This window comes from Psittacula echo (genome assembly GCF_963264785.1).
Source record: "Psittacula echo genome assembly, chromosome: 3".
In the NCBI taxonomy this organism is placed as follows: domain Eukaryota; kingdom Metazoa; phylum Chordata; class Aves; order Psittaciformes; family Psittacidae; genus Psittacula; species Psittacula echo.
The window spans coordinates 59,241,743-59,530,100 of record NC_137736.1 but is presented as its reverse complement, the minus strand read 5'-3'; the positions used below and the strand labels follow the sequence as shown (position 1 = coordinate 59,530,100).

Below are 288,358 nucleotides of genomic sequence, written 5' to 3'. Positions count from 1 at the left end.
CTGTGCTTCTGTCAGTAAAGATGGCTAATAGAAGCCTAAAACTCAGGTAGTATGTCAAGCTGTTTGTGTTCCTAAATATAGTAGAGGATAGCTGGTAGGGTGCTGCCGAGGGAGGTCTTGTGTCTTTGTGTAAAACAGCTCTGCCTTTATTATCCCTGCATGCTGAGAAAGAAGAAAGAGAGCTAATGTGTCTTTATTACTCTTAACAGGTTGTTTAATAATAATGCTTGGTAGAATAGATCTCCTGGCTCCTCTATTAAATCACAAAAAAATTGGCAACTGAAAGCATGAAGAAAAGGGTTACTCCATAGGAATAAGACATTTCACATGAGTTCGCTTTATTCTTTCGCTAATGGAGCTACCCCTTCCCCCCCTTTAATTCTTATGAATGGCTGTTTGGTTTGATTTGTCGTCGTTGTTCTGGTTTTTCTTCCTGTTTAAAGAAATCATGCAAGATAAGGCTTTTCTCCTGAACAAAATGTGACCTTTGACAAAGTGTATACCCTCAGGTTACTGAGCCCTATCAGGGAAGCAGAGTTCCCTTCACCCTTCTGGGGAGCAGCCTATTCCCTGCACTATCTGGGATATCAGACTGGGCAATCCCAGTGATGCCTTCTGAGCTCTTAGGTTTGTGTCTTCTGTTGCAATGTGCTTTTTTAAAAATAAAACCAAAAAGCTCATCCTTCAAAAGCTGCTTGGGAGGAAAGTTTATTTTATGGAGTGTTTCTCGCCTCTCTCAGGAATGCCGGGGGAAGGAAGGTCAACCAATTCTTGGAAAAAAAACAGGTAGAAAGAGCAGGGTTCCCCCCCCCCCCCCCCCCAATTCATTGGACATGCGTTGTGCTTGTAATAGGGAAAGGAATGTGCTGTTGGCAGGGGCACAGCGGAAGGGCTGGTGAGGATCTGACGCGAGGATCTGCCCAGCCTGTGGGGTAACAAGGACAGATGCACGAGAGGGGGGTTTGGTCTGTTTAGGCAAAGGAAAGCACACACTGCCCAACAGCAGTGAAAGAACCAAGTGAAAACAACCAAACACCCAGAAAACGCATTGAAAGGCTTGGGAAGATGCACCTGCTGCCTCTTCTGCTTTTCCTGTCATAGCCTGTGAAGTCCAACATGCTGGTCATAGCAGTTCTCACCCTGTTTGCACAAATGTTCAGAGGGGGTGCCCATGCAGTGAGCTGTATCTTATCTCCCATTTCCTATATTCCATTTAGCAGGTCTTTTATTACTTGACATCCCTTGTTGTCTCTTCTGTCAACGATCACAGGGACACTGGGCACCACCTTATGCTTACACAGTACGCAACAGAGGATTTGAGCGATAAATGTGAGTATTGCAAAGGAAGGACTGCTGCAAAGAGATAGTAGTATGTCAGTAGTTACACGTAGCTGGTCCCTGTGCTACAGCTTACTATTCCTCCGCCGCCAGTGATGTTGGAGGTGGAGTAGCAGCAAACTCTGGCACGAGGAGCAGCACTGGAAGAGATTATGTGTTGATGCAACTAACTTTTTTTAGTAATTTCTGAGAGAAAGGGCAAATCACTCACAGCTAGCTCTGTTCATTTTGACAGCAGCTGGGAAGAGGAGGGGAGGATCCCTAAAGGTAGAGTTTTAAAGGGGAGGGCACTGACTGTGTTCAGGCTGCATGCTCTCACCTGGATGCTAGCCAGGGAGGGGGTTCTGGTAGCAAAGCTACTCACAGCCAGCCTTGCTCTAAGCATGAGGAGTGGCACACGGGCTCTCACCCACACCATTGTGGTTGCACAATATACAGATTTTCTGATAGCATGACAGCATGCTACAAGGGTTGTGGTAGCCAGAGAAAAATGTCCATTACAAGGAAGGGAAGAAACCCTTTTACTAACCAGTAACGCAGGGAAGAAGAACAGTGCAGAAAGAACCTGCGCTATGCCAAGTTCAGTGTGAGACTGATGAAGATGGATATTGAACTGTCATGTTTTAGACAGCAAACCATTTGTGAAAATGCCACATTTTGGAGATGATGTCCCCATGGATATCAGTCAGCGTAAACAAGTAGGCGCTAACAGCATCCACACTGAATTACTACAGCGAGCAGAGAACACATGAAGTCAGAGGCTTTGCAAAATAATACTTTTTGTTTACTGATTCAAAGCAATTGAAAATGGAAAGAGATGATTGTTTGCCCAACTTTGAAAACAAAAGGCAAGGTTGTATATAAAAATTGACAGGGTGTTTTTCTTCTTGGTTTGGCATGAAGATTATGTCTGATATTTTATATTGATTTGGTAGAGGAGAACAGTGCAGTTTTCTCAGAAAATGTCTTCTCTGAATAAAAGGGTTTTAATAATTCAAAAAGTATAGGGATGCATCTGGAATATGTACAGAACCTGTGTAGGTGCTGACATGATAGAAAGGCAGGGTGGCACTTCAATCACACTTCTGGGACTCCAGACGAAGCTCCTAGGATGGCTTTGTGTATGTAAGTGTGCACTCAGGTGCCTTTGTTCGTTTGATTTTAAGTTGGAGACCGAATAAAAACTGAAACCTGTGCTCCTTTGACATAAAGAGAGGTCTGGAGCAGGAAGATGTATGGCTTTGGAAATGGTGTTGCAGTTGTGATCAAATTCTCCTGTCCCTTTATGTGAGCTTTTTGGATGTGTTCATACAAACTAATTGGATTCCCAGAGACCTGCATCTCCCTCATGTGGACACTCCTAAATACCTGGGCTCATACGTGCAGTTACAGCTCATGGGGAGCACTTCACTATGCTTCCTAGACCTCCTGTTGCAGAAGGGAAGGGGAGAGAGGAGAGGTTTATCTTAGTAACATAAGCTCAAGATGATAGATGACTTCTGGAAAGGGTTTTATATTTGGGCATGTTGTGAGAGATTTGGTTTTGGCTAGGCTCACGTGTTACCACTTGGGAGCACTCAAAGCAGTTTGAGAGCTTGAAGCGGGGGTTGATGCTGGGATTTCTGTTAGCAGGAGAAGGTCAGAGCAGAGAAGTGTTGAACAGCAGGGTTTCTTGTGCTGTGCAAATACCTCTCCATCACAAGTTCTTACCCTGCTCTCCTACACTTCCTTCTACCACACCCTGTTGCGCAATGTCTTCAGCAAACGGTCTCTCTTGGTTGCAGAGATAAACCTTTGCTTGGGAGGCAGGTGATCACCGCAAGCTTTTAGCCCTGTGGTATGCCAAGGCGTGGTGTCCTGGGACTGCTCTGGGTGGTGCTCTCCCTAATGCACCTTCTGGAGAGCTGGGGCATCTCCAGAGGTGTGCAAGTTCTGCTGGTGCGCCTGCTGCTGGCAAGGGATTGCAGCAGGCACCCTGGGCTTGCTCCCTCTGGAAACTTTGAGCTGTCCCTTTTCTGTCATCCATGTGACAAGCGAAAGGACTATGTGGCTTGTGGGTGGTGTCTTTACTTCAGGTGAAGTCTTCAGAGGAGGGGTGGATGAGGAAAAGTTTGCCTCAGTCTTTGCCCCGGTGCATGTCACCAACAAAAATGTTAAACAGTGCTGGTCCCAGACCCACCCCTGAGGAGCACAGCTCCTCCCCTGCCCATCCTTCCCGATGAGCCTGTATCCTTCCATTCCAACACTTCAGTCATTACTTTGTCTGCTAGAAATAGAGTATTCTTATACAACACAGGAATAAAAGGTGTAAATTGCTGTAGTTCGGTTCAGCTGTGATTTTTTGGATACACACTTTTGAATGTACTGACATTTTGGAGGGATAGGAAGGGGAATAAAACCCCGTTGCGTTGCCATATTCTCTCTCTATTCTCTGCACTGGTCTAGTCTCAACAGTATTTCTTGTATCTTAGTTCATCTTGAAAGGGCATGGAAAGGAAGAAAGAAAGTGGAGAAAGCCTCTGCTGGGAGAAGTCCAATATAGAAAAAATACTGTTATAAGCTTGGGTAGTATTTAGCAATTTATCATCTGGCATTTTGGGCTTATAAAATCTCATAATAAATTGATAAAGCACGTATCTCTAGGAGTCTGCTGTGAAACAAACCACACATAGAATACAAAGGAAACAAAGAGGAAAAGTGTACAAGTACTAGCGGTGTGGTAAATCCTGCCCTTGCTAACAGGGGAGAAGTGATGCAGGCTGCTGCTCTTGGTTGTGAATCCTGCTGAGTCTTCATATCACAGGGTGATTTAACTTAGTGACGGACTTCAGTAAATCTTGGGGCAACTGGAAATGAGAAAGATCAGCAACCATGTTCCACAGCCGAGCCTCTAGATCAAGCACAAGTGAACAAGAATATCACCCATGTCAGTGGGTGCTGATTCAAAGCTGCTGGATTTTTATCAGCATTTTATTGAGCTTACAGGCCATCATAGATTGTAAGCAAAGCTTTGAGGAAGAGAAAATTTAGCTCCACAGCAAACACTCAATTCTCTGTTTGCGTCAGAGAAGTGACAAACAGTTATAGTCACACCAGGGGTAAACTTTGGCCTCTGGGGTTTTTTGTTGTTTCTTCTCTTAAATACCATGTTTTAATCAAGTCTTTCCCATGATGAATGTATTAATACTGGATGGTTTGTTACAAACGCTGAGGAAAAGCCTGAAAGATTGATAAACCTGCCTAAATATATTGTTAAAATTGGTCATACTGAATGAAAAAAGGGGAGCTATAGATAGAGCAGTTGTCCACATTTATATATTTGGGAAAGAAAATAGGGTGGGTGGTGAGCAGGTGAAACCCAGTGTTTCTCTAACAGTGTTCAGCAAAGGAAGCATTTAAAAGGAAAAATAACTTTCCCCTCACGTCAGTAAAAATGTCATAAGAAATTCCAAGATAGAAGTAAATGTGGTTGTGTACAGCTAGGTTTGGTGGGGTGCTCAGCTGAGCAGTGCTCTGCTTGCAGAGTAGCACAGAGGGGTCTCTGGCAGTGCAGAGGTATAAGTGGGGGCCAGTATCTCTTGGCACTGTGATGCAGTATTGCTCCAGTGGAAACCATCACTTGGCAAAACACTCAAGCAAGTAGCTAAGTCTCAGCTTCAGTATTTGCTTAAACTCGAGGTTTGCTAAAAACTAACCTGTTGTCTTTCAAGCATCTTTCTGAAAACCTGACCACGCTGCCTGCCAAGGGTTTCACAATTCCTTCCAGTCCTTTCTGCCTCCTGCTGACCCCCTCCTGCTGTCCTCAGGGTAAGGAAGTGGGTGCCAATTCATCCCCTAATGCAAACAAATATCCCCTTGATGATAGCAGCCATAAAACTCCTCCCATACCCTTGGCACTGGCGCCTCCTGGTCCTCATCACAGCGCATGTTTACACAACATAGTGATTGTGGTGAGGGCTGCCGCTGCCTCCTACTCCTGTGCATCAGCCAGTGTGGGCTTGGAAGAGTCACATCAAACCCTGGGCTCGGGCTGGAAACTTGCCTTTGAACTGAACACCTGAGATATGTCCATTCACAAGCTCTGGGCAGTGAAAGGCCCACACGGTTCCTCAATCCTTGTAATTGCATGACGAGTTGAGATGCAGTTTTTATAAAAGCCTTAGAGTTGCCTCACTGCAAAAGCAATATTGCCCACGTGGCCCAAACTTCTAGCGTTTATTTGCTGTGATTTAAAATGACGGTGGGCCTGCTGGGGACATGAGAGTCTCTGGGCTCCTGCACAGAGACAGAGGCCGCTGGTGCTTGCACCCAGTTTTCTTCCACCCTGCCTACCTCTGACCTCTGCCTTGGGTTGCTTTCTGCTTCTCTCCAAAGTCATCTTACCCTGATGACCTTCCTCCCCACACACCTCCTGGATCTCTTCAGCAGGCCACCCACAATGAAGAAGCCACCTCTTTCCAGCTGTTCCCACAGGCAACACTGGAGAGCCATAGAAGGATGGCTCTGGCAACGGTGGTGTGACTTGGTGTTACAGAAATCGCACATGCCAGCCGCCATAACAGCATTTGACTCTAGGTTTCTGCTGAATTGATAAGATGAAAGAGAGATTCCTCTATGCAAGTAGTTTTTATTACTAGAGCTATAGTTTGAGCTGGGTGCCTCTGAAGAGTGACCTTGAACAAAGAAATCCCAGGGCAATTATACCCTTACAATCTAAATTACCCACTCCTCATGCAACAGTTCAGACCAATAGTAATATTAGGGTCTGGGGTCTTCCCATTCTTTGTTGGGTCCTTTCATTTTATCTAAGCGGGCCATTTCTCTTCTCCTATTTAAGGTTGCAGCTTCTGTTAATTAACGTAGCTTCCTTATCTTCTGGCCTGAACTGGTTGTGAGGCCTTCTTTTTCTTGACTAGGTAAAAGTACAACATGTCTAGATGGAAGTTCACAGCTTGCGGCCTGAGGCTTCAGCAAATTCAGCTACTAATGCTGCACAAGTTATGCTAAACAAGTTGCATATAAGTAGTAGACCAAATCACAAAACACTGGCCAAGGACCTGTCTGCTCACAAGCTAGTGCTCCAGCCCTGCGCCCTGTGCTGCACCCTTGCAAGAGACATCCCCAAAAGCACAGTGGATCTGAGCTGCCTTCCCCAGGTCTTGGACACTTTTTTGAAAGACACCTTAATTCATAAAATAACCTTACAAAACAGCAAAAACATGGCAGAGCTGAAGAATGGCTGCATGAGATCAGGAGGGGAGCGAGGACCTTGCTTCAAGATGCATGGCTAGCAAGGAGAGAGTTCATTGGTGTTCAGCATCCTTCTGTCTCCCCTAAGCAAGGAGATGTATACCACACCTCTGGTCATGTATTACTATCACCAGATGTTTGGCATACACAGTGGAAACACTCTTTGTGACCTCAGATGTCTCAAATCAGTCACACAAACCTCCTCTGGTGGAGGTAACTTTAAAATTGTTTTTATTCTCTAGAAAATTGGCTGTCAAGTTTTGGGATGGGACAACACCACATTTCTGGTGTGTCAGAAGTATACTGTCTGCTTGAATTTTGCCTGGGGGAAAGTGTTTAGCTTCATGTTTCAAGCTAACATGTCCCATTATGTGGGCATTTATCCCCAGGTGTATTTGCTCTGCAGAGCTAGTGAAGTATGGCCTATAAACATTTGGATTAAAAAATACACCCTCGCCTGAGTGCAGCTGGGTGCAACAGAGCAGTGTCAGCGGGCCACAACTGGGGATCTGAGTTATAGCATACATAATTTATATAGATACTGTAGGATCCCACCTCTGGCATGCGTGTAACAGCTGAGGGTTTCCAGGTGTTGATTTGCACTCCTGCCATTGCTATTGCAACATGACAGAGTAAGTCTGAGACACCCTGAGCCTGTTTAATTATCAACTAGATAGGCCAAGGCGCACTATACATATGTATCTGTCACCTCCCAGCAGGCATTTACTACTAATACATGTATCATACACATCTGTTGTTTTATAGGGCAGTTCCTTATGAATTGTCCCTACATAAGGCAGATGCCCTTGACCAAACGTTGCTCACCCTCACGTTTAACTCTTAGTTTCCCGATGGGTGGTGGCAGAGGGTGTTTTACACCCACTGTATGCATCCAGCTAGGGGGAGAGCCGAGGTGCCTTTGCTGTCCATGCATTTGGTCATCACAGCCAGGCTCAAGTGCTTGCTGAGGGTTCAGGCATCACATTATGTTTTAGACTTGAGTAATGTTTCATTTCCATTTCGCTAACTCTTCGAATGCATAAGCATTGTTAGTTAAGTCTGCTGGTACTTCAGGGGATCAAAATAGCCACAGTGTATTCACCCTCCCACCCATATGTGGTGGGAGCATCTGGCACCCTTACAGCCCAGAGAGTGACCCTGCATTTAACTCACCATCCAGTCAAGGACATCCATGACTTTATTCTGCCTTAACCATGAAATGATGGCTCTCCAGGTGAAGAAGAGAGCGCACAAACAGACTGCTGCTCTAAGAATGCAGTTTAAATTACAGATATTCTGTCTTAAGGCTTGGGACTTGTAGAGTTTTGGAAATGTTTTTTAATTTAGGAACCTTAACAAGCTAAGTGGTATTGTGCTTTCAAAAAGCAACAGAGAGAGAAGAAAATGAATTGGTTTATTTTTACTTGTATTTTTCTGTTGTCTGTATGAACAAAGGAATAAAAAGGGTTGTTAACCTTTTCACAAATTGCTTAAAAAATAAGAAAAACTACAGTCTGTCGAATACTTCAAATTTGGATATAAATAAAGGGAAAAAATGTGTGGTTCTTTACTAATGTTACATGTACATATTCATCGTAGTATCATAGAATGGTTCAGGTTGGAAGGGACCTTGAAGATCATCTAGTTCCAACCTCCCTGCAGGGACAGGCAGGGACACCTCCAGACCAAATTGCTCAAATCCCCATCCAGCCTGGCCTGGAACTTCCAGTTACCAAAAGCTGTAACAAGCACAAAATCATTTTGTCTGTGGTCCTGAATACGTGCAGAGAGGGAGAGTCAAAGAAGTCCACCTCCTCTGATGCATGTTTTTGGAAGCATTTGAGAATCAAAACAAACTCTATTTTCAGGCAGGAAGGGCTAGTTAATTGAACCTTAACGTACTATTGTCTTATGAAAGTAGAAATATTCTATGCGGTTTATTATACTTTTGCCTAATAAGCTTCATCCTATGGGATATTTTTTGAATTTTGTATATATTTATCATGGAATGATAGAATGGTTTGGCTTGGAAGGCACCTTAAAGATCATCTGGTTCCAACCCCCATGCCATGGGCAGGGAGGGACACCATCCACTAGACCAGGTTGCTCAAAGCCCTGCCCAGCCTGGCCTTGAACACTGCGAGGGACAGGATAGCTACAACTTACAGATATAATACATAGACATGCATTTAGACATATATTGTATTTACATATGAAACACATGCATAGTATTTTGTATTTTAGTAACTTGTCTGTATGTATGTGTACAGCTACGAAGTGAAGTACTGCTACTTTGTTGATATGACTGACGCTTTTTCTACCTCCTTTAGTGACTGTCGCATAAGTTCCCCAAGGATAATGGACCCAAAGATGCGAGAGACTGAAGGAGATGGAGAAGACAATTCAGGTAGAGTTGCTCCCTTCCCCAGTGAATGAAAGGTGCTGTGAGTTTTGCTGAAAAGTTCTTCACCTTTGATGCCTCAGCTCTATCATGGAAGTGAATCTGTTTAGAGAATGCATTTTCTCTTTTTCTCCAAGAGCGGCTATATTTTTTACATTTTCAAAGGCTTGAAATAAGATTTTTGTAGCATCTTGTGACCAAGTTAACATTTTTTCCCCAACAAAGTAAGTGAAATGCTGTCAGTGATGCCTCACAGTGCTGTCATGCTAATTTATATAGGGCAGGCACAAGTTGTTGGGATGTCTCGTGCAAAAGGCTGATTCCATTTTAAGTAGTTTCCTTCACAGAGCTTGCAACTGATCCTAATTCAGGTCTTTCTTCACTGAGGAGACTAGCATTGCTTTTCAAGATTATTGCTTGATTTCTAGTTTAATACTTTGTGATCCACTGAGTCTCAAAATTAGCATTCAGAATATTCTGGGATGTGTTATAAAACTGACATTTTAAAAGCCTCCCTACACCGCACATTCCACCCATGTAAGCCTTTTCTACATATAAATTGGTTTTGCTAACACTGTCCTCATCATCACTGTTTAGCTTGCTGAACAAAGGCAGTGGGTTTCCAAGTTGTAATTTCTTCTCTGTGTCCCAGGCTGTTAATCCAGAGTTCTTCTTCACAGTGTAATTATCTCAAGAAGCAAGTAGAAACTCTATTAGGAAAGATTCTACACCATAGGTTATGTCTTGTGTGTCATAAACATTGCAGTCCATTCTCCAAGATAATAGTAATTTCATGCTATCAATGTAGTCTCAAAACACATTGATGCAAGAGCGGACTGCATTGTGTTTTCCAGGAAAAAGACCCACTTTTATGCAGAAATTATAAAGGAATTATTATTGTTCAGAAACATGCTGCTGGCTGCATCTTCTTTATGTTTCTTCACTTAGGAAAGAAGAAATCAAAGTTCAAGTCTTTCAAGAAGTTTTTTGGTAAGAAGAAAAGGAAAGAGTCATCTTCTGGGAGCAGCACTCTGAAGCTGTTCCAGTCAACAAGTGATGTCGCAGCCTCTCATAACATGCACATTAATTATGATTCTGAAGATGAACTTGAGTAAGTGTTCGGACTCTGGCTGGTAAACAAATACAGAACTGCTACAATGTTTGTAGATTAAAGACACCCTAGAATCACCTCCTCGGCTTTTTCCATAATGCTGCATTCTCAAACAGTTGCCTTTTTCAGGACAGCACAGATTAAAAAGGCTGATGCAAGACAAATCACAAGGGAATTGTATGGGGTGCAGCAAGAAACAACTAAAAAAAGCTTTCATTTAATCATAAATAAGCCTTGGGTTATGATTTCAAAATAATGGAACTCCCATCTTCAAAAAAGAATTAGGTACTCAGCTTTTATCTTACTAAGATTGTCTTATGCCCCTAAGATGTAATTCCTAAAGATTGTTAAAGAAATTTAGATGTCTAACCATTTATGCCAGGTTTTGAAAGCAAGGAAGGGATAAGAGGATGACTGCAACTGAAATCAGCAGGATCCAGAGGCTGTGAAGCCTTTATTTCCTCTCTATACATGGGATTCATCTGACCAAAGGACAACTTTCTGCATCTGAGTTAGTCATCAGCTGCCTTTTGTAATCAGCAGAGAGAAGTCAACAGTACTAAGAAAGCTTGTGTCATTCTTGTGTAGATGTCTGAAGCTATTCAGATGAGCCAGGCTCTAGAAGTGCCTGTTTCTCCCCACTGAATGTAGATGGGAGCCAGGGCTGACCAGCTCCAATGTAGATACCTGTGGTTTAACGTCTGAAGTTAGACTAGATGAATCCCAGCCTGTGTATCTGTCTGCCTCTGAAAATCCTGTCTTTGTTCAGGCATTGCCAAAAATGCTACCCACTACGGAAAGGTAACCATGAGAAACCCAGTCTAAAGTTCACATGTGTTCCTTGATGGAGATCTGAACTGGAGAGCCCTTGATTGCCTAAAAAGCAAGTCATTGGATGTTGTGCCTCTCAGAACAAGCCCCCTGGGTCCTCGAAGTGAGAGGTGCTGTGCCCAGGGGCGGGAAGGGCAAACCATTCCGGCCATTTAAAACGACATTATACAACGCGGCCACCAGGCAGCGCCAAACAACCAAAAGAATTGACTAAATATTTACTTTGTGTGTCTTTTGTAGCATTGGCAAGAGTAATATTAGTCCAGCTTGAAGCCCCAGGAGTTCCAGTCTGGCAGCCCCACGTCTAACAGTGGGCTAACAGCGTTGTTGTTCGACCACATATTTTTAAGACATGGATGGTCAGATTTTCTTTCCCTCATGCACAGCTCAACAAGGTCATGTTCAAGTGGGTACTGTGGCCATGTTCCTGTGCCTTTACTTGCAGGGTTGTTATATTATTGTTTCTTAATATTTGTTTATACAACGACCAGATAATTCTTTGAAAGGAAGGAGAGTTAATTCAAGCACTCATAATCTGAGGAGACATTTAGGGTACCTCCACCATGCATCCGGGTGGTATGTGTCTGCTAGAAAGAGAAAGCAAAGGTAGCACGCTGGGATGAACGTCCACATGCAGCAGCACTGCTGATCTGGCTGCCCTTGCAGCCTGTGTAAGATGTCAGTGTGTTGAGCAGCCATCGCAGTCCTGACTGGCACTTACTTTGCAGATTGCTATAGCTTTGTCTGACCTTGCATGCATTGCAGAGATCCCATTTTCATTTAGATAAATTGTTCTTCTAATGTCTCTAATGCATTAAGCAGGAGCAGCAGGCTTTCCGTCCTTCTGCAGCAGGAATACAGATCAACTTTTTCCTGCTATTGTTTTATCAAACATATTTATAGCAGCCATTACAAGGAAAATGTTCCTTTCTGCCATGTTTGTTTATGTTCCTGAGTGTCCCTATGACAGTATCTAAGATTAAAAAATATGTAGTTCTCTTTTTTTCCTGTTCTCTTTTTTTTTTTCCTCTAGAATGCTGCTCAATTAACTTGATAAGTACATGAGCCCAAACAATTCTGTACTCTGTAATCTGTTATGCCATTTCATAGCTGTCTTCTTTAAAAAAATTAAAGGATGGGGAGTCCTAGAAGAAATGCTGTGTGCATGCGTTTCTGGTCCCTGCTCACTTGGGCTGTGAGCTAAGCTGTGGAAAATGTGCACAAGAGACCTCCCAGCAGCAAGCTGTCTGACCATGGGTCTCCTGTACCATTCCCATAAGGAAACAGTGTTCATGCCCCACATGTAACATTTGCAAAAGAGGTTATATACCACATTAAAAAAAAAACAAAAACAAAAAACAAAACAGAAAATGGAAGATGAGCAAAGTCACCCACAAAACATCTCCTGCTTCCTCTCACTAGCTCATAAAAGATGTCCATGAGAAAATGTGTCCCCAGGCTCATAAGAGAGAATCCCAGGGGTCTTGATATAGAGAACAGGACCTTGTAAGCATCTTGTAAGGATTTATGCAAATGATTCTACATGAGAACTATATTGCCTGAAATACTTTTGTTAATGACCTGTGTGGCAGAGATACATTAAATACTGAACCACACTTAAATAGTAAAAGGTACTTACTCTTCCTATGGTAACGGTCTGTCATTTTCAAGACACGTTCTTACGTTAGCAAGAAGTTAGTTCATCTCAGGTACAGGCTCCTTTATGTGAGCTCCCTTCATTTTGCACCTAGGCTTGCCTGTCACAAGCCCAGCTGCTGGCTTCCAGCCAAGGGGTAGTGGCTTTTCCCTGAGGTATAACTCAATTGCTGGGGTTAAACTGTCTTTAGCCTTGATTCAGTTTGTTAACGTGACAGATAACAGCATTTGCAAATTTGTGTTTGGCTTTTAAAGGTGTTACCTGGATTAACCTGAATGACTGTATTGTATTCACAAAGGAGCCTGGAATCTCCTGTATGCAGTGTGCCCTTCACACCCATCTCCTACTCCATGTTCAACAGACCACCTTAGTTAAGAGTAAGAGGACTGGCAAAAAAGTCTGTATATTTTCACTCATTTGTTATATTATTCTAGGACACATAAAGGCATTATGGGAAGCAGAGCTTTGTCACATGATAGCATTTTCATCCCTGAGACTGGGCAAGAGCCTGCAAGGCCAGTAAGAGTGTTCTCTCAAGAAAACATCTCTGATCGGATTAGAGCTTTACAGGTAATGTATACAACAGAATTTTTTCAAATGCAAGAGGTGGAATTGGCTTTTCAGGCTTGATTTTTGGGCGTAATATTTGTGGTTCAGCATTTGATTAGTAAGTAATATCTATCTGCAGTTTACATTAAATGTTGCATTTGTTAATCAAACAGCAGTATCATATCTTGGTTCTGCTTAAATGATAGTTGAAAAGTGGATAGGTTGTTTGGGACCCTAAGAGAACATCTAAAGTGAGGATATGCTCTGGATTATTCAATTGCAAAATTGAAATAAAGGTAGCTTGTTGACCTGAGCTAAAAAGCGTACTGGGGAAACCTTCATCACTATCACGTGCTAATGTATTTTATGCCATGCTGAAGCTGAAGCTTCAGCCTACCATGAAATTGGGACCTCCGCCTCCATTTGGACCTAATGCAAAGCGAACAGAGGATGCTGGGACCAGTTCTGAAGATGATGGATTACCCAGGAGCCCTCCAGAAATGTCTTTGCTCCATGAAAACCTAAATTCCGGCATTAGAACAAGAGTGAGTAGTTCCAGTGTTGACAAAAATCAGTTTAATGACTTGTCTTACCTGTGTGCAAAAGGCAGAATAAATTATTTGGTTTGCTGTATACACCACTATCTCTGAACAATTCAGAAATACCTTACTCAAAATGGAAAGATGCTATCTGTCTGTGTAAACAGCTACTAAGAATCTCTGTTCCTGTTAAAATATAAATATCATGCCAGAAAATGCAGAACTAGGAAGGAGAGGATGTGTTTGTGTAGTGCATGGGGATGGTGGGGTTTTTTTTTTAGGGACTACAGAGAGCTGCCAGGCATGAAAAAAGGCTGAAAAATCTATATTCCCCCTTGAATGTGCTGATAAGAGAGCTCTCTTCTATAATGTTTTTTCCTAGGCTGTCTTTGGAAAAAGAAACAAAGCATTTGAAACTGATTTTTCTTTTTAAATAGTAGTTTTGTTATACATTATTTCATTCTTTATCTGCATGTCTTACACTTTATGTTTGCAGTGTCCTCACTAATCCTTAAGACTATAGAGAAAAACAACTTACATAGTCAGTATCTGTGTGCACTTTGTGTAGATGGTTTCTGTGAGTATATCCACCTTGTTTGTCATCTTTTACTGAATCTCTTCCTCATTCCATCCCACAGTTCTCTGACTTTCACAAGCACCTTAGCTCTTTGAGTTTAGCTGGAACAGGCAGTGAAGAAGAAGAACAGGTAACTTCTGCCAAATGTATTAAGGGCCAAGCAATTATGCATAGTAGTTTTATAAAGAAATGTTAAGACAAATATTATTGTGTTGCCCGTCTGCTGCAAAAAAACCCCTTCTGTGTATATAATTGCATGCCTCTCTGTTTGCTGAGCTTTTTTTAAAGCCTGTCTAACATAAAAGTTATTATTATTTATCAACATAATTCTGACACCAGGTAATCTCCCACTGATAATAATTAAGCCCTTACATCCTTTAGCAAACTTTGCAGACATGATTTAATCTCCAAGCACGATCAACCAGATTTAGACACTGAAACGGTATCCTTTTTTTGTAAAGACGGGAAGTTGTAGTAAAGGCTGCTTGGGTTACATGCATAGGATAAGGGAGGGAGCCTGTTGAGGGGCTGTGATCCTCTCAGATCTGCCCAGACAGACCCTTGCTTTAAGCACGAGGTTGCCTCACACTGGTGATAGTGGCTGGCATTGCTGCTCAGGAGTCTGCAGTTCAGCCTTCAGTTGGATTCTGGCTGTGAATTTTGCTGAAGTGGTTTTCAGGACTTGAGTACAGGCAAATAGATGGCTTTCTTCAATCAGCAGCCAGCATTCTGGCTGATTAAAGGGAGGTTTTGACAGGCTCTGAAGAGTCCCTTTTAGTTGTCAGCAGCTGGAGTCACGGTGGAAACAACACAGGAGGTACAGGGAAAAGCATTTTCTAGAAATAGGAGGGGGGTGGAAGGGAATTGCTGAAAGGAAATAGAGAAGCTAGTCCTAAGCTGGCTATTCCTTGGTAATTATGCAAAATGTATTTCAAGGCCAGCTGCAGCAGGGCTCAGCAAAGATTTCTGGCTACAGTTGTTAGATTCTACATGAAGCTGTTTGAAAACCTGCTTAGATGCAGTGAATTTTTAATATTTTTAAAGAAAAACAACAGAACGCTTGCAGAAGGTATTTCTTGAAAACTGGTGTAAGCTTGCTGTAAATTCATCCAGTCCAGATGCGTGTTTGCTAAAGGATTTATGTCTCCCTGTTGTTCCATTAACATCACTCTCTGACTCACTTGCTGACTCCAGAGACGAGGTGGTGACTCTGTGGTTGCTCAGCTTTTTCCACATGGCCCATCATTTAGCCAGCTCAGAGCTCTCCTCATCCCAGTCCAGTTTCAGAGCACAGCCAGAAAGCAGCCCCATCTGAAGGTGCCCTAACCACAGAGTCTACAACCTGGCATTTTGGAGAGAGTCAAGAGGAGAACAGATTACAGGGCTGAGGAGTTTCGCACAACGCAGCCCTAAGGTTTTGGGAGCAGTGACACCTTGCTGTGTCTTGGAAGCTTTCCTGGATGGAAGAAGGGAGAAAAGGATCGTGACTGTCCTGTCAGGCTTTGGGGATGTGGCTCCCTCCTGGACCCCACCTTGTGCCACTCAGTGTGACCAGCAGAAGGACAGCTGAGCCATGTGAACATGAAATTTGAAGAAAGGAGTCTGGCAACTGTCTACTCCTCCAGCAGGCTTTGCCAGAGCCAAGCTTCATGGGACAGGCAACTTCTGCAGCCAGCTCAGAGCTGGCATTCACTCAGGCTGCTGAAATTTAAGTAACAAACCAGATTCTTGATTTTCCAGTGTAATGGCCAACACTGAGCACTGCCAGTGAGAAGACATGCGAAGCTCTCGAGGAAAAGCAGAAGCCAGAAGAAAGGCAGGCAAATAATGACGTGCCTTGAAAGAGAACATGTGCTGCATCTTTATCTTGGAGCTGAAATGTCAATGTATTCACTGTTAGGTACTAATGTATAATGCAGCCACGTATCGTTTGTTGTACATTAGTCATGTTTGAGTACTAGACTGCAGATAGTGTAGAGTGAAAATTAATGAGAGCATCCATTATTCAGCATGGCTGAGCTACCTTTTTTTTTCATGAATAGAAAGCATGATCAGAAGCTGTGGATCCAACCTCTGCTAAAATCAATGTGAGTTTTCCCCTGGCCATTGAGGAATCTGTAGCAGGCCTACACTACACGACGGAGTATCTTTTGGCTGCAGTGCATCATGCAGAATTCTCCTTGCAGAAAACACTGATGCTTTTTCCCTCTCTAAGTAAGATGAACACTGTCCTGCTATCCCCTTCTCCCATCGAACACTCTCAGTAAAATATCACTTCCAGAGAAAGAAGAAGAAAAAAGAAAGAAGAAAGCCTGCAGAAGAAAGCACGACAAAGGAGGAAAGCTCCTCTAATGAAATGAACCGGAATTTCAAGCCTACAGGGAGTGCTGTCATGAGTTCTCAGAGGTCATGTTAATGCCATGACAGACACTTTGGAAATACATTTTACCTATTTGCAGAAAATTAGTCTGAGAGAAGGGAAGAACCCTTTTTAGAGTCATTTTTCTTAAGTTTTTCAGTCTCCTTTTTGCATCAGCCCTGGGACTGTGGTAGCTTTTCGTGAAGCGCATAGGCAACCTGAGTTCCAGCTTGCTGAAAGTACTGTGCCACTTGCAGCATTCAGGAGTTATTTCTGGATGGATTATTGGCCTCTGGTAGGAATTGTCCATGATTTCCTTCCCCAGAATAGTCTACAACTGTAATGTTATATTTCAGGTAAACTCCCTAGTTATTTCGCAGATACAAATGCATGAGGAAAAAGCACAAGCTGATTTAAATGTCAGTGCCACTGATACTTGATTCTTTTGTCTTTAGGAGGGTGTGATAGAGTTAGAAGGGAGCTGGTGACATATAGGAAACTAGAGATGCTCCAGTCTAGCATAACTGTGTGTAGGAGCCTAGACACAGATGGTGAAGGACAGACCAAGAGAGGAAACTGGCCCGTTAGGTTCTGTAACTGACCACTCTTCATAAATCTGTTTTCTAAAATATGCTGGCCATGTATTTGTGTGCCTTATACAAAGGGGAATGGGTTTAAACTTAAACAGCGGAAGCTCAGGTTAGATATAAGGAAGTTCTTTACTGTGAGGGTGGTGAGGCACTGGCAGAGGTTGCCCAAGGAAGTGATAAATGCTCCACCCCTGGCAGTGTTCAAGGCCAGGTTGGACAGAGCCTGTGTGGTGTCCCTGCCCATGGCAGGGGGATTGGAACGAGATGGTCCTTTCCAACCCAAACCATTGTATGATTCTGTGATTCTATGATCTTCTAGTTAAATATGACTTAGTCCTTCCCACCAGACAGTATACCATGATATTCAAGCAGCTAAAAATGCAGGATTGCTAATAGTAGTACTCCACATGCAATATTAGGAAATGCAATGAGATGTCAAAAAGAAAAAGAGGCAACCTTAGAATGCCGGTGAACATGGCCCCTTTTTTGTAGAATTCTGATTTTCATGTCTTTGTTTCTTTCTTTGATTCTCTGTTTGGGGATTATTTTTTCTTTCAGGTTACATTGAGTCCTTCTTCTGGATCTCATTCTACAGATGGTCAGCTCTTCCCTAGGCATGGAAGTGCCAAAACTGGAGCTCCCCAGATATCTGACAGTACCACCTCGCCTACAGCTAATTTTGACACTCCGCCTGAGCTTTCCTCTTGCTTGGATAATTCTGCTGCTAAACATAGGCTTTTAATAAAACCCCGGAACCAGAGATCCAGTAAAATGAGACGATTTTCTCAGGTACTTGTGAAAATAAACAGCATCACCTTTGACACAGAGCCAGGAAGTTCTTACTGGACTTTGTATTTCAAACTCAGATATGAGAGGGGAAGTCAGATGGCAGCATGGATATGTCATTGGGTTATAATAGCTGTTACTTAGTGAGGCTACGTATCTGGAGTAGACGCTAGGAACAGATCAAATATTATGAGTTTAGTTGTTAACTCTTAATGCAGCAGTTTATGTAACAATTCATTCTTAAATTTACTGTGCAGCACAATTCAGTATGTTGCTTGTGGTGCAGGAGCTGGGGCTGACTGCTCTGTTTCTTACTTTAAAATACTTTTTGAAAACTGTTAGAATCAACTTGTGTTCTTCTCCTGGTCTGAAAGATCCTGTAAAATCAATCATGAGTCTTTGAGAAACTGTTCATGGAGGAAAGACCATTTGGTTTATATTTACAGAAAGCACAGAAAGAGTAAGTTGTGATCTATTAATTGGAGCCTAATTCTATACATTAGGACTGTGCTGAATTCAGACCTCTCCCTGCCCCAGAGCTTATAAACCCTTTATGTGCACCACAGAGACTTAAAGTAAGTCTCCACAGAAAAAAAAAAAGAGATGTATACTATTAAAAAAGCATTGGTTTTAAACTGTGCTTTTAAAACACCATCTTATTCATTGTCCTATCTTATGAAGGGTGTAGCTTATTCTTCTTCTTTCTCTTCTCTTTTTAGAAGTAAAGTTTGCAGCTCTTGCTACAGTATTTGCACTTTGTTGTTCATGGTTTCTTTCAGTGTTTCAAATACAGCCATTAAATTCTCTTGCTTATCACCAGGAATATTCTGTCTCTAAATACTTCTTGTCTGATAGTCTATATTTTCTAAAATCCGTGAGTGATCTGTAAGCTTGGTAGAGCACCACTGTGAGCAGCACAATGATGAGGCCAGTTATTTAGAGAACCGTGTAAAGCAATAACTCATTGATCAAACATCCTCTTCCATTGTAACATTGTACAATTGCTTTGTCCAGCGTGCTTATAAACTGCCAGATGACTGAGCTCTCCTGGTTTTCCATGGAGAGTGCTTGCATCTTTTGATAATAGTTGTTGTAATATTTTCTGTCTGACTCTGCCTGTGCACCTTTGCTTCTGGCTAACTGGTATCTTTTGCTTTCATGTTGCTGTGCTTTTATGTTCCTGTTGATGATCAGAGGGCTGGAGCACCTCTCCAGGCTGAGAGTTGGGCTTGTTCAGCCTGGAGAAGAGCAGGCTCCTGAGAGACTTTCTAGCAGCCTTCCAGGGGCCAAAAAGAAATATGGAGAGGGACATTTTGCAAGGCCATGTAGTGACAGGACAAGGGGGAATGGCTTTAAACTGACAGAGGGGAGATTTAGATGAAATGTTAGGAAGAAATTCCTTACTGTGGGAGTGGTGGTGGGACACTGGCACAGGTTGCCCAGAGAAGCTGTGGATGCCCCATCCCTGGCAGTGTTCAAGGGGCTTTGGATGGGGCTTTGAGCAACCTGGTGTAGTGGTAGGTGTCCCTGCATATGGCGGGGGGATGGAACTAGACGATCTTTAAGGTCCCTTCCAACCCAAACCATTCTGTCATTCTATGTATACGGATTTGAACATAAATTCAATTGTTTTCATAATTCTATTCTTTGGGTAAAGACAAATGTAATGAAAAGCCAAGCTATAGCTACAAATTTGAGTCATTATGAGAAATTTCATCTGAAGTGAAAAAAATTCTTTCTTACAGAGACATGGAGGTTGTGTTGGTTTTGGTCTTGTATGTGAGTGAAAGGTTAGGCAAAGGACAGTCATGAATTCTGAACTCCCTCCCATGACAGAGAGGATGTTAGCCAGTTGGGGAGCAATAGCAGACCTGAAGACATTGTGTTAATGTTTACCATGGAGGTAGATTCTCACTCTACAATTGAGAAAACGTAACTGAGCTTTCTCAGTCATCTTCTGACCTATGTAAATTGCATTGCTCCTGTTTTAATAGATGAATAATGTTAGGACCAGCAGTTAGAATACGAAATAGGCCTAAGGAGGGTATTTATAATAAAAGTGGAATAACAGGCTGAATCTGCATCACACAGTGTAAACATGCAGAAATTCATGAGCCAGGTCTTGAACCAGAAACATGACAGCTCTGTCAGCACAGTGCTCTGTACAGTGTAAGGAGACAACTGCATTGACATGGCTGTACTTGTGAGGTCAGAGCTAGTGTCTCTGAGGGGTTCTGCTCTGTGCTGCACAGATTTCCCGTTTTGAACTGGGAGAGGGTTTCTTAATGCAGTGCCACATTGGACAGCTTAGATATTCACAGCTTGGATGTTCACGGCTTATAACTCTGTCTTTGCAATTCCACATGCAAAACAAGAAGTTGGAAGAACCCTAAAAGTATCTTCAGAGTACAAGTTTTGTGTTCATGGAATTAGGGCCTATATCCAAAATACATATTAACCTGACAAACTACAGTGAATCAGTCAGCAAATACAGGCACCATATGAAAAGGCATATTCAGCAGCTTCATAACGTGCTTTCAAATAATCCTCTATATTTAGCCAGTCCTTACCGAAAGCTTAATCACACGACCTCCCAGGTAACTACATATGCATTTAGAAACTTTCAACAAATAGTCTAACTCTTGAAGGAAAAAAAAGGCTTTTACACAAAGGAGAGAAGGCTGTCATGGTGTTTGGCAGTGGGATTAAACAGAAGACTGCTGTATGGGGTTAGATACTCAGCTGGCATACAGTGTCATAACCGGATGGACTTGTTAGGATTTTGCTCTTCTTTCCATGTATCCTTTCCTCTTCAGAGTCATGTTTTGGGAAGAATGGGTTGTTTTATTTTTAACGCTATCATGGAGTAGCAAAATACAAAGGGACAGATTTTTCTCTTTCAAGTGCTGCTTTTTGCCTAAGAGGAACACAACATAGCCGGTATGCTCCGGGGAGTCAAGTGCCAAGGACAGTCCAATGGCCATTGTTTTGATGAACTTTCCGTCTACAAAGGCAAGAAAGCACTAGTTGTGCAGAAGGAAGTGTCACTCATGGCTTTTATATTGTTTAAATACATCATTCCAGAATCTGCTTAGATAAAAAGGCATCCAGTATATGTAGATTAAGAAAAGATCAGCTTACCGTTGGAGGCAAGTATTGCCTTCCTCTCTGAGATCTCTGTTATAAAATGTAATGATGTATAAGACAAAAGTGCATCTCTACATGGTGATGGGGCTTTCTGATTTTTTTCTTGCAGAGGACTCAGTCTGAATCTCTGACTGATTTGAGCTGTACCCCAGAAGAAGAAGAAGAGGATGATGAACAGACAGACTTTTCAGATGCTATATTCAAACCAAGCAATCAAGAACTGCCATGTGGCACAGCAGCAGTGCAGGATGTGGCTTCCTGGCCAAAGCCCAGAATGCCTGAGGACCTTCCCCCTGCTTTGAGACCAGTGATGACTCAGCCTGCTTCTGGGTCTGCTGTTGCACGGGAAGCCCTGCTACCAGAGAATAAACCGGAGGACTGCCAACCAACACTGGAAACAACGTGTGTGAACTCTGAGTCCTCACTGCTGTTAGAACGAAAAGACTCTGCAACTTCTTCCTACTTCAGTCCAGACAAAGACATACAAAAGCAAGAAGATTCCTCAGAAACACTGGTTCTATTGTCTGGGGATGTGAATGATGTGTCAATCAATATCAATCAAGAAAATAACGAGCTTCCTACCATGTTTTCGGTAAATAAAATACCATCCAAAGAAGATATTTCAGCTAGTAAGAATAGTATTGTTTGCTTGGAAGGGTCAGAAGAAAATATACAGAAGAATGATCACATAGCTGAGGAAATGCCCTGTAATAAGGAGGTAAAGGAAGAGGTTGCTCTATTGTCAGAGTCCAGCAAGCAGTTTTCCACAGGTTCTTTCCAGCCCACAGACTCATTCCATGTTTCACATCCTGTTTCCTCAACAAGGATGGGATCATCTGCTTCCTGCTCTCTAGAGAAAACAAAGACTTCACAAGAGGTAGCCGCTTCTGGTAAGGAGAACAGTCAGTCACTGGTCCACAAGGAGGAACTTTTGGTCAAGAAAGCTGAAAAAGCAGCCAATGAACTCAACGCTTTGAGAAAGTTTTCTGTTTCTTCTGCGCAGGAGAGACCAAGGACCAGAAGCCTTCACTTCCCAGAAAGATCAGAGTTGGAAAGCCCATTAAATACTGGATTCTTCCTGTCCAAAGTGAAGGTCTCAAGAAACGAGAAGAAGAAAGAAGACTTGCAGAAGGAATCAGATCTGGAGGGTGAAAAAAGAAGCAACAAAAAGCAGCCTTTGCTGCCAGAGTCCGACTCTGAGAACTCAGGCCAACCTGCAGAAATCTTGGCTGGCTGCGTTTCTCCAGCTGTCGATACAGTGCCGGTGCCAAGCGATTCAACGGCGGTATCTCAGAATCAGCCAAGCTCTGAAGATAAAAATCCTTTTCAAGTGAAGCTTAGATCCACGTCACTGTCCTTGAAATATAGAGACAACTCGTCACCAGAATCAAAGGGGATTAAAAGACACAGTGCAGAGTTTAATTTAGAAAATGAAGGATTGACTTCCTTTCTAAAAGGTGATAAGGCACAGATCAGAAAAACAGCTGATCCAAATATTGGTGATTCTTTAAATGAAAAGATCAAACCCAAAGCAAAGTCCTCTGAACAGCTTAGTAACAAACCTCCATTGCCTAAAAAGCCAGCCTTGCAAAACGTAAGCATTCCAAATACTACTGCAAACAAGGAGAAGCAGGACAAAGCTATTCACTCTCCTGAATCCAGAAATGAACATAGAGATTTGGAGAAAAAGTCAAATCCTTGTAAAGTGTCTGGTAAGACTCCTGATACTTTATAAAGTTACCTTCACTCAAAAGGAATGGTATTACCTGTGAGAGAGCATGAGGCAGCCCTGTTGTGTCAGTCACAACACTGGTGAGTGTGAGCTAATGGTTCTGCCTTCAGTGATGTTGCTCCCTCATTCTCCCTTGCTGAAAAGAGTATCAGAAGCACAGCAGGGAAGAATATTTTTGCCTGCTATTTTTGCATCTCAGGGCATTGTTTAAAGTATGTTTTAAGTGACACTCAACAAATAAAGTGCATTAGCAAGTATTGTAGAACACAATTACCAAGACACTAAGCATCCCATTTAGAGGTGCTGTATGGCAATTCAAAAGCCAGGAGCACATATTAAGTGCAGTGCCCTGCGTGGGATGAGTGACTCAGACCTCTAGACCTTCTTTTTCACAGTAGCATTAAGGAAGAAGTACCAGTAGCTGCCTGGCATGCTCAACTCACCATTTATTTATTGTCTCCTGTGAGCTTTGCTTATTCATTTATCCATCTTTATCATTACTCATTCCTTGTTTAAAAACAAGAATTAACTACTCTGCAGCTTCCTGGAGTTTAAAGCCAGGAGAGACTGTAAGATTGTGTCTACTGCAGAGTGTTAAATTTCACCCTGTTGTCTGTGTTATATAATTGAGTTAGAGTTAAAAAAATAATCAGTCCTCTGGAGACTAATATATTATGGGCTACAGGCAGAGAACAGAAAAGACTGGAAGTGGCACCACTGTCTGAGTTCTTTGCAATGACAGTAAACAAGTTAGGTGAAGCATACTCAAGCGCTTCTAGCACTGCTCTTCACTTCAGAGAACAGCCAAGAGGGGGAAAAAGTCTTTAGGTCTTCTGATACGTGGGAGAAACTTCTTCCCTGTCCTTACTCTGTCTGGTCATGGGTTTGATGTTAAGAATGTGAGGAGGAGATGCTGGCCAAGCACATGAAAAGGTTTCTTTTTGCCACTGCAGAGCTCCCTCCTGCCTCTGGTTGCTCTGGTTTGGGTTAGTCTGAGCTTTGGAGTGGGGAAACACCAAACCAGAAGACCTCATGGCACTTGTCCTGTAGGGTAACAAAAGCCTGTTCCTGGCCCCAGAGGAAACCTGGGATGTCCTGAGTAAGAGCTGATTCCACTTCTCATCTGCTGCAACACCACAGATGTGTTTGCAGGGCTCTGGCCACATGTATAGATTCCAGCTCTCCCAGCACCCATAAAGGAGGGGATTCGTCAGGTCCTCTGCAGACAGACGAGGCTCCCCTGACCATCGGTCTAGAGCCTCCCTGCACCCCATGAGCAAGGTACTCTCCCTTCATGTTGTCCCAGCCCTCCCTTTAAAGGCATTTTTCCCTCTACCCTGCCCTGAGGAATGATTGATTATTTGTAGTGGAGACCTGGCATGGTAGGTTTGGTCTGACAGAGGACAGAGGCAGGCTGTGGGAGGATCAGTGCTCCTGCACACAGCCTTTTCCCACATCCCTCTTGCTAAGTCTCAGAGTGCCTGCAGCAGCAGCAGGGTGGGAGGCAGTGCTGGAAGAGGGAGAAGGGTCAGAAAGGGAGCTGGGAAACATGTCTCTCTACCAGGCTTCTCTTCTGCCTCCTCAGCCTTGGGGTGAAGGAGACTCCTGCTCTCAGGCTCAGGACTGTCCTGTGCAAAATAGTGTCCGCAGGTGAGAGCCATGCCCCTCCTCCTGGCAGGGTTACACACACCTGGGGCTGCAAATTGAGGAGCCGTGTTCTGGACATGTTCCTTTCCTCTCCACCTGACAGTACTACACCAAATCTGTGCGGCCTGGAGTTGTTTCAGGTGGTGGTTCAGATTGGTCTGTGATGGTAACTAGTCTTCCTCCTTATCTGCTGCTGTTGTATCACCTTAAGCAAAGCCGCTGGTTTCCCAGCTTTGAGTCACTTGGTAATGGGTGGGCATGTCAGGACTCAGAAAGCAACCTGTTCCAGTGTCTCACCACCCTCACAGTGAAGAACTTCTTCCTTCTATCCTCTATCAGTTTAAAGCCATTCCTCCTTGTTTGTCACTACCAGGCCTTGTAAAAAGTCCCTCTCTGCGTTTCTTGTAGGCCCCCTCTAGGTACTGGAAGGCTGTTACAAGGTCTTCACTGAGCCTTTCTGAAGTGTCTCTTTGAAACGTTGCATCAGCCCAGTGAGTTGGGAGTGTGTCTTTGCAACAACAAGCAGGAGAAACCTGACAAGCACAATCAGAACGGTCCTTCATGGATCCAGCCATCTCTGGCCTCCTGATCTGCTGGGACACGCTTTGCTTTCCTTTTTCCATCCAACCACCCTTAATGCTGGCACCCAGCTCTCTCCTAGTCCTTGAGTTCACCAGCCCTTTCAAAAAGCTGTGGTCAACATCAAGAGTCACTTTCTGCTGTCAGGAGGTTTCCTCCCAATATGTTAGGAAATCCCTGCACTGAACAGAAAGACAAGTTGTGAAATGGTGACGTAAGGGGTGCAGTTCCCTTCGCATGTGGATTCATCTCAAGGAAGTCAGTTTGCTGTGTTGTGGAGTGAGCAGGGGCAACTTGGTTCATTCAGTTCGATTTTAGCTTTTCAACACTCCTGGTACCAAAGGCAATGGGAGGGCTGGTGGGATGCTGGTTTACCACCCCGGGTGAAAGTAGCACTCATGCTCTCCAGAGTTTTCCAGGGAGCTAGTAGGGGATTGTTTGGCCTCTGTCAGGCTGCAAGGTGGCTTTTTAATGGCTGTGTGAAATTAGTCACCCCAGGAGGAGTCATTTTTAAGTTCCTGCGGCTAAAGGCACTAGTCTTTGCAAGAATTAAAAGGTTAAGCTGTGCTGTTTGGGTTTGATACACTTTGCTATAAATCCTCTAAAAGGCAGAAGCAATTAACATATGCAAATAGGTTATTGCAGGAGTAAAACCATAAGCAGCACCTGTGTGAATGTGTATTTTAGGGTATATAAAACTCAGTGACTGAGGAGCTGTAGCAGGGAGATGTGCTCTAACAGGGGAAAGAAAGGAGCTTGGGGAGGACAGTGAACGTAAAGTGGATGAAATTGGTGCGTATTGTCTGGCAAACGCAAGCTCTGAAATGACAAGAAAAACGTTTCTCTCTACATAAAAAAGACATTGCTTTAATGCTGTAGTGTCCTGGCTACAGCTGAAAAGGAAGCTGTCATTTTCCAGCAGAAGTTGCTTTTTCAGTTGTGTCAGGCTGTTTTGCAATATGGCTGTTTTCCAGCAGTGAAATAGACTTTGATGCTAACATAGCAGTTTCTTGTGTAAAAAAGACTCTCCTGACAGAAGTGGTATAGATCCAACCAAAAGTCAAATACCTCACACATCATCCTAGAGAAGAAAGAAGTGTCAAATCTTTTAGAATAGCTTTGTCTGAAATTAGGGAATTGGGTGTGTACACTGACACCAGTGCATGCAGTGCTTTTATAAACACAAGGAAATACGTAGGCCAGGATATACTACATGCCATATGCATTTGTAAAGCTTTTCTTAAAATAACTGGGGCTTTATAAATGAGCAAAGATACAACAGTGTGGAATTAAATATGCATGCATGACCAGTGTTACAAACCAATGACAGTGTTGTATACAAGGGGTGTTATCTCCTGGTGTAAAGTTGTTTGGATTAGTTCTGAGTATGTTTGCTTTTAAAATACATAGGGAATCCACAAGTTACCTTTGCTTGCTGTTAGAGGTTTGACTTTCAAAAAGATCTAATATTCTGTCTCTGACTTTCAGCCTGCACAGATGTATGGCAAGAGGAAGCACTCTTTGCAGTCCTTGCAGGCATAAGATGTTCATTTGCAGATACGAGATTTAAATGTTATAAAGAGCCTCTGCTGTATTTTGTGCACACAAAGGCTTTTAGATTTAAAGAATATGGGTATACAATACCTGAGGCCATCTCTAAAAAAAAAACCTAACAAAAATCAGTCTCTAAATCTCAGGGCAATGTTTAAATATGTCTTTCCTGTGGTTACCCATATAAGCGATGCACACACACCCAGATACACTTGAATACACTGAGTATATCTGTCAATAGACAGAAATAGGTATGTATCTCTCATTTCTCTTTCTGTATGTGTGTATAAACCAATGCACAATAATAACAAGTCAATCATACATCTCCTTTTTTACATAAAGATTAATTTTTATCTTCATCCTATTCTTTGCACAACCAAACTGACACATATTGAAGAATAATACCCAACTAGCAATGAGAAGTGTACACACTCATTCCCACAATATTTAGGCATAAATTTAATCTGTAAGATCAGATCTTTAGTCTGAGAAAAAAAAAAAAAAAAGCTGTTTCAGTAAGATACTGGAGGAAACAGGTACCTGAATTTAATGGGGCTGCAGAAGGAGAATTCCCCCTTAGGTGCCATGAGGAAACCAGCCCTGCCACTGTCAGACCAGCAGAGAAGAGCTCAGGTGATTCTGATCTGTGGGAGGGAATTGAGGATGTGGCTATGGTTCGCTTGGCTTCGGGGCTTATCCTTGGTGGTCAGTCTGGAGGCTGCAGAAGTGATGAAGACAGCAGACAGAGTGGCTGGTCTTGGGACCATCTATGTGTATTAGGCTGCTGTGGGAAAGATGTGAAGGGAGGGCTTCTTCAGCCTCTAGATGTGGTTTCAAGTAGCACAAGAAGACCTTGGCAGCCTACATTAAATGCTAGTTTTAATGCATGGTGACATTATGCACAGAGTGGCTTGACAAGTTCTGACCTGGTATCATCATTGTTGGTGACTTATCCTGAGGGGAAGAAGAGGCTTGCTTGTCTTTCAGAAAGCCTGAGGCCAAGACAGCTCCAAGGAAACTAGGGAAAGATGCAGTCATGAGGTTAAAACTGTGGGTGAGCAAGAGACAAACCGCTGCCAGCAGTGTCCTTTATTAGCTTATGAAGTTATTAAGTAAGAAGTTGAATAGCATATTGTTTAAAATAGGATGCTGTAACAAGAGCTGAAGAATATGATTCAGATGTCAGTTTTATTCAGAAAAACCTCTCAAGTGTCAGGCGGAAGGAAGAGGCTCAGCCCTGCTTCACTGGAGGAGGCATTTGTGGCGTCTGTGGCCTGTCGAACTCACACAGCTTCCCATGGAAGATGCTACTGCTTGCATTTGTCTCCCTAAAAGTCACATTTACCAACTGGGAACTGTTGTGCTAGCTGCTGTGCATGTGACATGCAGCAGGAGCAGGAATTAGATTTTGCTTTTGAGTACTTTTGGTTCCACTCTGGCTACCTGATTCCTTAAACTCTGTGCTTTGCCACGTGATGAATCATAAAAGCACACAGACTACATCATGACCAGATGAGATAAGACAGGGAGGGCTCATTCAAGGTGATCAGGCAGTCGGTGAAGTGAGGAAGATGTGCAAGCAGCACTTCTCTTGAGAACAGTCACTTCCTGAGAAAGCTTTTAGCCTCTTGGTGTCCCCCAGGGTACCCAGAGCTGTGTAGAACAGATCACCTTAAACTGCCAACTCACTTCACCATACTGTCTCCTGGATTACTTCACCACCCTTCATCCTTCTGGCTGGTACCACAGTGCATGTGTACTGCCAAGAAACCTCCTCTAGTTGGAGGTGGGAGGACGTAAAGGACCTCTGGGCAATAGGAAAGATAATAAATAGTGAATATGCCTCTTCTACCAGTTACAGTAATTCTGGCTGACAGATGAGGTAGTAAATCCTGCACAGGTTGCATCTGATGGGTTGTCTTCTGAAGAGGAGGCATTTCCTCTGACTTGCCTGTCTGGCTTTCTGCAGCAAAGGACAAGGGCAGAACAAAATTGCTTGAAGAAATAAGGAAGTCCCTCCCAGAAACAGATCAGCTCTTGATCTGCTATAGGTGACCCTACTCTGCTGTCCTGAGTCAGGCCTGTACAGACATATATAAAATCTTTGAGATGATGATAAAGAGGTTTTGTTCCCTCCTTTCACAGGGGCATTCTGATACCCTCTCTTATGGGATGATACTTGGCCTTCTAATTGGCGTAACTAGGATGTCTGACATCTCATCAGGGAGACTTGTCTGAAGAGCAAAAGTGCTTGATGCCTTCCTTAGAATATCTGCCTTGTGAAAAACATAATAGCAGCCTCCAGACATATATATCACTGTGGGACTGGGAACCCTGTTGTGCTGGGCAAGGCACATTGAAATAACAGAAAGATGAATCCTAAATCCATGAGGATGACAGAGAAACAGGAGTGCAGGTAGCAATAAGACCATTACAAGCAGTGCAGTAAATAGAGCCTAGGCATAGCAGTCATTGTGTTGGTATTGACTGATGGGAGCAGAGGAGGAGCAACATGCAGTTCAGTTGGTGTTTACAGAAAGCTCCTGTGGTGTGACAGGGAAAACGGGACAAAGCACAAAGGGTGATTTTGAATCAGAGGGACTGTACATCACTAGCAGCATCAAGGCAGAAGTCCAGTTCCCAGTGTCATTGGAAAGCTGGTGGGTGGTTTGAAAAGGGCCTTCAGGGTAAAGACATCAGTGGTTTTGAGCACCAAGATATTACAGACAGTGAAGGAAGGTGAAAAGGTGGTGGAAAAGGATGCATGGAGTGATGTGTGTCTGTAGCTGTACAGTCGGAGAGGAAGCCCAGTCTTCTCTGGGCTGAGAAGAGGCCTGTATGTGGTGGGGAAGGGGTATGTTTGGTGGGATGGAACTGCAGGATGAGTCCAGTTAGCCAGGCTTCGGTGGGGAAACATGTTCATAATATTGAGCGTAACTGTGGAATGGTTATTCGTTAAAGGAAGTTAGGGAAATGAGTTCACTAATTTGGATAGAAGGTAACTAAAGTGAAAAGCTTGTACTCCATGTACTTGAGTATGTACATACAAAAGCTTGTACAGTCTATGTACTCGGGAGGGATCCTCAGCTCTGAGGAACACTAGACATTGCCATCAGCTTCAGCAGTGGCAGTTGGTCTGTGTAGAAGTAGTGCTTTGGGAACTGATGAAGTGTGGCACCTGGTTTTACTGGGCAATGCACTAATAGGTCCTGCCCAAATTGCTCACGACCTAAAATGGGTGAGCAGGTGGGTTCAAGGATATGATACTGTGATATGGCCTACAAGCAAAGGAGGGAATGGGATGGCAGATGTGTTAGCAGACATCGTATCAGTTCAGCTGTGTGGGTTTACTTATGAAGATCCTAATGAAGTTTGTCCTCGGATACTCAGAGAAGATGGGCTAGCAGTCCTTGAGCTTCGGCTAGTGGTTATCCTGGTGAACCGTGGAAGATGAGGGGCACTCCAGAAGGTGGCACATCTTGAAAAGGGAGGCAAGATGGAGGGGAGAGAGAGGAAGAAAAGCTGTTATAGACCACTTAAGTTAATACAAAATACTGAAAGGAATACTTGAGCTATTTCTAAGCACCTACAAGATAACAGATATAAGTTCTAACCAATATGATTTGGTCAAGAGCTTGGACAAAAGTAAGAGTGATCTAGAGAATATGATTAATCAGAAGAGTTAAAAATAATCTGAAAACGTGGTCTAAGTCTTCAAATTCATAAAAGGCTGCTGCAAGGAGGCTGTAAGTAAGCTGCTGATGTGCATACTGTGTAGAAGAAGAACTTAAGGATTAAATTAGGGCAAGGAAGATTTAACTTAACCAATAGGGAAAAAAATCGAGTAGAACAAGAAGAGCCAAGCCATAGGATAGGTTGTCTAGAGAGACTCTGAGATCTGTCACATCTTATGAGGGTTTTAAGAACAGGTTAGATACATATTAGTCAGGAAACAGTTTATGTGAAATTGATCTTGAAACTGATCTTGCCTCGCAGTGGAAGGTTAGACTACAGGACATCTTGAGATCCCTCCCAGCCATATTCTCTTATCATCCTGTAAAACAAGACAAAAGCGAAGTGACGGGAGCCAGTGAAGAGAAAGGAAGAAGGTTATGGGAGGAACAGCTGCTGGCATGCAAAGGTGGGGCATAGGTGGGATGCTGAGAATTGGAGTAACTTGCTGTGCAAGAGGGAGGTAAGCTCCTTCAGTGATCAAGGACTGCATTTGCACAGCTGGACATCCTGGCTTGTTTCCTCAGAGGTTTCCCTGTGAGATCATGAAGTGAATGTGAAGGGAAATGCAGGCATCAGCTGGCAAAACACCTTGCTTAGGCTTTAAAGCAAACCTTGTGTTTTCTCTTTTTGTGATTTTTAGCCAACATAGGCTTTACAGTGTTTTCTTGCTCAAATAACTAGTCTGTCTCTGGTGAGGTACAGCATGGACCTGAGAAAATCCCTGAGCAAAAAAAGTCTGTGGGATTTCATAATGTGCCTGAGTTTGCAGACTCCAGCTCTTGGGAGAGCATCATCCCTTTCATCTCCCATGCCTTCATGAGGCTTCTCAAATGTGCCTTCAGAGACGTTTGCCTGCTTTCCTCAACAAGGCCATGTTCCTCTAAACTAGACCACAGTCCTCCTGACAGCTCCACAAGGTCCTGTGGCTGGGTGGCCCAGCTCCACGCCTGCACAGCAGCTGAGCCCCAAGAGACTCTGGGGCAGCAATGCTTCCTGGCTGGGTTTGCTTCTTCCTGGGTCCCTGAACAGGGTGCTGACCAAGTAACGGATGTTTCCTCGGGGTAGGACCATGTGTGATTTGAGGTTGGGAAGCTGAACTTCTAGCTCTGAAATAGCCTTCTGTAAATTTTTGGGTATATTAGTTACCAGAAATGTCTGGGAATGGTTAAATCATCTTTCCTTATGGCTCTAATGTGGCTGTAAGGGTGGTAGTACTGTTGTTCCTCTTAAACCACACAGAGGCTCCACATTGGTTGGAAAACTGAATTTCATGTGCAGTGTGAGCCAATGAAGAAGTGGAGAACCTGGGAGATGGAGCCAACAAATGAGCTGAGCCTCTTCTCTTGTTCCATACCTGCTCAGCATATAGACAGGCTTTCTCTTCACAGAATATTTGACTAGAGGCTATTTCATTTCCCCATAACTCTGGATACTGCTTATGCCTGAGTAGCAGCTGTGAGGACAGCAGGGTAGCACTTTTGACCCTTCACTCTAGGAACTGATTTTTTTTAACTCATCTCACCGAAGTCTGAGTTGTGGTAGAACATGATGAAAGTGACTGTCTCCAGTGGAAAGCACAGTCAGTGTCAGCAAGTGCAACTCAAAGTAAACCTCATGTCAAAATACCATGAATTAACCCTATGGTTTTAGCAGTATTTGTGTGTGATCAGACATCAGACTTGTGCTCAGTCACCCACAGCACCTGCAGGCAGTAAGGGGTTGTGTGAGGGAAGCTGTTCCTAAAGGGACTGGAGGAAGGCATGAACCAGACCAAGGCATCAACTGCTGCTTCATGGGCATGGGGAGAGCAGGAGCCGAGGGCAGCTGCAGTGGGGATGGGGTTGTCTTTGCAACACTGTGGTTCAACTCTGTTCAGCTTTGAATCTGCTGCTGCTTGTCTCTGAGAGGTCGCAAAGCAGATGGGAGAAGGGAGCAGAAGATTAGTCCTTGGAAAATGGGTAGATTAGTGAAGCTTGATTCGTGTTGCTGCATCTCCCTCAGGTGAGGGCAGTGACACTGTGACTACAGCCAAGCAAAGATGCAGAGCAGTTTTCACCAGTAAAACAGTAATTTAAAACAGGCAGATTGCTCTCTGAAGATCAGACTAAACAGAATTCCTACTTACCCAGGCTGGTCACACGTCCTGGGACCAATCAGCATATTGAGTAAGTGCGAGCTAAAGCTAATTACAACTTCTTTCATATAACCATGTACATAAATGATCTGTCAACAGAGAGAAGCCTGCCTTCCCCTGTGGCTGCTGGAGACTCTGGAAGAGATCCCAACACTCCCACAGAGCCAGCCTGGATTTCCATAGCAAGGCAAAAGCAAAGGGGCATGCAGCAGGAGCAGGAACCCGACAGAGAAAAACTAGTGGCTCTGGATATGAAGTCAGATACAGAGAGACAGAATAAAGAGAAGGAACGAACAGAGGTATTTATGGTACAAATTCATAATGCTTTCATATCACCCCCTTTAGTGTTCTTTGTATCTACTGCTAGATTACCAGTCATGCTGTAGTAATTACAGATACTTGATGAGTATAGTCATGAGTAACAAAGACACTGCCCTCAGAAATGTGTTACAAATTCAGTGTTCTCTGATCATTCATATACGTAATTTTATATTTCCAAGAAATCCTGGAACTATGCAAGCTGTGTAAAATTTCCTGGGTGCCCACTGCATACTTACAGATCTAAAGTGTGTATTGCATGCTAAAATATCCACAGTGAGCTGCTAAACTGTAGTCTCAGATCTCTCTCAATGCAGAGGGAATGCGCTGTCTTTAACTATCCTTCAAAGCACAGCATTTCATTGATCCTCCCATGCATCCTGACTGATTTAACACTGAATGAACAGCTCGGTCCCAGAAGCTCCTAGGTAACAATTTTTAGAGCCTTGAGAAGTGAAATAGGATAAAAATAACTTTTGCACTTGCAGACAGTGCCAAGATACAAATTCTGGTTCTCTGTATATGGGTAACTCAGACGCTCACACTATGCCATGGGATACGGGCTGACACTGCCTCTTAAAAGATTCCATGCAAAAGAGGGTGATACCTGTGGCAAATGATCTTCCCGGCTGACAAAGCTGTACCAGCAGAAGCGCTTGGCCTTAATTCTGAACCCTAATAAGGCTTCCCTGGTGCTGGGATAGCTCAGCAGCGTGCAAGTGCTGCCTCCATCGCCTCCTGCACAGGAAGAACCCTGCACTGATGCAGGAATGTGTGTTTGTCCTATACCAGTACAGCATTCCCAGTGCAAATGGCCCACTTCTTTGCTTTAGGTGGTACTGTTAGAAACCCAGGTAGCTGTTTTATATCCTGGAATAAGGGAAGATCTCTAGATGATGAAAAATAGCAGTGGTTAGATTAACAAGGAGTAATACCTAATAAAATGTCTATTATGAACTGCAGTAATGCTCGAAATTGTCATAGCACTTAAGACACCAACGGTATAAATGATCCCAAAATACAGTTTCTATGTCAGAATAGGAAATTCCAGATTTGAGCTGGCAATGTTCTCTTAAATTCATGCCATGCATTTTATTTCCCTATACCAGCTAACAGAGAAACTTCCTCAAGATGCTTCTGACTGCAGCATGTGAGGCTTGGTGCTATTGTACTGATCCCACTTTTTCCTTCTCCCACATTGCACCAGCCACTATCACTTCAGGGTAGTTTTTGATACGAGCAAGGAAATCCATGGGAGGATGTGTTTGATTCCTTTTTTGTGGAAAATCCATTTACCGTCAAGCATCCAAAATACAGTGCCCTAACCCACAAAATTCAGGAAGTGGGAGGGAAACATGAGAGAGCAAGGCTGTTTCCAAATCCTATATATGCTAGTAGAGGTGTGAAAAGGGCTTGGAATACATGTTGCAGTGAGGACTATAATAACCTACTCCGAGATGTATGAATAAGAGTATGAATACCAGCTTGAATAAGAGATGCAGAGGGATAGTTTTAATTTGTAAAGCTGAGTGTCATGGACACTAAGCTAAACCCACTGGAGTTTTTTGAACAGTCCTCAAGTGAAAGGACTGGGACCAATGTGTGATGAGCATGTGTGGTCTTTGAACTGTGACAGGCACTACATTCACTCCCTTTGCTTGTGTCTTTCAAACTGGTCTCATTCTCTCTCCATTACTTGGATTTTATCCCTCTCTGTGCCTAGGGCTGGGTGAAGCAGCAATGGAGCAGACTTTCACACCTGGCACCTAAAACCACTTCTGAAGAGCTGAGGAAAGAGACAAAGTCTGAAGTGAAGGAGACCCTGCTGAAGACCAGTTCAGTGTCACATTATGTCCCTGGTAGGAAACAATTCTTAAAATGTAGGCTGTTATCTCACAACCTTGTCAGAAGAAATCCTCCTTCAGTGTGCTGGAAAAGGAGGAGGGGCTAGATTGTAATCTCTTCCCCAGCCCCACATCAGCATGGGAAGACTGTTTTCAGGATTCACATCTGGGGTTTGGTTTGGGGGCGTATTCTTTTGACTGCTTTGATTACAGAGTGATTACAGAGTAGTCAAAACTCATGTTGAAAGAAATGTGACTTGAGAGCATGAGGCCATTTGACAGGACGGGGTCTCAAATGCACTATCCCAGTGTAGAATGTAGAATGCATGCAAAATTAGCATTCCATTTTGATGTGGGTTCCTCAGCAAGCTGGAAGGATGTGATCACAAACTGCCTGCCCATCAGTCCTCCCACTGTAACTTTGAATCTCTTTGGTAAATTGACATTTGAAAGAAGGGCAGAAGTTTTGAAGGTAATAAAATTCCTGTGAGTTGAGGGGTGGGTAAAGGAGGAATTTGCAAATGAATGCTCTTGCTAATGAAAAGACTCTTTTTTGGCCTGGGTGTTAACACACAGGGCACAGCAAGGAATCCATGTCATCGTTTTGGTTTTGGTAAATTTAGGGACCAAAAGATACTAGTGGTGAGAAAAACATTGTCTTTTTTTTGAGGATAGAATGGTTCTTTCCTCAATAACGTACTGCAGAAGCAGCTTCCATGTGAAATGTGAAGATTTTCTACCGTAGAATGAGCCATGGGAAGTTTTCCATTAAAGAGGTAGGGGGTACAGCTGCACAGCAAGTGAACATCAAATGTCCATTTGTTTTATTCGCAGTAGCCCCATCACAAGCACTGGTGGATAAAGAGGAAATAAGCCCCTTGAGGAAAGCCAATAATGCTGCTGCAGATCAGCCATCGTGGATGGAACTGGCCAAAAAGAAATCGCAAGCTTGGAGTGATATGCCACAGATTATAAAGTAGAACAATGCAAACAAATAACATCTTTCATAATGAAGTCAACTACTTAACTGAACTTCTACAGACCAGCTAATCACAGTGGAGAGTCTCTTGATACATGAGAAGGGTTTTATTGTACAGCTGTGGAGAAAGTGTGCAATAGGTGCAGTCAAAAAGTTTACCTTCAACTTTGTAGCAATCAGGATTGCAATGGCAATGGATTACTTAAATTATGCTAAGGACATACTTACACTTTGGAAAATAAAACCTTTGCCTTACGTATTTCGGCATTTTCTGCTTTTAATGGTGTTTGCAGCAAACCAGGATCTTTGCTAACCTTCTCTGAATTTCTGTTGTTGTTGTAAACTTCTATTTGTTACCATTTTCTCTGTTTACATTTATAAAGTGTGCACTAACATCCTGATTCTGTTGATGTGTTTCACTGCACTTGCCTGACGCACTTTCTGTTTGGCACATGGAGGTGTTGATGAATAGGTGCTAGTGAGTATTCCATTCAGCTGTGTTGCTTGAGCAGCATGTTTGCCTAGCTGAGCCAAGTGGTCTTGTTTCTGGGCTTAGGTTACGTTTCATGCGGCATAAATACGCACATTTATGCATGACCATGAATAAAAATTCCTCAGCTCCTTCTGTCCGCAGCCTTGGTTGCACAACGTTTGCAAGCAGGCAAGTAATAGGAAAACTGATCTGTGGTTGGAGGCTCATCAATGCATTCACAGTTGCCTTCCTACCTGAATTTATCTGGTTGCAACTGGCTTTCCTCAGTGTGGAATCATCCTGCTCAGTTAGGAGGATAGTATTAGTAGCAATGGACAATATGCGTTTAGTTTAAAAATAAGAACTGGAAAGCCTTGAGCTAGGGTCCAAAATGAAATGCTGTGAATGTTATTGCACCGTTGGCTTCACATATCACCCCCTAGTTAATCTTAATTATTCTCATTCAAAACCAGTAATGTATCTCTGTGCTTTACTACCTTTATATAAAATCCTCATGTTCATCGGCCTGAGTCTCCCCCACCAGTCTGAGACTTTTGCTTATGAAGTCTCCCAGGCTCTGCACCTTCACCTGTTTAACAAGATTGACAGGAGAGATCATTGCTGCTGATTGACCGAAATCACTCTGAATATATTTTAAGACCTCCCTGTGAGTTAAAGAAGCAAACGACAAAGCCCATTAGGGAATCTCCTGGAAACAAAATGCGCGCTGGTATGCATTTCCCTCTTTGCAAGCATTTCCCTCTGTGTATGTATGCGTGAGTTACTGCTTGAGCACTGCACTCCCCAGGTTTATTTGTGTTGATGTAAGTGATTTTGTTTTTCTTGATGCAGTAAAGTCTTTTTAGATAAATGTAGGGAGACTTTAAGATACCTGGGGTTTCCTAACACCTGTATTTGCGGTTTCAAAATCTTGTCTGCTCTAAGGAAGTGGGGAGGAAAACCTGAGCTCCCTCCAACAACTGCACTTTGTAATGAATAAAGTCACAGGGCACTGGAACAGGCTAGTATCCAAGAAACAACTATTTTCAGACAGGTTGTCTTTCCTCACTGAAAATATGAGGAAGAAAACCAAGTTTGTCAAAGCCTTTGGCTAAAGCCAGCCAGCCTGCATCACTACTGGAATCAGCCTGTATCACTACTGGGATCAGCCTGCATCACTACTGGAATCATCCTGCATGGGTGCTGGAGGCCTGATGCAGCTGCTGCACTTGCCCACTCCAGCAGCTGTCAGCGCTCCCAATGCCAAGGAGTTTCTGCTAGTTCTTTCACGGTTTCCTCCTTCATGCAGATCACAGAAGGCAGTGTGGGCAAAGCTGCTGAAATGAGAAGTGGCAAGAGAGTTCTCTGCTAAACACATCCACAACAGAAATAGGAACTTAATTACAGGACAGGCAACCTTGAGCTCAATTGCCTGAAGGTTGGTTGTGCAAACAACTTTCACGTGGCTCCCCATGAGCCAGCAGGCACAGTCCTTTAGTGATTTTTTGTTTTGGTATTCAAATCATACTCTAGGACCTACAGTAGCAATAGGTACATTTTTCAGATGCAATGAAAAACAGCTTAACTCTCTCTCCAAAACACCGTTTCTGTAATAAGCAACTAATTATCATCAAGTGTAACTTTAAGATGTGCTATTACTTTTTGTAGCAATCTTGGAAAAAAAAAGACACTTTGTGTATTAAAGGACTGTAATAGCTGAAAGAGGGTGGAGGGTAGATTTAATTAGATATAAGGAGGAATTTCTTCACTATGAGGGTGGTGAGGCACCGGCACAGGTTGCCCAGAGAAGCTGTGGCTGCCCCATCCCTGGCAGTGTTCAAGGCCAGGTTGGACGGGGCTTTGAAAGCAACCTGGTCCAGTGTGAGGTGTCCCTGCCCATGGCAGGGAGGTTGGAACTGGATGATCTTTCATTTCTTTTCCAACCCAAACCAATCTATGGTTCTGTGGTTCTATAATATATATAAATATATATATAAATATATTAAAAAAAAATCCAAATTTGGATTCTGTACTTATCACCATTCCATGCAAAGAGCACAGTGTTTTCAGGACATGTAGTTAAAGGTATGGTCTGTCTCCTTAACGTTCTCTCCCTGTTGAAAAGGATTAAACCTGTGTTGAAACCTGACTGAATTCCTAGAGCTTGACCTGTGCAGCTGTTTGGGGAAGAGTACAAATCTCTTGGACTATCTCCTGTTTTCACAGACGGATGCTCAGGAATATTGGAGGTGAAAGGTGGAGGTATTGTAGCAAGACCTGCACAATCTCAAGGAGAAGAAGCCCCGTGTCCCTCCCTGTTGCTACGTTCAAGATAAGGAGTTAAGGGGGTGACCAGCTCTCCATGGAGCACAGCCCTTCTCCTCATGTGGCATTTGTGATATGAATCTGGGAGAATGATAAGGTAGGAAGCGTGGGGTGGACATCAGCCTGCATTTTACCATTGATGATGTGGTCCAGGTATTGCTGCCTTAGGGTATCTGCTGGCTCAACTCACTTTTAGTAGGTGTGAATGACTGCCATGGGTGGTGACAGACAGCTTTGTGGTTCACTACGGGCCCATGAGCAGCATTCACCTCCAAGGGAATGGGACTGTAACCCTGCAGGCTGCTCAGGCCTTTGTGAAGCAAACTTGGGATCTTGACCAATTCTGCCATAATTATGGAGGAATGTAAGTTAATTTTAAAATATGCTTAAGAGAAGCAGTAGCATGATGTGTTGCTTTTCATGCAGTGCATAAGTACACTGGAACTGATTGCTGGTTGTAGGAGACTGTGGTCACAGAAGGTTTAGTTGATTTCAAAAAACATCTAGACAAATCAGTGGAAGACGAAATCCATCAAGTGCTGCTTGACACAAAAGCTAGGACCTTGTCTTGGGAGATTGCAAAAGGCTTTGGGAGGTGGTGTGACTGGTGAATTCTTCATTTTCTACTACTGCTGATGTACCTGGCCTTTGTGTAAGGGAAGGCACTTGGCTACCTGGGCATCTGATCTGATGGCTAGGGGGAATTTTTATTTTCTCATGGCATTGTCCTGTACTGAGATCTATTCATTCTAAGTCAAAGGGTCATGCGAACAGGTCTTGCTATATCTGTCTTGTCAACAAGTAAGCAGAAAATAGTTTTAGAGCTCGTGTTCTTCTTTGATCAAATGGCCTGTTCATGGCAATGGAAAGATGCAAATACAAATATGTTATTCTTCTCTGTATGAACAGTGATTTATGTTTCACACTTGATACCACCAGAAAAGCCTTTCAGATCTGCTCAGCTTTCTTAAGGATGTCATTGTACTTTTCCAGCTGAGAAGCAAGATGACTGACTCAGGCTGATCCATTTTGCTCAGGCAGCTGCAATATATATTGTTGGAGTATAACATCTATCAGGGAAATAAAATGTAAAAAATCACCCTTTGTTCATGACTCATGCACATAAACTAAGATAGTTTGAATTGCAGTCAAAGAACAACAACAAAATGGACTTGAAAAATAGATGTTTCCTCTCCCATAAGTGCTGCATGAGGCACCTTTGGCTTTCTGTTCAATGAGGAAGGTGATGGTCTGCAAGCAGTTGTCCCTCCCAGTGGTGAAGGACCATGCACAATGCAAACAAAATCGTGTATCAGGTGTCTTTCAGTGCAAAACATCTACACTTGATGACTTACGCTGTTTACTGCTCGGATTATCCTCATTAGCTACCTCCTAACGTTTAAGAATTTTAAGTAAAAAGTTACAACTAAATGATTTTTAAAGTACAGCGAAGTGCAATAAATTCTTAAGGCCAAAATACCCCTCTGGCCTTTACTTTGACACAGTGTTTTGCACTCTGTTGCCTTTGACAGTAAAAACATTTACTGAATCTGTTGCACTTTTTCTCAAGACAAAGTGGAATATAAAATCCTGTTGCCAGTGAAAATACCCAGCAGCAGAGCAGCATAGCAAGCAGCTTGCTGTAATTTTGCAATGCCATTAATTCCGTCTTAGTCTCAAGGAGCATAATAAACTTGCCAAAATGTTTGCTTTGTATACACGATGAGCACTCTGCTGTGCGTAACAAAGGTTTAATTACAGGATTTTGTGTTTGTGGTTAGAAGATAACTTTTGTACTGTTACAGAGTCCAAAAAAGAAAATGGCATTTGTGAACACTGGGCAGTGCTGCATGTCTCACAAAAACCCAAGGGTAAATGTAACCCTGTGTGATCCAGCACAGAGTGGCTGCATGGGATTAACCCCCCTAGGAGAAGGCATTTCAGTTCCAAGTGGGCACAGTTCTCACATACTCCCAATGTTTGCTAAGATGCTCAGCAAGTGACAGGAACCAATGAGGTTTTATAGCATGGAATCTTTTATAGCCTGACTTCACAAAATAAATACCATATGAAGATTTTTATGGATTACTAGTCCCAGATAATTCTCTGCATCATGTTACACTTTGAAGCTGGAGTCTGATGGGAAACGTATTCATAGTCCATTCAGATCTTCTTCCTTTGCAGTATCTTGCAGCACCTTTGCTGCAGATTCTAATTCTCTGTGTACACTGGCTGTATTCCCAGAAGAAAACCTCTCTAGCTCACCTAAGGCAGCTTGAATGGAGGTCATTGAGGAGAAGGTTGAACTGTGTCCCTCTCTGGCATCCCACATTGCTATCTTAAGTACAGTTAGGAATGCAGCTAAGAGTCTGTAAGATACTACTGAAGTAAAGTGATAGAGGACAATTTTCCTTCCTGCCATCTCACATACTTTCACATTGAGTACTTTCATTGTTGATTTCTTTTTGCTTTGTTTATTTACTTATTTGCGTATGATGGCATATGTTGCAGGTTCATAATTCCACTGAAGCCTATTCAACGGTGCTGAGCAAGGTGCAGTGGTATTTTCACTCACTGTAGCACATAGTTCCCATTTATTTATAGAACCACAGAAGGGCTTGGGTTGAAAGGAACCTTAAAGATCATCCAGTTCCAACTCCCCTACCATGGGCAGGGACACCTTCCACTAGACCAGGTTGCTCAAAGCCCCAGGCATGGGGCAGCCACAGCTTCTCTGGGCAACCTGTGTCAGTGCCTCACCACCCTTCACAGTAAAGAATTTCTTCCTAATATCTAATCTAAATCTCCCCTCTGTCAGTTTAAAGCCATTCCCCCTTGTCCTGTCACTACATGCCCTTGTAAAAAGTCCCTCTCCAGATTTCCTGTAGGCCCCTTTAGGTACTAGAAAGCTACTCTGAGGTCTCCCTGGAGCCTTCTCTTCCCCTGGCTGAACAACCCCAGCTCTCTAAGCCTGTCTACTTAGGAGAGGTGTTCCAGCTTCTGATCATCCTTGTGGTCCTCCTTGCTCCAACAAGTCCATGTTCTTCTTATGCTGGGGGCCCCAGGTGCTGTAAAGGTTTCAGCACCATATCAGAAACGGAAAGTCACTGAACTGCAGTCAGGTCTGTCCCAGAGTCATGCTCTGGTGATTTTGTCTCCCAAAGAAATCCTATTCCCATGTTATTTTCATTCCTCCTGCCCAGAATTTAACAAGACTGAATAAACACCTCCAAACCATTGCCTACATCGAAGAACCAAGAAGTGTCTGGAAAGAGCAGAGGAAAACACCCAGAGTTATGATGAGGAGAATTCAGTTAATAACCTTTCAGGAAAATAAAAGCCACCTTTCTCTGCAGAAATAACAGAGACTCCTTAATAAGCTGTTGGCTTGTCTTCTCCGCACTCAGCACCGGGGATAATTTTGATGGGCAGGCTGCCTGCAGACAAGGGGAAGAATAAGGCCCTGAGCTTGTCCAGGCAAAACAGACATCATCTTCCTCATCTAGCCACTCCTTTAAATAAGGGCTGCCTTCTTTCAACTTCTTTGCCTTCTCCTACAGCATTCACCTCAAGTATGTAAAAGGGATTGCTTCTTGCTTAATGAAAGTTTTTGTTTGGTTCATGCCTTTATTTTGAACCACAACGAAAAAAAAGGCTTCCAAGGAGGAGGCATGGCACAAATCACTCCTCATCCTTGGCCCTGTGGCATTGCAGAGCTTGTCTGTATGTTCTTTCAAACCACAAGGCTATGTGGTGGTTCAACTGCACAGTAGATCCAGCTCCAGCACTCAAAAGACCCACTGGGAAACACAACGAACAATCAGGGCATGGCCCTGCCAGTGCTCTGTAAGCCATACACCTCACGATGTCACATGAACCCCAGACTGGCAGGCATCATGCTAGACCACATGTCATCAGGCATCAGTGTAAGGTTGGCATAGCAGGAGAAGGTGAGCAAAAATTCACATTTGCTAAAAGAGGTGCAATATGCACATGAATGTGCATACACCATGGAACAGATGTGCTGAACCTGCTTTTGGATGGCACGGTAATTTGGTGTTGCGATCTCAGAAGAAAGAAAAGCAATGCAAAGAAAAGAAGCTGGAGCTAGAGGTAATGGAGGCAACCTTCCTTACTCAGCAGGGAAGTCCTACTGCCCTGTTTCTTTGCTGCTTCCTCCTCCTCTGTGATTTCTGTTTGTTTCTGTGGCATGCTGAAGCAGCCGGCAGTGAGTGGGCTGTCTGCCGACAAAGGGTGGATGTGTTTATTTAACATCAGATCCAGCCACAGAGCTTGGGTCCATTAGCAGAGAGCAGGGCACAGGCAGCCTGGGGCAGCAGGTTGTGAGGCACTTGCAGTGGTGGATTGTGCTGTCAGCTGCTCTCCACAGAGACACTGAGCTTTTAAATTGCCTTTTCATGCCACAATTTCCCTGATAATTGTGAGGGTATAATTTATCTTACCTTGTGATTGTGGACAGGAGACTGAGGAAGGCAGATTTTACTGTGACCTACTTCCCTAAAGCAGGATGCGCAGGAGGGTTTTGCTTAGGAAAAAGGCAGCATTTGCTATCAAAGCCTATTTTGCAGGCTTATGTTTTCATGCAGGGAAAGCAGAGGGTGGTTATTCGAACAGGTAGACTTGTGCTGGTTTCCCTATTTGCTTTACCTCGTTACACAAGCAGCTCCTCAAATCCACCTCCCAAACTAAGCCGTACCCTCACCAGCTCCTGTTCGACACAACCCCAGCACAGTGCTGCAAACCAGTAACCCTCAGACCAAGCCACTGATGTTACGCCAAGGATATGGGAGGAGGAGAGGTGGTTTCCTTTGCTGGTTTTATGTAACTGGCGGACAAAAAGGGAGCCTCTTAACTACATGTATGTCTCAGAAATTGGCCTGAGTAATTTGGAATCCTTGTTAGCCGGTAACAGAGGAGTTTCAGAGAGCACTGAAGTACACAAGCTTAATTTCTTGCATAGCATAATTGAAATACAAGTGAAGTATGAAGTTGAATTCAAAAGAGAGTAAAAATCCCTATCTTGCCCAAATAAAACATTTTAATGTTATGCTTCTCTTGTATGTAACCTAATAAGTTTAAATTATTACAATATTTGATTTTAGAGGCAACTGCTTGTTCCCAGGATATAACACATACTTCCTCCCAGTTTACTGAGTGATTATTTCTTTAACAAGAAGCAATTTGTGCTCCTGAATTCTGCCTTCCCTTCAAACAATTTAGTACAATTTGAAGCTTTTATGTTTGGGCACAGAAACTATTTTGATCATTGGAATCTGGTGTGTGACAGCCCATGCCCGTCTGCAGCCTGTGAGTTTTACTTGCTTAAAAGAACCTCTGGGTCTTGCCTGGTGCTGGGACATCCCCAATACATTCAGCAACTCCAGCCCAGACTCTAGCCATTCATTTTAGGGAATTTTTCTATTTACACCAAAATAACTGAGGTTGGAGCTGACCTCTCTTCCCTATTAGCAGGAGATTGTGCACGAGCAGTGCAGGAGGACCTCCTTCCTGTGCCATCAAGGTAGATGTTTTTATTATGTGCCTCTGGCTACCTTCCTAGAACCTGTTTTGCTTTCTTCTTCAGCCTGTTAGGCAATTACCTAGAGGAACCCCGTGAGGAACACTCCCTGCTCCCAGGTCCCACACAAGGGGCGTAAATGTGAACCTGTCACCCGATGCATAGGTCCTGTTGCCTTCCCATAGGCAGCATGCCAGAGCGGGAGCCTGCAGACACCGTCCCCAGGCGGGGGCACCACTTGCAGGTCTCCAGCTGACCCTAGATTTTACCTTTCATAGTCACAGGGCTCACTTCAGCTAACTCCGTATAATTGAGCCAGCCCTCTCAAAATTATATATATTGATTAATGAGTGAATTAAACCGCTGAATTCTGACTCCCTGACCCTTCCAAGCTACAGCCACTGAACTGTTAAGCTTTTAATCATATTCTGCTCAGTTGCACTAGGAGCTCATGCTGGTGTTTGCCAGGCTTGGGTGGCATATTTTGATTACTATAGCGGGATGCAGTTACTTGCTTCTTTCTGACTAAGACATTTTATGAATCTTCCCTGCTGTTCATAAACATAGTGGTGTTTAATTATTGAGACATTTCATAAAAACGTTTTTGAGACGAAGGCAAATTTTATGTTCTGACTAAATAAGTAAATATTATGCAAACGTTCACAACCCCAGCATTCTGGTTAGGCAAAACAATACTTGGATGATGGCCTTGTTCGTACACTGCTTTAGTATTGTTGGGCTGTAATTAGCAGCAGATATGGTATTACTGAGATTTAAAAACATAAACAGGTTCTGACGAAACGGGACGAGCACAAGGGTAAGGCTGAGGGACAGCATGCAGCCATATCCCCCAAGGATCACCTACCATACTAGCTGTGCTCCATGGGGAGCAAGGGCAGCTCTGGGTTTACCCTCTTGCAACTGGGAACCTTACCTAAATGCAGAGGGAAGAGGAAGGGCTGTCAGCTGTGACACAGCCTGCAGCACAGGAGAGATGGGGAGAAGAGCCATTGCTTTTTTTTGTCAGGAACAAAATCCAGCACTTGATGGTTTTAGGGTTTAATTGTCAAGAAACAGGAGTCATTCTGAGACCTGACTTCGGACACATCAGGATATGTGTGCTGTAACTCTGTAACCACGGGTTCCGGTGTAATCCCCTTAAAAAACAAAGGACTCTGTGTGTGTAAGCCTTGCAATTTGTTACAGCTCCATTCCTCTCAGGATAGGAATAACAGTAATGGTATGCATGAGATGCAATACGCCAGTGATACAGCTATTACAGTTATCAAACTCATCATCACTGACATGTTGCAAACTTCAGAAAGAGTTTATTAATTGCTCAATGTGCTCCAGCTGCCAGCAGTTGTTAAAGTCTCTAATAGGTGTTTGCTCCTGACCCCTGTTGCATTCACTCCCATTACCTGCACGTTTGGTGGGTTGAATTAGCACTGGCCCACGCAGTTGCACAGCACATGGGATCACACTAGGAGCTGTCATTCTGAAAAGTACTTTTGGGGAGTAGAATATGTCAATATATTGCTCTTAAACTGCTGGTTTCCTTTTGTTTGCTGGGAGAATAATCTGCATGCAATTTAGAGAAGGCTGAACACCTAGTTTGCATGTAGAGATGGGAATCTGAAGCTTGTTTGGAATCTGTGAAGAAAGGAATACACCACTTCATTTAAAAATATACGCCCTCAGCGTCCTTCCTAGAGGATGGAGCTATCTGATAAGTCCCAAAGCTCTTATGTTATCACTATCATTTTTGTCACCTGTTGGAGCTGCAGCAGTGTCTAGCTTGTTGCTACTTACATGTTAATCCAGATATACAGGTAGGGCTGCTGTCTGACTGAGGTTCATTTCTCTTTCTCCTAAAACCTTGGTCTACAAAGGCCTAAGATGTGGGAAATTGCACTCGCTATTTCTAAATGCCATGAAGAATGCTCCTGTCCTATCTACATTTTCCTTGCCATCTACCATCCTCCCACTGCTGCTTGGATAACTGAAAGTTTGCTTTGTGGGGAGGAGATGGGATTCTAAATTGGCAGAAAGATAACACTCAGATGAAAGAAACATCACCAAAGACTTTAAGGCCGATCAGAATGACTTAATACAGCCTGGATCCCTGCTGCGACAGGGCAAAGCATGAGATCTTTTCATTACAGCAGAGCAACAGCTCTGCTAGTGTAAATGGAGAATGGCTTTGATAATTATTCTCAGTGCTGCAGAGTTCTCATGCTCACAGGGACTGTCTTGACACTTGCTGTGCTTTGGAGGGATACGAATTAAGGTTAATGATACATACTATAGGTAAGTTGAACAAGGAGATCAAAAGATATCATTCTCTTATTCCTTCTCTCTCCTCCCCGTCCCAAATCAGCTGCTGACAGATCGACCTTGGCATATAGCCTGTGTACAAACACCACTCCCATCCTCGCTGGGCTGCATTTGAGCAGCTTTTCTACAGCCCTGCTGTGGTGTGAAGTGACATGCGCAGTGAATATGGTGTTCAGGGAGAAGCTTAGTCTAGGCAGGTTGATGGGGAGATCAAAAACCCCACAGTAATCATGAGGGATGACCCTAGGATTTGAACATTTTACCTGTGATGGGGCTGGACAGAATAAGAAGGACCCATGTTGCAGGGTCCTGCTTTGTCAAGAAGCTCATTAACCTGTCTCTTTTTCTTCCCTTAATTCCAGCGTAAATGAGTTTAACAATTTCTGTCTATTCCTTACAATATTGGTACAGAATTATGAAAGCAAAGCAGCTGGGGAAGACAAGATCATGGCACAGTATCAGAGCAGAAGGTGCAGTAAAGGAGGTATGAGAACCAGGGCTATGCCTCTTTGCTGGCTGCGGCGATGCTGACTTGAGTGTTGGTAGGCCACAGGTGATGACTGCAGTTAGTGTAAGCTCTCACCCGAGCATTGTCTCCAGCATCAGGCACCACATAAATAGTTTTGGCTTGGAATTAGGTTACCAGGAATGAATTCAGACGGCCATACAGCTAGTGTAATGCATGGAGAGGCAGCCTGCTCCTTCCCTGTAAATAACCCCATTATTAACTTGTTGCTACCAACCGCCTGTCCATCTTTTGCTGGAGAAGGTACTTCCATCATCCCCTGCTCCATGCTGTTTCTGGTGGTAGAAAATATGCACAAAATTCATTCTTCACCTAGTGCTTCCCCTCTATGAAGAAAGAGATCTGACTGGCACAAGAAAGCACAGGAAGCTTTCCTCGCTGCTTGTCCATCTGCAGATCTCTTGCTGTAGCATGGCTTTTTGCAGGCTATCGACCGCTATCAGAAACAGAGCATAACCCATCCCTTTGTTCCAGTTTGGCTTGCAAGAGATGTACACCTACAGTCAGCGGTGGAAGAAAGAGACACTCAGTAACCAGACATCTCGTGGGTGCTGGGGCAAGAGTAGGAGGGAGCTACTTGCCCTGGAACTGGATTTTAGCTAACAGTTTGGTGCCTGGTTTTGACAGTTCAGTACCTGGTCCTAACAAAGTGAGTTGAAGCATGTCCTGCACAACTCTGCTTTCTTGTGAGAAGGAAAATTGATAATGAAGAGCCAGGCTTGATTAAACAAGAAAAGAGGTGAGACAAAGAAAATGACACAAAGTGTGGCCAGCCCACTCTTTGGCAAGGGAGCTTGTGCCAGAAGTCTGGAGTATAAAGCTTTAATCTGTGTTTCTTGACAGTCAGAAGTTTAGATTTGCATTGTTTTTTGCAGATTTTACCTCAGGTTTTACAAAGCTCCATGTCTTTCAGAAGATATGCTAGAGCCTTAACTGTGCATTTTTCAAGTAGGTATTTGGGCATTTGCAGTGGCGGAGATAGAAAACCCTCATAGTTTGCAACCATTCTGCACAAAATTGTTGAGTTACACAGGAACCACAGTCACTCTCAGAGGTTCTTCTACTAATGAGACCAAGTGCTGTGTTTTGACAGACCCTCCTAAAATACTTTATTTCTGCCTGTGCAAGTTGACTTGGATTCTTTTCCCCGTGCTGTCTGGACCTATATTTAGTTTTGCCAGGAAAGAGTGAAACCGACTTTCAGAAGAAGACGACCTTCAGAAACCTCTTGCTGAGGACCTGATTCAGTCTTCCCTTTAACTGCAGCTTCCCTGCCATCAGTGGACCAATCATCAAGTCACCCTCAAGTAAGCTAAAGGGGACATCTCAAAGGACAATGAAGATGTACAGTGCACAGGGTCTAGTTCTCAAAATTTCCCTGAAAAAATATTTGTCTTTCAGAATTAGGAGAGAGAGTACCATGAAGCAGGCATGTGTGAAAATGAGCTGGCAATCAAAATCCATAATTCTTAGTGTGATTTCCTTTCCCTTGGACTACTTTTTCAGTAGTAACTGTAGCTGACTGCTCTTTACCTAGGCATCGGACCTCAGCTACCATTAGCAATATCGGCACAATATGAACTTCATGGTTTCCGGGTTTATGTTTATGTAATAGTAGGAATGCATTTAAAAGCCTCTGCCTTCAGAAGGAGATGAAATGTAAATGTTCATCGCCTCTGAGCATATGGCAGAGGCATTTGTGGCTCAGACAGAACCTCCACAGCAAGTGAAATGACAGTGATGTGGGGTAATGGTAGAGAAACATGAGTTTGGAGATCAAACTCTGTTCCTACCTCCATGAGGGACTTCTTGGACAGATTATTTGCTGCTTCCCATCTCAGTTTTTATCTTGTTAAATTGAACCAACAATTTACCTACTGGAAGGGATGGCACTATCACACCTGACTTCTGAGTGAGACACAGCTCTGTGTGAAGAAGTGGCATCACAACATGTAACAGAAGATTATTTCATCATGTAAGTCACAGAAAAGGCATAATGAAGATTACCTAGGCATGATATCTTTTGCCTACTAAGCATTTGTATCTACAATCATATTTTCATGTAATTTTCTATATCACATCACTTGTTGAGTATTAGCACTACAATAGGTGCTACACGAGCCACACATTAATACATGAACTGTACATCTAGCAGCTTCATGTATAAAATAAGTTTACAATGCCACAAACCAAAACCTGTCTTTTGCAAACTAGCTTAGCCACTGAAGCATTCATTTGTTTCAGTTTGTGTCTATAAAGCCATAATGAGATCTGGATTTGCATAAGCATCAAACCTGTCTGTGAGATGGGAAAACCTTCTGTGTTTTTATGTATATACCGTTTTATCTAGTCATAGAGAGGGGATGGGAAAGCTCCCCTTACCTTTCCCCTTTTTTTCCCTTCCTATCCCTTTTGCTTTTTTCTTCCACTTCCCTTCCCTTTACAGCAGAAATACAGCTTCACTGAGTGAGGTGCTCAGCTAGCTAGAACAAAAAGGATTTGGTCATGGAAAAGCAAAATCGAGGAGAAGTAGAGGTGGAAGCACTGAGAGTCCCAAGGTATTTGCTCTGTTAAAAAACAAGGTTAGTGGCAGGCTGGGAATAAATCTTTGAAAGAGAACTCAGTTTTCAGTCAGGAGACATAGGCAACTTTCAGACAGCCATTTTTCAACTGTTGAGACTTTCGCTGCCACTGCCAAGCACCTCTACCCTTTTTGCATCTTTCCTAGTGCCTGGGAAAGCCAGAACATGGCCACGGTGAAAGGCAAGGACAACACTGTTATGGTTCTGAATGAGACAGGAGAGGTGCCTGGGTAAAAAGAGCTCCAAATGTTATGAACGGCAACAATCGCTCAGCCTTATAGAAGTCAGCTGCCCAGGTGTGCCAGGAGCAGTCACTGAAGCATGTGTGAAATTACAGCAGGCCTGGAGCACCTTTTGCCACTTTGTTTTTACTCTGACATGTAGGTAATACCTTAGCAAAAATTTCCCAACATGAAATATTCTCTGTCAAAATACGATTATGCATTTCTCTCTTGCATTGTTTTTGGTTCTGTTTTGGTATTTTTTTTCCTACTGGCATAGACTAGCAAGCTCCTTGGTCTTTCTATTTCAGCAACCCAAACTAGAATACCAAGGATTTAAACTTCCCATATTTTTAAAACAATTTCCTCCCTCACATCTCCCCCATTATGGTTGTTATAGTATTTGCACCTTAACACTTGCATTTAAACACTTGCAAACACTTTGGAAGTGCTTAATCTTCTCCAGTTTCAAACTGATACTCCAGCTGAACAGCAGTGGCTATAGGACGAAAGAGTAACTGGGCAGAAAGAAAGAATTCAGAAATTTGCTGGCATTAAATATTGTTCAGGCCTAAAATAGAGCTGCCACCCTCACCTTACGCTAAAATGTAAGTGACGTTTTAGTGTCAGCCAAAAATCCTCAGCTCCTTTCCTCTGGCGCCTGCAGCACTTTCCTTCACCGTGTACTTTTTCCACGCATAAAGTAGCAGAATATGCCAGGAGGCATTTGGTTATTGCTGTAGTAGGTCAGATGAGGGCAATGTTGAATATTTATTTTTTCTATTTTGAACTTTGCCTTCCTTCTCAGGAAACTAACTTCAGGGGAAGATGTCAGAGGAACTGAGAAACAACCATGTTATGCTTACCCTATTGTTTGGGGAAGTTAATAGTTAATTGGATACTGTCAAGGTCCAGTCAGTGAAAGAACAAAAAGTAGGAAAGGCTCAGACAGTTCTTGTGAAATGACTGTCATTAAACTCATGTTGTAACAGAGCCTTCCCTTCAAAAGACTAAGCTTTCTTGACAAAAGGATTTAAATGTGAAAATGTCTCCAGTAGTTTATACTTTTCCAGCACAGAAATGCAAAAAATTCATATCCCTAAGCAATACTCATCTATTAGAGGCAAACAATGGTGGCTCTAATGTCTTTGGCTTGTTGGGATCTCAATAGAAAATTCTGCTGTAGGTGTGTGTGTGTTTGCACGTGAGGACATGCATACACTAATTTTTGTCTGAAAGTTATTGTGCTAAATGTGTTTTTCAGTAAAAAATCTACTTCATTCCAGTTCCTTACAAAAGGGAAGATTGAAGCACATTTACATAATAAATTCTCAGTGCTCAACAAATAAAACCACAGAACAGCCTGTGTGTCAAGACCTTGCAAACTCCTTTTTTGTGCTCTGCCTGAGTTACAAGGGACCCCTCCTTGCAAGCTTTGAGAAAGCCACAAAAATCACTGAAGGCTTCTGTGCAGGTACCCTAATGTGTAAAAATACTGTAACGTGCTTAAGCGTTAAATAAAACTAAGCTATGGTCACTTGCTAAAGGTCACTCTTCAGACAGAACAACTAGCAAGACTTTTCCTCAGTTTCTAAAGTTCTAGTGGGGAACTATCCCACTATATCTAGCGTAAAAGCCTTAACTGGGAGTAAAAATTTGTACTATCGACTGGTGAAATTAGGTGAGAGATGAGTAAAAAAAGGGGGAAGCAATCAAGTCAGTCAGAAGGACTGAAGACTTGCGAAACAGTTAGCACTTTATGGTAAAAGCATGGAACTTTTGAGGTAGACTGGACCCTACCCTAAGCTGAGGGTGCTGTTTGACTGATTTTAATGGGAGCTTTCAGACTCCCCAAACATGCATGAAATTCCTGGAACACATGAAACCAACCACTGAAGGTAGGGGATTATTTACATAATAGAAATACCACAACCCTAAATCATGAGCCCATAGAGTAAAGCTGTCACTGGCTTTCTTTCACTGATTGCCCAACACAGCAGTAATGACCCTCTGGAGGAAAGCCAGTTCGTTTTCACACCTCTGAAGCTGTACCTGTTTTAATAGCCTCTTGGGCAGCACACATGGCATTGCAACTCGTGAGTGGTACAAAGGACAGAGGGTTCATTTAACCAGTGTGAAGCAACAAGCTGCTCTTTAACTGAAACAGTTCTTGTTACAAGCTCTACACAATTAGCACAGTATGAACTCAACAGTAGAATTCACGGCTGTGACTTCATGCCACTGGTGAACTCACACATCATATGGGGCACCAATACATGTGATTTGCTTGGCACTGAGAGGCAGATTGAGAAATCTTCTGCCAAGTTCAATTTCTTTACAGGAGGATAGACATAACCCTCATGCATCAGGCTAGGGAGCGACAAGTTCAGGATGGACCTCCAGCAGCTTACCATGAGGCAACAAGTAACCAAGTGCTGGGACAGCTAAGCCTTTCTTAGGGGATTTCCAGAACAATAACCCGCTAAAAGTACAGCCTAATAAGTGGACACACTGTGTCAAGACAAGCACCTAGAATCCTCTGTTCAGTCCTGGGCCCCTCACTACAAGAGAGATACTAAGTTGCTGATCCAGAAAAGGGCAACAAAGCTGGTGAAGGGAGTGAAAAAAGCACAAGTCTTAGGAGGAATGGCTGAGGAACTGGGGTATTTAGTCTGGAAAAGGCTCAGGGAGGACCTTATGGCTCCCTACAACTACTTGAAAGGAGATTGTGGTGAGGTGGGGGTAGGTCTCTCCTCCCAAGTAACAAGCAAGAGGTAACGGCCTCAAGCTGTGCCAGGGGAGGCTTAGATTGGATATTAGGGAAAATTTCTTCCCAGAGAGCCATCAGGCACTGGAACAGGCTGCCCAGGGCAGCGATGGAATCACTGTCCCTGGCAGCATTCAAGAACCATTTAGATGAGGCCCTCAGTGACATGGTTTAGTGATGGACTTAGCAGTCCTTGGATAAAGGTTGGACTTGATGATCTTAAAGGTCTTTCCCAATCTTGTTGACGCTATGATTTCCATGAGCACTGAAAACACCCTTCCGCTCCAGCTCCCACCACAGCTACTGAGAGAGGCCTCGCGAGACCGAGCCATTTATAGCTGCGGCCGAACAGAGCGACAGGACTCTCAGCCAATGAGTCTCCCTCTCCGACGCGGCCGCCCATAGGCTGCCCGCGGGGCCGGTGGGCGGGGCGTAGCTCCGTGCCGTTCCACGGCGCTCGGGGGTGGGGGGTGCGGTTGCGCGAGTTGGGTGCGTCGCTGACGAGGAAGGGGAGGGGGGGGGCCGGGAGAGGGGAGCGAGAGCCCCGTGCGAGCCGACCCAGTCGCCCGCCGCCGCCCGCGCCCCGCGGCTCCCCCTGCCGGAGCGCACGCACAGGTGAGGATGGCAGCGGCGATCAGTGGGTCCCGCTCCCCCTCTGCCGCCTTCGGACCCGGCTCAGAGCCGGCAGCTGTAGCCGGCTCGGGTGTTTGGGGAGGGTCAGAGCCGGGTGGTTTTCCGCACCTTCTGGAGCGGGTGTGTGGCGGAGGCTGTTTCTCTCCTAGCGCCGCGGGTCTCTGCGGTGTCGCCGGAGGGAGGACGGGCGGGAGGCTGGGGGCTGTCCTGCTCCGACATCTGCGCGTATGCACCCTTCTGCGCTCTCATGCACCTGCCTGGTGGCGGTGGTGGTGTAGGGAGCGCTTGCGGGTCCTTCGCAGGACTTGCTGCTTCCCCCTCCCTTAGCCCTATGCTTGGGATGCGCGCCGGGCGGATGGAGGGTCAGAGCGGCGCTGCTCCCCCTCCTTCTCCCGCTGGTGCGCTCGGGAAGACCCTTCTTTCCACCCTTCCTCCTTCGCTTCCCGAGAGAGGGAGCCCGCGGGGGTTCGGCAGAGTTTGCAGTTTTCCGTCCCTCTTCCTTCCCCCCGCCACCACGCTCCGATGCGCCAGGCAGCTCCGCGGACCGGCGCTCTCCCTCCTCTGCCTCTCCCTCAGCTCTCGCCCTCTGCCGCCTGGCAGAGCTGGCGCGCCCGGTGCGTTATCTCCCCGCTTGGTATTTCTCTTCTCAGACTGAATAGCCGGGGCCGTGAGACACAGAGGAAGGTTCCGGCTAACTCGGGACGGTTTCGGCGGAGGCAGCGGATCCCCCTTCCCAGGCCTTGGGGAGTTTCGGCTGCGAAATGGCAGGGCGCCGGCGAGCCGGAGGGGACGGCAGTTAACGGCGGGGGGGTGACCGGGGGGTGGTTGCTGAAGCGTTTCAATGGAAATAAGGTGGAAAGTCCCCTGTTTAGCGGATCTCCACTAACCTTTTCCTTCTTGTCTCTTAATTGTTCTCCCATGCCTTGAAGAACAACCTTCTAAACGCAACGCCGCTGCCGCGGTGGGTGCTTTTGCACCTCCCGGCAGGATGGCATCTGGCCTCATCCCCTCAGAAGTCTGGCTCGCTTCATGCACTGATCCTGCACCATCCAACCCTTCAGCAACCGTGTGAAGAGCCTTTGCGCGGGCATTAAAGTGTAACGGTTATTCCGATTTGCGGTTGGAAATACACTTTGTATGTGTTTTGGGAGCGTCTGGGTGCGTACGGAAACTTCTTGGTTTATTTGAGATGTGATTCTTCTGAATCCTCAGTAGAATGCCCCTCAGCACCGGAGGGGTGCTAGGTACCTTCGGTACCCATCGCCTTCAGCATATACTAGGGCTGTTCCTGTCAGTCTGCAGGGGGAAAGGTTCAGGTCACAAAGGCGCTGGAAAGTTTCATAGGCTTCAATCTATTCCCTGTCATAACGTTGGCTCAAACTGGATTACCCCTCAGTTAAATTTGTTTAGTTTGTGTGATAAATTATTGAACAAATCTAAAGTGACCACCTGGGGGTTAAATAATTTATGTCCATCTACACATGGGTTTCTGCTGGTTTAACTATCTGCATTTTTAAAAGCTGGAGCGCTTCTGGTTCATGCATGGCCTTGATGTATGCAGTTTGATATAGTGTAATGCTTGAATAATCGTCTAAGTATTGCTGAGCTGTAGCTGAGCTGCTAGTGCCTGTGCTAAGAGGAGTGGTTACAAGACCAGAAGAGAAAGATAAAAGCAGAACCAACCAACTCAAACCCATGATAATTATTAATTTGATACAATTTTGTGCATACTCGCTGCTAATTGAATCATGTTGCTACTTTTTTTTTCCTTTTTTTTTTTTTTTTTTTTTTTTTTTTTTTTTTTTGTTTTTGTTTTTGTTTTTCCTCTGAATTCTTTCAGGCTGTATTTTTTTCTTTTTCTGGATTCAAATTGCACAGTGAGAACCCCTGATCACAACATCCTGATTTTATTGCAGCAAATGTAAAAATGATGCCCGCATTTTCTAGCGAGGCAGGCGGTTCATTTTTTCTGGCATTATCAGATGATATTTTTGCTCTCCTGATTGCCCTCTCTTGTTTGCATGTCAGACCATCTGTCTGCTTGCCCCAGAGGGATCATCTGTCTAACTTGCAGACTGGTCTTTCATGCACACCTAACCTGCTCCAGAGAGATCTGACTGCTGCTAGAATAATGGTAAAGGTAGATTAAGGTTTAGTCATCCTTGCTTCAGAGACACTTTAGCTGTGTTAAACTGTTAGTGTCATTGACCTGAGTGGTATCCTAGCTGTTTATTCTGGTAGTCTGGGAATCACCTGAACTTTCCAAATTTATGTAGACAGGCCTTATAAAACCATGGGGTTTTGAAATCTTTGCTTTTCCTTGCTACAGTTCACCCAGACTTTTATCTTGTCACTAGATTACTATTGCTACTCTTCTGGCTTTTTATCGTGTCCATCATCCATCAATTCCATCAACATTCAAAGTGCTGGTGCTGATGACACTTCCTGGCATGCCATGCTCTCTGTGTTGACTTTCTATAGGTCTCTCATTTGTCTTTATCTTTCATTCCATTGAATTCAAGTTTCTTGTATTGTAAGGCTTTTCACAGTTCTTTCTGTTCCTGCTCATTATTTTGTTTCTTACTGAATTTTGCCATCCTCTTTGTCTGCGTCCTGTGTTCTTGCATTTGTTTCCTTCCTCATAGGTGCTATGTGATTTCTGAGTTAATGTTTAAAGCCACAAGCCAATCTGTGTGTAAGGTTCCTCAAAACAAAGCTTGTTAGTAGCATTATACGGGAGGTAATCATAGTCTGAAGATAAATGTTTTCTGTAATCTGAATGTCGTGACCACAATTTGAACACAAGAGCCTGTAGTTCTGCAACTTTGTTGGGTTTTTTATGTTAATTTCTTGACCATGCCTGTTGGTTATATGTTGTTTTGCAAGCTCTTTGGTAAAAGTAGCATGTACTGTGATACAAGCTTGGGCAGGGTAGTTCAGATTTAACTGGAATCTCTTGGTACCATAATGATAATACAAAATACTTTTTTCTCTGTTGCTATAAATGCACCCAGGCAAGACAGTGACAGAGATTGCTTCCAAGGAAGATTCAGAGCAAGTTATTTATTGCTGGATAGCATTATTTGTATCAAATATAGTTTATAGTGGGGAGAAAACCTAGTAGTGCCTTAAAAGAATATTAAATGTTAATGTTTGAACTACTGTAAGGTATGAAGTAGTGCTTTAAAAACAAAGCTACACACACCCCTTCTTAAAGTTGGTTAATTTATTTCCATATTCTTTGTCTTGTGCAGTTAGGACAGTGTGGTTAGCTGCTGGCTGTGTTTGGCCAGTTGAGGATTTTCTAATCCCAGGATATGAAACCTTCCTCTGGGATGAAACTGAACTGTAGGTAATTTCTGTGTTTTGTTCTTTTGCCTGTGTGGCAGAGATAGAGGAGTGATACAGTCATAGCATGGAGTTTTGTGGGGCTTTTGGGTTTTTTGCCAGTTGATATAGATTGAGCACTTTGTGTGTGACTAGTCTGTGCATAGATGTATCTAACCTAGGGAGAAAATGGTTGTGGATGGATCAAACATGCTCGCACTGAGCAGAGAAAGATGAGTGATATAGGTTTGTAAAGGCTGTTTACAGCTCTGGTCTCTCAGTTTGCTGGGGGCAGTTCAGCTGCTGCAGTTACATTAGGCTGCACTGATTTCAGAGCAGTTTTGCCGAAGTGAGAGCTTGAAAGTGGGGCCTTGAGTTGCTGGCTTCCTGAAAACAACTCTTGTATCAGTTCATTACCTGCCAGGTGGCACATGATCCTGCCTTGACTTTAAGATAAAATTGTAATGTTGGTGATGTGTATGTTTGTCCTTTGCTGACCAAATTCATGTGAAATACAGCTCTTCCAGATACAAGCAATCTTTACATAAAGAGGACAAATCAATCTAACAAGTTCTATTCTCTGAGCCAAGACTGAGGCAGTGCGGGGGAGGTGCGTGTAAGGCACAGTAATGAGAGTGTAGTAGTATTTCTTTACTGTATTTTGGTACATGGGGACTCTTGTCAATATTTTTGGCATAATCTGTTAAAATTATATTTCCTTTAAACAGGACTGGTAGAAGAAAGAGAAGTTTAATTCATGAGAACGATAAGAGAGCTTACGACACTTTGGAATGGATTGATTTACGACACCTCTGATATGTGAGAGCTACATTTTGTGTTGCTTTGGCCAGCTGCTGCTGGTGGACTTCAGCTGACTTCATTGCAGCAAGCCCAACAGATAGGTCCTCATCGCTAATAGAACATAAACAAGTGTGATGCTGAAATGAGATGAGGCTCCGAAATGGAACTGTGGCCACTGTGTTAGTTTTCATCACTACTTTCCTCAGTTTGTCCTGGTATACTGCATGGCAAAATGGGAAAGGTAAGTAAAAGGCTCCCAAACCAAATTGACCTTCATGAGCCTGTATGGTACTACTGCTGTATGTTAGCAATCTGTAAATTGTTTGTTGACTAGCTCTGCTCCAGAAAATATTGCCTTGACAAGGAATAAACACCCACTAATAGATTCAGGAAAATTAGCTTGAAGCCATTGTGATTTTGAAAAGGAGAAAAAAAGTATACCTGAAGAAAATCAGATGCTGCCTTTCGAGGAAGGGGTTGGTCAAGGCTAAATAGTTGTAATTTCGTGGGTATTTTTTTTGTTGTTGTTGTTCATTTTTTTAATTTTTTTTTTCTTCCTGGTTCCTGGGAGGAAAAAAAAAATACAACCCACAAACAAAACCCCCATGTTCTCTGCTTGTTGTTTTTCTTTTTTTCTTATTTTTTATTTTTATTTTATTTCTGTGTAACATATGGCCAATGGACCCGGCTGGAGGATATTATTTTTGGTGCTGCTTTCTCTTCCTTGATGATTCAGTGATGGCAGTGGCAAACTGCCAGTCAAGATTGTGGAAAGACTTTTTTTTGCTGTGTTTGAATGACATATAAAATATTTCTTGTCAGAGCATGATATAAGAAATAAAGTAATATAAGAAAATTGACCAGGTAGTGGGAAATGTACCTATTGTAACAACATGAGCAATCTCATTAAATAATAAAGTAGCTTTTGTGAGTAATATACTTTTACCTTCTTAAATATCTTATTTTATCTCACTGCACTCCATGGTTTGTTCTGACTGTTCTGCTGAGAATACTATCTTCAGTTGTGCCTCAGGTCCAATAAGAAGAAGCTGGGGTTCTCCAGGAATATTGTCTGCTGTAGCATAGGCAACTTGTAACCCTTATTTAAGTACAAAAGAAGCAGATGAGTTCTGTAGCATATTGAATTATTGTTGGGTTTGGTTTTTTTCTTTCCCCGTTGGACACTTGCAGGAGAAACAGATGCTTTGTGGTGTGATCTCTGCTGTAGCAGTTGGTTGGTAGGCTAGCCTTCTGAGTGTAAGCAGCAGGAAAAATGTCAGATTCTCAAGGTTGTAGTAATATATAGATCTTTTCATTGGAAAACAAAAGTGTAGACGTGCCAAAGACTGACAAGAAAAGGGTATCTGAATAGCACTGTAAGTAGTATTTTCTTCATTTTGACTAATGCCACATTGCGTAGTTTCATTTTATGTTACTGATTTATTTCTTGCTGAAGAACCTCACACGAACTTTGTTTTCACTTCAGCAAAGATATATGCTTATGAAATTTCTTTTTTTTTTTTTCTTCTTTCTTTCTTGATGTGATTTACAAATTTTGTTTTCTTTTGTCAAAGCATAACACCGAGAAAAGTCTTCGTTAAAAGAAATTAACAGAAATCTGCTATTTGGAGAGCACTAATATGTACAGCACTTACACAATTAAAGCTTTTGTTGGTCACTGCTCTATAGCACTTTTTTTTTTTTTGCTTTCCTATTTGAATGCTTAGAATCAATACTTAATGGTGGTATGAAAGTTCTGCATTTATCTTCTTCCAGGTCTTGCTGGTGAGCATTAGGATGGTAATTTGTTAAATAAAAATCAGTGTCACAAGATATCAATCATGTGTTAATCATAAATCACAGTTATGAGACTGCAGTCTGGATAACTTATCTTAAGATGTTGCTTCAGGAGAAATTTATACATAAAATAATGGGGTTTTATTTTACTTTTTAACTTACATTTATCATTTTATTAATTTGCACAGGTTGCACAAAACCAAAACAGATTTGAATTCATTTAGTACCATGTTTTCTGAGACATTACTGCACCAATAGAAAGATTCAGAAACTGATGATATGTCTTTATTAAGAATGGGGTTTTTTTCCAGCTTGATATAGTTTTGTATTTAGTAAGCCTTGCATGATGGTATCTTAATTCATTGATAACATTCTAATTACAAATTTTTGAGTGGCTCAATTAGAAGCAAATACAGCACTTGCCATTCCAATTCATTGAGAGGCTATGGGATGTCACATACCCCGCTCATTATCTTTTGTTATTTGTTACATTTATATGGCATGCACTAGAGTCCTGTAGTGCTGTCCATTCGTCAGTCTTTGGACAGCAAAGTAAATCAACACTTGGAAAGAAAATACTATTTACATTTTTAAAAGAAAAAGCAAACCCCCAAATGGCTGGCTTCTCAGTAATAAGTAGAACAAATTTTGCTTTTTAAAAGCAGAAGAATAGTGCCTTGTTTCTAACAACCCTAATCCAGTATTCAAGTGATTAATTTTAGTTGAGAAACCAAAACCTTGGACAGTTGTCACTTAAAATGTAGAATTGTTTGTAGAATAGCAATAAGACTGGGATTATGTGATGTTTTGTAGATCATGTCTTCTAGTAAATACACCTTGTTCCAGCCTATGCAGGATAGGATTTAGATACTTGAAAATGATACAGACTTTGGTACTAGTTTAAAGTGCTAAAAATTGTTTAAAGCACTGTTCTGCAGGGGCGTCTTAAGGATGTCCTGAAAAGTTGTCAGGAGCTGAAGGCAATACTCTGTCTGAAGTGTCATCACTGGAAAAACAGCATGGCTTCAGCTTACCTAACGGTCTGATTATGTAAATAACTTTTCACAGAGCAGATGCTGCTCTTTGGATGAAACGGCCAGTTATGTGGTTGTGCTCTTAAAACTGAGTTTGAAGAAGGTTCACTGAAATACCTTTGGCATTTGGAAAGAGTTTTCAAAATCAGTTTTAATTCTTTGCCACTTTCTAGACCCCATGCAATGTCTATAGAAGCACTTGAGTTGTGAGGAAGCAGTACAAGCCCTGAATACACCTGGAAAAGGCCTCTCCTGTGTAATCCATGCACAAGAGTTGTGGATGAGACTGCTTGCTAGGAGTTAAAAATGTGCCACGGTTAGCACAAAGGAAGTAGATGTTAGAAATCAAATCTTGCCAAAATTACTTTGGTGCACAGAAGGACCACTTTTAAAGGATCTGCAGTCACTGTGAATTCACAGTCAGTTTGGTGTAAGTTGTCCTTGAATGGCTCCAAAGACTGAGCTCTTATGCAAGTGCTAACTTTATGTTTAACTCTACCTCCTTTGACTAAATAATGCTTTCTGGTACTACAGACCTGCGTGGGGTTGCAGGTCTTCACCACCTCAGTTGTGCACCACAGAAATGCAGTGGTGTTTTTTTTTTTTTTTATCCTTAAGGCACTTCTCTTAGGAAGATCTAAACAATACAGAACAGCACTGCATACCTATTACACCAGTCACAAAAACTACATCAAAGCTGTTGCATGCTATGTAGAGAGCATAGTCTTGATGCTTTAATCTTTAATGTGACTAGTGGTCTGAGTAAATAATGTTCCAGGAAGAGCATGAGGCTCTTGGGCACCACAGAGCATACTCTTCTTAGGTCAGCAAACTTCCTGATGCCTGTTACCGGCATGGAAAGGAAGGTAAATAACTTTACTGAATTAGGGAAGGTGTGGTATGATGAAATCCCTCAGCAAAGCATTCATCAACCTCATTAATTTGTTTCCCCTGTTCTACGCTGATTCTTACCAACTCTACACACTTTTTTTTTGGTGTACAGCGTGTGTTACTTTGTTCTTGGTGAAAGGTAGTGGTTGGCAGTATCTTGCATCATTTTTAGAAGGCATTTGGTTACTTGAAGTGCTGAGGAAACATATGAAGTATGTGTTGTGAAAATCTGATGCAACTTAACCCTTTGACATTGTCTAAGCTGTGTAGTATTCAGAGCAATCTGAAACTAGTCATGTATATCATCTTTTTTCCCATGTAAAACATCTTTTGGTTTAGTGATCAGGAATTAGTTGAAAACATTTACAGTTTTCAGTTCATCCTAGGGTGGTGCTGTAACTATAGGATCTTTTCACTGTATGAGGATGACTTCTTTTGGTATGCTGATTTAAATTGACATGGGAGGACCTCCAAGAGGACTTTAACTTTTTGAGATACTTAACTAGCTTCATAGTTTGCTGAATATTTCCTCATATTTAAGTAATGATGATTGGAGCTATTCAAGGCCCGGCTGGACAAGTTCCTGTGTGATATACTCTAGGTTACCCTGCTCTTGCAGGGGGGTTGGACTAGATGATCTTTTGAGGTCCCTTCCGATTCTGTGATTAGAGCTACTGTTTTGTGTTAGACATGACATTTTCTCTCATTTGGAACGAAAATTATCTGGGCTGTAAAATAAAACTGTTGTCTTTTCTTCTCCTCTGGCTGCTTTCATAAAATTAGAAGTCCCATGCTGTTTCTCAGCCCCGATAGTCATAAGTGCTGAAAAATATCTACACTTAATAACAAGGATAAGAAAACCTGAGACTAAACCAAAAAGCCTCAGCCAGTGGTGGAAAATCCTGGAATTAGAACGAGGAGGTGGTTCTCCTCCTTCTCCTGGAAGAAGCGTCTTGCAGAACTATGGAGGAAACAGGGCAAGGAAGACAGGAGATGTACAGATAGATATGGATATTAATTCCCTCCCTGACAGTGGTTTGCAATTATTCTCTTTAAAAACATAAATGTTAATTGCAGTCCTCTGGCTGCATGTTCTGATTTTCATAGTTATGTGCTGATTTCCCACTGATATGAATTAAGACCACCCAACCAAAAAAGTTTAATGAAGTACAAGCTGGGAACAGTGGAGGCAGAGGAAGGGAGGAGCTGGTGTGGGATGCTGAAGTAGAAAGTGCATATAGCAACTTATGCCAGTTTGTTTGCAGAAGAAAGGGTTTGGTTTTTTTTTTTTTTATTTTCTGTTAAACAGGAGGGAAGCATGATTTCCTTTGGAAATTCTGTTGCAGATCTTCCAGGAGCTGAAATTAAAGGAAGTAGGAGTTTCCTTTTTCTTTTTAACACCAGCACAGAAACATTACTTTAGTCTTCATCTAAAATACTCTTCAACCTTCATTTCCAAAACTGACAAATTGGCATCTGTCTGATTGATATTAAAAATAGGAATGGAATTTCATTAAGGCCAATCAGGAGTGTAGGTTTGGGATAGTTACAGAGAGTCCTGTGCAGGTAATGAACACACTATCCCAGGTGAATTTGAGCAGAAGAGGTATTTATCCCAGCTGTTCACTTGGACAGTTTTTAGGTCTCTGGTATCTTTGTGTCCGTCTTGTGCCTGTTGCAGTGGAACTTCTCTGACACCAGTGATTTTGGTGGGCTGCAGTGGAAAGGATTGCAATCAAAGGGGCTTTAGCAGCACTGCCTTGTCCCCTTGCTTTTTCTGTAACCTGCTAGCTAGGTTAGCTCGACAGTTTATGGGAGTCTAAAACTTGGTTGCTACCAGTGTTTAATGTGACCAGACACAGCCAACATCTTGAGGTACTGCTCTTGATTCTGGAGTTCACATTGTTAGGGAAAGGTAATACTTTTGCTCAGTGTGGCTTCTCTTAATACTGCTTCATCCTGAATCTATGCTTGCATGACTACTGCAAACTGCTCGTTGTTGCTGCTGCCATGCAGAGGCTAACCTGTAAGTAATGTAGCCAGCCTAGGAAAGAAAGTTGCATCCAATGCAGCTGCTTATTCCTTATTGTAAGAAATATATCTAGGAATGTATCCACTAAGAAACCTTTGCAATAGATTGTAAACCAGAGTGTATTTATCTTTTTGCTAGTAACTGCCTTTTTAGAGTAGTTACAATAGATACATAGTCACATTTTTAACAGTGAGTAAGGAGGGCTTCACAATGTCCTGGTTGTTGTGGTTGGTACTTTCCTTAGTGAATAGAAGGGAGCAATTTCTTACTAGATTTCAAACAGCACCATTCTGAAGGGAGCAGAGAAGGCAGGCAAGAGACTTACGCAAGTTGGAGACCTAGTCCCGAAGGGGGTGAATGGGGGGTTGAAGGTAGTTTAAAATGCCCCAGATTTGGACATTGGGTTCACTACAGCAGGAAAAAAAAAAAAATCGTATGTATACATGAAGTACAGGGAAGAAGAAATTTGGTGTTAGGATGCTAGTTAGAAATGGCAGTTTACTGTAAATCAAATGCTAAGCGTGAGTCACCATGTTATTGCAGAAAACAAAAGAAATTGAACAGAAAAGGGTGCTAAGGAAGTAAGAAGTATGAAGTCAGCTACTCAGCCATAGGGAGTCTTTCTGCTCTGCTGACATGGTGTCCTTGTCCACTTCTAAATGGTGCACTAAGGAAATAGATTTATTAGCTGGGGTTCAAAGGAGCAAGAGTGATCAAAGATCTAAAAAATCGACACTTTAAGGAAGGATCAACGTCCTGACATTCCTTAGCTTGAAGGAAAGGTGTGAGGAGAGAGACAGGAAGATTATTTTCAAATGTTTTTAAAGTTCTTGGGGGGGAAAAAAAAAACACCAACAACCCATATTCATTTTGTGGCCACACTGAATAACAGGATATAAAGGACTGAAACTGAAAGAGAGAACAAGGCTAGGTAGTGGAAAAAGGTGGTTTTTTTTTTTTTTTTTTAAGGGCAAATGTAGTTATGTTCTGAAGTAGATTGAAGGGGGAGATGAAGAACTTCCATGTAGGCATTTTCAAGAGCAAGTTGAATCAGCAGTGGCAAGTAAAAGACACCAATACTATGTTTGGTACCAACAGAGATTTGGCCTAGCACAAAAAGGGTTACTTACACTGAGTTTTAAAGTTAATATGACACTCAAAATAAGTCTTAGATAGGAAAGACCTGCAACTGGCAGGAATGGTCTAACTTTGAAGTAGCTATCTTGGTGAAATCAGTTTGGAGGATGGAGTTAGACTAAATGACCCCTAGAAGTCCTGTCTAACCTAAGTTGTACTAGGTGTTCGTGACTGTTGCCAAGTTTATCTCCTTTTGTGCCCAGAGGGATGTGCCAATATGCCATTACTAAATAATACTGATATTTGCATGGGATATGTGAGATCTGCCCTCTTACCATAAAATTTGATCCCTTAAAATATGTAAAATGTTTGCCTGTATTTTAGCAGATTCACTTAAGCATTTATTGTTAATGTCCACTGCCATTTCTGTAGCTAGGAACCATGACAATACTGTGTTAGAAAAAAAAAATCTCAAAAAGAGACTTGCTTTTATTTTCAAGTGTAATTATCCTTTTTGTTTTCTGCCTTCTCACTTCCATGGTTTAGACTATTATTTTATTCACTAACCTTATTCCTGCTGTGTAATCACAACTTTATTTGCTATTTGCTGTCTGGATTAAAAAAAGCTTTTTCATTATTGATATAATCTTTAGGATTAGAATCCTATAAATTGGTTTTTTTTAGGATGAGACACCAATAAGTCTATAATTTAGTTTTGTTTATAATGCACTATGTTTTCTTTTGCTGAACATGACAGAAAGTGAATAGAAAGTGGCTTCCTTGCTCACAGTGCAAGGCTTTATTGCAGCTAGTCTCTGCCTAAAAGGCAATTACTCTACGGTATTTTAGAGCTGTGCTTCCAGCTGCTTTTCTGGTTGTCTCCTTGGCTTTCACGCAGCTTTCTGTCTATTCCTGCAGATGCTTCCCACAGATGTGCCACCCATCTATCTAACAGTAAACAACAGAAACCCTATTTTTACTTGTGGCAATATATAATGTTACTATCTTATGCTGAAAAAGGAATTAAAGTTTCCTGTGCCTATTAAGCATAAACGTTGCTATTGTAGCCCACAGATACGTCATGGACTTATATATCAACACCATGAACATGAAATTCTTCTCAGGCAGTTCAGAAATGGGCTGAACTAAATATTTTTTCCATTACAGGTTACTAATAAAGTAGTTGTTCAAATGAACAGCCGTCATATTTAGTTGTACAGCCCCTAGAGACAAACTGTAGAGGTACTGTTGGAGAGAGATTTAAATAAAATAAATGTGATGGGATCACATTTGACTTACAAGTTTGTTGTTAATTTGCAGCAGCATGGTGAAGCTTTGATCCCGAGTTGTTTGCAAGGAGTAGAAGTTAGACAGAATATGTTCTCTGAAGCAGCTTGTTCAACACAGTTGTCAAGGCACAAAGAAAAAAGGAGCATCAGCAACCTCAACCCACTAGCATGTGTGAAAACAATACTAAAACTTCTGCAATAGCTTGGATTTTGTGCCCAACCTATTAAGAATTTCTGAATGTTTCAGCTCTTAGAATAGCATTGCTAATTGTGAGGTGGTAGCTGTCTTCTGACCAGTTATCTTTTGATAGATGAATTTTATTCTGATACATTAAAATGTTCAACATTTGTCTGTGGATCTACTGTTACTAATCTCATTTAGATTTAGAAAGCTAGCTTTTCTTGCTGCAATTCCTGGCTTGTCTGTTTTGAGAGGAGAGAAAAGAATGGTTTAGAGTATCTTGATTTACAGGTACAGAAACTCACAAAGTTATTGACAATTCTCTAGTGGAAACAAAAGATGTTAAAGCATTTCAGATTGTCAGAACTGAATGGTTGCTTTTTCTTTCTATGTCATGGTTCTGCTTTCCTGTGTGCTTTGTCTCTTTGCCACATTGGACTGTAGCTGAGTTAATCCATCTGAGAATATACAGCATCTTAACTTTCAAAATATGAGCCCTGAACGTTCAACAGTGTGTGAGCAGATAGTGTGATGATTCTCGGAGAAGGTTTGGGATGTGTATACCTTGGTTATCCTGGAAATTACTTCTTTTTCTTTACGGAAATCTTGCCTGGACACAAATCCTTCAGCTACAGAGCCTGTTAGCCCTGAATGGGTAGATGCTGCTGCACAGGCATCCTGTTGCTGACCAGTTTACTGCATGACCAGAAATCCCAATTGCATACACAGTTGTTTAAGTGTGTACAGCAAGTGACACCTTTAAGAAGTTTTATATAAGTGTATATTTGCGATCAGTAGTTGCTGAGCAATTGCACAATAGCGCACATGCTTTTGGGATGCCTGAGTGGAATCAGCCACTTGATTACTGCCTGGTTGATTGGCGTATGTGCTGTGAGTCACATTCTGGAGGATGTATAGAGGGGCATGAGTTGTAGAGTTTGTTTGTGTGGAAGCATCAGGGTTAAATGCTTCTGCTTTGCACAGATGTATCTGTTCATCTGCAGAAATAGGGGAGACCTGTCTGTAACTTGTAGACACCTGACGGTAGAATAACTGCTTTCCCTTTTGATGTAAATGGGACACAGGCATTTGAAGGTAGAGATAACCTTTTTGAGTCAAGGCTTATTTTCCCTTGTTTTCCTTCTCCACACTGCTTTAATGAGAAGGCAGTTGTGTACAATAAATTTGCAGTTTTGCATCACACAGAGACAGTAAAAAGGAGACTTTGCCCTGTATTCATAATATGTTACTTTAAACCCAACTGTTTAACTCTGGTTGATAAAGCTTTTAATTTGGAATGAGCTGTAACTGAATGGAAGAACTTTCTTTCTCTTCTATATTGGAGATCCAGAGATGAGTTGCATTGGAATTTGTAGTATTTTAGCTGTGTATAGATAGCACTGATCAAGCATTTGAATTGGTTAAAGTTGAGAATTTGTCCCTGCACAGGAAAAAATCTGATGCAGAGACATTCAGAATATGTTTGTATATTCAGTACCAATGGCTTTATCATTACGACTGCACCAGAGAACAACTTAAATTAGTGACTCAGACAATGAATGTAGGATGGTTGTGGTTAACTTTTCTCTGAAGTTAAAATGTCACTGCAGCTTCATTGCTTTGACGTGCCACTGTATCTTCTTTTTCCCTCTGTCACTCCTTTGTAATACATTTTTAGTCTGCCCTCCTCACTTGGTTCAAATTTGGTGTTGACAGTAACAGTGTATTCCTTAAGTTTGGAGGAAACAGGCTGTTACCACAAGGAAAGAGCCTCCACTTGGTCCCATGAAGGGGTGGGCTGGAGCTCGGCAGCAGTGTTGGGCTTCGCTAGGCAAAAAGCGTTGGGCTTTGCTGGCAGCCACGGCTCATGTTCCTGCTGACCACGCAGTGGGTGCAGAGCTGTGTCTGCTGTAGCACTGCTCTCTTTTGCTAGTGGTTGAAAGCAGATGCTCTTTGAAGTATATGTCTGGGGAGGCATATACATAGGGGAAACATGAGGACTGGTGTTCCAAGGGCTGAATGCTGTTTCTGCTGGCTGGGGTTATAATGGCAGAGGAACAGAGGGTCCGGGGGTGTAGGTCTTGGGGAAGAGCTGGAGCCACTGGGACAGAAGTCCTTGTAGGTGAGAGAGGATGGAAACAACTATGGAAAAAGGAATCTCTGAAACTTGTGTGGATGCAGTACCTATTGGTTGGGTTTGGGTGTTTGCCCTCTGCTTCCACCCTCCCCTTGACTCCCCACCCCAGATCTTGACTCTCACTAGGCACACAAAATTACCAGAGCGCCAGGTGAAAGAATGGTTTTAAATAAAACTCATGCAGACATTTACACATAAATTGTATATATTAGTTTTTGATTGTTCATTATACTGCTGATTTAATCCTTCCTCAAAGTATAGGACAAACAGCTTGAGATTATATTTGCAAGGGTATTTTTGTACTCTGTTTTCTTTTGAATTAGTGGAGAATAGCTTTCTGGTGTGGCAAGAATCTGTGCTTAAGCTGTTTGCCTTTACCTGTATCTGGTCTTGTGCATCATACTTAATGTTTGTACATGTTTAGTGTCATTATTAAAGGTGCCATAGAATTAAAAGACATTCATGGCTACTTTGCTGTGTTGTTTATTGAGATGTCATAGCTGCATTTTTCAAATAGAAATTAAATGTAGGAGACTGATTGTTATGCTAAAATGAGTGTTGCCATTTGTGGTATTTAAGTGAACCATTAGATTTGGTGGCTGGTGCAGTTGACTCTACCCTTCATTCTCAGAAAAAGTTTTATAGCAGATTTGATTTATATGTTGCAATAATGGAAAAAAGTAATGGGATGCTTAATAGAAACTTAATAGGAAACTTCTATGGCTATACTTACTAGCATCTTTCAACAGTAAAAATGGAATTTTACATACAATTTTTGTAATGCAAAAGGTTTTCTGAACAAATCTTTAGCAATGTCTTTCCTGTAAGAGAAAATCAAAATATACTTAATTTCAGTTCATCTTTACGGAGATGTAAAAGGTTTACTGATGTTTATAGCTACATGGATCTCTTCTTCTGTGGGAATAATTTCTACAGTGTGGTAGTTCTTCCACAAACTCTTTGCTTCTTTGTTACAGGAAGGATCAATATGAAAGTTATAAATCCACTCAGAAACCTTATCCCATTTAAAATACAAATGGAACCACATTTCCCTATGGCACTGTCGCATCACATGCTGACGTTCAATAATATTGATTAAGGGTAGTGTAATGAGAAAATAATTAAGAATGTGTAGTTAACACAGTGATTTGGGGAAGTTAAACCAACGCAGAATTTTCTGCATGAGTATTTTAGAATCTGTGTACTTCTCACCAAAATCAAAAATTCAGCTTCTTACACCATGTGACACATTCCAATGGCCATAGTCTGTTCTAACTAGAAACCAAGTAGCGCCTTCTCCAGCCTTGTGAAAACATGTTTGTTGCTGCTTCTAGACCATTCTTTTTCTATTTACAGTTTTGTTTGGCATGATTGAAATTCTGATCTATTAATGTATATTATTTGTTCTAGCATTTGCATATGACATAAAGATGCCTGTTCATCCTGTGCCACTTGATTTATTTTTTTTTACTTATTTTATTTTTATTCATAAGGAAGTTGTCTGTGAAATGATGACAAAACAAATGTGATACATAAAGACCATGCTGGAGTTGAGATTAAACTAGGTTCAGATGTACAGCTAGCGTTCAGTTTTGAATTGGTATAATTCTGTAATTACAGGCTTGAGATGCACCAGTGCTCACAGCTGCATCATGATTAGCATAGTGGTCATCTCTAAGTCATACCTGAATCTGTGGTTTGGAGTTTTGTTTTGTTTTGAGTTTTTTTTCCAAATGCAGACCTATCTCTGTGTTCTAATGTTCCTTCTGACTAGAATCTAACTGTGTCATAAATATTCTTGGAATTGTAGTTATTATCTAAGAATTTGGGGTGCTTTCAGAATGAAAAAAGACTAAACTTCAGTGTATTCTTGATTTTTTAACCATCATTATTTTATTATCTGAATCAAGAGATCTCCCAATACTAGCCACTATGGGAGGCACTGGCTGGCTTTGGTTCCAGCTGTATAGTTAGCATTATGTTTGTGTTAGTGGCAAGCTGACTGGTATAAGGAGAGCTGGAGAAGAGAGGGGAAAAAAAACCCAACCAAGTAGATTTCAGATCAGTTATTTTAATTTTGTTGTGTATAGTACATCATGAATACAAGGGATAATGTATGCAACCTTTGACTAAAACCTCCTCTAGTTTTAAAGTACCCTTATAATTGTAGCTGTTAAAGCAGGAGGTCGATGTGGAGGCATCAGATATGTAAAATCATAGAATCATAGAACAGTTAGATTCAAAGATTCAAAACAATGTAGAATGCAGGTTCAGTTAAAGGCTATTTGCAAGATTTGAGTGTCAGGATTAGAGGAAGCTTGAATGGTTACCAAGTTGATTTGGAAAATTAATTTACTGTTTGTGCACCCTCATTTGGAAGAGAAACACTTTCAATAGGAATGTTTTTACTGTGAGCTTTTATGGAAATTTGTTTTCTCGTTCAAATCCCTTTTTCAGTTTTAACTTGCCAAATCACTACAAGGAGAGTCAAAGACTGCTTTCATGAATTCTGTTACAGCAAAGAACATGATTTTAGTAAATGGAATTGGAAGTTCAGTAGGTTATAAAAAGATGGTGTGCAGAGACATATTTAATTAAATAAAAAGACCCCTCAACGCAACCAAACACACTCCACATCCCCCCCAAAACATACAGAAAAATCCCAACCCAAACAAAATGACCCCACCCCCCCAAAAAAAACCCCAACACAACCAATAAACCTCCAGACTGCTAACTAGCATGAATATTTGGATTTGATAGCTTGAATAGGTATATGTGCTTGTTTATAGAAAACAGCTGAAAATGTTGTCTGATTGAGATCTGAGGAGAAAAATGAGATGTCATGGAAGACTTGTGACCAAATTGACTGTGAGGGGTTGAATTACAGATTTGCTGATGGTGGAAACAAATGTATTTCAGGTGAAGGGGCTGACTCTTGTTCTCTTTTTATCTAATGCGAGAGAGTTGTGCTTTACCAGGGTTAGTGTTGGTGTTATTTTTAATGTTGAAATTATGATATGACACAGAGATGCTGATCATTACATTGTGAAGCCACGCTCTGCTAGGATCAGCATAAGCAGTTATGGCTTCTTTCATATGTCATGTTAGAAATTAGTCTACTTAGCTATTATGTAGTTTTAAGAAGATACTCTCATTTATTAGTAGCAATAAAGTGTATATATACACACATATAAACTAAATGGTGGAAGCAGACATACTAAGTGGATGCAACATGGATGCTTAATGCGCACATTTCTCCAGAAATGTAGAATGGATTGTTTTATTTTAATGTGTTAAAAAATGCAATGGGAATGCTTGCTTTCAGCTTACATCCTACAGCCCTTCAGTGTTCCAAAGAATGCAGGCTAGATATTGACCTAACCTCTATCTTTAAAGTGTGTTTCAGTGTCATAATTGTAATGCTTGCCTAAACTGGAGCTTTGTGCTTGCTTGAGCAGTAGATCTTCTGCATAAGATTTTGATCACAGTTGTAGCTTGATTTATTAACTGGTAGTTTTCTTGAAAAAAATAATGGTGACATAATGATCTTTGTAAAAGCTGTCACTGGAAACTGGGTTCCTGTTTTTGAGGCAATACTGTGATGATGTTGCTAACCACTTCCTAGCTTCTTTTATGCTGTTGTATGCTTTGAGTCTCGTGCAAGGCAAGTAAAAATATCAAAGTGGAGGGTTTCAGTGAAGGTTGTTGGAGGGTAATTTTTTCTGACACTGTCAAGAGTTAATGCCCAAATTACACAACTTCAGTGGTTTGCATACCCAGCTGAGCTCTTCTTTTATTAATTTCTTAAGCTGAACTTTGTGCTGTGTATGTCTACAATAAAAGTTGTATTAATTTTCCTTGTACAGCTTTGCTTTTGGGGAATAGAATCTATGAAGCTTTTATTTATTCCTCAGTGTTTCTATTCAGGGCCAGAGATGTGTTAAATGCTGATTGCTTATTGTGGAACTGATTTAGCATATGATTTCAGTGACCTTTTTATATCACTTTCCCTTTAAAGAAGAAATGGCAGCAGAGTTGACAGTGCTTCTTAACACTGGGAATGAAATAAACCCCAACTAGCTAGAACCTAAAAACCCCTGAGGATTATATTCCACCACAGAGTTTTGGGCGGTGTTGTTTACTAGGCAAAGAAGTGTGAATGCTAGTTAATGGTCAAATCAGGACAAATAAATTGCAAATGTGATATTTCCTGGGGTGTCTTGGGGGGGAGGGGGTGTTTGTCTTTTTTTTTTTTTTTTCCATTACTATAGTTTGCTGGTCTTTGTTTTAAAAGAAGACCTTCAACACAAGTGCTGCTAATAACTCTTCTCAGACAAATCATGTGTTTAATTATCCTTATTGTCTGAAGCCAGTGCACAGACAGAACACCATATGCTTCTGTTGACTTGACCTCCTTAGTTGTGGGTGTCTGGATTTTCTGGTATATTGTTCCATTTATTCCTTGTGTCCAAAGGAACATTCAGACCCTCTGTCAGCCCTCATCAGTGGAGATTAGAGAGTAGTGTCATCTCTTTTCTAACATATGACGTGTGATAGTGTCACAGTTTTATAACTCTGTAGATTTTCTAAATTGTGACCTTTCTGCATGGAACAATTCCTATATAGAGGCAAAGGTGAGCAATTGCATCTGGAGGCATTTAGAACTGTTCCTGACTATTAAAAATACCCCTTAAGTAAATCATTCATCAGTTGTTACAATTCTAGTTTGGTTTCTTCGGCTTTCTGATTGCTTAGGATTGTTTTTCCCCTGGGAAAATGTTTTATTCTGTAGCTTTTTAGGAAAAAAACAAAACCAAACCAGAACAACCCAAAGCTGCCTGATTTACTACTTTGTGCTTCCATTTTGATTGGTGAGCTGTAGCATTTTTAGCTATAGATATAAAAAAGGGGGTGGGGAGGGAAGTGGGCTCTCAGAGTCTGATGTGTTTTGCACTCCTTTTTTTCTGCTTGCTTTGTGCAGGGGGTTTACTTTTTCAAAAGAGTGATTACAAGTAAAATTGATTCTGAAGTTTACATTTCAAAATAAGAAGGTTTTACCAGTTGATATTACAAAGGATTATATTCAGATTGCTTTAAAAATTTTAGTGAAAACAGCTTCAACTCCTGCTGCAAAGGAATGTTTAAACAGAAGTATCTGGACTGAGATTGGATCAGGCACTGAAGGTTTCAAAGAAAACACTTCAGACTTGTGCTAATGCATTAGGATTGGAAAGAACAAAAAATATTATTTGTTTATACAGATCCTTGCTGTGCAAAATGTGAACAAGTTGCAATGAAAAATTAATTAATTATCATTATTGAGGTTTTGGTGGGTTTTTTTTTTAATAAAGTTTGGAAAACCTGCAGAACCTTAACTCAAACCCAAGCTGTTCTTCACAGTGAAAGCTGCTTGAATAAGCAGGTTTTATCAATACTTTTAGTCCTAATAAGTACATTTCTATGTGCAAAACAAGGACAATAAACAGTAATTCTGCGGGATTGTTTTGGTAGGTTGAAATACTAGATTGCTGAAATGACCTGTCAATTTGAGTAACAAGATTAGGAATAAAAGAATTATTTGCCTGCTTGTTTTCCTAAATCTTGATACAAGCCCTTTTTTGTTTGTTTCATGAAGCAGGATATTTTTTGTTGTGATTAGTAGGATCTATTTTTGTACGTAAATCATCTGCATTACTGTCTTTAATTCCACAGAATAATAAACTTGTAAAACAATCACATATTCCCCAATTCTTTCAAAATAATAAAACAGTGTTATGAATAGGCATAGCTAAAAAGGTCCACAGGATCCAGTGTTCAATGAGGACTGATAAAATATGACCTTGAGCAGTTTTCTTAAGAGCTTTTATTTATAGCATGTCTGTTGTTAGCATTTACAGTATACTGCATTATTCTGTATTTGCATGGTTGATTACTTTTCTGCTTCAGATTGTAAAACTCATCATAACTTGCTTGTAAAAGGTTTTGATTTCACTTAAGAGCAAGGAAGCTAATTAGCTTATATTGAGTAGTCATCCATGGTAATATGTTGTAACATTTCAAGGACACCATCTATCGGCTTTTAGGCAGTTTTGATACAAAATCAGAATCTGATTTGTAAGCACAATTGAGATCTGATTTTTGGGGGCAAAGTTTGTTAACACCTTCCTTAGTCTTCACTGTTTGACACTGCTGATTATAAATATGATTTGTGCTTATGCAGAGATACTGACGCTTGATCATTACCTCAGCATGTTACTATGTTTTGCTGTTTTTGTAAGCCTGAATGTCATGGGTGGATTCTGGAACATCCTTAATATCTCTCTTGTGTGGACAGACCTTTTTGGCCATTCCTGTGTGATTGGTTTGACAGTTCTTCTATTTGCCTCTAAGGTGGATGTTTAAGAATTCAGTGCTCAATTTGTGCCTTCTGAGTATCTTCTGAGCTCTGGAGTCACTTACAAAAGGCGATGGAGGCAATGTTTGTATTTCCTCAGTAAATGCCACTATGTATTTCTTGTCTGTACATCTTTACGTTGGATGATTGTACAGTGCAGTGAGAGCAGGATGTCATATGACAGTATTGGGTAATTGTATTTACAGTTATATTTTGCAAAACATGCAAAAGAGGAAATCTAGCCTTTGTCAAAAAGAGTGTCAGTTTTAAGATGAAATTGAAAATTACTGAAGTGCTAGTGTGCTAAGAATTCCTTTTGATTTACTAGAGGTATTCAGGTGTCGGGGTTTTTGGTTTTTTTTTTTGACTGACACTGGAAATAATTTAGTCTGCCACATTTCGGCATAGCAGGATTTAAATTTAAAAGGATATCTGTGCAGGACAAAGATGACTTTGCTCAGGTGATACTACAAATATGATAGCTTGTGCGGGACTTGGGTGTTCTGGATCAAGCATAGTCTAAAAAATACGTGTTGCATACACCTCTGTGAGAGCGAAGTGCAGGTCAGTACAGGTAGTGTCATGACTTACTGGGTATCCCTGTACTTGGTATCACAATTTCTTGGATCACATAAAGCATCTGAACTGATTTCAGGGGAAGTGCAGAACTTACTCTTTTACTTTAGATAGCTGAAAAAAGAGAAATGCCATGCCAGACTGAACTGGCTTGCGCATTGACAAATCCCAAACTCATTGAAGAGTAATCTGCTTTTGCTGCATCCACTGACTATATAAAATGCAGTGTAGAAGCTCTCCGTCCATCAAGATCTCTATTTTGTATCAACCTGTAAAGTGATCAACATCATTAATGCAAGTGTAATGAATTAATACATGAAGTTTGTTACTATCTCTGACTCATAGCACGATGTGTGGGGTTTTTATAATGGAAGTAAATGAGTTGTGGAATAGCCAGTCACAGAAGTACCTGAATGAGCACTTACTACAGCATATTCTCACAGATTCAAACATTTATTTAATGGTATTTTGATAACTCTTCAACCGAGTGTACAGAAATGTGAGACATTTGCTATGGAACCTTTAACTTGTAGACTTGTAGTGCAGTTTGCTTCAGCTGAAGCTTTTTTGTTTTTTGAGAAGGTGCAGGTTGTGAAGGTTTTGCATGAGGGTCTAAGGAGAGAGAGCCTTGGGGCTGGAAGAAGAAAACTGAAAGTGTTGTTACTGAGGTGGGCCATAAGCATAACTGTTATGTTGATGGACTTAATACTGTTGCAAGTGAGACACTGTTCATTTGAATAATGATTTGAATATCCCCTTTTTGATAGAGGATAGGTCCTGCTGCATCAGGTATCTGTTCCTGCTTTTACCTGTTTTGCTAATATTTGTGTGCAATGTTGTGTTGCCAACCAAAGCCTTTTGTATGTCAGACTCAATTTTTCCTGTTCCTATTTAATGAACAAAGGGGTATGGGAGGTTTTGACAGTTCGGTTGGGTAGTAGCACAAAATAAAAAAAGCAAGCCCACAATGCAGTAAAGCTAAGCCCTCTGTCCTTTTCTTGCTGCCTTTTTTGAGTGCCAAGTCTGTGTCTGGTTACCTTTTTCTCTGTGTGGCAGATCCATCACTGAGGGTGTCTAGCTGATTTGTGAGCTGTAGGAAGGCTCAGCTGCCTGCTATTGATATGGGAAGGCTGTAAAGCTTTTTCTAATCTTGTTGCCTGATGCATCTGCCTTTGGAGACAACCAGCAGTAGCACCATAGAGCTCTTGAGTAAATTATAGCTTGTTTGTTTTTCTCTCTTTTTACTTTTTTTTTTACTGTTTTTTTTTGTTTGTTTTTTTTTTGTTTTTTTTTTGTTTTTTCTTCCCCTCTCCCCTCCCCTGTACAGCCACTTTAGTTTGGGATTTCTATTTCCAGTTGTGGAAATGGCCTGTGATTTAACATATTTCTGAACCTGCTTGATTGATAAGATAAATAACAGCTTGCAAAGCTTTCATACTGCTTTTTGTGTTGTTGATGGTGCTTCTTTTAGCAGACAGTAAAAGGCTTTCCTTGAGGGAGAATGGCAATACTGAGAATGGCTGAAATATTCCTGGGGTTTGTAAAGGTTCTTAACACAATTCTGTTTTCTTTTAACCTCCTTCTCCACACCCCTGCAAAAGCCCCAAAACAAACAACCTCCAACCCCCCCCAACACCCAGACACCCCACCCCCCCATCATCACCCCCACTCCCTCCCAAAAAAAAGAAAAAGGTGAAGAGGTGGGGCATATTACACAGCAGCCACAGATTTTTGTTTCTATTTTTTTCTTGTAGATAGCAGGTTTTACTGGAGCCACAGGCTATCATAGTATGGCTGTTGCAGGCTATGTGGGGTAAGAAATGTTGTAGATTGGAGAAATACAGATTTCTCTTTTTAGATAGTGCCTGGCCCTTTTTCTTTTTCCACTGTTTAGACCATTTCTTGAGAGGCATTTATGGAGGGTCACAAGCATCTTTGATCCTGTGGTGCCTGTACCTCCTTTCCCTGGTGCAGTACTAACAAACATAGATGTGTATGCGTGTCATCTAAATACATGTTCAACTCTATATTCGGTGTTTTAAGATTAAGAGCAACACATGCACATATATATGGGTTTCAAAAGTGCACTTGTGGTTGAAGATGAGGTGCTTAGGTTTTCTTTGATACTGACCCAGCTCTGTTTCCATTGTAGATGGATTATGGGTGAAACTTCAGATAGTCAGAGGCAGGATAATTTTGCTCATTCTACAGATGTTTGGGCTCCACTCAGTTTGAAAGTGCACCCAAAGTAGTTTCCTTGCATAGTTTTCGTACTGGAATAGACTGTTTCAGTTGGAAGGGACCTACGGCTATCATTTAGTCCAACTGCCTCACCGATTCAAAGCTGATGAAAAGGTAAAGCATGTTATTAAGGGCATTCTCCAAATGCCTCTTAAATACTGACATGCTTGGGGCATTGAAAATTTCATTTTCCTAAAAATGTAATATGAGCAAAAAGCTAAGAGCTGTTGATATTTTTTAGTAAAGCTGAATAGCCATAGAATTGCTTTGGTTGTGTTTCCAGGAGGTGTTTGCCATTTTGTTGTTCAGAATGTTTAATTTAGAATTATGATACAGCAAGCATTCTGCAGTATAGGTAATTTACTTCCAAGTCGGACTTCGTTTGCTGTTTTAGTTGAGCTAAGTTAATCTGCAAAATACTTCTGTAGATTCAAGCTACAGCACATTTTCTGTTCCTTTGATGCCCTTTTTATCCCAAGGGAAAGCTCCTTGCTCTTAAAAATCATGAGTTGAGGTACATAAACAGACCAGACTAGTAGCAGACAACCTCAAATTATGAAACTATGTGGAGATGTTGAGAAGCTCCGTGTTGAGCTGAGCAAACTGGCATCTGGTTTAAAACTTTGCTTATTAGCTGTCTAAATTTGGAGCAAAAATCGAATGATGTAATCAAGACTGTGGCTAAGAGGAGAATGGACAGCATTTGTAACTTAGACTGATGGTGTCTTTTGGGAATGTCTTTTTAACAGTTGCTTAGTAGAAGAACCATAAATAACACAGAGAAGGAAGAGTAGGCTGAGCGCTGAGACTCCATCTCTGGTCAAAACCCTGCAAACCTTTGCAGTTTGATTTGAATTTTTAATTTTAAAAACACTGCACCACCTTTCAAGTGAGCATGTCTAAATTCCAGGTTCTGCCTATGTAGGAGAACATTTTGCACCAAGGTGAAAACAGTTGAGATAACAAATTACTGAGTGAGTTGACATAGCGTTAACTTTCCAAGAAGTACATAGAATGAAGCCAGCTAAAATATTTAGGTTTCAGCTTCTGGAGTTTAGTTGGAACTACCAGAGTTTGAGAGAGAGCAACTAAGAATGAATGCTTTCAGTTCTTAAGTCAATTCTTAACAAGGTATTTTCGTTTGGAATGTGAGAGCTAGTTATTTTTATTTGATCTTTTTGGCTTCCGGAGCAAAGTATGGAAAAGCACCACTTTCTCATTTCAATGTAAAACAGTATATTATTCTTAAATAAAAATGACTGCTGAAGCTACTGGAGACCAAATGAGTTTGATATTGGCTACAGCTGCTGTTAGACGGATGTTAGGTATGTTTGGGATTCTTCCATCAGCTGTATAAGGCAAATAACTTGCTGTTTGAATTCCTCCTATTTTCTTAAATTACTTTGGATTTCAGCATATGAAGAAAAGTAATTTATAATATTGTAGAAACAGAAACTTTTTCATGATGATAACCACTGATCTCTGTGACTGCTTCCTTTATGGTTTTAGGCTCAGCATTTTTCTTTTTACTCTAACAGTGATGGAAAAAAATGGTTTGATGCTTTTTGACAAGAGATCAGTTCAATTTCTTTAGGGTTTAGAGAATCCCCTGAACAATAAAACACTAACTGGTCAAGTGTGTTTTGAAAATATTTGCTATACTACTGACTTTTTTTGTACATACAATGCTTATGAGTCAGCTTGTCATAGAATATCTCAGTTGAAAGGAACCTACAACAATCATCCAGTCCAACTGTTTGACCAATTCAGGGCTGACCAAAAAGTAAAGCATGTTATTAAGGGCACTCTCCAAATACCTGTTAAACACTGACAGTCTTGGGGCATTGACCACCTCCAGGAAGCCTGTTCCAGTTTTTGACCACCTTCCTGGTGGAGAATAGCTTCCTAATGCCCACCCTGAACCCCCTCTGGTGCAGCTTTGAACCATTCCCATGTGTCCTGTCATTGGATACAAGGGAGAATTGCTCAGCACCTCTCTCTTCTTATCCCCTCCTCAGGAAGCTGTAGAGAGCAGTGAGGTTGCCCCTCAGCCTCCTTTTCTGTAAACTAGACAAACACGGAGTCCTCACCACTCCTCACAGGACATTTCCTCCAGCCCTTTCACCAGCTTTCTCTTTCTTTGAATGCATTCAAGGACCTTCACGTTCTTCTTCAATTGTAGTGCCCAGAACTGCACACAGTCCTTAAGGTGAGGCCACCCTGACACTGAACACAGCAGGACAATCACCTCTTCACCAGCTGGTGATGCTGTGTTTGATGCACCCCAGAGTGCAGTTTGCCCTCCTGGCTGCCAGGGCACACTGCTGATTCCTGTAGAGACTAGGACCTCCAGATCCCTTTCTGCAGGGCTGCTCTCCAGGCACTTTTCTCCCAGTTTGTACTTGTGCCCAGTGTCACTCTGTCCTAGGTGCAGAATCGGACACTTATTCCTGTTAAATTTCTGAATTTGACATTTATTCCTGTTAAATTTCATGCTACTGAAGATTGGCCAATGGTCTAGTCTATCTAGATTCCTCTGCAAGACATCTTGTCCCTCAAAAGAGGAAATAGCACCTCTCATTTTGGTATCATCAGCAAACTTGCTAATGGTGCATCTGACTCGTGCATCCAGATCTTTGACAAAAACATTGAACAGAACTGGCCCTAGAGTTGAACCCTGAGGAGTGCAGCTGGGAATGGGTCACCAGCCAGATGCAGCCTCGTTCGCTACAACCCTTTGGGCTCTGCCCTTCAGCTTTAAGGGACAGTATGAAAAGCTTCACTAAAATAAAAAAATATGCATCCACCACCACCCTTCATCTCCAGGTGACCTTATCATAGAAGGATATCAAATTAGTTAAACAAGAATTCCCTTTGTGAACCCATGTTGACTGTGCCTGATGATTGCATTGTTCTTTAAATGCCTTTCAATAGTACCTAGTATAATCTCCATAATTTTTCCATGAACTGAGGTTAGACTAACCTCAGGCTTGTGATTTCCTGTGTCTTCTTTCACACCCTTTTTGTAATTGGAATAACATTGACTAGATTTTAGTCAGTGAGGACCAACCCAGATTCCCAAGATAGTAGTGATCAAGAGGTGTTCTGCCATAATATCCTTTGGCTCCTTCAGTACTCTGGGATGAATACTCTGGGATGAATCTTGTTGGACCCCATGGACTTGAAAATATTCAGATGATAATGGTTCCTTACAATTTAAGTGTCCAGAAGAGGAAAGTCATTGTTCCTGCACTCGTGCCCTCCAACTCGGGGGACTGGGCAGCCCAAGATCTGTCAGTATTATTGAAGACTGAGGTAAAAATACATTGAATATCTCTGCTTTATTGTTGTCCCTATTAGTCAGGTGACCATAACCAAGACGTATCAGTCCTGTGTGTTCTTTAGACTTCCTTTTGCTATTAATGAACTTAACAAAGCCCTTTTTGTTGTCAGATTCAGCACTGGCCAGTTTCAGCTCTAATTGAGCTTTGGCCTTTCATCATACGTACACATTTCAGAAAGACTGCCTCGAATTTCTGGAGAAATTTTTACAGTCACTTGCAAATGTTGATTCCCTTTGAGGAAAGAAGTGAAATTTAAATTATAAATTGGACTTCTGTGTAATATAATAACATGTTCTCCACAAAAAGTCCTAATTCTTTGATGAAGAACAGAAGTGCTGGTTTGTCTGCTATCGTGTACCATGAAGAAAGACAGGAAGGGAGTCTTGATGCTACAGGCTGCTTCTGAGGGTATCCACTGCTATAGAAACATTAATAAAACCTTTCATGTCCTTTGGTAGCTCACCTGTTCTTCACTGTTTAGGCTATATATCCATATAACCTGCCATCACTCATTCATTTTTGTGAGGAAATATTCACGTACTTGAGTGTGGTATCTACACTAATACAACCATATATTTGCTTAGCTGTTAAAATGCTTTGTAACCTTACTGTAACCAGTAGACATGGTTCCAAGCAGTCTTTGATTTCTTTGGGTTATCACTGGCAAGAATGAATGACCTTCAGGCCAGAAACTCTGGAACATTTTCCTGGCCTTCTTAATACTGCTGACTAAAGCACCCAGTCCTGCTTCAAATAGCAGTCTGGATTCAGCCATCAGTGTGTAGTGTGCCTAGCCCTGTACTGTGGGCCAGCATCTGTGTTCTGGGTTTGTTGGCACAGAAGCAATAACCATTTGGTTTTAATGAAAAAAAGGAAAATAAGCTGGCAGGGGAAATGTTTTTAAAAGGTAGTGAACTATGTTTTTGTTTTTCTGTCTTCAAAACAGAGGGCATTTTAGCTAATTATGTTTTCTAAACATAATCACAACAGTACATCCCAATGACAAAAAAGAAAATAGATGTAAATTGAAAGAAGTTGGAGGAAATGAAACATTATTAACAGAGGAAATTTGACTGAAATTCCTTTTTTACCCCATGCGTTACTTCAGTGTAGCAGCAGGAAGAGATTCAAATTGCTTGCAAAATTTCTGCTTCCCTACCTTTGCAATACTAAAAGACCAGTAATGGATATGTAAATAACAGAAGAGAGATGTCACAGGATGACAACTGGGTGGTTAGAGTATTGATTACAAGGTGTAAAATCATTTGAGATACTTCAGCCTGTATCTGTAGATTGGCTGAAGCAGAGTGAGGATGGTGAGCAAGAGATTCGAGAAAATGACCATGGTGTTTCCTTCTCACTTTTGGTCTCCTTTCAAAAAATATGCGCAGGATTTTGATCAAAATTTTGTTCTTGCAGGCACTGACAATATCATTAGTGTAAAACTTGGATCTGAAATTGGTATGTTTGAAATACTGCCAAATTGCACTCATTCGCACAAAGTATTCAGAGGGGGCTTTCAAAAGGCATGACCTCTGATTTTGTATGGTACCACTCCTATTCTGCTGCTTAAAAGAAGTGGCTTTTCAGCATCTGTTCCATGAAAGGATTCAGAATTGTCTTGTGGTGCTGAGTAATGGGGACTCAAAGGTTGCCCCTGTCTGAGGCTACAGTGAGGGCCATACCGTGCTCAATGCCTGCTTTGTATCCCCGTCTGGTGCAGCTCACTCTTCCCTCCATATCCTGTGTAAATGCTAAGGTTCCTAACTCAGGTGGGATTGTGCTGGGCTGTGCCCTTGGTTGGATTTCAGGTGCTGCATAGCTAAGCAATCTCTGAACTTTGCTGGATCTGTCTTTAGGTGTTTGTTTCCAAAAATAACCAGGATCATCTTTTTTCTCTCTAGAAAAGTTGATTGCATATCAACGGGAATTTCATGCTTTGAAGGAACGTCTTCGTATAGCTGAGCATCGCACTCTGCAGCGCTCTTCCGAGCTGAATGCTATCCTGGAGCAGTTCAGGCGTGCAGTAGCTGAAACAAATGGGAGTAAGAATGCAGTGAATAATTTTTCAGGTACATACTGTGATTGCGCTATTTTTTATAACTCTGCATTAGCAGTATCTCTTCCTACTACTATAGAATAAGAAATCAATACTTAGAAAGCCAAATGAAACTGTTCAGCAATACGAATAAAGAGTGTGCAATGTGCCATATTATATGGGGATTCTTTTAGGGGTTTGTTTTTTCCAATTTCTATTCTTAATTATCTGCCTACTCTTAATTTTTATGACTTTAGGGACTGAATACTTATTCCACACCTAGCTCCCAAGGTTTGGAACTTGTAGTTACTTATTTAGCATACTAAATATATTTTGACAATGATTTACATTACTTTTAAATAGAGCTTGAGGGGAAGGGTAAGCAAACAGAAGACATGGATTAACTTGAAGCAATTAGAATATGTTTAAAAGTCAGCTGGAATATGTAAAAACCTACAGGTTATGGTATTGGTTATGATTTGTAAAATGCACATGTAATGTCCTGTTTTAATAACTAGTGATTAAATGATAAACTGGTAATATTTTACCCTTTTTGGAGGCTGATTCTAAAGTTTACTGAGATCTGTGTTTGATAATATTAGAGAATACCTTTGCACTACTCACTGGATTATTGAAGTTAACTTTTAAAATAGCACTATTACTGCTATAGTCACTCTGATTTTTCTAAATGGACAAATGGATAACAAACAAATACAAAATTTCTGGCAAGAGGTCTGATTTTGTAGGTTGCAGAAATTTCACTGTATTTGCCTAATGAGGAATATAAACCCAGAGGGTTTTGCAAATAAAAAAACCTGGATTTTTTTTTTTTTTTTTTCATCTACTTGCATTTGTGCTGTGGGTTACTGTTTTGTTATAGATGTTTTGGTTTTATTTGCTCTGTCTGACACTGATTACCTGTCCGGCCTGATCTCCGTAGTTCCCTGGATCTCCAGGAATGGTATGGATAAGGAGTACATTTAGCATAGTCTGTGACTCTTTTCCTGTTCTGTGTGTATGTTTTTTCTGTTAAAGCGAACAGTCATAGAGGAAGTCAAGTAATTTTGATACTGGATTTATGATTTATTGCCACATTAATCTCTAAAAATGATTTAGTACGCTTTTAGACAATATAGTTACAGGGAGTTGTTCTCTTCTATGCAACTGAAATTACTGATTCACGTTTTGAATATTCTACTATGTCTGGATCCCAGCTGGAACATACTTTTTTCTCCATGTGGAGCCATGATGGGAAGTCAGCTGAAGTCTGAGTTCCTGAGCTTTTGTGCTCAGAACTTAATATTAGATTAGTTTGGGGTTTTTTTCTTTTAAATTAAGTTTGATGTACTTAAGTATACATATTACTATGTGATATTTGCTATCTTTGAAGCTGAAAGAATTCCAGAATTCCAGATTGTTTTATGTAGATTGTTACTCATTCATAAAGAGCTGTCATACTTTGACAGAATTTTTAGTCCAGGTTTTGCAGTTGATGCTAAAGGAATTAGGTAACAGGAAAAGTAAAATGTAGCTGTATTAGAATCTATAAAAATAAGCATCTCTACTTATGGCATCTATTTACAAAGCTTTTTTCCAAAATTTTAAATGGTTAGAAATTTACTTTAACTCATACATAAATATTAATAAAACCCCAAATGAACCGAACCAAACCAAACTCCACAGCAAAACCCTTCTATCTTTGTGGAAGCTGCACTCAGAATCTGAGACGAATGACATTTATAACATTACTTTTCTCACTTCTTCACAATTCAGTTATATCATGGAAACCTTGGGTACAGTTTTTTACTTAACTTGATATTATAAAGCCCGTAAGTTTTCAAAGTTCCATATGCTATCATATTTGTCGTTTGAAATAGGAGTCATTTTCACACTTGATGTAAGAAAATCAACACGTACAGCAGGGGAATTTAAAAACTGTTATTTGCAACTTTGAGAGCCACCTGGACATCCTGTGAGGCAGTTACTTGAGAAAGAGTGAGGATTATTTTAAGTACTCTAATGGACTAAATTAATTTCACATTAGGATTTCTTTTATTACAGAAACACTCAAAATCTCAATTGTATATTTAATGCTGGTTTTGCTTTGTTATCTGTATGTGCAGTGTATTCCAGTATGTATCTGTAGCTCTGAAAAGTTATCTGCAGTAGCATCACTACATGGTGATGTGCTCTGTAAGCATGAGTAAAAAATTATCTAGGTAAGTAAGACTCCCATTTTGATTCATTTTGGGGAAAAACCCCTTGAACAACCAAAACAAAAAACCCCAAACAATGAAACCTGTAACTAAATGTACTTCTGTGATTACACACTAAGTCTTATGTGGTCAGGTAAGTATTAACTATATTTGTAGCAAGGTTGCTTGGTGCAAAATAATCTCAGCCATTGTTTATTAAAAAATAAAGGAAGAAAAGACTTCCTTTGCAAACAAAATATAATGCCTCAGTAAAATGTATAATTTGTTCTGTTTTTCAGTTAGGGCCAAGTTTGGAATTTTGGACCATTTACCACTGCATAAAATTTCATATTATTTGTTTTCTGCATTACTGATTTCATGTATTTTTGCAGATGAGACACTGAAATTGTTGAAAGAGCTAACAAGTAGAAAATCTCTTCAAGTGCCAAATATCTATTACCATTTGCCTCATTTGTTGAAAAATGAAGGAAGCCTTCAACCTTCTGTGCAGGTTGGCCTTGGAAGGACAGGAGGTATGCTGATATGATGTTAATTTTATGTTTGATATCTGGAGGACTTTTTAGTTTTAGTAATGTAATTTCCTGCATTCCTTGGTAGATCAAGGACATCTCATTTAACTTGTGTGATATTGATATCTCTTAGATTTCACACTGAATCCAAGACGAGAGGAGTTTGACTTCACTTTGTTCTTTTTTGCATAATCTCAGTCACAGCCCATGCCATGTTAAGGTGCACATTAAGAAGCATTTAGTTTGGATGAATTTTTTGTAACTGAGTAAAAAGGAACAAAGCTCAGGTATTACAGATTCTGAACTGCAAATGGACATATCCCTTTGGCTTTTCAGATTTGTGGGGCAATCATGCATGGATATAATTATTTTAGAGTTGATGTTTCTGGTTTTTTGAACGATGTATTTCAGCATATAACTTTGAGTTGGGAGAACTAGGATAATCCAATATAATTGCATCAATAAAATGTAGACATTCACTGAAGGGCAGAAAAAAATCAGTGTTGTGCTGCAGTACTGCTGATCTACCCCCCACCTTTTTCTTTTATTTCACCTAATCTTCACAAATTCTGAGCCTTGATTATTAGAATAACTCCACTGAATCTTATTCTTGGAGCTCTATAAGATTGTATAAAGCCCAACCAAACTGATATATTTAAAGGCATAGGTGTGTGTGACTAAGATTGACAGCCCCACTAATGAATCCTTGTTTCTGTTTGTGCCATCTGACTTGAAGGGTTCATGTCATTGTCCACTGGGTCCTTCCCTTTTCTTTCCCCACTTCTTGCTTTTGAAAGAAGCATTAGTTACTCCTGGCCTGTAATTTTCTTCATTACTTCAGTACATTTGATTGGTCCTTCTTTTAACAGAAGGCATGCCTGTGTGACAAATGTGTTGGGCTTCAAGCCATAGGGTTATTTTTCTGACACTATTTATTTCAATCTTGTTATTCAGGAAGGAAGAGGCTTATATTCCTTTATTGTTTTAAGTGAAGCCTGTATTGTATCCTACTGGGAATATATGACAGAAGTTTGAAATTGCGAAATAGAAATTGGAATGAGGTTTATTAAAAAGAGGGAGGAAATTCTGCGTTAAAAGTTATTTTCTCACCTTCCCCTTTCCCGGTCACTGGGCTTTTTGAGTGTTTGTTTTAAAAATTCAGAGCTTGCTAATGTGTAGTTGCTAGGCGAGGGAGGCTCTGTAAGGAAGGATAAACAACATTTTAAATAGCTGTTTGGGTTTATATATTTATGATGTGGTAAATTATTTCACATAAATGGCTCAGAATGCTGATGCTGACTTAATGAAGACTGCTTTATTCTTTCATTGTGTTTCTGCTGCTGTCTGCTGTGTCCTATTAGGTAGTCAGTCCTGGCTATGGGGTAGGGTACAGAAGAAAGACTGGGAAATGTAAGGAACATGGAAGTTCAATGGGCAGCTGAAAGATAGTGTTAATAGTGTTGTAGGAGGGGCCAGATTGTTTTGTGTTCGAGGTGCTTTCAACAGGGATAAGAGATTTCAATGAGGAACTTCTGGGTGATCCTGATGACCTGGACTTGTTTTTCTAGAAGAACCCAAACCAGGTGCAAGGAAAGTAAGAGTTTTTCACTGATGTCATTTTAAAAGAAGACCTCTGAGAAGTTAAATACTTGAGTAGTGAAGAATGGTTATGCCAGTTTAAAAATAAAGCTAAGTGAGGGAGTTTAATCACTGTCAGTCTTGGTTCACCTTAACTGATTGATACAATGGTTGTTCATTATTACCTATTTTGTGGCAAGGTTTTAGTAGTGGGAGGAGTATGGGGTGGCTTCTATGAGAAGCTGCTAGAAGGCTTCTCTGCGTCTAATGGAGCCAATGCCAGCCGGCTCCAAGACAGACTCACTGGTGGGCAAGGCCGAGCTCATCAGCAATGGTGGTAGCGCCTCTGGGATAATGTTTAAGAAAGGAGAAAAAGTTACAGCACAGGAGCAACTACAGCCAGAGAGAGGAGTGAGAATACACAAGAACAACAGCCCCATAAACTCCAAGGTCAGTGCAGAAGGAGTGCAGGAAGAGCTCCAGGTGCCAGAGCAGAGATTTCGCTGCAGCCCATGGCACTGCCTGTGGTGAGGCAGGCTGTACCCCTACAGCCCATGGAGGTCCATGGTGGAGCCGCTACCCACCTGCAGCCCATGGGGGACCCAACAATGGAGCAGGGGGATGCCAAAGGAGTCTGTGACCCCATGGGAAGCCCAGGCTGGAGCAGACTCCTGGCTCAGGACCTATGACCCGTAGAGAAAGAATCTCAGGCTGGAGCAGGTTTACTACAGTACTTGTGACTCTGTGGGGACCCATGCTGGAACAGTCTGCTCCTGAAGGACTGCACCCATGGAAGGGACCAATGCTGGAGCATGTGAAAGATGTGAAGAGTCCTCCCCTGAGGAGGAAGGAGCATCAGAGACAACATGTAATGAACTGACCACAGCCCTCTTCCCCATCCCCCTGAACTGCTGGGGAGAAGGACGTAGAGAATTTGGAAGTGAAATTTAGCCTGGGAAGAAAGGAGTGAGGGGAAGGTGTTCTAAGATTTAGGGTTTATATCTTATTATCCTACTCTGATATGATTGGTAATAAATTACATTAATTTTCCCAAGTCGAGTCTGTTTTGCCTGTGATGGAACCTGGTGAGTGGTCTCTCCCTGTTTTTATCTTGACCTTCGAGCCTTTTGTTATATTTTCTCTCCCCTGTCCAGCTGAGGAGGAGAGTATTAGAGCAGCTTTGGTGGGCACCTGGTGTCCAGCCAGGGTCAACCCACTGCAAGTATACAATAATCTGGCATGTCTAGGATTACTTTCTTTTTGTTTGTTGTGTTTGCTCTAAGCATTGGTGACGATTATGTAAATCATGCTCCTGATGATCGGTGGTGTATTTTTAAACTATTTTTAATTACTGTTATCTCCATCTATTAACTCTGCATTTCTTTAGGCAGTGCTTCATTACTAGGTAAGATTTTTGTTTTCGGTCACTGAAAGTACATTTCTGGTTTGTTTGATTTCAGTTTCCATTGTAATGGGAATACCTACAGTGAAAAGAAAAGTCAAGTCCTACCTTACAGAAACTCTCCACTCCCTTATTGATAAGCTGTCCCCTGAAGAAAAACTGGATTGTGTTATGGTTGTCTTTATAGGAGAGGTAATCACTTAAATATTTTATGCAATTTCTTTACCTGCCTTTATAATTATAAGGACCACTCCTTTCAGGAATTGATGAGGTTCTACTTTGTCTTCAAGATGTAGACAGATGACTCATTCCATAAAAACGAGACTACATCAGTCTTGTATTTCTGATAGAAACAACCCTGAAGAGCCCAGATTTGTCTATTTATCAAGGGAATAATGGACACAGATTCAGTGGCCTGGATATTTCTGTTTATGCATAGTGACAGGGATGTGCTAATAACCTTATTCCTTCAACATCAAAATAACAGCTAAGTGACTCTGCTGTCATAGGGAGGATTCTTTCCATTTTCTTCATGCTACTGCTCAGTCCTTCATCAAATGAGTGCTGCAGTTTGAGATATTAGGCACAGATTGTTACTGGGTTTATTTTCTGGAGAGTGCAGATATTTTAAGTCCAGGCTTTTTTCACAGACTAATTCAAACAGTGTTCAGTTGGACTGTTTGGTCAGTTTGGCTCTGATTTAGTGGAAAACAAATTTAGGAAAATGATCGAGTGCTTTCAGAAATAATTCTGTTGACTGCTGGGAATTGCGTGTACTTATTTTGATCTGTATGTTTTTCTTAGAAATCTGACTTGGAGAGTGGGAAATGTGTGTATATGTTTGCCCATCATCCATCTAATCATATAGTGCTCTACTGAAACACTGTTCTGTGAGGCCCATAGATGAAAATTCAAATCCTCTAGTTATTACTGAAAACAATCTTAATCCTGTGAGCCAGTGTCTATTCAGGGATGAATCAGTGAAAAAATAGATAGGCATTTTAATACTTCTGGTTGTATTATCAGCACATTCTAAAGCTTTCCTTGAAAAGTTGGCAAAATTTTTACCTGTACCTGAGAACTGATTCTTACAGTGTTCTGATGTAAATTGTTCTGCTTTCTCTTTCTTGACAGTCAGTCATAAACTTATCTGTCTGGATAGATCCTGCTTTTCTGCAGCAAATGCTCTTAAAACATTTGTATGGAGTATCAAGAGAATTATACAGAATATCAAGAGAACAGAATTCATTCCAAATTACTGGAATGCTGAGTTTTTCATCACTCTGTTTGTTGGAGTAATTTTATGGCCTTTTATGTAGCTTCATTTTCAAGGTTTAAAACTGAAGTTTCATTTTGTTTTGCTTAAGGAGGTTTGAGTTATAAACACTCTGTGTTATCACTTGACTCCCTCTTCTACAAAACTTAGAAGTGTCCCAAAATTGCATAAGATTTCTTGTTGCTTTAGGCAAGCCATATTGCTATACCCACATTTTCCATAGCTAGTGGTGTGAAATTCTCTTTCATCTTGGGAATGATTCTACAACATTGACCATAAAGGAAGTGAACATTTTAGCATGGCAGCTATGGCTTTTGTGCCTAAGGAGAACTGTTGGGATGCCGTTGCCCTCTGTTATCTCTGTCTTTGAGAGCAGCATTATGTGCCTACTTGCATCTGATACGGGCACCACAGCCATGAATGTCTGGGGAAATTTGAAGAACCTGAGTTTAACTTTTTGTCTTGTTATAATCATTCCTTAGATTTCCATTTCTTTTTCTTTACTCCATTCAATTTTATGTCTTTTTCTGCTTTACTATTTCTTTGACCATGTTTCTGTTTTCTTAAGTTCAATATCTTATTGTTTGATTTGTAATTGCTAGAGGGAACTTTTTCAATGATTAATAAGGAACAGTAAATATTTCATCTTCAACTATGCTGTGCTTTTTCTGAGTTATGGTGTATATCTCAGCTTCCTTCTGCAAGATGAAAAGTGTAGGTTTATGAAGCAATTTCTCTGGCTAGTTGAAGGAAGGTCTGTTTCCCTGGTGGACTTCTGTTTCTCCTTTAACAAAAGGAAGGGCTTTAGCTTTCAAAATTGCTTTGTCTGTGGGGTTTCCTACCCTAAAATGTATTACACTATTGCTGTCATTAACTTGTGTGCATTAATGAACGCTTATTTAATAATACATTAGAGCTTTGACCAACTATGCTTGTATCAAAAAGGACAGCAAAAGTTTCTGAAAAAAGATAACAGCTGCTGCTCAACTTCTGTGCGGTTTAAGTAGAGCAAGAAATGGTCATAGTGTGAGGTTAGGTAATTTTGCTAATGAGCTTTAAATGACTATCTGTGCTTTGTCTATAGCTTGTACCAACAAAAAAAAAAAAAAAAAAGCACGGGACTTTACAAAATTGTTTTTACCAGAGAATTATGTGAAAAATGGTATTTTAAAAGGACTTTAGTATTTTCTTGCTGACTTTGTGAAATCAAATTGGCAGTCTTTAAGAAGCATTGCTGGGAGCTGTAGTCACGGGCTGTAATCCCTTTGAGCTAAGCACCCTAGAAAACTCTTTTAATACTGCTAGTATTTTAGCAGTTCAATCTCAGTCCTTTCTTGTAAATTTGACTTTTTTACTAGAAAACAAGTTGAAAATTAAGGCTAATGGCCTTCTGCAAACAGCATGAACAGTGTAAACAGATGAGCTGGTAAATATAGATGCATTATGGTTGCTAAATAGAGATCTGCATATTCATTTACTGTATGGATATTTCTCAGTAATGTAATTATACGCAGTAAATTTCCATACTGGAAGTTCAGGGAATTCTAAAATATCTCAGCTGATGTGATATCTAATCATCAGTTTAAATAATTACGAGAATTGCTTGACAGTAAGCCGCAATTGTCACAGTAACTGACATATGTCTGTTCTCCAATTTGTTAAAATAACTTTATTGCAGAACAATTTGTAGGTATTCATTAGGATGACTAATAAATAGGCATGATTCAGTGTGCAGTTAATTTTTCACTGCTATTCACTATATAGCTAATACATAGGCTCATCAGATAACTTGAAACAAACAATTTAAATCTCATTAACCTTCTCTGTATGAGAACTTGCTATCAGAAGAAACCCTATAGGCTCTATTATGAACTCCAGATTAAAATTGTCATCTAGTATTTTTATTTAATAAAGTTTGTAATTAACATGGGAAACAAGGTTTTGGAGTATCATCATAGTGGAACAACAGACATACATACACGCACATTACTGAATATGAGAGAAATAAGAATGCTTTTCTGATATCTAGGCTTTTTTTTTTTTTTTTTTCTCCTGTGGGGAGTCTCATTTCCCATGAAGAAAATTCATCTCAGACTTATTCTAAATATATCACAAATTATTGTCAGTCCACTTCATTAATCAGTGACTGCACTTAGCGCAGTCTTTTGTATAAACAGTAATCAGTGTATATTGGAAAGACTACAAGCCCTTGATTTGACAAAAAGTATTAGAAAAGCAGATAATTTCAGTAAGAATCAGAAGACAGTACAGGTATGAAAAAGTGTGTTGCTAATTCTCTATGCTACTGATTGCATCTGACTATAGGGAGTGGTTGACCAGCTATTTGTTCTTGGAGCACTAGGCCTTATGTTACACTTTCTTGCATACTGCTTATTCAAATCTTATTCTAGTGCTGCATGTGTGTACAATTCACTTAGGCTAGAAAAGCTTGCATATCTTGATTATCTTTTACTGTCACCATGCCATCTCTTGATGTAAACAGTGGCTGCTAAATTAAAACATGTTGATTTTCAATAGTGTTTTCCCTGTGTCTCTGTGCTCCTTTTGTGGAGAACCTTTTATTCTTTGGAAAAGCTTCTGTACTGGTTGGGTCAGTGTGACACAAGCACCCAGCAAGCTACCATCCTGTATTCTGGTATGAACAAAGCCTCAGCAAACTAAGCACTGAGTGCACATACTGGATCAAACCTTGCTGAGACTGTTTTGCATGTATTAATATTGGAGTACAATATGTAAAACTTTTCCAGCAAAATAAACAAGCTTGTATTGTTACCTATTCTTGCTCTGGGCCTGAATTGTATATCACTTTGATCAGCAGATATCTTGACAAAAAACAAAGGAGTATTTTGTATCTCTTGCTCTCAACATGGATGTATTAATATAATCAGAGAAGTTCCATCCATTCAGCTAGTTGTTGAAAACTTGAGAGCTGCCCTGTAGAGTGTGTTCCTAGTCCTCAAAAGATCTGACTACATGTCTCAAGTTGGAGAAAGACCGGTAGATCTTAGCGTACACATACATATATATTACATATATATATATGTAATATATATGTTGGGTTTTTTTTTTTAAAAAGAAAGCTAGACAAGGTTGTTGTGTAATATGATAACATTATATTCACCACGTAATTTTAAAGGCCTACAGAGATGGTAGCCTTTGTTTTGGACATCTCATTCAAAACTGGTCAGGATGACCACAATTTCTAGATAACTGACAGCTCTTTTATGTGGAATGGTAACTTGGCCTGACAGTGAGAATTTGAGATGTTTAAACTGCTGTTGCAGTGACTGCTGATACTGGGCACCGTCATAGGATGTTATGCTCCTCTTTGCATGACAGGGAGTAGCAAAGTTTTTTATATAGGACTAAACCAGTGATAATCTTTTTTAGATCTGAGAAAACATCCTTGACAGGATTTGAAAGCTTCCATGTACCTGTGACAAATTTAGTGCCTCAGCATGAAGATAGAATTCAGGATTGTGGTATTTTCTCAAACCCTAGAGTTGAATGACTTAAGTGCTTCTCTTTAAGATACCTTTTGAGATTCACCTTGGCCACAGTAACTATCTGGTGCTTCTGGTAAGGGAACATCACCGTTTTCAGAGTTGTATCTCTCTTTGTATCTATCTTTCATTTAGTGTATTTGTGAGATGGAAAGAAACAGTAATAATCTGATTTCAGAAGCATTATAGTAGGTGACTTCAGACCTGGATGATTGACTGAATTGACACTTTGAGTTCTGGGCAACACTATCAAATTTTGCTGCTGTGGTCTGCCTTGGCTTAAAGACAATGAAGACAAATTGCTTCTGTCCTTCAAATAAAGGATACCTATCATAGAACGGTGCTTTTGACTGTACACAGCAACTACCTATCTTCTGGAAAACAAATAATCTAAACCTTTTTAGCAATTTACAGGCTCACCCAAGGGCAAAAAGGTTTCTCAGGTTGCCAGGCCACATACGCTGCTTTTTTCAGACTCTACAAACCAGGCATCATCTTTAATACACACAAAACTAACAGAAGAGTGTATGACACTTAACAATTTGCATCTGAATGTCCTGAGTTGAACTGTCCCTTGATTTTTCTGTTTGTTTGTTTGTGGGCTGTTTTTTTTTTCTTTTGGCTGGCCTTCTTAAAAGCTAAACTTATTCTCTGGTGTGGTGGTGTGGTTCGCAGCACAGGCTGTATGGATGTATGCCCTCACGATTGAGGAGCTGACATGCAGGGCACAAGCGTAGGGAGAAGCAGGAATGGAGTGCTACAAGAATGTACTTGTGTTCCTGCTATTGCTGCCAAAAGCTTTGCATTGTGAAACCCTGTCCTGAAGTGAATTGGGTTAATCACAGAAATGATGGGAGAGAGATATTTCTTACCTGTGTGGTAGAGCGTGGACTTTCAGTAAGGGAGAGGAAGTCGTTAGCTCATGTAGCACACAGAGGCAAAATTTTGCTTATGTAACATTAGACAGCTACGTTAGGACAGTATTCTGCGTTGCTGGTTTTTGCTTTGCATGTTGTTCTCATGTTTCCTGTATTTAACTTGAACTTGCTGCTTCAGACCTGAAAGCAGGCACTGTTTTCTTGAAAGTGATTTCTTTTTTTGGCTGCATTTGTTGAACTGAAACAGATATTATTGCCTTAGGCTTTATTTGTATCTGTACACTACTGCAACCACTGCTGCACTTTTACTCCTCAGGGCTTTTCTTCACTGCATAAATAGCCCAAAATAGGTTCAAATTCCACTTTAGTGGCTGCTTTTTCTTGTGTGAGTTTCAATGCCTTGTATATAGGTTACTATATTCCTATGTACTTTCATCATGTCAAGGCAAATACACATTTGCGTTGTCTTTTCTGGAGGCTGTTCAAGTTTGCATTGTTTGTTATTATTTAAAATACATTGTAAAATTATTCCACCCCTATTCTACAGGGATGATGAAAGATCAAAATAAAATTGTAGAAATTAGTAAGCAATGAAATGACTGCACTTTACAGATTAGCGTGGTTGTTTCCCAGAGATTTTTTTTCTTTTTGGAAGATGTTATTGAGTAAGTTAAGACTTACTTCTATTAGATTTCATTCAAGAATTAACATCTGCATAACCTAACAGCCTAGGTAAACCACATTGTTTAGAATATACTGTACAGTTAATGTCTGAATTTCTCCCCTCTTTCTCTGCAGATTTTCTTCTTGAATTTGTAATATTTTGATATTCTGCATCTTAATTCCTTTCCTGGTGGCCTGAGGTGGGAAAAAAAAAACCCAACCAAAAAACCAACAAACCTTTGGAATTTTAAGTTGATTCTTAAAACTAGAATCTTGGGTTAGTGTGACAGTTGGCTGGCTGTTAATCAGAACTTTCTAACCTCTTGTTTTGTCTGCTAGCTAATACATTGCTATGCACATGCTCACTCATAAAAATCAGTAAAAAAGATTGGAAAGTTCATTGCTACTCTGTTTCCTTGTGTTTGTTATGAATAACAATGTTCAGACAAATCTTAGAATAATTGCAAATTTGAGATGCAGCCTTATCTCAACTAGAGAAGGTACTTCAAGGAATTGTAGGGCAGCATCTGACAAAAACTGAGGAAAATTAAAAACTTATTTTACTGACAGTCTGAAACTTCAGTTTGGTCCACAGTGGACTCTTTTAGTTTTCCTTTAGAAAGATTCATCAAAGCATTCTATATGTCTGTCTCGTCAAAATTGCTGATGTAAGGAGCTAAACCTTAGATGTTGCCATGTTCACAGGCTTATGAGAGTCTGTAGATCTCATAAGCTAGAATCTTCTGTTCTTGCTCAAAGTTTAGATAGGCTCAAAGGCGGTACTGGTGAGGTACCTTGAAGAAGAGTCTACTGCGGAATATTGAATACACAAAATCACATCTGTCTCAGGAGGTAACCTGAATTGAAAATAGTTGGAGTGTGGTTGGCAGCAGGAGGGTGTATTGTGTATGCTTGTCCTATTCTTACTCTTTGCTATGTATCTGTTCATGGCAGCCACTGCTGGAAGCAGGGTGCTGACCTGGGTCAATCTTTTGCCTGATTTGGTATGAATGAAAAGAGGAGGATGTCTCACTCCAGGTGTTCTTGCTTTCTCTCAGAGATCAGTAATTTCATATGGCTAGGAAGTAAAAACAAGCATAAAGATTTGAACTGCTGATACTGAAGTAACCACCTCTGCTTATGCCTTTCATTAGTTCCCCACGATCTACCAAACAGGACAAACTTGTTTGTAAGGCTTCGTGTGATTGTTGATAAGGCTCATCTTTGTGGCTGGCACTGTTAACTCTTAGGTTGTGGCCTACCACTGTTCTGCATTTAATCACTTTAAAGGAACTAACTCTTAAAATATTATTTTTTGCTTTTTTTTCTTGGGTCCCAAAGTCCTAGAGATTACTTAGTCTTCAACCTTAAGAGTTTACTAAGGAAAAATTCTGGGTTTGTTATTGCCTTCTGGTTTGGTAGACAAAACCATTCATATCTGCAGTCTCAGTTTGTGCTGTTTTGATTGGGATCACCAGTGACATTTCCTTTCAACAGCAGCAAGCAGCACTGATGCCATGAAACAGAATTTAAGTTCATCATAGCTGCTCCAAAGTCAACCTAGTATCTACCAGATGATCTTCACTGGAAGCCTGAAGAACAGTTGCACTTTGTCTTTCATGGGTGACTTCCTTTTGATTAATCTGGATTTGTCTTGTCCTGTTCAAGGTTCTTGCAGAAGACAACAGTGTTACTCCTTATGCAGTCTTGTGTCCTGCAGGTTGATAAAGAGGACCTTAGGTCTTGTATTGTCAAGGCAGCAATCACTTTCTTCCTCAAAAATGGGGAATAGGTTTTGGTCAATAATAGGTTTGGATTTTGTGTTTTTTTTTTTTTTGTTGCTTTGTTGTTTGTTTGGTTTTTTTTTTTCCTGCTTTCAGTTACTAGCTGAATTTGTTGTTATGGCTTGGAAGATCCTTAGGTCAGAGCAATTATCTAATCCTGATTTCCTTCCATCACTACCCTGCAAAGTCTTCGATATAGTTAACTCTTCCCTTGGGCATAGTCACAGCTTGATCAAATTTAGTGCATATTCTCATATTTATTTCATGAGGGTTGTGTGAAATAACTTACATGTGCCGCCTTCCCTGGGATGTGCCCACAGCTGAAACATGTTGGCAAAGATCCCACGCACTGTTAGGCTGGGTAATGAGAGGAGTTGGTTGCCTCTGGAAGCTCTCTGATGTGGAAATGTGACAGTCAACCTGCTATCCTGAGGGGAAGAGTTTGGTGTTGAAATCCTGGTCCTGAATCTCAGATGTTGCTGAAATACAACTGCTTATTTAGAAATAATGGCAGGATATCAAGTTTTTAATGCATTTGATCATGTGAAAAGTGGCACAAACTCTTTTAATCTCAATGTTCTTTTTCATTCTAAAAATGGTGTCTCCTTTTGCACTATGTTGATACAGTGGTTGTTGATTCAGATGGAAGGCTACTTATTAAACCAGCAGTGGTATTTGCCGTATCTCGTGTTCAGTGCAGCTAGACCAGAGCATCTTGATGCTGTGTGACACCAGCACAGATTACAGTATGAGACTGGAAGATTACGGACTACATCTCTTTAACATGAAGCTATTGTGATTGCAGCTCTGCCTGGGAAACTGCCAACCTTTTGCATGAAGGACACAAATGAATAAGGAAAAGTAGGGAAAAAACCCTCTTATTCCAGACTTTTCTTTCTTTTCTGATTGTGGTGAATTCTATGTATGTAAGGCTTAAAAGCACTAGCAAGGCTTCATGGTGTATCTTCAAAATCCATCAAAACCATGTTTTCTCTCAGGAGATGTGCACTAAGGCACAGACCTGTGACCAAACATATGCTTACAGCTGGGATGAAGTTAGGCATTTATTTTAATCTCTGGAATCTTGTATAGAAACTAGCTGTGTTTCTGCTCTGTATATGTATATGCATTAATATATATATATATTTTAAATCTTGCCTTTTTCTATACAATTGCAGTATGGTCTGTTTAACAAATAATTGAGTTATTAATGCTAGACCGGGTAATTGAAGTTTGGTGTGCCAATAGAAATTCAAATTGCTTGTCTTTTTTGTATGCTGACTAAACAACAATTTCTGTATTTTTTATGTTTGAAAGGTTAAAAAAAGAGAGAAATGTTTCAGTTAAACATGGATATACTAAAATTATTTTTAGGTAGTCCCTAGATCACTGATTTGCAACTGTCACAAACAGCATAAGAAGTTATGTCTTAAACTCCATTCCAGTAATGAACTGTGTGTGAACAATCCATACATGTATTTTAAGACTTAGTGATATATCAAGGTCCATATGGATCTGTTAGTCTCTGTGTGTGGAACTCACTGAAAGATGAGGTTTAAATTGTGAACACCTTCCCTGCTTACTAGAACTTCTGTCCAGCACTAGGCATAACACTTAGGAAGAAAATATGTATGAAAAATTTATGACACATGCTTTCTACTCACATGTCCTTGTGGTATTTAGAACCTGGTTTTGGAAGAAATCCACTGTTGTCCTTTTTGGAAAAGTGTGCGTCACTGGCATTATGTTGGATTTCGTAAAAATAAATCTTTAAAAATAGGAATGGTGATTTTTAAGATCAAAGGGTAAGCACCTTTATCAAACAAGATTAGTGGTTCTATAGAAATGTTTGGGAGGGATTTATTCTCTATGTGTATAATCCTTTAATGATAACATGCATTACAAATTTATCGGAAAAACTATGAACTATTCCTTTCATTTCAAAGGCAGCTATTTCTCCAGAATCCTCATAAGACACAAGAACCTGGGTTGATCTATAGACTGTAAATTTTCTATTGAAAACTGATAAATAGTGTGTCAAGTTATTAGATAGGAAGCATAGCAAAGATTAGGGTTTTCAGTAACATTTATGAGTTCACAAACTCTTTCCTGAAATGCATGTATATGACCAAGCGAATAGGTTGAATAATTGGCCAGTTCTGGCAAGTTAGATGATCTAGACTTTTCCAAAATCATAGAATCATAGAATAGTTAGGGTTGGAAAGGACCTTAAGATCATCTAGTTCCAACCCCCCTGCCATGGGCAGGGACACCTCACACTAAACCATGCCACCCAAGGCCTCATCCAACCTGGCCTTGAACACCACCAAGGATGGAGCATTCACAACCTCCCTGGGCAACCCATTCCAGTGCCTCACCACCCTCACAAGTAAAGAATTTCTTCCTTATATCCAACCTAAACTTCCCCTGTTTAAGTTTGAACCCGTTACCCCTTGTCCTGTCGCTACAGTCTCTGATGAATAGTCCATCCCCAGCATCCTTGTAGGCCCCCTTCAGATACTGGAAGGCTGCTATGAGGTCTCCATGCAGCCTTCTCTTCTCCAGGCTGAACAGCCCCAACTTTCTCAGCCTGCCTTCATATGGGAGGTGCTCCAGTCCCCTGATCATCCTCGTGGCCCTCCTCTGGACTTGTTCCAACAGTTCCATGTCCTTTTTATGTTGAGGACACCAGAACTGCACCCAATACTCCAGGTGAGGTCTCATGAGAGTAGAGTAGAGGGGCAGGATCACCTCCTTGGACCTGCTGGTCACACTCCTTTTGGTGCAGCCCAGGATACGGTTGGCTTTCTGGGCTGCGAGCGCACACTGAAGCCGGCTCATGTTCATTTTTTCATTGACCAACACCCCCAAGTCTTTCTCCGCAGGGCTGCTCTGAATCTCTTCTTTGCCCAACCTGTAGCCATGCCTGGGATTGCTCCGACCCAGGTGTGGGACCTTGCACTTGGCATGGTTAAACTTCATAAGGTTGGCATCAGCCCACCTCACAAGCGTGTTGAGGTCCCTCTGAATGGCATTCCTTCCCTCCAGTGTATCAACTGAACCACACAGCTTGGTGACATCAGCAAACTTGCTGAGGGCGCACTCAATCCCACTGTCCATGTCACTGACAAAGATGTTGAACAAGACCGGTCCCAACACCGATCCCTGAGGGACACCACTCGTTACTGGTCTCCAGCTGGACATTGAGCCATTGACCACAACTCTTTGCGTGCGGCCATCCAGCCAGTTCTTTATTCACTGAGTGGTCCACCCATCAAATTGATGTCTCTCCAATTTAGAGACAAGGATGTCGTGTGGGACAGTGTCGAATGATTTGCACAAGTCCAGGTAGATGACGTCAGCTGCTCTGCCCCTGTCCATCAGTTTCATAGCCCCATCATAGAAGGCCACCAGATTGGTCAGGCAGGATTTCCCCTTAGTGAAGCCATGCTGGCTGTCACCAACCACCTCCTTGTTTTTCATGTGCCTTAGCATGCCTTCCAGGAGAATCTGCTCCAAGATTTTGCCAGGCACAGAGGTGAGACTGACTGGTCTGTAATTCCTCGGGTCATCCATTTTCCCCCTCTTGAAAATGGGGGTTATATTTCCCTTTTTCCAGTCGTTGGGAACTTCACCTGACTGCCATGATTTTTCAAATATGATGGCCAGTGGCTTAGCAACTTCATTCGCCAGCTCCTTCAGGACCCGTGGATGGATGTCGTCAGGTCCCATGGACTTGTGTACGTTCAGGTTTCTAAGATGATCTCGAACCAGGTCCTCTTCTACAGTGGGCCTAGGGTCTTCATCTCACAGTCCCTGCGTCCGCCTTCCAAGACTTGGGTGGTGCAGTCAGAGCCTTTGCCAGTGAAGACCAAGGCAAAGAAGTCATTAAGAAAATGTCACGATCTGTGTTTTAACCAACAATTAATTTTTAGAATCTATGCATCGTTAAGAATTGGGTGTTTGGTAGGATTGATAGTCCCTGAAATTTAGTCTCTGATGCAAAAAAGCAACCCTAGCTGTCTATGGTTGGTTCATCCGTGCTTTAAATGTAAAGTTTAGGAGATGCATTTTTGAAGGAAGAGTGTGTGTTCAGTGCCTTGTGTTTCAGAAAGCTTTCCTTGGTAATAGTGTCATATATGTTATTATATAGCAATAATATGAAGTTCTTCCTGTACAAATGCTCGTGATCATTTTGCCCTTAAGAGCATGAGAGGTTGCAAGAAAATTCCACACTTGGATTAGAACTGTTTGTTTAGTGCAGATATGAGGCAAATATTATTCTTCTCTGTTTACAAAACAAAATAGTTTCTTCTGCATTGCACATAAGCCATAGTTACAGCGATTTAGTTACAATATTTTCCTATATTACTCAAATATCTTACATGCTGAAATTGATTTACAAGTACAGCTACCTCTAATGTTTATTTTACTGGGTTGCTTTAAAATGTAGCTCTGAAACTGTTAAATATTCTGTTTGGGTTTTTTGTGCTTGTGTTTTTCCAGACTGATCTTGATTATGTTAACAGTGTTGTTGCAAGCCTGGAAAAAGAGTAAGTTGCCATTCATTTTAATGAAGGTTTTTCTTAGCTTATTGGTGGGTTTGCTTTTTGGGTGGGGTTGTTTTTTTTTTTTTTTTTCCTAAATCTGGTTGTTGTAAGTAATAAAAAGTATTCTGGAAATATGAGATCATGAATTTTTGTTTCTTAAGGGTTTGGACGTTTGAATGAAAACTTAATAGGTGACAGATTAAGGGGCAGTGATTCAGTCAGCTAAATTGTAAAACAATAAATAGGATTGAATTTGATGCAACATCAACAGATGGGATTGTTTCGGCATGCATGGAAATTTGTGGCATCTGTGGCAGGAGGCTATACTGATCTGAAGAAGATGCTAAGGAAAACAACACTTTTTATATACTTATATTTTTTTATATACTTCTATTTTACATGCTTTGTTTGGTTAAGTCATTGTAACCAGACACAATAACTGTACCAACAGAAAGCAAGCAGAAAGTCTACAGAACTCAGACTCTCTCATGTGATTTTAGGATGTTTCTATTGACAGGTTTTCTACAGAGATGAATTCTGGCTTGGTGGAAGTAATAGCCCCTCCTGCAACTTACTATCCTGACTTGACAAACTTGAAGGAGACATTTGGAGACTCAAAAGAGAGAGTGAGGTTAGTTTATTCACTCAGATCTATTCCCATCTCCTCCCACACCCAGCTTTTGTTGTTTATGAAATGGCAAGTGGGATGTGAATTCTTGAAATGTTTTCTTACTGTAATTCTTGAAAGTGTGGGGATGCTAAAAGTGCTCCTTGAATCCATCTCATTCCTATCTGCATGCTGTTCTGCGTGTGATCAGAGCCTAATGCTATGCTTGGTGGAATTCATTTAGCGTTAAATTCTGTGAGGAGAACTGAGACTTTATATAGACTTTTTTGTTTACTGTTTTTCTTGAAATACAGTGTAAACCCTATTAATTCCAGCTGAATTACCGTTTAAAATGCACATTTGTTTTTAGTGAAATGTCAGGGTATTTTCACAAAATCACATTCAAGTTAAACCAGTTTTATGTCTATATTAAAGCATAAGGTGAAAGCTTTGTTCCTTTTATTCAGACAGAGGATTTCCTGAGGGAACAATGCCAAAAGCAACTCCTCTAATATTTCACTAGCATGCATCATTCCTTATAGTGACATTTACTTTTCATTGCTAGTGTGTATTAATATTTTAATTTTTTCATAATTTATTTTTTCATAATTTTTTTCATAATTCTTAAGCTTTTAATTTCATTTCAGATGGAGGACAAAACAAAACTTGGATTATTGTTTTCTTATGATGTATGCTCAGAAAAAGGGGGTTTATTACATTCAGGTAAATTTATATTCTTTGTTTTGAGACAAGTTTTCAAATGAGTGTTGAGAAACTATGCTACTGGTCGCATCAGGAAGATCCATGTAGAACTTGATTCCATAGTTGAAGGAGTGCATTAAATATGGAGGTTATGGTATATGAGGAAGTAATTTGTGGAGGACACTGCCTTTGAAGTAGAAAGTAATTTGTCCTATGTGACTAATTTTCTCTTAAGATGCTTAGTAAAAAAAGTGAGGAATACAGGCAGCTGCCTAGGCAAAATCCACCTGCACAGTTCTAAATGGAATTTGAGCTAAAATCCAGTTTTACTTTCTTTTGAAGGCAAGTGCAGCATTAATTTATATAGAATCATAGAATGGTTTGGGTTGGAAAAGACTTTAAGATCGTATAGTTCCAACCCCCCTGTCATGGGCAGAGACACCTTTCACTAGACCACGTCACCCAAGGCTCTCTCCAGCCTGGCCTTGAACACTGCCGGGAATGGGGCATTTACCACTTCTTTGGGCAACCTGTGCCAGAGCCCCACCACCCTCACAGTAAAGAATTTCTTCCTTATATCCAACCTAAACTTCCCCTGTTTAAGTTTGAATCCATTACTCCTTGTCCTATCGCTACAATCCGTTAGGAAGAGTCCCTCCCCAGCATCCTTATAGGCCAGGCCCCCTTCAGATACTGGAAGGCTGCTATGAGGTCTCCACGCAGCCTTCTCTTCTCCAGGCTGAACAGCCCCAACTTTCTCAGCCTGCCTTCATACAGGAGGTGCTCCAGTCCCCTGATCATCCTTGTGGCCCTCCTCTGGACTTGTTCCAACAGTTCCATGTCCTTTTTATGTTGAGGACACCAGAACTGCACCCAATACTCCAGGTGAGGTCTCATGAGAGCAGAGTAGAGGGGCAGGATCACCTCCTTCGACCTGCTGGTCACGCTAATGACTGTTGTGTATAGATAATATTTTCAATGTGTTGCTAGACTTGTTTTCTGTATTCCTTTTTAAAGAGGTTTTCAAGAACAGAGTTAAGCAATTTTGCTTTAATTTAGCTCAGAATTGTCCCTAATTATGTGTCTTGCTGCTTTGAAGTAAAAGCTTTACCTACAGGTATTGCAGATTTAGTGGGTAACTGCACTTATGATCTTAATTTAGACTTTGGTACTGTGTCTCACTAGGGGGGAGAGCAGGAATACACTGGGAGAAAGGACAGAAGAATCAGGATCCTTAATGCACTGGCCTGCGCTTACTATGAATTAAAGGGCTTGTAGCACCCCATCTGGACAGTTCAACTGCCTGGACTAGATGATTAATTTGAACTATGCACCTATTCTGTTGGACACCTAAAGCCAGGTGAAATGAATCTCACCTCTGTAGACAATGTCTCTTAGCTTCTTGTCGCAGAGGAGAAATTCTTTCAGTGCTGTCAGGTGCATGAATAAATAGGATAATGTTTGTGTACAAATAAAACAGCTATTCTACTTGTTCTACTGGTAATGTCACTTAGTCTAGCATTATTTCAGTGATGATTTTTCTCTGGTGGGAGAAGCTAGGAAAGTAATGTTCTGAAGTAATAAGTTGGAATACCTTTGTGGATTCTTACTACAGAAAGATAATGGTTCTCCACAAATAGACTGACTGTGACCCCTACAATAGTTATTCTTGTCTATAGCATCTAGGTTTTATAGCAGCGCTTGCATTAGAAATATATGGCCATGTGTTAGCAATATATTGTAAATCAGAATTTCCTAGCTGTACTTTTTCCTCTTGCTTTGCTGGCTCTTCGTTTTATTTGTGTCTATGTCATTGTTATCTTCCTCTAGCTTGAAGATGACATCGTTGTCAAGCAGAATTATTTCAGCACAATAAAAAATTTTGCACTTCAGCTTGCTTCTGAAGATTGGATGATTCTAGAATTTTCTCAGCTGGGTTTCATTGGTAAGAAATTGTTCAGTTTAGTTCAAAAGAACACATTCATCCTCAGACTCTGTGAATTAATAGTGATCTGACTTCAAAGCTATCTTCTTTGTGCTGGAAATAGACCAAGAAGTAGAAATTCATTGGCTTTTTTAGGAACTCTGGTTTAACTCAGGCTTTTGTTTTGGTGTTTTGCTGTATGTTTTTTTGGTTTCCCCCCCTACTGCTCAAAGTGCCCCCGAGTTATTTCATATACTGTTGTATGACTGAGTATACTCATTTGTATACTTTTGTATGACTCAAACTGTTGGAAAAGAGCATTTTTATAACCAAAAGTTAGTTAATTCATAAAAATACAGTTGAACTGCAAGGGATGACTTACTTGTAATTCAGCTGCTGTGAAACAAAATGTCATTAGAGCACACCTGTCTGAAGTAAAATAAAAAAGCATGAGAACTACACCTAAAACAACTTCGCTGGTGTCTGTAACAAAATTTCCAAGAATCAGCAGGCATCACTTTGTCTTGGTTGCAAAGCCTGTTCTGTCTCCACCTTTCTAATCAATCAAGGAGCAGTTATGACAGTCTGCTCCTTATTAGGTGTAGTTAGAGTCTATCTGTCATTTGCAGTGAATGACAGTGAGAGAAGCTAATGCAGGATCTCAGGCTGTTGTGCATTGACTACTAGGATGCTGTTGAAATGACTTTGTTTTTTTGCTCTTACGCTAATGTTTTTATTGAGAGGTACTAGACATAACAGAAATGCCATGAAAGAGAAGTTTTGAAGCGATTTCACTAGTCAAAAAAAAAAAAATCACAAAAGTGATGTGTCATGATCTGTTTAAAGGCACTAAGCTGGAGATACGTGAGGAAAAAATAAAAGCTAAGTCGAACTGTGGAGATTCCTTATGTAGTCAACACAAATGATTCCAATGCAAGGGCTGTAAGTTGAGCTCAGAACAGAAAGAAGTTCTACGTGCAACAGGTAAAGCGCAGTCCAAGTTCAGTCATTCTCTTGGAAATTCTTGCTCTCTTGTTTTTACTTTGGGTCTGCTTTCCGGAGAATGACTTAATCTTTAACTCAGTGACCCATAATGGTAGCACTGAGAACTGAGAATGCTGGCATTGTATGAATGGCGTGTACTGTCCTTTTTCCATCTCAGCATCAGGTGTGCTGTTGAGGCAATAGTTCCCTGACTTTCAGGGCCTCAGACATTAACAATAGATATCTCCTAAGGCTGCTATGTTAGGGTACAGACTGGTACTTTGTATATTTCCCTGTCAGTCTAGCCTACAGAAACAATGGAGAGAAGAAGAGGAAATGGGCAGAGGGAAGTCTCCTTATTTATCTTGTCACCACATAACCTATCTGCTTGGTTGCCTGGGGCTGTCAACAGATATGCGCTGTTGCTGAAATAGTTATGGACTGGTTTTGTGGCCTCAAAGGTGGAAGGGAAAAACAGGATATGGTACTGCATATCATGGAAAAATAAGCAGAAGCTTTTTCCCCTAAATATACCTGTCACCTCTGTTGGGGAGTCCCTTGCAATTCTCTGTGGTTCTGTGGCTATAGAGACTGGTTAAATACCAGCATCTGATTAGGCTTTTTTTCCTATTTTTTGAACAGTTTAACTATAACCCAAACTAAGCCCACAATTTGAGTTTTAGCTCCAGTCCTAATTGCACTTGAAATGTAAATTAAATGTATGAAGTCTTTGGGCTATAGAAGTAAATTACATTCATTCTACATTTGCTTAATTTAGTAGTAGAGCATACTCACTTACAAATTGCAATTTTGTAAGGCTGACATGTCAAAACTTGTGCAAAACCAACTTACAGTTTAGGACATGCATTGTCTACCTCATGCAGGTGTATTTATTATTTGTGTATTTGCGCATTTCACAGCCCTTTCTGTTCTCAGTGCTGCTATAATAGAGCGCACAGAGCCTAAAGCCAGAAGGAGTAGATAAGTAGTTCTTAATACTGAGATTTGGCTTAATTACCTGCCGAACTGTTTAAAAATATTTTAAAGTTGTTTTTCTGCTCTGTCTGTATGCCTTTTTTCAGCAGTTGTAGTTTAAATTTAGTTATTAGCTCCTGCTGCTTGCATCCCTGTTCTTTGTTCCTTGGGTGATATTTGCGTGCCTCCTTTTAATTAGATGATATCAGTAGAATTTCAGATGTATTTAGCTGTGGCTACACATCTCAATGTTGCTTTTCTACCTAGAAAATTTAATTAGCTTTTTTCTCTCAGTTTAGCTCCTTATCCTGCTTTTAGATTTTGAGAGAAAAATTAGTATTCATGAATGTGACTAAAATTTCTGGCTTGGAGGCACATTGGTGTGCTATAACCATATACTGCATAGAAATTTTATGCAAGTAATGTAGATTTGTCTCATCTCTGCTGTCACTTTATGGATCTTGATGCATACTGATACTATGGTAGTTTGGTAATGTGGGTAGCTATGGAGAAGAGTAAAAGTAGCTATTTGTAACTGGGGATGGGTTTTGTGTAGATGTCTAAGAGCAAGTAGAGCACTGAATTGTCTAGATGCTACTGATTTAGAAATAATCTCTAAAAAGAGAGGTGTGGCTGATCCACTGTAAGGTATTGGAAGCCTTGATCAGCTTGCAAGTTTGCTAGGTAAAAATCTTTCTTGTCACAGTGTATTTCTGAACTGAGAATCTAATTTATGCAAGTACTACGTGAGGAAGTGGCAAATGCAGCTATTTAGGCTGACAGCAGAATTACAGAATTCTGTCACTTCTGCCACAGAGAAGTTGCTTCCTTTGGGGTTTTTTTTAATACTGAAAGCATAGTCTTTAGTGTTGTCAAGTATCTAATAAATAATGGGTGAGATGTATGCAGTTTCCCTTAGAAGCTCTGTGGAAGGAGATGCCTCTCTTGCTCTGCTGGATTGCGGCCCCTGACACAACAAAGTCATACTAGCTTTTTTGTGAGAAATAAGTGATTTGTCTTGCAACTGCCTGTGAACTGAAGTGTTTTCCAGAGGCTACGCGGTACTCTGCGCTGTAACTATAACACCATCTGTCACAAACTTTTAATGGACTGGTCTGAAATTGACCTTTTGGTTATCTTACACGGTTCCTCTGAATCTTACTGTGCCCTGATGTTTTAAGGCCTGTTGTTCTGATTAGTTTTGCTCAAGCTGTCCACATAGTTGAAGTTTGGGGAAGAATAGATCGAATCAAATATTTGAGATTTAAATAACTTCAAAAAAGTTCTGGCTTTAATGCTAGTAATTTGCATTTCATTAACAGGGAAAGCATTGAAATACTTGAACTGTAGTTAGAATATGTGCTTGCAGGTATAAAATTATTGTTGGTGTAGACTTAATATATTTAATGATGTTCATGCAGAAGAATGAGAAGGAATGATTTAGATATTTGCATTTCAGAGAACTGTTGTAAACAAAGTTTTCCATTTTGTGTGTGTCTTGTACTTGCCAACAAAATACTTGGGGCCAGAACAGTTCACTAAGGATAGCATTTAAATGGACTGAAAGTCAGATTGAAGGCTTGGCAGGGCACAATAAGTAACAGAAAATGTTCTGCAATATATTTTTTTTTAATCAGTCCTGGCTCTCTCTTTTATCAATATAGATAAATAATATGGAGAAAGTCTTCCATATTTCATAAATATCTAGAGATTTATGGAGCCAGATTTTACCTTTTGAGTCTTAATCCTCTCGGATTTTGAAGTTTCTTTCCAAAGAAACTGCGTTGTAGGAACCCAGAATCTGAAACCTCTGAAATTTTGTCATTAAAGTCTCCTGGGGTTGTGTCTGTTCTCATGCACTGTACCAAGTGCATGAGCATGGTACAAGATAAGCCACTGCTTCAATTCTTTCACATTATGTTTGGGTTGAGGTGGTGCCTGTTGACTTCAGTTTTTACTTGGGTCTCTTTGGCTCGATGAATTTTGACTATGTTCTGGGGATGGCCAGTGGGTAATCTGTAGCCTGGATTTAGAATGGCATCTTTATGGCTCTGTGGCTCACAGCGCTTTCCTCACCTGCAGCTGTGTGTGGGGCCACAGGACTGTAGCACCTTGGCAAATGCTGCTTCTGGTTCTTGGGCTGTGGCTATGTCCTAGGGAAGCCAACCAGCTGCTGGTATCCTCACTCAGGAGTGCCTAGGCAAGGGTTTGGCTGGTTTGGATTCAGAGAGGCTGGGGTGTTGGATCTGTGGAGTACGAGTTGTACTGGTCTGCTTCCCATCACAAGGAGTAGCTGTGGACAGTCAGGAGTCCAGAGCTTTGAAGACCTGTTTTTGTTTTTCCAGGGCTTCACTGCAGAGATCTGGTTTTGAGCAGATGTAGCAAGAGTGTTTTGGGGGAGAAAAGAGGGTGTTGATCCATAGCAGTACTATGCTGTGCCGGAGGTGTCCTGAAACAGAAATGACAGATGAGGGATGCTGTGCAAGGAGTTGGGACAAAGCTGTGCAGAGCTGGGCATGGAAGGTGGTGACAGCATTTCAGCAAGTAGTGTGTGGCTGTCTGTGCTTGGTTACTGAAGGGGAATCAGGGCTTTTCCCAGGAGGCAGGGTGTTGCCTGTTCATTTTCACTCCAGTGATCACCAAGAATTAAAGTGAGAAGGCTTTGCCTGCACTGTCAAGCCTTCCATGGTGCTAGGCAGTGTAAAGTAGAGAGGCCAGCTCAGACTGAAGTAGTAATGCAAGTACAGCCGGCTGATGCCTACTTAGCATATTCTGACCAGTTGCAGCTGCATGCATCTGGGTTTGTTTTGCGTGTATGTGTGTGTGTGTGTTAATTTTTCTTATTTGTTTTGGGTTGGATGTTTTTTCTTATTTTATTTTCCTGGTGCATCCTGTGACATTATTAACCAAATGATTCCCTGAGTCAAGGGTGGTTGACTGCGTGGTTGACAGTAGCATGCCTAAAGGAAAGTGCCTCTCAGCCTAGCCAAGTTTGCCATATGGAAGCAAATACTTTGTTGCTAAACCTGTTTCTATTTTAAGTAAAATGATGATAAATTAGGAAAAAGAGTAAATTCCTACTCTTACCTTCAGTCTGCTTATTTAATTTTAGGTACAGATCCTGTACATTAACATTCAGGTTTTGAATGACATGGTCTGTGAGTGTCTTTTCACTGTAGATGACAACTGAAGACTGTAGTCCTTGTGCTCTTTAGAAGAGGAGCTAATTGAAGGAAGAATTGTACAGTGTGGTTCTATTGCTCTGTCTTTGGGTATAAGAGGAAAAGCATTCCAGAGCATCATGACTGTGTATCCTCCTGAAAGAGGATAAACTCTCTTCTGTCAGTTGCTGTTGAAATTGGAGCAATAATGTGGGGGTGTTTCTGTCTTGAGTTGCATGGTATTTTGCATCTCTCCAACACCACAGAGAAAGGTCCACTTCCTATGGATGCAGGTGTGAATGACAGACTACCTCAGCAGGTATCATCAAGAAATGATGGTTTCAGTTCTATAAACATCCCAGAAACCTCTGATTAGTCCCATTTTTTCAGCTTGTTTTTGATTAGGATTCCTTGTATTTTTCTCTTCTGCCCTATGCTATTGAAAGCAGTAGGCAGAGATGAATCACCAGGAAAATTGGAAGCCCATTTAGTTGGAAGTGTGACAATCTGAAGGAGCTGTTATTCTGCATGAATTATTTTACACAACATTGTACAAATCATGTGATTGTTTCCTACCCATTTTAAAATATTTACTTTCACAAATAATGCTTTAAAAAATGACAATACAGTGTGTTAATAGTAACGAATAGTAACAATATACTAATAAAAAAATCATAACATCTTCTTTCATGTCTTTAAAGAAGAAAGCTTTGCAGTTATCCCTAGTTTAGTAGGAGTTGTCCGTTGTTTAGGGAGACCTTCAAATTTTAGTTACAGCTTATTTTCAAATGGAGATGCTTATTCAAGGGCCTCATTGCAAGAAGCCCAAGTGATGTCAGTAGTTTTGCTTTATAAATAGCCAAATTGAAGGTTTCTGTAGGGGGCAACTTTGATTAAGCGGTGTCAGGTCAGTTAATGTCTTACCACATTTACTTTGCCAACCCACGGTGTGAATGGTCTGCTTTATGAATATAGCATCATTCCAACAGATGAAATAATTGGGACTTTTATCAGATGCTTCATGTCTATTGCACTGCATCATGATGTAGCTTTGTGCAGACCCCTCCAAACTTATCCCAGAATTCCAAAAAAAAAGCATTATTCATTGGCTATGTTCTGATCTTATTTCCTAGTAGTCATAAGAGAATGAGAGTGCATCATACCTGTTTTCTGAAAAGGACCATGCCCTATAGATGGTCTTCGAAGTATGTGTGTACTTTTTGACAAAATAAAGGATCTTGCAGTTTGTGATCCTGGCATTGACAAAGCTAATCTCTGTATGTAAGAATCTGATACCTGATGGTGTCAGAGCACACATAACAGGGCCCTGCAAATTTGATGCTGTCCTTTAATAATATCGTTGTTGCTACTATGTATAAGCTAACAATGGCATTCTGTATCTACTACTACTGATATCTGTTCTACTACAATGGGATACTGTATCTACTCTGAGATATTGTATATTGTGCCAGGCTCAGTCACCTGCTTCAGTAGAGAAATTTTCTATCCCTGTTACAACAGGGATTTGAATTCTAATCTTCTTCTTGTGGCTTTTGTTTGTTTGGGGGTGTTTTTTTATGCTGCCTTGCGTTAGTCTTCTATGAATTACAGACTTCAGTGAGCCTCGAAAGAAAGAGAAGTAACTGAATGTCTGGCTCTGAGTGATAGTCCCCAAGTACATTCACAGCAGAAATATAGTTTCCTAATCACCTAAGGCTAGCTAATTTTTTATTTTTTTGTGTAATACTGGCTTATGGTGATCATACTTCAGGTATACCCTCTCTTAGAATCATAGAATCAGAATGGTTTCGGTTGGAAGGGACCTTAAAGCTCATCCAGTTCCAACCTCCCTGCCATGGGCAGGGACACCTTCCATTAGACCAGGTTGCTCAAAGTCCCCAACCTGGCCTTGAGCACTGCCAGGGATGGGGCAGCCACAGCTTCTCTGGGCAGCCTGTGCCAGTGTCTGACCACCCTCATAGTGAAGAGTTTCTTCCTACTGTCTAATCTAAGTCTACCCTCTTTCAGTTTAAAGCCGTTGCCCTTTGTTCTACGGCTACATTTCTCTGCTTATATAAAAGCAAACATCCTCCTTAATGGCTATATAAGGTAGACTGCCTGCACCATTTCTTCATTTCCACTCAGCCATCTGTTCAAGTAGTGCTATACTGCTGATAGTTTTTAACCTTCATACAAAACATTGTTCCCTATGTGTAATCCACACTAGCCTATATAGCTCCTTAGTGGCTTTTCCAAATTATGTCCTCTTGTAGACAAGAACTAAATCCCATTTTCTGATGAGTGTGGGGAATGTTTTTGCCATCTCAGAGGGCAGCCTGTTCTCAATGTCTACTCTAGCTGTTCTTCCTAAATGTAGAAAAAGATATTAGGGTCTCTACCACTTGTGGAACTTTTCATCTAAAAAGCCTATGAAGGCCTCAGATTACAAGTGGAAAAAACACAAACCACATTTCACATGCCTAAGTGCTGTGTGTTAGTGTGTTGTACAAAGCTCCCAAGTGTGGAGAGACAGGGGACTTGCATTGGAGACTCTAATCTGGTGGACTCATCCATTAGTGCCCCCAAGCCCCAAGAGCCCATGCCAAAGTGAGCACTGACCACCATCTGCAGAGCCGAATCACTTCAGCTGGTGTCTTCATGAGAGATTGATTGCCATGTGATGTCATTGTCCCTGCCTCCTCCTTTGTAGCCTAGCAAAGTAGAGGCAGACTTCATCTGCAAACCTGATAATGTCCTCTGACATTAAATCTGGCATCTCAAATCTGGCACTACGTCTGGGAGTTTAGTTGGTGCTCAGTCCCTGGTACAAGCACTTGTCAGTCCGTCTTCAGCCTTGGACTGCCCCAGTCAGAGTTGTGTTGCTCCTGGTAGCAGTGTCTTCATAGAAGGCACCTTTCTTAAGTGTCCACCTTTCTCTTCAGACTCCTGTGCTGGCAATGAAGTGTATTCCAGGACAATGTAAATAGTTGCTCTTGTTGATAGTAAATAGAATTTCTTCATCAACAGTAAGTTTCCTTCTTTTGCCAAGGCCTCCTTAAAGCATCACAGTTTGCAGGGATCCCAAGAACCCTGTAGCACAGTGCGACCCAGAAGTCCACCTAGATTTGACGAAGCAGTATGCTGTCTTGGAAGCCGCAGAGTCATGGCAGTACTTGTCAAAGAAGTTTTGCAGCTTTTGTGGGAGAGACTTTTTACTGGGCAGCTGACTGTTTTGGGTATGGCGAGTTGGAAATGCCCTCAGTGTAAGTATGCTGATGGCGTATGCCTTTCAGAAAAAAACTTCTGGTCACTGCTATGTGATGTCTTTAAGTTGCACTGTCGCTGGTTATGGTCTAGCAGCTTCTTTCCTTCCCTTTGATTTTCTGCACAGAATGATCTGCAGTTAGTGGTAGGTGTTCCATCTCTGCTTTTGTACAGGCAAATGCTGAAATTGTATGACTGAGCAGATAACACTTGCAACAGCTCCTTGTCTCAGATAGAATGCTTGAAGCTTACATGTGACATGGGGAATCGCAAACACAAGTCCATAACTCTTCCTCTATTTTTACAGACTGACAATTTCTTTTCTTAGGGAGACTGTGTTGTATACTGAATATCTTGGTAGCACCAAGATATATTACAGAGACTTCTTATTTGAATAGTTGTTTTATTTAGTTTTACATAGCTAAAAGGTATGAAGCCTTTAAAACATTGAGATTTCAAGTTTTTCATTGCTAACATTTCTTGTCTTGGCACAAACTTTTCATCTGTTGTCTTACTGTTTTCAGAAGACAATGTTATCTTTAATCTAAAATAACTCCTGTGTTTTTTAATGTCATCACAGGTAAAATGTTCCAGTCTCCAGATATCACTCTTATTGTAGAGTTCATATTTATGTTTTATAAGGAGAAACCTATTGATTGGTTGCTGGACCATATCCTCTGGGTGAAAGTGTGTAACCCTGAGAAAGATGCTGTAAGTTTGTTTTTATCACAAAGCTTCTAAAATGTTTTCATGATGATGAGTGAGTTGGTTTTGTGAGCTGGAGGCTAGCATACTATGTATTATGGGGGTACTGCATGTTCTGAAAGAGTCTTTCTTCCTACCAAGATTTTAGTCTCAAAAAGAAATTTAGAGAGTTCTCAGAGGCATTATGACTGTTATTGTTTCAGATTTTAGAGATGGATGCAATCGAATGAAAAGCAAAAGTCTCGTTGTTTTCTGTGCGTAGCATTCCTAAAATAAATTCATTCACATAACCCCTCATTCACTGAGGCTCTGTGGAAAGCCATTGCTTAGATAGCAATCATAGAGAAGGTTCTGAATGGGGAGTAAACTGAATTTTGGGCCTTCATTTCTCAAGTAGCACCCTTGCTGAAAGACTGACTAAGCAGGTTCTGTGCAAAAACCTTGAATAGTATTGGATTTGCACAGCATTATTGGTAGATTTCTGGAATTAAAATAAGAACTACTGGACAAATAGGTCTAGGTTCTTGTTAAAGAGGTTTTGGTTCATGTAATGTTACATACTTGCAATAAGAAATCAGCAACCTTGTGTTGGTTTTACTAATGTGATTTATTCTTTTTTAACCCTCTTCCATTTCCCCTTCTGCCCATCATTTCAGAAACATTGTGATCGACAGAAATCTAACCTGAGGATACGCTTCAGGCCTTCTCTTTTCCAGCATGTTGGCCTCCACTCCTCTCTAGCAGGGAAGATCCAGAAACTCACTGTTAGTACCTAAAATTTTGCTTCTTTTCCAGAGCAGGTTGATTAAATGAAAAGATTTGTAGCCTTTGAGAAAACAGGCATTTTCTTGTTGTCTGGCACTTTTAAGCGTGTTGTACATTACTCCGGTTGGAATGAAACCTGATTTCAACTGGTTACAATCAAGTATAAATCTCAGCCTGGTTTTGTGGATTTTTGCTAGGGGATGTTTTTTGGTTGGTTTTGGGGGGGGGGGGTGGTGTTGGTTTTTTGGTTGGTTTTTTTTTTTTTACTGTAATGGCATGTTCATCTTATCAGTAAGATCTGATACACCCAGAAATGAGTAATGCATTCATTTTCTGTTTGACACAAGGATTTGTTTTAAGTGTAATCACTTGGGGAAAAAAAAAGCATAATGAAACAGGTTATCTGACCGGCATGATACTTGTCTTTATTTCAATCAGGATAAAGACTTCCTGAAACCATTATTGCATAAAATCCACGTGAATCCACCTGCAGAGGTTTCAACATCTTTAAAAGTCTACCAGGGACACACGCTCGAAAAAACCTACGTAGGAGAAGATTTTTTCTGGGCTGTCACACCTGTTGCTGGGGATTATATTCTATTTAAATTTGACAAGCCAGTCAATGTAGAAAGGTAAGTAATTATTTGCATTTGGTCTCATATCTAAAGCTGCTTGTTTGCCAAGAATGCTTGAAGATAGAATGTGGGGCTGTCATTATAACCTAAAGTGAAATGACACAGGGTCTTTGGAGTTAGGCTGAATAGATGTTCATTAGTGTCTTCCCTCTAATTCTTATGCAATTCAAAACTGGTGCTTCTCTGGAAGTTCATAAGAGAATTTTAAAGAGATGATTTGATTGTATTTGGTCGGTCTACTTCTAATTATAGAGCAATTGTACAGCATGGTATGTGGTACAGTATGTTATGGCTTGCAGCCTTGGTCCCTTGATTGTCCAGATCAGAAATCTTGCTGGAGCATATCACAATGTCCCCATACCTGAAAGCTGGGAACTCTGGATGGTAGTGTTTTTCAGATGTAGCTTTAGGGCTTGAAAACAGCATGCATAGACTCCAAGCTGACCTATTTGAAAAAATTAAAAATTAGAAAAAAATAAAAGGGGGGGGGGGAAGCTGCCCTTCAAATACAAATATCTGTGATTTGTTAGAGGACTAAAGGTGACTTCTTTTTTGGATACTACTCAGACTAAATAAGGGTAATAGAGTTTGTGCCTTAGAGTGTAGTCATCCATTAGCTTTATGGAGGCTCATTTGCTGCTTTGCTTTATATGGTCTTGCCAACATAGTAGTCCAAGACTCATAAAATAAATAGTTTATTTAGTGTCTGTTTAGATGTTATGTTTGTGGATTCCTTTTCTCCTTTCTTCACATACCTTATGAGACCAGTACCTATAGTCTGGTAGAGCAAAGTTTCTTTGTATCAATGTAACTGGATGCTTTTCCTTGTGAAGAAGCCCTTTTTGCAGTCCTGAGCTCAATCCAATTAGTCAACTTTTGTGCCTTGGTACGTAATCAAAGGCTAGGTCTTCACCTTGGCTTAGCACAACAGTAAGGATCAGTAGTTTCCTTGTTACTATGTTGTTCCATATGAATATCTGACCTATGAAACTCAAGTTTGTCATTTGAGAAGTCAAATTACGCTTTCAGTTCATCGTTACGGTTTGAAGGACTTTTCTGGTTAGCTTTCCAAGATGCATGTGTTGAGCAATAAGACTGCCATACCTCCTTGGATTCAAGGCAGAAAGGGGTTTTTATCCTGTGCCAATGGTTGGAAAAAATACGTATTTTTCAACTCAGATGTATGAATTCATTGATTTCTTTTAGATCAAATGTTCCCCTTCAAAATTATGAAGTAAATGTCCTATTTGTGTGTTTATTTTGTTTTTCTGCTTCATTGCTTGGTGGTTGTTTTCTGGCTTCTTGATTACTTTTTTAAAAAGTTATATTCATGTATGTTATGAATAGTGTAACTTTGAGCAGCAAATGTTAATCTTAGGTGGATTAGGATGAGTCAAGTGCACAATCGCAATTTTGAAGAGCACTGCTAGCAAGTATCATAGGGCAGCACTGTTATTCAAAAATGGTGTGCACAGGTCTGAAAGAAATCTTTTTTGATACGTATTTCCTTAATGGCGAGAGGTTGAGGGAATGAGGAAGTACTAATTATCTGTGCATAAAGGTGGGAAGAGAGCGTTCATTATTGTGCCCTGGAAAATTGAATCTAGGCCTAAGGTAGTTGCATCTACCTGCTGTGTAAACAACAGTCCCAGCAGTAGAGGAGATGATTTTTTTTGTTGTTGTTGTTATTTATTGAATCAATGCATTTTAGTTTTAGAAGAAAAGGAACATCTTGTATTTTGTTGTTTCCCAAAGGAAATCCACAAATTAGAATGATGTTACCTGTTCAGATTTAAGTTTAACACTGTTTGGACTGTCATTGCAAGCACTTTTAAAGTTTTGTTATGATTTTAGTTTCTATTGCCACAGTGTCCTCAAAAACGCCATATTTTGCCTTTTTGAAGTCAGTGGCTGATTAGGGAGGGCTACAGATGGAATTTTAAATTGTTGAGGGCTTGGTTTTGTTTATCTGCTTAACTGCAGCAGCAGATTTTGGTAGGTGAAGGTCAAGTGGAGCAGTGGTGTTGCCTGATATTTCAAGGGTGCTTGCTGAGGCAGTCAAAAATAAAGCTGTGACCTGTTAGTTGAAACACAGAAAGGGGAAAGTGGACTGAGCATTAGGAAGACTTACTGGTGGTTACATATTTCTGACTATGGGAATTAAAAGTAGAGAATACACTATTGAGAGCCATCTTGTGTTTGTGAAGGGATGCAACAGGAGTTTCCTTCTTTAAATAATAGAAAAGGTCTTAGAATTTATAGAAAATTTTGTCTGCCCAAGTCAGTTTGAGTGTAGCTGCTTAATAACTCCCGTAATAAATTCTGAATAAACAAGTTTTTAATGGAAATACTGACCAAACTCTGACTGAATGGGAGGCCTGTTACACTGTAACAGAGCATTAACTTGTTCCTATAGTTTGTTTTTCCATGCCACATGCTTTGCTGAACTGAATTTAAATTTTCTGCTGAGTATAAGAGTTCAATAATTACCTTTCATTAAGTCCTTAAGTATTTCATTTTTGAGATCTGAAAATATTGTCGGGGTAACACTGGCAAGGATCTCTTAATAGTTTAAAGTGAGAACTGAGCCCATTTGCTGAGTAGAAAGGAACATTTCTGGCTATTTTGTGTAAGATCTGGTTGGCAGATCCCTGCTGAATATTGAGCAGTCAAATAGATGGTGCTGGTTCTAAACCATACCTGGAGGTATGTGTAAATTGAAACTGTCAAATGCTCAGTTTAGTAACAGTTCTTGTACTGAACCTTTATAGGGTTTTTTAACAAGCAAAACATCTCCAGCCACAACACTGATGTCCCTTAATAGTAAGCTAGGATCTCATTTTTGGAATAAGAACATATGTACCTCTCAGAAGTATATTCTTGAGAATAAAAGTAGATCCACTGACTTTCCTCTTAAAACAAATTGCACAGCACTGTTGAAGGTTGAGGTGTTCGTTTGATGGGGTTTTTGTTTGGTTGGTTGTTGGTTTGTTGTTGGTGGTGTTTTTAAATAAATGAATGGACTCTTTCCTACATGCTCAAAACAGCCTGCATTGTAAAGATAAGAAATAGTGAATTTCTACTCCCTTAACTTGTTATATAATTATTGAAATCCACTTTGCTATTTTGGTCTGCACACATTTAATTATTAAAACTGACAGTTATATTTGAGAGTTTCTTTATGAAGCATACATTATTACTACTTGAATGCTAGTACTGAGTGTAACTTCTTTTTCCTCACTATAAATAACAGATTCAAGATACTTCTTTTCTTCACTAGTTACTCTTTTTTTTCAAAGATGTCTGTGAGTATTGTGCCCTATCAGCTCATTCTGAAGAGCTTTTGACTTCAGAAGTTGCTTTGAGGGGTTTTTGTATGTAGGAAGCTCTAAAATGTTGGTGAATGAGTAATGAGTCTTGAGCAGAGATCAGTAAACTTTGAATGTTATCCTGGTTTAAAAACAGAAAACCCAAACAAAGCCAAACCAAAATAAAAACCAAAACAAAAGAGCACATCCCTGAATCCCAGAAAGAGGTTCCACTGCAGCACTGAAGTGATGCTCATATCTATCATCGTCACAACCATCTCTTTTTTGACTGCCTAAGTTTCAGAGTCCTCTCTATAGATGTGATTGATACAAATCAGTCATGGTTTTCAGAGAAGATGTGCACTAATTACATTAAGGAAGCCTTTGGAAGCGCATAACCAGTGGTTGTTTTAATTAGATTGTGTTTACACTTGTCAGCTTTTCTGCAATAGGAATTTAGAAAGGGATTTATAATTTAGAATAGGAATTTATAATTTATAATAGGAATTTCTAGAAAGGGATTCAGATTTATTTCAGTATAAATTGCTATCAATTGTTGATCTTTATTAAATAAGTTTTTAAAAGGTGCAGGAAAAAGTAAGGATGTATTTTGTACTGGAAATAAATCCATCAAAACCTATCTCAGCTTCACGGGGGTGTGTGTGTATATATATATACACACATAAATTTGCTTTGTATTTTTAAAATATGAGGCTTATCATTTCTTGTATGTAACTGCTTAGTAGTGTTACTTTTAATATTTTCAAAAGGATTGGCAGAATTTGGGTTTGGGGAGGGGAATTTGGCTTACAGTTGTGTTTGATTGTGGGGTTTTTTTTCTCCCCTCAGTCCTAACGCTGCCGTTAGCTCTGTAGTTGCCCCATAGTTGTGTTCTTCTTTTAGCAGCTTATTCTGTAGTCATCCTAATGTGACATTTATAAAGTGATTTTATGAGGTAGAACTTGCTGACTGGATTTTCAGCTTTAAACTGAAATCTTAATACTTTGACAAATCAGCTTGTAGATTACATTTATTACTTTGTTCTAATACTGGCATAGATACTGAATGTGCAGTATTTCAGATTAATCACTCCATTTTTCATATTGTTGACCCTGGAATCCCAGGGAACATGTGATGTTAGCTCACACTTATTTCCTGTGGCATCTTCTCACAACATAGAATTACTAATCATGCAAGAAATAAAGAATTGACTTAAGCTAGAAAGTCAATGTGTTGAGTGTAAAGAGTGTCTTGTTGGGCTCCTGGCAACTAAATATATACATTATTTTGTCTGCTTTGAAATCACTGTGACAGTGTTGAAAAAATACTCACATAAAAAGTGACAGTTGTTTGCCTGTTGTTACTGCCACTTCATTGTAAAGGAAAAGAAATGCAGCTTTTAAAACAGGTTCCCCCGCAGTGAAAACTTAAAAGGAATTTAATTTTTTTTTAAGTATAACGAAGTTATCGAAAATGTATCATAGCAGTTGGTTATATACGTATGTAAAATATAGTTAATTATCTGCCTATGGGATGCAAGTCCTCCTGTGGGTAGGTACACAAGAGCAAATGTATTACAAAGCAAAAAAAGACTTTCTAGCTGCTTTCCAAAACTGACAGTGAAGTGGAACTTTTTCATAATTTCCTTTTGCAGTAATAACCACTTAAAACCTAGGGAACTGCAAAATTGGTTGGATTTTAGATTAGTAGAGGAATAACTAGTAGAGGAATAATGCATAAGCTGTTCTTTGTTCATATCGCTGTTGAGTACAGAAACTCTGCTTCAGTGCAGCACAATACATTCAACCTTTCTAGGGTAATTTTAGCTGAAGAACCACATACATGCACACACACAGAGTGTATGGTTTAGAAATAGTGTTTATTCTGATTTTAAAGATATAATACAGTTATTGAAGTTTAACAGCATCTTCATTTTATTAAGCTTTAATGGTGGTGTCAGTCGATAGGAAATATTTGAAAGTCTCATTAAATGTTTTGGTGTTTGTCAGTATGTTTCAGGTGAGATAATAATCATAGTTTATATATTAAAGAAAAAAAAAGAGAATTTGGGGATTCTGGTTTCTGTGTTTATATAAGCTGCTGTACTAACAAGTAGAACATCCTCAACTGGATGCACTGGCAACAGGGATTTGGCCGGCAGGCTTCCAGTCACTTATGCTGTTTTCTGTTTTCATCACTTATGCTCTGCTCTGGGCAAGGAGCTCTGCCCATAACAATGAGGAAAGAACTTAATATGAAAAGGATGAAAAAACCTGAAGTATGGATCAGAGACAAAAGAAAAGAAGCCTGAACCAGGACATGCTGCTTCCTCCTTAATGGTACTAATAGTCAAGATTTGTATATTTCGCAGTGTTCCTGGGTTTCTTAGTCAGAAATCTTGGAGTCTTAATGCTGTTGCCTAAACATGAGATGTCTAATACCACTTGAGATACCCTAAAATACTCCACCTGATTTCCAGAAGGGCTTGGGTCTCTGAGATGTCATAATTTCATCTTGCCAGCCTGTGATGAGGTCTCATACCCAAGTGTAATCTCAAATGGTGACAAATGCCATGTTTAAGAAAACTGAATGGAGTTATCACCTGTGCCTTTGGAGAATTAAACTGGGAGAAAAAAACATGTTTATGTGCGTATTAAAAATACCCAAGCAACTCAAAGAAAAAGAACCAAACCAGAAAAACTAGCAACAGCAAAAGCCTTTCTACATTTCACTGAATTAAAAATCCAGCAGAAATAACCTTGTGAAAGAACATAAGGACCATTTAACTAATACTGTTGCAGTGGCAAAATAAGTAAATTCCTTAAAGAGCGGACATTTCAGGACAGAGAACAGCCCTTCCCGTAAAAAACAACTGAACAGCAACAGCAAATAAAAAGCAAATAAGCAAAACCCAACCACAAAACACCAAAAAACCTGAACCTGCCTCCAAAATGAAGAATGAAAAAGATAAAATGAATTTAATTCCAGACTCTTTTCTATTACAGTTGACATGTGTATGCTCTAGAGAGTACAGTGCAGGTTTAGAAAGCTGATCTCATAGTCCTCACTGGGAAACAGAAAGCAAGAGTAGACCTGGGAATAAGTTTTTTTTACCCAGCTAAATGCCTTCTCCTCATATTGCACAGTTGGAGAAAGTTAGGAAATGGTATGGGTAACCTTATCAAATTATTTAGGTTGACTTTTAAAGTGGTGTGAAAAAACTCATTTCTTAGTTGTGTGTTGGATAACAAAAAGACTCAAACCGCTCCCCAAAATCCCACAATCACCTCTTCAGTTGGGCTACCTCTGTGGTCCTTTGACAGACGTGAGCAAGTTCTCTCCTTTCGGTGTGCTGGTTTGGGACTTCATGTGCAAATGGCGAATTCATCCCCCACAGCTCACAAATGTGCAACTCAGTTTATATATAGACAGACTGGCTGCTTCTGGCAGAGGAAATGAAATCTTAGCAGGCATTTTGCATAGAAGTTAATAGACTCGAGGACCTAAGCTGCTTTTTTGCTTTTTTTCTTCTTTTTTTTTTTTTTTTTTTGAAGTGTAAGCAGTTTTTGTAAAAGAGTGATGAAGAGGCGTAGGGGGTAGGAGAAGAAACTGAGCTCGAGAGAGTGAAAAGAACTTATTCATCTTCTGTTTGTATTTTGCATAAGGAAATAATGCATGGCTAATACCAGTTTCCAGTGACAGTAAAATAACATTTCCAAATGAGAACTCTGGGAAAATGAGAGGGAGGAGGTAGATTAGATTTCTTTTACCACATTTGCATCCAGTGATCAAAAACACTGGATAGAATTGGTGAAGAGTGACTCTTGAAGTGGATGATGGCATCTGTAGAGCCAAAAATTTGCTGACTGAATGCTGCTTTTATAGAAATGTGCAGAATTAAAAACTGTTACGCTGCGTGTTGCTATGGATAATGTGCTCAAACGTGAAAGGAAACATTTCCTCTCTGCTTTCTTCCTACCTCTTTTCCTTTTCTGAAAATGGGATGTACTAAAATACATCAGATTGCTAAAGAGAGAGACATAAGGAGGATAGGTAGAGAAAATTATTTGATTCCTGATGTTTACAGAGTTTATGCAATCGTAAATAGATTCTTAGAGTATTTGTGCAGCATTGAGAGAGAAGTCTTTCGTTTCCTTCAAAGCAAAACCAAAATACATTGACCGTGGATGTGAATTGTGCTTTTTAAAGAATTTTTGTATGTTACTTCCTTTCAGAAAGCTGACGATCTACCGATAAAGTTATTGTTTTCTCTTCTAAACAAAATAGAAAAAGCATAGCATCACACTTTCTATATATATAAAAAATCGTTAGCACTCTGATTTATTTCAATAAAATATAAAAGACAGCAAGACAGTTTTTTTTTTTTTTTTTTTAAATGCCTAAAAGAAAACAAAATAGTGAATAAAAAGAATAACAGCTTTCTGGGCCACATATGCTTTGATGTGAGGGAAAGGAGAGATGCATTCCCTTCATAAGTGAAATAGGAGGAAGGTAAAGAGGCATGTGTAGTGGGATTTTGGTTTTGGTTGTTTTGAGGGTTTTTTTTGCAAGTATAGGTTTGGGAAAATTTAGCTATTAGGAAAAGAATATTAAAGTTAACAGTGAAAATTAGTAATATTTGTATTATTTTATACAAATACTTGGGGGGATGTTACAAAAGATGAGAGTCTTTCTATGTGCTTTCAGCTGGGGGAGTTTTGAATCTGAGTGTAAGCTCTTAAAGTACTGTAATAGTTTACTGCATTGGCAAACTAATGATATCTTTCATCAGCGTATTAATGATAATCATGCCTTTGCCCTCCCTTCCTTTGGTGTGTTAGGGTGAGTATTTGTTTCAGCTTAGTGTTTGTTGTTGGTTTTTACCCTCCAACTGGCTTGATTTTATAGGTGTATAGTTTCATAGAAAGAAGTCAAACCCTCAACTTGGATAAATACTCAAGTGACTGAATATGAAAATGTGCAGCTTTGCTCCATTTTAGTTGAGTTTTTTGTTGCTTGTTTTTTTGATTGGTTTTGGTTTTTTTTTTTTTACTAAACCTTCAGAGCTCTTGAAATTTTGTGGGGTTGTTTGGGGTTTTTTTGTGCCACGTGAGGTGTTCTTATCTAGCATTCTCTATTAATCTCATACTACATTGAAGTCATGAGCAACATGTGTGTAAGTAACTTTCAGTAACTTCTGGCAGACAGGAGGTTGTCTCTGTTCTTGAATACCTACAGTAGCTAGTTATTATCTTTGACCTGTACCTCTTGAAAAGGACACTGCCAGAGGAAAAGGTTCCCTAAGGCTCAGATACGTCAGTATTTCATCTACCAGTCATAATTTAGAGTTACGTTTCTCTGATGACTTCCATTGAGAATGTCCAAATGTGTCCATGTTTCTATTTTGTAATTAAAAAAAGCTGTGTACTAATATTCCATAAGGTAGTAATTTTTTTTAACTTTGGGTGAATTTGTGTTTGTTCAAGATTACTATATGTAGAGGTCTATGGCCTTCAGAATTTTAATTTGAAAGAATGGTGCAGAAGGTGTTATGGGTAAGCAGCAGACAGTCAAGGATATCTTAATGCCTCCATTCTAAGGAAAATGCCAGTTAAGTGGAAAGAAAAAAACCCCATATTTTTACTGTTTACATGGACTGTCATGTGTGAATCCTGGGACAGATGTCAGAATAATTTAGCAGATAAAAGCACAGCTGCTTCTGAGTCTTTCAGTATCTGTATTGATAAATACCTGTCATAGTCTGAAAACCTTGAAAGCTTGTGATCTATCAGTATGTCAGGAAAGCAAATTTTACAAAAGAATAGCTAATGACACGTACTGTAGGAGCTGTAGAATTATCTGTTTGTAAGTTAAATTTTATGTCAAATGAAATTTTCTAACTTGTAGATGTTATTTCTAAGCAAAAGACTCATCGTAGATGTGAATTGACTGAGTATGTGTATTCATACTTCTGTTGTTAATCTGTTTAACCTTTTATGTCTAAGTAGGTGCTCTCAGTCAAGGGTTCAAGCAAGGTTCAGATAAAAAAATATCCCTTCCTTTTGAAACATAATTTTAAATAAGATATGACACATACATGTGTCATATACATGTGTGTGCATATGGGTAGATGGATAGCTATAGAAAACATACTAAAGCAGCAGGTTTGATTAGATGGAAACCTGACAATCAGATTTATGAATTACTTCTGCAAATTCTGCCAACTTTGGAGTGCATTGCCCTAAATGGAGTGATACCTGCTGGGATGAGGAAACCCCACTCCAGTTTCAAAAGCTGATGGCACCGTAGGAGAAATGGTTGCCTATGGTTGCAGGGTCGTTTTTAAAAACAAAAAGACGACTCCCAAAATAAATAACAAACACACATACCAAAAAATCACAAGCAAACAAGAAAAGAATCTACCACCACAACCTGTCTTCCCCAAAAAATCCCACCCAGACATCCCAAAGCCGTAAGTGTTCACTGAGAGCTCAGTGATCGCAGATCACAAGGAGTTTCTTTGTGGCTTTTTAGGTGTGTCTTCTCAGAAATAAGATTTGTGAACTAGTAAGCACTAAGGAAAAGCAGCGTGCCTGTGGTTTGGTTGGAGTGTTTGATGGCAGCACCTTAGGTATGTGTGTTTAATCACTTACATTTTTAAATAAGTCTCCTTAGAATTTTCAGTGTTTTCAAGAGAAAAATTCCCAGTAATGATTAGGGTGTCTGACAGACTGAAGATGGCAGGTTACATCTGCTAGGTCAAAGACTGAAGAATATGCTTTTAGCTTCTTGTCAGCTTTGTCAAGAGTTTTGTTTTGCTTATTATTGAAACATCCAGTAAAGGCGTCTTCTGAGAAAGGATCATAAAGTCTTTGGGGTTTTTTTTGGATATTTAGAAAAAGTCACAAGGTTTTTCTTGGAGGAACTGTGGATGTGTTAGGTGGCTCGTGTACTTTAGAACTGACTAACCTTTCCGTGAAACTACAGTGGTGAAATTAGTTTTCTTGAAGCACGTACAGTGCTGAAGCTGACTGAATCCTGTTTTGTTTTGCAGTTCAGTCTGTGCAGTTCTGCTGAAAGCAGTACAATAGAAATCACTGTGGCTTTCTTATATCACAGTGTGTGGTTTTACTCCTTTTCTGAGTTAATAAAAGAAATGTGTATATGTATTTTTTTAATTACTTCTGTCATTTTGGGATCACAGACATTTCTAATTCAGGGTCAGAGCACGCTGTTTTCCCGTCTTGTAGCTGTGGAGTGCGGATTAATGGCAAGTACGTACCCGGCTTCAATGCATTGGATAAAGACAAACTGGAATTTACATCTCCAATTATGTCTTAATAAACTGCAAATTGAGCTAATGTTTGTAATTTTAATCAAGTGATAATTTCTGAACTCATTTTGACCCTGGCTGGCGATGTATTTAATGTCGAAGATGGTGCTTACTGATAATTTTTCCAAGATCCAATTGAAGAAAGGTTTGAAATGTGTTGATAGATTTTTACATATTCATTTACACGTATTAAAAGTAAAATAGGCTTGTTAAAAGTGACATCTGAGTAGGTGTGATATCTAGGTAGTTTTTGACAGGAATCTGAATAAACTGTGGTCTACTAGGAAAAACGGTAAGTGATGATGTGTTTTTCAAGCGTTGATACCACCTAGTGGTAAAAAAAGTTGTTGCTTGTTTACGTAATATGTATTCACAAGAATATGAAGTTTGTGCTGTATATAAAGGAAGGGAAATTAAACTGTCTTTTGTAACATTATTTATACATGCACATATTGCAAAAGCTGTTTGAGAGTGGGCAGATAGTTTCAATGCTTCACTGCTTGTTATGTATAAGGATGGTTTTGGTACAGTTTTAAACATGTTTACTATGTCCTATTTAAAAAAAAAAAAAAAGGTAGTTTTCATTAAATGAATGAGGGTAATGGGAACTTTGTACAGGTGTATATAAAAAAGTTCTTTTCTGTGTGAATATATGCGCAAAAAGCATATGCTTTTTGTTGTCTAGGTTTGGAGGTTTTTAATAAATAAATCATCTTTGGAGTAGAAGTTTGAGTTCAGGTAGCATTAAGGGTATGAATACGGGCTGGGAATTCCTGGCATAGTCATTAATGAGACTTTGCAGTGAAATAGGTTGGTGAGCTGGTCTTGGGGGAAAGTAGCCTGGCAAAATGTTGACTTGGATGCATTCCCAGAACTCGTTCAGAACGGATCTGCAGAGTTTATCCTATGAGCATAGAGGGGTGTTGTGTGTTGGGGAGTGATGGGGAGAGGCTGAAGGAAGGCAGGGCTCCCACTTCTGGGGGTGGTAGCAGTGCATGCCAGGCAGTAATGACTACAGTGTTGGTCACTTCATATGCTGACGTCTGTCAGGATCAGATTATGGAAACTCCCTTTCTAAGTAGAATATTGCCCAACTAATCTTTAAAAGTGCAGAACTTCAGTTATGGTACTATATGAAACCATCTTTCATTTCTTATTGCCAGCTGTTGTAGGTGCAATATAAAAGTTATGTTTGGCATTGTAACATCTGTAATGTTACTATTAACATTTAAGACAGTAACTTAGCTAATTCTGACTGATGTATGTAGAGTGCTTTATCTTTCCCTTTTCATTTGCAGGTACTTGTTTCACAGTGGCAATCCAGAGCACCCAGGAGACATACTTCTGAACACTACTGTGGAAGTTTTGCCTTTTCAGGTATGAATTTACCGATTTCTCTTCTCCATTGTAAGATAAAAGCAAAACCTCCTAATTTTATTGATGCTTTTAACAGGGTGAGACATAAATACTACTTTTTTTTAACTGTAGGACCTTGATGCTCTGATGCTCTCATATTTTTTTTTAATTGGATCTGTGTACAGAAAACGATTGTAACTGTTCAGATGTTCGGTCAAGGTGAAGTCTGCTACAAGCGCCATTGGTAATTTGGAGATGAGAAAGCTTATTTTCTTAAAATTCTGCTACTATTAAAAAAACCCGTAAACCAACAGCCTCTCCTCTCCTATATATTTTGGAAAACGCAAAAGCTAAGTCACTCTGCTTTTTGACAATAAAAACGCCTTGGATTGAGAATTGCCACACATCCAAACCACACTAGATGTTGCCATAGCTGTACTCTTAAACCAAATGTGTTTCTGTCTCTTGATAACTGATTATTAATTTTTTTTCCATAACTCACTCTGAGTTTTTGCTTGGGAGGGAACTACACTATCTAAGGTATATTCTTGATGGTATGGGTTCTTTTTCTTCAACTAGCTATTGTAGCTAACCATGTATATCACAAAACTTTGTGAGAGAAATAAGGTATTATTTCAGTCAAGTTTTATTTTATTTACTGTTAAAATAGCAAAGTAATTCTCTCTTCTCCTATACACCTTGTGTAGGTGTCTTGCCTTAAATAACCATATAGAATCATAGAATCATAGAATAGTTAGGGTTGGAAAGGACCTTAAGATCGTCTTAGTTCCAACCCCCCTGCCATGGGCAGGGACACCTCACACTAAACCATGCCACCCAAGGCCTCATCCAACCTGGCCTTGAACACCACCAAGGATGGAGCATTCACAACCTCCCTGGGCAACCCATTCCAGTGCCTCACCACCCTCTCAGTAAAGAATTTCTTCCTTATATCCAATCTAAACTTCCCCTGTTTAAGTTTGAACCCATTACCCCTTGTCCTGTCACTACAGTCCCTGATGAATAGTCCATCCCCAGCATCCTTGTAGGCCCCCTTCAGATACTGGAAGGCTGCTATGAGGTCTCCACGCAGCCTTCTCTTCCCCAGGCTGAACAGCCCCAACTTTCTCAGCCTGTCTCCATACAGGAGGTGCTCCAGTCCCCTGATCATCCTCATGGCCCTCCTCTGGACTTGTTCCAACAGTTCCATGTCCTTTTCATGTTGAGGACACCAGAACTGCTCACAACGCTCCAAATGAGGTCACACAAGAACAGAGTAGAGGGGCAGGATCACCTCCTTCGACCTGCTGGTCACGCTCCTTTTGATGCAGCCCAGGATACGGTTGGCTTTCTGGGCTGCGAGCGCACACTGAAGCCGGCTCATGTTCATTTTCTCATCGACCAACACCCCCAAGTCCTTCTCTGCAGGGCTGCTCTGAATCTCTTCTCTGCCCAACCTGTAGCTGTGCCTGGGATTGCTCCGACCCAGGTGTAGGACCTTGCACTTGGCATGGTTAAACTCCATAAGGTTGGCATCAGCCCACCTCACAAGCGTGTCGAGGTCCCTCTGGATGGCATCCCTTCCCTCCGGCGTATCAACCGAACCACACAGCTTGGTGTCATTGGCAAACTTGCTGAGGGCACACTCAATCCCACTGTCCATGTCACCAACAAAGATGTTGAACAAGACCAGTCCCAACACCGATCCCTGAGGGACACCACTCGTTACTGGTCTCCAGTTGGACATCGAGCCATTGACCACAACTCTTTGCATGCGGCCATCCAGCCAGTTCTTTATCCACCAAGTGGTCCATCTACCAAACTGATGTCTCTCCAATTTAGAGACAAGGATGTCGTGTGGGACAGTGTTGAACGCTTTGCACAAGTCCTGGTAGATGATGTCAACTGCTCTGCCCCTGTCCATCAGTTTCATAGCCCCATCATAGAAGGCCACCAGATTGGTCAGGCAGGATTTCCCCTTAGTGAAGCCATGCTGGCTGTCACCAACCACCTCCTTGTTTTTCATGTGCCTTAGCATGCCTTCCAGGAGAATCTGCTCCAAGATTTTGCCAGGCACAGAGGTGAGACTGAAAAGTATGCTGAAAAGTAAATGAACATTGAAGAGTTCACTTCTTCAGCCTTACAGTCTGCATTCCTTAAGAGTATGCAAAAATAGGAAATTCCAACCACCCCACCCCTAAAAAGAAATTTGTCTGTTTGATTCTAATTATACAACATGATATGTGGGATGTTATATTGTTGGATATTATATAGTAAGATTTATAGGGTTTATTTCTCAAGACTTTTGGAAATATATTCAACCACAAAGCCAGCAGCAGCTCTCACTTCATGTGAGCCCAAAATACCACAAGAATGCACACGATCATGAGAAAAAATGTGCATCAAGCATCTCTTTTTTTGGTGATACTCAACTGTGAAATGTTTCTCAAACCAGAGCATCCCTCAAGAATGGAATGCTATTGAGCTTCTGTTGCTATTGACACAATTTGTGGGGAAGTAAACAGGAAATTCTGCATCTGGCCCCTTCCTAAGCCATTGGTGTCAGCAGATAATGTCACCAATATGGGGACAGTGGCTGCAGCATGATAGGTACCCTCCTGAGAGACCTATTTCTCCACCATAGACTTCAGAAGAGCTGGAAGCCTGTTCAGGTACTTCAGCCCTAATCCTCCATAAGCAGAATTCAGAAAAACAAAAAACAACCCTTAGAAACCAGACTGTCCCCAGCCTGGATTTGTCTGGGACTCAAGCAAAACCCTCAAAACCCTCCAAAAACCCAACAAAACCCAAATTCCAAACCCAAACCAACCAATCAAAAAATCCACAAAACCACAACTCCTCCCAACTTCCTCCTGAAACTGAAAAACCCCATCGCTTTTTCAGCAGCCTCCCTTAAAATAAAATAAAAGCTGATGGATTTAATCTCCTGTTTTGTCAAGCATTTTTAATTGCTTCATAGCAAATTCTTATTGTGGGTCTTTTAGTATGGGATCATGTGATTCTGGTTGTAATTTTCCAGCTGTTCTTGAAGCTCTGGTCTCCAATTTAATTTTTCTGTGCTTATTAAAGAAATTTATTGATAGCCATCCATTTTTAGGGAGGCAGCAATAATTGCAATGCTTCCCTTCCTAGGCTGATGGCTTTTCATATCACCCAAATTCTTACATGAAAAAAGTAAGCTGTAGGTTTCATTTGTTCTCAGAGAAATCTCTGGTTCAACCGTAAGAAAAGGCAGCAAGATCCTGCCTTTGCTTTTCTTATGCTGTGTCTGCCAGTATCTGCTATGTATTCCGCTTAAGTGGCAGTTGCCATGCAAGTTACGTGGGGCGCTTAAAGTACTTCTTTTTTCCACTTTGAAGCCAAGTACCACTCAGTCCTGAAACACTGCTGCTTTTTCTTTCTTCGTGTTGGCTTGTCTAAGGCTATAAATAATTATCCTAGGTTGGTTCATAATTATTTAGAAAAGATGGATGCTGAATATATAACAAGAATGCACACACATTTGTCTTTCCCTGGTAAAGTCCTATGTCAGAATAAATGATCTTATTTATGCTTTTTTGTTCTAGAATGAAGAACTGGTATTAAGCAAAGAAACCAAAGACAGACGTTTGGAGGATGGCTACTTTAGGATAGGTACGTCCCAGTGGAAAAAAATCTGTGTTGTTACTACTGCAACTGTTAAGACATTTTCATTAAGACCAAACCAAACCTAAAACTGAGGTTTGATAGTTTGGTTTTGGGTCCATGACTTGTAGGCTTTACTTAATATTGTTTCCAATATTTCTTTTTTGAGACTGATGTGCTAAACAAAGATATAGTTTGACCCTGAGTTGTAGTGCAGCTGCATCTAACTTCTCTGGCAGGGTCAATCACCAAGATTATTGTAGAGGCATTTCCAGGCCGTGTAAGATCACCTCTGCTATCCTGTGATGGCACAAGTGCCTCCATGTGAGTTGTGTGCTTGGCCTGGGTTTGAACACATGCTACAGCTGTCTTGCCATGGGATGAGATGGGCATATCCAAGGCCAAGTGGCTACTGGGGACAGTGCCAGGATGCCTGTTGTAAAAGACAAGAAATTTTACTCGTGGATTGTATTTAATTGCTGGACATAGGTTGGGTATCCCTGTTACAGTGAGAGCAAGTTTTTCATCTTAGTGAATAGCAGTTGTTCTGTCTACGTTTAAGTGTAAAGTCTAAGTGGGCTTTTAAATGGGATGCTTATTCCTCCTAATATAATTGAAGATCCTCTAAATAGGAGTACATCAAGCAGAGCATAAATAATATTCCTTGTCCTTAAAACACTTAAGCCTTCCTGAAAACACATAAGTCAGAGGCTTCATGTTTAGCTCCATGAAATTATATTAAAATCTGTGCCAAAATCTTTTTGGGTGCTTCTGCTCTTAGACGTTTCCAAGGTTTTTTATTATATGTAATCCTGTTTGGATCAGTGTGCTCTGATTATGTGCCCCATCTTAGAATCATAGAATTGTTTGGGTTGGAAGGGACCTTCAAAGGTCATCTAATCTAACTCCCCTGCAATGAGCAGGAGCATCTTCAACTAGGTCAGGTTGTCCAGAACCACATCCAGCCTGGCCTTGAATGTCTCTATGGTTGGCGTACCTACCACCACCTGCGCAACCTGCTCCAGTGTTTTACCACCCTTGAATCTCCCCTCTTTTGGTTTAAAACCATCACCCCTCATCCTATCACAACAGGCGCTGCTAAAATATCTCTCCTCCTCTTTCTTACAAGCCCCTTTTAGGTACTGAAAGGCCTCAATAAGGTATCCCCAGAGCCTTTCCTTCCTCAGTGTGAACAACCCCAACTCTCTCAGCCTTTCCTCATATGAGAGGTGTTCCAGCCCTCTGATCATTTTTGTGGCCTATCTTGTTTGATGCTGCAAAGCTGAATCTGATATCAGAATTGTTTTGAGAATGATACCAGTCAACCCCACAGCCACCAGCAGCAGGTTTCACCTGTGACTTGTGATATTACAGATACATTTTTAGGGGCACAGGTTTCATACTTTAGTTTGTTGGACAGGAGTTAACTGAGGAGATACTTTACCTTCTTTTACAGGGAAATTTGAAAACGGTGTAGCTGAAGGAACAGTTGACCCCAGCCTAAACCCTATTTCATCATTCCGGCTTTCAGTGATACAGAATTCAGCAGTTTGGGTGATTCTGAATGAGGTGAGAGATGGTATAACCTTTTAAAAGGGAAACTGGCAAATGTGAGATTTCTTCATTATGTTTTGAAGCTCAAAATTCTGGCTAACACTGAAGCAATTCTCTCTTATTACCAAGAAATGTAATACCCTGAAACATGACTTTGCTTTTTTCTGATTCTCTATTTCAGATTCATATTAAAAAGATTACAAACTGATCACAGAAATCTGCTTTAGAGGAAAAAGAAAGAATCCTTAAACTTTTCCAATAAAATCTGACATCCTTAACAAGTCACAAATTGAAAATACTGAGCATGCACCTTATTCCAAATTTCTTTCATTTTCACTTGAACTCTACCTCTTGTGAAATCTACTGTAGAAGAGAAGATTGTATTAACCCCATCTTACCTGATCCATCCAGAAACTGATGCGCCACACTGATAATGTTCGTCTGAGGCCTAAGTTGTCCTCCACTTTAATGTGACTTTACCATCCCATGGTTACAGAGCCCTGCTACGCTTAACCTGTACTATTTTGATAGTATAGTACTATAGAGAAGTTGTACATATTGTTACATTCCTTGAAGAAGAAGAAAAAAGATATAATTATTGTTAAATATGTTTTATGAAGGGGGTACTTTCGAAGTTCCATTTATTTTCTATGACAAGAACCCTCTTTTATAGACTGTCAGGGATATATATTAAAAATGTTAGGGATATTTAATTTATTAAAATAATTTGAAAAGTACATATTTTTATGCAGTAAAATTTTAAATTGATATAGTTTTTTTATGAATTCTCTAGTTTAAGTTATCTTTCTACATTTTCCTTTGGAGATGCAAACATAAATTAATACCATATTTCAACTGTACTGCCATGGTTAAAAAAACCCTAGATTAAGTTTCTAAATTATGTAGTTTTGTACACGGAATGTGAATGATGTTCAGAGGCATTAACAGAGTTCCAAAGAGGATTTTTCTTTGGGGCTGTGAATTTCCACTATGTACAGTTTGTAGCCACATGAAACGCATGCTGAAATGTCTTGTTTCGTATTATGTACAAAATCTGCAGTGATTTTAGATTGAATCCATTGCATTTTAGAAGAATTTTTTCAATTCCAAACAGTCCTTTCTAAAGAACTTTGTAGACATTTCCTAGCCTGGACAATTTCATTTTCTGTACTGAAACAAGAAAATCATTCTCCAGCTTTGCTTTGGAATGACAGAGGTTAACTTTGATCAAAAGAATTAATAGGAGTTAGATACATTTGATCTACAGAGGTCTCCTTTTAAAAACTTCTGTTACCTCAGTGTGTATTTTAGATACATTACATACTCATTACAGTGAGTAGTTATGGTTTATTTTCTTCCATTGTTCAAGAATGAGGTTTCAGTTTGACTTGTTTATTGATCAGTGTTGTAATTCCCACTGACTTTTAGTAGGATCTGAACTTGGCCTCAAATTAGTACCCTGCCTTTTTGTTTCAAGGGAAACAACAGTGATGTTAAATGGATCAGGAACTTGGGCAGGAACAGAAAGTGATTTGGATTAGATCCAGAGTGGGAGCAGTACTAATGATGCCACTGCTCTTAAAAAGTCCTTCAGCTTAGGTGCTTATGTGTAAGGACATGGCCATGGCAAAAATTAAGGTATCCGGTTAGAACGGTCAGGAAGAAGAGCAGAAATTGCTCTCTATAAATAGGAACAAAGTGCCTGATTGACACTGGAGGGAGGCATCTACCCTGGCTTAGGGATTCCCTGCTGTGCTGTGAACCAGCCTCCTGGAACTGACATTTTGAAAGCTGGCCCAGGCTTTCCTGTGGAAAAGAAACCCTTCCATTATCCCCAACATTGAATCATTTAGTTTGGAACAGACTTTTAAGGTCTTTGTGGTCAGGTCACAGGTGCACACAACCTGTTGCAGGGTCCCTGGTCTAGAGCAGGGCTCTTGAATTGTTATCTGCAGCATCAAAGTTTGAATAACATATTTGGCCTCTTTTTTATGACATATTTATAAGGAACAGGAGCCTAAATCTGACTTCCTGGCACTGCAAGCCATCACCATTGGGATACAGAGCCAACCTGTCTTTCCTTCTGGCTTGTTGGAAAATTGTGTTGTAGCTTTGACAGTTCAGGATATTCAAGAGCTTAACTACTTCTACAGACCGTAGCCATTTTGTTTTAGCTATGTTGTCTGGGGACACAGGGAAGGCAGGGTTTGTACACAGAGCTAAGACCTTCTGTGTAACTTGAGGAAATGTAGAAAGCTACCAGGCAGGCCTTGCTTACATTTTTGGGTTGCATTGGATGGTGTAAATAAAATGTTACTTGGGAAGCTCGTCTTGCCTGTAAAGATTGTGGGCATAAGCTAAGCACTGGCCTCATAAATAGGGTTTGGTTTTGGATTTAGGCATGTGGATGGATAGGGTCGGAATCCTGTGTGAATTTAACCTGTTGGAATGACACAGCCCTGCTTGTCATACATGATGCCATACCATTAAAGTATTGCCATGTGGTGGCTTTTCATCATGTTATCTAGCAAATGTCTAAGCAAGTATTTAGGCTTTCTTCTCAGCTGTGCTTGTGAATGAATGATGCAAGTAATTCGAATTTATTACAATTTAGATTGCAGAAATATGTTAGACATTGCAGTTCTTAATAGAACTAGTTTTGCTGCCAGTGATTCTCATCTTTTTCCATGAGTTCGAAAGTTTATTGGTACCACTTATTTAAGAAAGCTGTGTGCTTATTCTCCAAGCATTGCTGTTCTTGATGTTTCACACTAGTTGAGGTGAATCATTGCTAATATATTTAAATATATAGAACCCTGACCACAGTGATTGTAGGACTCTGGTTAACAGTATACTTACTTTTCAAAGATGTTGAGATGAAACTTGTCAAAGGCAACAAATTAACTAGTGCTTGGCAAAATATGTGGGTTTTTCTCTAAAGATTGTTGCATTTTTATTACATCCTACTAGCAGAAGTTGGAAATACTCCAGGCTGCTCTAACACTTTAAATGTTCATGAGCTTATATGTTCTCTAAATAAATGTGCCATGTTAATATAAATTATGTTTTGTAAATTCAGACCTGGTGTAATCAGACAGTTCTGCAAATTTCCTTGGAGATTTTGTTGAGAAATAGAGAAAGGGAAAACTTTTTCTATCTGCTTATTTCTGCAGACAGCTGCTTTGGGCTTTCTGCCTTTCAAATTCCAATCCTTAAGTCTGGGTTAAGTGGTGCAAGTCTTCCTGGAGTTACAGTGAAATGGGAATGCTTTGGCTCAGCAGTCATCAGCTTGGGCACTGTTTATGGTGGGTGTGCTCCAGAGGGTGTTTCTTACACGTCTCAGTCGTAACTTACAGTATTACCACAACAGTTCCTCAGCATCTTAAACCCATTTCCTGATATTTGGGGAGGTTTTTTCCTACCTGTATTTAATTTCAAGTTATTTATGTTGTGGCCTTAGAGATACCCTCTAGGCCACTAAATCTTACAGTAATCAAGTCATGGAAAGTGTTTCAGGATAAACTGCATTATCCTATGATCCTATGTTCCTGTCAGTTCCTTCTGATGCTGTTAAAGCTTCAGAAAAGGGAACTTTGTGAAGCAAAAAGCGTTACCAGAAACCTTCATTATCTGAGCAAATTATTCGTAACTTCTTATACTGGATGCCAAACAGGCTGGCTGGTATGAGTGCTGGCTTTTCCAAGCTGAGGAGGGTTGCTCTGGAGCAAGGAGATATAAAAGACTTAGTATGACCTTGCTTTGCTTATTCAGTGGGTAGTCCTTCAGAAAGCTTTGTAAATTATGTGACCAGGATGTGATCCCAAAGTAACACTTTTTCAATTAAGGAGTGTTTCTAAAGCACTGTATAAGCTTTGTACTTTTGCAGGCATCTCAACCATGCATTCATACCTGTAGAAAATATAGATACATCCGGTTTTTCTTAACTGAAAGGTGTCTTAGAAAAATTCCAACAGACAAACATATGATTCATGGACCAATGAAAGACTGGCTTCTTCTGTTGTATTGCTGCTTGTACAAACAGTTAAAAATGGTTTCAGAAGCAGTTTTTAAGTACCTTGGGTCAGTTTAGAGCAAAGCCATTTATACTTTGCCCATGTAATACACAATTCCTTGAATGGGCTGGAGTATGATTAGGTCTTTGGCAAAACTGAACAACTGTGTAACATCTTTCCTTCATGTGTTTTTTTTTTTTTCCTTAAGTGTATTATCATTTCAGCAGCCTCTGGTTTTTGTTGGAAATATTTGCTCCAGATGAAGTATTGTAGTAATTTGTAGTTTGCTTCCGACTTGGACAATACTATTTTAGTTTTTTGGTGGGGAGAACAAACCTTGGCCCCTGACAAAAATTAACCGTAGGTTCTACATTTGTTCTTAGTAGGAACTATGTATTCTGAAAAAGCTAAAGCGAGTAACTATAGTAGAAAGGGGAAAAAGCCCTTGTGTTTTTAAATCATCTTTGCAATCACCAGCGTAATGCTGAAAGGCTATTAAATTACAACTGGTGTTTTCAGGCTAGCGTTGATTGCTGATGTAAGAAATTGGTCTTTGAGTGTCACTTTTCTGAACTTAGTGGCCTCTTAAGGGTTTTGCTGATTTCTGCTGTAAACAGTGAGCTGCTGGAACTTTTGAAGTAGCTTAATTTTGAGAACAATGACAAACTTGGATATCCCTAATTGGAAGGTACACAAGCCGCAAGTCCTTCATTGATTTCACTGATATTGCACCATGGGGCACTATGTATGAAGTATTTTCACTGCTGAAGTGAATTGGGTGATCACTGGTGCTGGATTCCTGTTAGGGAAAAGGTGTACAGTTGGGCTGCAGCTGCCTGCAAGCCAGGAGCTTGTGCCAGTAGCAGGTCTTAACTGGAGTCCTTTGCCTTCCATGGATCAGTGCTTTCCTTGTTAAAAGGGGAATGTTGCTCAGCATCTGCTGAGAGGGAAACATGATTCTCTTCAAGCCTTAACAGTGGCTGAAACACACAGTACTGTAAGATGCACTGCCAGCATATTTGGTATTTTAAGATAAATACAGTCTTTTCTTTAGACATCAAATTCTAGTATTGAAATACTATGTCTTACTGTAACCAGTTTATTCTTGTGTTGTTCTGGAATCTGAATCCTAGTGCTCATGTTTCATACTGAACACTACTTTGGAAAGTTGTCATCTCCCATTTCCAGAAGGTAGCATTTGAGATGGTCAGTTTATACCCCTGGCCTTGTGGCCTTTGCAGCTGCAGGCATTGCCATGAGCCCACCCTTGTAGCCAAATGAAACTTGTACTTTCCTTCTGTGTTCATTGACCTGCCACGTGTAAGGATGGTTGTTAGAATAGAGATTGGTTTAAAAACTTGCTGCTATATTTGGAAACCCGATATGGGTCATGTTAATTGTGCCTTTCATCACTGTTTCTTCTGTGTGCCAGAGTTGTCCATATATATTTGAAGTAGTCATAAAAATATACCTGTTCTCCAGTTCTTTCATGAAAGGAGGGGACAGTTTCGTATCTAGAGACAGCTGTTGCTTTACCATTGCAATGCTACAGAGATCCATACGTTCAGCCAATTCAAGGCAAGGTATTCCAATATTATTCTTCAATAAAACTGCTTTTTGGTGTCACTTAAAACCCTCATAATGTAGAGCTTATGCCAGTATGTGCAAAATAGCTGCAGTAAGAGTTATGCTAAATAGACTTGTTGCAGTTAAATTTAGGCTACAGAGATGTACAAGTAATGTTGTTTTAGGAATGTACTGCAAAAGTATTTGAACAAAATTGCTAACATGTTTACTGTTGTAAATATTTTAATAAAAAAAAGGACACTTCAAACTTTTTTACACAATTATCTACAATAAAGAGAAATTTACAACAATTTACAAAATGCTCTTTTCTTTACTGTTGAGACAGCTAAGATAAAACCAAAATAAACACTAGATACGTGAAGTCCTGGTTTTATTTCACTCTGTACTTATAGAAAGAACAAAGCATTTTGGTGAAGTTCCATCCACATGCCAAGGAGATCAAGTAGAGCATGATGAGAAGGGCGAACGGATACAAAAGAATAGCTGTGTTCTTCAAAAAGGGCAATGCTGAAACAGAAACCAAACCAAAGCAAATATGAAGCAGTGCCCTTTCCAGGAAAGTGCTTCACATAGAATGGCTGTGGGGGAAGACAGCAAGAAAAAAAACAGTGCCACTCTGCCTGACTTCTGCTGTCATTTCTGCCCTACTAGTCCTACCACCATCGCAGATCAGAGAGGACTTGAGGTAACTGGGAGAGGTAACACCCTTGGAAATGTTTTGTCTTAAACTCACTACAGAATTTTTATCCAATGCAAATGTTTTAATTTGGATTTACACAGGAACCAGAAAAACAAGGTTTACAAGCCCTGTGGTGCTACAGGGCTAATACAGGGCAGGAAGCTAGTATGGCAAAGAATATAATTTTTCGGTTAAGATATCCACACAGCTGGACAGGGACTGGTAAATTTCTATCAGACTTCTTTCACTATGAAGACAGAATTACTTCAACACTCAGCTGAATCTCTTGTATTAATTTACAAATTAATATGCTGAAATCATGCTCTTGTTTTTAGTCAAATAGAAAAGAGGCTGCCGTTACTCACCACTGTATCCTAGGAATGTCACATAGATGTAGTAGCCAATTGCAATCAGCCATAATGTATTCCCAACAAAATAGCCAATGACAGAATCAGATATGATGACATCTGGAAGAGACAACTGCTCTCAGCTATTGTGACATAGCACGATTCTAAAGCAAAGCACCCGAACTATTCTACTTACAGTTGATGAAAAACAACTGGATGAAATGCAAAATGACTAGAAGTGGATAGAAAGCATTCAGATGAACATCAAAGGCATATCCCCACTCCACATCATAGTCTCTGTTTTGCTGCTTCACCAAGTACTTATTAGAAATGAACCTACATGAGAAGACAATTGAGAACGTTGTTAATGTGACTGTAGAGCTGACTGACAAAGCATTGGTTTGAGACAGTAAGACAGGTGTGATCCTAGCTCTACCCTGACAAAGCTTCCACTGTCTGGGAGAAAACACACAAGAATTACGAGGCCAGGCTATTGCCAAAATGGTTTTGTTAAAACTATAATTACATCCCTTGCATTCAAGAGCCAGCTGAGACATTCCTGGGAATACAGAAACAAAGCTTTGTTTTAAGTAGATCAGTGCTACAATTTATCACTGCAGTCACAAGTTCTTTGGGTTGTACACATAGGAGGTGACTTCAGAGAAGCGCCTGTACACAATCAGCACACCTCCTGCAGGGATGGCTTAACTCATCTTCACAGAACCAGTGCACTGCAAGCACAGAAAGAGGGCAGGGATAGCACTCTTAACGTGAGCCCATTCTTGTTTTTGAAGACAAGTACTAACAGAATGTGCACTGCCTGGTGCGACAGGCTGAGAAACAAGCCTTAAGACTTTGTTTTCTCCAGCTGAAGTTCTGCTGACATCAGAAAATATATCCCGTTTATAAGAGGAACTAGAAGTCAATCCATGCTCAGAAATAAGAGACCAGAGCTTTTGTGGTAGCTTCCTCTGAGGTACTTTCTACACCAAGGGCAGGGTCAGAAGGAGGCAGAGCCTGGGTGCAAGGTGGAGAGAGATAAGAAGGGGTTCAGACTCACTAGGAACGGGGGGAGTTTTTGAAAAGAATATGATCCTGCACTGGAAGAAGAGACTTGAACCTAACTGGAGCCAGGTGATGGGTAGTGAGGCCTGCAGGAAGCTGACTAAGGGACAGAGGAAAACTAGCAGATGCTGAATGTCTTTCTGGCTCAGGAGACTGTGTCCAGAGTCACAAATCACTGGAGGATACAGTGAAGAATTACTCTGTGTTCTTCCCCAAGCAATTTATGGGTTCCTGGGCCAGACAGCAGAGAAGGTCAGAGGGACCTTTCATCTGTCAGGTACAGTTCCGGTATGTGCTTCATCCCGAATTTTGCAGTTACAAATGGGAGTTCCTATTGTTTGAATCTCCCTTTTCTGATTGGTATTGGTTTAAGATGTCAGCTCTGTTCCTAAGAACTCAACTTTAAGTGCTCTTACTTCCTTATGTTCTTGGTAAAATGAAAACATTTTCTTTGTTCCCCTCCCCTTGCCACAGCACAGAAACAGTGACTTCCCACTGTTTCATGGCTCCCTTGCAGGTGTGGGACACATCTATGATGTGCTGAGGCCCGCGTTATAAACTTACTCGCTACTGCTCTCTGCTTCTTTAAGTCTCTGGACATTACAGGCTAAAACTGGCAGCGACCAGCAAACATGCACAAAATAGAACCAACATTGCTTATAGTAGAAATAGCTAAAGTCTTCAGCAATAAGCATGAGCCAATTGTATATTGCCCTACTTAAATATAGTCATCCTCGGGCTTACATTACCTAAGCTGTTCAACCAAAATAAGAAATGAACTAATATTGGTTTTGATCACCACAGTCTTGATTTGGCATTACTGCTGAAGATTAACCAGCACAAGAAGAAAAAAACAAGTTGAAATGTTCATCATAATACAAACTTTCTGAGCATCCACCTTTTGCAGGAAAAAATAGGAAAGAAAAACATGCATCCTTTTTTAAAGCAACATTTTGAAATAATTACCATGACAGCACAAACCAATCTATAGTCAACACATACTTCATAATGTTGCCCCAAAGAACCAAGTGTCATGCAAACAGCAGAGGAAGATCCTTATCTGATCAGCAATACTGAACTAGGTTTCAGCCCTCACTACTTACCACATCAGAGTTGCAATCAGGAGGCCAACACCTACACAATCGATGAACACAACCCAAAGTAGCAGCTTTATTGTTTCAAAAAACCCCATGTCCAGCACAAATCCAAATCCTACAGTAGACACTGAAAGGAGAACGAGGTTATTTAAATCAGCTGTGGAAAAGAAAGCATGAGATCTTACACCACTATGTCTTTTTGAGTACACTGTTACAAAACGTCCAGTTTCATTCTTATTTTTCTCTCCGAGATTTTCAGTCCCACAACTAATATTTTCCCCACCCAAAACTAAGCATAAGGCTATTTATTCATAATATAACCCCTTTCACGAATTACAGAACACTCATCTGTACTTGGGCTTAACAAAGTAACAGCAAATTCTGTTGCTCCACCCAAACTCCTTTTAAAAAAGGCCACACAGAACTACAACATAATGTACTTCTGTTTATAAAGGTTCCTTGTTAACCCAAACCATGTGTGTGGAGATACATACTTTTACTTTAGAATTAACAGTTTTGGTATTACTAAAAGCAGCGTGCTATGTAACAGAAGATAAATAGGATAAGACTTATATTTGCAGTCTAAAAACTACACAAGAGGTTTTGTTTATAGCTTAATTCTGCAATATGCAGAACCTCACTAGGGCCTTTACTGCAAAAGCAGCATTTTATCTGTAATGCTCAGATAAACCAAGTGTTCATATTTTTTTAAGCAAAGCATTGCTGTATGGCATGACATATTATTACTGTCTGTGAAGTTACAGGGAATTATATAGCTTGAAATGCAATAGGAAATGAGTTGCAATAGAATAATTCAAGACTACATACTATTAGTTGTCTCCTCCATTTTCTAATTCCCACTTTAACTTCCAAATGGTTTGGTCATTTTCTTCTGTTCAACTTTGATTAAAGGATAATACATATAGATTGGTCCTTTTCTCTGTGTGTTATTAGAAGGGCCACAAATGCATACTCCTAAACTTTCCCTGCCTCTATTTTATGCAATTCCCTTGCACTCACCGCAGAGCCAGATACTGAGAAGTACTAAGAAAGCAGGATCATCTCTTGCCCATTGGTCCTTTGTCTGTTTTCTGTAGTGAAAGTTCCTATAAACCCTCTGTGGTGAAGTAAACAGGTAAAGCATCTGCCAAAGAGCAAACTCGAAGTCCATCTGTCGGAAGTGGAAGAGCCTCCGCAGGTACTTGTAGCGCTTTGCTCCGGCTGTGTGCCTTGCAGCATCTCTGGGGCTCAGCACACCATTGCTCTGGCTCCGGGAACTAACTGAAGTAGTTGGCAGCATTTCGCTGAAGAAGGAATTTCAAAAGATGTATTCGGCTTAGCACGTAATGAGGACTAAAACCACGATCAGGCCATTCAGGCCACGTAAGTTACAAATGCTACGCACAAGTATGAACTGTGACAGTCACATGCGAGCCCGCCATGTCCTGACAGTCCTCTGGCCGACTGCTGGGGAGGGCAGTAAGCGGGAAAGGTGGAGCAGGCACCTCTGCTTCAGTACCGCCTGCCAGGCAGCCCCAACTCTGGGGCCCCATCGCAAAAGCGAGTCAAGGCCGACAAGGCTCTACAGCAGGCGAAAGGCAGGAGCGCGCAGCCGGAGGCAGGGGAACGATTACCGGTCTCTCCGCCCGCTGTTCAACCCACACAAGCCCAGCATCGCCCGAAGCGACATCCGTGATCGCCTCACAAGCAACAGCCGCCACCCTCTCAGCGGGACCCGCATCTCAGCGCCGGGTGGGAAGCACCGACACTCCTCATTCCCCGCCAGCAGCGAGGCTCACACCACCGCGCCGCTCGTCCCTTAGCGACCGGTAAGCGGATGGGACCTCACCTGCTGCCGCGGCGCGACTCTCGCTTCGCTCGGTGTTGGTGGTGGTGCCGCCGCCTCCCGAGCCCACAGCCTTCCGGTAACGTCGGTGACGCAAGCGCTCCGGTTTGCTTCCTGGATCCACCCCGCCTCTTCCTCTCTACCGCCGGAAGCGGCGATAGGGCTGAGGGCGCCCGGGATGGCGGCCTGTGCAGGTAGTGGTGTCTGAGTAGGTCTTAGCGAAGTGTAGGGCCGGTCTTTCCACCATGCCTAAGTACTATGAGGATAAAGAGGAGGACGGACAGGCCTGCGGGGGAGTGAGGGAGGACCTGCGGCAGTGTCTGCTAGAGAGCCCCTGCGTCCTGCAGGTGAGCGCTGCTGCCCTCCCGGGATAGGGCTCGCGGCCCTGCTGCTGGTGCTGCAGTCGCCTCCCTGGGCTTAGGGTGCCCCGAGGCCTGCTCAGGGTCCCTCCCCGAGGTCTGTGTCAAGCCGCTTAATTCGTGTTTTAAGAAGGTTAAGAAATGGGAACTTCAGAAGAAAGCGCGAGTCACCCTACCATGACAAAATCCCGAGTAAACCTCATCTGAAGTAGTTTGATGTCTTACTGAGAAGCTTCGGCGATGCATCTAAGTGTGTAATCCTTTGTTTTTCGTCTCACAGGAAAATAAAAGCCCGAAGCAGTGCTTGAGGGAAGGACACTGTAGAAGTTTGCAAATGACGTTTTTTGCATGCAAAAGATCGATGGTGAGTGTGGTGGTGTGTTTCCTGCTAGCGGCCTGCATGCTTGCCATCCTTTTTCCTGTTTTCTGAAGAAGACCACTCAGATCAGTAAAACTGGTGTCATTAAGCAGAATAAGTCCTGCCTTTGAAGTTTATTCACAATACTTGTGTATCTGTACATCTGAAGAAAAAGTGGAGTATAAAAGAGTTGGAAAAATGCATATTTGAATTGAATTAGGCTTAGAATGTGACAGCTAAATGAGGCATTTTTGCTATTTTTATTAAAGCTTTGGTTTAGGCAATATTAGTAGGTCAGGTAATTGTGAGATAAGACATTGACAAGCTAACTTTTGTTTGAGGTCATTGGAAGAGATCTGTATGGAGAACATTTAAGTGAAGAGGTTGTGCTATTGAAAAAAGGCTTTCACTGATGAAGCTGGCTCTTGCATTCAAATTACACTATTCTTAATTTTCTTAGGGGACTTGAGTTCATAATAAGTAACAGTTTGGGGTTTTTTTAACAGTGAGCCATTAAGTATGATAGTGTGAAGTCAGTTTTAAAAATGTAATTAGGTAAATTTTCCCCTATTTTATCCAGAAACGTCTTGGTTGTGTTTCCACAACATTTCAAAAATGGTTAGGGTGTTGTAAAGGTAGTATCAAAACTTTCTAAGCATAAGTAGTTCAGGGCTCACTTTTGTTTGTAGGCAGTGTGGTGCATAATGAAGAACATGCAGGTGAAATGGTACATAAAATTTTTCTTCCATTCTGTATTTTTATTAAAGTTGCCACAGCTTTTTGTACCCCTCCTATATAAACTGTACTAATACATAAAGTGACAAGTTATTATTATTTCTGTGGATAGGAAAAAAACTGTGTATTTAATGCTTGAAATATCTATTTGATATATATATATGTATATGTTGCAGCAGCAATATATATATCATTACATGATGTGCCTGTATTTCTGTTCTATTGTTACAAAGTGCCAAGATTTCACAAGCACTCTAAAGCATTTATTTTGCAAAATGCATGTTTTTAATATATTGACTTCAATTTTCAGTTGGATACCAGAGCAAGATTCAGAGGAAGGAAAGGATACTGAAGTCCCCATGGAGAGACACAGCTGCGGGAAATCAGGGCTCATGAGCACTTCACACAAAACAGAGACTAAAGGAAGAAGACTGTCTGCTGCATCCTTTTATACAGTAATTTCGTGGAAGGTACCTAATCCTGAGTATTCCAATAGATTGACCTGGATGTGACTTTAAATGTTAAAATGAAGGCAAGTTTAGGACTGCAAGTTCTGGCCAAGATGAGGACTTGTCACGCACTTGCAATAAAATACATAAAATCCAGAGTAAGCTGCAGAAGTTATCATTCTGTTTTGAAGTGGTCTTTTGTGGTTTCACTAATTCTGAACATGTTTACTATTACACGTAACACACCATATGAAACTGGAGTTCACTCAACTGGTATCCCAGAGGGTACCTCAGGATAGAGCTGTTTGAGTTGAATGAGGTTCTGAAATGTATGCAAGCTGTTTCCACCCCAGTAGGTTTGCAACCCAATAAACCTGCACTAACAAGTAGGAGCAGTGATGTTTTTCCAGTCCCATATGTACAAGGATGGCATCTCTTTTCTCTTGCTACAAATCCTTTTAATGTGATAATTGATGTAGATGGTTACTAGCACTGTCTAGTCTTGTTGGGTAACTAGGTTTACATTTGGTCTCTCTAAATTAAAAGATGTCCGATTTATCTTTCAAGTAGTCTGTCTTCTTTATTGTATTGACACAAGTCCAAAAGAACTATAGCATTATCCTAATCAATGACTTGAAAGCTGGATGCTTGGTTGTAGCTAATTGTATATCTTTGGATGGGCGAGGAAGGTGTTCCTCAGGCCAACAGCTGAGGAGACCATGGCAGCTATTACTGTGTTTTAGAAGTGTTTACAGCAGTATTTGAGTTCCTCTTGAGATGACCCTGAATGATCTTTCTGCATTATTTTCCAAGCAATTGTATAAATACTAATCCAAATGAGGGATGATGATCTGGACTTTATTGTGTTTATAGAAGTAGTGTTCCACAAATTTACTTTCTACTTTGTGTAAGCAGTATTCTCATTTTTACTTTGTCACTTCTCTCTGAAATCTTTTGGTTCTTGTTTATGGGTATAAAATACTCAAATTCTCATTCACTTAAATGGTAACTAGTTCCTGCCTAACACTTCTTAATACTTACTCTTCCTTGAGAATTTTAGTGCTTAGTCAAATTTCGTATAGTTTCATAAGTTATAAAACAACTGAAGTGAAAAAGCAAAGAAATTAAGAGGGAACTATTGTTTTGCTTTCCTTTGATTAAGTATGGCTGTGGCAGATCTATCTGAGGTATGACAGTATTCTTCAAGACAGATAACATCTATCAGGTGTTATACATCTCTTGCCCCACCCTGGTAAGAAAGCAGGATTTATGGGGGTAACAAGCATTAAATAGTGCTTAAACCACGACTGTGATCAATACTTACTGGTTCTGTTTAAGAACTTGTTTCTGAAGAATATTTCTTTTTCCTTTCTTCAGTGTGTCTGAAGAAATAAATGGTACTATAGCTCTTACATGTGGAAACTTGAATAACTTCAGGCAAGGTGATCAGAAACAAGATTAGGAAATAGGAGAGGTGAGAGAGTCATAGTAACTTCTTGGCTAAAACTTACAGCCATGTGGCTGATTTACATTTAGTCTGAACAGATGCATGCAGCACTTAACACTTGTAAAATTGATGACTTGAGTGAAAGAGTGTGTGTTGATTATTCTGTCTGTCTTAAGCAACTGCAAAGTGTGTTTATATTCCTTGTATGTGTAGGATTTTATTTTTGCAATCATAAATCAACGCCGATTTTACATTTTCATGTTCTGTTGATGAAGTGAAAGCTAGTTCACTTGTCGAAGTGCTGTAAACATACTTTGTTTTCCCTAGTTACCATATTATCTCTTTACATATACTAAAATGATAAATTGGTGCTGTATAAATACTGTGTATTATAGTTACAGTAGATAAATTGTATATAAATATTGTAAGAGTATTAATTATAGCACTCTAATTTCAAGTTTTTACTCACAAGCCTTCTCCCTTTGGGGAAAAGAAAAAGGGCATTAAAAAAAGGGAGTAAAAATAAATTCAAAGCCTGTTGGCAGTTAGTTAAATGTCAGTTAGGGAGAAGAGTGGGAATGGTAGGTGGGTTTAGTAGTCAAGGACTCTTCCATAGTCTGCCCTGTGAGAGTGGGCTTGATGGTTCAGGTGATCTGTTCCTTTCTTAGCTGTAATCCCTTAAGTCTCACCTAATGGCACTGCAGCAGCTCCTTTTGGAAAAGAGCAGACAACTGGTTAGTTTTAACTAGTTATTTCTGGTGGAAATCAAGTGGTACATTTAAATGCAGTGTTTGCTATTGGACATTCTGTTAATTTAACAGAACATGTGTTTTGATACAATGGAGTCCTAGTGTCGAAATTTCCTAATGGTTCACAAAGCTGTATAAAATTGCATATAATATGCATCAAAATACTGACTTGCTCAAGAGACTGTCATTGAACGATTCAGTATTGTGTAACGTAACATTCTGTCTAAAAATGACTAATTATATAATTGTCTTGGGCTTTTGTGCACTGTCCTACTTGAGAGCTATTAAGTGTTTCTTGTGTGAAAAAGAATCGGTTTCATTAACAGAAAGCCCAAAGTACTACAAATTTGTGTATATGATTCCAGCTTTTTCCTTACACACAAAGTGTCTTAATTTGAATATATTGGTATTTTTAAGTCTCATGCTTTGTAGTACACCAGTGGCTTTTATTAAAAAATACTTATTTCTAGTCTGTGGTAGATTTTGCAGGATTGAACATGTAATGTGTTTGAATCTGTGAAGTTGGACTGCGGAGAACCAAAGGTTGAAATGGTGCCAAAAGGCACTTACTGGTTTTAGAATCACAAATATATGCAGTGCTAATAATTTGTATTGTGTAAGTACAGGACAGTGTGCAGAACCCTTTCTCTGCTGCTGTAATTTCTTCTATTTGTTTTACACAGGGACAGAGTTAAAGGGTGTTGAGTGCTGTTGAGATTCATGTTGCAGACTGCCTCCATCTATGTTAGGCCTTGTCTGCATTGCTGCATCTGATTTCATCAGTTCATATGTTCTCTCCATGGTCCAGTCCTGCAAACGTATTTGTGTTTATGTAGCTGTAAGCGCATCCAGCAGAACTACCCATGCGTTTATTCTGATAGAAAATAGGCCATACTTATTTACTCTGGTTTGAAAATTCTTTAGGTCATTAAATCTGTTCTTTCAAGTTAGTATGAAGCTAAGCACATTGTTTAAGTAGAATCTGTTTAATGAAGTCCCATGTTCACATCTATTGAAAAGAGAGAGAAAGGGGTTGGTGTTTAACAAGTATGCACTTTTGAAAGTTTTTCTGCTTCCAGAATGTATGTGTTTGTATTACAAAAGGCTTCATTATTCAATGGTTGCCATAAGAAATTAGTTGTGTATTCTCTTTTCACTTCCAAGTTTCTGGGGAGTAGCAGGTTGGATGATAGGCTTTTTTCACTATTTCAGTGGAAGCCTGTAACAAACTAGACTGACACCTTCTGCTCCTAAGAAGAGCACTAAGTGAAATCATCTTCTAAAATTGCAATCTCAGAATGTAGGTGGTAAGAAGTATCTGTTGTTTAAGCCTTTGGTTGGAAAACTTAGAAATATAGAACTGTAGCAGCTTTGCTGCCATGATGAATTTCACGAGTCCTCATGCTGCCTTAGTGCTTGATGTGTGGTCATTTAAAATATGTGTATTTATTCTAAATCTGTATCTCATTGTTTAAAGCTGAAGAGTGTGACAGTTTTAGTTTGTCATAAACTCTACTTGACAGAATAGTAACCAAAAACCTTAAGATCCTTTTCCCAAATGTGCATGCTGAATTACCTATTTCTGGCATAGTTTTGCCACAGATATCTGCAGAAAATTGTCTATTTCTGTAAGTGGTGTACTCCACAATGACTTGGTTGACGCTTTGAGGGAATAAAATTCTGATTTTGCATTACTGGTTCTATTACTTTGAAAGAAGCTAGGAAAAAATAGTGAATACAGAAATCGGCTTGTAATTTATAAGTTTTAATGAGAACTGTGCTGCTGTGAAAGTGTAATTGGCTGGTAATTTGTAAGCTCTAATGAGAACTGTGCTGCTGTGAAAGTGTATTGTGTTGTCCTTCATTATCATGAAGGATGAGGAATACAGACTTTCTCTGTTAGCTTATGGCAGGAATCTCTGAGGCCCTTTCAGCGGGGGAAGTTCTGAAGTCTTTCTGGTACCTAAGTCACAGACACATAATACTTGTTAGATACTGCCCTTGAATCTCGGGCTTTTGCTTCTGTATGAGCCATACCTCTCTAATGGCTATAGCAGGATGGCTTCTGGAAGTCTGAGTGGGAAGAAATCTGTTGGAGGTTGTCAGGTCCTTGGCATGCTAAGGAAGATGGAGGTAAATAGTGTGCTGGGGGTTTTCATTGTCAGATGTGTAAGCTTTTGCATTGCTCAGTATAAAGGCAAAAACTACATAAAGCCCTTTATCAGCTGAGATTGGGCATCTGGTGAAGTGTCCCTTCCCGCATTATATTAGCAGTCTAGGTGAGAGTTTGACACCCTTTATCTGGTGTGACCTCCTGTGAAGGCTTTCATGCTAGAGAAAGGCGCTTGCTCTTGAAAAGGGCATAAAATGTTTTCTTTTGAGAGTGTGTTCCAGTAGCTAGTAATCCTGCTTTTGAAAGTGCAGGTCTGTCTGGTGATCAGAAATTGACTTCAGCTTTCACTTGCAGAAAAAGGGATGGGGATGGCTCTGTGAAAGAGGTTGGTCCTAGGTTGTATTTTCTTGCTGGGAATGCATTTAAAACTTGGGGGGGGACAGGGGGGGAAACGTAAGTGTGCTCTTAATATTTTTTGATTAAATGCATGGATTGACTTCCTGAAATCTTGTGTTATGCCTGTCTGCCTTAGTCCCTTCACATATTTGTAATCTTATAAGAAGGAGATAAATTCCCTTTTATGTTGCTTGGGTTTTTTTCAGTGATCTACATATGGGTAAAATCCCCTCTTTCTTTGTACACTGTTGATGTGCTTCCGAGACTCATACTGCATTTTGTGACAAGTGGTAAGTTGGGATCTCGTGTTCAGTTCCTTGTCCATTACAATCCCGATGCCTTTATCGGAGTCCATAGTTTTTCAGTCAGCTCTTTCCCCAGTGCTCAGGGTGTGGCTTTGTATTCTTTTCCTGGGTGTATAACCTGAGATTTGGCTATAAAAAATAATAATCATTTTGAACAGTATCTATTGTACCAGCTATTCCAGAACTTCTTTGTGATGGTGCAGTTCTTTAGTTCATCATAGTCCCAGCTTTTGTGTTGTCCACAAATATAATCAGCAGTGAGTCTTATACACACTTCTACATCTTTGAGGAAAATATTGAGTAGTCTTGAACCTGGTAAGTGTCCCGGGGCAGCTCTAAAAGTACCTCTGCTCAAACACAACTCCCTTCTGATAATCAGTTACAATTAGCTACAGATAAACCATGATATTTTATGCTTCTTAATGCTGCCAAGCTCTATATGAAAATCAGAGTGTGCTAGTGACAGTGTCTATGTGCTTTCTAGCCTGTTCTGGCCAAGTATATGTAATGTTTTTATGAGAGGATAGCTTTAAGTTTGTGTGGTATGCAGAGGAACTCCTATTTTCTGTCTCCTTGTTTAAAAACATGGCATGTGTTCATTAGCTTTGTGCCAAAATATGACCAAAGATAAATGTTAAAAATCCCATATGTTTGACAAGGCCTTGAAAATGCCTCCTCTAAGTTCTGTGTGATTTTGAAGAAGTGCTTGCAAGGAATTTCACTGTTGACAGGTGGAAAGGAAAGAAAAAAATTCAAGGTGCATCTCCTGGCTTCTCCATCCAAATTCAGATCATATTGAGGACTTGAGCTGGCAGCTTCCAGCACTGGGGAGCTGCAACAAGCAAGTTCAGATTCTTACGGTGGAGTGGTGTTGGGACTGACTCAGCTGGTAGTTGGCAGCTGTCCTCTGTGGGTCATGCACGGTTGGCTGGAGGCATCCAGAAGAGTGTGTCTGTGTGTGTATCTCCCAAATTTCCCAGTTCAGGGTGTTTCCTGTGTGCAGGAGCCCCTTGCAAACCTCCAGGGAGTTCCCAGGGAGTAGCTTGCAAGTAACCTGCCTTTCCCCAGGCGTTCGTGCGCCATGTGAATGTAACAGAATGAGTCAAGAGCTGGACTGTGACCTCTCCTTATGGTCTTTCAAATTACACTTAGCACTGCTTGAGCAGGTTAAGTCCCTCACTGACAGCATCGTGGTATGGAGATTGACTAAGAAATGGAGCCCTGGCTCCAGCTACATCACAGTTTCAGCAACCGTAGCTGGTCGATCCAGCTATCAAGTGGCTTCAAGTGGGACTTCAAGTGAGTAAGGACAAACAGAGGAAACATGCTGACATTTTTATTAGCAGAGAAAAAAATATTCTGGATTGTTATCTCAAATTATTTGGCTCAAACTTCACATCTGCGATGCGGGTTTTTCTCAGCCCCGTGACGTTTCCTGTCTTAGAATCCCCAGTTCCTGCCTGCAGATGATGTCACAAGCGAACGCAGTTTCTGTGGGTTTGGATCCCGTGGGGCCGGGGATGACAAAGCACCACAGGGCCGGCCGTTGGCCCTGAGGCCGGCAGGCAGGCCGACACCTGCGGCCCTACCGACACAGGCTTATGCCAGCCCGGCCGGGAGGGAGAGCGATGCAGTCCTTCCCGTGCCCGCCCCCCGGCGGGGCTCTGCGGGGCCGGGCGGTGCAGGGGGCCGGGCCCAGCGGCGGGGCGGGGCCGCCGCTCCCGGTGCCGTCACGAGCGGGCGGGCCGCCGGAGCCGCTGAGAGTGCGGGGCTGGTGCCGGCAGCTGGGACCAACCGGGGCTGCGGAGGTAAGCGGGGAGAGCTTGGCAGGCTCCGGGAGCGGCCAGGGGCTGCGCCGTCGCTGTGTGAGGCGGGCGCGGGAGGGAGAAGGTGCATCGCCAGGGCTGGTGCGGCTGAGGCGGGAGGCGCCGCTGACAGCTCCGGGTGAGGGGGGGCGGCCGTTGGCCTCGCCTCGCCTCCTGCCGCCGCTGGGAGCGCCTCGCCCCCATCTTGGGGAGGCCTGGCACCCCATGTTTGCTTCGTGCCACGGCTTCGGTCATCGGTGTGGTCCTCTGCGGTGCGGTGCTGCGTGTTACGGCGTTGCTGGGTACGCTGGTACGCGGTTATCGTTGGTCAGGGTTCGTACTGAGAGTCCGCGGGAGCGTAGGTGAGCCGTGCCGGGCTACCGCGTGTGGGTAAGGGCGTTTGAACAGCTGTCTCGGGAAGAGATGCGAGCGTGAGGCGTCAACAAAAATGGTGAGGTTGCTTTTGATTTCCTGTGAAGATTTGCTGAGAGAGCTGGGGTTGTTCAGCCTGGAGAAGAGAAGGCTCCTGAGAGACCTTCCCTTCTAGTAGCCTTCCAGTATCTAAAGGGGGCCTAAAAGAAATCCGGGAAGGGACTTTTTACAAGGGCATGTAGTGACAGGACAAGGGGGAATGACTTCAAAGTGACAGAGAGGAAGTCTAGATTAGATGTTAAAAAGAAGCTCTTTAATGTGAGGGTGGTGAGGCATTGGAACAGGTTGCCCGGAAAAGCTGTGGCTGCCCCAGCCCTGGCAGTGTTCAAGGCCAGGCTGGACAGGGCTTTGAGCAACGTGGTCTAGGGGAAGGTGTCCCTGCCCATTGCAGAGGGTTGGAACTGAATGATCTTTACGGTCCTTTCCAATCCAAACCATTCTGTGATTCTGTATTTTAGGAGGGTGCTTGGAAGCTCAAGTGTGTTCCTGTTTTCAGGTATTTTTATGAGATGTGTGCTTTTTGATATTCATCTGGATGCTTTTTTCACAGCTTTGTGCCGTGACATGGGTTTGTTGAGCAGCAGGCTGCCAGTCCCTGTGTCTCCAAGGTATTTGTGGTGGGCCACACTTGTTGCAGTACTAGAGTTACCCCAAGGCAAGGTAGTGTGGTTGTAAGTAGCCCAAAGTAGTGCTCTGCCACTTCACACCCCTGTGCTTCACACCGGTGCTCAAAAGGAGGCATGGGAACTGCAGGAGGCACCGTCCTGAGGTGGGACTGTCCATTCAGGGTTGGTAGCAGGAGCTGCAAAAAGGGAAAATCAGGAAAATGAGAGTGTCTGTTGGCAATTGTTGTCTGGTGACACTAGTGCTCTTTACTGAGCTCTGCTTTTTCATCAGTAGTGCCGTCGTTTGGGGAGCAGGAGTTGAAAAGCTGAACTTTGTGAGCGGAGTGCACAGTGCAAAGCAACAGGATATTGAAGAACATTTAACCTCCCTTAATTTATTCTAGACCAGCCTTTTTGATTCCTTTCACAATGTAGAGAAGCCTTAAAAGGAAGCAGATTGTATGTTTAGTTTGGTGCATATTTCAGATTTGTGCTCATTTATGAAGCTAGAATATGGTTGTGAAATATAATATATAGAGAGTCCTTTTCAGTACTGATGCACCATCGTCCGTTTCAAATGACTTTGATGGAGGAGTGTAAGAATGAAGCTGCAGCTTTGTCCCAGTGCCATACATTTTTCCCTGTACAATGGGTAAAGGCAGTATATGCTGGTCGAAGCTCAGGATGGGCTGCATGGATGGGAGAGGGGCTTTTGCCTGAACCATCAGGCACCACGTTGACAGCTGCTCTCCAACTGCAGGCCAATATCATTCTTTCCTCAGAAGTCTGCGTTATTGAGCTTGTCTGCATTGGCAGTAGAGAGCTATCTGGGAAGGTCTTGCTGTGTTACTTTTTAAGCAACAGCCACAGAGACTCCTCTATGTTTGTACGCTCTCAAACCCTAAAGCAACGGGGATGAGGTGGCACAACCCTGCTGTCCCGGGAAAGAAGGTAATTTTTCCCCTTGAGAACCACTGATTGCTTAATGCTTTTTTCAAAAGATCCTAAATAAAAAACTTATTAAAGCTTTTCCTGCTTCTGAAGATTTTAATTCAATGGGCTACCTTGCTTCTAGGAACTCAGAGAATGCAGTATCTTATCATAGAATCCGAGAATGGTTTTGGTTGGAAAGGGCCTTAAGATCATCCAGTTCCAACCCCCTGCGGTGGGCAGGGACACCTTCCACAAGAGCAGGTTGCTCAAAGCCCCATCCAACCTGGCCTTGAACACTGCCAGGAATGGGGAAGCCACAACTTTCTTGAGTAGCATGTTCCAGTGCCTCACCACCCTCAAAGTGTAGATTCTCTTCCTTATATCTTGTGAATTTTTTCACAAGTCTCCCTGGCTTTCAATGCAAGTGCTGAAGGGAACATGTATTTTTGGCAAGACCCTGAAATTCAGTATTCTTGAATGTAGAAGTTCTGGCACTTTCCAGACTTTGGGGTGGATGTGTCCTTCTTTATTCACTGCTCCCTGCTGGCTGTACCAAGTTGTTAGCAAATCATGGTATCACTGCTGTTTTCAAGGATCTGTATCTAGGCTGTATGCATTCTTCTTGATAGATGACAAGTTTGCCTGTGATTTATTTTTAATAAGCTAATTTTAACTTAATTGATAGTGGGTGGTAGCTCTTAGGGAGCCATGGGAAAACAAAGAACCCTGCCAAAGTGTGGCAAAAAAGCCATGTGATCTTCAGAGGGTATTGGGCTCTATTACAGGAGACAGTGATTCCTGCAGAAACTTGCTTGCTTCTGTCTTGTTTGCTGTCAGCTGACACAAAAGGCTCTCTTTCTAGAGTAGTTAGAACTCTTTTTTCTACTCTTTCTAGGGCAGTAGAACTTTCAGTCTGAAGATCTCAGGTACGTTGGAGATTGAACATCCTCAGCTATCTCTTAGACTTGTTCAAGGCCAGTCTGGTTGTGCAGATGTTGTATTAAATGGAAGTAGTTCTCCCTGTGAAGTGAAATGACTGCAGTGGCTGCTCTGTTTCCTGTATGTTCTGGGCTTCTTAATCTCCATACTATTGTATCAAAATCAGGAAAGAAAATAAGAAGGCCAATGAGCTCCTTGGTTCTTGTTTTCTTGTTGACATTTATTTCGGGCTTCTGGCATGTGCTTTATTACAGCAAATTTTAATTACCTAGTTGCTAGTATATAAGATGGACCTTTAGAATATAAGAATACACCTTGGCCCCCCTGTGTAGATTACTTTGTTGAAAAAACTTCCCTGTTTCTCGCCTATATCTGGAGAGCATTTGGCTTGCTTGGAAATGGAGTTTGAAACTTCTACCCATTGTCCTTGCAGAGAGAGAGGATCAAATAACACAGGCAGCATAGCTCAGAGCTCCATCTTATGCATTCTTTGCTTCTGCTTGTCACTTCCCTTCCTGTTTCTTTTCTAACAAACTGAATTTCCTCTCTATTGTTGGATTATCTACCTGAATCTCAAACAGACATCCTTTGCAGAAACGTTCTTAGAAAATATAGTTGACCTTGGAAGAAGAAAGCTTTGGGGTGTGTCTACCTCATCCACGTCTGTCAGGCACATAGGCATAGCCTCATATGTTTAAATCACACCTATTCCTGCTTAGCCAATATGGTAAGGTCTTTACTGTAGATGAAGTTGATTCTTCTGGCTTTCACATAGAAGGAGGATTTTACCTTCCCAGCTTCACTGCCACTTCCTGCTGCCACTGCTCTCCTTCCTTAGCTTCTCATGTAGTCTGCTTACTGTGAGGGAAGTGTTGCCGCAGAGCGGACGCATGTGAGGCAAACCCAAAGAACAACCAAGGCAGAGCTGGCTGAGAATGAAGTGTGGACTGAGTGAAGTAAGGAAAATAACAGGGACGTTTGTAAATTAAGGATGTGACTGAGAGGAGGGTGTGTGTCTCAGCTGCACAGAGTAGGGTCATAGCCCGCTTTTGTAGTTTGTATGGCAGGCAGTAAGGGAGGTGTGTATGAGAGAGTGGAAGGCAAACGCTGCAGCCCTCCCTGACAGTTCCTGCTGTATTTTCCCTGGTTCAGAGACTGGGGTTAATGATGTTGCGTCAGCCAGCACAGGTGAACATTGTGCTTCTGTTTCTGTCAGCCCGTTGAGCCAGCCGTGTTTCTGTGTCTTGCGGAGGAAAGGGAGGTGCCAGCACTGCAGAAATATGTTAGCACTTCTTGAAAACAACATTTGAAAGCTGCAGTGAGGTGTGTTTACTCAGCAAGAAGGCTATCCCTGGCCATGTGTAATTCTATTGAGTGACTCCAGCTGGGGCTGCTAAGGGAGAATGCAGAGGGGCTACGCTTCAGAGCTGGGCTTCCCTGGTAGATGTATCCTGAACATGAGCATATAGGAAGCAAGTGGGGCTGTGGTATTCTGAATGAACAGCACCTGTGGTGCTGCTAACTCCCATTGCTAGATAAAATGCTTTAGAGAAGTTGGGGTCATCTGTTTGCACAAGCATGGATATTTTCATCTTGCTTAAGAAGCTAGAACGTTTTACTACTCAGCTAAACTTATACAAGAATAATTCTTCTTTCAATCATATGACTAGTTACAGGAAGCCTATATATTCAGATGTTGCAAATCTTTGGATACAGCATACCTCAATTCCTTGGGGCAGTTTGTAGCCAAGGTAACCTTCCTGCAGTGTAGCAAACTGTACAGAATTCTACAGCTAAAATCGGTGCCTGAAAATGCTTCTGCACATGCTCAGTTCCTTCCTTTTTTACAAGACTAAGAAGTCCAGATTAACTTTGTGCTTGAACAGCTGCTTTACCTGGTGGGACCCTGCTGCATCACTGAGTTTTCTGTAACTTCCAGCTACAGAAGCATGTACAAGTGCAATGAACTGTGTTTAGAAAGAATTTTATGCCTGGAATTTCTCCTTGTGATGAGTAGGACAAGTTTCTAAGGTAGAAATTAGGGCTAATAGTGGAGGCACAAATGATACTGGATTTGCTGAGAATTTGTTTTTCCCCTCATTCTCTGTCATTATACCTATTGTGTTGGAGAAAGGGCAGTGCTGGTCTTGCTGCTAGAGTTAGGCATTGAATCTTTCTGTAATTCTAGTTTGTGTTTGTTTCAAGCCTTAACCCTTGGCACTCTGAAACTTGGATTTCGGCTTTAGAAGAATTTTCCAATAATTGTTTAGTCTTTAAGAATTATAATAAGACTTCAGAATTAAATTGCTTTGTATTAAGTGTCTTAAAATACTTGCCTGCTTGGAGTCTCCCCTGTTCTTTTTTTCCAGTTCTTTTTCTACATTTTCTCTGTAATGACCATTGTTAAACGAATAGTTTTTCATAGTTGGGGTTTTTTTTTCACTGTTGCTTAGAATAAAGTAGTTATCAATAGGCCCCCTAAAGATTTTCCCCCCACTCCCTCTTAACCCACCGGGGTTTCTCTGTACATCTTGCTGCATTTTGTCTTGCCACCAACAGTTCTTTCGATCCTGTAGCTACATTTTACATTCAGTAGGCTGGAAATTCCTACCTCCCACAGCAGGGCAGGTGGAATGAAATGTGTGCCTGTGATTCAGCAACTTCAGTGCAAAGTTCAGTGGCTTAATTTAAGATGTGGGTTTGACATTTCTGAAGAGTGGTCACTTGATCTGGTCCATTGACTTTGCTTGGGAGGCTGTAAACTTGACCAGCAGCGTGGTAATATCTTCAGTCACCAGAGCTACTTGCTGAGCTCTGCGTGCCATTTTTCTGTTAAATTTTAACCATAAAGTGATAAGTATTAGTGTGTTGTTAATTCTGATAGCAGCTCTGTAAATATGAGAATATATAGAACATTACAACATTTGTTAAAAAAAAAAAAAACAAACCTGCTTGTGTATTATCTTGCGGAAGATGCTACATCTAAAATGTAAAATCTGACATAAGTCGCCCTGTCCAGGTCCAGAAGTCTGTAGAGCATTTCTCAGATGTTTTGTGAGTATGGACATTGTCTGCACAAGAGCAATATATTGTGGGTACCTTATCCCTTCCTGGTTTTATGGGTGACTTTTTTAAGTTCAAAATTGTGCAGTATCACACAGACAGATACAGCAGCAATCAAGATAATAATATCAGTAGAAAAGTCATGTATGTCTAGCCACGGTTAAAAGTGGTATCACAGCTGAAAGCTAGGAGGTAGTGTTGTGTGGCACTTAACATCCTGTGGACCCATGAGCTTGCTGTGCTGTCCAGTCGCATACTTCTAGCAATGTGGATGAACATGATTTTTGAGGTTTTCTAGTGATCATAACTTCCGCTCCCAAAGCGTGGGTAGATTGTGCATCCTCATTTCTGGGACTGGGAGAAGTAATCTTCACTGTCGGTTTCTGTGCTGAAAGGAGTGCTGTCCCATACAAACAAGACAGTTATAGGCATGAGGACAACTTTTTAAACCACAGATGACCTACACTGCTGGCAAAATAGCTGTCTTAAAAGAGCAATCTATGTAACCACAGTTTTGCCTCATGAATTCCAATTCTACTAAATCTTTAGTTAGATGATCTACTTTCTTCTGTTGTATTTAATGCACAGGAGGGGCCTAATCTGGGGATGAGCTGGGCAATAACGGACGTCAGTGAGTTTAACAGTTTTATTTGTTACAGTGATTGGAAGTTGTACAGCAATCAAAGCAGGGGATTGAGGGAAGAGGAGGACAAGATTGTTTTCTAATTGAGAGCTGCATCCTTCCAGAGGCCTGAGACACAAATCTACCACTCGCCACAGTTCCTGTGTGGTGCAAGGCAAGTCTTTAAAAATTGTTCTTTTGCCAGTGGTCTGTACAGTATTTCTCAGGTTTGGGTTTCTAGTAGAAACTAGATCTTAAATCAAGCTAAGCCCTCTCAGCTATTTCTGCATATATTGTGTAAAAGACTGCGTACTTCCGAAGCTGAATCTTGGATGCCTCGAGTCTGACAGCAGAAGCCTGTTGATGCTTTATTCTTTCTGCAGAAGGCTGGATCTTCCTTGAAGTCTGTGTCCAGTGTCTCTCCTGTTCCCACAGCTGGTTCCCAGCCTCTTTGCACTAGCTTAAGTTGCCCCCCTAGGTTTTAATCCTGGTGCTACTTGTCCAGTCTCTCTGGTCTGTCCATACCCATCTGTTCCTCAGCTCTTTATTGCAATGATTCCTCCCAGCCAAGTAATTTCTTGCCTTATTTCTACTCCCAGGCCTCAGTCCTGGTCTTCTGACAACTTCATTTTTTTTTTTAAGCCAATTTTGTTAGTATTACCTTTCAAATCTATTAGTTCTCCTTCTGCTCCTTCAGTTTGGCCATTTCCCCCCATGCTTTTGAATTTGCTATTTCCTGAAGGCTTATCTGACAGATACAGATTATGTTGGACCAGTTCAATGTTCAGCCAAACTGATGTTCAATGATTATTAAAAGGAACTCGTTTTCTAAACCCCTTGGGCTGGAGCAGTGAATCTGCCTGTAGAACAATGTATGTGCAGGCAGGTCATCTGTGGAAATCAAGAGTATTCAGGTTTCTGGCATTTTTGGAGATTTTAGTTGTGAGTGAATCTCTAGTGGATTTGTGTTTACTGTGACTTTTTAAAGTATTAGGATAGGAAGGAAAGACTGCCAGGTTTTGTTTTTCAAATTCATGCAAAACATTTCAAATTCATGCAAACCTTTAGCCTTTACTCTTGGCAGCAGCTGACTTCCAGCTGAAACTAGTGACTATTCTTTAAAAAATCAGTCTGAGGCAAAGACTCAATGTGAAAAGTTTCTGGGCACACACTTTGGGAATGTGTAAGCAACTGAGAACAGCATCTCTTGAATGCTTGACTCTGTTGAACAGCTATAATTGTGGGTAGTCATGCTACTGGTCGCATCTTCTGACTGCTTCTCTCTTCCTGAAGGATTAGTAAGTGTTTTATACGCTGTTCCTTCACTTCATGTGAACCTATGTATTTTAGCTATTGTGCAGTGACACAACAGTTTAATGTTTGTCATGCAGTGGCATATAAGAGGTTTCTAAAACAATGTGAGACTAGTGATGGCATGTAAATGACTGGTCTGTTAAAAAATTGACTAAATCTCGTGTAGCAAGGAACTGCTTTTAATGTAAACAGAGACTTAGCTGCTCTTCCCCTTTTGGTAAGAATGGTGGAAATGTTGAAGTGCACCTTTGCTTGGATGTATACTAAAACTCTTTCTCTACCCAGGCAATGTACCTTTTCCAACAACTGCGAGGAAGCATTTGTTGAGCACTAACTCAAATGTATGGGTGCTGCCATCTAAGTTGTCTGCATTACTTAGGGTTTATTTTTTTTGTTAAGTAATAGATTTAATTTTACTGAGTTTGTAAGTCTTCAGAAAGCTACATATGCTGTGATTGAATCATTCCTTTTTGGCAAGATCAGATTACCAAAGAATAGTTATTTTTTTTCCAGTTAGTTTGACCCAATCTATATTTTAGTAAAATTACCCTTTCCAGGAAGTGTCAGTAAGAACTGTATTTCTGCTAGAAGAACTAATGGCTACAGTAGCAGGGCCTGAGATGCTGGCTTCCAACATGAGCTGTAGGTTTACTACTTCACTTGAGCTAGAGACGGATATGGAACAAGTCTTGTTAATTCTGCATCAGGTTCTCATGTAGCTTTCCATCTTTGCGATTTCTGCGTCATGATGTCTGAAATGTTCTGTACTTAATATATTAGCGGTAGGTTACAGTTCTGTGTTCCCAAGAGTCTTTCCAGCTGGAAGCAAGCAATCTGCTATGACCAGAAGGTTATATATACTCTATAAAAAGAGAGTACAGCAAAATAGTCAGAAAAAAAAATCTGTGTGAAAGCTCCTATAGTGAGTGAATCTATAATGAGAGTTTTGGATGTGTGAGCTCTATTCAATTTTGAGGACACTTGAGACTAACTTCCTAATTAATATATTGAATGAACATGCCTACATAAAATATTTAGCAGTTCTGTTGTATAGCATAACTAGCCCAGTTACAATAGAGCAATAAATGTCAAGGTACTGTCAGAATGTGGGAACTTCAGCACCCTACAGGCTTGCATGTGAATTGAACAGTTGTATTAAAATCTCATAGGTAAAATGAGCATACTGCTAAAAATGGACTGGTAAGATGTAAATAAAGCCATTAGAAGTCATCAAAGGCTCACTGCTGGCCCTTTGCATACGTACTGTGCTGCTTTTCAGTGAGTGTATGGTGCCTGTTACTTCTCAGTAGGATAATACTGCCCTGGGAGAGGAGATGTTGGTGGAGTGGAGGCTTCTGCTCTGCTATGTAGAAGCAGCTTAGCAAATAGAGTAGCTGCTAAGCACAGGGAGACTTTGAGAGCTGCCCGAAAAACACTGCTTTTCAGTCCTAGCAGAAAGCAGGTACATAAGGAGACAATTAGTGGGATCAGTGTTATTCTGGTGAGATTTTACTTCCTAGGAAGAGCAGTAAAAACTTCTAGTGTTTTGTTATGTAAATGTCATGTCTCACATAGATGTCTCAGGGGCTGTTCCTGGTATAGGAATAGAATTCTTTATTTCTGTGGTTCTCTTATGTTGCCTTCTTATTCTGTTTCTCTGACAGGACAAAAGCACCTTTTCCTCCTGGTTTCCCTTACCTCTGAATTAACTCAAGGTACTGCAGCTCAGAAGGTGACATGTTAGTTCTTGCTCTTGGAACAGCAGCAGTCCAGGGTTGCTCTGAACATCTCCTGCCTAGCTTTGGAGTGTGAAAATCTCCAGAATCTGTTTGTTTCTGGAATAGCTGCTGCTGTGTGAGGAAGGAAAGGTAAACTACATAGTCCTCTCCACTGACACATGTATATGAACAGGGTAGCTCATCCCGGGGTTATCACTGGGATGTGTTTTCCCTTCCACAGTGCATCTGACAGGTAGAAGCTGGAGAGAGACATACTGGGTACAGTAGTTCTGCAAGGGTGTTCCTGAGAGCTTTCAGTCTGAGGGCAGAAATTTATTTTCCTATGACTGTACCATTTTGATTTCCCATTTCCTACTTCCAGATCTGGAAATCTACAGTTGTGACAGGCATCTGGTTGCCTTTATGGTTAAAGTTGATAGGAGGGGAAGGCAAACAGTTCTTTGAAACTGGTTGTGAGAATTTAGTGAAAGATTCTTTTAAAAGAAGCCATGGTGGTAATAAGTAAAATTAGCTCATGAGTAATTCTCCCCTGAAGAAAGGCAGTTGTGAGGCCTACCTTTTACATGCAGCAGTTAGAAAAGGGTGTCAAGAAATATATGTGGCAGTAGTATTGTCAACCTTGGGCATTGGGAAATTGCAGGGAGCTTTCAGAATTGTGAGGGTTGCCCAAATAATCCTTGCCATAGACTTCATATTTGACTCCCAGCTTTGGGAGCATTTAAGTAGCTCCCAATCTTGATGGTCCCTGTTCAGTAATACTGAGTAAGTAAAACAGCATGCTATGTGGTCACCTTATATTCTGCTCTTCCTGAAAATCCCTGTGTCTTTAAATTTTTTTGTGCCTGGGAATGGTGTTGAAGAACTAACATGTCCTGCCCTTCTTACAAGTTTACTTGTAAGTCATGTTTGCAAGCTCTATTCTGATATAATAAGGTGAAAGGTTTTGTCTTTCCTATGTATAACACCCGAGACTTTCAAGAGAAGGCTGAGTATTGTGAGACTTGGGTAAAATACTTGGAAGGACCAGTGACTCCGAAAGGAGTAATTGTTGAAGATTCTATGAAGTCATTGTGTTTCTAGGTTTCTCTGGACCCTTCACAGTGGTTATGAGGATGGGCAAACTCCACTTTTATATGGGCTTCTAAGTATGTCTGGATTTGTGTAATTATATGTGATTCATTGTCTTAGGATTCATGGCACAAAATTATGCACAGGATGACAGTATGATGCCAACATCAGTGTATCTATATATGCTGCATTTACCTGGAACTTTTAGAAAGTGAAGAATTAACCTGCTACTGAGATTTATAAATCAGAGCTTACAAACAGTCTAATTTAAACTGTGACATCTAAGAATTGGAGGAGGCAAGAACTGGTAAAAATCCATCTATATCTTTGCCCCTTTTTTTGATTTATTGTTTAGCAGCTAGGTTGGAGAGCCCATGAAGATATGCCTCTAGGGAGGGTAATGCTGTGTGGTTCTGGAAGGAGGAGAGCTTCATCTCACCTAAAAAAGTGTCAACAGCTCAGGGAATAAGGAAGAAATTTTGTCTTAGCTTCATAAGTAGAAGGAAATGGGGATTTTTTTTCCATGGGCCCTTTTTCCTCATTACTGCAGTTACTCTTGCAATTTAGGGTTAGACTAGAATTGTGACCATTTGAAACCATGAAGTGAAGCCATGAAGGTGGCAAGAAGGGGTACTTGCAGAACACAAGTTCAGAGGCATGAGTCTGTGAAACTTTGACAGGATTAAGAAAAAACATGGGGGCAGTCTCTTCTCCCAAGTCACAAGTGATAGGACAAGGGGTAATGATTGTGAGCTGCGCTAGGGGAGGTTTAGATTGAATATTAGGAAAAATTTCTTCACCAAAAGAGTGATGAGGTATTGGAACAGGCTGCCCATGGAAATGGTGGAATTGCTGTCCCTGGAAGTGCTAAAAAAGCATGTAGATGAGGCCCTCAGTGACATGGTTTAGTGGTGGACTTGGCAGTCCTTGGGTGATGATTGGACTTGATGATCTTGAAGGTCTTTTCCAACCTAGCTGATTATATGATTCTATGAATGGGTTCTAGGCAAACATATTAAAAACCTTGATATTCATTTGTGCAGAAAATAGGGAAACTATGATTTATCTGTCATTATTTTTATGATGTAGTTGGTGGGGAAGGAGATAATGAAAGAACCTCCAGAATTATGATTGATGATCATGAGAGCATAACTTAAGAGAACTGAAAGAAGCAAGACAGGGGAGGGCTGGGGGGGGAAGAAAATAAAGAGGGAGGAGGACCCAAAACCAAAACAAAAAACAAGGAAGGGGAACTATGAACTCTGAGGGAACTGAGGGCGTGTAGAATTTGTAAATGATGAGAATCTGTTGTGCTTTCAGAATTGGCCTCCTAAAGCATAACAGGAAAAAAGAAGCCCCGAAAGTGAGGCTTGAGGTTCCCACATTGACTACGGATACCTGAATCAAAGAAAACTGTTTCTATCTGCATGAGCTGCAATTAACAATATTTCACTTTGTATGGTTATCCTAAAATACTTTTTCAGATGCTTTTAGTGACAATGATTACTAATATAAAAACTTCTTTAATGGTTACCCTGTGGGTAGAAAGAAATATGCAAATGTGTTAATTTCCAGAGAGGAAGAAAGGTGACTTAAAAGTAAAACTGTGGTTGGCTCAATTGACTGTCTTCAATGAGCCATTGACACTGAGGAAATGGCTCGTTATCCTGTCATTGGTATTCCACCATTGTGATCTCATCCTTCCCATTTCCATCAGCTGCAGGATACATGCCAGTTTTTTCTCTTGTGGCCCTAATTAGCAACTTTTTACTTTTGACTGAATGCTTGATTAGGCTATTTTTTTTAAGGTGAGTTTCTTGTGGTTTATGTGTGTTGAAGCTGAAACTTTGCTGCATTTCTAAAATGTTGGCTTGTAGTCCTTTCTGTCAGCTCTGAGTACCATGGCCTGTAGGATGTAAAGTGTTTTCTGTTTCTTATAGAACCCAAATTAAGAGGGTGACATCCCATGAGTAAGAAACAGCTCTAGTCTCTAGACTCAGGTCAGAGGACAGCCTCTGCTCTGAAGAGGTGCTTCCTGTCCTTACTAAAGCGTAAGCCTTCCCAGGCTGTCAAATGGAAGTCAGTCCCCTTCCCATCTGGTGACCTGCCTCCCTGTTTTCTTTTGAACAGCTGTTGGACCCTTTTACAAGGTGAGTGGGCATGTGTTGAGAAAGTGTTTAGTTAATAGGGTTATATGCTTTGTGCAGGTGGGTAACAGTAGGGAAATGAGATGATATAATGATGCAGGATATATTTGTGTGTTCCTTTTGTGGTACATGTGGTTGGAAGTAATCTGGGTATTGACCTGGTTTTCTCCTAAATGACATGTTGCATGAGGCTGAGTAAGGTAATGGGGAAGTAGCTGAAAGTTGAAAACAAGATAAAGCTTTGTTTCTTTTTTATGGTTGCTTAGTTGTGTTGGGTTTTTTATGGCTTTGGGCATTCATTTGAGTTAGTGAAAATTTGTGTGAGAGAAAGCAACTGCACCTGACTGTGTATATAGCATGTGCTCATATTTACCAAAATACCAGCATGATTAATAACACTTCTCTTCCTGTGACAGCCCAGCTAAAGACGTCTTCTGTGTTGCCCTTCAGGCACATGTCCTGTTCTGGTGCCTTTGACTTTACACTTAAGAAATTCTGCCGTATGCTCTCCAGACCTGATATTCTGGCTCAGTGTGCTTCAGATGCGAAAAAAGTCCTTTCCCAGAGACCTCCTCTTCTGCCACATTCACATTTGAATGCGATATTTTGGTAGTGATACATGTAACGCTGCGTTTATTGAATGCTGAATTCCTCTGCAACATTCAATATTTGGTTCTAGCAAGGATGGAAATGAAGGAAATGAGTTTACACTCAAGAAGGGAAGGGTTCGTGACAGTAATGGCCAGTGTGGAAATCCTTGAAATGACATACCTGATGAGCAAGGTTTGTAAGATGAGTAGTAAGGGAGTGACCTCCTCTCTGGAGAACAGGAGGTGCATAAAGCTGGAGTGGGACGTCTGTGATGTCCCTACAAAGATGACTTTTACTGGAATGTGTGGTGGTGATGGTGGGCATGATGATGGGAACATGCAACACATTGGAAGGCTTTGGAAATGCAGTACTATCATTTGTTTGCACTGTCAGGCTGACTGGCCTACTTTCCTCTGAAAAGGATTTGCTGACAACTGTGTGAAAATCCTGCAAATGGAGGCATAGCCCCATATAGCAGCAGTAGTCCCTACCTGTCAGAGCTGGAGTTTTTCTCTGCCTTCTGCGTGAATCTGAAATCTGTTGCTGGCAGCCGTTAGACCTCAGGGCTTTATCTGAATTTTCTTATTCAGAGCACAGGATACTGGCTTTCAGATGGAAGTTCTCTAGTAGAGTCACAGAAAATCTGCTGCTGTCTGCACCTTCACTTTGCTGATGCCACAGCTTTTAATGTTGTGCTCTTCATTTACTTAATATCCTGCTTTTATTTCTTGGTGCCAGAAGAGTGCTTGAAGCAATGTGGTTTTGTTCTTGTCGTTGGAGTACTGATTTCAGGCAAAGTCACAAGGAAGGAGGAAGTCTGCAGGAGAAACATTGTTGCAGTTTCATAACACATTTAAATAATCATTGGTTTAAGATGTGATGTATCAAAATAAATTGTATTTTCAATAGAGATCTTGGTTTTCATTTTGTTTTATAAAACCAAAATATTTTTATATTAACGTGTGCAACACTTGAGATGATATTGCACAGTGTCTGTTTTTAATACTAGAGTTCTAGCCTCTCTAGATCAGGATATTTGCTTAATCATACTATGTGGGATCTTCTTCTTTTCCCACCCATCTTTTTTGCCCACAGTTCAAACGGCTGGCTGAATATATATTATTTGGATGCATCAGCATGAAATTTTGCAGATGGCCAACCAGTCTTAATACATATGAAGCTGTGATCACAGTTTTCTAAACAGTGCCAGAGATGCTGAATTATGTTTGCAGTATTGCCAAATCTCTTTAATCACTCTTGACTGAAAAATGATGGCATAAATCCCAGATTAGTAGTGGTGCTTCACTGAGTCATTAGTAGTGGTTGTCTAGATCTGATTGTACAAGATCATGTTTACAGATGTAAATGGACCAGTGCAGGGCAAAAGGGGAACTGTTTACTGTCTGCCTAAGATATGCTATAGCTTAGGTAGAGCCATTTTTAGGTTTTTGGGTGTGTATGAGAAGAACTCTCTTGCATAATTTGCTCAACAGAGTACTTTGTAGCTGGGTTCTAGAATGTCACACGCTCTGCTGAGAATAATTTATAACTGTTTTTCTGTTGTTGCATCAGCTATTTAGCTTGTGGAACTGAGAAGCTTGCCTTAACCCAACATCCGGGTGAGGTGGTAATTGCTTAACAGCAAGGTCCTGCTGACACCAGCTGAACAAAGCAACCTGTGTGGCACGGAGGGAGTGCATGGGCCTGGATTGTGTGTGCATATATGTTTTAGTTTTAGGAGTCAGTACTTTGGACCTTCTTCTTCCCTGTCCTTCCTTTGCTGAGAATAGGTGGGGAAGGGCAAGGGCTGTTTGTGCATTGGAGGATACTGCCTCCTCTGAGTGGAGAGCCCCCCTTGGTCATTCACAGAAGGAACAGGTACCAGGGCAACAGTAGAAATCTTGGATACTAAACCAAAGTAAAAATGCTCATCCACAGTCACAGGCCGTGGTCGTCGTGGGGGATTTTAACTTCCCTGATGTTTGCTGGAAGGACTACTCAGCAACCCAGCCACAGTCCAGGAGGTTCCTCCAGTGTATGGATGATAACTTCCTCATGCAAATGGTGGATGAGCCAACCAGGAGAGGAGCGCTGCTGGATCTCATCCTCACTAACAAGGAGGGTCTGGTCGAAGCAGTAAAGGTTGAGGGCTGCCTTGGTTGCAGCGACCACGAGATGGTGGAATTCAGGATCTTGTGTGGTAGGACCAGTAGAATAGCAAGTAGAATTGTAACCCTGGACTTTAGCAGGGCAAACTTTGGCCTTTTTAAGCAATTGCTAGGGGAAATCCCACGAGCAAGGCTGCTTGAAGGTAAAGGGGCCCAAGATAGTTGGTTGGCATTCAAGGATTGCTTATTCCTAGCTCAAGATCAGAGCATCCTGACACGTAGGAAGTCAAGGAAGAGGGCCAAGAGACCTGCGTGGCTAAATAAGGAACTGCTGGGTATGCTCAAGTGGAAGAGGAGAGTTTACAGGTCATGGAAGGAGGGGCTGGCCACTTGGGAGGAATATAAGGCTGCTGCTAGAGGATGTAGGAAGGCAGCTAGGATGGCTAAGGCCTCCTTAGAATTAAATCTGGCGAGAGGGGTCAAGGACAGCAGAAAGAGCTTTTTCAAATACATGGCAGATAAAACTAACACCAGAGGCAATGTAGGCCCACTGGTGAACGGGATGGGTGCCCTGGTGACAGAAGATACAGAGATGGCAGAGTTATTGAATGCCTTCTTTGTCTCAGTCTACTCTGCCGGAGGCAGTCCTGAAGAGCCCTGTACTCCTGAGACCTCAGATGAAGTCAGGTCAATGGAGCAGTTTGCCTTAGTCAATGACGAATGGGTTAGAGACCAGTTGATCAATCTGGACATCCATAAATCCATGGGTCCAGATGGGATGCACCTGCGGGTGCTGAGGGAACTGGCGGAAGTCATTGCTAGACCATTCTCCATCATCTTTACCAAGTCTTGGGAAACGGGAGAGGTGCCTGAGGACTGGAGGAAAGCAAATGTCACTCCAGTCTTCAAAAAGGGCAAGAAGGAGGACCCGGGTAACTATAGACCGGTCAGCCTCACCTCCATCCCTGGAAAACTGATGGAACACCTTATCCTTGGTGCCATCTTAAGGCATATCAAGGATAAGAGGGTTATGAGGGGCAGTCAACATGGCTTTCCCAAGGGGAAGTCATGCTTGACCAAACTCGTAGCCTTTTATGAGGAAGTAACACGGTGGATGGATGATGGCAGAGCGGTGGATGTGGTCTACCTTGACTTCAGCAAAGCATTTGACACAGTCTCCCACAGCATCCTCACAGCTAAACTGAGGAAGTGTGGTCTGGATGATCAGGTAGTGAGGTGGACTGCGAACTGGCTGAAGGAGAGAAGCCAGAGAGTTGTAGTCTATGGAGCGGAGTCTAGTTGGAGGCCTGTATCTAGTGGAGTGCCTCAAGGGTCAGTACTGGGACCAGTATTATTTAATATATTCATCAACGATTTAGATGAGGGAATTGAGTGTACTATCAGCAAGTTTGCTGATGACACTAAGCTGGGAGGAGTGGCTGACACGCCAGAAGGCTGTGCTGCCATCCAGCGGGACCTGGACAGGCTGGAGAGTTGGGCAGGGAGAAACTTGATGAAATATAACAAGGGAAAGTGTAGAGTCCTGCATCTGGGCAGGAACAACCCCAGGTTCCAGTATAGGTTGGGGAACGACCTGTTAGAGAGCAGTGTAGGGGAGAGGGACCTGGGGGTCCTAGTGGATGGCAGGATGACCATGAGCCAACACTGTGCCCTTGTGGCCAAGAAGGCCAATGGCATCCTGGGGTGTATTAGAAGGGGGGTGGTCAGTAGGTCAAGAGAGGTCCTCCTTCCCCTCTACTCTGCCCTGGTGGGACCGCATCTGGAATATTGTGTCCAGTTCTGGGCCCCTCAGTTCAAGAAGGACAGGGACCTGCTGGAGAGAGTCCAGCGCAGGGCGACAAAGATGATTAAGGGAGTGGAGCCTCTCCCTTATGAGGAAAGACTGAGGGAGCTGGGTCTCTATAGTTTGGAGGAGACTGAGGGGTGACCTTATTAATGTATATAAATATATAAAGGAGAGTGTCACGAGGACGGAGCCAGGCTCTTCTCAGTGGCAAACAATGATAGGACAAGGGGTAATGGGTACAAACTGGAACACAAGAGGTTCCACTTAAACTTGAGAAGAAACTTCTTCTCAGTGAGGCTGACGGAACACTGGAACCGGCTGCCCAGGGGGGTTGTGGAGTCTCCTTCTCTGGAGACATTCAAAACCCGCCTGGACACATTCCTATGTAACCTTATCTAGGTGTTCCTGCTCCGGCAGGGGGATTGGACTAGATGATCTTTTGAGGTCCCTTCCAATCTCTAACATACTGTGATACTGTGACTTTCAAACCTGCCGTGTTATCTCCATAATGAGCACCTTGAGGGACGACGTTTTTAGGGTTGCTATTAATTGTGTAAGAGGACTGTCCATTGCAAAAGGCTTTTGTGCCAGCTCTGATACAATCCTTGTGAGCCCAGAGGTGTTTGTGGAAGTCTTTTTTTCTTATGTTTGAAGGTTTGAACTGCTGAAAGGTGTGCTTTCACAGCTAGGGAGTATTAAGTTTATAAAGTTTGAGCAACAGCAGCATATTTTCCTTGACACTGCAGATCTTGAACTGGAAGACCTGTTTTTAATGAAAAAAGATGCCTGTAGAGAAAAAAGGCTTTTTGTTTAGATCACCTTGGTTTCATACAAACATTGAAAAGATCATTTTCAAAGCTCCTGTCCAGAAATATATTTTAACTACACAAGCTTAACTGAGCAAAGTGATTACAATTTTTCCTTTATTCAAAGAGCATTTTTTGAAGAACACGAAGGGCTTGTCTTCTACTTGGATTGAATGCTTCTACTTTTAAAACAGTTATTTCTGCTTGCTAAAGAAGTAACAGGAAAGTGATATGTGCAGTGTTTAATCCTACTTGAAAACATTTGCATGAAAAAAATTCTGTATTTTTTTTTTTCTGCACATGTTCTCAAATTGTAGTAAAGGATATGATAGGCTTTATTTTCAGTGGCAATGATTCATCACTTATTTTTCACCTTGCATTTTGTCTGGAAACTTTGAACAGTGATCACTTTTATATGTGCAGACATGTTTTCTAGGATTTTTGTGTAATGTTTCACTCTTCTGATAGCTAACAGTCTTATTTTGAGGAACAGAATTTTACTTTTATATGCCAAAGTTTCAAGATCAGTATCAATAAACTATCAAGATTTTGTTGACTCAAAGTTTCACTGATACCTGTGATATCATACACTTTCCGAATTCTTTGGCAACTCCATGTGCCAGAGTTTGAAGAAAAATATTTTCTCAACTAAAATACAGCTGGTGATATGGGTGTCATCAATTCTGTTTTCTAATATATCTCCAGTAAATTAAACTCCAATACTATTTTGCCTGGTTTACATAGTAAAAAATAATCTATTTTGTAGAAACTATGTAAAACCACTAATTATTAAGTCGTAGTGTAATGTCTTGGACAATAGAAGTACTTGAAGATCTCGATGGAAAGAATCTTTCTGGGGCTTTCTTCAGAAACCAGATATAGGAAGCTCTGCGTTTTTATATTTTCACTGCTTAAATTTATAATTATAAAACAAACAAACAAACAACACCCCAAAACCCCCAAACGAACAAACAAAAAAATCAACAGTAAAATGGCAGATGCTTATTTCTATTTTGTGAAGAAAATACTTGTCTAGAAAGATTTCTTTTCACAATTTAAGTTACCTTCTTCACAAATATTTTTAGGTATGTCCTGAATATTTGTTTTTCAGGTTGTGGTTTCAGATGTTCTTTGACTTTATAGTTAGTGAAAACGAAAATATTCAAGAAAAACAGTAAGTTTCCTGGAGTCCAAATAAAAATACATTGTAGTGATACGCTCGTTAAAGTTGTAAAGTAGGTATGCTTTTATTCAGCGCTGAGGTGCACGGGGATAGCTCCTCCAAAGTATGCACACCTCCGTGTCGTTTCCTGCTACATTTATCCTCTAACGTTACACGCCTATACATATTCATGACCTATCCCTGCTTCGTTTTATAATGAGCTAAAAGGTCCTTTGCGCATGCGCAGTATCCCCCGTGGTCATGGGCAAGGGTCTCAGGATGAAGTAAATGAGTCTTCCTCTTGTGAGTAGGGGTCTTCAAGATGAAGTAAACAAGTCTTCCTCTTCTTAAACTTTTCACCTTTGGCACAGTTGGACGCCCCAGTAGTCACACAAACCAACCGTATCTGTAATTCTTCTGTTAACTAGCAAAGATTTAGAACAGGGTGACCTTCCTGCAGAATTTATTGCAGGATGGGCAGGCAAGGAGTATCTCAAACTAGCAGATGTTTGGGAGGCTCTGTCTTTGAACTAACTGATAAGTAGAAGGATGGTGTGAAATGTTATACTTTAGAAGGCTAGTGTGGAACAATTAACTCATGTTTAGTGGGGCCCCTAAATTCCACAGACTTATACCATAGTTTTCTTTCTACAACTTAAGTTAAGCAAAAAATTACTTTAACTCTATATTTTCCAGGCACTAGTGTTTCTTATATCAAGGCCCCTGTATCAGTAGCAATATGTATTTGACTATGGGATATTTTCTTGATGAAGGAAAAGCAAGCCACTTCAAACCAAGCAGGGGGCAACAGCATCTGTAAGCCAGTCAAATTCCTTAGGTGTTTTTCTTTCTTTCTTCTGAGTGACTGTAGATGACATAGAAGAGAAAAACTGTATCCTCATGTCTAATTAATAGATATCAATGTCTACTGTGTGCAGTGATGGTTTCTATATGAAGTAAATGCACATCCTGTGCTCTGGCTTTGGGATAGTTCTGTATTTGTGTGTTTTTATTTTGGTGTGCTGCAAAACTCTGGATTTTGTTTTAGATGCTTAATTTGTTCCAGTGATTCTCTCCTCCTCCCCCCAGACAATTCTAAGTGTAAGTAAATGGATTGCACCGTATGATTTTTTTTTTTTTTATTTTTTTCCCCCTTTCTGTCATCCTTCCTCCCTTTTTAAGACAAGAAAACAAATCTTAATATTTTTGGATTCCCACATCTATTTCTGGTGGCTTGTATCGTGGGGGAAAAAATGCAGCATAGCTCATAGGGGTGTGACATAAAAGGCTATATGTGGCTATTGACTGGTGTGAGTTCCAGTCCTTTTAGAATATCCCAAGAAAAAGCATAAGCACAAACATAGTAGTTCTTTAGGTTTTGGAGTTATTTTGTTGATTTTTCAGTACAGGTCACCACTTGTATTAGAATCTACAGGCTTTCCTCTTCTTCACTGGCGCTGGTTTTGTCCAAAGTGATTGCTGGTAGAAGGGGTGAACAGCCATGGGTGGAGAGAACCCAGTCTGGGACTCGCTGCAGAGAAAGAGACTTGTGAGCCTCATCAAGAAAGCGCTGTGGTACTGGCCAGAGTGTTCAGCACATCCCTTAGTTCTGTTTCTTAACATATGCACCACCAGTGTATGGACTTGTGGGTTCCTTAGGTTGTCATGCCAGATGCTTTTTTAATCAGCTGTCTCCTTTGGGGCAGTTGAATGAGGCTGATGTCCTGAATTTGATAGGTATGTTTTAAACATAAGTTTGGTTTTACAGAAGGGTATGAAGTGTATGGCAGTTGGTTATTGTAAAAGTGTGATCAATAATGATCTTGCTGTGGAAAAAGTATGTGTTCTTTCCCATACAATGTGAATATTATGGGTTATTTATTTATTTATTTATCTTCACCTGTTGGTTGCTTTCCTCTTTGAACTTGATGTAATAATGACAGAGTTGCTTAAGATAAAGTTCTGGGAGCCTACATTTATTATTTTTTTGTTAAGTGCACAGATAAAGCCCATAAATGAGACATCTGTAGATTGTTTTCTGCTCAGAAATAGGTATTTGTATCCGCATCTGTGGGTGAGAAACATTTACAAATATGCAAACTTACCTATCTATGTAATACACACACGCATATATATATATATATATATATACACACAAACTCCTAAATTTGTTTTTATGGCTGTATAGGTCATGTATCCACGTAAGTAGGGACAACAAACAAACTTTGTAGGTAACAGAAGACAGGATGAAGAGATTTAGGATTTTACAGTTTGGTGGGTTGTTTTTATTTTCTTTTTTAAGAAAGAATTTCAAGTTCTGTTTTTTAATGGGAGCATAAATAGGTTGAAGTGTGTGAATGGGCTTCAGGATGATAAGTACATAGAGAATGAAGACTACACAAAACCCATCCTTGTCTTTGCTACGATACCTGCCAAGTCTCCAGCTTAGGGAGTCTCTGTTCTTGGCTCTTCTTGGTGTCATTAAAAACTGCTAAAGCCAAACAGTAAATTGGTCAGAACAGACCTTTTAGGACCTGGATATTTTTCTGTCTTTATGGCCTGCTTTGTCTCTCCCTCTGACATCAGTGGGTGTGGGAACAAACCTTTAATTCTGTGAAAATTTTGGAGACTGGAGATGAAAAAAACATCTGTAACTTTTTGCAGCAGAAGAAAATGTAAGTATTGCAGGAAGGAAGGATATTGTTATTTAAAACAGCCTCATAATTTTGTCTAGGTAGCAATTGTTACATTTGTGGCAAGTTCATTAGCTGACTTCCTGCTGTGGTTATTGCTTGTGGTTACAGGCAATTAAACCTGAAAGTCTTATGATCAACACTCCCTGTAGTTTTAGGTAGCAGATGTCATCTGTTGTACAGGAAAAGGCTACCTTCTTGTGTTAAGTCACAGTCCTGTAATCTTACATTTCTGCCTTTAAAATCATGCAATCTAAGGAAAATATACAGTGAACATCTGACCATTGGAGTTGCATTTAGACCTCTATAGCTATTAATGATGAAAAGTCATAGTACTTGTTTATACCCGTTTTGCTGTTTGTCTTAAGTACAGTGTTTTTTGTTCCATGATTTGCATTTTACCTGAATTTCTCACCTGAATGATTTTACTGTGTAATAACTGCTCCTGAAAAGGCAGAACTTCAAAGTGACCCAGACTGAAGAGAAGGGAAATAATTTGTAATTAATCATGTGAACAGACAGAATACATGTTGTTCATAATCATAAAAAAATATGTATTGTGTGTATTTCTCTGTTACAATGTGTATAAATAAAGAAAAAGAATCTTCTAGTGGACCACTGAAAGTAATTTTTAATAGACTTGTTCTTCCCTCTTGGAATGTAAATCCCAAGAGGTTTGAAATAGGACAAGCAAACACGAGGAAATACAACAATGTGAACAGTTAAGATTAGTTAAGTTAATTAGGGAACTGTTGGAAACTAGCTGAAACGGGATGTGCTTGTTTGCATCAGCATTACTGTTTTGTAAGGGCTGTTCGTTGCACTCTTATTTGTCTAGGCTTCAACTCAGTTGTCTGCACTCTGAGGGATGCGAGCCTGCTGTTGGAAGTAGGGTGGCAGTTAAAGACTGACATTGTTTTTTCTGCAGGTTTTACTGGTGAAACCAGCACCAGTCTGTTTTGAACCAACTTGCCTGGGCCTCTACAGCTAGGCACATTAGAAAGTCCGGTAGTAAAGAGGTGAGAAATTACATGACATGTTAGTGGCATAAGTGCTTTCTGCTGAAGGGTTATGGGGATAGCAGGTGCAATCCAGAGGCAAGTTGATGTCTAAAGCACCGACAGATTTCAAATGGGACTGGGGATTGCTATCTGAAGGCAGTAGCTGTAGTCACAGGAACTTGGGGTCTCTGCAAAGTTAAATATTTCATGCTTTTACTTTGTGTCACTAGAATATTTAAAGTAGTTTTGCTGAAGCATGAAACAAGGAAGCAGTTGCTAAGAATTTCTTAAGTAGTCTACATTTTACAGTAGAGGTTCTTCAGCTTTGCTGTCACTTTTGTTTATACCTGTCAAAAAACTCAGAAATGTGGATCATAGACCTGCTAGGTTTTGCTAATCTCTCTTTTGATGCACCTTGTGTACTCAAAGATTCTCTGGTCTTTTTTATTCACTGCTAAATGGAATATTTCAGCCATACACAAAGTGAAGAAATTCACAGTTTGGTACAGTTATTGATTAGTGCATCCTAGCTGTTTTCTAAAGGAGACAAATTTGCACAAGATACTTGAGACACTCATGATTGATAACACATATCAGATTTCACCTCTTTGGCAGCTGTGCTCAGAGGCACAAAACTGTCACTTTGGGAAGCTGAGATCTTTCTGTGTGTCACCTGGTCCTACATATTTAAAACAGCATGAAGTTGAGCATTGGTGCTTTTCTTGTGCTGAGTCTTACTTCTCTTGTGCTTGTCTTACTGATATCAGTGAAATTACTTGAAGATTAAGGAGTTATCTGACTGGAAAAAGTGTTTTGAGTAAGTTCTGTTAAAAAAATTGCCTATAACCATAGAGAAAACCAGTGAGCATTTTTAAAAAACGAATTGAAAGGAGTTACTAGAGGGAGAAGGAGAGGTGGCTTTGCTTGTGAATATATGGCTATAGAGTCAGAGGGCAGGACTAATTGAATAAAGAGTGCCCTGGAATGCAGCAATGCACAGGAGATGGCTGTGTCTTTTTAGGGAAAAGTATCACACTGATTGTATTCCTCTGAGAGAAAAGCACTGTCCTTATGGAAGGAACCAGCTCAGTTCTTCCATGATTGTGAAGAAAAAGCAAAAGTTCGTTGCCAAGAGCCGAAAGAAACGTTACTAGAACTTATGACGTACAGAAAATTTAGGGTGGTGTCCAGTATAGACTGTCTAAAATAATGTTAAAAGTCAGCAGAGTACTCGCTCTGATTTTTATTACAGTATTGAATAATTGTTAGCGTAGGAAATTTATTTAATGTAACCATTTGAGAAACCCAAAGAATGGCTGATATGTCTGCGGAACTATTAATGGGGAAAACTTCTACTTTATTTATGTAGATACCATCTTGATAACTCTCTGATCCCAGTGTTAGCAGTGGATTAGAGGAAATGAACAACTGTCATAAATTTTCATAAGGAAACCTCTGAGTATTAAGTCTTGATTTTTTTTATCCTTGGTGGATTCATCTTCTGACTTACTTCTTTGCATGTGTTACTGGTAATACTTGCCATGCAACAGTCTCTTGCAAGGATGGTCTGATATGTCAAAAGGTATTCTTCCTTCATGGCTTCAGCAGCCCTTGATCTGCAAGCAATCTAGCTTGTCAAAGATGTATTTCGGGTGATTTTGTCTATTCGGGTCAGTGACTTGAGGACCAGAATCCTCACTCTGTTACTGATGTTTAGCAGGCCAGCATATAGTAGGAGCAATCTTATGCAGGCAGTTCACTGCGCATGTAGGGTTATTTATCTGTGCAGTTCACAATGGAGTGAGGTTAAGCGAAGTGATTTTGCTTTGTGTTTGCTGGGGTTCAGGTGATGTGCTATAACTTGTTCAACTTCAGCACTTTGATCCTCAGCTTTTATCTTTATAGCCATAAATGTAGAATATCTGATTGTGACAGGCATATCTTCTGAGCCAAAAAATGATATTTCTGTCTTTTATATCAGTGCTTTACATGTGTCTAAGATTTTCTTATGCTGTTTTGATTCCAACTAATATTCCTTTAAAAAAAACCCAACAAAAACCAACCAACATATATTTCTTGAAGAAATATGTTTCTTGAAGAAATGTATTAAAAGATTTCTTGTAAACACCAGAGTAGCTTCTTTGGCACAAATTCTACAGTGCTTGAAAGAATGCCAGGAGAAATCCATTCCTGCCTTTACTTTTAAAAATTACACCTGCCTATAGGCATATTTTTCAAGTAGGTAATTAGCTCTGAATGATTTTGTGGCAGCTCCATTTTAAAAATTTGAAGAGTGACAAAACAGGCTTGGCAAAACAGAGCAAAATGGCTAAAAATCTAGCTGATTGACTTCGTGTTTTTGCCTGCAAAGAAAGGTAAGTGCTTGATTGTGGTGCATGTGTGCCTGCGTAGGACATTACCTTTAATTAGCCCCAACCATGCAAGTCTCACTCTTTAGCACCCATATGTCAGACTGTGTGCTGCAAAAATAGGTTATAATTTGTTTGTTCAAACTGGCAACAAAATAGAAGCCTTACAAGAGACCTAACTCTTTGGATGTTTCACTGTGTAATCTCTGTCTAAAGTCAGACATACCAGTTTAATTACTTATCTGAAAAATAGTTTTATCTTTTTTTTTCTTTTCCCTTTTTTGCATTTTCTTATTAGGGTTGTTAGCTCTCAGGCTTGAGATATTGAGGGGGGAGAAAAAGGAGTAAGAGTAATTTCCTGAATTGTTTCATTTCTGTGCTTGCAGATGACAGTAGGAGCACTCTGGACTTGATACCAGTTAAGAGATTAGTGTAGAGACATCCTGCTCTGCACCAGCTGCTCTCTGTGCTCTCCAGATTGAATGCTAAAGATGCTATCTAGTGGCTCATGTCTAGCTGGGATTAATTTTAGGCTATTTTGAAAAACTAGGGCTGGTCTTCTTTGAGACACAAATTGGGGTATGTTGAGTGTTATGTGAGCTAAAGACAGTTTTTCATTCTGACTGGTACTTTATTTTCCACAGTGTTGCATCCAAAACAGATTTGTTTTGTACTTCAGCTGTTACTGCCTTTAGTGTTTAGAAACTGAGACTGGAAAGGCTGAGACTGGAATACCATAATACTGCGTGTTCTCTCTCTCTTTTTCTGTCTCCCCTTTGCCCCATCTTCCTTCACTGATCTTTGTATTGTGCGAAAGCTGATGACTAGAAGATTTCTGAGGGAAAAAGGAGTATGAGCAGTCCCCAAAATTTCCAAGACGTAAAGAAGCTGTCCTGATAGTTATCCCTTCATCCTGTATTTGTCATCCATCTTCTCAAGAACTCTCTGTACAAGGTAGCTTCTAATTGTACAACAAATAATGTGTAGACTTGAAATAAGATAGTAAAGGCAACTGCTTCAGATAGGTGTGTTATAAATTTCAGGGTGTTGTTAATAAATTATCATAGGAGGCTTGAACTTTGCAGTACTATTTCTCCTTTTTCTGTGGATGTGTGGCTTCTGCAGTATTGGAGGCCAGACCTGCCGTGGTACTTTTCCAGGCTTCCTGGCTGTGCTGTAAAATAATCTCTGGAGACTCTGCACAGCAGTTCTTCCAGAGTTACTGATACTTTTCTTCTTGTTGGCTTTTCTATGAGTGCCACAGAATCTGAAAAACGGTGCTAGAGCCAGTCAGCAATGTGATATTTGGAGAAAGCTGTAGTGACTATAAAGGAATATTTCTATCATGAGCCAGAAGTCTGTGAGTTTAAGGGATGGGTGGCCCAAAACAGCTCAGCATATCATGAGTTTTGTGTAACTGAGCTACAGCATACTTTGGGACCATGGAGGATTTGCATAGCTCTGTATTGCAGCTTCAGTAACTAAGCCTTAGAGGACTGCTTAATGGCAGGCCAGGAGGTTCTCATCTGTGGTCTCTGAACAGTGAAATCTTGAATGGTATTGCTTTTCCTTTATTAATTATTATTGCCTTTACTGCATTTAAGAGGCTAAGCAGACCCTAAATACTTTAAGTAGCACTTGCATTAATGGAAGAATTTTTTGCATGATGTTAAATGGTTAGTCCACTGAACAAGGAAGGCTTGATTCAGGGAATGACTTTTGAAGCCTCTGATAATAGAGTTGTATGGTTTAATGTCTCATTTGGGTTCCTGCCAGTCAGACTCAAACTTTCAGGGAGTAATAGGTTCATGTTGGAAAATGCCATTGTTCAAGATATGATTAGGACTTTTTTCCAGACTGAAACTTGCAGAGGTAGGTCTGCATGGCTCCTCAAACCCCTCTTGTCTGTGGAAAAGGTCTTACTGCTATGAGTGAGCACAGTTAAGTACAGCAAAGTCTTAACAGCCTTAAAACTCTTCTGCCTAAATTCAGGATGGGAAACAAAGCTGAAAAGTTTTGGGTTTTTCCCCATAGACTCGACGAACATTCTTTTTCTTAAGGAAAAAAAACAACCCACTTTCATAAAGCTTTCGTGATCTCTTCCTAAGTCATTTTGTCTCTTCTCTCTCCCTTTACTGTCACAGCTTCCCCAGGCATCTCATTTTCAAGTGTTTGCTTCTGTGCAGCCTGTCAGTCAGGCAGCTCATGCTTGCAGTTTACAAAGGTGTGCCTGAGTCTCTGCATGAATCACTCCTCTTCTGAATCCACCTCCTTGGATCTTTCTCCATCACATAGTTAATTGTGCTGTTTGATTTGCCCTGCCACGCTTTCCCCTAAGATGACTTGCTGTGCAGTTTTTGCTACTGCTTCTCCATTTCCTGTTCTCTAGATCAGTTTGCCCCATTAAGAAGATACCACAGTGCCATTAACTTCTCTCCTTTCAAGACCATATACTAGAAACTGCTCACAGGTTGGTCTATTAATTGGAACTCGTATCCTCTGGATGGGAACATTGATCTTTTCCTTGCTGAGAGTCTTGATTCCCCAGCTCTGACATTTCCTGTTTCTGTCTGTCATCTTCTAAAAGCATCTCATACCTCACAGCCAAATTCTTCCCATCTATGTTCTATTTTGAGCTCTGCTTTTACTGGGTAGTCTCTCTAACTTTAGCACTTAAGCCACTGCAACATTTCTGTGTAACTTCTGTGGCTTTTTTGATTTGTTGGTAGGCCTGATTGGGGCATATTAGCACCAGCAGACTTCATCCCCTCTGCAGTTTTGGAGAGAAGTGAGTGTCTTCAGAGACTGACACCTAAGTTAGCCCCTTCGCTCCTAATTAGCTTAGTTGCTCTGCATCACACTCCTACCTGTTTTGTTCCTGAGAAAGTAGAGAATTCGGTGCGTTTTCTGACTCTCCTGGACATTAACAAGAATGTCATTTCATCAGCCTCCACATTGAATATAAGGGGTATGCATGGATGGTAGTAATTTTCAACCTATTAAAGAGCTCAGAGGCGTTACAGAATTTTAAGCCACAACTTTTTAATTCATGTTCTTAAATACTCGTTTATTCCTATTTAGCTGCATCTGTAAGAGGAATCAATAGATTTGTTTCTTTAATGCAATTTTTGAAGTTCCCACTTTTCCTCTTTTGTTCCCCCCTTAATGGGAGGTTTTTCAATGGAAAATTTTAACTCTCCATGTTTCTTTTTTGTACCTAGATTACAGGGTTCTAGCCCATAGTGATACGGAACATTGGAGTACTAAACCTAAAAAAGCTTCTCTTAAAAACGAAGCAAAAGATCATAAATAAGATACCAAAGGTATGTTTCTTTCCTGTGTGGAAAGATTTTCAAGTGGGTTAAAAAATGAATGTTTCCTTCTCACTCTCTTACATAAGCTATAATTGCTACCAATTTCATGCAAAGTTTGTTACTATTTGTAAAAAGACTCAGGCAGGTCTCAGTGATGTTTTTTGAACCTGCAATCAGTTATTTTTTGGGTGGAAGAAGTGGGGGGGAAGGAGCAGGTAGAAAAATATGCACCGTTTTTGTACAAAAAGGACTTTTACTGATTAGCTGCTATCTAAATTATAGTCTATAAAAATAAACTTTAAGCTCATTTATATGAAGCTGACGAAGACTCAGGTCCTTTTGAAATAGTGTTTGGCCAGTATTTCTGTGGTTTCAGCCTATTATATGGATTCTTAAAAAAGGCAGGCTATTTAGAAACACTGCCTAACAGGTGCTGCTTGCATCTTACCCCTTTTAGACCCACTGTAAAAAGAAAGACACCCATACTTTTGAACCTGTTTTAATGTGAGGATAGCTTTTACTTGCCTTCCTTTAATTTTAATGTGTCCATTTCCTTTTCCATCTTAATTACGGCTGTTACACTGAATTATAGCCTGTGTATTTTAAGAATCTTTCCGTAGTTATGGGTGTGGATCATGTAGTTTCCATACCCTTACTTGTGATTTCCTCACTGAACTATTGTGCAGCTTCTCAAGCAAAATGGATGATTCTGAAGCTATAAGTGACTATTCTTTGTATTTGAGAGAGGATTTCTTACTGGGATCGTGTTGAAGAGCTGACACAGATAAAGGCTCTGTCTTCTTTCTCTTTGCTCAGCTTGGTGTCTCCATTCAATCTTGATATGATCAGCAAAGATGAATATACTGTATTCTATTTCAGAAGCCTTTTCATGGAGGGTTATTAAAATTGTTTTTCCCAAGAGAAATTGAGAGAGATTTAATGTTATTTTGGGCAATAGAAATCAATAAAGTATTTTTATACTACCTGTCTTTATGGCTCTTGATGACTTATGCTTGTATTGGTGATTTTGTATTTATAGCTGGCTCTTTTCTGCATGTCTTCTCTAACTCTAAAATAATTTCATTAGTGTTTAAAGTCCTCAACTTGCAAAAGTGATTGCATTTTGGAGTGCACCTTTCTAGGAATGTGACTATCATTTATTAAATAGCTCTTTAAACAGCTCTACATTGATTAGAATCAACCTCACAAGATTTGCATCGGGTTAACCTGATATCTGCCTTCCAAAACTAAGCATTATCCAAAATTACATAATAATGCCTTGAAAGGTATTATTTAGTGGACTAATCAGAGCTTAAGATTCAGTTCCCAGGACTCTTTGGGTAATGTCAGGCAAATAATAAATAAAATCATTACAGCTAAGTGATATGGGCCCTAGAAACTTACACCTCTGAGCCGCTGCCTCTGCTTCGTTATTCCCTTTGAAAAATCCAAAATGACAAATTACAACCACCCAGTACCATGCCCCCCAGAAGAGCCCAAACTGACGAGCCAGGGTCAGGGGAAACCATGCCTTCCTCTGTTTTGGGTTAAAAACTGTGAGGTGATCTGGAGAATAGGCAATGAGGATGACACGGCCTAGTGATTCCCAGATTTCCAGGTGCATGCTTTTTCTCTATCCTGTCTCAGGTGTAAAACACATGCCAACAGACCTGTGCTTTTCACTAAACTCATCTCCATGTCAAGTAAACCTTACTTCTGTGGCCCAGGTGATGCTGGGAAGAACAGCTGCAGCTCCCAGTGGTGCAGGGTGGCGCAGGACCTGTGGTCTGTGACCACTGCAAGTCTCATCAGGCAAGTGCAGGAGTAGCCGCACAGCTGAAGTATATCATAGACAATTATAAGAAGGTGGAAGGAGGGGAGGGCAGGGTAGTACAAAAATCTGTGGTTTACTACCTTATACTATAAAAGGGTATTGCCAGTAATCTTACTGGTTTAGACTGGTGGAACTGAACTATAAACGAGGTTGTATGTGGACATGTGCACATCACTTTTCTGCATAGCTGGAATTGTTTGGTGACTTATATCGCTCTTTTCAACAACTGAATGAATGTATGCCATACATCTGATGGGAAACTGAGAGACTGAAGGCTTTGTAGAATCATAGGTTATAGATACCAAAGCATTACCTTTAAGTAGCAGAGGTACCAATGTTTTCCATTTAATCATAATTCCCTAATACTAATCGTACTTGCTTAATACAGACTCACAAATGTTATTAGAGAAAGTGGATGGGATTCTTATAAATGTATTAAACCTGGTAAATAAATAATGCAATGTCTTCAATTATTATCTACCCAGTCTAATTCCCTTTAAATTCAAGGACTCGGTCTTTTCCTAAAACACTGTATGATGCAAACATCTGTCATCTGTGGTGCCCCTTTAGTCCCCAAGACATCCCAAGCAATGAGACCTTTTTACCAGTGCAAATAATCTAGAAATATTTACAGCAATACATCAGTGCATGCTTCTGAAGTATACAGAAACAAATGAAACTGATTAAAAGTATCCAAGGCAACCACTCACAGCTCTGATATGCCATCTGATCTTCCAATAGATAAATGGAAAAAAACATCATAACTGGTGGAATTCTTATTCTTTAATTTTATTTTTTGCCTTTTCTTACTATCTGTGTAGGTTTTCTGGTTTGTAGTTGACTGTTCTTAGAATAAAACATACAGGCTTTAACATTTAGGGTTTTTTTGAAAACACATTAAAACCCACCGAGGTGCTACTTTTTGTGAGGTTTTTTCCATGGCCTAATTTTAGGAAAAATCCCAAATGATCTGAAGTCAATTAAGTTCTGAATGTCAAAATTTAGATTAATCATGACGGAAACATTTCCATTATCAACACTTTTAATAAGTGTTTTCCACTTCAGGCTCCCAGTGGTCTGAGATCTGATACACAATCCAGCATGTACGTTACCTTAATCTTTGAATGGTCCTTTTGGCATTTGGTAGAGTTAATCTGGGGAATAATTTACAGTGCACCAGTAAGAAAGGTTGGATTCACATGTAGCAGCTTAAAATCTGTGAGCTTGCAGATAATTCTTTTTATCGTATTGTTGAGTGATTTATTTGGAAAGAAGAAATAAAGAATTTTGAGAGAGAAAGAAGAGAAATAGTTTAACCATGGCCTTTTTTTTTTTATTTATTTTTCTTTTTCTTCATGCAGATGAGGAAAATAAATTTTATAAAAAACGTTGCAGAACAATCATCAAAATTGTCCAACATTACATTCAGTTTTACTGGGTTTTGATTTAGTTTACCCAGTGCAGCAGATGGTACTGAGAAAACAATAACTCTTTGCATCGACTTTCTCCTGCATTGACAGTTGTTCTTTCTTAGGCATTTGAAGAACATACCAGTCATAGGTCACGAAGACTAGCATGAGCTCTGCCAGTCCTGCATTGTGAAGGCAACAGGAAGAGCTTCACTCAGAAAATGTTTAGAGTGTATTGAATGAGCAAAATGAGTGGATCTAGACATATTCCCACCAGAGTATAGTGTTTTGTTAGAGAATGCAAGAGACTGTAATGTTTAAGTCATGCAGTAACATGCTTGCCTCAAAATGAGTTTGCGCCTAGGTTTGGGTGTCTCTTTTGTTAGGATTCACAGCTCAATAATCAATTGAAATTGTTGTATGAGTAAAGAAAATGAGGCACATTGGTTTGAACAGAGAGGTAGTTGTGCATTGTAGAGAAAAATCATTTGGAATCAGAAATTTGTGTCTATAGTGACAGGCTTTTTGGAGGCCTGGAGAGACTAGGTGTTTTCTGACATGCTTTCTCTGTTATCCTATGTGATCTCTATAGCATGTGTTTTAGATTTGAGGTTACAGATGTTTCTGCACTTGCACTGTATAGTTTTTTAGAAAAAAAGCAGAGCTCCGAATACAAGGAGAATAAGATTGAGCACAGGGTAATTGCAAATGACGCATCACTTGATTATCAGGTTTAATGTATCATTAGGGTCTTGCTGACCTTTCTGTCAACACAAAACATGGGCAGATGTTAGCATTAAAGAGAAAGAGAACGGAAGTGGATAGATATGAGCAGGCCAGCTGCCGAAAGCTCAGCTGACACTACACTGACATCAAGTGCAATCTGGGGAGTCCTTATCCAGGCAAACCTTTGTATGCAGCAAATATATTGATGTCTGTACACGCAGGAGCCACAGGAGTGCCTGTAAACTAGTCTGTCATCTGGTCAGTACGTCTTTGTTGCTATGAGAGATATTTTTCTTGCTTTGCCCGATTTCTCTGATCTTAGTCTCTCAGTGTCTCTTGTTTCATTTGCTGAGAACAGACCATAAAGAGGAAATGGGCATTTAGATCATCTTGTGCATTTTCACTAGATGTGCAGAAGTACTTCCCTCTGAAATGTGTGCATGCAGTATGTTACAGGCAGCTTGTCACTTTGTAGTCTCTTCCTAGTGCAGAACATGTGTCTTTGGATTGTTACAAGACATAAAAAAAATACATATTACTTGGGTCATAGCTATAGCAGTAACTTGAGGAGGTGATTTCAGTGATGTACTTGTGTAGTGTGGAGGAAATGATTTCCCACAGCCTCTTGTGGGTGGCTTTGCTAAGTGCCTTTGTAGAGATGGGTGCGAGATGCTACTGAGATATTGGTGTCTTCCCAGCAGCAAACAGTGCTTTTGTGATAGCATATCAAAATACCCACAAAGGGTAATTAGCTGGAAGAAATGAACATACTACTACAATGCACTGGAAGGGAAGTCTGATGATCTAGTGAGCAAGACACTGAAATCTAGTGTCTGCATTTGGCTTTGAGGTGAACATGTGGAACAATCTTGGCCAAGTCTGTTAGCTGTGCTTTGTAAGATGATGCAAAAAATGTTTGTCTTCTCAACTTTTTGCTTATATCTCTTTTCAAAATATGTGGTCCTTCTGCATGTGTGGCTGCTCACTGGTGAGAACCTCTGGAAAGTACTGTAATGCCAATAACCATGATAAAGCAGTGTGAACCTCTTCAGAAAGTGAGCTTTGCTTTTTTGCCTTGAAAACCTGTGTCACTGCACCTCAAAAATTAGTATCTCTGAACTTACACCTTTCCACAGGACTTTGAAAAACAAGGCTATAAAACATTAGGATTCAGCAGAGTACGCAGCCGATGGGAAGATAACTGGAATGCTAGGAGGGTGAGGGGGGAGGGAGTAGGGAAGGTGTCGCTGTGGATACTGGCAGTGGTCCTCAATTTTCTTCTGTTACTCCACTGCATTGGGATCCAGCTCCATCCTTAAAGAAAATGAATGCCTTTTTTATTTTCTTGCTTTTATTCCCCCCTCCACCCTCTGGGGAGAGTATAACTGAGAAGAAAATAGGCTCAAGAACAGAAGCAGAGGTTGGTGTTCTCAGTAAGGACAATCTGACTGTAGCCTGAGCTTTTGTGAGAAAGTAGGGTAATATGGAATCTGACAAACTAGAAGAGCCATTTCTACCAGTGTTGGCATAATGATGACTTTAAAACCAAACAAATTTCCAGAGACAAGGAGGTGATGAGAAGGAACAGGATTTGTTAGCCTAACATGTTCTGGGGTACCATTTTGAATAGGTACGGTAGAAAAGCCTTTGCTTGGTTTTTTTGTAAAAGGGAAAAAGGAAAAACTGTTATCTCTAGCCCTAAAGAATGTATAATAGTCTATACTTCAAGACTACAGCCTTGACGTTAGTTTTCCTGCTTAAAATCTCAGGGGTCTTGGTTTGCATTTTTGTTGCTGCTGCTGGTTTTTGTGCGGGTTTTTTGGTTGATTGGTTGTTGTTTGTTTTTTTTTTTTTTTTTTTTCCCCCAGGCATGCTGTGGATTTTAGCATTCTTTTGCCTATTCAACTACTTAAGACATGAAAATAAAGCACTGAAAGCTTGACAGGAGCAAAGATTCACTGTCATTAGTAAACTGGAGGAAAGGATGGGATTCAACAGATTTTCCAAGTGATAGAATACTCATGGGTTTAAGGGAAAGAGTTTTGTTCAGTGTATCTTCATAGACACTAGCTATTCTTTGTCCCCCTTGTTTATGTTATGTTATCTCCATGATCATACTTCAAGGATTGTTTTGCTCAGCTTGACTCCTTCTCGTTTCTTGATCCCTGCCAAGTCAGTATTCTTGGCTGCTTTGGGATACATGGAATAAACATTCACCATCAATAGTACGAAGTTCATTCAGCAGTTTTAATAACAACCAGATACAGTACTGAATAGTGCTGTGCATGTACTTGAATTGGATGAGTTTCATTTGATTGGGCTTTGCAAAAGACGGGGTTCTTTAAAAAGACAAAAACCTCAGAACCATGAAAGTAATGTTTGATATTAGCTTTTCCATGAGAAATCTCAAGACAAATCTGTTTATCTGGGTGATAGCCAGCTGGACATGTGCTAAATATGAGGCAAGATGTTCTGCTGTAAATGCTTTGACATAAACCAAGTGCCTTTTCCCAAAACTATCTGGAATGTTTATATGAATGGCTGTCAAGCAGGTCTGTGCATTTTAATGACGTTGTTCTTGGGCCAGCAACTTATTCATTCCACCAGAATTTGTTTCCATGTGGTTGACCTGGTGGATCAGTAGTACAGGGCTTCATCTGCTTCTTGAAGGCTGGATTTGCTCAACACTCCAACTGTATAACGTGCTTTTCAGAAATAAAGTGTAATCCGTAGAGCACTGTATATCAATACGGTCTAGCATTAAGTGCCTAACTTCAGCTTCATGATGCCTATTCTCAGTTGTGTATTGTGAGGAGTCTAGCAGGCCTGGGAAGTAAATAGGTGATCAGGTTGCTTCTTTGACTGTGGCAATCATCAGTAGCTAGCAGGGAGGCTGCTAGAATTTAACCCGAAGCCCAGATGTGTTGCTCCTGTCTATAATGCAGCTGTGCTCTTTTCCTAGAGGCATTTTGCGCTGCTAAACTGGTGTCAGGCACACAGGAGTTATGCTCATGTGCATCCCATACTCCTTCCTACAGTTCTTTTATCTCACTGCATTTGAGACAAATTTGTCCTCCCCAGAGTACTTGATGAAGTCAGAGACAGTTTGCTATTACCTTGTCATGAATAAGTGGATATTGCCCTAACAATAGGTTTAGCATCTTTCCTGGGGTATTTGAGTGCTTCGCCTAGTCTTAATGAGAGATGTGAGCCCACAGATATCTTGTAGTAGCACACATCACCTAGCATGCCACAGTGTTGACCTGGCTTGCAGAGCAAGCTTTTGCATTCAAAAAATACACAGTGAAAAAAAAAAAAAGAAACAGAATTGGTGTCTTGGGAAAACAAACAAACAAACAAACACAGTTATGCAGAGAACGAAATCAAACCCGCTGCTGAAAGAAAAAGCTGAGGAGGCAGTCTGCAGGCATACAGAGGCACACGGGTGGTGAGCGCGTGCATGCGTGTTTGTGCGACAGCAAGCGTGAGCAAGCGAGTGATAGGAAGCCCTGAAACTTAAACTCCTCCTGCAGCTCTGCATCTGCTCTGAGTCACTGGTATGACTCACACTGACAGCGTTCACGTTAGCTAGCGTTCAGATGGAGCAGCTCTGGCAACAGAAGAAGCAGGTTATATTATTGATTGCCTGCTGCAGCAAACAGTTGCACCAAGATCTCTTTTTACGAGCACAGATGAAACAGAGGAGGCTCTACTGAGCACCGTTATTATTATTATTATTGTTTTCTTAAGGTAAGAATGCCTGTTATTTACTAGAGAAAGATATGAAAGGGAATGTAGAGCTAGTGAAGGCTGAGTCTCTTTCTGCTGCTGCTTATTCTCGGAGGACGCTGATCTTTGGAACTGCGTTACTGTAAAGCTTTGTCTCAACTGTTTGCAGTGCCATATGGAGAATCATATGGCTAATGGGCAGTGCACATCCTAGGAAACAAAATAAATAAATTCTCATTCATTGATGTTATGTAAGGCATGGCAGCCATGTTAAGGACATAAGACCTCTCTTGAAGAAACAGTACTGCTAGATGGTAGGGCAAGGAAAACAACTAGTTTTTAAGCAGCCCTCTGTTCTTTGGAGAGCACTGCAGTTCTCTAGTTCTTGCTTAAAACTAAATATGCTAACTTCTGATTTTCTGTGTTAATAGAATAAAAACCAGTGGCATTAGAAAGAGCAGAATAACTGTTTAAATTTAGAATCACAGGCTTTTGCCTTGAGCATTCATTCTGGGACTATATGCATGCTGTGATCTGTGCAGCACCTGAATGTAAACAGTTTCTTCAGTACTTTAAATGATGCTTCCAGATATTGGGCTGATTTTCATTTTGTGCCACTAAAAGCCCACATATATATATATATATGTATATACATGTGTATATATATATATATGTCCTGTTCTCACAGTTATTTGGAAAAGGTGGGACATATTCTTATTAGTGTTGACATATACAGAATGGGTAAAGCACTTTTTCTGTAGTGGCTTTAATGCTATTTTATTCACTCTGATGCTGTAATTTTAATGTAGCCTAGACTGATGTCGCTTATTATCCTCAAAAAAATCCACTGAGTCTTGAGCCTTTGCTGTGCTCCTCATAAGAGATTTCTAAGTTAGGGATTCTGGTTTTGAACTACAGTAATTAATTATCTTAGTATCTTTTTTCTTTCCTCCCCCTCCAGTTTATTTTGGGTTTGCAAGGCAGTGTCCTTTTAAAGTGCATCTTACAGTGAGGCTGGCAGCTGCTCTTAGTAACAAGGGAGCCTGGTCTCTTCCGTGTATTGTTTTCAGAATGAGAGAATAAGGATGTTTTCAAAAACTGATCATGTACTAGCTTACTTTCAGGTATGTGACGCTACCACTCATTTCCTTGTAGAATTTACATAAAAATGATCACTGTCAAAGAAACACGGTGCTGTAGGAAAGTCGTTTAAAAATCACAGCATACTTTAGGTGGTTCTTCTATTTGCTAGTTGATAGCATTCACTGATACACAGTGTTTTCATTCCTACTAATTAAATAGATTTGGTGTTACTTCTTCCTTTTAAAAACACTAGGTTTCTTAATAAAATGAAAAGTAAGATTTGTTAGTGCATTTGTTTACACTTCTTTTAGCATGCAACTTAGAAAACGGTAATGTGAGAGAAGCTTGTAAAACAACATCACTCATGGACGCCCATCTCCCTGAGCAAAATTTTAGTGACTAATTTTATGTTCCTGATATAAAATATTTCTCATGTTACAGCATTATAAATGCAAGCTAGTTTAAATAATGTAAAGGTTGGTTTTAGGACTACTCACTAGCAAAGTTCTGGTACATGGCAGTCTTTCCTTCCCCTCCCAAACCCAAACAAGTCCAAATAAAACAGTCTTAATTTTTCCACTGATTTGTACCTTAATTATTTTTTTCTAATGCTGTGTGTAAGAATTGTGTTTGCCTTCATGTTTGCCTTTTATGTATGCATTTAGAGTACAAATTCTGTATTATGTCAAACCAGAACAAATATTATAATAAAACTCAATTATCTTCAATTAAGTTTACATAATTTCCTTATGAATGCATTGTGGGCACAGTTATTAACAGTTAATATTTTGAAAAGAAATTTCAAGAAGATGCTTAACATCTAAAGAACAGGATGACAGCCCCTGACTCCACACTGCCCTGAAGACAGCCACTCCATCCTACTTGTCCCACTTTATGCAAGTGCTGACCACCAAAGAGAACTCCCTGTGATCTAATTCTTGTGCTGCCTACTGTGTTCCTCTGTCTGCGGTTGGACTGAGTGAAAAAGAGAGTCAGCTCAAAAAAGAGCAAAAAGCCCAGTCTCGCAAGATAGCTAGACAGTTTTCTGGAAAGCTGCTGGGAAGAGCTAAAGCAATCTTGTCAGTGTTTGTTGTGATGCTGTCTTGATAATTACAAGATATATGCATTTTGGATATATCATCAAGTCATAACTAAAATGTAAATATCCAGGGTAGGAAAGATTTGTGCAGGGAAGTGATCATAACTTTATGTTAAGTGCAAAGAAAGCAGCTGAGTTTGATCCTTCTATGCAGGGGTTTTGTATAATAGAACTTGCCAAAGTCTGCCCTCTAGGCACCTTGAAAGTTTATTCCTTTAAGTTGGTTGTGCATCAAGCTGTAAAGGCAACAAGTGGCAGAAGCTGTTGAAACCATTTCACTTGTACTTTTGGCAGAACTTGAAGTGTGAGAGTTCATGATCTCCTTGGCCTTTCTTTTGTGTAGTAAATTTTTGTTACCTTCAGTGAACCCAAGCAGAAGTTCCCAGCTCACTGTTCTCCCCTTCTGTTCCTAACCTACAGGACATCACTGGTGCTTGCACAGCTGTTTTTCTCATCTCTGCATTACTCCAGAGCTATGTTTTGTTATCTCTGCCCTCACTGAAGCTTTTGTGGACTTTCTGCTGAAATTTAAGTCCCTTTTTTTCAGTTCTCACTTCAGCTGCTCTACTGTGACCTGTTTAATGATTCTCTCCCCTTGGTAGCTTTTCCACCTAAGCAAGCTTTAAATAGAGCAAAGCCACAAAGCTCACATAGTTACCTATTGCTCCTGTGCTGCTTGTGTCGCAAACGAGGCATGGGGTGTTCACCTGTCCTTTTTATTTGTTTCTTCCTACATAATACCCACTGCTTCCTTTGTGGCCATGCCTTAGTTGTGTTATTCTAAGTCCTTCCTCTGCTTTCCTGGCACTTGGGAAACAATGCTGCTGGATTATCTCTGATCTCTTATATATTCTGCATCCTCAGTCCTTGAGGTTTCAAAATGGGCAGTGGCATCATCCTTGGGTATGCTGTTCTACCTTTCCCTGCCGTGGCAGGGGGAAATGACTGCAGGAAACACAGCTTTTGCTGTGGGTAGCAAGTGGAGAAATGAGGGGCAAAGAGAAATCAAAGCATTTCTCCACAATTCTTGAAGCTCTGAGATCTTCAGTGGGAGGAAGCACTTACTCTTGTTTTACACAAAAGCTACATTAGCAATGATTTATAGCTAGCCTTGCCAAATGACTGGTGAAGAACTTAGGGGAAATCCATTCTTCTCTTGTTATTGAAATGAATTTCCATGAATCATCTTTAATATGGGTAATTTTTTGATTATATTACAGTTTTACCTGGTGATCAACCCAAGCCGGAGCACTGCTGTATCAGATGCTGAGTTTTACACAGAGCAGAAGATGGTCCATACACTGAATAATGATCTTTTTTCTCCTACAAAAAATGGTTGCCCTACTTTATTTGCTAATTTGCTTTTTTACATTAGACTTTCTGAAAGAGGAATCAAATCTAAATTTGAAAGGGAGGGAGGAAAAAGTTGGAGTTGTTGGGGTGGTTTTACAGGTTTTTGTTTCTCTTTTTTGCACGTTATAAATAAGCCCTGGAAACTAGAGTTACATTGGAATAAAGTCCTTACATATGAGCAATATGGATAGCACTGTTTGCAATACTGAGCCATCTTGGTTGTTGGGAGGTTTGTATCTTTATTTGCATAATTTTTAGAAATGACAATATTTGCATGAGTTGTTTGGGGGGGTCTCATATATGTGTATTCATCTAGAGAGCATCTGCTTTGTCCCTTTTCTTGTTCTATGAATAAGTCTTCTTGTTTGGATTAGATTTGTTGCCTTGTTTTAAAGAGGATGGGGAAAGAACTATTAAATCTTTGTTTATAGTGTGTCGTAAGAAACTCTTCACTTAATCCTGGAGCAGTTCAAACAGGGAGACACAGAGAGGTGGTGAACACATCCTGTTTGCCCTGCCCAGACTGCTAGGGTTGGGCATTGCATAAGGCTTTATATCATACAGAAAAAGTCAGTGTCTCAGTTTTTGTCTGTTGAAACCTTTGTGTGTTCTTGACCATGTCCTAGTTTAAATAGAGAGTGAAGAGTGCAGCCTGTACTGTGAATATAGCAATGATGGTCCTTTCATGTGCCTTCAGGGTCTGAATTTCCGCTTGACTAGTCCTTCATGACTGTAGTCCCCCTCCTCTGCTCAGGAGTTAGAGCCAGTTTGAGGACGAGTATAGTCCATTTTTTGCTCTGGTTAAATGGGATTATGGCCTGGATTATGATGACACGTTATTTCTGTGCTGAATTCTCCTTGTATTTTGTAGGGATGCAGAAATCTGGGATTAGCTCCATTTCTGTTTCAGTTGGTGCTTCATCTTTTAAAGCAGCAGAGTACCTCTGACTGCTGTGCGGGCTTTAATCAGTGGTAGTAAATAGGTATGTTTGACGTCTCACATGACTGTAAATTGATCTGTATTCAGGTGAAACACAGTTTAAAAGGAGTGGGTTCATGAACCTTTATTCAGATTTACATTTTAGGTAAATACTTGCTAATGCCAGATAGTAGAGCTGCTACAGGCAGAGGTGAGTGATAGAGCATGTCCATTTTTGCAGTTATTTGGGACAGCAAATCTGATTTTAAAAAAGCAAATGAGAATACTACAATATTCTAGCTTGCACTAAAAAGCCAGTAGCTTCATCAGGTTTCCTATGTGTGATAGGTAAGTGTATTTAAGCCCCAGATTCCTGAAATACAAGCTGCTATAAAAGATTTCTTCTGGCTCATTTCAGAAATAGACACCAATGGTCTGACTTTAAAGCAAAAGATTTATTTTTTCCCTGGCATCAATGTTATTTCTGTTGAGCAACTGGGAAGGCTTCTCCAGAGGACATATGGACCAACATAGTAAAATCTTGATTCTTTTAACACACGTAGAAAGACATGAAAAAAGATAGTATCGTGCTGACAGTGTCTTTTGTTTCCAGAAAGCTTGCAAGAAGAGCTCTTTTGAGCTCTGTACATGTATGGAGGATTTGTATGAAAAGGGTTACGTCCTGAGTATTGCTATCACTAAATATTGTGGTTGTGAATGCATGACATAAAAATGCATGCAGCTGAGCTGGTTAGAATGAGGTCTTTCTGTTCTAAACTCTCTCTCAAATGTCGGTGCCTGGGAAAAGTTCATTAAATTATTCTCTGTTCTTGAGATAAGTGGGTGACTTTCAAATTGTATTTTAGTAAACAGGAGGTAGTGAGTAATAGGAAGAATGTGACCTTTGTGGTTTTGCCTACATAAGAAAGATATCTCATTATTGTCCCCATGGCTTTGTAGACTCATTGGTGAGAACACAATATTAAAAATGCTTCTACAGGAAAATGATTTTACACAGAAAAGTTGCATGGAAAAGTGACTACTCTATTGCCAGTACATATGCAGTGAGACAGACTTGTAAACTACACCAGAAATAAACTTTGGAAAGAAAGAATAATGAGGAATTAGACCAGATTCTTCTTGACTGCTCTCCTATGAAGCCCACAGTTCAACTGGGGAATATAAGGGAACTGTGACAAGTTTGAGCTCATATTTATGAATTTCAGGGAAATTGCTTATGATGAGAGTGCTTATGTTTGCAGATTGGCCATTTTTAGAATTTATAACATAGTGTAAGTGTAATCTAATTTCCTTTTTCCCAAGACTAGATATTGCTTGTTACTGGGCAGAAGCAAATTAAATGAAGTTTTAGTCCTAAATTTTTGTTGAAGTGATATGGAGTTTTACAGAGGATCCTATGAAAGATCCTTCAGGGCTTTGAGGTGTTTAGTGCATATTCACAACAGTTTGTACAATCAGTTTATCTATAGCACTTTCACTAATGAAAGTGAATGAAAGTAGGCCACTTAAAGGTGTGGGCAATGTTACAAATTAAAGTAAGAAATGGGAGTTGGGTGAAATTGCGTTTAATCCATGCTCCAAGGATCCAGACCTGTGGTCTCTGGAGTGAAACCATCACTGCCATTGCTGCAGGTTCTCAAGAGAGTTATTTTGCAGAGCTCCACGAAGCCATGGCTGGAGGAATCAGAGTGAAATACAGTCAGAATTGTCTCCCATGCCAGGACCTTAATTTGTCACATTTACTGTTATACAGTGAAATTACATCCTTTATTGTTGCCTGCCTTTTACCAGCATATTTTGCAATTAAATGAACATGAGTATTATTGCCCTTTTAACTGATACAATCTGTGAGAGACTGAATCAGTTATCTGAGGGCTCCTCCGCAGTGAAAGTACGAACGAATTATAGAATCATAGAATGGTTTGGGTTAGAAGGGACCTAACTCATGGGCAGGGACACCTTCCCCTAGATAACATTGCTCAGAGCTCAATCCAACCTGGCTTTGAACACTTCCAGGGGTGGAGTAGCCACAGCTTCTGTGGGCAACCTGTGCCAGTGTCTCAACACCCTCACAGTGAGATATTTCTTCCTAATATCTAATCTAAATCTATCCTCTTTCAGTTTAAAGCCATTTCCCCTTGTCCTATCACTACATGCCCTTGTAAAATGCCCCCAGCAGTCAGCTCCTGTGGACCTGAGTGGGCAGGGTGAGCTATGGGGCAGGCTGGATTGTGAAGGGCAGGGATGCCTGCTGGTGAGAGGCTGAGGCAGCAACAGTCCTCCTGGCTCCTGCCATCTAGCGCCTTTCTCCTCCCCTTAAGCCATGAAAGTTCCGTTTCTGCCAGCTGCTTTGTGCCACAGAAAGGGAGGTGAAGATGCTGGCAGATTGCATGGAGTAATAGGTATGTTTTCTTTTTCCCCTTGAAGAATTGCTCCGTCACAGGATTCTTTTGAAGCTGCCATGTCATTTCAATGCATGGAGGTTGCAGAAAGGGCTCAGCACCTTCAGGATACAAAAAGCAGTAAGAGGGAGGACCTAGTTGGGTGCGTGGAAGAATGAACTTGCATTCGCACAGGGAGCACTGTAGGAAGCAGCTGCTTTTGTGCTTGGACATGGCTGGAGGCTTCCAGCGAGTATGTGTGAGCTGAGGAACAGAGGAGCTTGACTTCAACATCCATAGTGGCTGAATTTTGACTACCTTGAAAATGCTTTGCCTTTTTTTGTGAGATGAGAGTATTTCCTAGTAGCTCAAGAAGAACTGAATGTTCTTTTCTGTGCTCATTAATGGGATTTATGTTTCAGCTATGTAAACATTTCCACAGCCTTTAATTTAATGGAAAAGCAAAAAATGTCGCAAGGGGCCACTAGTAAGATTTTTTGAGGGCTAGAAACCATTTGGTACATGTAACAATTGCCTCTTTGAAGAGTGGGGGTGTCTTTAAATACCAGTTTAACATAAAATTTAGCAGAAAGACAAATGGAGAGTAGAACACTTACCAGTGAAGATCTGCTTAGCTGATGTTATATTTGTGATAAGTGGCAGACAAGAACTTTAGTAATTTGTCTCAATTTGTATGAAGATTTGATACCCCTTCCTGTCACCAGTAAGACATCCAGGATAAATGGGAAGAGTTGTTCCTCTCTAGCACAGTGCTTACTTGTCACTAACAACATTCGCAAACATCTAAAAGGCTTTTAAGAGAATGGAGGTGGCAAATAGGCATTTGGGAGGGCTGTGGTAGCTGCTGGAGAGCGTAATATTTTGCAGCATTTATTTTTTGGAAGTGTGACATCTTTCCCAACTTCCCTACAGCTTTCCCAACTTCCCTACAGCTTTCCCAACTTCCCAACAACTTGCACTTTTTTTTCCCCTCGTTCCTCTGTGATTCATATTTCTGAATATGAAAAGTAAGAACACAATGTCTTCAAAGTAAGCATGTGATTATTTATATGCAAAAATGAGTAATGCAGCCTACATTTAGCCATGTTGTGCTGCACATTTCGTGGCTGGAGTGCACAATGCTCTAATTAACATAATCTATCAAGTTGTATTTGGGGTTCAGAAAATATGTCTGCATTAGACAGGCCTTTGAGCAACTTGGTCTAGTGGAAAGTGTCCCTGCCCGTTGCAGTTGAGTTTTAAGGTCCCTTCCAACCCAAACCATTCTGTGATTCTATGGTTCTATGATAAAATAAGGCTGTACTACCCATCTTAATGTTGACGACATCTCAGGGATTTGCTTAAAATAGAACACACTCAGAAAATTATTATTTGGTTACACTGCATGAAAATAATTTCTACCCATTACTTCTTGGATGTTTAGTTTTACAATGGGATATTATTTAGCCTGAAAGCATAGCCTCCGATGATAAAAATGAGACAGGCATGTGGACATTTGATAGCTAAGAAAAATGTGTCTTTCTGTGACACTGATGTAATAAATGGAAGAAGGAAGTAAGAATTTTAGGTACTGGACACCATTCATTTACTGTCAGCAGTATGAAGAAACTGTTCAAGTTGGTTCTGGGTGGTCTTCATACACTTCGATCTCTTCTACATATGCATGTAGTAGATGGTTGGATTGACCATATTTGTAATAGCAAACCAGCTCTTCTCTTTTGTATTTAAAATAGAATGTGAAATCCACCAGGAGCTGAAAATAGCGGAAACTTTAATGTTGTGAAAGTACAGGTTGCATACATAATGCAAGCAAATCTGAAGTAATTCTGGGGAAGTCAGATCAAGACAAGGCAAGTTTCCTCTTTTTCTGTAAGGCATATTTTGATATAATGGTGGTAGCATCTTGTGTAATTTAGTACTTCAGAAAGAGTTGCCACATTGGTCACAACAATAATTTGCTCAGATTGAAGAGAATTTATGTTCTTTAAAATCCTGAAGACTGGTATTTCAAAATGGGGAATATGAGGGAAGACTTCAGGAAACCATATGTAGTTTGTAAAAGAGTTTAAAGAATGCTGTGGTTTATTTGCCACAAGGCAAAGGGGAAGATAAGACAAAGTACAGCAGGGGGCACACTATATTCTACCTTTTGTCAGCTTGAGGCTTGTAGCAGGGGTCATAACTATCTTGACCTACAAAAAGAATGTGCTGTCTGGGTTTGTAGGCTGATTATTGGAAACTTGAGCCTTTAAAATGTTTACAGGAAATGTCTTCTGAGCTACATTAGGTCTGACAAACTGCCTTGTATGAGCATTAATTTGCAGATCTGCTATTGTCATGTAGTTCATCCTCAGCTGCTTGCCCACTGCAGAGGTTCATGCTCCTCAAATTTGCCAGCATAAACAACAAATATGGTCCTTCCCCAGCTTGATTCTGTCAGAGTTCTGTCAGAGGTTTAAATTGTACTTTTTGCAAACTGTTCTGGTTTGCTTTTTTCCCCCTGTCCAAGTATTCCAGGATTTGTTGTTGTTAGGGTTTTTTTGTTTGCTTGTTTTTTAAAGAAGGTTTTAAAACTGCAAAACGCTTCAGTTTTGCTGACAGATAGGAGGAGGGGGAAAGTGAGAGCAAGCAATAGGAGGTAGTAGCTTAGATTGGCTCCACTCCTATGGGAATACCATGTTTGTTGAACTATACCTGGATAAAAGCTATCAAAGTTAGCCACTGGGCAAAGTAGCTCTGTTTTTCTCTCTTTAACTAACGGACAAAATCACGCCTGGTGTCATGGGATCTGGGTACCTTTCAGAGATGTTGACACCACATTTAATTGTAAAGGAAAATGGTTAGTTACTCGTTCCTCCCTGAAGTTACTTAGCTGCTGTCCAGTCAGTGAGTAAGAAAGAGGGGGGAAGGTACGGCAGAGGAGAAAGTGAGGGATTTTCAATAGGAGCATGTACACACCCTGTTGTTCTGATGTTTGTTTTCTATCATACTTTAAGGTTTCTCCACAGGGAATAGTGCCATGTGCTTCCCTTCCTGCAGTGTGCAGGAATACTGGTGTGACAGTTTTAATTGAGAACCAGTGTTCTCAGTTTGTATAGTCACTCTGGTTGCAAGTACAAGTGATTGGGGAGGAAAAAAATGTCACTATATATCATTTCCTTATAGTGAAGCATCTGAATTGTTTTTAAAATCTGGCAGCACAAGCACTAAGGCTTTATCTGCCATCATCAGTTAACTGCAAAACAATTTCTCTGTGGTTTTATTAAGCAAAAATGTGCTGCAGTCTTTGAAGAATCTTTTTTTTTCTATCATCAATATTTCTTAAAGCAGAATGCCAGAGGCAGAATATGCCAGGAAGCTGGTGCTTTAGTGTGATCTGCAGTAGTGCATTACCACACTCTGCTGTAGTCTTACTGCTGTTACAGGGCAATGTAATTAAAAACCTGTACAGTGTAGGGTGAAAAGGAGGAGCTTGAGTTGGTGCCCAGTTAGAATCTTTCATATGCAAGTGACATTGGACTCTCTGGGCTTGCTACCTGGGCATAGAATGGTGTGGGTTGGAAGGGACCTTCAAAGACCATCTAGTCGAAACCCACCTGCCATGGGCAGGGGCACCTTTCACTAGACCAGGTTCCTCAAAGTCCCATCCAGCTTGGCCTTGGATGTACTGCTAGTATTCAATTTAGTTGTTATGGCTAGAGCTAGCACATTAGTGGTTCTTAATCAGGTACCAAAGCACCACAGAATTGGAGTGCAATTAAAAATGTGATTGTGTGAAAGAGAACTTCTGGGCAGACTCTTGAAATGTACAACTTGAAATGTAGCTGAAGAACCAAAGTTGCTTTTAGAATGGGATGCAGAGCAGGAGGGCACCTGCAGGAGATCCGAACTTGCTGGGCGATCAGTAGGTAGGATTTGCCTTCTCTGCAGAAGTATTTTTCTAAAAATCTCACTGAAGGCCTGATTTTAAAATACATCACCCTAGAATGTGTGATTTCCACTGTTGATCTGCAAAATAGGTGTGACTTCCTGATGGTAGTGAGCAAGGTATGACTATAACTTGTCAGCAGAGAAACTCGATGTAGTTACTAGGTTGCAGTGTCTCTGTTTTACAGATGTGTGAGCTAAGCTGCAGATATAAAAGGGATTTGCCTGTGTCCACGGAACTAGTCATCTTTGTAATAGTGTTGTAAATAGGAGTTTTAGATTCCTGTATCATGTCTGCTGTTTTCTTTTCTTAATTTTAAGTGAAATGAATAATAACTGACCAGGTTTAAGTATTTAGATTAAATGCCCTGAAGGTGAATGGTGGTACAGTATATTACAGGGTTTTAATGTAGCAGGTCCATTGTATCAGCCCTTGATTTGGTGACTGGCTGACTGTGACTTGCTTTGTGAGTAGCTTCCATGGTGTCTAGGAACTTTCACAGTAGGTGCTTTGCTTTTAGAATGGAGGAAAAAGCCCCAACTATACTAAATAAATGCAGTTGAAGTTATAAAGGGTACCAAAATGGGACTTTATGTGCCTACACTGAATTTACCAAAATAAAAATTATTTAAAATAGTAAATGACTTTGCCATAAACTAGTGCATATCATATTTAACTCTGAAAAGAGCTACATAATGTCAGATGTCTCTGGCCTCATTGAGGAGCTCTCCAAAAGCTAGGGTAAGTAAAATGCTTTGTAACTTCTCATCTGAACTGAGACACGTAGAAGTGAATCTCAAGTTGATTGTGCCTTCACCTTGGACAATGAAAAGAGAAGAAAACTTGAGCTGCCTTATAGGCCACTTCTGTGAAGAGGTATAAGTTTGTAAGAAATTTTATGTGATTTGTTGCTGAGTGCGTAAAAGCATAGGGCTGGATGGAGTTTCCTGAATTGTTGAGCCTAGTCTTAACAGTGGCATGATGCTCCTCTTCCATGGAAACCAAGTTTTTCCTTGGATAAACTAGCTTTTCTGGTTGCTGTTATTGCAGTATGTTAGTTATTTTGTTAGCATCCTGTTTATCTTCATGCTTTTTTCACCTGTCCAGTGTTTAGCCCTTGTCATGTACTTCTGGAGAGCAAATTGTAAATCATCTCAGCCTCTACTTGCTGAGCTCCCCCAGATAAAAGCTGTCAAAGCTAGCCTCTGGGCAAAGTAGCTCTGTTTTTCTCTCTTCATGTCTAGCTGTGTTACTTTCCTGGACTGTGTATCTGCTAGACATTGAACTTGGTTGAGGATTCTGGACTGATTGATTTATGGATAAAACGTGCAAGGGAATATCTTGATTATACTTCTTGAAGGGAAAAAAACCCTTTAAGATGCCTGTTGCTTAGGTGTAGTGAGTGGTGTTGGTATGGCCAAGGAGAGTATGTGCCTTGTCACAATGGAAGAGCTGTGGATATTGGAAGCAAGAAATGAAACTCTTAAATCTCTCTGCCAAGGGTGTTTGAATTCAGTCTGGACCTGCAGGAAGTATCAGTTGCGTGGGGGGGGCTGAGTTCAGTCGTTAGCATTTCTGTTTCATGGGGAAGGAGCTGCAGTGCTATATGGTGACCTCAACACTGACTGTAGGTGGAATAAGTAGATAGGGCAAGGTAGCCAAGTTGGGAAGCTGTGCTGGGAGAGATTGAATGTTGCTGGTGACATGAAGTAGCTGCTTTATTGAGCTGTATTGAGCTGCTGTATTATACTGTAACTGCATTGAGTGTTTCACAGACATAATAGAAAAGTAATTTTAGTTAAATACATTCTGTATTGCAAATGTATTTTCATTAATGTAATCCCTACGTGTGAAATGTTACAGTAACAGTACGCCATTCTGAAATATCTCTTTTGCCTTTATTCTTATTTTCTCTTTCTTAAGAACTCATCCACAGTCCATATACTGTCTTAAACGGTAAAGGAGCTATGTTATGAAATGTTAACACTGCATTTTTTACAAGTTTTTAGTGATTTTTTCTTTAAATTGTTCTTATATTTATTGCTTTCCCCAAAACTTTGTTTCCTGTAGTACTAACCTGTTTATTTAGATCCATTCAGTCAGAAACTGTCCTTTTTTTTTTGTCTTTCAGACTATTAAAAAACAACTGGATGCACATGCCAAGTTTCGTCTGTGAAAGATGGAGTAAGGTAATATGATTTTAGAGGTTGCTACTATAATGTGTGATGATCTGTGGACGCTGAATGCAAAGGTTCAAATATTAAATAAATTAGAGGCAGACAAAGCAAAAGGAACTTTAGTCTCAGAAATAATGAAGTGCTGACAAGATCCTTTGTTCTGCTATCGGTGGCATGCTTACCCTATGTTTTGTAGTGTGGGTAGTTCATTATGTTGGCCAGAGGTTTTCTGTTGTCGTTGGGTGCTTTGTCCACAGACGCTCAGGTTCTAATTAGCTAATGATTAGCTAATGTCATTTGCTGCTGATGATATGATCTGTTCATCTTTGAACAATCGATGTGTTTCTGGAAATTGGTGAGATTCAAACTACAGCCTATACTGAAAGACCAATATTTGTCACCTGTTTCCACCATAAGAACAGACCAGTGATTCTTAATTTTCCCCTTGAACATCCTGGATCAGCAGAAATGGAAGAAAGCAGATCTGCCTTTGTTGTCATTGAATATTGCTGTAGCATAGAGCAATATCCTTCAGGATGGGAACTGAATCCTGTTGGACACTTCATGAACATTTCTCAAGTGTTTGCTTCTCCACAGTGAAAGAGCTACTTTATGTTCTGTGATATGGCAGAGGGCCGAGGCTGATGGTCACATTACTAGGCCCTGGGAAGTGAAAGAGTGTCCTGGTGGGGTTCCTGTTAACAGAGGACTCTTGTGATAGGACTGTTGCCCACTTGTTTCCAAGCAAAGTTCAGTCATAGGACTCCTCTGGCTTCCTGTGGGACAGAGCAGCTGTTGGTGGGCTGTATTGTCAGGCTGGCCAGCTGCACCGGGCTTCTGGATTTTCAGAGAATAAGAGAAGTTGTGGTACACATAGTGATGTGTGGGATATGGCCTTAACGACAAAGCAGTATGAGGCAGACACCAGTCAAATGAGTCTTCTGGTAAAGGTAGGAGGCTTTACTAGTCTGGGAATAGGAGGCAGCGAGAGGTGAAATGTGATGCTCATGGTCAAATGTGATGCTCATGGTCAGATGTGACACTCACAGTCACCTGGGTAATCGTGTAGAAATTGAGGGGGAACCCTCAGCCTTCTCATCTCTGATGTAGTGAGTGTCTTTTGTAATCTTTTCCTTCCCATTTTGCCTGACAGCACTCTTTAGCTAGACTAACTTGTGGAGGTGTGTATTTGACAGTGTTGAGGAGCAGACCTAATGTCAGGTCATGCTTGTGGGTTCTGGCTCTGTGTTTGTTCAACCTGAGGAGGTACTGTGATTTTCTTTCCATGAAAAAGGAAACAGGTGCCCCCAGTGCACTTTTGCAGAGTTCAGCAAAGAATGAATGTTGGAGTCAGTGATGAGCAGTAGTGACTTCTCAGAGATGTTTTTCCCCAAGTCCTCGTAAGGGAGAGCAAACTTGTTTGTAAGATTAAGCAGATAGATCAGCAAATGCACTTTCTCATGCAGCATTGCTTTTCTTGTATCAGATGTGTGTCTTAGTGCAAACTGAGGATCAATTACTGAAGTCTGGAGAGGTGTGCTGCCATGATTGTGCCTACATATGGAATTAAGCAATGTACCATGTACTGGATTACTTAACTGGGGCAGAATGGAATACAGTGCACAACAGGATGCTCCAGGGGTTTATGTGTAATTTTTTTCCTTTCACCATCTTGAACTGTTCAGTGAAGAATAACTTGAGAATCAGGCATGCACTTACAGATCTTTCTCAATCCGAAAAAGGCAGGGATGAAGTTGCCAGCAGCAAATGAGCATTGCTAGACCCTGTAGCTGTCTTTACTGTGACTTAAAGGGAACTGCAGTAACACTAGTAATTCATATAATCTTTCTTCTATTAATCATTGTCTGCATTGGGAAAGATATGCCTGGGGCAATCCTCCACCTCCGTCCAGTTCAGTGCTGCTTCTTGCTGAAGAAATGAAAAAAGAATTCTCATACTTCCCCAAAACACCCATTTCTTTTCCCCTGTGGGGTCTGTCCACACTTTCAAAGAAATCTGTAACAATAGAGGAAGGAAACAGCATTTGGGGCTCCCCTACAGGGACAGTATATCATCCTAATTAAGTGTTTCTCAAATATGGCTCTAGCTGTGCAATCAAGTCCATACAGACAGATCCCACTACTCATTTGAAACTTTGTGTTAGATTAGGAGTGGACAGAAAATAGAAAAATAAGAAAAGACAATGCCACCCACTTCTGTTTGCCTGCTTGCTTGGTATTTTGGTGTATATTTTCTTTCAGCTGATTTGGATTTTTTAATGGCTTCCTCATTAAGAGTCATACTCAGTGTTGCATATGTAAAGCTCCACGTAGCTTTTTGATTGAGGATCCTTAATGTGTGTGTTTATCTCCACTGGCATCCTTTTTAAGCAGCAGTCCATGCTTCAGACAGTTCTCTGGGTGACATGTCCAGAAAACATGCACTGGTATAGGTGACAAACAGACAAACTGCATGAATGACTAAGGAGAGATAGTTCTTATTAGCACAGCAACCTGCTTTATGATTGTTGTTGTTAGCTTTTTCTGGAAGGTTACTATCTGTTACTGCAGTTTGGTTTTTTAACAAAACCCAGCATTCACTAGTTTGTTCCTTCCCCTCTTGCTTTTCCCTTCTTGTCAGTTTGAGTATATTAAAGTGCAGAGTAGGCTATATGTGAATGCATGGCTGTGTTAAATATATAGTGATCCTATTTCTTAGGCTATAATGCTCATCATTTTGTTGTTAGTGCTAGATCTATTGCATGCACCATGCTGGATTTGTGTTTATAATTACAATAATTACACGTGCAGTTACTGCCTAATGTGAAGCACTTGCCGTTTCCATAATGTTCTCTATTCTATTAAGTTGTTTTTCTGCCTCTGCTGATTCTAGTCTGCAGAGTTAGCCATCACTTTAGCTGTGAAAACAGAGATGGAAGACTTAGTTTGAACAAAATCTTAAATAAAAGCATAATCAGATTGAATAGAGCCTGAATGCAGGAGGGACAGAAAGAAGGGCAAGAAGACACGATGATGTATAGCTAATGAGAATGGCTGTAGAGGGCACAAAATCAGGGAGAAGGTGGCAGAATTTCAGATGTTTTAAGTATCTGGAGACTACCGTGATCCATGGATCATTACTTTGCTTCTTTGCTCTGGTGACTTCTGCCTCTTTTTGCAAGTATTCAACCTACATTATGTTCTGCGCAAGCGCAAGAATAAATTGTGGGTTTTCTGAAATTAAATATTACTCTTACCTCAAGACCTTTGAAGTGTTTGGAACATTATCCTGTCCAAGTTAACATTCAATTCAATAACCTATTAATTTTATCCTGTGTTTGCATTTTAATTATAAAGCTGCTATAGTGATTAAATTACAAAATGTCCGGTACCTAATTGTTAATAATCTCAGCATTATCTGTGGGAGATACATAGATGAACTACCACAGAATCATTATGAGAATTTCTGGAATAATTGCTTCACTAAAACACACTGAGAAGATAAACACTTAGTCCAAACCAACCCTCAAAATCAGCTGCCTATCATGCTACTCTCATTCTTGGAAACTTTGCATATGGAAGATTTCCTACTTCCAGTTTTATTTTCCATATAGCTAGGAAGGTAAGATAGGAAGTCACTGTGTGGGTCCTCAAGTCCAGATCTCTATACATCGAAAGGTGTGGACTGTGCAGTACAAATACTTGCCTACTCTCTCTTCAAGGCTAGGTGGAACACAATAGCTTGAAGCTTGGTAAGAAAAGACAAAAATCTGCAGGATGCCTCAGACTGGGGGCATGGCTGGCATGCTAGTCTCTGCAGAATAAATAGCAGAAAAGGCTCCTGGTTATTTTTAGCTTTAGTGCACGATTTTTCAGAACTTTGGGGAGGGCAGAACAGTTGGGCTTTAAATACCTGAGGTCAGATTTTCAAATATGTATCTTTAACCTGAACTCAGACATCTCAAAGTCTTGTGTAGACCCTGAGCACCTGCAGCCCTTGGTGAAGTCAGGAACAGCTGTCAGTGATCTGAGGTCTCCCAGGAAGTCAGGTCAGCCTTGAAGTCTGCATCAGCAGAAATCTTACTTTTCTGCTCATATCAGTAGGACTGAAGCTTATAGTTAACACATGTGCTCATGTGGTGCCCCTAAACTCAGTGGTTTTGAGTATGTGAGGTGCCTGCCCCACTGATTTTGTTTCAAGGCATAGAAATACCAATTTGGGTCAAAAAAAGTGTTAAAACTGCAGACTAAGGGAATGTTTTGTGTGCTTCTAAAATATTTTTTGCCCCTCCCACCCCCCCATTTTTTTCATGTATTTGGCAATCTGAGAGAGATAAAAGTGCTAAAACAATATGAAAAGTTTAAAAAAGGATCTCGCATCCTATCAGACAGTTTTCTTGAACTGAATAGTGTATGATAAATACACTAAAAGGATAGTGTATTTAGGATATAGGGTAAAGGATTAAAAAGGATAACTTTTTAAAAGTCTTTCCATTTTATTAAGAAAATCATTCCTTATCACAAAAACCTTTTCAGAGGTAGCATGTGAGTTGGAAAGTCTACACTAACAGTTCATGAATATAAGAAATTGTACTGAATATTGGTAATCTAAGGTACTATGCAGCTCTTCAAGAGACTTGTGTAACAGAATTCCTAGAAGCATTGCAGATTCACACTGGGATTTCCCATATCAAGTTAAACAAGGACCATAGCTATATCTTGCTGTATTTCTTGTGATTTTGGGGTTTCAGGAGCTTTCAGGAAGTCTTGGGTATTCTACTCATCATTTCATACAACTTTTTGTAATCTCAGGAGAAGCATCCAGTTTTTCCATCTTGTATTTTAAAAGCAATCAGAGTTTCTAGCTGTCAGAGTGACTTTTTAAGTTGCTGTACTGGGAATTCCCAAATTGGGAATTTCTTAAAGGTATGGTTTTTTTAAATGTAATTAAAATATGGATCCATTGCTAAGAATTCTTAGAGGATTTTTATTACTTTATACTAGTGAATGTTATATATGCAGTTATCTAAAGAAATGGAAAATGTGATCTAGGAAACTTCGAGCTTGTTAATTTGACCTTAATAACATTAGGAAATTTTTTTAAGGAATGAATAATTAAAGACATGGGGGTTGAGTGCAAGGAGAATGAAACACAATCTATTTTGCTAAGATAGGTCATGTCAGACTGGCCTAGTATCTTTTCTTCTAATATGAAAGTAGGTTTTCTAGAAAAAGAAAGGTGATGCTAAATCTGGTCTCTCTGGATTCTACTGAACTGTTTAACAGGGTGTTGTATTAAAGTTACTGTTCAAGGTGGAGGAAGATAAGTTAGTGTAAGAACTCTAAACTCATGCAAAGAACTGGCACAAGGGGAGACAACAGGAGGTAGCTAAATGTGCTGAATTATTTTTTGGGAGTTGACTTGTTTAGTTTTCTTGAGGCTTTTTTGATTTTTAGTCCATTTTGTTGCCATGTTATATTGAAATCGGCCTGTTGAAACTTCCTGATGGGAGGAGGATGTTAATTTCCAGTACATGATTTTAAATGGAATGGCTGTACAATTGTATTATTAGGTGATACTAAAGGGATGGAATTCAACACAGCAATGTGTCAGGCCACACACTGGCAGGAATTCACTTACTGAGTTTAACCTTGGTGTCAAAATTAGCAGTCTAAGTAAGCTCTTATATAATGAGTGGCAAGAGGCAGATTTTTAATTAGGCACCCACCTCCTACTTCTGTGTTGGCTGGTAACAGAGCTTAAGCACCTGACTCTGGCATCTGTGCTGAATGCCTGAAATTGGATGGTGCTACAGCCTCAGCTTAGGAAGTAATGCAACAACTTTTCCTATGAAGAGAGAGTTCAGCAGTGGATTCTTTGAAGGAGAAAGACCTGTGTGAGGGTAAGCGGGTTCAAGTTTGTCTCTAGTCTGTCAGTTTGATGCCATCATGAAAATGATGGATGGGATCCAGGAAGTGTCAGGAGAGGTATTTCCAGTTGAGAGAGGGCACTTCAGCTGAGTGCATCTGGGCTGGGGCCTGATCTGGAATAAGTGTTCAACGCTTTTTTGCAATATCCAAGAAACTTTAGCTCATTATGTAACAAATGCAGAGAATAGCTGCAGCGATGATCAGAGGACTGAAGTTACAAGAGGAGTTTGAGACAGCTGTTTTGGATATGTCCAGAAGACTAGCAAAATGGGAAATAAAATTACTGCAGCTATGCTGTTGAAGTCATGGGGAGCCTCAGAACATGGTTCTTATCAGCTAGGTGATAGCTAACAAATAAGATGTCTGTAGTCCATCAGAGGCCTAACAAAAGTCTGCATGTAACAATGTGGTATTGTAGGAAGGTTATGATACAGAAATAGAAGTATCCAGATGTATGATTTAGAGGTGACATGAACTGTATATATGGCACTTCTTAGTGATTAAAGTTTGTGTGTGTACCTTGCATATGGATTAACCAACATAAAAATGCATAGTGATAATCCCACTGAGAGAAAAGCTTGCTCTGAAGTTAAAATTGTGGTTGAAGATACCTGATGTGCCTATAGTGACAAATGACAAGTGAAATAGTTACAGTCAGTGACAGCCCTTGCCCCAGATATTTTCTTACTTTGACAAATGTTGAAACTTGTAACTGTATGTTAGTGAAGAACTGCCCTTTGCCTAGATGCTGGTTTGGCCCAATACCAGGTTCAAAAAGGAGCTGAATTCTTTGAGTAGGGGTAAGTAAAGTATTTGCTGCTTTGTTGCAAATCCTGAGTTGCTCATAGTGGCTTCATCAGCTATTAAGACACTGATAGGTCATTCTTTAGCAGAATTCTCCATAAAATAACAGGAGGAAGACACCACAGCAGGAAACCTTTTTAATGTACTTCTGGCAATGCTATGTTAGTTCTCTAGTTATTTGTTTATTAGTAAGTGCTTAGCCTATGTTTGTGAGGTTTTGATGTGCCTAGAAGAGTATCAGGATGTAATAGTATAGCTTCTCTCTTTTTTTTTTTTCTGCTTCCTCCTTAGTTATTACATAATGGTACTAAGTTGTTATTGTTCTGCAGTAAACACAATTGTGTGATGATCTCACAATCCTTACTTGGAAAATTGCCACAGTAAAGAAAAAACACTGTTTATGAACTGAATTGTCAACAGTTTGGAAGGGGGGTGTTCTGATGGAAACAGTGCTTTGAATGACAGTCTGAGAGGATATATGGCAGGAGGGGGGACTGAGAATATAAGAGTGAAATTTTCGAGTGCTTTTTCAGGTTTATGTATTAGAGACATAGTCAACTCCCTTAGATTTAGATTCTGTCCCAGTTTAGGTTTGGCCTTCTTTCTATGTTCTAGGTTTTATTTAGCTTCAAGTCATGCTTTTCTGGCTAGTAAAGTGGGATTTTAATTTGAAAATCTGTCTAAGCCTCTTTGCAAGAGGTAGCACTTGGAACATCTCAGGCCTGCATGGCTGTCACTTACAAGGATGACTAGAAAAACTGGAAGAGTTATCGCTTGAAGAAGTCTGTGGAGGAGAAAAGATGATCAGGTCTGAGGGACTTCCACCTCTAAGTTTCAGGAAAAAGGCATCTCTCCTAATGAGGATAACAAAGAAATAGAGAAATTTCTTGCAAACCTTTCCTTCCCATCACAATTCTTTAGGAGAGTTGGGGAGTGTGTGGGTGAAATAAGCATCAGTGAAGAGACAAACAAGGTTTGGAATACTTCCCTGATCTGCCCAAGAACTGTTGTAGATCATTATTAAACATGAGATGTTGGAATGCAGATTTAATCCTGTTTCATAGTCTCTTAAGATAGCTGTTTACAAGTCAGAAAGAATTACCTTTTGAAGTTTCTTATCCCTCCCTACTACTCAGTCCTAACTAGTTGCCTATTTTGCTTAACTTCAGTATGGTTCAGTGTAGTGAATCCCATCTGAAGGTTATACACCTTGCTTAACCTTTTCATAGCATAGTGGTTAGTCAAGATAAACACTGTCCTCGTGGTTTGATCATGTGGATTCTTAAACAGTAATAAAAAACCAGAAAGATCTTTGTACAATTAAATAGGGTCTGTGTGAGCTCTGTCTCTGCCGAACTGTATGCAGTACAAGAGAGAAGGTTGTTTCAACTTATTTGGATCTTTCTGGCATGCTCCTTTTAATAGTATGTTTTCTGTTTGGATAGATTGTGTGCTATAAAACCTAAAAATAAAACATGCCATGGTATTTTGGGTGTTTGTAGGCAGGCACATATAATATTAATTTCTTCTGGAAATGTATTTATGCTAATTTTGCTTTGAAAGAAAAAATACATCAATTTGGGAATATTTATGTTCAAGATTGTTCTGTAATTTCCATACTAAAAACCCTTGCAGCTCCTGCTTGACTTTAACCCCAGAAGGGTCTAGAACACAAAGATGAGATAGTGTAAAAGATGTATCATGGTTCAGGTGCTTGTGAGAGCTTACTCTCCTTGAAAGCATTTAAAAAGTAAGCTGTCTGAAATTGTATTTTATTGTTGACTTTTTGCCCATGTTAGCATGAGCAAAGAAAGAAAAAGAATAATAAAGTGCTGCTCAGCTGTTAACACCAAGCTATTTTTAGGCAGATATTTGAACATTGATCTGGTGTTTCTAAAAAAAGAAGGCATTTTCACTTGGTGACTTTCCTTTAGGCAAACCTGTTGTGATTTGTGGTAAGGTGATTTTTGGAGCTGCCTCAGGGAGATGCCAGATATTCTCAGACGTTCTAAGTGGAAACAAACAGAGAAAAAATGTTGTGTGGAGGAGAACCTAGCTGTGTAAACCTACAGGTTTCATGTAGTATCCTGGAAGCATCTTGTATAGTGGGATCAATGGGCTGAGGCCAATTGTATGAAGTTCAACAAGACCAAGTGCCAGGTCCTGCACTTGGGTCACAACAACCCCATGAAACGCTACAGGCTTGGGGAAGAGCGGCTGGAAAGCTACTGGGCAGAAAAGGACCTGAGGATTCTGATTGACAGCTGCTGAACATGAGCCAGCTTGTGCTGAGGCAGCCAAGAAGGCCAATGGCAACTATCAGCAATAGTGTGGCCAGCAGGACAATGGATGTCATCATCCCCCTGTACTCAGCACTGGTGAGGCTGCAACTTGAATCCTGTGTTCAATTGTGGGCCCCTCACTACAAGGAAGACATTGAGGTGCTGGAGCATGTCCAAAGAAGGCAATGAAGTTGGTGAAGGGTTTAGAGCACAGCTCTCGTGAGGAGTGGCTGAGGAAACTGGGGTTTAGTCTGAAGAAGGCTCATAGGGGGATCTTACCACTCTCTACAACTACCTGCAAGGAGGTTTTAGCAAGGTGGGTGTTGGTCTCTTCTGCCAAGTATCGAGCAATAGGATAGGAGGAAATGGCCTCAAGTCGCTCCAGGGGAGGTTTAGATTGGATATTAGGAAAAACTTCTTCACTGAAAGGGTTTTCAAGCATTGGAACAGGCTGCCCAGGGAAATGGTGGAGTCAGCATCCCTGTAGGTATGTTAGACGTGTAGATGTAGTGCTTAGAGACTTGGTTTAGTGGTGGACTTGGCAGCTGTTGGTTAACGGTTGAACTTGATGATCTGAAAGGTCTTTTCAAACACAATTCTATGATTTCCACTGCTTCAGCTGGAATTTTCATTCCAGAAACTCAAAGATCTCCACCTTGAGGTGTTTTAGTTGTTATTCAGCTGGCACTCTCATGTTTATTAATCCCATTCCATAAGGTGACCCAGGATTCATTTTTAATAAACATGCCTGTTAATACAGACAGTACCTTAGTCTTCAGGGAAGACTGCTAGCACTATGTGAAGAAGGCCTGACTGTAGAAGCTGAACTGTTTGAACTAAGGCAGCAGCTATGACTTGTATCGATAGTGGGAGGGGAAGCAGGTGATGTGAGCTATCTTTGTTGGTTTTCCTTTTTAAAAGGTCTTCATTTGCTCTAAGGTGTGGTGTTATGATCTTGTCTTCAGTCTAGAGAGAAGGAGAACATTTTTCTAGATAAGTGGACACAGAAACTAAAGGAAAACATTCCTGAAACATTTTTCCAACATTGTTATTTCTCAAGTAACTGGGACTCCCTGTATATTAGAGCCCAGGTTAATAAAGAAACTCTATGATCTGACTATGAAGGTTAATAATCTTTGAGAAATTAAAAATGTAACACCTTCCTTACAAAGATAAAGTAACAGCATTACGAAAGAAGACTGATTCAAAACAAGTTGAAAGCAGGTTGTGATTGGAATATCATGGTAATAATCTGCTGGTAATGGGAATACGGAAAAGATGGTAAATAATCAGATCCGTTCTTTTTGGCTCATTACCATATTCTGCAGCAAAAGCCAATTTTTAATGTTATCTTCCTTCTATCCACTGTTACTGGGAGAGGAATCTTTTGCTTTCTAATTATGTGTATATATATATAAATAGTTTGACAAAATTTTTCTTTTTTTTTTTTTTTTAAATTTTAGCAGAAAAGCCATGTATATTGTCACATGCCAGTTAATGCAGATTTAAGCTCTGCAAAGAATTGCAGTTATTTATAAATATAAGTGATTTTGATGTTTTCATTGTTAGTGAAAGAAAAGTGTTACCACTGTTTTTTGTTTGTTAGTGTTTTATAGTTCCTAGGCTATGGAAATAATAGGTAGGTAAAAAGAGAAATGAGGGGGATTTTAAATCATTTGAACAATAAGTAGGAGATAATGCAAAATATTCTAAGTGAAGCAATGCACTGTCAAAGAGATGAGCTCTTTGGTAGTTAAGGGTCTCTTCAACAGTATTCTTAAATGGTAGTTGAAGAGAAATTCTGAGGAAAAAAAAGCATTTTGTAAACATTTCAGATATATGTAACACTTAGCAATAGCTTGAAAAGTAGCATTTAATTTCTGGATAACAAACTCTAGTACTTTCTGGTTTACTTCTCTGAAATTTGTCTGTGAGTCAGCGTTTGAAATCCATATGCTATAACAGGAAGAAAGCCTTTTCTATTTTGGATTCATAAATACGACAAATCGGCCTTGTTCTGTATGGTGCCTGTTGGTGCATTTTATCCTCAGACAAACAATGGGTATATGTGTTAACCCATTCGCTTTGATGGGTTAAGTAGTGAAGTCAAAGAGCCCTGGCACAGAGTCTTTTATTTCTTTGAGAAGGAAAGTTGGGAGAGCAATGCTTTCAGGTAGTATTTGATGTGGAAAGAGGAAAAGTGGAAAGAAAAAGTTCTTGAGGACTGTTTTTTCAAGAAGGCACTGCTGGAGCAAAAGTCATTTAGGGAGCAGTGGTTGTAGATCCCCATGGCCAAAACAGACGCCCAGAGCATTGGGAATGAGTGGCCTTAAGTGACTGTATTTTACCATATATGTTTGTTGATACTTATTCAGCTTTACGGAGAAATGCATTTGGTGGTACTGCAGATAGTAATTGAGAGCTTGGATATCTTGTTCTGCAATGAAGAGAAGAGGCAAGCACAGACAAAAGATTTCTCATTATTTTTCTTTAAGTCTTAAAGCAGCTTGTAACTTTCCCCGCACAGCTCCAGTCATCTGGAGCTCCTCTTCTGGGTTGTGTTTAAAAACTGTCCTTTTTCCCCTTCCCCAGGAGCACTAGTAAGTACCAATAAGTACTTGGCGTCCATTACAAAGCATCTTTCATTAGACTAGACAAAATCAGTATGCTAAATAGGAGCCTTACAGAATAGGAAAGATCCCTTCTATGTCCAGCTGCATCCATCACGACAGAGACGGCACTGGCATATTGTAGTTTAGTGTTTTGGCTTTGAAATCATATAGCACAAAAGGAGTAAGGTATCTTCTGTCCTGAGGTCATTTTCCATATTAGTGTTCAAAAAGGAAAATATGAACACGAGAGCTGAAAAGACTGTGATTGTAAAGGTGCCTGAAAAACAGACACAGCAATTACCACATGGTCACAGCTTTCCCAGAACTGAAGAGAAATTCGTAGAATTTTTTCACTATTGACTCCAGGAGTCTGATTTGTAATCTTGGCAAACTAAAGAGTGCTTTCATAATATGACAGATCACATTAGGAAAATCTGTTTGGGTAAGTGTTCACAAACTCTGTACCCACTTATGGAGGAGTGACCTGGGGGCTGTCACTGAGGAGGAAATTAATATGTTTTAACACTAGTTATTTGGATGTCACCGATGTCCACTCCCAGACAATGTAATTTTATCTGCAGTTGTAAAAGATAAAGCTGCAGTTTCATGATGGTCGATGAGAAAATGAACATGAGCCAGCAGTGTGTACTCACAGCCCAGAAAGCCAACCGTATCCTGGGCTGCATCAAGAGGAGAGTGACCAGCAGGTCCAAGGAGGTGATCCTGCCCCTCTACTCTACTCTCATGAGACCTCACCTGGAGTATTGTGTGCAGTTCTGGTCTCCTCAACATAAAAAGGACATGGAACTGTTGGAACAAGTCCAGAGGAGGGCCACGAGGATGATCAGGGGACTGGAGCACCTCCCATATGAAGACAGGCTGAGGAAGTTGAGGCTGTTGAGCCTGGAGAAGAGAAGGCTGCGTGGAGATCTCATAGCAGCCTTCCAGTATCTGAAGGGGGCCTACAAGGATTCTGGGGAGGGAGTATTCATCAGGGACTGTAGTGACAGGACAAGGGGTAACGGGTTCAAACTTAAACAGGGGAAGTTTAGATTGAATATAAGGAAGAAGTTCTTTACTGTGAGGGTGGTGAGGCACTGGAATGGGTTGCTGAGGGAAGCTGTGAATGCTCCATCCCTGGCACTGTTCAAGGCCAGGTTGGATGAGGCCTTGGGTGACATGGTTTAGTGTGAGGTGCCCCTGCCCATGGCAGGGGGGTTGGAACTAGATGATCTTAAGGTCCTTTCCAACCCTAACTATTCTATGATTCTATGACACTTGGCTTTATGCCAGCTTAACTGCAAGCGAAACTGCCCATTTGTGCAGTGGTTATACTTTTAAAATGGAAATGTTGATAAATGTATAAACTTCTGCATCTTCTACCTGACTGTACCACCAAACTTCTTTACCTTCTCACCTCCTCTGAATCTCCGAAAACACTCATCCATTTGTAAGATTAGAGTTTACAGTTCCAATCATTTGAATTAGCTAAACTACTTGTGGGGCTTAGGTCATACAAATACTTCTGTACAGTGGAAGTGTAGAAAACAGTATTTTTGTGACTTTCAGAGTTTATATTGTGAACTGCATACCTGAGGTTGTCTAACAGTCAAATAATTTCATAACCATGATAACTATGTGATTTGGCAGCTTGTTGCATGTGGAGTTCTCCTTAAAGTGTGGTGCTGTATTACCACAGAGCCATCCCTTGGATACTCAGCCTCAGAGCTGTTCAAAATGGAGCAGTTAACAAAGTGCTTGTTGAATGCACACTAATAGCACTGTTCCTGCATCACCCTTTAGTAGCCTGAGTTTTCATAGGAATGCGACACTGTTGTTGCTTCAGTATTAAAAGATCCGCAGGGCTTGGACTGAGTGCTAGCCTCCTGCATTTCAACCAGTGGTCCCTGCCTTCATTCCCCATAGGTAATGCCAGACTCTGATTTTGCTTTAACTTACTTTTATTCAGGTTAGCAAATCGCTTGTTTGGGTTTTTTGGAAGTGTATACCTTATAAAGCACTATTGCCCTGTAGAGTTTCAGCTATAGTTTGGTTTTATTTAATTTGCTGAAAAATGTTTTTTTTTTCCTTAATTGGATAAAGACGTTATTAATAGACTTCCCCTTTTTAGAACTGGAGAATGCCCAGAAAGCCTTTTGCTCATGCTTTCTGAATACAAAATTACTTCTAAATTGAGACCAAACATGGAAGAATGTAGAATATTAAGTGAATAATTTGTGTAGTTCTGAGCAGATGGAAACAATATAAAATGAGGAAAAAAAAAAAAGATTTAGTCCTGACAATCATTGCTGTTTGGTTCTTTTAGTGCTCGAGTTAGTGTTTTGAAATTGTCCATGAACTATGCAAATAAGTTGGTGGGAAGTGACTGAGGAAAGCAAGCCTACGATCAGTAGCTTTAAATTAGCTTGTACCAAAGGATCCTTCCACTGGGAAATTTTCAGGGAGTTTTCAAATCAGAAAAGGTTAAAAGCTATTGATATAAGAGTTTAATAATGTTCCGTTTATTTTTGACATAGTTCTAGCTTGTTTCACTTCAAACACTTAAAAAAATTAGCTGTATGACATTTACTGTTTTAAAATAACTATTTTACAAAGATGCATTACACTGACGTCTCTGATTCACAGTGATTCACTGTGGGCAGGTGATCACTTTATGTCTTCAGTGGAAGCAAGTTGTGCTTGGAGCATAGATGTTATCCCAGTGATCACAAACTGTCCTGACAATGTTATGTCTAGCTCTCATTCTTGCATCTTTAGTCTATAAAAATTGTCTAAATGTAGAGATGAAATCTGCATGACCTGAAAAAGCTGGAAACACTAAAATTAGTGCTCCCCACTGTTCAAAAATTTATCTCCTAAAACACTGGATGACAACAGCATTTGCTGGTACAAGTGAGCAGTGGAGAATGGTGCTAAATTCCACATCTGTGCTGTTACACTCAAAATATTTTTATGTGCAAAGATGAAACGCAATTTATATCTAAAGGCAAGAAGTTGTTGTTATTAAAGTCTTTACCGTTTAATCCAGGAGTCATTGCTCATTGAGATCTAATAATTACAGGAAAAGAGAGAATGCTTCTGTACAGGGGGAGGTCTCAATAGATAACAATACAGTTAAAATTGTTGAACACACAAAGTGTCTACCTCTTTATCGTGCTGTAATGCACACTCTTCCCTAGCTCCTTTAGGTCCTGAGGTGGTTTCATGCTGGTGGTGGGGATGTGGAGGTGTTTTAGCAATTGTCATTATCTGAAGGACCTTAGATGATGATTACAAGATGCTTTTTACAAGGACATATAGTGACAGGACAAGGAGGAATGGCTTTACAGTGAAAAAGGGTAACTTTAGATTAGGTATTAGGAAGAAATTCTTTATCGTCAGAGTGGTGAGGCACTGGCACAGGTTGCTCGGACAAGCTGTGGCTGCCCCATCCCTGGCAGCGTTCAGAGCCAGGCTGGATGGGGCTTTGAGCAGCCTGGTCTAGTGAAAGGTGTCCTTACTCATGCCAGGGGGGTTTGGACTAGATGATCTCTGGAGGTCCCTTCCAACTGAAACTACTCTATGATCCTATGTTGATAGTTTCTTCTTCTTCACTCTAGGACTCACTTGGGATCATTTACATGCTTGCTAACAAGCTTTTAAACTTGGTTCTTTCTTCATTGGTTTGCAGCTCAACATTGCATCCAAATTTACTAAATATGGTACCTTACATACATTTTAGATACTATTTATTCTGTTTATTATCCCTAAATTACGTTTTGTCTGCCTCAAGTCTGCAATTCTTTAGTTAGCTATGGGTGAGCTGTCTCTGAGTGTCAGCTCTGTACCTGATCTTTCTTTATCCTATGCTTGTATTCCTCTCTACCCTGTGTCTCCAGTTCTTAAGGCCTCTGCTATCATACTGGGACTGTATTTTTCTACTCTGCATCATTGTGTTAGAGTTGTAAAATGATGGATGGTTCCATACAAAGATAAACAAAAGTAAAAACCATTTAGCCACAGACATCTGGGCAGTTAGAAAAATTGTTATTACAACTAAACCAAGTTTAATTGCAGGCTAAAACAAAGTACAGGCAGACAGAGAAAAGTTCAGGCAAAGCAAGCCTGAAAGGCCTAAGTCCTCAGGGTTTGCAAGCTCCGCTACAAGGCTTACGGCCAGTAGTCAGTAGTGTTGGCAAAAGTAGTGTAGTATTACAGAGCTATAGGGTAACAGTGCTGCAAGGGCCAATGATGAATTCTGGTAACACTTTAGCTGTCATGTTACCACCATTCGTTAAGTATGGAGGTCTGGATGTGTATGCCCAGCTCAGAAAGTTCCTAGGTGCTTGTGAGCTGAATCTAGGAGTACGAACCTGGAGATGCCTCACAAAATACCAGTACTGCTCATTATACTCTTTTTTCTCAGACTAGCACTGCCTGTTGTCATAGAGGACTCTAGGCTTGAGTAACATTTTTGCTCTAACCCAGTCTTCATATTTAGCTTTTGGTCCCTCCGTTTTGTCAGAAGGCAGTGGATGTAGAAATGTGTGCCCACACTGAGATGAAGTTCAGTATCTTAGTTCAACCTGTTGCTGAAAGTGGCATTAATGAAATGGTGGACTATAAACTTGTGTGGCTGAAAAGAGGGTACGTGTTCTCATCTGGGCTGGAAGAGCAAGATGGGTAGTCGTAGGGAGAAATATAATCTCTGCTGCCTTGCTTTGGAGGTTTGACTACTGAGGTAGGCAGCACGCTTATGCATTTCTCATAAGGTGTGGTGGGAGGCACCAGGAGTTAACGGGAGAAGTTGGTGTCGCTGTTGCTCGCCTTCAGCATGCAAAAATTGAGAGTCAAATATATCAGTCATGAGAGTGAGTTAGTCATGAACTTTAAGAACAGAAAGTAATTTGCGATGCATCCTTCACATTTTCAACCTTTTCTGTATCCATGCAAAATTTGCTTTTAAAAAAAGTGAGATTCAGATAAAGTTGGCCTGTAGTAACATACCAGTTTTATGAAGCATGCTAGTGCTTGGAGAATTGGCAAAACACTGACATTTAGGCTCATAGTTTTGAGCCCCGAGTGCTGCAAAGAACTCAGCACTAATATATGCCCTTTGGCCTTGCATAGCGTTTATATCTTTTTGTGATTGTTGCTACCATCCCTGCAGCAGTTGTTATTTTCAAAAATAAACTTGTGAAGCCCACTGAACTATGTCAGTTCTAAAGATTGATCACTACTAGCACAGTACAAACAAACCAGTAGATTGTAGTTGCAGCTATTTGAAAACTGTTTTTCAAAGCCCTGGACTCCAGAAATCCATGGCCATACCCTATAGGAATTTTTCTCTGGATTTTGGACTGACATGTTTATTACATTTGGTCTGTTAGCAGATGAGAGTGAAAGAAAACAATGTTGTTATAGTCAAATAAAATGTTGCACACCGCAGCTACTCAAGGACTTGCTACCTTTTCTGTCTGAACAGGCCACTTCAACCTGTAATATGTTAGACTAAGGAGCAATGAACCTTCTAAGTAAGTACCCACAATATTTTTTTTTTTGTCCACAGATGTTCATATATCATCTCATTTTACACATTAAACCAATCAGAGTAGTAGAAATATCTTTAGTTACTCTTTCCAAAGTTTGTCTTTTATGTCTTAAAGCTAGGATCATAATATCCACTGCAAGACAATTATTTTGTAATAGCTCCTTTCTTCAATCACATCTCAACAAGGAATATAGTATTTCAGTGAGGCTGAGGGTCAAAGCTGGGGAACTTCGTGAGAATTTTCACAAGTAGAGGACAGTTGTTGAAATATGATATTCTAATAGAAAGCTGCCAATTGTGCATTGGAGAATGATTTATAATCAAATTTGTAGAAAAAGTTCAGTGATATTTGACCTTATTTCCTCTTATGAGGTCACTTCAAAGACACGTGAGACACTTATGATCTATTTTTTGTAGGTCATGTACTTTATTTATTCCAGTTTTGTGCCACTGATTTAGGTCTTTTAAATTCAGCATTCAAATACGACAAGTTTCAATGTATTTTCCAGTATATTTTCAAATGACCCATGTCTGTCAATAGTGTAATCTTTCCTGCATGGCTGTGTTTCAGTAGCTCTGCTACAAGTTAAGAATCCATTTGGTAAATGATACTGTAGTGACAGGACAAGGGGTAATGGGTTTAAACTTAAACAGTGGAGGTTCAGGATAGGTATAAGGATGTTCTTTACTGTGAGGGTTCTGAGGCACTGCAACAGGTTGCCCAAAGAAGTGGTAAATGCTCCATCCCTGGCAGTGTTCTAGGCCAGGTTGTAAAGTCTTGGACGACATGGTCTAGTGTGAGGCGTCCCTGCCCATGGCAGGGGGATTGGAACTAGGTGATCTTAAGGTCCTTTCCAGCCCTAACCATTCTATGATTCTGTGATTGTCAGGTCCGATGAGCAACAGTTCAGTTTATACTTCCCGTGGACTTTGCTTTTTACAAGTGTGGTGAAATGTACCTTTTCTCACAATTAACTTTATTCCTTGTTAAAAACACTAGGCAAATATGTTGATCAGCAGAGGTAATTGGCGTGGTCCCATTACAGCTTTCTATGAACTATTTCACTGGGCCTTGCTTACATATTCCTGTTTCTTTTTTCTTACCTAAATTATAGATGTACTGTCTGCTGCTGATAATTCTCATCAGCTTAGCCACTAAAATAAAACTATCGTTGTTGATGTTGAAGTATAGAAATGTTGGTTTCTCTGAACTCTTAACCTGTCTTTTCTGAAGAGCATCAGTCGTGGTCTTCCTTGTGACCTGCAATGGGCAGATGGTGACATTGTAAAAAATGTTTTTTTAATGTTTTCTGGCTTTGTCGTGAAATGAAATTGTGGCTTCCTTTTCTGAAAGAGAGGTGTCTACAGCAGTTCCTTGCCTATAGCAGAAGCACTTGAGCAAATTGGTGTATCTCAGACCCTGTCACTTGATTTCCCACTTCCCTTTCTTGTTGGCCTTGATCTGAATACAGCTGCTGTAAGTGTCTCGTAAAGGACAGAGGGAGTGTATATGTATTTGTGTATGCCTGTGGGAGGGGGGTATCGGGTGCAGGGAAGAACTGGGACAGCAGATGTGCATCCACCAACCCAGAGTACACCTGCTGCATTGCGCAACGCAAACACAGGGTAACGTAGTCCCTTTAGTCATCCCTGAGTCTGCTCTTGCTCCTCCCCAGTGCTTGTGCTCCTGAATTTTTGAATGTGCAAATGTTTTTGAGTATAAAAAGGCTGCATCTTGCTCAAGACCCACTCAGAAATAGTTTTATTTATTCTTTCAGTGTCTGTCTTGAGGCATAGCTGATGGCTGGCAGGTGATGAGCAATGTCTTTTGCTCTGTATAGTCTTGAGTCCTACCACTTCTTGAGAAGCAGCTTAGCAATTCATCCTTCCTCAAACCCAGCAGCCATACTCCCTTTTGGCTGTCATCTCGGCTCACATCTGCCCTTTTTCTTGCTGGTGGAGAGCCTTTTGTGAAACTCCATAGTTTCTCCTCACAACTTGCGCAAGAAAGCAAACCAACTGTTGGGAGTCTTTGGCCCAGATCCTAGGAATCTGGACAGGGTTTTCTGGATGGGTTTGAAGTCTTTGACAGGGCCAGCAAAGTGGGGTCTGCATACTGTCTAAATAAGATTGTCAAGGAAAATACTTTCAGAAACTGGCAAGACACTGGTGCAGCACACACACACGTACACACCCCCATCGTATCTTACAGGGTGATATTACTGTTAACTCACAGGGTAGGACTGGCATGAAAAAGGATTCCTTTCACTGGGACAGTTGTCCCACCAAGGCATTGAAATGGGAGCAGTGGGAAGCATAGACTATTGTTGCTCTGTGTGGTGCTGGATTCTTATGCTGCCAGCATCCCACCACTTGTTTACATGACTCCAGAAAGGAATCCAGGGAAGAGCCGTGCCGTCAGCATCTTGGCCTGCAGCAACCCCCTCTGAGCCCATTGATTAGAAAGATCAGGGTAAACACACAAATAATTTTATTTTCTAGGAATTAAAAATGAAAACAGCACAAAGGGATCAGATATCTGGAACCAAAAAATAATTATTTCATTTGAGAAGACGTCTGGTTTTGTGACCATTAGACATAGCTTAGGCATGCATTGTATAAGAAAAAGAAATGTATAGATCAGGAATACACACACAAAACACGGTTCAGGAATACAAAATGATGGAGAAATATGCATCTTTTTAAGCAAGTTTTTATTATAGTATAAGACTTTAGTTCTGCTGTGCTACCTAAAATCATGGTAATATTTATTTTAAATTTTCTAAATACTTGACACCGTTTCATTTTGTGAGTCAGTTATGTCTTGTTGGAATCATGTATGTTAGAGAAAGAATTCACTCATTTCTCATTCGTCTTTGGATGCTGTTACGTATTTTTAAATTTAGATAAACTTTTTAAACAGTAAATATGGGAATCACAGCAAGTCAGACCAGTGCCACATAAAAATCAAGAGTGCTTGGGAGATTTTCCCATTGTGCCTGTGACACAATGGAGCATTCCTTCTGTGTAGGAAAATGTAGTGTCAGGAAAGTAAACAAACGTTTAGACTGTGACCCTGGAGCACAGTCCTGTTGCATAGGTGAAGCACAATGGTTCTGGAGCATTGTGATCCCATCAAACACTTAGAGGACAGTGCTAACCGTAGCCTGTGAGTCCAATAATTCCCTAGACTTTTTGTTGTAATCCAAGCTTGACCAAAACTTCCGATTACAGATGTAGTGAACCTGAAACTGTTCAGTGCTTTTATCCCTCTGTGTCTTCTGTGGTCCCACTCTCATTGCCTGTATGTTGGAGGATATTTTACTGCCATCTGTCTGGAACCAACAGCAGTATGTGTGTCTGGGTCATCTCCATTTCAGGTCATAAACTGTTTGAGGTTTTTTTTTTTTTTGTTGTTGTTGTTGTTGTTGTTGTTGTTTTTTTTTTTGTTGTTGTTGTTGTTTGTTTTTTTTTTTTGTTTTGTTTTTGTTCCTCTACCCCAGCCCTTCCTGCAGCAGCAGGAGCTCAGAGACAGGGTTAAGCTGTTTGTTTTTCCAGTTAGAGCAATTGCTCTTTCTGCACTGTGAGCATCATGGTTATGATGAAAGACTGCTTGACAAGAGGCAGGCTGTAGGATTGTGTTCAGAGGGCCATCAAATTCAGAAATGTGTTTCCAGTCCAAAGTCCTCAACAGAAAATCTGTCCCCTGCCCTCATGGGCTTTTCCATGTCTGTGTAGGCAGTGTGAGAACCTGGGGTCATGAGGAAGGTCAACCCACGCGCAGGAAATTTCACCTCAATGTACCCAGCATGTTTCTTGTGAAGAGGGTAAAGATTAATCTAGGATAAAGACCATTTGTAAGCTGTTTCAGTTTCTGTTGGTAAAACAACAGAGAAGGCTGAGAGGGTTGTACTTCAAACTGCTCTCATTTTCCATGACACTCTGTTATGCTCAACTTGATGAAAGCTGTTCTACAAAGTGAAACAGAACTGTGCATTTTCATTTTCCTTTTTAGTCAGCAAATGTGTGTGTTACAAATGCTCACTTCCACCTGTGGGTGTACATATTTTTGACTCATAGGAGGACTACAGGAGAAGCGGAAGTGTTGTGATGACAAATGAATTTAAAACAATGTCTCATTAATTTAAGAATGCTAATTCCATTTCAGCTGTGAATATAGACAAATAGTTTTAATTTGCACAAAAACCTAAGTGGCCTAAATTACTGTTTTCTATTAAAAGTACTCAAATGTATTAAAGAGATAAAAGTAGGGTTTTAGAGTAATTGAGTTTGCTAGAGTTCATAGCAGGAAAAGATAGAAAAAAAAAGTTTGTGACTTACACGTTTTTCTATAAGGGAGAGGGTAGACAGGAAAGCAAAGAGAAAGCAAGCTACTTTCTGCTGCTGAAATGACCTTTTATCTAAATATCACTGAAAGGTTGCATTTGGATATTTCCATGCTGCACAAATACATTCATTGTATCTTGTGGTAGCTTATATCATTTTCTTGTGGAAGACTTTTCCCTGTTCTTGCTGAGGTTACCCACTTGCATAGGATACTCAGGAGGGCTTTAGAAAGTGGCAAGAAGGCTCTTTAGGGCAAACTTATTTTTTTGTCCTTTGTAATCAAGATTATGGTCCTTGGGAGAGAGAGACGTTCAGCCAGCTTGTGAGGGGAACTTAGACTTAAGGAGGAGACTGAGAGGAAGAAATACAGGCTCTTTGCTGACAGACTAGCACCCGTCCAAGTATGTTTTTGGAGGGGAAGTAGTTTCAGTGGGAGGCAAAAATCTGTATTGGATGCGAGCACCACTTGCTTTCTTTTGACTTCCCAAATAGCATGGTAAGGGATATGTCCTAGATCATGGAGTGACTGGAGTGAAACTTTGCTGTCAGCCTATGGATCTGCAGTAGACACAGTCTGTGTTGCCATCCCCATGAGTTTGGTTGAAGGAAAGAATCATGCTCAAGGTGTTTGTGCTGGTTTTGACTGGGATAGAGTTAATTAAGGGCTGAACCCAGCACTGATGACACAGGGCTGTTTCAATTATTGCTGAGCAGTCTTACACAGAGTCAAGGTCTTTTCTGTTCCTCATACAACTCCATCAGCGAGTAGGCTGCTGGTACACAAGGAGCTGGGAGGGGACAAAGCCAGGACAGCTGACCCCAAGGACCAAAGGGATTTTCCACACCATATGGCATCATGCTCAGCACATAAAGCTGGGGGAAGAAAAAGGAAGCAGGGGACATTCAGAATGATGGTATTTGCCTTTCCAAGTAACTGTTAAGCATGACAGAGCCCTGTTTTCCTGGAGGTGGCTGAACTCCTGCCGGCTGATGGGAAGTGATGAATTAATTCCTTGCTTTGCTTTACCTATTAAACTGCCTTTTATCACAAGCCACATGTTTTCTCACTTTTACCCATCTGATTTTCTCCTCCATTCCAACAGGAAGGAGTGAGCGAGCAGCTATGTGGGGCTTGGTTGCCTGCTGGGGTTAAACCAGGGCACTGTCAAACTCATGGCTCTGAGCTTTGCTGCTGTTGTGATCTATGTGAGATTCAGGACATGCAGTCTCTCATTAAATGAGACAGAAAAGTGAAGTGCTTCTGACACTGTAAAAAAAGAAGAAAGCTCTTAATTGGTGTCAGTCTTAGCAGGCTTTTGCTGGAACCTGTGTCCTTTGAGCTGATGTTCTGCCCTTGAGCTGCCTTTTCAGCCATGAGTGATAGGGTTGATCCAGACATTCACTTCAGACCCTGTAGCATGTTTAATAAAGTTCCTTGCATCTTCTTTGAAATTGCTGTTGGAGATGGAATGCTGGAATTGTTGGAAGATTGGTCTTGAGCCAACATGACGAATGTTGTTTCACTACCGAGGTTTTCTGTGGTTGAAGGTTAAAATTTGTAAGGTTCGGAGAGTGAACTTTGCAGTCCAGTGAGTCCTGACAGTGGTAAAACTAATTGAAGTTCAGTAAGTACCTCACAATTACTTTTTCCCTCCCTCTTGGAGGTGGTGGTGAACTTGTAGTAGGATTATATCCCCATTTTTAAAGAAGCATTAAAGAGACTGTCACAATCTCCCTTTCTCTTACTCTCTTCATATAGATGTATCAGTAACATTTAGTATTCTGCTGCTGTGGCATTTTCTGCTTTGGCATGCCTCTTCACTGGATCAAATGCTATAAGCCCAGAGCAGTGTGGCAGTAGGAAAGTCTTAAAGTAGACTTTGATTTAGTCTGTAATTGGAGTAGCCTCATTCTCCTGCTTATTGATGTGTGAATTGGAAAAATCTTGTTTCTTACGGTTGTAAAATGAGTGTCAAAAAAGTGGGTGTTGAGGTGAAAAAAGGTTTGATCTCACTTGACATGTTTGTTTCAAGGAGTAGTTTGGTAGGAAATTTGTTTTTTCCAAGAAGGGAACAGACTAAAGAGAACAGAGATAAGGAGAATATTGGCTGGTAGTTATATACAACCTAATCATTAAGGGATTATTTAGGGGCTGAGATAATCATTGTTTTTGCTTGAGATTTTTTAAGCAGTCAGAGTGAGACCAAATGTCTGAAACTTTCAGGCCTGTAGGATGTGAGGCCATGCAGCTGAGCAGAGTGGCATTTGCTTCGCATGACCAACTGCCAGGACTGAAGGCAGCAGCCCAGAAGTGGCATCTGATGAAGATCTTTTCTTTTGATTATTAGTTTTTGTGCTAATAGAGCACCCAATAAATATTTACATAATAGAAGGAAGTCTTGTTCAGGAGCTTTTCTGCACAATGAAAGTGACCCTTGGGGGTCAACAGCAGCTTTTCATACTTCTGTTGAAGCCACAGTTGAAAACTGGGCTTGCAGCAAAACCTCATGAAGTGAAAAAGTTGCACACATTGCCAACGTCCACTGTCTGCAGTATTAGTAAGGGCAGAGCCAAAGACTATGTGTAGCTGCATCATGCCATCTTCAGGATAGGGTTTGTTTGGACATGAATTACATCAGCCTTTGGGATTGCTGGCTGTGGAACTGGAACCAGTGTTTGGTACCATCTAAGGGAGCTATCCGGTATGTTAATATTACCTTTCTTTTGGTGGGAATCCTACCTCCACCTATTACAAAGTTGTAATTGTTGAAATGGTTGTAATTCAAGAGAGTGGTCAGAGCACCTGTCGGTTGGGTCATGTCAGCCTATGCAGTGAACAGAGGGAAGTCACCGCTGCCTGAGCTGGCACAGCAGTGTGAGGGATCCGGTTTGCCCAGCTGCAGCATCAGGCCTAACCTTGTCACCTAAATTCTTTCTATAGTTAGAGAGAGGAGGAGAGGTACGTGTGGTGATTCATCCCACCTACCTTGGAAAACAGTGACTCATTCTCTGGAAGTACCTATGTCTCACCATTGACTATATAGAGACCCTGGGCAGTGAGCTGAGATCAGGTACCTGCCTCCTGTGCAGTTTAGCTGAGATAAAAGACCTTTCTATAAGTGATAAGAGCTTATACCTATGTTCTTAAATAGTCTTGGGTAATTGGTAGGGCTGGTGATTAAATTAAAAAGCTCAGACTGGACTTCTCTATCTCTTTTTTTGTAGTATGGCATACATGAGAGATCTTTAAAAGTGTAGCCTATTAATGTATATGTACTTGAATGAGATGGTACTACTAGCAATTCCAAACCTTCAGTTAACACATAGTAGTTTAAAAATAATTCACTTTTCCTGTATGATTATTGGTAGCTGTTCAGAGAAGCCTGCCTCACATAGTAGGTTCAGTCAATGGAGAGAAAGCCCTACATTTTCATCTCTTGAACTTCTGGGGTTTGACACAGGATCTTTTCTCCTGACAGTGGTTATAACTCTTCCAAGCAGCAAAATTTGGTACGTTTAACTAGAGAAAAGCAAGCATAGTAACAAGTCTCATACTCAAGATATCATATACATTCCTTTTTCTTAATGGCACCAAGCCTTTCAGTAAGCATGTTAACATATGTTTCTTACAGCTATTCTACCCACTCACCAAATGCTGACCAAGTCAGGCCTTTTCAGCATAACCTTATTTCTTTGTGCTCTTGCTTTGACTGGCTATTGCTATGATTGGTGAGGTTCAGCAGAGGATCATGCTCTTTTTGTTTCTTCATTTTAGTAAACATTAATGTGAGAGCTATTAATCAGAAGTTAAATTTACAGTTAATCTAAGAATGGTACTTGCCTGTTGTGATTTGTGCTGTATAAAAAGATTTATTATTTATGCTGATTATTTTGTTAATTTTTTTAGATGTGGACTTAACTGATGATACACAAAGTCCCTCCACACATGAGGAAAAGAGCCCTCTGTAAGTATGATCAGTGTAAGCTGAAAATTATCATTAGGCGAGAAATTAATATTGCAATTTAAATGAATAGTTGAGAACTTAACCTTGAAAATTTATTATGCTCAGTAATAACTTAAATAGAAATAGTTTCAAAGCAAATACCTGACCCTATGATAACTTCTCAAGGATTTACCCTTTTTAAGGTTGTCAGCAACTACAGACATTTTAGCCGAAAAACATCTGGACTCTTTAACCTAACTGCTCTCTGATCTGTATCTATGTGAACTGCTAGTTATTCTTTAATTAAGGTATCTGTAGGATTTGGGGGAAGGAGCTATAGCATCCTGTCTAAATTTCTGCAAGCACATTTTGTAGGTATTCTGTTTCATTAGTCTTCTGTTTCATTAGGTTAGGTTTAATGGGCTTGCAAACCATGAAACACTACATTACCTAAAGAATGAACCAAGGAAAACCAACTGCTGAAAAAAGAAAAAATAATTAGGAGAATGGAAAGACTTGGAAACTGGCAAATAATTTTGAGGGAAGTTTTATTTGACCAAATCTTAGGGCATTCAGTACTATTCGAGAAAGACCAGTGGCTCACTAGCCATTTAACCACTTGAAAGAGATTGAACTTTGGAACACCCAGGTTGGCCAGAGGCGTTACAGCCAGTGTGTAAAATCAACTGGACACAGTCCTGAGCAACTTGCTCTAATTGATGCTGCTTTTGAGCGGGGGCTTGGATTAGATGAACTCCAGAGATCCCTTCCAAGCTCAGCTGTTCTGTGATTATGTATGAATTGGAAAACTGCCTGCTTTAATTTTTGTCTGTCATTAATTATATCTCTAAGCAGTGTTGTTTTGTATGCTGTCTCTGAGTTTCAAAGCTTTTAGGGATGGGATGTTCAGAGCTGTCAATTTCTGCTTCTTCCACTCAAGAGTTCTCTCTTTTCCTATTTGGAATTGGCTTACGACATTATACTGTATAAAGCTGAGTTGAATCACCAAGGCAAATTATTTGTTCTGACTGGCAACAGACTGACCTGTCTAGTGGACGCAGCTGAAAATCCTTCCTCCCTGCAATGAGCTTGCCGTTTAAATCTCATTCCTAAGCTCATGTAGATGACCAGGGTTGTGTTTAGTTCAGTTGTCAGAGGTGCTTAATTTGCATCTGAGTTTCAGATGTCCAGTGAACCAGTGCTATTTAAGAAGATGCTTGAGTTCCTGTGGAAAGGGGAAGATTCTTTTCAAATCCTCCAGAGGGAGATACTGACTAGTTAAATTCAGAGACTTAAGTTAGGCAGTTTGAGTGTTCCTTTGGAGGGCTTCAGTTTTGAAACACCTATTTTAAACATAAGTAAAAGCTAGGTGCTTTATTTAATTAGATTGCATCTTGCCCATTGTTAGGTCCATCAACCTAAAAGGAAAAGAAATACACTCCCATTTTGCAGCATGTTTCAAATATTGTAAAATAAATGAGGGGCTCCTGTGAAGGTATTAGTCACTGTATTACTACCTTTCAGGTTTATCAGATTTTACTCCTAGTCTCTCTTCCTAAATGAATGGAGTTTGTCGTAATAGTATGAAATGAATGCTAAAGTTCCGTAACTGCAATGCTAGTGTGGCTGTCAGAAGGAACATTCAAATTTATCAGCTAGACCAAAAGCACCGCATATAACAATGTAACAAAATTTGCTATATGCTTTGTGTTTCTTTGCTACCATAACATTTCAGTTTATAGGAATTGTGAAGGGAAGAGCAGCTGTCATGGATGTCTGTAAAGCAGTAAAGTTTAGGGTGAAGGAAAAGCACAGCAGGCATCCCTTTTTACTTTCCATCACCATCCCAGAATTTCAGCCTTGCTCTGACCCAGTAGGTTGTATTTATGGTTTTCAACATCCCTACATGGCAGTAGAGCCTGGAACAACAGTGTGTGGACACTAACAGCATTTCCTGCCCTTTTGTTCTGCATTCTGCTGACCCGTTGTCCCTTTGTCCTTATCCCTTGTCCTACCTCTGCAGACAGAGGCCCCATCTGATGAATTTACTTTCATAAATTACTTCATTAAGGATGGTTTAATTACTTAGACAAAGGAGAAGAGCAGCTGGTCTGTTAACGGATCTCTCAACCCCCATTCTCTGACAGAAGAGCCTTTCTTGCATGTGGTACAGTCTGCAACAATTTGCAGTAAAATGCTACAGATGTACAGCTCATGCAAATTGAGTTATTGTGCATTTTATCTGCCTTGAGTGTTTTATTTGAATGACCTGAGGCAATTTTATGGCCCTAGGTTTGCTGCTGTTAGAAAACCAGTAGCTGATAGTGGCCTAAAATTTTGGCATGTTTTTTCTCTCTTTATTGCTTAGCTTGGTAATGTTAGAGGAATAGCAATTGGAGACAGCCTACTGCACTCTGCTACTCTGTAAGACAAACATCAGCAAAGCCAAGCAGCAAGAAAAGAAGGGTTCTTCATGACAAAATGACAGCAAGAGAACACAGTCCCCGCCATGGTGCAAAATCGCGCACTGTGCAACGGGCCTCCACTATTGATGTCACCTCTGAAATGCTAGGCCTTTCTCTGGCAGGTATGTACCTTCTTGTCAGCTATTGCTCTATTGCTCCTTTCAGAATTCTACCCTGTACTAACATTGGGCTTTTTCTTTTAATCCCTGAAGATGTAGATATGCCTGGTTAGCTGGAGGGAATTAAAAAAAAAAAAAAAAAAAAATTAAAAAATCTTAAACTTACCATTTTTAAAATAGACAAAACATTAAAATTTGAGAGGGGAGTAAAAAAAGAAATTAAACTAGATTTTGTGCAGTTATGTTTATCAGTCAAAAATAAGAAACAGGAAGACAAAACAACAAAAGAATGCCAAGGTCTAGGAAGAGTCTTGGCAACCTCCTTGTCTGACATTGTATAAAATTTTCAAGAGAGTTGAGGGGCTGAGAATTTTCTCCCTTTTATGGTGAGTAAATTAGGATTTGTACCCCCCAGAGGCCTTCTTTGATTAGTGAGAGAGACAGGTACTTTCAAACTTTCCCCTATTTACTGATCACAGAGGAGATGTAGCTGATTTAGTGATTTGGAGTAAATTGTGGCTCAAACACAAAGTGGCTTTAATGCTGTTGGTTTTTACTGACTTTCAGTATGTTATATTCCCATATTCCAAATGAATAGTTCTACATATTTTAACATGTTTTATAAAATGAGATCATCTCAGGTTTCTTAGATAATTTTTAGATACCAAAGATTAGCTAATAAGTATTTTAAATACCAGTCATGGCTCATTCAATTAAAAATACAGTTTTCTTTCCTATAAAATTGAATTTCTTTCTCTGCATGACTGCAGCTTCAGGAAAGGATTCACATGACAGCAGTGTTTGGCTAATCTTGTGTTAATTTTTCTGATTTACAGGAAATATTCAGGATCCAGATGAGCCGATTTTAGAGTTCAGTTTAGGTAGGCTTAGTGATTTTTATGCTAATTTTGATGATACATGCAATTGAGTATGTGTGCGGTTTTGTAGTTGTTGATTTTGAAGTGCTTTTCATATAGTAAGGATTGAAACTTTGATTTTTATGGAAATGTGGTACAGTTTTCTTGCTGCCTGAACAGTATCTTTTGATAAGCAGCCAGCAGTTCTTGAAAGTCTGTAGTTAAAACATCTGTCCTGTAAAATTTAAAATATTTGCTATATGAATGTAATTTTTTAATGTTTGGTTTGTTTATGTGAAGGTATTGTGAAGCTGTCTTCAGTCTCAGTATATCAGCACTTCAGAAGTATCTCAGTATGCCACTTTCCTGTGGCCTTTGTTATCAAGGGATAATTCGACATGCAGAAGTGACCTAATTTCTAAGATGGTTAAATTTGGACAAGAACCTTGTGTATTAACTCACTTCACTGGAACAATAAGTGAAAAATATTTGCTTCATGAGAATTCAGTTCACATTTTCAAGTACAGCATGGTTTTCTAAGCCTAACAGTGGACTAATGTTTGGAAGGTTAGGCTGTTAACAATATGCATGAAATGAAAAATGAGAACATTTTCTCAGATGTAATCATGTTACGAATCTTAAGAATTAGAGCTGAGTAAGGTACTTTGGATATTTTCAGATAAATTAAAATATTGAGAACTGCAGAGCTAGTTAGTATACATTTAAACATTTTGCTTGCCCAGGTAAATTTCAGAGTTAAATTTCAGTACCTAGCAGGTGGCCTTGGAGTCAGACCACACTGTAGTTACCTGTATCTAGCTAGATAGAATTTGGCACTGAAGTTTAATATAATTGTGTAGAGTCACTCACTGAGATTTTTGGTAGTTATTTGTTACTCACCGTAGCCCCTTCACAGCAGTTAAACTCACAATATCATTTTAGAGGAAATAAATTGCTGTCCTTTTACAATTACAGGCTAGTTCTTCACATAGTAGAGCTGCTTGATCAATGTTTAAGCACTTCTATTGGTTCTCTATGGCAAAATGCCGTTTGGTAATGGGCTTAATGGAGCGTGACTTCAAATCAAATACAGCCATGCTCAGGAGATTCCCAGAGGAAAACTTATGTTTGTACGCTGTTCTAATAAGTTGTGCCAGGGGCATGGATAGGCAGGTGTTAGAAGAGAACAAGTTTAAATTACAGCTCTACAGCTTGGAGCCAAACTGATCTGATTGCATGTTTAATGTTTGTATGCACAAAGGTGAGTGCACATTTACAGTCTGGTGGTAGAAAGAATATTGGGCCCTTCATGGGTTTATTGCTCAGGGTATATAATAATCTTTTCTGCAAATGTAAAGTCTTAACAGCAGTATGAAAAAGAGCCTGTATCTAAATTTATTTATTTATTGCATACCTAAAGCTTGCAGTGAGCTCCTAACTCCATCGCTAGATCGAAAACCAAATAGTTTTGTAGCAGTGAGTGTAACGACACCTCCTCAGGCATTCTGGACGAAGCATGCACAGACAGAAATTATTGAGGTAAGTGGTGAGGTACTCCTGGATTAGACTTAAAATTGAAGCTAACGAAGGAAGCATTTTTTCCTAACAAATACCACCTTGCATTAATTTTTGACCTTTTCTTATGATTACAGGGAACAAGTAATCCTATCTTTCTAAGCAGCATTGCCTTTTTCCAAGACTCTCTTATCAATCAAATGACACAAATCAAACTCTCTGTGTATGACGTCAAAGATAGATCTCAGGGAACAGTAAGTTTTCTTTATTTCATTGCTTGCTGTGTCAGTGTTAAGCAAGGAAATGAGAGGCAAGAAGATAAAACTAGTAGGGTTTGTGGAAGAAAGCAAAATGGTGTAGCAGCACTGATCCTGGAGAAAGCAAGATGGGTAGGGAAAGGAGGGACAAATGCTGTGGCAGAGTGGGGAGCATTGCTGGTTTTCTCAAATAAGGCTTGTCTGCAGCAAGTTTGGGGAACACCGATATAAATGAAGAAGTCCTGTCACTTTTATGTTGTGGACCTCTTTACTGAACTAGATAATGAGTGGGATCCAGCACCCTTAACTGAGGCCTTTGACCTCTGCCAAAATGTTGGGCCTGTTGGGCCCTGATGAAACAGTCCTGAACAGAGCTGCTAATTCTAGAAATTGCCCTACCCTGATAACCTTAGTGATTTTGTTCAGGGGTAAAATTTGTTTCCTTACTGAGAAACGTTTAACTGCCAGCCCTCTCGTGTAACTACATGTATCTGAGTGCAACTCAGCCATTTATTTTCAGACTGTTGCCAAAAATACAGTTGCAAGCCCCATGTAGGCTTCCTTAAGGGCAGGAGAGCTGTCCCTCTCTGTACAGTGCTTCCTAGGGAAAAGGGAAGAGGTAAGTTCTTCAGGAGGAGCCAGGTTTGGGTCAGGGAGGGACTATGAATGTAGACCTAGTCTGTCTGAGTCCTATTCAGTCATTGCTTTCAGCGTTCCTGTATTGCTGGGCCTGAACTTATATATATTGAGGTACCTCCTCTCAAATCCTAGGGAAAGAAAAACGCTTACTGTCCTCCAGTAGAAAAAGGATTTTTAATAGATTACCACATTTATTACATTTTAAAATTTTAATTAGTTATGTATGGGCATATGTAATTATATTGTTTGTTCTCAGACTTTTGTGCATAATAATTGTATTTTGGGCTTCAGTGCTGTGGACAAAGTCTTTATTTGTTGTAAAATTAAATTCTGGTACTCATCTTCTTTCAGATGTATTTGTTGGGTTCTGGGATGTTCACTGTAAAAGAACTTCTTCAGGAGAAGAATCACAGGTTGCACTTAACACTAAGGTTTGTAATATCCTCCTCCATTTAGGAATTAATTCTTAATTCTTGAAAGCATGCTTAAGATGTGATGAGAACTTTGAGATATGAAGAAAACCTTTTGTTTGGTTGGGTTTTTTAGTTCCAGGCCACTATTACAAAACCCCACTATTTTATATTGCATGATAATCAGAACAAGACCTTTCCAATATGATTGATAATGTTAGACATTGGTTCTAGTTCTCCAATTAAAGAAAGTATTCTCAAGACCATTTTCATTTTTGTGCATTTCATCCTGTCACCTCAGCATGCGTGTCTGTGAAGAGTGGCAAAATAGACTATTTTTGACTGTGCTGATGTATAAAGAGCCTGTGATGGGAAGAATGAAACCCATTGAAAGAGAGAGGTATCTTAGTTGTTTGGAATACCTTGGCTTAGATAAATCTAGGCTCTGTTTCACCACCTACCAGTTGCTAAATTATGTATTTGTTGCTAAATAGTGTATTTATCAATATAATGCACTAGGAGTAGAAGGAGTCACATTGCAATAACATTGATTGATATAATTTTCTAATTTAATTCATATTGGAAACTTTCAAGGAAGGAACATGACTCGGGAGAGAATGAAAAAGAGATTGTGAGTCTCATGCCAATCCTTAAGGTAGTAGTTATAATCATAGGAATCAAACCATACTCTTGAAAGCCAGTGTGGGACACAGTTAAGTAGAGGGTTGGCGAAAAATGAAGACAGCAAAGTGAGATTAAGGCAGGAGAGCTCTGATGTGTAAAGGCACATTGTAGTATGTGTTAAAAATAGGACAGGCACCCATGTTAGAGAAGGCAAGGAGAAGTCAGTCGAAGGGAGAAAACATAGTCAGAAAGGCTGAGGAAGATGATGTTGGTAGTATCTGCATAATCAGCACTAGAAACAGTTACTGTGATAAACTTGCAGAAATTTCTTAGCCCAGACACAACTAACAAAACATGAGCAAAGCTTTTCTTGCTAAGAGAAGAGATGGGTAAGGTTTTCAGCTTTTTTCACAATGAGTTGTAAAGAAAAAATTATTTGACATGACTTAAATGTTAAACATTTAAAATTACATGATTTAACAGGGGGGAGTAGATGAACGAGTCAGAAAAGGCATGAAAAGTATGACGTTGGCTAAAATTTATCATAGGTGTGAAGATGAGTGTGTTCTGAGGGAGCAAAAAAGAGGAATGTGATGGCAGGAGTTTAATGTTTGTGTTTTAGACAAGGTTATTCTGCTAGGTTTGTTCTTTCATAACTAAGTTGAAAATGGACTTTATTAAACTCTATTTGTTTTGATATCAAGTATATTCTGATTATCAAAGTGTGTGAATACATGCTTGCCTTCTCGTTGCCATGTTACCCCTCAGATGTATGAGCTGGATGCTGAGCATGATCTATAAATACGTTGAGTAAACTTTTTCTTATGGTCATCCTGTGTGCTTATTTTTTTGCCTTCCCAGTATTGTGTGTTCCAGAGATTTTTTTTTTTTTTGCTAGTTGTCCAAGCATATTTTTACATGTAAACAACAATCTTAAAAGACAATTAGAATTTATCTTAAAAAAATAACATAAAGTCTCTGCCAAACTTGCTGTAAGTCATGGGTCTTCTGAAGAATTGACACACATGCATGATTTTAGGTTGCCTTCAATTAGGAGGTCTGTACAGCATCCCTGCAGAATGAGGAGAGCATTTTGCTGTTGGAATAATGCGTTATAAAAATATGTAAAATGAAGTTGAAAAGCTTCCTATTTAAAATGTTCATTAAGTTTGAAGATTAATAGCCTTTTATAAGTGTTCCCTTGTTGATAAACAGGTCCACCTCCAAAAAAATCTCAACGCAGAGTGTTTGTTGCAGGTCGGCTGAAAGTGACCGTGTAGGTAACATTACAGTTATTGGATGGCAAATGGAGGAAAAAACTGACCAAAGGCCTCCAGTGACAAGGTCACCTGATACAATTAATGGAAGGGTGAGTATGAGCATTGTATCAAGCTCAGAAAAATGCAGATTTATTGCCAGCATTGAAGTAAACTAGGTTGATGTCTGCTGTCAACTTTCCTCCCATCCATCTTTAGGTTTAGTAGGGCTTTATAATTTCAAAATACTGTAAATGTCAGTCTAATGATGATGAAGTGGTTTTGTATTTTGCAAAGCTCTTGGTGCTCATGTTTGGGGGTGAAAGTCTTGAAGAAAATTTTAATTTACAGTGATTAGGCTTTAGCTCCAGATACTCGTGCCTTTCATTAGAATAGGCTTGTGGTACTGTACATTGGTGCACTTGGTACATTGATAACCAGCTTCACAAAGATGTGCTATTCCAGTTCACACTTAGAATTGAAAGGTGGCATTAAGCAAGCTATAATGGGGATGCTCAGGAAATATCCAGAATTTCCACAGGCAACTTAAAAAATTTAATAAAACTGAACAAGTTACTTGAATATTGGATTTTTTTTTTTTTTTTTTTTCTGATGCCCCAAGTATTTGTCTGGGAGCAGACATTTATAGTGCTTTCTCAGCCTAGACATATGTTTAAGTCTGTAAACCTTGTGTTCTGAATATCCTGATGATACTTGCACTCCTGTATATCACAGTCACAATGTGCATTAGTATCACTTTGTAGCTGTAGCTACATATGTCGGTGCAGTACCTCTAAGAGACTCTGGAGCTATGCTAACGTAAAGTAATTGTGAAGGGCTGGATGGAAAGTTTTACAGCTTTTTGAACTGTGTAGTAGAAGTAAATAGGAATGCTTAGATTGGAGGGTTTAGGTATATTTATTATTTCAGCCTGCAATATTTTTTGTCCACAGTAGACATATTTGAAATATTTATTTTAACCATGAATTTTGAATACTCCTTTCAAGCCTGTGTAAGTAGGGTCATCACAGGCATATTGCCCTGACACTGAGGTTTTATTCTTTACTGTTGGGTTTTCTTTTTCTTTAGACTGTGTTGCCAGTTGATGAAAGTTTAACAGAATCTTTAGGAATCAGATCCAAATATGCTTCATTACGGAAAGATGCACTACTGAAATCTGGTAAGCTGCTGTGTGCTGTAACAAGTAAGCTTTGGGCATCGGTAGAAGTTAATCTCTTGCTGTCTGCCTGTGGCTCCAGGGTGTTTAAGCAGATGTTTTATTTGAATAGGAGCAGGCTGCTGATTGAGCAGCCCATTGAGGGTCACAGAATCACAGAATCCCAAGGGTTGGAAGGGACCTCAAAAGATCATCTAGTCCAACCCCCCTGCAAGAGCAGGGTAACCTAGAGTACATCACACAGGAACTTGTCCAGCCAGGCCTTGAATATCTCCAACGTAGTACAAGAATAAATTATTTTGTCATTTGCACTATATTATAGAGTAAAACCAGCAGAAGCAAACTTACGTCATTAAGTTGACTGTAGTATAGAATTTTCTATGCAATTTGCTAGTATTTCCTTACTAGTGTTTTAAATAATTTGGAGGCTTTTCCCACAAACACTGGGAGAATGGTCACTGCAGACTGACCATACTTGGGAAAGTATGATGAACTTTGCCTGAAAAAGGAAAAATTTTTTTTTTTTGCCTGAAAAAGAACTGATGCCTGCTTAAACCAGATCTTTACAGCAGTGTGTTACAGCACGTTAATGATTTGAAGCTTTTTACTTTAGAAAAGGAGAGGCTTTGTACGCTTTAAACTTAAATAACATGATTTTAATTCTTCAGTGTTTGGTGGCGCCATTTGCCGAATGTATCGCTTTCCAACCACTGATGGAAACCACTTGAGAATCTTGGAGCAGATGGCGGAGAGTGTCCTGTCACTACACATCCCTAGGCAATTTGTGAAGCTTCTTCTAGAAGAAGATGCTGCAAGGTAAGTTCAGGCCAGTTTATGTACAGCAGTGATATGGCTGTTACTGAGTTACCGAGAAATATATCTATGTTAATGCACAGAGGCACTGAACTAAAATTAGTAAAAGCAGCAAGTTGCTGACTGTACAGTTACAGTGAATTAAGATTTCATGTCAGAGTATAGACTTTGGGCTTGAGTATATGGTAATGTGAGCATACATTGGCACTGTTGGAATAGTGAACACTTAGGATCATACTGCAGTTAGCTGCATTTAGGGGTTATCTGTTCCTCTCACAAAAGTATTGTTAAGGCCACAGAAGATATATTCCATATTCATGTGACTGTATTAGGTCCATAACATTAGAATACATTATCTATTTATATATATAATTATCTATATTATAGAATCATAGAAGGGTTTAGGTTGGAAGGGACCTTAAAGATCATCCAGTTCCATCCCCCTTGCCACAGGCAGGGACACCTTCCACTAGATGATGTTGCTCAAAGCCCCATCCAGCCTGGCCTTGAACACTGCCAGAGATGGGGCAGCCACAACTTCTCTGGGCAACCTGTGCCAGAGCCTCACCACCCTCACAGTGAAGAATTTTTTCTAATATCTAATCTAAATCTACCCTCTTTCAGTTTAAAGCCATTGCCCCTTGTTCTGTCACTACATGCCCTTGTAATAAGTTCCTCTCCCCCTCTCAAATTTTCTTGTAGGCCCCATTTAGGCACTGGAAACTGCTCAAAGGTATCCCTCGAGCCTTCTCTTCCCTAGGCTGAACCACCCCAGCTCTTTCAGAGTAGTCAGATCTTAGACTCTAGAGAGTGAATGCTGTATCTTTTCTAGCTGTCCTGCTACAACTTTGATGGAGAAGGCTTGGGATATGCCATTACACATTTAGATGTGGGTTATTCATTGTTTGTTTTGTATCTTTGTTTCTCCACAGCTTTCCTCATGGTACATTTAAAACCATCTATTCATTTTGAAGTACAGCTATAAGAATCTAAAGAGTTGGCAAGAATACCCATAAGGTGCCATCTATGATGGATGTAGTTTAAGGACTTGAAGATAATAAGAGGAGAATTTAGGGTGAATGGGGAAAAAAGATGTGGCTTTCCGTAAGGCTGTGGACAATGAAGTTTCTTAAGGTATTAGCCGTGGAATGTGACTGTTCAGAGGCTCTTGCTAAAATCATACAGAGATTGGTTACATATGTTGTACAGTTATGGGTTAATAACAGCCCAGGTGATTGCTAGTACCACTTTGTATGCGCTGAATTACTTGGCACAAAGGTAATGACTTAATGAAATACGACTTTCGTGTAATTGAAGAGAAAGACTCCTCCCTGTTCAGTTGAGGTGACACACTCTACGACATACACAGCCACACTTTGTATTCATAGGATCTCTCAGATTTGGCCAAGCACTCTTGTTTTCTCCATGCTCTGTGCTGCAGCCCAGAGGAATTCAGCTACACAAGCACAGCTGCTTCTGTCTTAACATACTGGTGACTTTTAAAATGTCCTTGGATAATCACAACTGCTGTCTTTTTCATAAAGCTTTTCTAGGCCAGAGCTCTTTGAAAGGAAACATCTAACCAGGGGGATATTTTGACTACCGAATTATGGCAGACACATCCCCTGCTGTCTCAGCCCCGTGGGACAAACAAGTAAACTTGAAGTCTTATGCTATGAATTTACTTCAGGAAAACCTGGACTCAAATGCATAGTTAGTTTTGAGCGGGGAGTTTGTCAAGGTAGTCATAATAGCATCTTATGCCGAAGCAGTTTACAAGATGAAACTGTTAATGTCTTTCTCCAAATCACTAATAAATACAGTTTAGACTGTTGCCCTGTGGAGAAGGACTTGGGGGTGTTGGTCGATGAGAAAATGAACATGAGCCAGCAGTGTGTGCTCGCGGCCCAGAAAGCCAACCATATCCTGGGCTGCATCAAGAGGAGCGTGACCAGCAGGTCAAAGGAGGTGATCCTGCCCCTCTACTCTGCTCTCGTGACACCTTACTTGGAGTATTGTGTGCAGTTCTGGTGTCCTCAACATAAAAAGGACATGGAACTGTTGGAACAAGTCCAGAGGAGGGCCACAAGGATGATCAGGGGAGTGGAGCACCTCCCGTATGAAGATAGGCTGAGAAAGTTGGGGCTGTTGAGACTGGAGAAGGCTGCATGGAGACCTCATAGCAGCCTTCCCGTATCTGAAAGGGCCTACAAGGATTCTGGGGAGGGACTATTCATCAGGAACTGTAGTGACAGGACAAGGGGTAATGAGTTAAAACCTTAAGTTTCCCCTGTTTAAACAGGGGAAGTTTAGATTGGATATAAGGAAGAAGTTCTTTACTGTGAGGGTGGTGAGGCACTGGAATGGGTTGCCCAGGGAGGTTGTGAGTGCTCCATCCTTGGTGGTGTTCAAGGCCAGGTTGGATGAGGCCTTAGGTGGCATGGTTTAGTGTGAGGTGTCCCTGCCCATGGCAGGGGGGTTGGAACTAGATGATCTTAAGGTCCTTTCCAACCCTAACTATTCTATGATTCTATTCTGTGATTCTATTGGCTAATCAATCTGGAGTTTTTCTTAGAAATTTGCTTCCTTTTACTAATATCTTAAATATTGTGCAGTGAGAATTGTTCTGTGAAATGCTGTCTTAAACTATATACAATTGATTAAAACTGTGGATACTGAGAGAACTGAAAAAAAACCTGCAGGATCCTTTTTGAAGGTGATTGCTCTACCTTTTCTGGGTAATGTGCTGTTGAATTGTGTCTGGCATTGGCTTGTTTACTTTTCCCCTTCTTGCTTTATTCCAAATAATATCTTAATCCAAGAAGACAGTAATACAAGCATGATGTGAAATACACTGAATATTTCCTCAGCAGTGCTGTTGGGGAACAGTACATAACACAAGATTGCTGTGTATGACTGAAAACCTAGCAGTCGGGCTGTAATGGAAAGCTAGGGGGATTCCTGTTCATTCTAGGTGTATCCAGTTGTACTTTATTCCACCTGCAGTAAAACTTGGGTGCCTAAAATCCTGAATCTCAGATGAAAGTTTTGCTGTTTATCTTTTGTCTCTTCAAGCCCTTATTCACGCTTACACATAGGCCTTCCCAGCCTGGCTTTGAAAACTGTTGTATAGATACCTGGCCAAGGCAAATACTCCTTGTACCTAATGTCAGATAGGTGCTAACCTCCCACCTAACTTCTGTCACAGTCCTGATTTAATTTGAGAGCCACTGAAGTTCAGTGGAGTTGCCTAAAAAGGTCCCTCATTGTCCCAGGTCACCTGACATGATGACAGTGCCCATCATCTGCAAATCTTCATATAGTTTGAGAGCTCTTGCGGATAGGTAGGAAGCTTTGGTTTTGACCAACACCTGAGTCTGCTGTGGGGAGCTCAGTGTATTCTGCCTGTGAGGGATCTATAAGTAGAGCTCCAACAGCTGTTCTTTGGGACTTATTTTTGGAAGCATTCCCAGTCTGGTGAGAGTGAATTGAGAATGCGTCAGCAGAGGATGGTGCTACATTGGTACTATGTGAAACCCATTGGTCAAGAGGACTCTAGAACTGAACACCTCTCTTTTTCCTATTCTTTTTTGTTTGTTTTTCTTCTCTCCGCCTAGGGTTTGTGAACTAGAAGAACTGGGAGAACTGTCTCCTTGTTGGGAAAGCCTTCGTCGACAAATAGTTACTCAGTACCAAACAATTATTTTAACTTATCAGGAAAATCTAACTGATCTGCACCAGTATAAAGGTGATTTCTCTTTCATAATAACGTGATATTTCACAGCTGTGATTTTTAGTGCTTCTCTGAAATTGGCAATCCAGAATGTTTTAGTTTGATAAGTAAAATTGCTGTTATTCGATTTCTTCATTAACATTTATTGTGAGTTTGCTAATCATCTGAGATATTTGTCTGCTTTATCCATTCTCTTATTTTACCCTGAAAGTACAGAACAATTATTACCTGTAACAGAAAGATACATCTTTTTTTCTTTCTTTTCTCTGTTTTACTTTCAGCATGTAGCTGGTGAATGACACTCCTTGAATGTTTTAGCATAAGCAGAAGCAGAGAGTTTTTGTGCTTACTTTTTCTCCTGTATTTCTCAGGGCCTTCATTTAAAGCCAGTAGCTTGAAAGCTGATAAAAAATTGGAATTTGTTCCTACGAATTTACACATACAGAGAATGAGAGTCCAGGATGATGGAGGATCAGGTATTTGTTTCTTCCTCTCTTTCTCTACCTTATTTTGTTACTTTTCTCTCCTTTTCTTTTCTTTTTTTTTTTTTTTTTCATTTCCTTCCTCAACCATATAGCCAAGTTTCTACAAACTACTGCTCTGTAGTACTAGTGCTACTTGGCATTTTTGTAGCACCTTCTATCCTCAGATTCCAAATCTCTCCAGAAGAAGAGGTGTGAGCATAATTATTACTATTACACACTTGGCAAAACTAGATTCTGGAGTTAACTGTACCCTAGGTGACACAAGTCAGCCTTTATATGAAGGAATGCATTGGGTTAAGCTGCTATGTCTCTTCCAGTCATTTTGAATTATAGCACAATAGCAAAGGTTCTGATTTGTTTCTTGTCAAGCTTGTGTGCTTTGTCTCTGGAACCACTTATGCAGAATCACAGCAGCTTGTTCACATCAAGCTTATATCTTCATAAGTAACCTCGTTTTCCCTTCTTTTAACAGTAATTTTTACTAACCAGGGGGCACACACTTGTTCCATGCATCCATATGAGGGATTCCAGTAATGGCAGGCTTTGTATACAGACCAGTGTTCAAGTCTTCTTTTTCACTGTCAGTCTTCTAGATTAAGAAACAGAGGACCTGCATTCAAGTATGGTTCTTTCACCTCACAAGTACCTGATGGATTTCCAGGACATCTAAACCAATTCAGTTTTCCATGTCCTTCAAAACACACGCAGAAAGTTTTACAAAAATTACTTTCAGAGTAGTTTTTGAATTTCCACAATTGTTTGTCCACATTAAAGATTGCAGGCTTTCATCTGTAAGTCCTTTTTGTCCATCCCAGATCAGAACTACGACATAGTCACCATAGGAGCACCAGCAGCTCATTGTCAAGGCTTTAAATCAGGTGGCTTGCGGAAAAAGCTGCATAAATTTGAAGAGGCAAAGAAGCAGTAAGTAGAAATGTTGTGTCAACTGTTATTGTGACTTTTTGTCCTGGTCCACACTCAGTGATTTGGAAAATTACTTCATTCTATGGTTTTGTTGCACTTCATTCAATGGTTCTACTATACAGTGTAAAGATTATTCCATATTTTTTTCACAAGAGGGAGAGGGAAAACAGTTTCCACTTATACTACCATATTTGTTTGTTTACCACATTTATTTGTTTACTGATGGGCCCTTTCTGATAGTCTTTTTAGTGAAATCATTAATTTTCCCAAATACTTGTTGCTTCATTTAGTTTAGCTGGTTTAGCTATTGCGTTCTGCCTAATTGTGGATTAGAAAATTTGTTTGTAGAACATCGTCAGCTGCACTATATCATGCTTTCAATCCGTTATTTTCAGGAGACTTTCAGACCTCTCATAGCTTTAAAGTTCTGTCACTGAACTCTTTTTAGTACAGCTAATAGTACAACAGGCATAGTACAGCTAATAGTACAACAGGCATAGTACAGCTATGCCTGACAGGCAAATTCCGTTTTGGCAACTTGAGTTAGTTCTGGGACTATTGCTGGAGGCTTTTCTGCACTACCTAAAGGTTTATGCATAAATTAGGCTCCTGAATCTGGCATTACTCTGCTCTGCAGGCAGGATGCTTTACCTCCACAGTCCTGTCTTCAGCGACTTTATAGTGACCTCTCTGAAAGTGCAACCATATGTATTAGAGGAAGGGGCAGAAATTGGGAAGGTCACATATGCTAAAGGGAGAGACCTACATGGCACCCACTTCAGCTGTCAAGGAAGAGCTAATGCTGTCTGGATCTGTGGTACTTGTGCTGTAGCATGGAGAATTTAAGGAACAATGAGAGCAGCAGAACAAGGATGTGGTAGACAGGAAAAAGGAGACTTTGATAATGCCCTTCCAAAGAAAAGATTTGTAGGATTTGGAGCTGATGAGGGGAGGGAATGACATGGGAACCAGGCTCTGCCAACCTCAGAATTCATTTTGGCAGCAGAGAAGTAAATAGCAGCATCCTGTGAACATCAGTCAGATATGTACTGATAAAAAGGTGCAAAAATATATGGGAAACTGTGAACTGGAAGCACTGCTATACTATTCTTTTGATACCACTGAAATTGCTTACTGAAATAAAATCCTCCTGTGAGCTTAGCAACTGAAGTGGTCCTTATTCCTGTAATACCTGATTTCCATTCCTCCCTCCCCACAGTAACTAAACTGGTCAAAGAGCTTAATTTTTATTCAGTGCTTTTCCTCTGAGCTTTACAGAATTGCTACTTCTGGGTCCATGACAATGGACCGAGGTTCAGTAATTAAAGAATATATTTTCTTTTAAGTACTTCTGTGTTATCATAAAAGTCAGTATAGTAGAACTGAGATCCATCTCCTCAGTTGCACTGTTACATAGATATCATTCAGTTTTTCTTTTTTCATTGGCAAAACTGTGCTTGGTGCATCCACATTTCCCCAGAACAACACATGGGCATCTGGCAATCTGTGTTTTTTTCGCTTACAAGTTTAATCATTATGTACCCGCCTTGTTGAGAAGATGACTCAAGTAAGTTATTCCCCCCAACATCATTTGTTTTGTTTTCTGCTTTGGTATTTGCTAACAATCTGCTAATTTTATTTTGGTTTTTTGTTTTTTTAGCAGTTATGAGGAGTGTTGGTGAGTTTTCTGTTTCTGAGAGCTCTGTAGAGAGGGTTTCTGTTCTTTGGGTTGTTTTCATTTTCTTTTCCTTTTTTTTTTTTTCTTTCCTGGCAAAGATGTGGTGTGTTTTAAAGTGTGCAGGGCTTTTTAATGTCATGCATCATGGCATCCCTAATTGTGCCTAAGTAATTGTAGCTGCTTTGTCGAACATGATGTGTGAATGAATTTCATTTCATCTGCAATGTTTGTTTGTAATGAACAGCAAGCGTCTTGGCTCTCTCCAAGTATAAGTTAGAAAGCTGTGGATCAGAACACAATTTTATATCTTTTCCTCTGTTATTTCCAGTGAAAACTACCTGGAAAGAGAAACTTACTATCAGAGATGGAAGATAATTCAGATAACTCTACATATTTTTAAATCTTTATGGTGATAGATTGGGCATGGTTTATATTTTCGCAACCCATGTCTTCATTTAAACATTTTCACTTAAATTCTGTTTATTTGTCTTCATGTTGGGGTGTTCAGTGCTACAAAAAGGAAATATTACTTGATGGTTCAACAGTGCAGAATTTCTGCTCTAAATTACTTGTATTAAAGGTTGAACCCCTAATTCACTGGGAGTTTAAGGCTGTGTTATAATTTGCTGATATAGTACAATGAGAGCTGTTCATTTGAAAAAGCAATTGCAGGTTGCAAAGTAAATATATGTGAATTTTACACCATAAATTTTACCCCTGATCATCCCAGCAAATGTTTGTGATTAAAAATGTAATAATTCTAAATCAGATCTTAATACGCTGCATGGCCTTTCCTGCCAAATATGTCTTTATGCATGTTAACCACACTGTTGTGGAAAGAAATTGCTCAGAGGAATTGTCACTAACATCACCAGTCAATAAAGAGCACAAATCATGTACACGACAAGTCCTAAAAGCTGAGATGAATTTACTGTATGGTGTAGCAGTACTGGGGAGTGGTTGTTCTCTCCTCCACTCAGGTGGGTGACCAGAGGGACACAAATAAGGAACCTTTCAGGACTCACTTATCCTTTGAGAACAAATCCCTCATCTTTTCTTGTAATGAAGGTCAGACAGATACTGGGATTAAGCTTCGCCCTTGCCTTAATATTAGTTAAGGGATGTGAATTGGTGTTTGTGGCAATGATTTTAAAGCATGCCCCACACAACCCTCCTGTCTTATCTCACAGATATGCTACAGAAATCAACAGCATTGCTCTAGGCGTAGTAGGGAAATTTGTAATTCTCAAAGGTCATGATCTGAGGTAACTGTACCTGGAAAAGAAACTTCTCTCTATGTAGTCTTGTAGCTGTGTAAATTGAACAGTGCTGAGACTGGTGCAAGCAGTAGGTTATTCTCTGCTGTCACTATGCTGAAGCCATTCATTACTGGAAATAAATTAATAAAATTAAGATACTATACCCTTGGTGTATTATCGTGCCATGTTATGAAAGGACATCACACTTACTACAGCTGGAGCTGATGTAAAGGCCTGATCTTTTTATAGCTTTCCTACTGGGAGGAAAAACCAGCATATTGCTTGGCAAAGAAAATAGTGGTGGGTTGGTTCCAAATAGTTAACTAAGAGCACAACTTCAGTTTGAAGTAATTTTCTAAGCTAAAAGACAGCTTTTGTGAAAAGTTCTTCTCTGGTAGGATTAAATCACCCTTTAGAAGTGCTATTCTTTACAGAGGGAGTCCAAGCGTCTGTTTTGTAAGCAACTTCCGCAGACATCTAAATTTAGAGGACATAAACTATAGTTTATTACCCTTACTATTTGGAAAAGGCCAGAATTTGGTATTGCTTTACATTGTTGCAGCTGAGTTTGTAATGGAACAGTTATAAGGTCCTTTCCAACCCTAACTACTCTATATCATGTCCCTAGTTTAGTATAAGAAGTGTGTGCTAACAGAAGCTGCACCGAGGACAGAGTCCTTGGGTTAGTCTGGAGATACACTTTGTTTTTATATATCATAAGATTGCTTTTGCTGGTGTAACTTGAATCAGGCCCGCAACAAGGGAAAAGGCACACTAACAAGGATTTTTTGTTAATACCACAGTGTTTGCATTATGGATCTGGGTGGCATTTCTGTGCTAGGAGTGAAGATTTTCTTTTCATGGTCTTAGTAGATACGTGATAAAACAGGTTTGTAGAACAGGCCTCAGTAAAGTGTCTGTGTGATAAGGAGGGGGAGAGTGGGGCAAGCTGTCTCTGCAAACAGTGATTCTGTATCCGATGGCAAAATCTATCACCCACATTCTCCTCAGCAAAACCGTCCCTCTGGTATACAAACTCTGCCCGCAACCCTTTGGCATAAGGGATTAGTAAATCTTCATCTGAATGCTTTCAGTAAAGGCAGAGAAGGCTCTAGGATCATGTTCCTGCTGTGCAATTGCCCACTGGCCTTTCACTGTTGATTGCTAGTTTAGGTAAATTTTTGTTGTCTGCCATTAATTCCCCAGCATGCCACTGTTACGTGTGTACCTCTAGATCAGTTTTCTCCATAACATCAGTCTTTCTTTTTCAGCACTTCAACAAGTTCCCAGTCTATAATATACATTCCACAGGACATTGTCAGAGCAAAGGAAATTATTGCGCAAATCAACACCCTGAAAACACAAGTCAGTTACTATGCAGAAAGGCTCTCAAGAGCTGCCAAGGATAGATCAGCTAATGGCCTTGAAAGAACACTTGCCATCCTAGCAGACAAGGTAGGAGAATAATGCATTTCCACACTAAAGCACAGAGTATTTTTTTCTGTCTCTATCTTTAATTGATTTTCTTGAAATACTTATTTTACCTTGTTCAGTAGTGTATTGTAATGTGTACAGGCCTAAAGAAAAAGCAAAGTCAGACCAGCCTTTACAATTTGCTGCTTTTTATTTGGGTTGTCTCTTACTTTTCACACTCTTCCCTTCACCTCTTCTTGGGAGTGCAGTGGAGAGCAATGTCCTCTGGTTCCCTCCATTCATCATATTCCAGAAATGTGCATTCTTCACTTTCTTTTATACTCTTTTCTCCATAACCACCAGGGGTTTTGTAATGTTCCTCCAAATCATCTGTCAAGCAGCAGGTACTGGGCAAAAGTTAATGAAACAATTCTGTATTTTTCCACTGGCAAAATAAGGAATAATGGTGACACAGCCTTTGCTTGAATTATAGTGATGTGAATCAGTTATTTCTTGATGAATGCTAATAGAAACCAGACTAAACCCACAACTGAACACAGTCTTATTTACAGGACAAAAAAACCCAAATACTGTAACACTGATGTTTTCTATCCCTGAAGCAGATCTGAAGGCTGTTAAACAGCAGTAATGGCCAAGCAGCTTGCTATAAATTGTCCCAGTGGAGGGGATATGCTTACCGCTTTGTAGAGTGCAAAATACAGTGTGAACCCATGTAAATGTATTATGTATTATAATATTTGCTCTAAATGAGTACAGTGTGTATAACTGGTCTGTGGAATTTTCTACAGCTGGACAACATGTATATATAACCTAGTAAGGACTTGTTTGTTATTATCTTAATAGATGCGCAGACCAGCTACTTTTCATATTCACATAACTTGTAGAAATTCTTTAATACAACACCACTAAATAAGACAGGGAACAAGTTGCATTGATTGGTGGGTCATATTTTTAATCCTTCTCTTATGTCTTGTTATGATTTCAGACAGGGTGGTGGAGGTCTAAACATGGTTTTTGGTGTGGCAGCTCTTGTATGGGCTATACAATTGTCTTCACATTGTTCTAAGCTTTTGTCAAATGAAGAGTGAAGTGCAAATAAAGACGAACAGCACACTTAGTGAAATTTTCAACAATTACAAGGCTAATATAGTAATACAGACTTTGGAAATGTACCATTTGTGTTTGGGTGTCCTATATTGCTTTTTAAGGCCATTTTGTTAAATGATTGCAAAGGCACCTTAGAGGCTCCTAAACAATTCTGTTACAGAATACTAGTTCTTTTTTCTTTCTGTGGAAAAGTATAGTATAAATGGTGTATGGAATAATGAAAAATAGCTAAAATGTGTGGGGTTTATTACTTTTTAGACCCGGCAGCTTGTCACAGTCTGTGACTGCAAATTGTTAGCAAATTCAATACATGGACTGAATACTGCAAGGCCAGACTATATAGCTTCAAAAGCATCTCCAACCTCTGGAGAAGGGGAGCAAGTGATGCTGAGGAATGATCAAGATACACTTGTGGCCAGATGGACAGGAAGAAATAGCCGATCTTCTCTGCAGGTGGATTGGCATGAAGAGGAATGGGTATGTTTGCTTAGTGGAGTGATGAATATTTTCTTCTTTTTATTTTTTTGGTTGCTGTGTTCTTTTGTCTATACGCTCTTTAATTGCTCACCAGATACACATAGGACAAGTGGTTTAGAGGTACTGGTCAACTAGCAAAGATGTTGACTCTGTCCTGTGCTCTGTCACTCCTTGTCAGGGGAATAGAAACAGGCCTTAATAATATTTCCGGGTCTCCTAAACAGTGGAAATCATTACAGTAGGTGAATGGCGTTTCTGAAGTCAGTTCCAAGGGAAAGTAAATAGCTTTTAAAGTCAAAACCTGACTCTACTACAAAGAGTATTTACAGTTCTCCAAAATAAAGCATAATTTGTGTGCATTAGCTATCCAATTCAGCCTTCCTGGTTTTTATTCTCATCAAAATATTTAGAACTTGCCGTCCAACTCTGTTTTAATTGTGAACACCATTTTAATACTGTTTGAACAAAGTATTTAAATGGTTTTCCTCACCACACTGCCAACTGAAATAAGAATTTGGCTGTGTAAATTCTGTCATTGTATAATATAAACAGAAGTTAATGAAATCTCAAAAATTGTTGAGATTAATGAAAACAATTATATATATCAATATGTATATATAATGAATGCACCATCCCTGGTGGTGTTCAAAGCCAGGTTGAATGAGGCCTTGGGTGACATGGTTTAGTGTGAGGTGTCCCTGCCCGTGGCAGGGGGATTGGAACTAGATGATCTGAAGGTCCTTTCCAACCCAAACCATTCTATGATTCTATATTGTGAAATACCAATTTTTAAATGAGATCCAAGTCATTTTGGAAATAGATCCTTGTTTTAATTGTGTCAGCATACATTGACTTATAGTCAAACTCAGAGTAATGAGATATGAAGAAAGCCAACTCAGCCATTTGGATAGTAATACAATATAGTAATTTTATCTGTTGTTCACTGTGTTATATAGGAAAAGAGATGTGTGATTGCATACAATTATTATGTCAAACATGAGTTTCAAGAATAAACAATATTGCCAGCTGGAAATTGAAATAATCGTGCAAATATTTGCTCAGCAAATTTACTTAGAAAATAGCTTTACAATTTGCCACACAAGTCATGTTTGTACATATTCTTGATATGCTGGTGTATGCTATTTATATATCCAGAAATTGCGTGTGCACGATAGCCCAGAGGAAACTTTGCAGAGCAATTGTGACTAGAATCACAGGAGGAAATACATTGCCAAAGGATTTGTTACCCAATATCTCTTTCCTTTTTAAATTGAGAAAGGAATGTTTTCTTTTAAGGAGAAAGTTTGGTTGAATGTTGACAAAAGTCTGGAGTGTATTATACAGAGAGTGGACAAACTTCTCCAGAAGGAGCGCTTGCAGAGTGACAGCTGTGAAGATGTTTTCCAGTGTGACGTCAGCTGTACTAGCAAGAAAGGTAATCGGGACACTCGTGCCTACTGGATAAATCCAGAAGATTTAAATGAGACCTCATCATCCTCACCACCTTCATCATCCTCACCACCTTCATCCACACCATCCTCTGCATGCCATTCTCTCAGAAAGACAAGTGCGTATGCCAGACACTGCTTCTCACTGCTGCTTTCTCCCTGTGCGCTGGCATCATCCCTAAGCCTTCGTTACATCCTTCCATGTGTTTTTAGTTCAGTGGTGGTGTTAAGCACTGATGTCACACAGAAAGGGCTGGTGGTGTCCTGGGATCTGCGAAGCCCATTACTTATTCTGAAATCCTGATCCCACTGAAAACTTTGCCAAATCCCTTGATGACAGTGGCATTTGGTTTTCACGCTGGGCGTTTTAAGCTGGTAAAACAGGTGGTTGGGTTAGCATGTGTCTGACACCACCTCTGGTAGCTTTCCTGTTGGCTTCAGCTTCTTTGCAGCAATCAAAGCTTATTACAGCAAACCTCTATGAAAGATAAATAAAACCTGAGAGAAGTGCAAGGGCAATTGGCAACACTAATGGTCCCAGCTGGACTGCCATAGCATAGGGGGAAGCCAAGCAGTCCCATTAGACTGAGCTGAACTTGGATGAACCTGCAGGATTTTAAAGCAATTTTTAACCCAAATTGTCAAAAGCTGTGGGGCTGAGGCACTCAATTAGTTAGACCTCGTGTAGCTGAGAGATAGGAATTGGCAGTGCAAGCTCTCAGTGGAATAATCCTATCAAAATTTGAGGTAAAGTGGGTGCTGCATTGAATCCAGCATGATGCCATGAGCATGTGAGTGAAAGATATCCTTATCAGTTTAGGCTGACAGTTTTGCAGTCATGCAGTAGATTTCAGGATTATTTAATTTACATATGTACTTATTTGGCTTATTCTTACATTCTTTACATGTGGCCAGTATGATTTGGCCACTTAATAGAGCAGGTGTGCCAAGATAAGCTCTAGTAAGATTAGTTTGTGTTTTCATTTCTTCTTTCCTGTTCTTATTGTTTGATGGCCCTTTGTCCCTTACGTGTGTCTGTGACTTCATGTCCATCCCATTGTTAACGTTGCAGTGGAAGGCAATACTTTCAGGGGGGGGAAAAAAAAAGCAAGGAGAAAGTTAAATGTTAATATATTTTTATGTAGCGTTGTATCTCAAATGACCATGTTTTTCTAGATTAGATGGACATTTTTGTGTATTATAAAGGAACAGAAGAATTGGTTCTTGTTTCAGAATGCATTGTCTGTTAAACTTTGACTAAATTTCTTCTATCAGTTTGATACCTTTAAATGTTTTTATTTGCAAGCTAGTTTACGTGAAGTTTTACATGTATTTACATGGGAGTTTTATCAGTAAACTTCAGTGAAACTTCATATGAATGATTAAAAGTTGTGGATTTTGATATTAAAAAGAATAGGAAAAATATGTGGTGTGTGACATCAAAGCTTTTGCCAAGATAATTTGATGCTGAAAGCATCTTAAAACAATAATTTTCTTTCATTTTCAGTCATACTTTTAAATCTACTTTAGAACTTGACACTTAGCCACATAAACTTGGAATTAGCTGCACTTCTACCAAAGATTTTGTTTGTGCCAAGGGTTTCAGTAACCTTTCCCACTTGTTTCTCCAAATAGTGATGAAAAATATCTTTCCTTTTAATCCACAGAACCTGGAACAAAAACATTAAATCAGGAAGTGTAGCAAACTTTAAAGCTAACAAGCTTGTTGCCATTTCCCCATGCTCCCTAAGTGTAAGGACTAGATCTGAAGTCTGACTGCCAACCAGTGTTGGGTGAATTTAACTTAAAGAATCCTGTTTCTGAAGTATCTGGTGCAAACACTGTTGTAGGTCTTAATGAGTAATTTGAATTGCACTTGGGATGTTTATTGTAAACCAGGGTAAGCTGAGTACTTGATTACATTCTCATCAGATGTAGTTCTTAATTAATGTCAGTATTTTTGACAGAGTTCAATACTATCAAAAAACCTGGTTTTACTGAAATCAGTAGGAATTTTCCCATTGAGTTACTTCCCTTGACTCCACACCAAACTTGTCCTGTTAAATGCTTTTAAACTGAAAGAGAGTAGATTTAGACTAGATACAAGGAAGAAACTTTTACAATGAGAGTGGTAAGATACTGGAGCAGGTTGCACAGGGAAATTGTGAGTGCCTCATCCCTGGAAACTTTCAAGGCCAGGGTTCTAAACAACCTGATCTGGCTGAAGTTGTCCCTGCTTGTTGCAGGGGGGGGTGTATTAGATGACCTTTAAAGGTCCCTTCCAACCCAAACCGTTCTATGATTCTGTGAATTCCTTTTCATTGTTACTTTCCACAACTGGTCATGGGAATAATAGAGGGACAAAGAAGATCCTTTCCCTGTGCTCAGAATCACAACATTTAAAAGTTTTTCCTTGTCACATATTCAAAGAACTAACACTTTTTTTTTCCATTAGTATTTCCCACTTTTGAATAAATGACACTGAGTGGCTGGAAGTTTTTTGAAAACAATGTGAAACCCAGCAAACCAAGACAGTTTCAGAATTGATAAGAGAGAGGCAGGACTTTAGGGGAACTCTAGAAATGAATGTTTGTGAAAGAAAATACTGCCTGGAATAGTAGAAGGGAGACATAAGAAATCATTTTAAAATTTGTTTTTGTTATAGGCTTAGGTATTCATTACTAAAATTGCATGGGGACACACAGCTTCTTTAACGAGCATGTGTTTTAATTTAGTGAGAGGTAACCTGAGAGGTTAGACAATCTCAGATTGTCTAACTCAGCTGATTGTCCTAATGCATACAATTGAACTTGATATTTTCTGTTGCTATTTTCAAATTCATAATTTATTGACTAGTGACTCTAGATATAAACAACAGAAATTTAAATCCTGTTAGCTTAATAAACTAGTTTTCATTAATGCAAGACTTGCTATAACAGAATGTATGTATTAATTTCTTTTACTGTTTGCATTGCACTGTAGTGTATTTTCATCTGACGGCTTGTTCCTCCCACTGAAGTGGGTGTGGAACACTCACAGGCTTCACTGGTGAGGTTTCAGCCCTTGATATGCAGTCTGATGCTGTGTTAACCACCTCAGAAATTGTATAATGGAAATTTGTCCAAGATACTGAAGTACTGTTTATTTATTACTCTTGCATTGTGGATGCTTTAATGTCATTTTCTGTTAAGTGCATTGAACTTATTGCTAATCTTTTGCTATTCTGTTTAGCAGCCTTACTGCCAGCTTATTCTATAATTGCACTAAACCAGTGAGTGGTTCTCAATTTGTGGATCACTGAGGGTTGACAGTGCCCTTGCTGATAATCCACAGAGATTCCCTGAGCTAGCAGATACTGGCTTTCCTCCAAGTCTCCATCCAGGTATTTCTCTGATCAGAAACAGTGGAGTGGAGGAGACAGCCGATGCCCTCAGTGCCCGCAGGCAAGGGGGTATCTCTGCTGATACTCAAACACTCAGTGAAAGTGTTTGAGAACCCTGGCATTAAGCATTTGAGTTGCTTATATTTAGACTGTGTTGCTGCTCCTTAATCATGCATGTTGCCCCTCCATTTCTGTGCAGATTGCAGCCCCACTCCGGAAGAATCTGCCCCAGGTATGTGGATTCATGGCTTCTGCTTCTTCTGAAAATTGCAGGGGTTTGTTTATAATTAACAACTGAACAAGTGCTTTGCTTTTAAGATTGAAGTGATAATGCTCTGCAATATCACGTGAGTTACCTAAGCATATTGAGAAGTTACTGTTTCCTAAATAATAGTGCAAGGGGGTATCTGTTAACTTCTCATGCCCAGGTGTGGAAGAGCACTTGTTCCTGGTCTCTTTGATTTCTCCAGTAAATGTGTTTTAGCAAACTGTTGAAGGTGACAATGATTTGAGGCCTGTTTCAAATGATGCTGAAGTATGTGGGAGTCTGACATTTCACATATTTCAGACATACCCTTTCATATGTGCTGTTGAGGTGGCCTTTCTGAATGAGAACTCGAGCAGAACATGGAGCAGTCAACAACACTGATGGAAAATCTTTGTTGTGGGTATAAACCAAGCAGTGTTGGGCACTGCAAGTCTAATGTTTCAGAATGCAGAATTTAGGAGACTTTCATCCCATTGTTAGCCTTCTTTCCTCTGTCCTTGTGCTTTCACACAGTTGCGTTGCACTTCCAAGGTCTGAATGCCTCTGTAATACTACTCTCTCCCAGCCAGATGGCTGTGATTTCTGCCATTTGAGAGTAGTTTAATCTGAGTTCAGTGAAGGTTCAATCTTTGAACTGTTTCAGCATGGGCTCCTGGGTTTATTGGTGAAACCAATGGGAAATAAAGCCCCAGTTCAAGTATGATTTTCGTCTTCACAAAGTATATTCATATAAATATTCTTCTCAGCTACACAACTCGACTCCTATCACTGAGAAAATGTTTTTAATTAAGAAGTTTTAACTCCCCAAGTTTTTAATTCTTGGAACACCCGTTTAGTTTCTGCAAAATTTATGGTGCATAAATGAATGTTATATATTTATTTTTAAGGTGGGAATTACTAAAAGCAGTCAGGTCACCCCAGCTGGGTACCCAGATTTCCCCAAAACTGCATCTTAAACTTCAGTGGCTGAAGCTGCAATGTAATGGAGCACTTAATGCCTGCTTCCCTTTGAAGCTAAATGTGATGCAATTGCGTGCTTAGTGGGTTGCTGATTATACTTTACTGATGAGGGCTGAGCAGCTACCACTTAATTAACAAATATCTCTTTCAGATACTATGAGTCCTTGCAACCGTGACCTAAACCAAGGGCAACTGTGGGTGCCCAGTACTTTGATTTATAGATACTAGGCAGTTTTTAATGTAAAAAGACCAAGAATATCTTTTCGGAGCTCTAGAGGACAGTTACTTTAATACAATTTTTATTGCTCTGTAGAAGAGAAACTCTTGGGGGGAAAAAAGGCAAAAGCTTTTCCCAGCTGACATTACATCCTTGATTTATACCAGCTTTATGTATTATGTTAGACATAACATAATGCATAGAACAAGACACTTGGGGTTTTTTTTGTGTATAGTCAGAGAAGGTCCACTGTGTGAGCTCATAGCATCCCTCCCTTCCTTCCTTCTTCCCTCTTACCCTCACTCCCTCTCTCCCCTTCCCCTCCCTGCTTTTCAAAATGCTGCATTTCAAAGTATATATCAAAGTATGACTTTGGTCAGCATCAGTCATAAGAAAAGTGCAAAGACATATGGGGCCACATCTGGCCCTTATTTACCAGCCAGAATTCAGTTGTAGCTGTCTGAGTGGAGACTGCAGGACTTCTCTTGCTGTACAATATAAAGTGCCTAAAACAAATGACAGACATCCTGCTGGTTTGTACAGTGCCAGTTTTTAAATGGAATAACTTTTAACATGAACTAGAAACCTCTGATAAAAAAGTGTGATTTGTGGTCCAGACCTACCAACAGCTATCTTGGACTAGGTCTCCGGCTGTTTTAAATCTGTAACACCTTGTTGCATCTTTGTTGTTTCAGGCCCTATGCCAAATCATCCTACCTATGGATCTATCTAGTGGAGTCAGTAGTAGTTTATATCATAGAACATAACAGCGGAGCTCAGAGTAGATTTCACGTTAGAACTGGTGCCTCTTGGTGTTTGAAGGTGCCTTTGGTTAATTTGATAGAAAATACGCTTTCAGTAGTAAAGTTCTGTTAGGAAAAATAATGAGGGGAAGACAGAAGGACAGGGAAATCAAGGTGAAAGGTAAAGAGCACTCAAGAGTCCTTTCACATTTGTTTGAATGCTGTCAGTGAAATGTTCCAACCTAATTTGAGCCTAGGAGTGGCAATTCCTTTTATTCCTGTTTACTGTTGATAGAAACTACCATTGAATAAAAAATTGAAAGAACACAGGTGACACCTCTGTGACATAGGTAGCAAAAAGCATTTAGAATTTTGCAGTCTGACAAGGGCTTGTTTTTATCATAGCCAAAATCTTAAACCAAGAGAATACACAGTGCAGAGGATTTTTGCTCATTACCCTGGATAAGCCACTGCATTGAATGTGAGTGTTGGGATGAAAAAAATCATCTAATGATTGCTTTATCTTCAGACAGGCTTGTGTTCCACCAGTGTGCTTTGTGATCACCACAGATACGCGTATCTTTCAAATGAAGTGCTGCTAGACACACTATAATTGTAAATCTCCCCTGAGATAACTCATATACATGAGTTATACACTGAGTTAACTGTATACACATATATATATATATATATATATACCCAGGCAATGAGATGATGATGTGCTGGAAGATATTTTCAGTTCTTTTTGCCATTCTCATTTGTTTATAGAAAAGCTCCTAAATGCAGTAGGAGAAACACTGTATCATCTCTGTTTTGCTTTTTAAGTGTTCATGGGGCCATATTATGGCATCTGATTTATTTTGAGGGAAAATACTTAGTAGAATATAAAAGACAAGCTGCAATTCCTTGCCTGTTCTTTTGATGTTTCCTTCTTTCTTCTTTTTTAATGGCAATGGAACAGAGCCGAACAGTTTCCCCTTTGTGTAGTTTATTAGGTTATTTATCTACCGCACAGAACAAAAGCAAAAAGGATAGTTTTGGTAATCTTGTCAGTTATGTTTCTGTTAGCAGACTTCCAAAGTTCACCTCATTGGCTGCTTATCAAAGAAATGTTCATTATTACTAGCTCTTAGTCCTGCCTTTGAGTCAAAATCCCAAACAACTTCCTTTCAGGGGCTTGAAGTGCTCCATTCATGCGGGTTCTGATCTGTACATTACCTTGTTCCTACAGCCAACCAGAATGGGGGTTGTGTGTGTGTTCTGTTTGTGAGCTCCAGTGCTTTTAAGAAATCGAACACACTGTCCTTCCCTTTAAAAAGAGAGGTGTTTCTCTGTTTCAACTTTACCTTACTTAAGTAGGGCAAAACCAAAGCACTGTCCTATTTTCTTTTTATGTTGCAGACAGAATGAATTTTGGTATAGCATCTGAGTAACTTTTCATACAGTCATAGAAATGGGATTTTTTAATTGGTGTTTGATTAAGACAGAAGATGAAAGAAAGAAAGAAAAGAAACTGGGCTTGTGGGGCATTTTAAGGCAGAGCAGTCTCTTAGGGAAAGGAAGGGCACAGTATTTGGTGTACTACAATAGGGCTTTGGCAACCCAGTTTCATTTCTGTGCTTCCTGTTTAGGACCTTGAACAGAGTCCCTCTGGGATGTATCTTGGGTGTTTCAGTGAAAGTCAAAGTCTGAACTACTTCCAAGGGTCTGGCTAACTCCCATCTTAATCACTTAGTGTTTCTTGCTAGCTAGCCCTAAGCCTTCAAAGCAACTCAGCAGACAGAGGACACTTAAAAGAGTACCTACATTAATTTTTTCACCTCTTTGCCTTATTAGTCCTATGTAGCAAATGGGACATAAGCATAGTCTTACCTCACTGAGGTGCAACAAGGATCAATAAGATGGTGAGGCAGTTGAATGATACACCTGTGAGCCCACAAAATATTTAAAGGCAAGATATTTGGGAGAAATCTTATTGACAGGAACAGCTAAGCAGATGTTCACTATTTCTGTTACATGATCGACTTCATGGTGTCTGTCCATGCACACACTATGAAAGGGTATGTTTGAACATGCACACACAGTTATATACACTTGTGTGTATGGATATTCATGTTTCTATTATGCTTTCCAAATCAACTATTATATAGCCTGTTCGGTGGGCACAAGTCTGGGAGCTATTACAGTCAGGAAAGTCATAACAGCCTTGCGGAGTAGAATTCTCCATATTTTCCTCATGTGATAACCACTCTGTAAGATTACTTAATTAGTAACAAGCAAGGAGTAACCATCAGCCAAAATAAAACAAGCCCTAAATGTGAGTTATCAACAACTTCAACTGAAGTTTCTTCTTAATGAAACATGAAGTTTCTTCTTAATGCATGTTTGTTTGTTTCAAATAAAGTACTTACAGTGCTGCTATTTTATTTTCTTTTAACCAGGTGAATGGAGTGAAGCTCTTTATCCCTTGCTGACAACACTCACAGACTGTGTAGCCATGATGAGTGACAAGGCAAAGAAAGCCATGGTCTTTTTATTAATGCAGGACAGTGCCCCGACAATAGGGCTCTGCCTGAGCCTTCAGTATCGCAGAGATGTTGTCTTCTGCCAAACTGTAAGCAAGCAAATATGGATGATTTGATTGCACTTTGACATGTGGTGGGTTCTGTATGAAATCTGAAAGATTACTGTTTTCAGAATTTTTTGTATCTGTTCTACTCTCAGGTTTAACACTGTGATCTCCCCTCACAGGAGATCCTGTCCTTACTGGTCGTTTACATGCATTTGACAATATATAACTGAAGTGTCCTGTTGGATATACGTTCATGATTTTAAACAAAAATTATTCCTGAACTAGTGAAAATATACTGCTTTCTATGTACTGCTTTGCCTTCTAATGCCACCAAACTAAAACCAGAAGATGGAGTTGGGGGGAAAGCCCCTGAGAAGAAAATGTACCTCCTCAGTTGCCTTTGGCGTTTTTTGCATTGAGAAAACCAACAGGACCTGTAGTAGCCAAGGAGAGAAGTCCAGCTAGAGGGAGGGAAATGGGTGCTGGGTTTCTTTTCCCCAGAAGTTCTGTTTCTGGGCCTGCTGGGGTGTTTCTTTCCCTGATTAGCAGATGTCTGCACTAAAAAGCCTTCCACATTTCTTCTGCCCACTACATTTCTGTAGTGTGTCTATTTCCCTGTGAAATCAGTATCTCATTCATTTATTTCAAACAGCTTATCTCTTGAACATTGTTTGGTAGGGCTGTTGTCCAAAAATGTGATGTCTCATAGAAAGAAATTCAGGGATTTTTTTCTATGCAAAACCCACTTCCTAGTGCAGATAATTTTTAAACTCAGTGCTTTGGTTCTGTTTACCCATCATAAACAGAACTTTATTCCCTTCTATTTAATTCTGTAACAAAGTCGTACACCTGTGTACATAGTATATGGCAATCACCTGGGAAATTCCTTTGTTGACAGAGTGACTTAAGACTGATACTAATCTTAGACCGTAGTACTGATCTAGTACTAGGTCTTCAGGATGTTGTCCTGAATATCTTGTAACACTAGAGTTGGAATCTTTGCATAATGCAGATGCTGTATTTTAAAGCTGTCTTAAGATGTCATTTAAAAAAAAAATCATTTATTCATTCTATCAAAATCCATGGCCTGGAACTAGCTGTGGTGCTTTTCCATCTGTAACTAGAACAATTCTCCAAGGAGACTTTTTTGTAATTCATAAGTTGTAGACCCTAATACAAGTGATTGTATCTAGAAAACAAACAGATGCAAGATCAACAGCATTCCCATTTTGGGAGAGCTTGCAACATGAAGGCAGTGTGCCCTAAATCTGATTTTACGAATGTTTCGGGCTTTTGTTGGTCAGTTGTCTCTTTTCAGCTGTAAGGGAAAGAAGAGCGACATTGAAGGGAAAAGAGCATCTGACAGATTTTATGGCACTTCTTATATGTGATATTGTTTCTGTTTGGGGCTGAAGAATTTGTCTTTTTTGTCTTGAATAATTTCATTTTTGTCTGTTTTCTCTCCCACAGCTGACTGCTCTCATTTGTGGTTTCATTATCAAGCTGAGGAACTGCCTGCATGATGATGGATTTCTAAGACAACTCTACACCATTGGATTGCTGGCGCAGTTTGAGAGCCTGCTGAGTACTTACGGTAAAGGCACAGGGCAAGTGGGTGGTATTAGCTGTTGAGCCAGCAAATTCTGCATTAAATTGGCAGAATACAGCAGAATACAAGTGTTTTGGACAAGCTGCAGCTCAGCTACAAAATGATTTTGAAAACTGAAATGCAAAACCAGATTATATCTAAAGCACTTAAGTAGCTAACAATTCTGAAGTTCTTCACATTTAATTGAATTACTTCTAAAGAGAAACTATACTTGTTTTATTCCAGCCCTAACTCTTCTATGATTCTGTAAGGTCAAAGGTTTAAAAAAAATAAAATTTATCTCAGTGATTCTTTTTTCAGAAAAGAAATGGATTAAAGGTTTGGTAAGCTGGGAGAAACTGCCCAAAATAATGCTCTTTGAATTTCCCTGGCCTCCTGTAATCTTACAGCACAAATTAAGGTTAAAGAGAGAATACAAAAAGAGATAGTACTTAGTTCAAAATGTTTCAGTCCTGTATCTGAACAGCCATCTGGATGTCAGTTAGGGAATGCTTTGCTGAACAAATGCGGAATATCTTGTAACTTTTCCAACACGCTTTTACAACACAAAGGATATCGTGTCTGTGGCAATGCAGAGAAGTACTTACTAGCATCATCTAAATTGGAAAATCAGCGTATATAATCTACTTGAACAACAGTAGTCTGGATTGTGCTAGATAATTGGTGTTTCCCAAACTCATAAAGTCAATCATGACATTGTCTGCAGTCTGTAGGTCACGGTGAAGTCCTGGTCTCCAGAGCCATTTTGTCCATAGACCTTCTTTAAGAGAGCGGTGACCTACAGTCGTCATCAAATTGATAAAGGGAAGTTGTACATAATGAGTAATGATTACGATTCACTTTTTCTTCCATGATTTAGGTGAGGAGCTGGCAATGCTGGAGGACATGAGTCTGGGAATCATGGACTTGAGGAATGTAACCTTTAAAGTAACTCAGGCCACATCAAATACATCTACTGACATGCTGCCAGTCATCACTGGAAATCGGTAAACAAAGCAAAACAAATATACTTTGCTCTTTATGAGATGGGGATATGCCAAAATTTGTCTCTTTCTACCCAACTTGTAGAAGAGCTGCAGTATTAATAAGCAGAACAAAATTAGCTTTGTTCAGGAAACTGGAAATCTGATTGAAATGTCCATGAGAATGTAAAATAAACACTACAGGCTGTGGAGGCTTGCTTTTGAACTGGAATAGCTTTTCTGATTAGGAACAAGCTGTGACAGTTCCTTAAAGTCCTCAGTTTTGACTGATACTTTTTTTAATAATTGTATTATATTCCAGATGTTATCCATCTTTCCATAAATAATACACTCTCAGAATGTAGCTTTTTGATCTTCATGTCTAATGGCTGTTTATTTATTTGCAGTGATGGATTTAATGTGAGGATCCCCTTGCCAAGCGCCTTGTTTGATTTGTTGCCGCGAGAGATTCAAAGTGGCATGTTATTGAGGGTTCAGCCTGTTCTTTTCAACGTGGGAATCAATGAGCAGCAAACCCTAGCAGAGAAGTATGTGTGCAGTTGTGCAAGCTCAACCTTAGTGGCAGCTGAGCAGTCTCCTGTTCTGGTGGAAGAATGTCTCTATGGAGTCACAGTGTTGCATTACTAACAATGATTCAGTTTCTCCAGTTCACGAACAAGGGAATACTAAATGAAGCTGTCAAATGCAAAACAAACAAAAGGAGGTCCTTCTTTATATGGCATGTAGCTGTGGAGCATCTTGCCTCATGGGTTTGAGTCTAGTGCAGCTTTATATGGTTCAGAAGTGAATTTACAGACAAGGAAATCTATCATGAGCTGTTTAACGCAGGGAGCTGCTTGTGACTTTAGACCTCTGTGAGTGACAGATCACTGAACACTGAGAAATCATTCTGAGTATTGCTGTGTATTTGCCCTCTTGGTTTTGCACCCTCTTGTGGCCACTGTCAAAAGCTGGATAATGGGCTAGGTGGACCTTTGTTTTAACATCTCCTTGCAGTACTTATGTAATGCAACACTGTTTTTATAAAGCTGAAATATATAATTATATAATTATACTTGCTAGGGAAAGAGCCACCAGAGCTTCCCTCTGTTATGGCCATATCCTGTAAATAATATGTTGACAGATCAGTGCTCTGATGGAGAACTCCAGTGAGATAAGGCACATACATGTTTTGACAGCAGCCTTGGTAGCATGGTAGACTGTATAGTGGGGGATAGCTAGCAGTTATCCAGCAGTTACTGCTGTCCTCTATTGCCTATAAATGTGACTAACATAGTTACAAATGTCAGTACTCTTGTCTGTAGCTATAGTTAGCTGAGATGCATTGTTGACAATATTTATTACATTCATGGTTTATTATTCCTAGATCCGTATTTCTCATTTACATTTCTGAGGTCAAAGTTCTCAATCCTGTCTAGTGACGTTATGGTTACTGATAGCTTGTGAACTAAACTAGTAAATCCATTATTAAATGTTTGAAATTAGGTGAAATGATTTACCAGAGAGGTATTTAATATTGAAAGAGATACACAAAAGCCAAAGAATTTTAAATACTATTTTCTACAAGATTTTTCTTTCACCTTCCTTCCCACTTTTCACCTCACACTCAAGTTTATTTTCTTTTTCTGTAATGAATCACTACAACACTTCTCTGTTACACTTTACTTGGCATTTGAATGGTTAGGAATTTCATGGGATGACTCCTTAAACTGTTTTCTAGTAGTCATATTACCAAGTGCCAGTGTTTCAAAAGAGAGGAGAGGCTTTTTACCTTGGGCTTAACTGTTCCGTTCTTCATATTTTAAAGGTTTGGAGACACTTCACTGCAAGAAATAATTAACATGGAAAGCTTAGTGCGGTTGAATTCGTATTTTGAGCAGTTCAAGGAAGTTTTGCCTGATGATTGTAAGTATTTGGTAACTAATGGCAAATTTGGTTGAACAGCACAATTCAGGCTGTTTTTTGCTTCATGTTAGTTGTTAAATGTTGCATTAGTTACTTCCAAGAAATCTCTTTTAATACTTCAGTATTAAGTAGAATAGATTCAAGAGGTTTAAAGGTCTGATTAACTTTCCTTTTTCAGTTTACTTTTACTTTATATCTCTTTCTAAGTGGCATTATGTACTGTATAAACATACAGCTAGGGAGTTAGATTGCCGTGAGGGAAAGGCATAAAAATGACAGGTTATAGCAGCAGCACTTTTATATGCAGTTTTTGGTCACATTCTCCGCATTTACAATAACCTACACAGAGAAAAACTGCCTGTTTTTAGGAACTTAATCACTTTCCCTTTGCTTATCCTTTGGCACTTTCCTGTAATAGTTGCATCTGCAGCCACCAACAGAGAAGTCTAGCACCTGGAAGAGAGATAATAGGTACAAGCTTGAATTTTACTGATTACATAGGAAAATTTCTTGCTTGTTAATGTGTTTTTGGAGGCAGTGCCATAAATGTCATTTATGTGTGACCACAAATGGAGAAAATTCATTGATTTGTTGTCATTAGTATCAGACCTCTCGTAAACTAATTTTATGGTTTGTTTTTTTTTTAATTGCAGTTTTATTGCAGAAATACAAATGCAGTAACATGCAACAGGATAGTAAGAATTCTGATTTTAAAGTACATTATTGTACTTCCAGTTATCCTTGATTTTTTTTTGATACAGCTGAGAGCAAAAGCTGTTTCCTTCCTTCCAGGCATTCATAATCCTGCACAATTAATTCTCTGAAATTTTCACTCTGAAAATTTAACTTTTTATTTATAGTATTCTAGTATTAGACTTTTTTGTAAAGTTCAAAAGTTAATCAATTTAAAGTGATTTTTGTTCTACATTTCTCTCAATTACTTCATTTCTCTTTCTAATCTTCCTTAATAATAGTTCCCATTCAGCTCCTTCCTCTCCTCTTTGATTTTGCTTGCCTTTTATTTTTATTTACTGCAGTCCCTTCCCTTGTTCCGAAACCTCTGGTGTGTATCCAATAGCCTTTTAGCTTTTGCTTTTTTTTTTCTTGAAACTCTGTTTAACCCCGCAGTCTGGTTTGTACCCGATCATTTGTTCCTTCCCTTTTCATGTCTTTAAAACTGTTCTAATTTTATACTTATTTTCTTCTATTTTTAAAGAGCACTGGTGCCATGACCTTGAGTTTCCTGTTTGTCAGTAACATGCCTTATACTAAAGGTTTTTCTTCAAGTAACTGGAAGTTGTGAATAAGGCTGGCATGCAGTGTTGGACAGGTGGCATTAACATGCTTCTTAACAGTGAAAGAAAACCAAACAGTCTTCTGTCCATCTGCCTGTTCTCCCTTACTCTGGTTACTTGTCATTACATTGATCCCTGCCACGTGAAATAAATATCACAAAAGAGGGAAAACCCACTGTATGCCAAAACTTCCTTCTGCTTCACTGTTTGTCCTGGGTAAATGTAGACATATTGTATCTGGTTTTGCAATCCAGCTTGGACAAATGGTTTGTGGTTATAAAGATTTAGTAGGAATTTTGATTAAAGTATGAAAAAAAAACTATAATGGTGTCCCCACCAGCAAGTGTGCTAGAGATGCTCTATGGACAACTGAGACAAACGTGGGGCTCTGCTTGTTATAAGGAAGGTCTGAGGGTGTTTTCTACCTCCTCTGGGGTGATACTTATGATGTACAAAGTGAAACACACTTTTCCATAAACCCTTGTCAAGAGAGAATAACATTTTACATTTAACTGTAAAACAGGTGGTTATTATGACCTGCCAGTGATGTAGTCTGTGGTAAGTAGAGGAAAAAGAAAAACCAAATGGATTATTCTTGGGGACAAGAGGCCTAGTGAAGTATCTGCTGGCAGGTTGCAGGTAATGTTCCTTTCAAGAGTAGTACAGAATGGAAGTTGATTCCTGATCCACTGTCCTCTGTGCTCTTAATTCTAAGCACTGCAGAATTTCTTAAGTGAATTACTGTCTTAGCTTCATTAGCTCTTTGTCTTTAGAAATACCTGAGGAGATGATCTGTGTCATGTTTTTGTTTACGGGTATTACCTTCTTTCTAGGTGTAGAGTTGAAGCAGAGCAGACCAGTATATGCACAATATTGCTAATCATAGAACAGAATCATTTAGGCTGAAAAAGACCTTTAAGGTCATCAAGTCCAACCATTAACACTGCCAAGTCGACCCCTAAACCATGTCCCTAAGTGCCAGCTCTATATGTCTTCTACATACCTCCAGATATAGGGACTCCACCATTTCCCTGAACAGCCTGTTCTAGTGCTTGATAATCCTTTCAGTGAAGAAATTTTTCCCAGTATCCAGTCTAAACCTCCCCTGGCGCAGCTTGAGGCCGTTACCTCTTATCCTATCACTTGTTACCTGGGAGAAGAGACTGACCCCCAAACTCACTACAACCTCCTTTCAGGTAGTTGTAGAGAGTGATAAGGTCCCCACTGAGCCTTCTCTTCTCCAGACTGAACAACCCCAGTTCCCACAGCTGCTCCTCATGAGACTTGTACCCTATACCCTTTCACCAGTCTTACTGTCTTTATTCACTCTGCTATTACATTGCTATCAGATCTTGAGCCTCTGAAGTTTTAAATGAATGTGCATTTCCAGTTGATTTTAATTAAAATTGAATTTGTTTTGTTGGTGGTACTATGCAATTAAGAATTTAATTACAAAGCTTACAAGCTTTGACTCAAGAAAACATGACTGTATTTGCAACAGGCATGTAGGAACACTGTCCACGTAACTTATCTTGTAGAAGTGTTGAATACAGGTAAGTAAGTGGAGTTGGTTTTGTTTGTTTTACAGGTCTACCTCGATCTCGTAGTCAGACGTGCCTGCCTGAACTGTTAAGATTTCTGGGACAAAATGTACATGCAAGGAAAAATAAGAATGTTGATATCCTTTGGCAAGCTGCTGAGGTATTTATTAATCTAAGCATCTCTGCATAGTTCAGCTGATTTTCTTTGTGCATACGTATTTTCACCTATTTTATTACTGATACATTCCAATTTTTTCATTTGCGTGCACAAAGCTTGGAAATGTTGACAGGTTACACTTCCTCTAGAATAAGATATGGAGAGATAAAACGTATTTTCCACATCAGTAATTTCCCTACAACTCATGCAACAAAGCTCTGCTTTCTCAAAGATGACAACTTTTGACATCAGTCCCACACAACATTTGTGTCTTTCTAACAAGAAGTACTGGTGTGTTCCCTGACAGAAGGTTATGCATGAGGAAGGAATGATGAATTTTATATCCATTTCTAGATATGCCGCAGGCTAAATGGTGTTCGATTTACAAGCTGTAAAAGTGCCAAGGATAGGACTGCCATGTCGGTCACCCTAGAGCAGTGTTTGATCCTACAGCATGAACATGGAATGGCTCCACAGGTCTTCACCCAGGCTCTAGAGTGTATGAGGAGGTAAGAGTTTGACTTGTGTCACTTATTCCTAAATGAAGAACCATGCAAACTGCAGAGGAGCAGAGGTCTCTGTTTCTATCAAAAGGAAAAAAAAGTGAAGTCAGAAAACTGCAAAACTGACTGCTAGAATTTGTCCCTCCCTTGCATGTATTAGTGAGTTGCATATGCTAAAGCTGGTTGTTACCAGATTTGCATCACATGAGCATTAGTTGTCAGCAGTGAATCGGGATTTTTCAAAGAAGCATGTAAGAATGTGTTTTCAGTTAATGCTGAGCTTACAGAACAGAAAACTGGTTCTTCTTTGAATATTGTTTAATGATGGGGTTACCTGAACTGTCACAGCACTGGGCTTCCTAGTTCTAGATCAGGCAGGTTTCTCAGGGGTGATCTTTTGTTCTTGGAAACACAGACGCCTGCAGTTTGCAATGGTTTGCCGTGTGTATTCTTTAGCAGTGAAACACTGTTCACTGGGTGAAATGTCAGTATGGGTGTTTCACGATACAGCAACCAAATTTCATCACAATGTGTCAGTGTGCTGTTGTCATATCAATATAATGATGTTCTGTATTCTGAAGCAGCAGAGATGTTTGCAGAGTTAAATACTGTACTAAAAAAAAAAGAAAATCTGTTTACTGTTGTTCAATGCCTTGTTTCAAGCACTGCTGGAAAACTCCGTAACTCACATACCAAAAGAAAGGATAAGAAATCTAGCTATAGTCTCTTATCAATGTAGTTCAACAATGCTGTTCAGTCCTGTTTTTCAACATTCACTCTTACTGAATGTACTGTACTGTGTGTCTTCTCACCAAATTCTCTAGAGTGTTCAATTCTCTTATCCTTTCTGTATGTTTTTGCTGTTTGACCCTTTCTTACTCTTCAGTTACCTGGAAGGAAAACGCCTCATATAATAACACTTGCAGCCTCTTACACTAATAATTTGGAGTTTATATCTACATCTGATTGGATGTCACTGGACTTTTTTTTATTTTCCCTTTTTTCTGCATCGTTACAGTGTTAGTACAGTACATGAAAACTGCAGTCAGAGACTAATTAAACCTTCATATTAGAAACAAAATGGAACAATTTTGTGAGGGAGAAGTTATTCACTTAAAATGGAGTTAAGCAGCCCTCAAATATCTTTATTTAAATTATGCAACTTGTCAACTTAGACATCTGAAAGAAAAAAAGCTTTGTTGCACAGTTGTTTATTTAGAGTGAGAATAAAAACTAATCGAGTATAATATAAGGAATTTTGTTTCTTTAAATTTGTTACTGAGTAAATGTTTTTTTTTAATGCAGCTATAGGCACAGTAGAGGCAGAGATTAATAACAACATTGTTTTGGACTATCAATTTAATATAACACAGGATCAGATACAATATTGACCCAAGAAAAGCACTGCTTTATGTTGACCTACACAGGGATATTGAATGAGCGCAAATTTAATCAAAACCTTGGGCTCATGTGTTCTAGCAACATCACAGACTTGCCCTGATAGGTGAAAGATGTGACTTTCTCTCCTTCTGTTAAATCTTTGCCTGAGAGAGATTGTGTGGAACAAATACTGACTAGTCCTGAAGGAATACTAAGACTAGACTATTCTTCAAGCCCGTCACTCTTTCTTCCTCACATCTCATTGCTCTTTCGGGTAGGTGGTTGTGTTTTTAAAATTATTTGCCAGTTCTGCTCAGAACAATGGCACAGAATTAACGAAGCTTAACAAGAGAGTGAGCATTATGGAGCAACTATGTAGGAGTCCAGCTCCACCCAAATCCATTTCAGCCTGGACAGGATGATCTGAGCTAGATGACAGACATAGGAAGTGAAAAGATAGCAAATTACTTCCAGGTATTCAGAAAACGTTCTTTTTCTTTTAACTAGAATCTTTTTATTGTACAAGTACTGGAAAATGAAGTCTTGTTCAGTCTTGAAGACTTCTGAAGTTTCTGAGGCAGTTGGAAGGACAGGAAAAGTACTTAAAGAAAGTGGGACTCAATGAAAGCATTTCACCTCTTCTCTACTGGTAACTTTCCAAACAAGAAAAGCATCCTTGCTTATACTCTTCTTGAAAAGTTAAGCAAGCACCCTCTTCTTTATGTGATGTTGGTCTTTAGAGGTGTTAGTTCCCACGTACTTTTCTCAGGGACTTCCTTTCCTTCCCAGCCTTGTGATAATTATGTATCTGTGATAATGATGTTCAGTGAGGAGGACATCAGGGAGAGAACATTGAGTACTCATTGCAGATTCTTGCAGAAATTCACAGATACAAGTTTGTGGTTTTTCACCTTAGAAACAAATATTCTATTAAAATAAATTCACTTTTCTGTTAAATAAGTTGCAGCTTTTTCAGCCCCAAATCAAGTACATGGTAACTCACAGCCTACAAATAGTAAATCATGATGATATGTCTGGAAGTCCAAGCTACAGAGGAAATGACTACCTGGCTGGTAAGGCAAATCAAAGGCGAAGTCCAACTAGCTCACATAGCCTCTTCCATCTGCAGCAGTGCCAACACTCCCCCCTAGACCTGTGATTACCTGACCTCCTTTTCCCTTCACGATTACTGGCCTGTCAGGTACGCCAGTGGAGCTGTGTGTGTGAATATGTTCCAATCCAGCTTCAGTCAGAATCAGCCTGGGTAGCAAAATCCTTTAGACATTTAAGGTAGCCCAGCTCATTTTCATTAAACCAATTAGGAAGTTCAGCCAACAAAGAAAAGCTGTTTCTGACAGGGACTCTTGAAAAGCAGTTGGAAATGGGGTGAGGGAAATAACCTAGCTGCCATGGAGCCAGCTAAACTGATGACATAATGAAGCCCTGACAGCCATGTTTGCATATGATCACTCACTGCAATAAAACAGCCATGAATAAACAGCTTGGTCAGATTTCTTCACCGGTTGACCTGTTTTAAGAATACAATTGTGATGAGTTGACCTTGGCCACCTGCCAGACTCCCACCCAGCTGCTCTCTCACTCCCCCTGCTCAACAAGACAGGAGGAGAAGATATGATGAAAAAACTTGTGGGTTGAGATAAAGACAGGGAGATCCCATGCCAGTTAGTGTTACAGGCAAAGCAAGACTTGACTTTTGCCAATAGATTTGAGTGGTAAGAAACAAAGACAAAAATTACAACACCTTCCCTCCACAACCTCTTTTGTTCCAGGCTCAAGTACTTCACTGCTTCATTCCCAACTCCTCTACCTCCTCCCCATATTGAGCAGTGCAAAGGAGGTGATCCTGCTGCTCTATTCTGCTCTTGTGAGGCCTCACTTGGAGTACTGTGTACAGTTCTGGTGTCCTCAACATGAGAAGGACATGGAACCATTGGTACAAGTCCAGAGGAGGGCCACAAGGATTATCAGAGAGCTGGAGCACCTCCTGTATGAAGACAGGCTGAGAAAGTTGGGGCTGTTCAGCCTGGAGGAGAGAAGGCTGCGTGGAGACCTCATAGCAGCTTTTCAGTATCTGAAGGGGGCCTATAAGGGTGCTGTGGAGGGACACTTCATCAGGGACTGTAGTGATAGGACAAGGGACAATGGGTTTAAACTAAAACAGGGGAAGTTCAGGTTAGATATAAGGAAGAAGTTCTTTACTGTGATGGTGGTGAGGCATTTGAACAGGTTACCCAAAGAAGTGGTAAATGCTCCATCCCTGGCAGTGTTCAAGGTCAGGTTGGATGGAGTCTTGGGCAACATGGTCTAGTGTGTGGTGTCCCTGCCCATGCAGGGAGCTTGGAATTAGATGATCTTTCCAACCCTAACTATTCTACAATTCTATGGGGAATGGGGGTTTGCAGTTGGTCTGTAACAGCTCCAACAGCTCCTCTCTGCTGTTTCTTTCTCCTTCACTCTTCCCCGCTCCAGCATGGGTCCTTCCCATGGGCTGCGGTCCTTCAGGATAAACTTGCTTCTGCATAGACTCTCTACAGGCCCCAGTTTCCTTCAGGAAATATTCACCTTCTCTACCACTGGGCCCTCCATGGGCTGCAGTGTGGATATCTGCTCCACTGTACTCATCTCCATGGCTGCAGGGGAATCCCTGCTCCAGCACCTGGGGCACCTTCTCCCCTCCTTCGCTGACTTTGGTGCTAATAGGGCTGCTTCTCACATGTTTTCATGCCACTCCTCACTGCCATGCAGTGTTTTCCATTTTCTTACATACACTTTGCCCAAGGCACCACTATCTTGGCTGAGGTGCATGCGGTGGGTCCGTTTGAGTTGGCTGGAGCCAGCTGTGTTCAACACAGGGCAGATCCAGCCTCTCCTCACATAGAGGATTCCCATACACATGCTCAATTAGCAGGGAATTTGCTTCATCTCTTTACCCTGGTCCTCCCCTAGAGGTAGTCTGCTGATGACTGTTTTAAGACACTGTACAATTTGGTATATTTGTTATTTCCAAAGGTGACTTTTCACCCCTCAGGTGGAAGCATCTACATGGGCCAACAGTGACAAGGAACACACTTTCCAGCTCTTGCCTTCATTTGCACTGTATGTGTCTATGCATATGTCTTTGTGTAAAATTGAGTAGCTTGATAGCTTTAATGGTACAGATGTGGCATGTGATGTTCATAACGTCATCTTGTCATTTTGAGCCTTTCTTCCTTCTTGCCCTCTCCCATTGTTTTACTTCCTTATCTATATCCTAAAACACTTTCTTTCCTCCAGGCTATTCTGTTGAGCCTTTATCCACAACTTTCCAGTCAGCATTAGCTTTCCACATACTGCTTCTCCTGAGCACTTACACACCACCATCTACACCACTACAAAGATAATCAGGATTTGTAGGCATCACAGATTCAATCTGACCGTATCCAGTATAGGCACCAGGAGGTGAAAACATTTGCATCACCAATTTTGATGTGTTAATCCAGATCAGAAATACAGTTGGTTTAGTTCCCTGCCCACCTAATTCCATTGGACTTGAAATGTCACCACCTTCTGTAGGCTTTTTTTCCCCTTCCGCCACATCTAGGGTATCTCTGATGTCTTCCAAGACACTGTCTGTTGGTTACCTAACCTTGCTACACAACCAGGAAGGTTATGTACCACCTTTTATGGATGAAGTGAGTGCACTTTGTTGTGGTTTAAGCCCAGGCCGTAAATCAGAACCATGCCGTCTACTTCCCCCCCCACCTTTGGAGGGACGGGGAGGAGAATCGAAAGAATGCAACTCCCACGGGTTGAGATAAGAACAGTTTAATAACTAAGGTATAACACAAATCACTACTGCTACCACCAATAATAATAATGATAAAGGAAATAACAAGGGAAGAGAATACAACCGCTCACCGATCAGTACCTCGCCCCCACCCCACCGTAATCTAGCCCTCCCAGGAACTCTCAGTTCTACATCCTGGGCATGACGTGCTATGGTATGGAATACCTCTTTGGCTAGTTTGGGTCAGGTGTCCTGTCCCTGCTTCCTCCCGGCTTCCCCTCCTCCCTGGCAGAGCATGAGACTCACAGAGTCCTTGGTCAGGGTAAACATTCTGACCAGGAACTGAAAACATCGGTTTTATCAGTATTATCCCTGGGCCGAAAGTCAAAACACAGCACTGCACCAGCTACTAAGAAGGAGAAAAAAATGACTGCTACTGCTAAACCAGGACAACTTGTTCTGAGTGCAACACAGGTTGCATTTAGTTGTTGCTTTGTAAACTAAATACAGAGTTGAACTGGAGAGGGCATAAGAGAAATCCAAAATGAAACACCACACTACAAAGCCTCAGGTTACCTGAAGAGATGTCCTCTACTGTCAGTCTTTGGTGCTCAAAGCAATGTAGGAAGCAGGGGCATAACAAGATGGGCTGTGCTATATGTCTTGCCTTTACATACATATATTGAGGCACTTCAGAAACATGCATTTTAGAAAGCATATTGATACGCATGTGAATTCATGTTGAAGCAGAAAACTAAGTGGGTGGTTTGGGGGTTTTTTTGTTTACATATTGAGCAGGTAGTTGAGAGGTTAAATTATATCACTGCAGCCTAAGTGGAAAGATGTTTGAAAGGGTCAAATACTATAATGGTTATTCATGTTCAGCTTGCTTTTCAGAGCTCCACTTCTTTGCAGCATGCAAAGGCATGGCAGAGCAGCATGGGATATTATTGCTTGGCAATCTGAAACAATGAACATGGAAAACCATTTATATTCAACCTACATGTGTTTATTTTTAGTGGACTACAGTACTTCTTTCTTATTTTTCTCTTTTATTCTCTTTCCCTCTCCTTATTTCTGTAATTGTGCTGACACATATTTTTGAGACGTTTTCCCACTCTTTCTTTACTTCATCTTCTGGATTTTGTTGTGCTTTCTTCCATGTTTTTTCATTTTCTTGACCACCTTGTGTTGCCATCCCTTTTTATACATTCATTTGCATGTCTGTCTTCCTTTATGTTTTATTTCCCTCCTCCCAACCTTCTTCCTTTTCACAGCATTGGAACACGGGAGGTAGTCACCCAGAAGAACTTGAGTGGCTTGGTGCCCATCCGTGATTTCAGACTAGATCCCAGCCTCCTCTACTCTATTCCTTTACTAGCTCTGAGCCCCAATTTACTGATTGTGTGGCTGTTTCTGAGCATAGCTTACCTGGTGGCCAGATTACGTTGCAAGTGAAGATAAAGTTTAAAAACAAAAGCAAAAAAAAAGATTTGAATGTGTATTGCCACTTGCTACCTGCTGGACAAAGGAATGTGTCATAGCATTGTCTGCCAGGAATTATTATTATGCCTTACAATTTTACGTTTCTATTGTACTAAACTGTAAATACACATCAAATTATTTTATCAAAAAGAATTGTATTGAAACTTTAAATTCTTGTTCTGCTTTCAGTGCTTGTAACATAGTCTGACATTGGCCTGTTACCTCGTTACTTTAGCCGGCCTGAAGATCTCTTACCAAATATAGTTTTGTGTTACTTGTTTCATGTATTCCAGAGAAAGGAACTCTGTCTGAAAGGAATTTGTATCTTTTGTATATTTAAGGTGTATGCTAATCTTGCCTTTCATTTTTACGAGGTATGAAGAGAAAAATAAAAACATGGGTGGGGTTTGTAAGAAATTTATTTAAAGAAATAAACAAATTTCTACCTTCATTTCAAACGATAATATCTAAATTACATTGCTGAACAATTTGTAGAGCCATAGTCTTGTTCCTTTCTCATGGTTAAGTATGTTCTAACAGACCAGTGTACCCACTAAGAAAATGACTTGCAGTGCGCTGCATGTAGAATTCGTTCATTCTATTTGTAGATCTGCATTTTGTGATGTATTAAAGACATGAAGTGAATGACTTGTGGTTAGAAAGAGGATGTAATTTGCATTGGCCTGCTAATGGTCCATTATCTGTTTCAGGTGCTCTGTTATAGAACTTATTCTGAAACAGGGTCATTCTCATCCTAGAAGTTAAAGATACCAGTCTTTAATATTTCAGGCAAGAAGAGGGAGGTATCAGTTAGCTCCTTTAGTAGGTGGGTTCAAGGTTTTCCACTGCACTTTGTTTTAATTACACTAGACTAAATATTACTGTTATTTCCATTTTTAAGTGTTGGACAGCTTTAATAAATTATGATGCTGATAGTGGCTTAGAGATAAATGAATGCTGGTAAGTTAGCATTTATTTAAGTGGTGAGACTAAAGTGGCTTACCTAGTTTAGTCATGCAGAATAACTGCAGATGGAATTTGGTCATTGTTGATATATAACATCAACCTGGAAGAGGCCTACTAAACTGAAAGATTTTGTTGCTGCAGTTTTCTGGCAGAGCTTGTCAATAGCAATAGCTGATTAAAAAAAACTAACCTCATTTAATGTACTTTGCTAAATTCATGAAGGAATTTACTTCGCTTGGTGCCTGAGATGACAGAAAATTGGGCTTTTCAGGAGAATTCTCCTAGTACTGTGATTTCTATTTTCTACTATTATTAGCTTGCTTAAAAACCATAGGTAGCTATAGCTTTTATTATCAGTCTTAATGGAATTTGAAATTACCTGCTGAGAGAGGTAAGCTTAAGAAAAGAAAAAAGCGCAGTTAGAGTAAAAAAACAGAGCAAAATCCTAAATTTGGTGAATATTCTAACTAATATTCAAAAAAGTATGTGGTTATATTTGTATCTTCATGAAATCAGACTGTACAGTACACTGTCTCCTGGTAGTTTTCCTCACTATTCTTCCAATTTCCTTTTAAAAAACAAAACCAAAACAACCAAAAACCAAACCCCAAACCAAACAGAAAGCCATACATATATCTATATTTACATATAGATATTTAAGCATCCTATTTATTTTTAGTTGCAATGAATTTAGGTAAATCCTTACTGCTGATGAGATTTAAAACTGTGGTATGATGGTACTGGACATATCCATACCCTGTGCTGGTATCTGGTACCACTGTGTCTCTGTACATGTAATTTCTTCTTCTTGCTTAACACTGGTTCATTTGCTATGGGTACCAAAATCTGCCTTTTTACAAAGTGAACAAATGTCAGGTTGGACTGTGGCTTTGCTCTTGCAATGTGATGAGTGTCGTGGGCTCAGTCTAACAAGATGTGAAAGTAATTTTAGTAGGTGTTATCTCCACTGAACTCCCTAAGGTTATTAATCTGTTTAAATAAAGCGTAAAGGCTTTGCTCATGACTATCACTAGGGTTTTGCAGTAAGATCACTCTTAAATTTATCTAGAATAAAACCCCAGCCTTTCTGAAAACAGCCTAGTTATTTTCTTAAGCTTTAGTAGGAACAAGTTTTCATCTTTTTTATTTTTAGCTTGGTCTGTGCTGTCATTCAGGCGTTCAGATTTAAAATGCTGTAGTGCACACTGCTTATGTGCCTCCAGAAGAAGAAACACAGCACATGAGATGGTGTGTGAAATACATCTTTGTCACTATCTCTGTGGCCTCCTTGTGCCATGGAGGGGTTTGTGCAATAACCAGATGCAGTGGGATGAATTATGAACAGAATGATTCACTTTGGAATGAAAATGCTTATCTGGTATCCCATATTTGCTAGTTAACCATTGTTTTTATTAGTACTCCGAAGTATAATTTGTGCCTATTTTTGATTAATCTGCTTGACTGCAACCGCCTCTGGAGGAGGGGTTCCTGTAAAACACAAAGCAGTGCCATGAAAATAGTGTCATCACGTACAATCCATTCTATAAAAGGCAGGCACAGAATGTGCTCTGGAGACAAATTTCAAACTCACTTAAACTTCGTCTTAAAGCAAAAAGTTACTAATAGGTCGATCTAGGAAGTACATACAGAACACAGTTCTGGTCAGTTTAACTAGCCAAAATTAGAAGAACAGTGAGGTCACTTTGAGTGAGAGAACTTTCGAACTGCATGGGAATCCAAACCCTTCTTTTCAGTCAGATGACCACAGTTTCTGTGGTAGATGCTGCAGCATCTCCAGGACAGGAATAAAGTGGCATTTCCACCATAAGATGCTGTACTGTACACTTTGCCATGAAGTTCTAGTATTCGTTGTTTAGGTTTCAGTCCTCTTATCAGGGAAAGACATTCTCCTGCAAGCCTAACTTGATCTATAACATATATGTAAACAATAGTGCTTCCTCTTTGTACGTCTGTTTCTGGATGTAATCAAAGGAACTGTGAAGTAGATTTATGAGTGTAAAGAAGCCTTATAACTGGAGTAGTTTTTTACTGTAGCACAGAACCTCTTTGTAATGTGGGGCAGTTGCACCAAAGCATTGAGTGAAAATGAAATTCTCCACAGCTTTGTTTCATTGGAGTGATGACTGTCAGTGCAGCCAATCTTTTTTGCACCCACACAAAGCTGGTGTTTCATGATTAAGATTTTTTTTAGACTATGTTGGTTTTCAAGTCAATTTATGCATGCAGAGATTACTGGAAAGTCATTATTTTTGTATCAGCTCTAATCTTTAAGTAAGTACTGATAATACAGGAAACAATAAAGTTACTTCCAAGCTCTTATTGAGAGATCAGCAGTTTTTCTTTTTCAGCTTAATGTATTAATAAATTAGCAGAACTGCTTTTAAGCAATCTCTTGGGATCCCTTGTGCAATGAAGCGGCATGTGAGCTCCTGAAATACATGAAACCATCGGGGAAAGAACTTTTTTCAGTAGATGTGCTGCTGCTTTTTAGAAATGCAAAACTAGCAATCTGACATAGCATGTGTCCATCCTGTGTGCTTCTGACTGGCATTGTATGATGAGTCCTCATTTTTAATATTTGCAGTGGCAAATCAATTAAGCGCTCATTAAATATAACCAACTTTTTTTTTTCAATGCTATAAAATAACCAGTTCATTTCATCTTAGTTTAAGTCTTTTTTATTTTTCTTTTTTTCCTTTTTACTGCTGTCATTTTTTGTGCTTGTTTTTTTTCCCCAGTGAGGGTTGTCGCCGAGAAAATACAATGAAGAATGTTGGATGTCGCAAGTATGCATTTAATTCCCTGCAACTGAAGGCTTTCCCAAAGTATTACAGGCCTCCAGAAGGAACTTATGGAAAAGTTGAAACATAAGCATACTATGTCCTTTAATTGCTGTTCCATTAAAACGTATGGATACACTCTAGATTAATCCGTGATTTTGTCATCCAGAGGAGATAAATCACCTTTTTGTACGTTTCGCTAGGTTATCCAGAGCATGTTACTTACAGAATTGGAATCTCTAGTAACAATTATTCTGACACCTTAGCTTGAGAATAGTGTGATAACGCTCTGCCCGTTTAAATAGCCTTCAGTGTATGTAAGACGACCAGATGTTGTGCTACTTCCTAATTATCTATATGCAAATAGCTAGGTACCTCCTGGGTGAGCAAGGACTCTAGGAATGGCATTGGGCAGCTGTTTCATGTCGCATCTTTTTATACGGAATTGAATTTGAGATTGAGCTTTTCATAAACTTTTTAAAACCTTGAGTAAAACTCAAAAGTTGTAAATAAAAAGGGATTGGATCCTAGGCAGTCTAATAGCTGTAGAATGCATTGTTACAATCAAGAAACAGAAGTTTAACTTAAAAAGAAAGAATCAGCACAATAAAAGCCAGGAGTATGATTTGTTTGCTGTATATAGGATGGCATCTTCATAAATGAGATTAACAGTACAGAAAAGGCCAGGCATATGAAGTCTGGTTTCTAGTTCTGTCCAAATAAACAAATTCCTGTTGTCTTTGGCAAGTAAGGACTTGGGCACACATCTGATGTTAAAAACTGTTTTGGAAACACGGTGATGCTTAATCATTAACACCAGCAACAGTTCCCTCTGCCCTTCCCCACTATAAAGCAAGCGCAACAAGCAGGTTGCTAATGTTGCATGTGACATGTTGGGTCTCTCCCATGGTGTTGTATATTAATTAACACATTTTTACCCATGAATTTTTATGTCAGTTCTGGATTTTAAGTATTGGGGGGGGGGGGGGGGTGTTAATTTTTTTTTTAATTGGTATTTGATTTTTTTTCTCTCATGTCAATTTTGTATGTCAATACAACAATGCTGAAAGTGCCCAATTCATCCCCGCTACTCCATAACCCAAATTAGTTTCTTTGCATTTTACCTGGGCAGGTGTTCAATCCAGGGAGGGGGAAGTATGACTGTTTTCAGGGCATTTCTGAGGAAGGTGGCAACGCCCCATGTTGATAGAAAGGAACTGTTCACGTACGACCAGTACTGCGCTAGAACCGCAGGTGTGTTCTAGCTTATGACAAGGTGATCAGTTTGATAAGTGTTTGATAAAAAACATTCAACAGATCTCCTCAGAAATAATCTCCCAAAGAATGCCTTTGAAACTAAGATACCTTTTTAAAAAGCAGCTAAACCTGAATTTCCAAATTTGAACAAGATTTTAACAGAATCCCTAACAGGATTAAATCAGCCCTTGCTAGGTTCCTTCAGCACACTGTGCCCTGTTCTTCTTAGCTTCTAAGAATGTCAGTTTTAGAATAGAAATATCTGCCCATTTATTCTTGTGAAAGTAGCAACAGCCAGGTAAGTATACGGCTGTTTTCTGGTTCCTTTCTCCCTCTCACTGATGTTTGTCTGTGCTGTCACTGCTCTCTCAGTCAGTCATGTTCATTCTGCTCCCATGCAGGTTTGGGGGTTACAGGTCCAGCAGTTTTTGCATTTTGCTTGTTGCAGTCAAACGCTGAGCAGCATGTCAGAGAGCCAGGTCAGAGAGTTGTTACTGTTAGTTCCGTCTCACTCCGATAACAAAACGCTGAACTGTGTGCAAAATCTATGTATTGTAGTACCTTGTCCCAGGTGTGAGCAAATCACCTACAGTAGACCAGTCCCTTGGAATTTTACCAACCCTGTTCACCATAATAAATAAATGTTGGGTTTGTTTTATTTTTTTGCTAATGAGTAAACAAATATGGTGAGAAAACTTTTCAATGGGATCTCTTTGGACGATGTTGCTCCATTAGTTCTGCTCAACCTTCAGTCCCAGGCCCATTATTAAATACTATATTTATTTTTGTATAAACTATACTCTTTGTATCCCTTAGTTTTTATGAGTTGATAATTTTATTTTGTATATTTCAAACATATTGAATTATATTCTAAGTCCTGTATTGTTACACTAAAAATCTTGTGATGTTCAGCTTCAGAAGAGAAGAACAAGAGGCCTGTTGTAACAATTAACAGAGCCACTCTCTCACACTGTGGCCAACAATCATTAGATCTGCTCTTGAGCTTAGTGAGCCTTTATTTATTTTCTATACCAATGTAATCAGAAAAAGTGGCTGAATTTTGTATGCGCATGGTTTTTGCTCACCTTTTCAAAGTGGTGGAATACCAGTCTCAAGTACGGCGTTATTTTGTTTAAAATGCCCTGATTTCAGTATGCTTAGACATAAAACATGGTTGTCCAGCTAACATTTTATATATATGCCAGTGTCAGTACATGCACGTCGATGGGCTTGTCTAAAGAGCGCAATGAACAGTAAGATCTTGGGCAGTTCATCAAAAAAGGAAAACTGTGAAACTTGAAATCCACATAGGATGCTTCACAAGGGTGAAGTAAGCTTTTCTGTTGCACAGGAGAGGCGAAATTAAGGATTACTGTAAAAATAAGTTCTGTCTAATGGTCTTTTTTGAGTACATTTTTTTAAATTATAAAACATACAAAGGTTAAAAAAAAAAAAAAAAAAAAAAAAAAAAACTGTTGCCAAGTATGTTCTGTGTATGTTCTGTGAAAGTACCTACAGCACAGTTGCCTTTTGTTTCATTTATACATGTAAAATTATTGTATAATACAGCACTGTTTTGTCCCAAGACAACTGTATTTGCCAAGCTTTGTGCTTTGAAATATTTTTATTTATTCGGTTTTGGGCAGTATTAATATATCATATGGCTACTGTTTTATATATTCTAGTTCATCCAATCCATGTATGCTGTAAATGTGCTAGTCTTTAGGATGAAAACCAATAAAAGAACTGACAAGAATAACAAATGATGGTGTTTGTGGTAAATTAAAAGAAACACTTTGGGGTTCCTTAACTTGCTAGCTTTATCTGTTGGAGAATACATTAAGCCAAATTGTGCATGGAGATATTTTACACAGACCTGCGAGTCAGGAAGCAGTTCCTTTTAATCCCCACAGAAGTACAGCTGCTATCAATTTTCTGTAGTTAAGCCAGGCACCAGTTTGTCCCACATGCCATACCTTCAGCAGCAGTCAAAGAAACAGTGTGAGATTATTTTTGTTCTTAATCTTTCATACTTTCTCTGTGAATCTTCTATGAGACCTTCCTGAGCTTCCTTCTCTGTTTTTCACTCTTCCTTCCATTAATAGAATCCCTTCTCTGCCGCTGCTTCCCCTTCAGCCAGGTCATCCCTCCAGCAGCTTCAGTGCTGCTTTTCAGCAGGGCTAGGTTGTCATTGTTGATTGTCATTTTGGTTTGATGTAATTTATTGTAAAGTTTTGGTCCTTACAGTCAAAATATTTGAGATAATGTGCTGTTTCATTATTTATGTGTATTGTTTTGTACCTAACCCCAAACCATTATGCTTGCTGACTGTTACTGAGGGAGCAGGGCAGAGGAGTCTCCGATACAGAGTCGGTCACTGCCCATCAGGTTCATTAAATGTTTAATTATTCATAAAGTTGAGAAGTTAAAAGAAGAGAGATTACAACAGCCAATGGGAAGAGCACTACCTGAAACATGGGCAAATTACGCTGTGGCTGAAGTAAGTGATCTTGGGGTGGGGGAATGGTTTTGTTTATTGAAGCTCCCATCAGGATCATTGGAAATCTTCTCTGCTGAAACTACACAGGGATTCCTCAGAAAAACCTCTGAAAAGGGAGTTTGAAACTATGCACCAATTGGATGGTGTGGGGAAAAGGGAAAGATGTTCTAGAAAATCCTCCGTCTAATGATAAGGACTACAGAACTGGAATATAAAGCAGTTAATTACCCACAGGGCCTTCAGATCAGCCCTGATTGTGATAACTAATTGCTTCAGCCTGCTGCTTCACGCAAGCTTTTTCAATCAGCACATGAAAGCATCATCCATAAAACTCTGACTGCCGCCAAGGCCTTATGCGAGCTGTGCAGGCGCAGACCAAAGCCGATTTAACCCTGCTCGGGTTGGTGCCGTTCACACGTCTGTTCGCACCCCATCCCGCTCCCGTTTCCCTCTCCCCAACCCGCGCCGGGCTCGCGGCCCCCCTCCGGTGCCCCTCGCGCCCGCCTCACGGGAGCGCTGTGCCCACGCGCCGTAGGAGGAGGCCGGAGCCGGGCGCGGGAGGACGTTACCTCAGGTGAGGCTGGCGGCCGGCCGCAAGGGCCGAGCGGAGCGGGAGGGAGGAGGCAGCAGCCGGCGCTGGGGGAAACACCTCTGTCGGCCGCGGTGGAGGTCGATAGAGCCGGTGAAGCACCCGCAGCAGTAGCTGCCGCCTTTCTTTCCGGGAGGGCAGCAGCGAGGGAGGACTCTGCGGAAGGTGAGGCCGATCCTTTCCTTGTTTTAGAGCTCCCGTCTCACATCCCATAGAATTATAGAATACCAGGTTGGAAGGGACATCAAAGATCTACAGGTCCAACCTTTCTAAGCAATACATGACCTAGGCTATGTGTCCCAGCACCCTGTCCAGCCGAATCTTGAAAGTGTCCAGTGTTAGGGAATGCACTGCTTCCCTGGGGATATTATGCCAATGGCTTGTTGTTCTCATTGTGAAAAATTTACCTGTTGCTCCAAATTACTATTCCTCATGAGCAAAGACTGCTCATTGGTGTGGACTACTCCCTCTCCCTAGCCTGTGGCATCTCTTTCAGAAACATGGTAGTATTCGTTAATCCAACAGGATTGAGAACCCTGATGGTTTGTTAGATCCTGACCTTAAATGAATCTTCTGAAAATAAGTTGCTCTGGTAACTGCTTATCTTTTAGATTGCTATTCACTTGGCGTATTGGTGATGCTTGCAATTTCCATTTTGAAATAGAGGCAAGTTGATGGTTCGAGTTCATAAAATATTGTAGCAATAAAATATTTATTTGAAGAAAGGATAGCTAAGTGCTTTTAATATTGCTTAAATTGTAGCCATGCCTGGAAATACTGCTGGTTGCCAATGTTGTAGATTTGAGAAGGCCTTAAAAGCAAAATTGAAATAATTTACTCATTTATTTATTTAATTTCCCAAGACATTTACTAAGTTGCCACTGATTGATGTTAGTACTGAGCAGATGATGGCTCTGGCATCTAACATTGGAATCCTGGAGATTACCTGCTGCCATGGAAACATTCTGTTTGAAAGTGTCTGTGACAAAGCCCTCCATGTCACATATTTGTAACAGACACGAGGTGATCTGGCTTATATGTGCAAGAGACATCTATCAGGCCTTGAACAGCATTTGTTAGCTGTAACACGGTGTAGTCATTCTGAGATTTCTTTTTTTTTTTTCCCTATAAATTCTTTCTGCCCTCCGAACTTTCTGATTCAGGGCTATTCCTGCTCCATTTTGTTCTGCTAAGCATGACATTCTGTTGCATGTTCTTCATATTGTGTTTTGACCAAATTTCCCTTACTTGACAGGACTTTGCAGCACATGAAGTTACATTTTCAATCAACTTCAGTTGCATGAGGGAGTAGCTGTTCCTTGAAATGCTGTGGCAGTATGCACAGCTTCATGGTCTGTCAGCAAATGGGTGAAGATATCCTTGACTTTTCTCAATTCCTTGTCAGATTTAGAATAGTTTCCTGAAACTTTTAGGTCTTCCAAAAAAGTGCACTCTCCTTATGAAAAATAAGGCTTTGTAATACCTGTGTGGGAGCAGTCTCTGGAAGTAGGTAACACTGCAACACCACTTTGAGATGTGACTCATGGCAGGAGCTAGAATAAATCTTGCTGAGAAATATCAGCTAATTAAAGTACTTAATTACTGACTTGAAATATGGCAGTGCTGCTAAAAATTGATGAGATTTATTTTCCTCAACTCCAGCCCCTTTCCTTTAAGAAGGTTCATCAGTAGCTCGGAAACTACCCCAGAGGGGAGTGGCACCACAGCCCTTGTGGGAGTTGAGCATGCAGGAGGAGCAGCTTGTGGTGTGGTGCAAAGCAGCACGGTGCACTTCAGACACTGGTTGAATTTCCCAGGTCACTATGAAAACTGGCATCTTCTTAGTTGTCTTTTTCCATGGCAACAGTATCAGGGTCTGCCTGCAGAGCTCATTGATTGCAATTTCTGTCTCCAGGAGCTGATGCAAAGAGAAGGTGTGGGATTTGGTTTTCCCCTTGTCAGGCTAGTGTGACTGAGCTCCACGTGTTTGCACCTCTGCACTCGAGAAGAGTTGTTTTAAGATGCTCTGAAAAGTGCAAGGAAATGAGAGCTATCAGATATTACAAAGGGGAAGAGGAAGACATGTCAAAGGAAGATGGGAAGTTTGTTTGTCTTGCCTTCTTCCCCTGTGAGCAAAAAAGGGAAATGAGCAATGTTTGGTTTTACTATGTGTATCTAAACTGGTTCTGTACTCTAACATGGGCTGACTCAGTACTCAAACCCCACATTTCATCTTTGGCTGTGTGTGCTGGTTCTGCAGCGAGTTACACATCACAGATTCTGTCTCTGCTGCTGCCATCAGCAAAGCTTTGCAGGAGCCACTTTGACTAAATCTGCAAAGGAGGCTTGCCACCCATAACTTGCCTAATTTGTAGCTTTTGTTCTTGCCTGATGTGGTGTTGGGCTTTTTGAGGCTTTCTTTATTGGTAGTTGCTAATGAGGAAGTTTATTGTTAAGACTCACCTCAGCCTGGGCTTCCTTCTCCAACCCCACTGCTGGGAGAAGAGCCAGGGCTTTGTACCTCCCAGGGATAGCCACAGCCTCCAGCTGTGTTTGTCACACCCAGTTAAGTAACACAGCTTGTGGAGAAGGTACTCCTTTGCTGCTTGCACCCTCTACTCCTGCTCTGCAGCCCCATGGAGCCCAGTCACCAGCATGTGCTACTTTTCCCCTCCATATCCTTGTTGCAGCTCCACTGTATGACCTGGTTGCACAGGATGCTGGAAGATGAGCTCTTCTTTCTTCTGTGCCTCTCTCCCTTTCACCAGTCATCCTCAGAAGGTAACTCTAAAAGCACCAGATGGCTTTTTCAATGCATGGGTTGTTATTCAGCATAGCCCCTTTCAGTAAGGCAGTGAAATGCTGCTGGTTTAGGTTGTGTGAGCTCAGTGGAGGTTCTACTGAGTGGAGAGGTGCTTACCTCACCAGGAGGGATTGTCTCTGAGGCAGGCAGGCCAAGTGCCATGGGGCATTTCCAGGTGCAAAATACTTCCTGGAGTGAACTGAACCTAGGTTAGCTACCTGTTTTTCACAGTTTGGGGTGAATGCAAGAAGCAGCCTCTTGTTTCTAATTCCATGGTCTAAATGTTCCCTGAGTAAGAGGGTTCTTGCAGTTAGGCTTGCATTTCAAGAGCAGTGCCTATCTGCTGGTGTTTTCTCTTCTCCAGGAATGTTCACACTGATGAGGCTCCCCAGGGTCCAGAGAAATGCTTATTTTCTGGGTCCTGCTAGGGCTGGGGCAAACACAGAAGTAGTTTTATGTGTCTTAAGAACTACTTAATTAAACAGGCAGTTAATAATAGGCAAGATAGAATAGCTAGCTAGATTTGAGGCTTACCAACCTAAATTAGGAACCTCAAAACAGCTGTACTTTGTGACAGGAAAAACCAGCCCAGCCTCATGTCCTATCTTTGACAGTGGCTTCTACCTTATAACTGTGGAAGGACAGAATTGATATAGTGTGGGATTTCCAAGTGTATTTGTACAATATTTTTATGACGTGCGTTTTTGGAAGTGTCCGAGGATGTGCTTTGCATTGTGTCACACCATCTCTACTTCCCCTTCTTGGGGTATTCATTTCTTTCTTTCTGGGCTCTCGTAATTTGAGTCCTCAGACAATGAGGATTATGAGGTTTATGCAGGTTGTGCATGGAGTACCTGAACTAACCTATGAGTTTGTCATTATGGTGGAGGTTTGTAACCAGAATGTTGATGGCTTGTCAACAAACTGTAGCTGTTTTGGTTGTTGGTTTTGTTTGTTTCTGGTTTTTTGTTTTGTTTTGTGGGGTTTTTTTTGCATTTTATTGATACATTCCTGTCTCTTGTCAGACTATGGATCAAGGTAGATAGTAATCTGATCATTATTCTTGTTCTCATACTGTAAGTCAAGACTGTTACTGAAAACAGAGGGCAGCTTTTCTGAGGAAGGAAAACTTTTGAATTCATGGTAGTTTCAGAAAACTGAAAGGAGTCAACTGCTGTTCTGGTTCCACCACTTACTCTACCAGCCTGATGAAAGATTCAGTGGCAGTCTGTACTTGCAGAGATTGAGAATGACCATGTGAGGGAATGTGGGGGAGGTTCAGGGTCATCCACACTGAATACTCAAGTGCCACTTCAGTATCTGACATGCAGGGCACTGTATTAACACTGTTGAATGGTTATTGGCAAGCTAAGCCAGGAGTCAGGGCTAAAATGGAGTAGAAAAGTGGTACTTAGAAGGGCAGAAGCTTTGAAGCTGCTTAGACATAAGGGTGGGTTTTGCTTTAAAACATTTGCTCTTTAATCAGTATTTATTAATGCATTTTGACATGTAGGTAACCAAAAGTGACCAGAGTTCTGCATGGGGGCGACGTAGGGCTCTTTTGGATCTTGGTAAGAAAAACATAGCACATAGTGTAATAACATGCCATTTTACAATGTCTCCCATTAGGCTCCCAATATAACCTGGAAGTGAGCAGGGCTGTGGCAGGGCTTTGATAATGAAACTAGCTAGTGGGAAAGAATAAACAGAAGTGAAATACTCAAAGGGGAGAGAATGCGGAATAGATAAAGTGGAATGAAAGATGAGGTGGAGGGAGGATGAGGGAGTGGAGACAAGCAGAAACCAGTGTGTTGGAGATTTGAACAGAAATACAAAATAACTGGATAAATCCCTCAAGTAGGGGTGTAGAAATGAATTGTAAAAAAGTTCTGTGTGAACTGGAAGAGCTGAGTGTCTTGAACACGTACAAGACGTCACAGGTTAAAAGGGTTCATTCAGTACTGGGGAAATAATTTTGTTAGGTGAGCAGGAAGAGATCTGAAAGTATGTAGAAGGAAAAGAGAAATTGTTCATTTGTAGATATTTTGATGAAAGAAATCCTAAATACAAGAAATAAATAGTTTGTAGTAGGCTTGTCTGGCAAGTTGTGATATTGCACTTGAAGAGAAGTAAAAGCCTGGTCTGACTAACAGTGTGCTCCGATGTGTTGACTTGCACCATTGAACTGCACAAACTTGCCAGTTCCTCTTAGCTTAGGAATTTTGGTGCATGAATCTGCTGAGGAACAATAGCTGTATAGACTGGCAGTAGGGAAAGTAGTGTCAACTTTGCCAACGTACAACTTTTTTAAATGCTATACTATAGCTGAGATTAATTAATTTTTTTTTTTCTCAGGTTTCAGGAAAAATCAGAGGAACTTTTAAGGCCAGGTGGCACTGCTGTGATGTCCCGAATGCTGTTTGTAGCCACAGAGGGGCGCTGTTTATCTAAATAGTAGGACTCAGTCTTGTGCAGAGGGAGGAAATGGCATTACTCACATTTATTGAGTTAGGGGAGAGTGTTTCCGAGTTTGCTGATTTAATCAGCGTTCCTGAAACCTACTGGGACCTTCTCCCATGAGCTAATATTGCTGTATAGACTAAATCGGTGACTTTTTGCCAGGAAGCTCCATTTAAAAACAAAGCCAGCAGAAATGCTGTCCATTTGCTGAAGCTCTCTGGTGCTGAACCTGCTGACTTCAGCAATATTCAGATTTTATTGTTCCAATAGCTGTATCACATGGATTTTTGCATACGGTTGGTCGATGCAAGGGCAGTAAGTCAGCACACAATTTGCCATATTCTCATTCCACATTCCTGGAACTGTTCAACTCACAGCCAGTGCCCAGGTCCCACGTTTGCATGTCTGAAATTAAGCTCTGTATGACAGTGAGACGTTCTGTGTGCTGCTTGTTATAGCATTGGAGATTTGCTTTCTGTATGAACTGTGAGGAGATTGGAGCATTTCTTTAGGCTGTTCAGTTCAGCTGCTTCAAAGAAAGGAACCTTCTTTTATCCTGCCTTTCTTCCCTCCTCCCTGCCTTTTAAGGTCAACTGATCCAACTAGATCAGTTCTTGGATCTGAGCAGCCACTTTTATACAGTTCTACTCAAGAAAATAATTTTGTCCAGGATAGCCCTCATGTTTCAGCAAATACTGTGATATTGGGGTTTTCATTGCTTCTTAAGACTCTCAGTTTTTATTAGTCCCCCAGAGTTTAGGCTAGTGCTTCATTATATTTACTCTGGCTTCTGCAGATGCTTAAGGCTTTGCTTTCTGGTGGTTTGATTTCTTCTTTTCTATATTAAAAAGAAATCATGTTCCACTTGCTGGTGGATCACACAGCACCTAAGTAAACTAGTAGTTAGTCTGGTTAGCTGTTGTGTTCAGAGGGCTGCTGAAGAGCATGCTGATCCAGTCATCCTGAATACTGCTTTAGTATTTACGTGACTAAAACACTAGTTGACCATAAAGTCCAGCCTTGACTGGCATTAGATGAAAACATGCATTGGGCAAAAGACTCAGTTTTGAAGCAGAACCTGTTTAACACGAGGTGACTGAACTCTCTTCCAGTTGCTGCAACCATTCCATAGAAGCTGGGTTATTTCCAGTCCCAGCATGTGGCTCTTCTAACAAACTGACTCATTGTGAGCTGAAGCCATCACTGTTTCATGAGGCCGAAACACTGAAGCATAGAAAACTTGCTCATAATTGCAGGTTGGGAAAACAGATGAGGCCCATCAAAGCTGTATTTAGTGTAAAACATTACTCCAGGTGAAACAGTTCCAGTGAAAGATAGCTTCTTTCCTCATGAAGGCAAACACTTGTGCCTTCTCACTTCTACCTCTCATTACAGTGCAGTGGGCAGCTTCAGCAGGATTTGACCATGCTTCTCCAGTGTAGAGATCTACCGTTCCTCACATTCTGCAGCCTGTGTTGTCCTATTTCCCAGTGCAGGCTGTCTCTCGCAGAACAGTGGCCATGCTACAGTACATGACTCTACTGACAGCTCTGTGGCAGGGCCAGGCCTAGGCCTGCTCATTGCTATGTTGATTCGCTCCAAGGTCTGTATCTGAAACAAACAATAACTGTCCTTTCACTGGGATTTTATATCCTGTTCTGATATAAGGTCTTATACTTTTAACAAAGTCTCTAATGTCTTTCAAGAACTTTTTGAACTAGAGCTCATGCTAATTTAACTGATTTTGTATGTTGGGGCCATACTTACCTACTTAAGCCTTTCAGATTTTAATAATAGGCCAGAAACTTTTCAGACTTTTCAAGTCTATTTGTTAGAGTTGGCAGAATAGAACTACCCTTCAGGAGCACCAAAATAACTACCAAAATTAACAGTAATTGTTTCTCTTCCTTGCTGGGAACTTTGCATTCCCAGTAGCTTCCAGGTCTGGAAGAGAGGAGCTGACGCATGATAGTTTGGCCCTGATGCTGCTCTGAAGAAGTGTTTTAATTATCAGCAGGGCTGTGCACTTCTTAGTTTCCAGTGTTCAAACACTTTAAGCTGTTTTTTCCTTTAGTCTTTTTACTGGAGATGGAACTTCCTTCATGGTCTGAGCTTCAGTCTTGTTCATTCTGCTTTCAAAAACACAGTTGCCCCTTGCTTTCCAGATTGTGACTTACTTCTCCCTGTGTTCTTTTCTCTTAAGTTGTCCTTCCAGCAGGCTGCAACATTTTCAACCACCTCATCTGGATTTTTATATAAGACTTTACATGTGCTTTGCAAAAAACTCCATTTCTGTTACTTTTTAACCTCCTCAGAAGAAGTCTGGTCTCTCTGTTGTTCTGTGATAGCTGTGGATGCTTCCAGCTCATTCCCCCAGTTTTCAGCAATTTTAAAAATGTTTTCAATGCACATGAAGGGTGACCATGCCATAAAACTGGCAAGCACACGCTTCAGGGAGAAGGCAGCAAAATCTACTTTTGCCCAGGTTTTATTTCATCTAAATTCTGTCCATCATGATCAGGACTTCTGTTTAAGGCAGCTCTTTGGCTTTAACTAGTCAGAGCAGAGTGAAGGTGCTTTCAGAATAACCTCTGAATAGAAGGAGGGAAGATAGGACGCTCAGAAGTAGTAAGGAAAAGGTCCTAGGCCTTTCAAGTCCTTTTTCCTCTCTTTGGAAACGGAAAACTGTGGGGCAAAGATCTTGATAGTTGAGGTTGTTTCACCCGTGGAACTCCAGTAATATTTAAGTGGTGCTCAAGAGGAAACTCTTTAAAAGCAAGAGCTGATAATATTCTGAAGGTGGCAGAGGTTATTTGCTTTAACACAAGGGAATGGCTCATATTTTTTAGGGAAAAAAGTCTAAATTACTTGTGTGTTGCCTTGTCTTGTTCAAAGGAAAGTGTTTTTAAAGCAGAAAATTTCTCCTGTCCTCTCAGCTGCTTATACCACTGGAGGACTATTTGTATCTCAGAATTCACTTCTGCTTCTATCCTCCATGGAACCAAGCCTATATTAATGTAAACACCTGCTGGGAAAAAAGAGGAGGCATGTTACCTTAAACAGCTCCATTCACCTTGAATAACTGCAAGTTACCTTCCCAAGTTCCATTTACAGAGAAGCAGGCCCCGGCATGTCGGTATCTTACCTACTTACTCTTTTCCATGCAGTAAGAGACTTGTTTGCCCAGTTACTCAAAAGGAAACTGCATACAAATCCAAGCTGAACATCTCATGACCTTGCATGATTCTAGAAATAGCCAAATTTTAAGAACAAAGGAGTTCCAGCGGGTTCCTATTTCAGATCTATATCTTTAAGTTTCTGCTGGTGGCAGCATGAAGACAGCAATCTGACAGTTGTAAAGATTTTGTTTACATAGTGTGAGCTGGAAGAGCAGTCAGTCTCATTTATTTAACCCTCTTATTTTGTTGCACACAATATTCCTGGTACCATAAAGGTTTTAACTAAAATAGAGCTCTTAATCTTTGAAAGGATGGATTCTGATAAAAATCTGTTGTAAACTGTAAATCAGTGCCACTGAGTCATAAGTGAATTTGTGTTGCTAGTGTCTGTTAATATTTTCCTGTAATGGAAAAGTTTGGTTTCACCTGACTTTAGCTTACATGAATGTATACAGGCTTGCCTTCCTGTTAATGAAGGGAAACAGACAACTTGAGACAGTTAAATCCTATCTAAAAATAGAAAAGTTCTTATTCAGACCCATACAAGAAAAGCATTACAAAGGTATGGGCGTAGCACAGGCAGTGGCAGCTGCTATTATGCCTGATACGTGGA

The 288,358-nt window shown here is 40.3% G+C and overlaps 5 protein-coding genes across 11 annotated transcripts; 4 read left to right on the top strand and 1 right to left on the bottom strand.

The window, feature by feature from the left end:
* Positions 1 to 7,212: 7,212 nt before the first annotated feature.
* Positions 7,213 to 35,655, top strand: CRACDL (CRACD like; the record flags this gene model as incomplete). The annotated part of the gene is made up of 11 exons (XM_080613528.1): positions 7,213 to 7,220; positions 8,859 to 8,995; positions 9,938 to 10,100; positions 13,023 to 13,158; positions 13,518 to 13,682; positions 14,315 to 14,383; positions 17,761 to 17,991; positions 21,245 to 22,847; positions 32,613 to 32,812; positions 34,555 to 34,690; positions 35,510 to 35,655. 11 exons carry the CDS (start codon positions 7,213 to 7,215, stop codon positions 35,653 to 35,655), a joined length of 2,994 nt encoding a protein of 997 aa, XP_080469654.1.
* A 21,493-nt stretch (positions 35,656 to 57,148) lies between these two features.
* MGAT4A (alpha-1,3-mannosyl-glycoprotein 4-beta-N-acetylglucosaminyltransferase A) lies at positions 57,149 to 132,775 on the top strand. Its single transcript, XM_080612216.1, has 15 exons — positions 57,149 to 57,425; positions 82,082 to 82,249; positions 84,803 to 84,943; positions 87,979 to 88,112; positions 100,552 to 100,598; positions 101,113 to 101,226; positions 101,850 to 101,925; positions 103,735 to 103,849; positions 112,793 to 112,923; positions 113,574 to 113,681; positions 114,121 to 114,314; positions 126,257 to 126,335; positions 129,902 to 129,968; positions 131,416 to 131,528; positions 131,695 to 132,775. The coding sequence occupies exons 1-15, from the start codon at positions 57,332 to 57,334 to the stop codon at positions 131,719 to 131,721; spliced, it is 1,608 nt and encodes a 535-aa protein (XP_080468342.1). The 5' UTR covers positions 57,149 to 57,331; the 3' UTR covers positions 131,722 to 132,775.
* Positions 132,776 to 132,784: 9 nt separating this feature from the next.
* Positions 132,785 to 142,241, bottom strand: UNC50 (unc-50 inner nuclear membrane RNA binding protein). The gene is made up of 6 exons (XM_080612217.1): positions 142,151 to 142,241; positions 141,322 to 141,605; positions 140,308 to 140,428; positions 138,336 to 138,475; positions 138,158 to 138,259; positions 132,785 to 137,620 (listed from the first exon to the last, which is right to left on the bottom strand). Exons 2-6 carry the CDS (start codon positions 141,599 to 141,601, stop codon positions 137,484 to 137,486), a joined length of 780 nt encoding a protein of 259 aa, XP_080468343.1. The 5' UTR covers positions 141,602 to 141,605; positions 142,151 to 142,241; the 3' UTR covers positions 132,785 to 137,483.
* Positions 142,242 to 142,287: 46 nt separating this feature from the next.
* On the top strand, positions 142,288 to 144,614 carry COA5 (cytochrome c oxidase assembly factor 5). Its single transcript, XM_080612218.1, has 3 exons — positions 142,288 to 142,494; positions 142,787 to 142,870; positions 143,910 to 144,614. The coding sequence occupies exons 1-3, from the start codon at positions 142,393 to 142,395 to the stop codon at positions 143,949 to 143,951; spliced, it is 228 nt and encodes a 75-aa protein (XP_080468344.1). The 5' UTR covers positions 142,288 to 142,392; the 3' UTR covers positions 143,952 to 144,614.
* A 6,180-nt stretch (positions 144,615 to 150,794) lies between these two features.
* Positions 150,795 to 278,006, top strand: INPP4A (inositol polyphosphate-4-phosphatase type I A). 7 transcript variants are annotated; one of them, XM_080612515.1, is made up of 26 exons: positions 150,795 to 150,866; positions 200,211 to 200,268; positions 225,690 to 225,747; positions 228,095 to 228,313; positions 229,147 to 229,191; positions 230,588 to 230,706; positions 230,820 to 230,936; positions 231,930 to 232,009; positions 233,870 to 233,981; positions 234,958 to 235,048; positions 235,714 to 235,861; positions 239,476 to 239,606; positions 239,963 to 240,067; positions 240,892 to 241,000; positions 245,209 to 245,392; positions 246,737 to 246,955; positions 248,252 to 248,390; positions 251,985 to 252,017; positions 256,415 to 256,587; positions 258,016 to 258,139; positions 259,014 to 259,140; positions 259,524 to 259,664; positions 260,945 to 261,042; positions 263,926 to 264,038; positions 264,390 to 264,544; positions 274,916 to 278,006. In XM_080612515.1, exons 4-26 carry the CDS (start codon positions 228,208 to 228,210, stop codon positions 275,046 to 275,048), a joined length of 2,802 nt encoding a protein of 933 aa, XP_080468641.1. In that variant the 5' UTR covers positions 150,795 to 150,866; positions 200,211 to 200,268; positions 225,690 to 225,747; positions 228,095 to 228,207; the 3' UTR covers positions 275,049 to 278,006. The 7 variants fall into 7 exon arrangements, with proteins under 7 accessions (XP_080468641.1, XP_080468638.1, XP_080468640.1 ...); XM_080612512.1 differs by having other exon boundaries at positions 248,252 to 248,522; XM_080612514.1 differs by having other exon boundaries at positions 233,828 to 233,981.
* The last annotated feature ends 10,352 nt before the right edge of the window (positions 278,007 to 288,358 follow it).

What these genes read in the sequence shown, in the direction of transcription:
- INPP4A (XM_080612510.1), top strand. Translation starts at nt 228,208, where the DNA reads ATGACAGCAAGAGAACACAGTCCCCGCCATGGTGCAAAATCGCGCACT. An exon ending in GATTTTAGAGTTCAGTTTAG is followed by an intron (nt 229,192 to 230,587) that starts GTAGGCTTAGTG and finishes GCATACCTAAAG; the next exon opens with CTTGCAGTGAGCTCCTAACT. An exon ending in CAGCAAACCCTAGCAGAGAA is followed by an intron (nt 259,665 to 260,944) that starts GTATGTGTGCAG and finishes CATATTTTAAAG; the next exon opens with GTTTGGAGACACTTCACTGC.
- UNC50 (XM_080612217.1), bottom strand. Translation starts at nt 141,601, where the DNA reads ATGCTGCCAACTACTTCAGTTAGTTCCCGGAGCCAGAGCAATGGTGTG. An exon ending in TCTCAGTATCTGGCTCTGCG is followed by an intron (nt 140,429 to 141,321) that starts GTGAGTGCAAGG and finishes TTCTCCTTTCAG; the next exon opens with TGTCTACTGTAGGATTTGGA. An exon ending in GACATTCCTAGGATACAGTG is followed by an intron (nt 137,621 to 138,157) that starts GTGAGTAACGGC and finishes TTTCTGTTTCAG; the next exon opens with CATTGCCCTTTTTGAAGAAC.
- COA5 (XM_080612218.1), top strand. Translation starts at nt 142,393, where the DNA reads ATGCCTAAGTACTATGAGGATAAAGAGGAGGACGGACAGGCCTGCGGG. An exon ending in AGAGCCCCTGCGTCCTGCAG is followed by an intron (nt 142,495 to 142,786) that starts GTGAGCGCTGCT and finishes TTCGTCTCACAG; the next exon opens with GAAAATAAAAGCCCGAAGCA. An exon ending in TTGCATGCAAAAGATCGATG is followed by an intron (nt 142,871 to 143,909) that starts GTGAGTGTGGTG and finishes TTCAATTTTCAG; the next exon opens with TTGGATACCAGAGCAAGATT.
- MGAT4A (XM_080612216.1), top strand. Translation starts at nt 57,332, where the DNA reads ATGAGGCTCCGAAATGGAACTGTGGCCACTGTGTTAGTTTTCATCACT. An exon ending in TGCATGGCAAAATGGGAAAG is followed by an intron (nt 57,426 to 82,081) that starts GTAAGTAAAAGG and finishes TTTTCTCTCTAG; the next exon opens with AAAAGTTGATTGCATATCAA. An exon ending in TGCAGTGAATAATTTTTCAG is followed by an intron (nt 82,250 to 84,802) that starts GTACATACTGTG and finishes GTATTTTTGCAG; the next exon opens with ATGAGACACTGAAATTGTTG.